The 264,395-nt window shown below is 32.0% G+C and overlaps 6 protein-coding genes across 16 annotated transcripts; 4 read left to right on the forward strand and 2 right to left on the reverse strand.

Moving 5' to 3' along the window:
- Nucleotides 1–16,091: 16,091 nt before the first annotated feature.
- Nucleotides 16,092–33,708, reverse strand: LOC139523843 (peroxidasin homolog pxn-2-like). Of its 7 annotated transcripts, none has more exons than XM_071318174.1 (8): nucleotides 33,574–33,708; nucleotides 30,483–30,581; nucleotides 29,601–29,921; nucleotides 26,243–26,294; nucleotides 25,805–25,932; nucleotides 18,648–18,953; nucleotides 16,971–17,276; nucleotides 16,092–16,494 (listed from the first exon to the last, which is right to left on the reverse strand). In XM_071318174.1, the coding sequence occupies exons 2-8, from the start codon at nucleotides 30,544–30,546 to the stop codon at nucleotides 16,214–16,216; spliced, it is 1,458 nt and encodes a 485-aa protein (XP_071174275.1). In that variant the 5' UTR covers nucleotides 30,547–30,581; nucleotides 33,574–33,708; the 3' UTR covers nucleotides 16,092–16,213. The 7 variants fall into 7 exon arrangements, with proteins under 7 accessions (XP_071174275.1, XP_071174277.1, XP_071174276.1 ...); XM_071318176.1 differs by lacking the exon at nucleotides 33,574–33,708 and adding an exon at nucleotides 33,343–33,484; XM_071318175.1 differs by lacking the exon at nucleotides 33,574–33,708 and adding an exon at nucleotides 33,090–33,265.
- An 18,207-nt stretch (nucleotides 33,709–51,915) lies between these two features.
- On the forward strand, nucleotides 51,916–61,253 carry LOC139523844 (uncharacterized). Its single transcript, XM_071318181.1, has 2 exons — nucleotides 51,916–51,988; nucleotides 58,615–61,253. The coding sequence occupies exon 2, from the start codon at nucleotides 58,722–58,724 to the stop codon at nucleotides 60,444–60,446; it is 1,725 nt and encodes a 574-aa protein (XP_071174282.1). The 5' UTR covers nucleotides 51,916–51,988; nucleotides 58,615–58,721; the 3' UTR covers nucleotides 60,447–61,253.
- An 11,971-nt stretch (nucleotides 61,254–73,224) lies between these two features.
- On the reverse strand, nucleotides 73,225–163,088 carry LOC139523845 (protein-glutamine gamma-glutamyltransferase K-like). 4 transcript variants are annotated; one of them, XM_071318183.1, is made up of 14 exons: nucleotides 162,939–163,088; nucleotides 158,913–159,079; nucleotides 94,571–94,753; nucleotides 91,619–91,879; nucleotides 89,316–89,434; nucleotides 87,465–87,572; nucleotides 82,756–82,933; nucleotides 81,064–81,199; nucleotides 79,194–79,297; nucleotides 78,523–78,765; nucleotides 77,205–77,483; nucleotides 76,524–76,684; nucleotides 75,375–75,511; nucleotides 73,225–73,546 (listed from the first exon to the last, which is right to left on the reverse strand). In XM_071318183.1, the coding sequence occupies exons 1-14, from the start codon at nucleotides 162,977–162,979 to the stop codon at nucleotides 73,387–73,389; spliced, it is 2,277 nt and encodes a 758-aa protein (XP_071174284.1). In that variant the 5' UTR covers nucleotides 162,980–163,088; the 3' UTR covers nucleotides 73,225–73,386. The 4 variants fall into 4 exon arrangements, with proteins under 4 accessions (XP_071174284.1, XP_071174283.1, XP_071174286.1 ...); XM_071318182.1 differs by having other exon boundaries at nucleotides 158,874–159,079; XM_071318185.1 differs by lacking the exons at nucleotides 158,913–159,079; nucleotides 162,939–163,088 and adding an exon at nucleotides 138,457–138,681.
- A 3,444-nt stretch (nucleotides 163,089–166,532) lies between these two features.
- Nucleotides 166,533–172,740, forward strand: LOC139523847 (serine/threonine-protein kinase ULK3-like). Its single transcript, XM_071318186.1, has 2 exons — nucleotides 166,533–166,630; nucleotides 170,998–172,740. The coding sequence occupies exon 2, from the start codon at nucleotides 171,009–171,011 to the stop codon at nucleotides 172,470–172,472; it is 1,464 nt and encodes a 487-aa protein (XP_071174287.1). The 5' UTR covers nucleotides 166,533–166,630; nucleotides 170,998–171,008; the 3' UTR covers nucleotides 172,473–172,740.
- A 5,767-nt stretch (nucleotides 172,741–178,507) lies between these two features.
- Nucleotides 178,508–232,842, forward strand: LOC139525437 (TPR repeat-containing protein DDB_G0287407-like). 2 transcript variants are annotated; one of them, XM_071320763.1, is made up of 28 exons: nucleotides 178,520–178,864; nucleotides 180,519–180,695; nucleotides 182,513–182,650; nucleotides 182,884–182,922; nucleotides 183,531–183,714; nucleotides 192,202–192,351; nucleotides 194,757–194,956; nucleotides 197,580–197,741; nucleotides 200,027–200,131; nucleotides 200,732–200,799; nucleotides 201,098–201,182; nucleotides 202,192–202,331; nucleotides 202,959–203,021; nucleotides 205,827–205,875; nucleotides 206,526–206,668; nucleotides 207,504–207,663; nucleotides 208,555–208,653; nucleotides 209,600–209,745; nucleotides 213,194–213,293; nucleotides 214,499–214,657; nucleotides 216,748–216,866; nucleotides 217,557–217,701; nucleotides 222,497–222,611; nucleotides 228,263–228,506; nucleotides 229,256–229,481; nucleotides 230,663–230,881; nucleotides 231,840–231,979; nucleotides 232,711–232,842. In XM_071320763.1, exons 1-27 carry the CDS (start codon nucleotides 178,595–178,597, stop codon nucleotides 231,963–231,965), a joined length of 3,831 nt encoding a protein of 1,276 aa, XP_071176864.1. In that variant the 5' UTR covers nucleotides 178,520–178,594; the 3' UTR covers nucleotides 231,966–231,979; nucleotides 232,711–232,842. The 2 variants fall into 2 exon arrangements, with proteins under 2 accessions (XP_071176865.1, XP_071176864.1); XM_071320764.1 differs by lacking the exons at nucleotides 222,497–222,611; nucleotides 228,263–228,506; nucleotides 229,256–229,481; ... (1 more) ...; nucleotides 231,840–231,979; nucleotides 232,711–232,842 and adding an exon at nucleotides 220,995–221,158 and having other exon boundaries at nucleotides 178,508–178,864.
- A 17,063-nt stretch (nucleotides 232,843–249,905) lies between these two features.
- On the forward strand, nucleotides 249,906–252,172 carry LOC139523848 (uncharacterized). Its single transcript, XM_071318188.1, has 2 exons — nucleotides 249,906–251,265; nucleotides 252,005–252,172. Exons 1-2 carry the CDS (start codon nucleotides 250,037–250,039, stop codon nucleotides 252,045–252,047), a joined length of 1,272 nt encoding a protein of 423 aa, XP_071174289.1. The 5' UTR covers nucleotides 249,906–250,036; the 3' UTR covers nucleotides 252,048–252,172.
- The last annotated feature ends 12,223 nt before the right edge of the window (nucleotides 252,173–264,395 follow it).

The raw sequence follows: 264,395 nt of genomic DNA on the forward strand, positions 1-264,395 counted from the left end.
TTCGAAAATTTTCTAAACGCCATCACGAGTTTGTTGACCGTTAAAGAATTTTATTCTACATAAACGACCGATATTTTCCAATTGTTGAAGTTTTTCCCGTCGTCTGTTGCAGGTTGTGTGGAGATTGGCGCCTGTTAAAACATTTGAAAGTTGCTATATTTATTGGCACCTGTCTAAAGTCAGAAACCTGATGTTCAGTGGTTGTCATTTGTTTATGTGGTTCATAAGAATTTCGCGTTTCTCTTTTTCATATAGCTTATACCGTTGGCTTTTCCTGTTTGAATGGTTTTACACTATTCATTTTTTAGGGAATGAAATAGCTTGTTGCTCGGCTCCGGGTTGAAGGCCATACTTTGGCCGTTAATCAGTCTTTAGTTTTCTATGGTGTGTTATGTTTATTGTTTGCCATGGAGTTTTCAGTTTAAAATCGACTTATTTGTTGGAAATAAACTCATCATAGATATTAGGATTTAAATTTTGTATTAACGCCAGACGCGCGTTTCGTCTTCATAAGACTCATCAGTGACGCTCGAATCCTAAAAAGTGAAAAAGGCCAAATAAAGAACGAAGTTGAAGAGCATTGAGGACCAAAATTCCTAAAGGTTTTGCCAAATACAGCTAAGGTTATCTATTCTTTAGGTTAGGTTTATGACTTTGGTATATTGCGCCGCTCTTCTAAATCTTTATCAATATCATTAAATTCAAAATTTCTATTTGTCATAGAAACAAATATTGATAATTTTGTCAGTAAGATAACCAACTACATTTACTAATGTTATAATACAAAACCGAAATATAGTGTGTATACCACTATGATGACGATAGTATGCTATCTATCCATTTCGGCATGTGATGTGAAAGTTACGAAGTCAAAAAGAGGTGGTAGTTTTGAGTATATTTTGATTTAAAATAAAAAACAGGAAAGTCATAGTGATGCAAAGAAATATCAAGAACATCTTAGATTAGACGACAAAATATCTGAATAGACAATGATGTTGCAAAACAATACATTTTAATAAAAAGATGTCAAAAAGAGCCAATTTGTGAAATATATTTAAAATCGTTTAACATAATTGGGATAATATGATGTATACCATATATATGAAAAATCGAAATAACATTATATTATTAACTAAAATCATTTGAAATCAAACAAAAGTACGAGGCTTAAAGATAATCTAAAGAGTAATAATCTCGCAATTTTCAAATTGTAGGGAAGTAAACAAATCTTATCTTAACTAGTCTCCCTATTTCACACTAACTAATGTACTAGTTCATTATTTGTATGTCACAATTTTAGTTTTTTTCTGAGAATAACAAGCACGGTGAATACGGCGCTGTTTGTCCTGAAATTTGGCATTGACGTTTTTACCCTACAATGAAATTTTGAAATAGGTCACATGCTTATTACATTTTTTTTTTAATTTAAACACCTGACGATTGCGTTGTTATAAAAAATTTGAATAACAACAAATCTATGAACAATTAAAATCATCGTTTTTTGAATGTGGAAGAACTTTTAAACGTGCAGTATTAATTCAATGCAGGGTGTTTGATATTGTGACGCTACAGTAATCAAGTTCCTTTAGTCAAAATTAAGGGAAATGATCTTTTGTATACTCAATCAAAACTATGTCCTCTTTTTCTCGTGTGGGACATCTTCGAATTAGACGTATCGCTGAATTTGAACTTATACGAGCAACTGGACAGGGTGCTTACACTTGCAGATCATCCTATAAACCATCCGGTTTCGGTAGGATTTATGTTGCTCAGTTTCAAGTTTTCTATATTTGTGTTTTGTAAAATGTATTTCGATTTTTTTACATGATGATATCAGTTTGTCATTGACTAAGGAGTTTGGATATCTCTCTGGTATATTCGCCCCAACTCTAACATTTTTGTTAGCATCAACATATTAACGTTAATCATCTTCATAGAAAAAGTATATGTCGGCGATTCAATCAGATCTATTTAATATCCAAAAGTTTTAACCGTAGATTATTTGTCTTTATTTTACTACATAATACTGAGAGCATGTTTACTTTTACATAACATGCTACAATTTGCATGGAAACTCTAAATCACAAAAACGTTTATAATGATAATAAATAGATTGTTAACATTAAAAATATTCTAATTGTAAGGACGTGAACAAATCCTATCTCTATATTTCAACTTAAATATTATACTATTACGTGATTTAAATGCCCAATTTAGTTTCTATCTAAGAATAACTAGTTCGGCGAACACATTGCTGTATGTCATCATCGAATTAGACTTATTGCTGAATTTGAACTTACACGAGAACAACTCGACGGATGCCACATGTGGAGTATATTATGATTTCCCTTTCGAAGAACCTGTTATATACGCTGGTTTAATAAGGGTTATTGTTGCTAAGTTTTAAGTTTTATATTAAGTATTATTTTTTTAACTGTTTTTCATTTTCTGACACGATGTTGTCAGCTTGTCATGAACTAAGGCGTATGAATATCCCTGTGGTATATTCCCCGACTCTCAAATTTTATATAAGCATATATCTACAAATATTCACGTTTCTTATCGTCATAGAAAAAATATGTGTCGGCGGTTGAATCAGATCTAATTACTAAGGTTAGAATACAACAGCAAAGAAGTTGATAGAACGATAAGAAGTACGAAGGTTTTTGCGTTCATTTGAAAAAGATTGATTTTGATTTTTTTTAATTTTCAAAAGTTATTACTGTATATTCTATGCCTTTGTTTCACAAAATAATGTTAAAAACATGTTTACTTTTACATAAGAAGCTACAATCCGCATGAAAAATTCAAATTCCGAAAACGTTTTGTTTACTTTATAATTTCTTTTTATTATATATGCTTTGTACTCGAATGATAAAACACATTTAAAACATATATGCTCTTGTATGATTTTTAACTTAAGTTTCTTGTGTATATTTCGGAGATTAATATGACGTCCATTATCACTGATCTAGTATACATATTTCTTAAGGGGCCAGCTGAAGGACGTCTCCGGGTGCGGGAGTTTCTCGCTGCATTGAAGACCCATTGGTGGCCTTCGGCTGATGTCTACTCTTTGACACATTCCCCATTTCCATTTTCAATTTTAATGTTGACAACTAACATTGTACACATATGCGTCGGAAAGTTTGATAGGTTGTGTCTTTCATTTATGGTGAGTTTATTTTCATTATGTAGTTTAAAAAGATACGGCAGATGACCCCAATGGGCATAAACACTTATATCAAGGGGGACTGACAACGTCATGGCAAACACTGAAAAATTACTATAACAAATCACAAATCTCTGTAAACAAAAAAATACACACGGAGCAATATAAACTTTCCTGGGGTAATCCAGAAGGGTATATATTTACGTTAAATTACATAAATAAATAAAAAGATGTTGCATCTACTATTAATTCACGTTCCTAGCGTGGTTGAGATTTTTTCTAAGCTCACATAAAATCGTTCATCACTTAAATAATGACGATTGGTAACGACCAAAAATTATGATCCCATAAAATTGAATTAAAATCCCCGATGATATACTGATAGATGCTTAAATGTTCCCTCACAACAAATGAAGAATCATAAGACATCATGATCAGAGGTAATTTGTACACACGTTTTTGAATTGTCTTTAAATTTTGAAAGAAAAAATGCATGTGACTAATTTTCCAAACTTTTTTTTTACAATTTTATCGCTAGGCTTTTGTTGACTTATGATGTTTGATTGTTCTTTTGCTCACTTGGACTTTCTTACAAATTTTCAATTCAGGACTTTTATAGATAATGTGAACGTTATGCAGTTTTTTTGCAACTCTCGCAAATCGATTAAGAATTGATAAACCAGGGCGAACATTTTCGATGGAAGTACCTGAACTCGATAGGATCGAGACCAACTCGACTGTCTTCAGAATAAAATATTAATGCTGTGTTTTCTTGTTTACTGGTAATATTTCTGCTGAAATGTCATTGATACAATGTATGGTGTATACAAAATTTTAAAATGTTAGAAATAAAAAAAAATCAATCCGAGGAAAAGATTACTCAATTTGTATTTGTGCACAATATCATAAACCTGATATATTTGATGAGGTTTTCTTCTAATTATACGTAATCAATGATATTTTGAGTACACGTCAAAAGAAACACATATCAAATATCCAGACATTTGTGTATTTGTCTTTAACATTAGTCAAGTGTCTTTGCAATAGTTCAAGTCCTTCGCCGTTCCTAGCCGATAAATCTTCGGCTATATTCATTCTTAACGTGACGACTTTGCTTCTTTTGAAGCTTTTTGTCGTGTTTTTATAACTTTACGAGAAAAGGAATATGAGAAAATTTAACATACAAAATCAGTCATAACTTTTTAATATGACAGTTAAAGATACTCATAATTCATTGGACAAAGGGAGGTAAATACTGAATTTTTCAAATAACTGTTTTTGCAATTTATCAGATTCATTAATTGTTTATATAAGATGATTTCTGGTTACAAGAACGCAATTATTCGTAATGCAGTTTCCATAGGGTACCACTGGTGTTCCGTATTTTTTTTTCTCGACGACTACACAAACTAGGGAAAAACGGGTAGCAGTTCATGTTACTAGAAATGCCAGTGTTGCATTACAACCAAAACAATATATAGGGTCATGCGGCTCAAATTGACTTAAAATGCAGTTGAAAAAGATCGTTTATTTTTTTCGCTTAATGAAAAAGGCATATTTTTAATGGCTCCGACTTGCAGAAATGGAAGATATTTTCTATACTTCGTAACATGTGAATATGATTTTCGGCAATTTTTACACCTAATTGGATAATCTTTCGATTAAATGTAATTCCAATCATGTATCATCCAATCAGAAGCCGCATAGGATTCTATTCTGAGTACCATCTTGGGGTAAAAAACTTGCCGGTAAAATGTAAACAAATAATTGCGCTATTGTAACCTATAGGTCATTCTTTATGAATTTTTTTTGTTTATCTTAAACAATACACCAGTGTTTAATTGTGGTTTTTTTCTGTGTATCAAATTTTAATAACTTCACAAATGTGTACATAGTCATCATGAGGTATACGTTAAGTTTCTGTTTGAAAGCGATTCTATGTTTATGTATACAATTATTTGAATATAAGCATTGTGTGAACCATCATAAGATTTACAAACATTGGAAACTTCAATGTTTGAACTTTTCTGTTAAAATAAATCATATGATCTAACAAAATGGTTTACATATTTGTAACTCCTTATAATTTGTAATTTCTGTTTGAAGTATATTTCCAATAACAATTGTTTATACAAATGTTATTTTTACCGGTAGTAAATGATTGTAAAAATGACAACAGCTATAAATATATATATGGTGTAAATAAGGATGAAAATGTTTTGTTTTTTTTCTTTTATGATCTGAAAAAGGGACGAAAGATACCGAAGGGACAGTCAAACTCATAAATGTATCAATCTAGAATAGACCGAATTGCTTAAACAATGTTCATCTTAAAAACTGAATTTAAAAAAGTGTGAAAAACCCTTCTCCAGTATTCGGCGCGTCGAGATGTTTTCTGTAATTTTCAAATTTAGGAACCAGTAGCTGAGATCTTCAACCTTACATCGTGCATACAATACAAATGTTCCAGTTTGAATAATGATAAAGCTTCATTGATTAAATCCTAGTATGTTAAAGTACAACACAAAGAAGGAACGAAAATGGTTGTGAAGGCCCTTAAATGTTAAAATAATTTGTTATTGGACGCATTGTGTCAGAGCTTTTATATGTAAAAAGTAATTTTAAGACCGTATCAGTTTATTCTATTGTATTCTTTGCCTTCCTAAACAAACAGTTTATACAGATTGAGGCTGAGAGAGGGAAGAGCGAATACCGGAACTAGAAGTCGTGATCATAAGCTTGTACCTAGTGCGGGTAGTACAGATGTACCGGTTTGGATAATGATTAATGATCATTGATTGGATCTTGATATGAACAAGGACATTACAAGGAAGGGATACTCACTGTTTACTTCCTTTCTAATTGAAAGATAATTCGTGTACTTCAATCTAAAGAGAAATAAACTTGTCAGAGATACTAGGTTTATTATTTAATGTGTAACGTCTGATATGCGTTATACTATCCAGTGGCACTCGAATAAAAATCTTTGAAAGGTCAATTAAGTACACAGTTAAATAAAAAAAACAATTCGAAAAATTGAGCCTTACACAGGTAAGGCCATTTGTGTCCAAACTAGAACATATGATTTCGGATGTAATTTATGAAGTATTACTAAATTGACATTATAATATGTCATTCACAATATTTTGCAGATTAAATAGTATGCATCTTATTAAAGACATTGAATTTACTAGACATTGATAATTGTACCAATATTCAACTGCAAGTTGTAATTTTATAAAGTGTTAAGAGTGAAATGTTTCCAAAGTACGTTATTTTCTATACTCTTCGGGGGTCCAAAAGAGTACAGAGAGTATATTCCATTCACAGTTGTCTACTCATTGGACATTTTAAAGAGATACAGGCTTAAAGTGGGCTATAATCACTTAATATCGTATGGCCCGTGTATTTGAAATTGCTGTACGTCTTTCATGTTGTCCTAAAATTATCCCATCGTTTAAGAAAAAATGACTACCCTCAGTTCAAAAAGGGTTTTTTAATTAAATTATTTTTATATAAATATGTACTGCCCATAGGACAGTGGTATTGACTAAGACAGTGATAATGACTGAGCCGCAGAATATAGAATGTCACTGGCGCCACTTTTTACCAAAAAGAGAATAATTTTGAACCGATATGAAATAATTCTTTAAAAAGACCTTAGAAAAACAAATGCATTCTTAATCAATTGTAGTTATAGCGTTTGTCATTTCGCTATTAATTTGGTACCAATAAGTGGTTCTTCTGGTTATCCGATTTATTTATTTTTTGGTCTCGGTGATTTAGTTGTCTCATTAGTTAATCTAAGGTAATTGGTAGGTTACTTTGCAGAAAATATAGCCTGATATACGTAATTTAATCATTTCGAATTTTTAGATTTAAATTCAGAATTCAGAATTTGACGTCAGATAACCGCAAACATAACGCGGTACATCAGTTACTCAGTGTGCATGACTTGTATCAAGCATTCAACACAAAGTTAATCATTTCCACCAATATCATCAATATATATATCCCATGTAAATTGTCTATTAGTAAAATATAATGCTTCACAGACCGCAGAGGTCAAATCCTGAACAATTGAGACAAATTTTGAGAGGCTTGATACAGCTCTGAATATGGATTGTGATTTAATATTTGAAACAACAAAGGGTTTCAAAGGGCTGGATGTGATTTAATTGAAATTGGACATTTAACAGGAATGAACGCGCACAAATCTTCTCTTCCAACCTGAGCTGTACCTGCACATCTTAATATAAACAATTAAAATCAGACGAATAACTCTTGACTAATTACTTCGATGCGAAGCTCAAAGACAAAAAGGATAAAAAAAACACATTCTGGCAGCTAGTTCAAAACAATTGTTATATATATTTTTTTTACATTGTTATCGCTAGGCTTTCGTTGACTTATAATGTTTGATTGTTCTTTTGCTCACTTGGACTTTCTTACAAATTTTCAATTCAGGACTTTTATAGATAATGTGAACGTTATGCAGTTTTTTTGCAACTGTCGCAAATCGATTAAGAATTGATAAACCAGGGCGAACATTTTCGATGGAAGTACCTGAACTCGATAGGATCGAGACCGACTGTCTTCAGAATAAAATATTAATGCTGTGTTTTCTTGTTTACTAGTAATATTTCTGCTGAAATGTCATTGATACAATGTATGATGTATACACAATTTTGAAATGTTCGAAATAAAAAAAAATCAATCCGAGGAAAAGATCATTCAAATGTATTTGTGCACAATATCATAAACCTGAAATAGTTGATGAGGTTTTCTTCTAATTATACGTAATCAATGATATTTTGAGTACACGTCAAAAGAAACACATATCAAATATCCAGACATTTGTGTATTTGTCTTTAAAATTAGTCAAGTGTCTTTGCAATAAGTCAAGTCATTCGCCGTTCCTAGCCGATCAATCTTTGGATATATTCATTCTTAACGTGACGACTTTGCTAATTTTGAAGCTTTTTGTCGTGTTAATTTTTATAACTTTACGAGAAAAGGAATATGAGAAAATTTAACATAAAAAATCAGTCATAACTTTTTAATATGACAGTTAAAGATACTCATAATTCATTGGACAAAGGGAGGTAAATACTGAATTTTTCAAATAACTGTTTTTGCAATTTATCAGATTCATTAATTGTTTATATAAGACGATTTCTGGTTACAAGAGCGCAATTATTCGTAATCCATTTTCCATAGGGTACCACTGGTGTTCCGTATTTTTTTTCTCGACGACTACACAAACTAGGAAAAAACGGGTAGCAGTTCCTGTTACTAGAAATGCCAGTGTTGCATTACAACAATAAAATATATATAGGGTCATGCGGCTCAAATTGACTTAAAATGCAGTTGAAAAAGATCGTCTATTTTTTTTTTTCGCTTAATGAAAAAGGCATATTTTTAATGGCTCCGACGTGCAGAAATGGAAGATATTTTCTATACTTCGTAACATGTGAATATGATTTTCGGCAATTTTTACACCTAATTGGATAAGCTTTCGATTAAATGTAATTCCAATCCTGTATCATCCAATCAGAAGCCGTATAGGATTCTATTCTGAGTTCCATCTTGGGGTAAAAAACTTGCCGGTAAAATGTAAACAAATAATTGCGCTCTTGTAACCTATAGGTCATTCTTTATGAAATTATTTGTTTATCTTAAAAAATACACCAGTGTTTAATTGTGTTTTTTTCTGTGTATCAAATTTTAATAACTTCACAAATGTGTACATAGTCATCATGAGGTATACGTTAAGTTTCCGTTTGAAAACGATTGTATGTTTATGTATACAATTATTTGAATATAAACATTGTTTGAACCATCATAAGATTTACAAACATCGGTAAATTCAATGTTTGAACTTTTCTGTAAAAATAAATTATATGATCTAACAAAATGGTTTACATATTTGTAACTCCTTATAATTTGTAATTTCTGTTTGAAGTATACCTCCAATAACTATTGTTTATACAAATGTTATTTTTACCGGTAGTAAATGATTGTCAAAATGACAACAGCTATAAATATGTATGTAGTGTAAATAAGGATGAAAATGTTTTGTTTTTTTTTCCTTTTATGATCTAAAAAAGGGACGAAAGATACCGAAGGGACAGTCAAACTCATAAATGTATCAATCTAGAATAGACCGAATTTCGTAAACAATGTTCATCTTAAAAACTAAATTTAAAAAAAGTGCGAAAAACCCTTCTCCAGTATTGGGCGCGTCGAGATGTTTTCTGTAATTTTCAAATTTAGGAACCAGTAGCTGAGATCTTCAACCTTACATCGTGCATACAATACAAATCTTCCAGTTTGAATAATGATAAAGCATCATTAATTATATCATAGTATGGTAAAGTACAACACAAAGAAGGAATCAAAATGGTTGTGAAGGCCCTTAAATGTTAAAATAATTTGTTATTGGACGCATTGTGTCAGAGCTTTTATATGTAAAAATTAATTTTAAGACGGTATTAGTTTGTTCTATTGTATTCTTTGCCTTGCTAAACAAACAGTTTATACAGATTGAGGCTGAGAGAGGGAAATACCGGAACTAGAATCCGTGATCATAAGCTTATACCTAGTGCGGATAGTACAAATGTACCGGTTTGGATAATGATTAATGATCATTGATTGGATCTTTATATGAACAAGGACATTACAAGGAAGGGATACTCACTGTTTACTTCCTTTCTAATTGAAAGATAATTCGTGTACTTTAATCTAAAGGGAAAAACTTGTCAGATATAATAGGTTTATTATTTAATGTGTAACATCTGATATGCGTTTCGAATTTTATACTATCCAGTGGCACTCGAAAGAAAAATCGTTGGAAGGTCAATTAAGTACAGAGTTTAATAAAAAAAAAAAAACATCTGAAAAATTGAGCCTTATACAGCTATGGCCATCTGTGTCCAAATTAGAACAAATGATTTCGGATGTTATTTATGAAGTATTATAAGTCATTCACAATATTTTCCATAATTAAATAGTAAGCATCTTATTTAAAATATTGAATTTACTAGACATTGATAATTGTACCAATATTGAACTGCCAGTTGTGATTTTATAAAGTGCTAGGAGTGAAATGTTTCCAAAGTACGTTATTTCCTTTACTTTTCGGGGGTCCAAACGAGTACAGAGGGTTTATTCCATTCACAGTTGTCTACTCATCAGATATTTTAAAGAGATACCGGCTTGAATTGGGCTTTTATTTCTCAATATCGTATGGCCCGTGTATTAGAAATTGCTGTTTGTCTTCCATTTTGTCCTATAATTATAACATCGTTTGAGAAAAAAAATGACATCCTCACTTCAAAAAGGGTTCTTTTAATTACATAATAGTTATTGAAAACTTGTCATTATTGTGATATAATTATGGACTGCCTACAGGACAGTGGTATTGACTAAGACAGCGACAATGACTGAGCCGTAGAATATAGAATGTCATGGGGCCACTTTTTATCCAAAAGGAGAATAATTTTGAACCGATATGAAATAATTCTTGAAAAAGACCTCAGAAAAACAAATTCATTCTAAATCAACTGCAGTGTTAGCGTTAGTCATTTCGCTATTAATTTGGTATCAATAAGTGGTTCTTCTGGTATCCCGATTTAGCTTCTTTTGGTCTCGGTGATTTAGTTGTCTCATTAGTTAATCTAAGTTAATTGGTAGGTTACTTTGCAGCAAATATAGCCTCATGTACGTAATTTAATCATTTCGAATTTTTAGATTAAAATTCAGAATTTAGAATTTGACGTCAGATAACCAAAAACATAACGCGGTACATCAGTTACTCAGTCTGAATGACTTGTATCAAGCATTTTTAAACACAAAGTTAATCATTTTCCACCGATATCATGAATATATATCCCATTTAAATTGTCTATTAGTAAAATATAATGCTCCACATACCGCAGAGGTCGAATCCTGAACAATTTGGGACAATAACGGACACAACATTCAGGCTTGATACAGCTCTGAATTTTGATTGTGATTTAATATTTGACACAGCAAAGGATTTTAACACAGACTGGATGTGATTTAATTGAAATTGGACATTAAACATGTTTGTACGCGCACAAATATTCTCTTCCAACCGCGGCCAGTGGTGTAACTGCACATCTTAATATAATCAATTGTTAGAATCAGACGAAAAACTCTTGACTGATCAGATCGATGCAAAGCACAAAAAAAAACCAAAAAGGATAAAAGACAAAGGATCGATTTCAGAGAACTCCCACATTCTGACAGCTAGTTCAAAACAATTTTATCTAAGAAATGAAACAAATCTCCCATACTAATCTATCAATCAGTACACATCCAGTTGATTTTGATTAAATTCGATAGAAACAAAGAAAAAGTTACAATGTCATATCACAATACAAGTATCGACGGGACGTAGGACTGTCTGTGTGTTCATAGCACTATAGGAAGTTATGTTTTGATTTATCAATTACAGAATGCCGGGCCTGATAAATACAATAGTGAAATATCTTATTTCAGTGTTAGATATAAAGGGAATTCAGTTGTTAATGGACTTTTTGACCAAGACAGCGACAATGACGTAGCCGTAGAATATAGAATGTCATGAGGCCACTTTTTATCCAAAAGGAGAATAATTTTGAACCGATATGAAATAATTCTTGAAAAAGACCTCAGAAAAACAAATTCATTCTAAATCAACTGCAGTGTTAGCGTTAGTCATTTCGCTATTAATTTGGTATCAATAAGTGGTTCTTCTGGTATCCCGATTTAGCTTCTTTTGGTCTCGGTGATTTAGTTGTCTCATTAGTTAACTAAGTTAATTGGTAGGTTACTTTGCAGCAAATATTGCCTCATGTACGTAATTTAATTATTTCGAATTTTTAGATTAAAATTCAGAATTTAGAATTTGACGTCAGATAACAGAAAACATAACGCGGTACATCAGTTACTCAGTGTGAATGGTTTGTATCAAGCATTTAACACAAAAATAATCATTTGCCACCGATATCATGAATATATATCCCATTTAAATTGTCTATTAGTAAAATATAATGCTCCACATACCGCAGAGGTCGAATCCTGAACAATTTGGGACAATAACGGACACAACATTCAGGCTTGATACAGCTCTGAATTTTGATTGTGATTTAATATTTGACACAGCAAAGGTTTTTAACACAGACTGGATGTGATTTAATTGAAATTGGACATTAAACATGTTTGTACGCGCACAAATATTCTCTTCCAACCGCGGCCAGTGGTGTAACTGCACATCTTAATATAATCAATTGTTAGAATCAGACGAAAAACTCTTGACTGATCAGATCGATGCAAAGGACAAAAAAAAAACCCAAAAAGGATATAAGACAAAGGATCGATTTCAGAGAACTCCCACATTCTGACAGCTAGTTCAAAACAATTTTATCTAAGAAATGAAACACATCTCCCATATTAATCTATCAATCAGTACACATCCAGTTGATTTTGATTAAATTCGATAGAAACAAAGAAAAAATTACAATGTCATATCAAAATACAAGTATCGACGGGACGTAGGACTGTCTGTGTGTTCATAGCACTATAGGATATTTGTAGTTATGTTTTGATTTATCTATTACAGAATGCCGGGCCTGATAAATACAATAGTGAAATATCTTATTTCAGTGTTAGATATAAAGGGAATTCAGTTGTTAATGGACTTTTTGACCGGCTGGATCGAAAGTCAAAAGAACATAAAAAAAAGGGCATTTCAAAGAATAGGATTTTGGCAGGACATTGTGTATGAAAATGGCACTTTTTTTTTTATCAAATGTGTCCAAATACACAAAAAATCATTTCGACTTCGAATGTTATTTATACATGCACATTTTTCGGTAATAAAAACGAGTAGTTTCAGATGTGTCCGCAATGTCTACCCAGAGATTCAAATACCTAACGGGGTGCATATAATGCAGTACGATAAAAATGGAATACTGATTTCCCATGAGATCGTTATTAAATATGCGACCGCTATTCAGAAGTTAAAGCCAACGTAGGGTACTTAATTAATCATCTTCAAATCTTGGTTTGGTTATTAAGAAATCGGTGACTGAGACTTAATAATATTGTTCGTGTGAGAAAAGGAAAAATAATAAAAACCATTACATCAAGATACAGCAATGTTTCAAATATATAAATCAAATAAATTTTCCATACGGAGTCATCAATCCGGGATATTTTCAAAGTCTTTCATTTTTGTTTAAATTTAAAAGTCTTTAATACATATTTTTATCATCTACCGTGATTTTGACGATGTTATTCTTTACGGAACAAGACAAAGTAGTGAGGAATGTTTTTGTTTACTAAACTACCAATTTGTGCATTTTCTGAATCCTGATCAGTTCGATCGGATGTACCGCTAAAAACCCGTTCCGCAGCCCTTTGAAACTAGTAGTTAAAAAATAAAGATAACTATTGATTTTGTAACAAAATATTGAAGAAAAGGACTTTAACTTTATTCGACTGAACTGATATTCTATACATCTATCTTCGTAGATTACTTTGAACAAACCATTTACAAAAAAATATACTTACAAAACATAGTGTTGAGTGTGTAGGTAAAGGTTGTATCTTTGGTCTGCTTTCTTGTTAGCTAACCCATTATCCGCTAAAGCTACTAACTTTTTTTTTTTTATGTCTAATGTATTATCAGTTTTATAAATGTACTAGATTATCAAAGCTGATGTTACAAAATACAGAAAGCACCCTCTAACATGTTTAACCCCGCCACATTATGTATGTATGTGCCTGTCCATGGTCAGAAGCCTGTTATTCAGTGGTTGTCGTTTGTTTATGTGTTATATATTTGTTTTTCGTTATTTTTTATTAAAAAATTAGGTCGTTAGTTTTCTCGTTTAAATTGTGTTACTCAGTCATTTCCGGGCCTTTTATAGCTTACTATGTCGTATGGGCTTTGCTCATTGTTGAAGGCCGCCGTACGGTGACCTATAGTTGTTAATTTCTGTGTCATTTGGTTTCTTGTGGAGAGTTGTTTCATTGGCAATCATACCACATTTTCTTTTTTGTATATACAATATGACAAGATATCTGAGTGCATGAACGCTTATGTCAGGTATACCTTGCTCGTTTTTTTTGGAGGCGAATTATAGTTAGTAGCAAGAAGAAATATTTCAATCAAAGGGTCATTTATTAAAAACGACGATCAATTACAAAGGGTAACATTTAAATGCTCATTATTTAACTCCGCTGATAAAAACCAGTCTACAAAAACGTTGGCGTACAAAAAAAGGCACTAACAAAAGGTGTGTATAAAAAAGGGCTAATTACAAAGGATGGAGTATCATAAAAAAAAAAAAACCCACTAACAACATAATGGCAAAATAATATAAAAATGAAAATACCAAAAAACAAATCATATTGACATATACAAGGTGTGAAGTTATTTGGGTATAGTTCATGGTGGTAAAAAATATATATTCAAAGAAAATTTTGCGACTTTTCTTGTAGCAGATACCTTTTTACGTCTTGATATTTATGTTATCTGATTGTTTGGTTAAATATACAGATTACATAATTATGCCATATACACTTAGTTAAAATTAACTGTTCAAGTCAGGAAGAACCTGTCCGCATAACAATGAACACAAATGAACTTATAAAATAGAACTACAGTGCCTAACAAGATTTTGTGAGGTAGACGAAGTTGAACTTAAAACGATCGTATTGTACTTTTGGCTCCAAAAATAGGTAGATCGGACATATTTTAACTTCATTTAATGACTTCTTTTGTTTGGGATTAGTGTAAATTAGTATGTTCCTATGAGACTGAAAATGTTGCTTTTTTGTAAGATAAATAATAATTTTACCTGGCGTAGCCGTGCGTAAAATTTATTTCGGCATTTCTCTCCGAAAAATGACTTGTTGATTGAAATAAAACGTCTTATTTGTAAACTTTTTTCTGTTTTTCTCCGCAATAAGCTATTAAAAAATAATCTATCTACTGTGTAATTGGAAAATTTTGTGAAAATAAGAGGATTGGCAATTCTTAGCTTTCATAACTATACTTTCAAAGAAAAAACATAAGATGGACTCATCCAGTGTCCAGTTTGAAGGTCATTTTAGTTACTGTCACATTCATGCACGTTCTGATAATCAATAGTCATGTATGAAAAGCATAAACAGTGTTTGGAAGTAAACTATAATAACTTAAATCAAACAAATTTAGTAATATTAAATAGCAATGACCGGTCCACATCATAATACGTAATAGAGGTAAACTGGGTAGGGATAAACATGTTGTTCTGTATTGGTACAGTTTTTTTATCTTTCATTTGTGTATTAAAGGCCATACACAGTTTGGGCTTCAAAACTTTAAAGTCCACATAATTATTGACTTTATACAGAAAACTCGTCCTTTTAAAACATAAATTGTTTCCAAAACAATACGTTACTACAAAGTAAAATCATTTCTCAAAACACTGCAAAAATTTTCATTTCGATTGGTATAAAAGTATTGTCATAAAGTGCGTTGAAATAAACAATGGTATAGCAAACGTCGAATTCCCTCACAAAATCTTGTTGGCACTATAATCAAAAGTAGGGACAGCATATTATTAACAAAGTGAATCAGAAATCTGTTTTAGACGTCAATTTAAAAATAAGTTTTAAATCTTAATTAAAGGTGTAATATCAATTGAAAGTTAATTTACAAGCATTACTCTAGTTTAGATCATCAATAATGTCGTTTCTCTGAACGAATTCCAACGCATTAATCAAATCATTAATATTGTCTTCTTCTGGAGAACTTGATTTTCTGTTACTGGTATAAAAGTATTGTCATAAAGTGCGTTGAAATAAACAATGGTATAGCAAACGTCGAATTCCCTCACAAAATCTTGTTGGCACTATAATCAAAAGTAGGGACAGCATATTATTAACAAAGTGAATCAGAAATCTGTTTTAGACGTCAATTTAAAAATAAGTTTTAAATCTTAATTAAAGGTGTAATATCAATTGAAAGTTAATTTACAAGCATTACTCTAGTTTTAGATCATCAATAATGTCGTTTCTCTGAACGAATTCCAACGCATTAATCAAATCATTAATATTGTCTTCTTCTGGAGAACTTGATTTTCTGTTACGCCACATAATTAGAGCCTCGGTTGTTTGTGTTATTGGTTCATTTATATATTTTCTTTCTATCTGTTCCAACTCTGTCGTTGTTATTTCTAAATTTATTTGGACTTGTCTCCAATCATGGCCAAGTCTCTTCGCAATTTCAGACAAAAAACTATCTTTTAATTTTTGATAATTACCTGCAAAAAATAACTTCAACATTTTTTTTCACATTATTTTACGATTGCATATTTATAATTCAAGGTTTTTTTAATGTGAGCACAACTTACGAGGTTTTTTTTGCCAAAAAAAGCGTCTGGTGACAATGTAGTATCAAAAACAAATTTGTAAATCTATAATACCTACATAGTTCGTTGTTAAGTTTTCTCTTTAGAAATGTTATTATAGTAATTTCCTGAAGTAATGATCTACTCACGGCTTATTTTAACTAATGTTTTGTTCAAGAATTTTAATGCATACTTTTGTTACCCGACATATTCCGAGCGGTATCTTCTTGTTATGGAGCACCTAAAACAACCTCTGATTTTTTATGGATTGCTACTGCTCTGTGAAAGTAGTATTTTGTTGACTTTCTAATCTTTTAAAAACATGTATCGTTTTTTGCAATGGTGTTGTTTTACCAATACGTCGTTCTTAAGTATTTAATTGTACTTACTTATGCATGTTAAAACAGAAGAATTGCTGTTTCCTGTACCAGCAGCATTAGTTGCAGAGCACTCATACGCACCACTATCAGAAGTTTGGAAATTCAGAATTGTCAAAGAAGGATCTGAAATAGTTCCACCTGAATACTTTGCTGCATTGTTCCGAGGACAAATTTCGTTCTTGCTTTCGTTAGTTGGCGTGAAATACCATGTAATGTCTTGTGCCGAAGGTTGTCCACTTAAAGTACATGATATTGTTCGATTGTTTCCAAGGATGACGTTTGCGTTATCAGGTTCTACAACCAAGCTGAGAATATCTGAAAACACATAAAGAAATTTACTAAGTACTGAGTAAGGTCATTTAATAGTGTGATTTTTTATGTCAATTTGACAATTAAAACTTGTCTAATGATAATGCAACTCTTTTAAGATAATATCTATAGTATTTGTACGCAATGTTATACACTTTTAAATTCTAGCGCAATTAAAATAAGCAAAAAAATGTTCAGTTTAACATTCAGTTGTCATGGAACTTAAGGGATAGACCTGGGTACAACTCTTACACATGTTTTGAAAGTCACTTTTTCATTTTAACCGAAACAGTGATCATGACTTGATCATGTTTACAATTTGTTATGAAACTGATGCTGATTGCAAGATCATCTAAGAAAATTGGACACGTTTGACTCGGCCAAGCATTAAATTAAGGAATTTGTTTTTTGTTGAAAGATTCAAATTCAAAACAAAAACAAAAACAATCATATATGAAATGCTTAATAAACTATGTACTTGTAAGTTTTAGAAATGAATTTTGACATCACTTCGATAAAATCTTGGACGGTTTGGAAAACATTTAGTTGGAAACAAAATCGATGGAATAATAACGTTATATAAACAATATTAGGTCAATGAAAGAAAAATACATTTCCTGAAGTAATGATCTATTCAGACTACTTATATATTTATTGTATCAAAATGTACTGAAATTTCAAACATAGTTCCCATATAAATATCCAGTTTTAATGTTACAAATGTTGATAAAATATTTACAAGTAATACCCATACATTAGAAGTATAAATATTTGTATTTTAGTATGAACAATATTTTCATCTTACACAGAGCTAGGTACCATTACAAAAAATACTGATTTATGTAAGACATGATTTTAATCTACGTATTGGTTCTATCTTTTGGATGCTTAATTTTTATTTTTTACATATTAAAATTTTGCACTTGGTCTAAGGGTCTGCAATCAGAAGTTATAGTGCTGAGAGTATAACTTCAGTTAGCAAGTTGATAATGGTGGATTATTTGATTTATACACTGTTATACCTATCGAAGGCAGAAATGTTCTTATATCCCATTAATTTAACCTCAACCTGCAAGGAGTTTATAAGAGTAAGGACTGAAACAACTGTTTAACTTACAGGTATGCGTATACTTGGCTAATTTTAACCAATGTTTTGTTCAAGACTTTAAATGCATATTTTTGTTACCCGACATATTCCGAGCGGTATCTTCCTGTCCTTATGGAGCACCTAAAACCACCTCTGATTTTTTTATGGATTGCTACTGCTCTGTCAAAGTAGTGTTTTGTTGACTTGCTAATCTTTTAAAAACATGTATCGTTTTTTGCCATGGTGTTGTTTTAACAATACGTCGTTCTTAAGTATTTAATTGTACTTACTTATGCATGTTAAAACGGAAGAATTGCTGTTTCCTGTACCAGCAGCATTAGTTGCAGAGCACTCATACGCACCACTATCAGAAGTTTGGAAATTCAGAATTGTCAAAGAAGGATCTGAAATCGTTCCACCTGAATACTTTGCTGAATTGTTCCGAGGACAAATTTCGTTCTTGCTTTCGTTAGTTGGCGTGAAATACCATGTAATGTCTTGTGCCGAAGGTTTTCCACTTAAAGTACATGATATTGTTCGATTGTTTCCAAGGATGACGTTTGCGTTATCAGGTTCTACAACCAAGCTGAGAATATCTGAAAACACATAAAGAAATTTACTAAGTACTGAGTAAGGTCATTTAATAGTGTTATTTTTTTATGTCAATTTGACTATTAAAACATGTCTAATGATAATGCAACTCTTTTAAGATAATATCCATAGTATTTGTACGCAATGTTACACACTTTTAAAGTCTAGCGCAATTAAAATAAGCAAAAAAATGTTCAGTTTAACATTCAGTTGTCATGGAACTTAAGGGATAGACCTGGGTACAACTCTTACACATGTTTTGAAAGTATTTTTTTCATTTTAACCGAAACAGTGATCATGAATTTATGATGTTAACCATTTGTTATGAGAATGATACTGATTACAAGATCAAGGAATTGTAATAATAAGTAATATTTACAATTCCTTGATTCAATAGTCACTAATAGAGTTTATATGTTTTATACGATAACAAAAAGACAAAAATACAGTTGATTGACATCTATTGACAGATATACGCTATAAGAGTATTATTTTTAAAAATACTATTTCATATCAACACTCGTGGTCTAGTGGTAGCATGCATAGGCTACAGACTAAACTGACGAACACACGCGCGAGTTCAAACCTTCCATTTTTCACTCGTTTATGGGAGGATAAAATACCATAAAACTTTAAAGGTATGTTATAAGTTATCTTAAGTTAACCTAGAGGTCAGTGGATTCTTGAAAAATAATCCACTGTTAGAACAATAGTCTGACGTCAGAGAAATGGGTTAATTATTTTACAGTCAGGCTCTATTTTAATTTGCATTTTTAACATATCAGTTGTCATGGGTCTTTAATTGTAAGATATACGTGTATGGAACACACAAAAGCTCAATTGAATTGATGAAAATGATACACAGAAAATTTTTATGTAGAATTTGAAAATTTATGTTAGCAAACACATTATAATTTAAAAAATATCAACAAAAGAATCGTATAAAAAAATGAAGATAATTTATTCAAAATGAATAGAATTTCCAACATTCCGAAAATATTTAGTTAAAATTTGACAAAAATGTATTAATTTCCAAAAACATTAGGTATTTAGGAGTGAAATAACATTTATGATTTGATTTTGTTAATTTCCACCATTTCCTTTTAAACAGCCTTATTTGCATATACAGTGAATTATTCGAAAGAAAGGGCTAAACAAAACACCATATTTAGGTACTTTGTAAAATGTCTTGATACTAGAGTAGAAGTTTTTTTTATAAATTTTGCAAAGAACTTAATCTGATAACCAAATCGAATAGCTCTTTGAGAATAATTCATCTTTTGGTAGGTTGCCAGAAAGGTTCATGACACAGATGCAATAGACAACTTCCATATAGAACATGTATTCAATAGCACTTTTCTCTAAAGATCATATTTTTTTTTATTTTCTACTTATAATTTGAAAGGTACATATCAGCTGTAAGACAAGTTTAACATTTTTAGTTTGGCAAATAATGGAATATTAATAAGAAAAATAATCCAAAAATATGCCATAATTCTTATAGTTTTATCCGTTGATTTTAAACTCACAGAAGGAAATTTGGCTTTTAATTATTCATTTTATGTTGAAACAATAAATCTGGCTAAATATCAGAGTTTTTTTGCAAAATTCAACCTCAACCTGCAAGGAGTTTATAAGAGTAAGGACTGAAACAACTGTTTAACTTACAGGTATGCGTATACTTGGCTAAAATTTAACATCAAGCTACCCAAAGTAGCATGAATGTTTTCCCCCCTGAGTGGAAATCTTTTACTGAGAATATGGCAACTACCAGTGATGGAAGTGCATACTTATCAATTCGATTTTTCTCAACTTTATAGGAGCATTTGCAAACTGACCGTGCTGCTGTAAAATTGCCAAATTATGTCCATGAGACTGTCTGTGGATTGATAGGCGGAACAAAACAACAAAGTGTAATTCAAAGAAAATCCTGCTGACAGCTAGGCTGGGAAAGGGTGCACCTCAATAACTAATTGATAGGGCGTGTCGCTGGGGTTCTGTTACCCCACCATTTTTAAATAATTTAGATCTTTAAAATGTATACCTTTTCATATACTTTATCGACCTTATCATATATTTCTGATAGTTTTTCCAACCTATTCACATATTTTCAAGCTGGAAAAAGTTACCTATTACAGCGGAACATCCTATCACCTTGTATATAGGAAGTGCCCCCCCCCCCCTTTTTGAGCGGTAAGGCAAAAGCTCTGATAGAGGAACCGCACCAACCCTGTCAAAAGAATACTTGCTTTTGAAAGCACAAATTCCAGTATGATAAGATAAAGTCAAAGTCTTTTGCTAATTATGAAGAGTAGATTCCCTTTTAAAACCGCCACACATACATAACATAGTGAAGAGGTATTATCTGATACACTCCATTCTCATTGACAGTTGAGTGTCCGCGCGTCCATCCGAAACCCGGTGGTTTCCAGATGATAAATTGAGAACGAACCAAGGAAGGAAAATGCAATGTATCTGTGAGACCCCGGTGGACCTGGAAAAGATATTCGTTATTTTATAAATTGATCGATTGTTCACACCTGAAACAGTGTTCATCATTGACATGATCGTTCTTGATTTATGTTTTAAATGTGTATGGTACAAATGAATGGCTGCATTATTACCATTTGTTTTTACGAAGACATACATTGTAGGGCTCTGCATGTAGTGTTTTACCAAGATCAGACCACCATAGGTGATGGAGGTATCAAAGTTGATACAAAAGAAGATTTCTCGCTACATTGAATAAAATTGAGAATGGAAATGGGGAATGTGTCAAAGAGACAACAACCCGACCAAATAAAAAACAACAACAGCAGAGGGTCACCAACAGGTCTTCAATGTAGCGAGAAATTCCCGCACCCGGAGGCGTCCTTCAGCTGGCCCCTAAACAAATATATACTAGTCCAGTGAAAATGAACGCCATACTAATTTCCAAATTGTACACAAGAAACTAAAATTAAAATAATACAAGACTAACAAAGGCCAGAGGCTCCTGACTTGGGACAGGCGCAAAAATGCGGCGGGGTTAAACATGTTTGTGAGATCTCAACCCTCCCCCTATACCTCTAACCAATGTAGTAAAGTAAACGCATAACAATACGCACATTAAAATTCAGTTCAAGAGAAATCCGAGTCTGATGTCAGGAGATGTAACCAAAGAAAATAAACAAAATGACAATAATACATAAATAACAACAGACTACTAGCAGTTAACTGACATGCCAGCTCCAGACTTCAATTAAACTGACTGAAAGATTATGATTTCATCATATGAACATCAGGCACAATCCTTCCCGTAAGGGGTTTAGTATCATACCATCATAACATATATGAGAAGAACATAACCCGTGTCATGCCAACAACTGTATTTTAGAATAAATGTGTTTAGTTCCGATGCAAATACCTTATCAGTGACTCAATATTAACGCCAAAATATGCAATCTTTAATGACTTGACAACAGTATCGTAATTATATCCCTTCTTAATTAGTCTATTCAAAGGTTTTGTAAGTTTCTGAGGTGAATACTGACACCTTTGTGCTTTATAAAGAATATTACCATAAAAAATTGGATGTGAAATACATGAACGTATTAGAAGTCTGCATGTTGAGCTATATTTACGAATGATGTCTTTATACCGATGATAAAATTTAGTAAATGTTTTGACTAGTTTGTGATATCGAAAACCCTGGTGTAATAATTTTTCAGTAATACATAAATTTCTCTCGTTAAAATCGAAAACATTGTTACATACACGAGCGAATCGTACAAGTTGAGATATATAAACACTGTAAGATGGTGACAAGGGAACGTCACCATCTAAAAACGGATAATTAACGATAGGAAATGAAAAATCATCCCTTTTATCATAAATTTTAGTATTCAGCTTTCCATTAGTGATATAGATATCAAGATCAAGAAAAGGGCAGTGGTCATTGTTAGTATTAGCTTTATTTAAAGTAAGTTCAACAGGATAAATTTCATTAATATACATACTGAAGTCGTCATTATTGAGAGCCAAAATATCATCTAAATATCTAAAAGTATTATTAAATTTGTTTATCAGATGTTGTTTCGATGGGTCTTTGCTTATTTTTGTCATAAATTGTAACTCATAACAATACAAAAACAGGTCCGCAATAAGTGGTGCACAGTTAGTCCCCATTGGGATTCCGATAATCTGACGATATACGGAATCTCCAAAGCGAACAAAAATGTTATCTAGTAAAAATTCAAGGGCATATATAGTATCAAAGCATGTCCAATTAACATAGTTTTTTTGTTTATTGCTACTAAAAAATGACCTAAAAGAGTTTGAACATATATATTCACATTCTGATTTTTTGAATGCCCATTTAATTAGGTGTGTGAATTTTTTCCTAATGAGAATGTGAGGCAATGTGGTATACAGGGTAGAAAAATCAAAACTTTGAACAATCACCAATATAAGCATGCAATTTATCAAGTACTTCCAACGAGTTCTTGACACTCCAAAAGCAATTTATTCCACTATTTTCGAAGGCCTTATTTGAACAATTTATTATCAGGTTTTTAATTGTACCATGTGTGCTGGTAAGAAGAATAGACAATTTAGTAGTTGAACAATGGCTTGAAGACGAAATAAATCTATATTTGTAAGGGGTTTTGTGTAGCTTCGGAAGCCAATACATAGTTGGGACTTTCATTGTATTTGGCTCTGCTTGTAAAGCGGTGGCTAACAGTTTATGTTTGTTACAGATTTCGTTTTCTGAAAATGGAGTCAGTTGGAATGTTGGTGAATTGGTGATTTCCTTTTTCAGAACCTCAATGTAAAATTTACGTCAAACAATAATAATATTATTAGCAGCTTTATCTGCCGGGACAAAAACAAATTCCTTGGCTAGTTCTTTTAGTTTATGTTTGATACGAGAAATAGGTTTATTGTGGTTATTGATTATAGTAAAATGTTCTTTAAAATGTTGAATACGTATATCAACTATCTTCATTACTGAATTAAAAAAAGAGTCCAAAGATTTTTTGTCAGCTTTTTCCCGTTTTATCCATTTCATACAGTAAGTATGGAGTGAGTCGTGGATGATATTACGACACTCATTCCAATTAATAATTGACGGGGGACGATATTTAGGTCCTTTACTGAGGAATGATTTTAACTCTCGGTCTTGAACGATGTTAAGATCTCCTGTAATAACATGGGAAATGGGTCCATAAATATATTCGGAATTACTGCAATTACATGAAGTAGGTGTATTTTCACTGATATTAACATCTTTACACAATTGACTATAATTAAACACAAATTTCCGGGTAGATTTCTTGTAAATATAACAAATAAGAGGTAGCTCAGTATTGTCAAAATATCCAGGAATTTGTTCATTAACAGAATGGTCGTTAAATATACCGGCAATATTTACAAAATCAAAGCCTTTATTGACATACTTAATTTTAATAAAATGTTTTTTATGATCTTCAGGGCGATCAATTTTGGGAAATAATTTAGAATAACAATATGCCATAATAATTTGAACAATTTCATACTTAGGACTGCTATATGAAATTGTGTTGCAATCCTCCAAAATTTTATTTAACTTATTAACCGGTAACGAACAGAGTTTTGTTAACAGATAATGTCTGCCGTTGTTTTTTGAAATAGAAATTAGGTCCGAAATATTGGTATGATTGGCCCGAAATTTTCTTTGATTGCGATTTGTTCTACGACCGTGAGAACGTTTTTTACGAACAGTTTTAGAAACTATATCCAAAATGTTAACGGAATTGGTTCTAGATATATTACCAATTCCCATGATATTATCATTTAGACCGAGAGGGTAAACTGTCTGTAATTTTTTAATCCAATTTAATTCAATTATTTTCCGTGATCGTACAAACTTTGAATGCGATTCACCAGGCTGCTTATTTACAACTTCTAAAGGTTGAACTGCTAAATATTTAAAAGGATGGTTGTGCTTCTTAAGGTGTTGGTAAATGATACTTTTGAATTTATTGGGTCTTTTAAAACGATACAGATGTTCTTGAGTGCGTTTAGATAAATATCGTCCAGTTTCTCCTACGTACTGAATACCACACCCCGGTTTGTTTCATGTGAGTAAATAAATAATACTGTTTGTTTTTCAAGTTATATCACCTGTTGGTGACCTTCTGCTGTCGTTTTTTCTCCCTTTTCCATTCTCAATTTTATTTGGTAAGAAAACATATGAAAAATTGCATTTTAATTTGATTGTCCATGAGACAACGCTCCACATGAGGCAAAACGACATAGAAATTAACAACCATGTGTCATCGAACGGACTTCAACAATGCGCAAAACCCTTACCGTAAATCAAGTTAAAAAAGTCCAGAAAAGACAAAACAATTCAAACGAGAAAACTAACTGCTTGATTTAGATACAAAATAATGAACGAAAGACAAATTTCATAACCATTCCATTTGTTCTTGTAATTTAAAAAAAGGATAAAATTATAAAACTGAATCTAAATATTATTTCAATTGCTTAAATTGGATTTGTATTAACAACATACATATATAGAAATAAGGATAATTGGTATGATTGCCAACAAGACTATTCTTAAGAGTTCGTGCACCAGAGTTCACATGCGGTTACTGTAAGCAACTATTGGCAATCAAAAGGCCTTATTGAGAATTCAAATCTGAATCAAACCACATATTTGATGCAATTCCGTTTATGTAAGCACAATTTATGAGTAAGACTGCTCGACATCATACAATATCTATGAAAATTCAATAAAATATTTACGCTGAACTGCATTTAATTTTTTTGAATACTTAGATATTAATAAATATTGTGTAGATGAATATAAGTAATTTAGACTCCTTACTATTGTGAGTTTCTGTACTACTAGCTATATATAGAGTAGATCTATAACCAGCATCCCTTCTCTTCAAAAGACGGAGCCCAACAGTCAATAGTATCAACAATACACAAGCAGCCACGACTATACCAATACTGAAATGTTATTGTAAGCATTATTTATTCTCATTGTTTACAACGCATTTTGGATAACAGTACTTTTGATAAGATTTCATTTATGAATTCCAAAACTTGAATTGTATGTTCTTGAAAGAATATTCTAAATGGTCATTCAAACTAACATGATACTTGTATTTCAACTATTTTTCAAATTTATCTATCAAATATCAAAGTTTTATTTTTTGCCCATTGCTGACTAATATTTTACGAACGTTGAGCATTATTGTAGCAACTGAATAATAAATGTGTGGTTCTGCAGAGGTAATTTGTTTAATAAGTCACTTACATTACTCCGGTTGTTAAGTTGGTTGATTCTGTAACTGTTACCATGGGCATCGCTTTAAAAAGACAAATTGAATATCGCAGAAAACTTTTAGAATATAAAAAAGTCAATGTAATGAAGCTTTAAAAAGCATGACACAGTACGACTATTAAGGAGGCTCGAGGGTATAAAAATTTCAGAAAAAAATTAAACATTTGTTTTTCATTACAAATTTTATTTATTACCTTTTGTAGTTGTTACTTTATCATATGGTACAAAAAAGATTCAAAACAAATAATTCGTGTTGGCCCCAGATGACTTTTAAAATGTAAACATTTATCTCCCTTTGGTGGAAAAATGCCATTTTTTGGCTTTAAAATTGAAATACCTTTTTTAACTCATCGGTGACCTATATTTTTTAATATAATTTCGATATATGCTGTACTTAAACTAAATTATTGTAAAATTTGAGCGATTTCTGGTATATTTTTCTTTTTTTATTTCGATATTACCTTTATTTCTCCTATTAGTTCAACAACAAAAAAACTGTTACAAAGATGTATGCTTCTTTCGAAGGCAGATTGTGAGTGCAAATGAACGGTGACCCCATTTTTTTATTTTATTTTTCTATTAACTATAAGATAATGTTCATTTATAGAAAAATATAGAGAAATCCTATATAAATGATTTAGACCCGCGAACCCCCGTAAATAACTAAAGTCTATTTTCAATTGTTTTGCCTTTCAAATACTATAAAAAAAATATTAAAACTGACAAAATCAAACGTTATCAACCAACAGCACTAGAAAACTGTCATATTCCTGACTTGTAACAGGCATTTTCCGAAGAAAATAGTGGGTTGAACATTGTCTAGCTATAATTGAGACGTGTTAGGTTTGGGCAATGTTGCAGACCGCATGACTTGTTATTGCTAGAATCCACATCATTTGAACTCCTTATATTGTATTTAAAAAATGGTGCATGACAATTTGTAGTTATATATATGAGACAGTAAAATTTAGATTTTTTAAGTTATTTTATTACTTCTTTGCTTTGAAATTAAACGGATGTTGCTTCCAATTAGTGCATGAACAAATCAGCTTATAGATTCGCAAAGTCAATTAGATGTCATTCAACCAAGTTGAACAAAAAAATTAGCATTATCAATTTCTTTTTTTGACTAATTTTCTTCTGGATAGAGACACAATTGGTTACTTAAAAAGATTGTCTCGACCGATGGCAAGAGTTGTCATTCTTAATTATTAAAACAACACATTGAATAAGAAAAATTTTAAAAGTCGAACGTTTCATTTATGCTGAACACCATTCTATTGAATGTGATAGTTGGGTAAGTATCACTATCAGCAGTGTTTGTAAAGTACAGATCTTCCAAGGATTAGCATGACTAAAGGGATAATCGTAGGAATTTTTAAATGGGTTTCAGTGTAACATCCACATAAAATCATCATAGATGCCAGGATTTAACGTATACGAAAGATGTGCGTTTCATACACAAAGGACTCATCAGTGACCCTAGAATTAAAAACAAAATAAGAAGGCTAGATAAAGTACGAAGTTGATGAGCATTGATGACCCAAACTTCCTAAAAGATGTCCAATATATTCAGAAGATATATACAGAAGAGAAAAGGTCATGTTTTCATATTTCGGAACAAATATAGTTGCATATAACGTTGAACTATCTCGTGTTATCATTAAAAAGACATTTAACACAATGTTGTCCAATTACACAAGTTTATCTATAACGGGTCGTGTCCGATAAAATAAATATCACATTTGAATACCATTATTAAGTTACTACTGCTAACTACCTTGCAGCTCTAACGAGTACAATATGCCAAATACGCCCATGCATTGTTTATATTTACATGATGATAATACCTTTTCAGATTATTAATTGCCTAAATATATTATTTTTCATATTCACCAGGGAAAAGTTTTGATAGACAGGTTTGCTAGTTTTGTTTATGCCCTTTTGAGTTTAATGCTCCTTACTGTTTGATGTAATCGGCTTCATTAACAGTTTGATTCAAGAAACTTGATGAACTTGGTATCATACTTTTGACATTTGTATATTTGCAAACAAACAATACTTTTGACGTTTTATCTTTTGAAACAACAGTTCATTCATCAATCATGGCATTCGGAGCCTTCACAAGTTATCGACCTTGTTCAGTTGTTCAGTTATAAAGTTCAAAACATCTCTTTGAAAATTTTACGAACACCATCATGGCGGTTGACAGTTACAGAATATCTGTGTCATTGATGACCATCGATATGTATCATTTGTCACGAGCAAAATTCTCCGTCTTCTTTTCACATTTAATATTTAACATCGAACACAATAATCATATGCATTTTAGTTGTCATGTCAACCATGAAGATACCACTAGTACAGAAGGAACTTCTTAGAACTGTGGAGAATTTTTGGTTCATCTTAATTTTTGTCGGGTTTGTGTTTATCAAAATTTTGAATGTATATATTCCTGTGCAGTATTTTGTACACTAATGTTTCTCTATCTTTTCATTTGTTTTGGTCAATGTGTTGTTTGTACTTTTTAGTTTGTGGGATTTTTTTTTATCATCAATCGCCTTTCGCCCCTTTCCCTGTATTTTTTTTAAAATATTTTTAGACATGAAAGAAGTGGTACACAACCAAATTTTGACAAGTTTTAAATGAAACGATCACAGCAAATTCATCACAGATGACCGTGCTTTGAAATGAACATCAAATGCTACAAATGACCAATCGTCGAAATATACAATGGCAACCATGTTTGAAAATCACTGCTCGCGACCGATTATGTACTTGGTTTTTAATTGGACAGAGATCAAACAGCTAGTAAAAAAAGTAATTTCCTCAATGTATAGTCGTCTTTGGCAATAAAAACATGCCATGAAATACAAATCAACTTGAGCAAACTATACTTAACACTCTGTGTGTTTTACTCAAAAGTTGTATATGTTCATTTGTCATCCTTTGGGTTTGGCCAAATCAGTTTTGTTTATGATGAAAATATATTTGAATTAGGATTATAAAATTCATTATTATAAAATAAAATTCCTGTTACATTTTTTGTTACGATAGATTATTAGAAAAACAAAGGACATGGGGTATCCATACATGACACAAAATCATTACATGCAAATAAAAAAAAACATACACAAAGCAAAGGAACTCCTTATAAGACAAAAGCAATACAGATTCTTTGAAACCTTTAAGTTTATAAATACTGAACCACATAAAAGATGAAACTTACATATTATAAGTAATTACAGAAAAGACAACTAAAATAACAGTTGATAAATTGTCACAACACATCAAATTCTCAGGATCATGGTATTACCTTCTGCATACTTACTGCGATTGAAGGCTTCTTCTTTAAGCAATAGTTTTTTTGCACCCGTTTTACCTCCATATGTACATGAATAATTTCGATTCAGGTCAGTCTCGTTAAGACTTGATATGACAAGAGTGAAGCCGTCTTGTCTCTTCTTTCCTGAGAATTTCTCATTCCTGAAACCTGTAACATCTATTATAAGGGTTCTAAAGTCTATACTATCATAATTCCATTGTACCCATCCAGAATCTTTAATGCAACAGTTATCCACTTTACAGAAAAGCGTCAGATTTTGTCCATAATCTGTAACTCCACCATTCTCTACTATCCACTCCACCTGAGCTAATAAAAAATGTATATTTTAGCCCATTTCACTCTTTTCTTTCACTACTTTACTCGACATTTTAGCACTTTTTTCTTTTTCCTTATTTTTTTGCCTATTTTTGTCTACTCTCTTTCTTTGATGGTCTGTTGTAGTCCTGACATGATTTAGATTGAAGCAAATTTTACCACCTCTAATTATTTAGCTGTGTTTGTTACTCAAGATGATGTCATACGTTAAACATTCATAGTATTAGTCAACCAATTAAGGATAGTGTGATGCCTGTATTAAATCTATGGATTTGTTGTTGGGGTCGTTGGGAAAACAATCATTTTCAGCCCATACTCTGTTTTAACCTACTTGTGGTTTGCTCTTAACAAACGGTTCGGAAAGAAAACCAACTAGAACCGGACAGTACACATTATAAGATGTGCTCTGAATGAGGAAATTGTAGCATTTGTTTAGCAAATAACATGAATTATAGATTGGAGAAGATTCAATATCAAAGTTTACCAAGTATTTCATGATCTAAGTTAGTCTCGAACCACTGCAGATTATCTTCACTAAGCTACAAAAAATACCTTGTGTTGTCCAAAATGTGAACAGGAAAAGCAACAATGGAACCACTATGCAAGTAAGATGCATCTCTGCACATAGGGACAATCGGCAAAAGCCTCAACCTAAAACAGCAAAAACGTAGTTTTATATGGTAGAACTGTCACTAAATTTTAATTCGTTTATGCACTTTAACATTAAATAAGTTTGATATTTTTAAAAACTCCGTTTTCTAATCAGTTCAAACTCTCACAAAACTGAATTCTTTAAAATACTAAAGGGACAACACTTGCTATAAAAAGAGAACTAACAAGGGTATCAAACATCTGCATACTACAAATATGTTGATTCTTCTTAAATACCTATTTTAATCGTCATTTCCATTTTTTAGTAGTCTTATCACTGACCATATGAAACACAAAAAAAAAAATATAATATCAGCGTGTTCACAAATGTAAATTAAAGATAACAAGGAGGCGGCAACCCAAACTGTTTGTTTCAAGCCTTCTATGTCCGGTGATAAAATAACTGGATGCTTTGTTGGTTTTTCTGATTGAATTGTTGCAGAAGTCTTTTTGGGGACCTTATAGCTTGCTGTGTCGTTGTGATTCATGTCACCATGTTTACGACTGTACTTTGACCTATAAATGTTAACTTTTGTGACTTGAATGGAGAGTTGTCTTATTGGCACTCATACCACATCTTCTTATTTCTGTGGATGCTTAATACCTATTTTTCGTGTGAATTTCTCTATTGTTTTATTATATATAGGATAACTGTATTTTGTATACGGGTTCCTTTCAACGTCTCCTAGTCCGTCAACCAAGGTTTACCTGACCTCGACCTAATTGCATTGATCAACATTTAATTCTTACTCTTTTATTTTATTTTATTTTAATTAAACAGTTGAATTATTTCCTTGTAAATACATTAACTATCAATTGTTGCTATCTTTAGAACTTATAATTATGTGTAACATTCTAAGAGATTGAAATGCGTTCTCTTCTTTTGTGTAGCATTTATGAGTGTTTCCGGACTTAGATTGTCGAGTGGTTTGAATATTTACTGTATTAGTCTAAGTGATTCTCATTATATCTTTTTCTTGAAAATGCTGAATCATGCATGAAAAAGAATGCTCATCAATTAAACAAAAAGAATCAAAGAGCAGATTGCTCTGAGCGATACGATTGCCATTTTTTTTCATTGATACATGTATTAGTATTATTTTCAAAAATAAATCAACAGCACGTGTAAAATGCTCGTAAAATGTAATTTACGTATTCTAATCTTAATAGTTGTTCAACTTTAAAAGTTGCCAATCCTCGGTACAAGTGTATGAGCAATGTACTTATTGTGTTTTATTTTTGTACTATCAATTCCAAGTTTACTTTCAACAGCAGTCACTATATCTATATATGTATATATAGATATACAGCTAAGAGTGAAGGTATTTTACTTCGTACCTTATCACCTATTTTCCTACGTGGAACCCCATTCCTAACTATTTAAATATTTAATTTCCTTTGTTCAAATTGCGATCGGTTTTAATATAATACGACGTCTATCGACAAAACGAGTTAATTTTTCTCGACGTTTCGTCGTTTGAAAAAAGTTACTTACGACAGGGAGACAACTCGAAGCGATAAAATGGAAGACTCCATTTTGGCTGAAGGGGTGTTCTAGTTACATCTTTACGTTGTGGACCACATTTATTTTAATTTAAATGATGCATATGATTTAAAATTATGCAACAACAATAACCCTAAATAGCAGACAGACATAGAAAGGATCTCGTGAGTTTCAAATTAATCAATGGAGTAGAGAATCCAGAGCAACCATTTAATCTGATAACCCTTAAAGTCAAGAAAATTATACGCATGCGCATAATTACCTAAACAAACCCTAGACTTGTGATTTGTAGCAAGGACGTATATTAAATTTAACGACCTCCATTTCTTTATGGAAGTACAATATCAAATATCAGTTTTATAACGGTGACATATAAGAAAACTCCACTTCACTTCTTATATGACAGAAATAGATTTATCGATCAGAATTCAGAGAACTCTCGCGTGTTATCAAAACTGGGGAATTCCGTCTGACGTGTTTCTAAATTTATAAAACCGAAGAACATTATAGGACAGTTGTTTAAATTCAATCCTTTTGTTTTTTATACCATTTTAAGCAAGACAATCTCAAGAATCTGAGATGATCAAAATAAAAAGCTCAAACACATCAAACGAATGGACAACAACTGTCACATTCCTGCCTTTGTACAGGCATTTTCTTATGTAGAAAAGAAAGCTCGCTTAGTAATTATAAGATCGTACGTTTTGCCAATTAATGCAAAACGATCAAAGCAGTTCTAGAGATACATGTACCAAAGTTGGTAGTATTTGTATGCTTACAAGTAGCTGTATTTCGATATCGCTCTTACATTTTAGACATGATATATGCATTTGTAGACGCCGTGTTATCAAATAATTTTATGAATTTGTTATCATAACAATAATTGTAAAGTACATCGATACTATTGACATACTGTTACATTGCATGTAACTTCATAATACATTACAGATCATTACACAGTCGAATTATATTTGTAAACATGTGTTTATATGTTAAACAATTACCTGTTTAAATGAATAAAAATATGAGAGAGCTCCTAGTTAGGCCAATTGATTCATTTACTTCCAGTTGAAATATGCACAACTACATCTTTTTAATGACATCATTATTCCCACTTTGAGTATTCCCATGTTACTTTCCTATTAACTCTGCATCCGACTATTGATTCAACGCGATTATTGACATACATTTACACATGATTAACAACATGATTCATTACACAGTCGAATAACTGTGTTTATATGCTAGAAAAAATACCAGTTTTAAATGAATAAAAGTATTAGAAAGCTAGGTGTTTGACCCTCTATCAAACAGATGCATTTACTTCTGTTTAAATATACACAATTGCATCTTTTAATGACATCAAATTTCCCTTGTAACTACCACATCAATCCTGCATTCGATTATTTATACATCGTGCCTGCTGACATACATTTACAACATGATTCATTACACAGTCGAATTACTATGCTTATGTGTTAAAAATACCTGTTTTAAATGAATTGTAGTTTGGGTGGAAACTACATGTTTGTCCCGCTATCAAACTGATTCATTTACTTCCAGTTGAAATATGTACAACTGCATCTTTAAGGTGGCACGGTAGTATTTGCATTCCAGAATTTAGGTTGCTCTTTTGTGTACCCTACTTAGGTAAATGTATCTAAACAGTGTGGTTGGACAAAAAATACAGTATCAACTGAACATACTTTCCCAAACTAAGGGATGAATCAGGTGTAGAAAAATATGAAATAATTTTACATACAGATGAAAATGATTTTTTGAGATTTTTTTTTAATTTTGTATTCACTGCACCGTAAAAGACCTAAAAGTACTAGTGGCCTTAGGTTTTTAAAAATAGCAAAAAAAGTAAACGGTCATGATACATATTCAAATTCATTTCTGAATAGTAAAATGAAAGTACTTCAGTTAACTGTAAATGTAGAATTTTTTGCAGTGTTAGAAAGTTGTGAAAATTCTAAAAAGGCTATCATTATCCCTTATGGGCCAGGAAATACTACCGTGCCACCTTAAATGAAATTCGTAATGGCATGTTACTTCCATCTCCATCAGTTTCTATTCGACTATTTATACACTGTCTCGTTTTTTTCGATTTGAAGATTGTTTACAAACTATTGCGGACACTATTGTGCATTCCCCTTTAGATTTATTAGAGACAGAAATTTATTGGAAATAAAAGTAGTATATAAATCTTCTGAAATAACGTTAATCATTCTTTAAAAAAAGGCAAAAGTTAAAACGTTAGATAGCGCTCAGTCTTCAGTTTTCTATGTTTCTTACTTAGTAAAGAAATTTCAATGAAACAGTTTAGTTAGTGGATGAGGTATAGGGTATTTGGACACGTTCCGCTTTTGATTTACATCTTAAACCTCCCCATGTTCCACATTAAAGTGTTGATGAACGGAATAACAAAACATATGTAAAAGGTCACATAAGAAAAGCATCTAAATCTGTTACACAAGAATAACAGATAACAAGAAACCACAGGTTCATAAGATACAGTAACAATTTGATAAGAACTGTACATGTTTTTTACATGTCCAATGTATGCATAGTCATCGGGATGCTAAAAAAAATGTAGGGGCTGGTTTGAAAGTCTGCAGTTCTTTTTATTACAACATCTTATCATTTACATGTCCAAAACTATCATGACTTATCTTTCGATAATGATCATTCAATTTGTAACTTGATTTTACTCATATCTGTACCTCCATTGCTGTATTTCTATTTATTCATGTCAGACAGGACAGAAACAACGACCAGGATAAGGGCATGAATTTAAAAAAAAGAATACAGTCTCAACAATAAACTGGTGCCTTTATAAAATATGTCAAGTTATAAATCATCGTAAGTCTGAAAAAAATGTGGAAAAATTTAAACCATCAAAGATTTGCAACAAAGTATCATCTATATTATAAGTATTTTATAATTGATACACTAGAAAGGAAATGACAAATCACAGTTATCAAATGTTACGATAAAGTAAATTCATTTAAATAATAAGCATAACTGCACATAAGACTGCTCACAGCTACTGATAATTAGTTCAAAGTGCTTAACTTATATCTATGCTATTGTAATTTTCCCTTTAAATTGTAATTTCAAATTTTACTTTGAGAAAGGTGATCTACAAATGTTTAAGAAAAGATAATCTAGAGAAAATAAATTGACGTCAACAGAGAGATATTTGATCATTGTTTATCCTCCTTTTTAAAGCGAATAACGAACGGACATTCCCTTTCGAGGACGAATCAATATGCTAGTTTGTAATTTAAAAAAGGAAAGAATATATTTAACTAAAAAGCTGAAATATTAATGAAAAACAACTGAATGGAAAAGTCAACCAGATTACAATGAGGCGGCAACCCACACTGTGTGTTTCAAGCATTCTATGTCCGATGATAAAATAACTGGTAATTTACAAAAAAGAATATGTGGTATGATTGCCAATGAGACATTTGTCCACAAGAGACCAAAATGACACAGACATTAACAATTATAGGTCATCGTAAAGCCCATACCACATAGTCAGCTATAAAAGATCCCGATAAGACAATGGGTTTTTTTCCGAAGTCATTTTGGTGACATCATAGCTTGTTTTTCGGTGTGAGTCATGTGACCGTGTTGACGACTGTACTTTCACCTACAAATGTTTACTTTTTGCACATTGTGAATTGAAAGGAGAGTTGTCTCGCGAAATGACTATGTAAAACAATTCAAACGAGAAAACTAACAGCCTAATTTATGTACAAAAAATGAACAAAAAACAAATATGTAACACATAAACAAACGACAACCACTGAATTACAGGCTCCTGACTTGGAACAGACACATACACACAGAATGAGGCGGGGTTAAAAATGGCGGGTTTAAAAATGTTAGCGTGATCCCAACCCTTCACTAACCTGGGTCAGTGGTGTAATAGTACAACATTAAAACGAACTACAAGACTGTTTTTTACATACCATAAGCAGTAGGTATTTTTTTGTTTTTGTGTATAGAATGATTTTAAAGTGTATATATCCATCTTGCACGTATTGTCTTATCTTTTTCCCGTTTTGATGGTTTATAAGCCAATTTTAGGTTTTCCTGGTTAATCTGTTTCTTTGATGCAATAAACAAACTATCATCATTATCATGGATCATTGATAATAGTAAGTTTATGTGAACATTTTTTTTAAAATTATTTGCTCTTAGATTCAACATTAAATCAATCGTTGACAGTAAAGCAGACGACACATTTCAGAGTGTTTAAACTTATGTGAAAACAAATTTCTCTGTGTATAACCTTTCCGACAAACATTGATTGGTTTAAGGTATTATATTAGTGTTTTGTTTTCTTATGTAGCCGTGTTTTTTTACATTTATATCATATTTCTACAATGTATGTATGTACTCGAGATTCCACCAATTTAGACGCACCCCTTGATTGACTGGATCCATGTACAATCCCTAAGGATTAATGGAGATGTGTCCTTTACAATATTATCCCACCATCAGAACAATCCCCACCCAACACCGCCCAAGGAAGCGTGTAGGACACCGGGAAGTGTGTTATTATGGTGAAGCCGAAGTACTCGGTGAGAACCACCGGGCCACTCGGTGGAAACAGACAAACCAGAGAGATATCAGAAGATTGATCTCCAGGTCAAAGTAGGGGACACCTTTGACCAACCGATGCTCCCTAAGTACCCATTGTAGTTTAAACTCCGGTCTGGGTACCAGGGTGTGTGTGAGAGGGTGAAAATTACCCTTCTGATGTACTGATATTTTTAGCACCCAGAGTGAGAATCGAACTCGGGACCTTCAGCTCTGTAGCCATCGGTCTTAACCAGTACACCACAAACTCACACACAATGGAAGCGGTTAAATTGTTTTAAATAGTTTTATTTCTTTACGTTCTCAATAGTATTTACTGTTCTCTCTTTGTCACGGATTCAAATTAGTTTTGACAGTCCGAAATCCCTGTTTTATAATACTTAACTGTCCTTTTCTTTGCGTGTAAAAAAAATAGATCGCTAATGGTCAAGGTTAAAAATGTGTATCAAAGTACATAATCACTGAGAGATTATGCCATCATTTGGCGTCTGTCGTCATCCGTCGTATGTCGTCTGTCGTAATATGTCGTATGTCGACTGTCGTCATCTGTTGTCGTATGTCATCGGCTGTTGTCGTCTGTCGTCGTAAACTATTTAAAAAATCTTCTCCTCTGAAACTACGGGGCAAACACTTTCAAATAAACTCATCATAGATACCAGGATGAAATTTTGTCTTTACGCAAGACGCACTTCAACTGAATGTTTCTTATGGTATTAGGTTTATAAATTGTATCCGAAGTTTTGATCCATAACAAACATGGCCATCATGGCTAAAAAAACAAGCTTTTAAAGTAAATCTGTAATGGGGGGTAAAAATGTTCAGTTGGTCTGATCTATCAGCCCTCAAAATTTCAGACGAATTGAACAACCCATTATTAGGATGCTGCCACTAATTTCAACGAAATATATGCAGTTTTTTGTTATTATCTTGCCTTGTGATTACTATGAATCATTTGCTGAACTTACGATTTTTGGTCGTGTCCAAAAAAACAGTAATGTCTTCGATATACTCCAATCTTTCAGAGTAAAGAAGCTACTTGTTTAACAATTACAAAACGTGTTAATATCATTTAGCTGTTTTAAAAACAGTTTCGTTAAATTAATTCAGCTGTCTTAAAAACTGTTTCAATGCACAAACCCTTATTGGCACAATAGGCATAGATAAGCTAGTCGAATGATAAATGAAACAATCAGACAATATCCAGTGCATAATATTTATTTGTTATTTATTTTATTCTAAGCTAGAATCTTTGTTTTTATGCATAAACAAATTTGGCGTCGTCAAAGTTTAAACAACAACTGGGTCCCAGTACTCCATTAAACCAAAAAGAGAAATAGGCACAAAAATCGAGTACGCTTGCTTCAAACAAAAGCTTGAAATTATAAAGACAACTCCTCCTACCAGTTGGCAACAATTATATGATGTTGACAATATGTGCTGTATTACAAAGTTATTGGCAGACGTTTGTGGACAATAATAAAAGGCTGATAGTTCATACAGAGGATGGGCACTTTGAACACTATCTCCAACTTGAAGTTCAACCGTTCCTTGTCAGTGTTCAAAATGAAAATTTTGTAAATGTCACACGTGGTACATACTTTATAGAACTTTTGTTTTAGGAAACAAGACTTTTCAAAAACTTGTGACGTTTCTTTTTATGGAATTAGTCATAATAGGGATGGCAATTTATTCATTTTATCTTTTCAGGAAGAAATACTAATCATCACTGTGGACAGCGACAATAACAATGATATAATTATTAAAGTTACCACGCTTATAATTTGATATGTCAGACGCGCGTTTCGTCTACATAGGACTCATCAATGAAGTCTTCTAGTAGATGTATTAGATTTGAGATGAAATACTGTTACCTATGTTTACATCTAAAAATACTGACTTTAAGGGTCCACAGGTAACAAACTTTTTCGACAATTAGATATTCGCAGCTTCCAAATCATAAACTTACCATTTCTATGAATAAAATTGAGAATGGAAATGGGGAATTTGTCAAAGAGACTTCTTATTAGAACATCGCCAAACGGAGTATATATCTTCCTTTCATACGATATCCAATCTACAATGAATTCATAAATAGAGGATAACTTCATGAGAGGATGCTATTTAATCTAGAGTTGTATGTGGTAACGTATAATTCGTCCCTTCGGAAGATTTGTGGACATCATCAAAGTTCTGTTTTTTTTTCTCGATAAGCACAGAATTGTATTTATCACGAGCAACATGAAGAATGTCACTAGTTGTGCAGAATTTTCGGAAGGGGTCGTGATTTTTAGTTTTTTGTTTTCTATGAAAATATTTCGGAACGTGTTTTCTCATTTTGTCGTCTTCGTTTTGTCTCATAAAAATTCCAGTTTCTCTTTGAATACTTTCTTTGACTGTCCGCTCGGTATCTTCCTCCTCATTCCGTTCGGTATTCCTGCCTCGTTTATATTACATGTAAGACTGATTTTCCACATATTCTGTCAAATCTTTAGATTAATAAAATCTATATAGTTTTTTTTTTCCTTTTATACCACCACTGTATGAAAGGGGGGATTTATTACATTAACCATTTGTTTTTTATTCAAAAAAGATTCCGTTTAACTTTTTCTCAGGAAAGCTAAAAAGAAAGATTTCATATTCGGTCAATATTTTGCATTATTGAGTTTTATGTTTGAGCAGTTTTTTTACTCTGTCAGACACCTGTTGAATAATACATACTTTAAATTTTCGATAAATATCGGTTTTCTGTAATTTTTGTGCATGGAATTTTTACCTATCAAGTATCTGTCAAGCTCAATTCAAATTCGTTTTGCAAGTCCGAAATCCACATTTTATAATACTTAGCCATCCTTATCTTTGCGTTAGAGAAAATAGGTCGCTGATTGCCAAGGTTATGTATGTGTATTAAAGTACATTAGCATTAGATTATATTGAAAGAATGGTCAATTTCATCCGACTTTACACCAATTTGGGATTATAAAGCAGGTAAAATACCGATACTAATGAAATGTAACATTATTAACGAGTTGGAAAACAAAAGATTTTATTCGAATTCCATATGTTGGCGGACTTTCGTATCACCAAAGCATTTGGATCTAAGTCATGACATATTCTTTTAAGCTCAGCGTGTCCCGAAGGTCCCCATTTGAGCTTATGCTTATGCCATTACTTGTAGTCCGTCGTCGTCCGTTGTCTGTCGTCGTGAACTATTTCAAAAATCTTCTCCCCTGAAACTACTGGGCAAATACCTTCAAATTTTAACTGAATGTTCCTTAGAATATTTAGTTTATAAAATGTATCCGAAGTTTTTATCCATCAACAAACATGGCCGTCATTGCTAAAAATAGAACATAGGAGTTAAATGCAGTTTTTGGCTTATATCTCAAAATCTAAAGCATTTAGAGCAAATCTGACATCGATAAAAATGTTCATCAGGTCAAGGTTTATCTGTCTTGAAATTTTCAGACGCATCAGACAACTTGTTATTGGGTTTCTACCCCTAAATTGGTAATTTTAAGGAAATTTTGCAGTTTTTGGTTATTATCTTCAATAATATAAAAGATAAAGATAAACTGTAAACAGCAAAATTGTTCAGCAAAGACAGATTAAAAAATAAATCAACCTGACAAATAATTGTCAATAATTATTAACTTATTGACTCAATAAAGAGTTATCGCCCATTAAAGAAATTTTTACACAATTTGTTTATGTGAGATTTATGTAAATATTTAAATGAGAGCATCTTGTTTATCGGATTAAAATCATAACATCGTCCTGCGTTATTTAATTGACTAGTGACTGTCTGGTGACTGTTTTATTACAGTTGGATCGCATTAATGAGAAAGTGGACGCTGTCGGGACGTATTTGGTCGTGTTTCATTTTGCAAAAGCAGAACCTGATTGAGAACAGGGTCATTGGAACGCTTCCTGTACATTATCTGACTTCTATAGTTAATAAATTAACGGTTCTTTCAAATTTCAGACACGGTTCGTGTAATCTTTGACTTTTGAAAAAATAATCGTGAAGTCTTTGAAACACCCATGCATTTTTCTGTCAGAACTAAATTTATTTCAAAAGAAATTATGCATGTTTTGCTTCCTTTTAATGGACGTATAATGGAAACATGTTTCATCAGTGATGATCTAAACTAAGTAATTGTTAATATTGTTCAACTTTGAATTTGAATTTTCACATTTTTATTTCAAGTTCTTTCGTGCATAAAACCTTACCTTTTGTCACCCTCTGAAATATCAATATGTCCTATCAGGAAATACATTCGTCGATTAAGTTTATATCAATTGTATTAATAATATTATTTTTTCGCGGTTCGAAGTAAAGCGGGAAAATATTGTATTGACGTTATGGGTAATATGCGTATGGTCCAATGAGACGTGTTATTGATTGAGATCCGGGTATGTAGGTATGTTTGATTTGTTTGTCACTTTCTAGCCGCCGTTCGTACGTGCATGACTTAAACTTAAGTCATATATATGTATATATATATAAGCTATTGAAGTATTTTTTTACAAAAATATTTGTTTGTTTATCATCTCTCTCGTTATGTGAGGTGAGGGCTGACTACCTTTTCCCTGAGATAGTCTTGTGCATTGCTGTCGGATACAGGTTTCCACTAAACAAAATTTGTTTTTTCCTGGACGGCCTCGACTATCCGTGAGGGAAATAGTTTGGAAAAATTTAAGAGAGAATGTTCATTTATATTGTATAGAAGCATTGAGTTACGACATGTTTGTTATTTGTTGTTAGAAACAATATTGAATTTGTTATTATGAAATTACATCCGGTGTCAATCAAATACGACGGGCTGTCGGCAAATTGATATTTGCGTTTGTGTTGTTTTAAGTTTAGGCATATGTGGTATAGATAATACTATACAACATTAGATAACTGATATTTTCCTAATTTAGAGTAAATTCTCGCAATTTGATTGGCTGATATTGTCCTAAAAAATTTCAGTACAATTTTTTATTACTTCGATAGGAATTATCTCCCTTATTTATTACACCAATTGGGATTATCTCCCTTAAACCATTGACCTAATAAAAAGAAAAAAAATAGTTGCTTTATAGTCGTAATAATTTTAATTTTCACAGTTTTCGATTAAATATCTAAAACATTTTGGTTGATATTGTCCTTTTATTGAATTTGAATAATATGTAATAAAACAAAATCAGGATAAATTCGTTACACAGTGTTCAACTGTCCTTATACGGAATATATCGGGTTTGGCTTCGCCTCACCCGATATGAATTTTATTGACCCGATTAATTCTTGTAGTAGAGCTTTCTTACAAATTGACGAAAGGTACGTACGCTTGACGAATCATACGTTAGACTCGTTTTAGGGATCCTTAATTTTGGTATATCTAAATTAGCCATCGAACTTTGGACCATTACGATTACCCTTCATTCAACTTATTGAATTATATTTTTCTTGAGATATATATCATGCATATAGGTTTTTGGGATGTACGATAGGTTAAAATTTAACACCACCAGGTGGAAGGAGATAACTCTACAAAGTACCCTAAATATAGGATAGTCAGAAAAAACAAATGTCCTAAAACTAAAAAAAGTGCTCCAACCCTCTCCGTCACTCTTCAAAATTACAATGTTGCATTGTTAACCTAAGAAATTACCAAAGAAAACACATTGTCCTCTTCCCTTACAGAAAAATAAGAGAAAATAAAAAAAGCAAATACCTCCTTGATTCAAAATTTACAATGCTCAAAATAATAAAATGAAGGAAAAAAAAAAGATGACCTTTATACTATGCCATATGCTGGTGCTCGTTTAATAACTTGTGAATCATTGCCTCTCCCTGGGTAATATTCATTGCCCCCCCCCCCCTTTAATGTGTCTATATGATACACCCGAGTTAGCTGATTACAAACAAAAATTTCTGAATCCAGATCTTCCCTGTACCTTATAGTGTTAAAACTTTGAGAAAAAAAACCAACTGATTGATATCGTCGAAAAACTAAGAAAAGAAAAAAACATAACCCCCTTTTGAAGTTCAATGGTTGCTCCCATACTTGTTTTTTTTTTATTCTTTTTTCCCCATTTTATACTTGTTTAACAGTGTGAACTTTGTAACGTTCATATAAAACTGAATTTGCAGTTAAAGTTATAGTTTGACATGTGTCGCCTGCGATCACAAGAGTTATATTACCTTTATAACATTAATAGAAAAAACTTGATCACAAAATCCGTTTTTTAGATTTATTTCACATTACTTTTTTCTAAACTGTTTTAAACATTGTAGCATCATTGTTTTGCAAATCTCGATATTACACGTTGACAATTTGCTGATAGTGTACTATAAAAAAATATAAATAAAAATGTGAATCTTGTCGTTAAATTTAGACTAACGTACTTCAATAATGCCATTAAAATTTTATTCGTGAAACTCGTGCTTAAACAATTCCCGCGGAAATGTGTGTACTCGTGGTTTACGTAAGTAACGTACCGGACGTTAGTGTATTTGACACTGTTTTTCTTTATTTTCTTATGTTAAAAGTGTATATCATTTACGATATGCTTATTTTTGAAAAATATATTTGATTTAGAAATGAATACTATTTTACCGGATAAAACAAAGACTCTAAATTGTTATTTTGGAAATGTAATGCGTGCTCCCTTTACGTTGGTTCGTATCTTTCGTCAATTTGTAAGAAAGCTCTAATATGACAATTGTACATTGTGTTACTAACATTGTGCGATATATTCTTGATGAACATATCTCTTATTAAAGTCGTGTCTTTGAATTTAAATGTCAAAATGTAATGATCCATTGCAACACCATACATATTTGTAAAACGGTATATACACATTAGGAATAGTTATACTAAATCAAAATATCGCATTATAGAATATTTTCACAATGAGATTCGTTGTACAGGTAATTATAAATATATATAAACAACTATCTTGGAATAAGACGAAACAGTAGTTCAAAAACTGGCGGATGATTAATAAAGGTATGATCAAACTTATAAGTCGATGACAAACTGGCATCGCTATTGTCAATTTAAAATCAATTAACAGGATACAAATAAATGTAAAAAAAACAAACAAAATCATTGAGAGGAATCGTAAGAAATCCAATTTGAGCGATATTGAGTGTTTCGTCAAGGTAGGCGACCTCTGTCTTTAAACGTCTAATTTACATTCTGGAGGGTATGCCTGAAGAACTATATAGACTTATATATCATTCTTTGAACGACATTATTTTATAGATCTACATGTGTGACGTTTACATTATGACGTCATACGCACGATTCAATGTTAGAGCCATGTTAATATGGCCATTTGGTTCCCGTGCTTAAAACTTTTCAATTGTTTTTGGGTAGATTTAACATTCATCAATAAGATTAAAAAGTAAGAAAGCAATGAATGAGGTTGTTACATTTGGTATATGCACCTTTTTTGGCATCTTTGCCAGTTGTCGTATTCTTGTCTTTCATTTTGCTAAAATTGGTGTTACTTTAAAAACCTATTCGTTGCTCGTCTTTCATTTTTGCTATGTGCTTTGTCTATATGCCTTTTATGTTTCTTCGTTACATATATGACGCAGCTCTGTACTTAAAATTGTTATACGATGATGACTGAAGTACCCATATTCTGACTATTTTATTTATTGTGTCTGTTTAGTTAACGCATCAATGTTAATATAACGGAATTTGATGAGACTGTCATCAAAGTGAGAGGGTTAGCGCTATAAAACCAGGTTTAATCCATCATTTTCTACATTTGAAAATGCCAGTACCAAGTCAGGAATATGACAATTCTTGTCCATTCGTTTTTGATACGTTTTGTTATTTCATTTTGCCATGTGATTATGGACTTTCCGAATTGATTTCCCTCTAAGTTCAGTATTTTTGTGATTTTACTTTTTTTCAGTATTTTTGTGATTTTACTTTTTTCTTATACATCCCGTCATTGTGTTATTGTACTAAGGTAAATTTGTGTATTCTTGTCATTAATTTTTACTAATATGCTTGATCTGTATGCCATTATGAGCTTGGCGTATAGACCGGCGTGCACCAAACATACAGAGAAGATTGAAAAAGTCGGTATACGTTAGTTGCACAAAAGTATACGCTTGTTGAACGCTACAACTCGAGGGCACTTTTATGCAGCATAAATATTTTCATCCAACTTAAGCGTGGGTCTAGCGTATACCTATACGCTTCTCGCACGTTATACATACGCTACAAGCGCGTTGAAAACGCTAAATATAAGTTTTAGACACGTTTACGGCACGTTGTATACGCTTCACGGTCGTTCGACTTTATCTAAAACGTTTGCAGGTGTGTTTGTAACAAACACCCCATAATAGAACGTCCAAGATACGACAGGGACGCGTCTCAAATACGTTCAAAAAACTTTTTTCCTTCGTAGCGTGCATCCCATCTACGTTAGACAAACGCCAGGTATACGCCAACATTAGATCCTTGTCCATAAATAACAGCATTAATATATCCAGAGAGGAAAAAACGTCACTCTCAAACTTGAAAATGATATTTTATATTTTGAAAGTATTATGAATCATTCTCCAAATGATGAGGTTCAAAAATCTTTATTTGAAAAAAAACTTGAACTAGAAAATTGTAGACAAAAGAAAGTTGAAGGCTTGCTGCTTAGATCCCGAGCTAACTGGCATGAGAATTGCGAAAAGTGTACAAATTATTTTTGTAAATTAGAAAAGAAAAATTTTATTAAGAAAACCATAACAGAACTTATTGATGATAAAGGTCAGCATATTTCAGAGCAATCAAAAATTCTGATGGAACAACAAAATTTTTATGAAAATTTGTACTCAAGCAAAAAATTAGATTGCAATGAAACATCATTTTTTAATCATAACATTAAGCTTACAGAAGAACAAAGTGATCTTTGTGAAGGAAATTTAACTTTTAAAGAATGTGCTGAATCTTTAAAATTTATGACAAATGGTAAAAGTCCTGGTTCTGATGGGTATTCTGTAGATTTTTATAATTTGTTTTGGAATGATACTGGCCCTTTTGTCTTTCGATCTCTTCACTTTGGATATGCGGGGGGTAAATTTTCTGATTTTCAGTATCAAAGTATAATAACTTGCATTCCTAAAGAGGGAAAAGACAGACAGTATATTAGTAACTGGCGTCCTATTAGTCTTTTGAATACTGATATGAAAATAGCTTCTGCTGTTATAGCTAATAGACTAATAAAATTGAGAATGGAAATGGGGAATGTATCAAAGAGACAACAACCCGACCATAGAAAAAAACAACAGCAGAAGGTCACCAACAGGTCTTCAATGTAGCGAGAAATTCCCGCACCCGGAGGCGTCCTTCAGCTGGCCTCTAAACAAATATATACTAGTTCAGTGATAATGAACGCCATACTAATTTCCAAATTGTACACAAGAAACTAAAATTAAAATAATACAAGACTAACAAAGGCCAGAGGCTCCTGACTTGGGACAGGCGCAAAAATGCGGCGGGGTTAAACATGTTTGAGAGACCCGTTTTACCATTTATCATAAGTGACACACAAAAAGGTTTCATTAAAGACAGATTTATAGGTGAGAAAACACTCCTTTTATATGATTTGATGCACTATCTTGAGGAAAATAATAAGACACAGGTCTTTTATTACTTGTTGATTTTGAAAAGGCATTTGATTCCTTGGAATGGTTATTTTTAAAATATTCTTTGAAAAGCTTTAATTTTGGGCCTTCTATATGTAGATGGTTTCAAACCTTATACTCAGGGACATCAGGTTGTGTTATAAATAATGGACATATGTCTAAGTTTTTTTCATTTAGAAAGAGGTTGCAGACAAGGAGAACCTCTTTCTCCCTATTTATTTATAATTGGGGTTGAATTATTATCTTTCAAATTAAAACGTAATCCTGACATAAGCGGAATGACTATCAATGATAATGAATCACTTTTCAGCATATACGCAGATGACACATTCCTTATGTTAGATGGAAGGGAAATATCGTTGAGGGAAAAATGTTTTGAATCTTTTTATAACATTTCAGGATTCAAAATAAATACTTCAAAGACAAAAGCACTATGGGTGCACTATGGGTTGGAGGTAAAGAATATTCTGATCTTATTTTATGTCCCGACTTAAAACTTCATTGGTCACATTCAAGTTTTAAACTTTTGGGGTTTGATTTTTCTTTAGATTTAAGCTGTATCACAGAAATTAATTTTGTTAAGAAAATTAAAGAGGTCTCTGCAATTCTGAAGAGCTGGCAACATCGAAAAAATTACAGTAATTAAATCACTTGCTCTTTCAAAGTTGGTCCATTTATTGACTGACTACCAAACCTATCCCACTCCAGGCTAACAGAGCTCACTTCATTATTTTATGATTTCATATGGAAACCAGACAGAATTAAGCGAAACACACTTATTGGTAATATTTCACAAGGTGGACTTAATATGGTACATCTTCATTCATTTAATATCTATTTGAAAATTAGTTGGATAAAAAGACTGCTGGCAAACCTTAGCGGTGGCTGGCAACAATTGTTACTGGCAGAACTTATGCAGTATCGGGGTGAAAGGGTTTTAAATCTTCAAAAGAAAAGCTGATTGAGATTTCTAAAAGATGTAAAAAAAAAATTCTGGAAGGATGTTTTTCTATGCTTTTCCGCTTCAAAACCTATTACTGAGATATCTGTCAGTGACATTTTATCCTTAGATATTTTGAACTTTTCTTCTTTGGGTGATATCCCATATTACATTCAATGGAAAAAGAGGTGTGTGCAGTCAGTAAGTGACCTTATTAATCGTGAAAATATGATTTTTTGTAAATTTGAGCAATTTCAAGAAAAAGTTCAAAACAAACAATTTTATTAAATATTATGGTTTGATATAAAAAAAATCCCTAACACTATGAAAAAATGCCTTAAAGAAAACTGTATAAATCTGGTGATACTTTCTTAAAAAAAATCAGGTGTAATGTGAAAGCCAAATTTGTATATAAAAACTTAGTAGATGAAGTTATTCAACTACCAAAAATCTAATTTTTGAAATGGGAAGAACTGTTAGTTATTGATAATACAGAATGGTCAGAGTATTTCATGATAACAAAAAAAGTTCTTGTAGAGATGCTTATTTAAGAACCTTTCAATATGCATAGAATTATAGCAACTAATACCTTTTTGTACAAAATCAAATTAAAAGATACCAAGTTATGTACTTTTTGTAAACTTGGAGAAGAAACCATTGAACACTTGTTTTTTGAATGCCCAATAACTTTTCAATTGAGGCAGTCTTTTTCCAATATTGTGAAACTTTATTTTGTAAATTTTGATCTCAACAGAGAGAATGTGTTTCTTGGTTGCAAACATGAAAGTTTATTATTGAATCTGCTAATCATAATTACAAAGAATTATATATACAAATGTAAATTAAATGAAACAAAACCAAATATGATTGATATAATTTATATGTAACCTAAAATATTCTGATTGTTAAAAATTAATTAGTTATAGATTCATTTTGTGTATATAGCTATTTTTTCTTCTGTATTTACCCCTTGATACCATTGTCAGGTGGTAGTGTAATTGGGTGTGTAAAATCCTGACTATGGAAAAACAAATAAAAGATAATAAAAAAAAAAAGGTATACGCCAACATACGTTTCTTGAACGCCCGATAAACTCTTAGCTACGCTTCTCGTACGCCCAATACACGCTTAAAGCTCGTTGTGCACACGTTACAGATATGATTGACAGGTTGAAATCATCCAAAATTATTAGCGTGTTGGCAGCGTACATGATTTTTAAACACGCCTAGCGTACGTCCTAGCTATACGCTGGTGTGTGCCGTTATAACGAAGAAATATTCAGTAAAACTGTCATAATCGGGTGTATGGCATAATAGACGACTATGCCGGTATTGAAAAATCTTTGGCACTTGTCATTTCGTTGGTGAAAAAAGTCAACAGATAATAGACAATAGGTTTACAGGCCGTTTCCATGTAAACATTCTCGACACCACTTACGCTTTTTAGTGTGTTAAAAATAATTTAGAAAAATCATATACTATCAAATGACTATTACAAAAATTAAAGAAATAAATAAAACAAAAACTAGCTAGACTGTGAGTGTACAGTAACATTTCTATCAGAACATCATTTTTCATTATTTCATATATTGAACTTTTCAATATGACAATGGTTAAACTTTAAAAAGAAATGATCTGATTTATTTCACAGATTTATCGAGCTAAACTAAGTTCGATAACTCTTTCACTATAGATTGGTGTGAAAGATCCGATACATGAATATAATAAAAATATTTCCGTTGATTAAGCAAAATTTTCATTACTTGTCAACTAGAATTTTCCAAAAAAAATGAATTTTAAACAAAATTATAAATAAAATAAAATGAATTCGAAACTGTATTAATAAACTGCATAGTATGTAGTGCACACTTAAATGTTCAATAAAGAACAGTAGTATAGTAAAGTATATTCATTTAAAACATGTAAACAAATATTGATAAATTTACTAAATTAACTAAATTCGTTTGTTGGGGGCAAAATTATTTCATTATGTTTTCATCATTATTGACAGCTTTAACATGGTATAGAACTAGTCTGCTCTCACACTCATTGTCATAAATAAAGGCAACGTTAGTATACCGGTCTTCAAGAGTCATAAATCGATTGAGATAAAAACAAATCAGGGTTACAAACAAAAACCGAGAGAAACACAGCAACTATATGAGGATAACAAAGGAACAACAAGAACACTAAAGTGCAACAAAAGCAAACGCCAATATACATAGAAACGAATTATTCGATATCTAATGCCATATTCCTGACTTGATAAAGGACAATTAAAGAAAAAATGGTAGGTTTAGCATGGTTTAATGAACAGCCAAACCTCCCGATTTTATGACAATATCAAAAAATAAAATACAAAAATGTCATGACAATGATGCTATTTTATTATTAACATATTTGGACTATAGAAGATACGATCAAAACCAAGGAGTAAACAAAGACTCACAAAACCAAAGGACGTTTACATCAACAGTTATAAATAATAATTAAGAAACAACACGAACTCCACTAAAAACCGTGAGTGAAATCAGGTGCTCCGGAAGGGTAAGCATTTCCTGCAACGTATACGGCACCCGTCGTGTAATTTCTTTGTTCAATTCGGTAATGATGGAAGTTTATTACGACTGAGGAAGAATATCAGATTTGATTTCTGACACACTTTTGTCATAATGGCCAATCAGCTCTTTATGGCGACCGTGAAATATCTTGAGTGATGACCTTAATTTGATTGATTCATAGCCCTGTCTAAGCAACTTTTGAGAAAACCGTATCCCTCGTTCAACAAAATCAACGTACTTTGAGCTAGCTCTACAGTAACGTATCAATTGAGACATCTATACTCCATATGCTGGTGCCGCTGGGATGTTGCTATACAAAAATGGAAAGTTGACAATAGGAAAATTAAAATCATCGCGTTTTTCATAAATTTTGGTATTCAACCTACCATCAGTTCGAGAAAAAGGTCTAAATATAAAGCAGATTTATCTGTGTCGGTAGTATTTTTAATTTTTAAGTTCACTTGGATATATTAAATGTAAGTGATCACTGAATCTATTATTATTAAGAGACAGGACATCATCAATATACCGAAAGGTGAAATTAAAATATTGGGCTAATTTCTTTTCTTCTTTCTGTACAAGCCCTTGGATAAATTCTGCTTCATAGGAATATAAAAACAAATCTGCAAGTAGAGAAGCGCAAATGGTACCCATTGTGATTCCAATAGTCTGTTGGAAGACTAAACCTCTAAATTCAAAAATAATGATTGAGATTGTAAATTCACCAATAACTCTTTTGAATTTTTCAGTATCCACATCTGATTAACACCACTTCTTGAATATGCCGTTTCGGAATATTTATGAATTCCTTCTTTGACTGCAGTGAGTATGGACTTTAGAAAGAGGTTTAGTGGAACACTTGGAAGAATCTGCAAAATACCTTTCCTTATAAGGATTCTTGTGAAGCTTAGGAATCCAATATAAGGATGGAAGATCCTGGTCTTCATTCTTTGGATTAACAGCAAAGGAGATTAGAACCGATTTGTGGTTTTCCAGGATCTCCTGCTTCGTAATCGTACTTAGTGTATATGTAGGATTTTCAAGTGTGTTATTTATCCCCAGTTACTTAATCAGGCAGTCAATGTAGTGTTTCTTGCAAACAAAAACAATATTGTTTGAGGCTTTGTCAGCTGGAACGACAACATATTTGTCATGGAGGCAAGACAACTCCTCTATGACATGAGGGTCTTTAAAGATGGAAGGAACTTTGGTGCTCATTGACCCTTTAAGCTTACTTACTCTTATCTGAATCAATGACCTCACTGATTTTACCCACTCCGAAAGAGTGTCAACCTCATTCTTTTCTCTTTTTGCCCAGTCTTTTGCATAACCCTCAACAGAATGCATTAGTAGTTTGAAGTTCTGCTTCCAATTGATTAGCTGTGGCTCTCTGTATTTCGGACCCTTGGACAAAAGTTGTCTCAACATAACACATTATCCGACCGAAACCATAACAGAAATAAACAAAAATTAAATACATGAATGTTGAATGTACAAAATACCGAGACACACCGTACATCAACACTTTATATAACACGGTATAACAGTCATATTCAGGAATAGGTCATGTTCAGTACTAAACAGACAGACGACATACATGTTAAGCCAAAATCTAAGATGTGGTAAAAATGTCATCAGTTTGTTTAGACACAGACACATCGTTTGGATCAACCAATTCGTGATGGTTTCCATAAAATGTACAGCGTGTCATTTTTGAATCTTTCCTCCTAGTAATTCTGTTGGAGCAGTTTATGTGTAAGGAACACACTCCTGTATATGAAGTAGTTATACACAGTGTAAATAGAGAATTGCAAACATTCAATTTTAAGAAATATTTGTAAATTACCTTGTTTATATTGAAATTAAATTGTATAACTATATGACTGAGAATAGAAATAGGGAATATGTCAAAGAGACAAAAAAAAACGATCAAAGAGAAGATTTTTGTTTTGTTTTAATCATTTTATCATTCTTCAAACATAAAACATGACATTGTGTAATTATGTAATATGGACTTTTCCAATATTGTGTATTTTTGCCATTTATTGATTATTTTTCTTTAGTACTTGGTGATATTTACCTGTGTATCGTGTAAAGATATCATAAGTTGATTCATGTAAGGACTGTAAAAAAGGTAAGAATGAAATCTAATTTAAAGTTAAAACATACTGAGGTATGTGTGTTTTTACAAACAGTGTTTGTATAATTTCTGGTTAATCTTGTGTGTCAACACACTTTATGGCAATTTCAAAAACATACATCCTATATTTTGTAAATCAATATTGTTTACTTTTAATAATTTTCGATACAAGTAAACACAATAGGTATTGCATTTTAATACATATATCAGAAAACAATCTAGTTAAAAGTAAAATTTCCCTCTACCCAAACAACACAAAAAAAATAAAGATGTGGTTGCATTGAATAAATCGGCTACATAGTCGACACCTCATGCAAAATCATGATATTTACCATGTAAATAGTGAAAACAACAAAACGATTCTTCAAATAGACACGTTAAATATATGACACAATTGAAGTCGTCAGCCATTACGAAAAATCAGGACTTCAGTGGAAATCAAGAAAATACATGATAAAAACCGTAATTTACACTACATGTAAACGGTCAAAAACAGCATGCATCACTAGATCTATGTTTGAGGTATTAGAATGTATAAAGTATTAAAGTGAAAATAACACCATCACGTGTATGCCTCCGAAGAGTTTTCCAGCTCTACCTTCAGCAGGAACTTTGAATGCCTAAATTCTGAAAGCCGGATGGATTAATAAAAAGTAAAATCAGAAAAAATACTGAACTCCGAAGAAAATTCAATTGGAAAGTCCCTAATCAAATTGCAAATTCAAATGACAAAACACATCAAACGAATGGACATCAACTGTCATATTCCTGACTTGGTACAGGCATTTTGAAATTCAGAAAATGGTGGATTAAATCTGGTTTTATAGCGCTAAACCTCTCACTTGTACGAAAAATTTACCACGCTAATTGAGTTGACCAACTGACACATCCGTCTAAGGTCACTTTTGCATCCCAATTTTTTTTTTATAGTTCCTGAATTTATCTACGGAAAACTAAGATTTTTTTTAAAATCATGTCACTACCAGATCACTGACTTATGAGCTTACAATACTATCGGGGACTAGCAGTTGTTATGACCTTAAAATTATGCAAGGAATCTTATGAAATTAACGTTCAAGTACTTGTAAGTTGCCTACGGGACGATGGCGAGATAAATAAAAAGATATTTATCCAGACATGGGATATCATTTCGACTACATAAAAGGGTACATACAAGGATATGCTAAGGCTATCGTTTCGACTACTTGAATTTGAAAATCAAATAGGATTAAAACTGTTACACAAAACATCCAGAAGATGTTATATTAGGGGCACTAGCTGTCAAATTCATGTTCTTATATTTGACTTGATTTTTTATTTATAACCATATAAAACATTAATCCAAATTATTAAAAGTCTAGGATAAAAAAATTTACAGAGCATGGGCTCAATAATATGTAGCTTCGTTTCATATGTATATAAGTCTTGACAACATCAAATTAACTATCGAGTTAACCCCCCGAAAACCTTCGATTGTCCTATAAATAAAGGCAACCATAGTATACGCTGTTTGAAAGTTTTAATTCGATTAAAACCGAGGAAAAAACATTAATTATAAGAAGAACAACGAAACATCAATAACACTGAAGTGCAACAAAAACCAAACAATAATGTAACACACAGAGAAACGAACTATAAGATAACAACTGCCATTTTCCTGACTTTGTACAGGACATATTAAAAAAAATGTTGGGTTGAACCTTTTTTTTTTGCTGGCAAAACCTCGTGCTTGTATGGCAATGTTTAATAGAACACTTAAATAACAAATCATAAATCATATGACATGACAAAATTACAAATAAATGCAAAAAATATTCAGGACAAATAGGAGAAATACTTAAATAAACGATATAGTAATGCATTTCAAACATGCTAATAGTTTTCAAAGGTATTAACCTAATAACTTAATACACAAGACACATGTTTCGCCTACATATTACTCATCAGTGATGCTCATATCAAAAACGTTAAAAAGCCAAATAAAGACAAAGTTGAAGATGATTTACCCAAAATTCCCAAATGTTGTCCAAATACGGCTAAGTTTATCTATGTCTGGAATAAGTAAATCCGTAGTATTTAGAAGAATTCTTACTTTTGCGAACAGTAGTAAAAATGACCATATAATTGATAAGCATGTCAATACCGAAGTGCTGACTGACCACAGAATATAAAAACGAACACTTAAAACAACCTGGGACAGCACATAAAAACAGCCAAATATCAGCGATGTAAACAAAAATAGAAATAGGGAGTGAACTCGTGCAATTTTTCTACGTCTGTTATTTCATAGTATAGTTAAAAAAATATATGTTCATAATTGTTTATACCTGTATAAGAATGATTTTTGGTGGATCGAACCAGTCAATCAAGTGATTAACCATTGTTTCACTTTAAATGCTGGTACTCTTTTTCTTTAAATAACAGAACACGCACAATTTATGCGTTATCTATCTCTAGCTGATGGGTTAAATCGAAGTTCACATGATTACGGATTAAATAATATCAATTTTGTAACATTTTTGCGCATACCCAGATATTCATTTTAGTATATAAATCACATGTAACGAAGGTAGCACTAATTACCTGATAATATTTTTTACTAAAAAGAAGGTCAAAGAAAACGATTCCCAGTAAAATAAGTATTTTAATATGGAATAAAACAGTCATTTTGGAAAAGGTGGTGACCATCTTCAAAAAATGATTTTTTGTTTTTTGTGGCTAACAGATTTTTTCTTAAAAAGTATATAATAATAATGTTTCGTGCTAATTTTCATGCTTGTATCATCATTCACACAATTCTCTCGATTTTGCTTGCTTATATTTTCCACTATCATAAATAATCAGATATTCCGCATCACAGGTCCAAGTTATCAATAGAAAGTTTAATTTAAACTATCAGTATAACGTTTAAAAATTAATAAATGAGATGCCGAATTTTTTTTTAAATGTTTGATTTACCAGTCATTTAATCTTCACGTTCTAAACATTTAAAAGAAAGCTTTACAACAATAAGCAGTTATTTGTTCGATTGAATATTACGCTACGCAGTTTGGATTCATTCCACTACTTATTTTTCAAATTTATACAAGAATATAGGGTTATTGCATGAGTATTTGAAATATATCCGAGTAGGATTTCATATTGCACGAGCTTGCGAGTGCAATATATGTTCTACGAGGGACAATATTCTCCAATATTCATGCAAGATAGTGCGGCGGCTTTGTGAAAAATTGTGCACATCCTGCTACAAGCATGAAATTTGGCATAGACCTTCCTCAACTATTACTGTTTTATTTCAGATAGGGAGGCATTTGACAATAATGTCTCACTTCCGGTAAAATCAAAAATGGCGGACATGATACTAACATAATACTATACAACATAATAGAATAAGTGGTTTTGAGGATAACTTCAAACAAACATTTCATGACCAGCACAAAAAAACAACATGTTCTTTACATTTTGAAGAAAGTTGAATATTAAAATAAGAAATTGCGCAATGTAATAATAGTAGCAATACGTTAAAACACATTTCAATTACCCTCACTAAAAACTTATTTTGATACAATGTCCGCCATGTTGAATTTTTCTCGGAGTAGTGTTTGAGGAAGGCATCTAATCTATATAATATATCCAAAAGTAGTACATAACAAAGATTTTTACCAAATATTATGATAGTAGCATGATAATAACTCCTTTTCTCATACTAGCCTTCGATATTTGGCTGATTCAAGTATGATGTCCGCCATTTTGGACTTTACAAGAAGTGAGACATTTTTTTCAAATGCCTCTCTATCTGAAATAAAAGAGTAATAGTTGAGGCAGGTCTATGTCACATTTCATGCTTGTAGCAGATGTGCACAATTAGTGTGATATATGCTTGTAGCCGCCACACTAATAACCCTTTTATTGTATAGCAATATAATATTTGAAAGTAAAAACTGGTTTAAACTAAGATATTGTCGTTGATGACGTCATGAATTTTGAAGATTTATTGCACTAGTGCAATATTAGAATTTATTGCAAGCTTACTTTTGGTAAATTTCTGTGGGAAATATTATATTGCTGTACAATGATGACACATTCCGACCGCGAGAAATCATAACGAGGAGTCTCGATGATAAAACAGGTATAATAGTAAGATTTTCTACTTAAGGGAACAAACTACAAAAGCTTCGTGAAATTTTATTGTCAAACGCCAAATAAATAATATCATTCAAAATATTAATGGTACCGGTGTTAGATGCTACTCAAAGTCAAGTGAAAATTGACCCTACCTCTTTCTTTTCAAGGCTTCAAGGATGAGTTTATTTACAACCACTGGTTTGATACCAGTGCTTGTGTTAGTTAACTTCTCGAGGTCACTGGCCCAGTTATGTCAGATTTACCGTGTTGGTAGAATTATAAATTAACTGTTTACACAACTTTAAATTGTTTAACGAAATACTTTTTTCTACCCCCAGGCATCTTTAACAATAGTCACTGGGGTAAAGCTGATGACCGTAACTGCAATCACGGTCATCCCAATATGTCGGATGAAAACTTAGGTCAGTAACTGTATTGTCTGTTAAAGTGTTTCTATATCATTTTATTTACAAAGTAAACATTGGAACGATGTAAATTTATAAATGATTCACACGTAAATCACAAAATACCACCGCGAAATGTGTATGAAACAGGAAATTGGATTTGAAAACTTCGCTTAGATGACCGTAAATCATAATGGAGGTGACCGTAACAGAATTAACTATTCATAACAAGGGTGACCGTAATGGGTTAAACGATGACCGTAATTTTTAAAGGATGACCGTAATTTATAATGGATGACCGTCAATTATAAGAAATATCCATATTTTGCATTCATAGCATTTGTTGGGTTTGTCTCAAAAGGGGCTCGGTTAGCGGATATAAATATGTTTAATCAATTTCTTTTTTACTATTTGCCGTATTTTGAGTTTATAACAATGATATTAAATTGCATATTTCTCGTAAATAATTGAATATTTATTGATAATTCTTATAGGATTTCACGGCATTTTAGGGAATACGTTGATATGATTGGTCGAGATTACTCCCGGTAGTTGATATTGACGTTAGTTATTTCTCGATAGACGACGTTGACTGAACTTCATTTCGTTACCAATGTAAACAAAATGACGGCGAAAATAACACAGACGTTACTAAATTTATTTTCACTACACTATTGTTAATCGTCAAATAAAATAATACACAAAAACATTCGATTGAATGATAATATGGGTTTTTGCAGTTTACTTTTTATCAGATAGCAAATTTCATTCAGTAAATTTTTTTGCGTTAACCAACAAATATATTCATGCGCCAGGCCTATTCAATGACATAAATATACAATTTACGCATGATAGAGTTAACGAGTGTGGAAAAATATATTCCCCTTTCTCGAATTTAAAAGAATTATAAGGATTAAATGCCTTTTTAAAGGAATTTATTTGTGCATAAAATGGACCAAGTCACTCACAAACATATCATAAAAGTCATTCGAACTTTTATTTGTTTGTGAGTGAATTGGTCTGGTAAAGTAAGTTCCTTTAAAAAGGCGTTTAATCATATAATAACGACGTTACATAAATTATAATAAAAATTGACAGCGTATCGACGATAAAAACCATTAATTAAACATAATTGCTTTATGCATATCCGGTAATCGAGCCCATGTGTATGGTTCCAGAGGTTCCAGAAGAAGCAGATTTAAATCTTAATTTGGTTGATACATGAATAACATTTCTGTTTATACAATTTGACAAGGTTATCCCTTGAAATTCGCTATTCGTACAAGACTTGTTTAAGGATCTATCTGGCTTGTAGTTGGAGGTTGCATATGATGAACTATGAATTTGAAACACGTCTTAATTACCTGTACCTATACTGTCTTATAGATACGTGTTATACCAACACGATTAATTATTTGATACAAAAATGTAATACAAATACGGATATTTCTTAGAATTGACAGTCATTCTTTAATTTTATAAATTATGGTAATCCTTTATAAATTACGGTCATCTTTTTACCAATCACGGTCATCCTTGTGTTATGTAACGGTCATCTTGAAAATATTTTAATGATGATTTACGTTCATCTTAGCGATTTTTTCCAATCCAATTTCCTGTTTCTTACACATTTCTCGATAGTAATTTGTGATTTCCTTGTGAATCTTTTATAAATTTACATCGTTTCAATGCATGATTTGTTAAGAAAATGATATAGAAACACTTTAACAGACAATACAGATACTGACCTAATTTTTCATCAGACATCTTGGGATGACTGTGAATGCAGTTGCGGCCATCAGCTTTACCCCAGTGAATAGTACTAGACAGACCATGTCAGAATTATTGGTTCATCGATGCTCGTCGTCTAACTATTTTATTTGGCCCTTTGGATTTTTTTTTCTACAGTCACAAGTTAGTCTTTTGAAGATGAAACAAGCGTCTGGTGTACACAATTGTAATCCTAGTATCAATGATGAATGTCTTTCCCTAAGTAAACTACATGTACTAACATACAGAAATTTTGGATTTTTAAATAAAAATCTATAGACAAAATAATTTTTATTCCCTCCAATTTATTTTACATTTCAGTGCACAACCAAAGATTGATATCCAGATATTTCAATTCCAACTGATTTTTGGGTATATTTTCATGCTCATATTTTCCATAAATCCGGGAAACTACGTTTCCAGAAATAATGTATTGTGAACCATGCGAACAAAACGGTGATGTTAATCTTGCTGAAACTTGGTGCATTGAATGTGAGGAAAGATATTGTGAAACTTGTGTCAAATATCACAAGGTCACAAAAATATCAAAGCACCATCAATTGATTTCCATCGCAGATCGACATAAAGCAGGTAGTTTGGAAATTAAAAGAAACTGTAATGAACATCAAAAGAAATTAGGATTTTTCTGTACCCAACATGACACAATTCTGTGTCTGAAATGTGTGCAACTTTTCCACAGTAGTTGCGACATCCTAGAACTCAATGATGCCTCTAAGGGTGTAAAAACGTCTACAGCATTATTGGATTTGGAGTCTTCTATCAAGGAATTACTGGAAAACTTAGAAACAAGCATACATTCATGCAAGGAAGCTGGTGACGAACTTAAACTTCAAAAAGAAAAAATTGAGATGAAAATACAAAATTTTCGTGAAAAAATCAATAATAAACTAGACACTTTACAGCAGCAGATAATGCAAGAGGTTAAGTCATGTTTTGAAAAACACCAACTTCAACTAGTTGAGTATCAAAACAACTTTTTATTTCAAGAAAAAAAATTAATGGAGAGAAAGGAAAAAACATATGTATTGAAAGCGTTTGCGTCTGATGCCCAAGCTCTGATTGGAATAAAAGAAATTGGTGCATCAGTGTTGAAAGATAAGCAATTTATAAAAGAAGCAGTCAGTAAGTTTCCTGTTCACACGCTTACCATATCCGTCGATTCTCAACTGGAATCAATTGTTACGGAACTGAACAAATTTGGTACCATCAAAGATGAAACCTCAGTTTGTGCAAAATACTACATCGAACCAAAGGATAAACAGGTACGACATTCTGATATGTGTGTTCCAGTTTCGCAACAAAGAAAGAAATTCAAGTTACACTTAAAAGAAAAAATAGTCATACAATCCGGTTACCACACAATGAATTTGACAAGCTGTGTAATATTACCAAACAATAAACTGATGTTCGCAGACGGCAATAATAAAAGATTAATTATACATGACGAGGATGGAGGATTTGAGCATTACATTCAACTCACAGATCAACCATTTGATGTCACTGTTGTAAATGAGAGCACCGTATATGTAACATTCCGCAGAAAATCAGAAAACAAGAACATTTTTGTTGCGTATGACTATAACACATATCGACTAAGGGAAACAATTAGTATTTCAGCAGAAAAGGACAGTATTTCACTTTGGGGAATAAGTCACAATGACGAATGTGAGTTGTTTATTGTAACATACCCAGAAGGTATCAAAATATTATCGGATGATAAGCGAGTGGAAAAACTTATTCCTATCAATATTCACAACGTATATAACCTTACAATCAATAAAGATAACATTTATTTAACAAGTAGAGACAATAACACTTTGCATTGCTATAACACATTCGGGAAAAAGCTTTGGACTTTCACTGATGAAAAACTGAAAAGTAGTTCAAATTCATCAGTACCGCTAACCGCCGATAGTCAAGGGAATATTTACCTCGCCTGTCCGTTGGAGGACGTTGTTCTTCTTGTATCGAAAGATGGAAAACATCACAAAACTGTTCTTGACAGATCAGATGATATAAACAATCCTCGTGGAATTTTCTTTGACAAGAAAACAAGTCGACTTTTGGTGTGTAGTCAAGATAGTGGCCATGCTGCACTGTATGATGTTGTTGGAGGACATGAATGTTTCTAATATTGTGGTTTCTTGTCTGTGAATTAACGTTGTTTTTTTTCACATGGAGAAATTTTAGGGAAAGACCAAAAGATAAAATCCCTATCAACTCAAATATGGTCCAAATTAACATTATCCGTTTATTTCAAATTTATTTACACCCCCCCCCCTTTCTCTCCCTTTTTCATTTTCTGTTTTCCACGAATAAAAATCAGATTGTATCTTGCCTACCTCTGAAATACATTTCTTACTTGCGAAGTTGCATTTGGAAAAAAGTATCATAAGTGTACGACACATATCTTTTACATGACATGGTTCTTTTTTTATAAAACAATTAGATTATTGAATTTCTTGAGAAAAGAACTATCAGTTGAAGGGAAGTGACGAAAATGTCTAATCTGTTAAATCCTACTACTCCTTTCTAATACGAAATGCAACGTCATTCAAGCCAGTTACAAAAGAAAGGTAACAAAAAACAGGCTGGAAACCAACAGCCGTATAGTTCTTTTACACTTGTAGTCAGGTCATCTGACTACTTGTGTAGAAAAACTATCTGACAACAGTTGTTAACGGCCTGAGGTTTTTTGTTATTAGTGTATTGTATTGTAATACACTATTAAAATGAAGTTGTATGTCAACTTTGAAATTTTTGTATAATAACTTTCGGAATCAAAATCTGGAACATTTCTTTATTGCTGTGAAAAATAAGCTAAGTTTAGTTTTTTGTGTTATCAATAAATATCAAAGGTCTAATTTGATAGTAATTTACACAAATATTCAAGTTTACAAACGACATTTTGGACGCAAACATTTTGATTAAATTTTAAACACTTTTGAAAGATATTTTCGTTATTTTGGAAGCCTAGCGACGTAATCTGGTTTTTCTTCCCTTTTCAAATTCTTTATCTTTTCTATTGAAAGTTTCGTTTATAATTTGCCAAATTTGTTTTATTAATCTTTTATATTGATTTGTACTTTATCGACATAAAAGGGAGCGTCACTGATGAGTCATTTGTAGACGAAACGCGCGTCTGGCGTATATACTAAATTCAGTCCTGGTATCTATGATGAGTTTATTTACAACCACTGGGTCGATGCCACTGCTGCCGAGGGTATCACAAGCCCAGTAGTCAGCAATTTTTGTGCTGACATGAATTGTCATTGATATGGTTATATTTATAAATTTACTGTTTACAAATTTTTTAGTTATTTGAAATACTAAGGCTTTTCTACCTCAGGCATAATTTCCTTAGCTGTATTTGGCAAAACTTTTAGGAATTTTGGTTTTCAATGCTCTTCAACTTCGTACTTTATTTGGCCTTTTTAACTGTTTTTGATTCGACCGTCACTGATGGGTCTTTTGTAGACGAAACGCGCGTCTAGCGTAAATACTAAATTTAATCCTGGTATCTATGATAAGTTTATTTGCTAGCTTTAAAACTAAGTTAACTCACAATTTCTTCGGAAAATGCCTTTACCAATTCAAATATGACAATTGTTCTCCATTCGTTCCGTTTGATGATAAAGGTGGTTCTGAGTGTTCGATTTTATTATATTTTTGTAAGTTTCATTGCAAAATTGTTCCCTGTATAACCAATTGTGAAAGCAGAACCTTGCCTCATCTGTATTCAGTTCTAAAAATATATGAGAAAACCCAGGCTGATATAACATAGACAAAATTAGCACAAAAAAAGAGGGACGAAAGATACCAAAGGGACAGTCAAACTCATAAATCTAAAACAAACTGACAACGCCATGGCTAAAAACAGTCTCTAAGAATGTATGTACATTCTTCTTACAGTATGTAGTTACTGCTGGGACCTCGGTGGTCGTGTGATCTGAGTAGTCAAACAGCTATATCACTAGTCTCTCATCATGTTTTGAGTTCGAATCTGGAACGTGGCAGGTGCTTTCGACTCCAATCTTGAATGACAAGGATTGTCAGTATTTTAACTGATGGCCATGGTTCTTTTCGGGTACTCCGGTTTCCCTTCAGCACAAACATGGCTAAAATAAGATAATAGAGATAATACTCAATATACAAAAGAAATCCGATAGAACAGAAATGTTCAAAATGCCATATCCCACATACTTTTCATCTTTTAAGCAAAAATTACAAATCAACTAATTATGATGTTATAAATGATGGTTTCACCTATTATGTTCTGCCATTTTGGCTTTTATATCGAAAAATAAAACATATAATAGGCAAATATCATCACAGGCATATTATCAAATCATGAACTATACTAAATTATCGAGTCCTTCAGTCGACTCGTGATAGGGTTTTTCATCCTTGAATTACGATTTATATTCCAGTATATATTTACGTTCTCTACGCGTAGTTGTTCTTGGTCGTGTAGTTCCTATGGTAAGAACCGGTTTGGATATCGGGAGTAGTATATAAGAAAAGGATCACGTTTTTCAGTTATCGAAGTTAGGCGGTGACCACGTTGATTACTACTACAAGTAGACATGTCCGACAACGAAAAGAATCCCAATGAAGATATGGATGATGATACGGTTGAAGATACGGTGGGATAAGATGTGTCTAATGCTGATCTTTTGTCACTTATGAAGACCTATATGAACAACAAAATCGCCAGGAGAGAAGAATCTAAACGATTGGATACATAGTTTAGCGAAAAAGGTAAAGAAGTCAGAAAACAACTTTAAATTCAAAGGTAACAAGGTCCAGTTTGACCTTAACGTAGATGGTCTGGACAATTTATATTTCGCTATATCTTGTATTGAGAAGAAACGTCCGAATAAAGCCATTTCGTACTTAAAAGATTCCTAAGAGCTACTGAACAAACGGAATAAGCATATAAGGATCGCGGTGGTTTGCAGACGGTCAGTGAATACTAATCTGATGAGCTAGCGAGTGATTCGGAAGATGAGAAACGTATTAGGGCCGCGGATAGCAGGGCAGTAAAGAAAATCAAGGCAGCTTAGACGGATAAACAACAGCATGGTAGAAAAAGACCATCAGAAGCGGCTGGTTCGTCGTATCAACAGGCGCACAGTGGTGGAATTTATGGCGGTAATGGTTTGCAACTTCAGTCCTTTCGTTCAGGGGAATCTGCCGGTGGAGCTCAAGGCCAGCAGAGCCCAGCAAAACCTTCCGACTTCTGTTATAAGTGTGGATTCTATGGGAATTGGGCGAGAGAATGTCGCAGACAAAGCAAGAAAAGAGTACCCAGGGCACCTCCTTCTTAAAGAAAACAATCGAGAATTTGTAAGTACATGAACAATTTAATATTGACACTTACTTTGAAAATGAAAAAGATGTTTCTGATATAATTGTAAAGGGCAGATTAAGTGCTTCTTTAAATTTTTAGGTCAAGATTTGTACAACAGATTTTGCTTATAATATAATCAAAGAAGGTTATAAAATTCCTTTTTTACAAGAACCTACTTATGTATTTTAAAAAAATAATATGTCTGATTTAAAAAATATTTTTTTTTGTATTTGAAGCTATTTTAGATTTGCTAAAAGGCGGTTTAGTTAAAGAGGTATCGAACAGACCGCACGTTGTAAATCGTTGTGTTTTGCAAATTCCCGAGTCCAAAATATTGGAATTGCAGGAATGCATAGGCATTGCTGTAAGTAATCCTTGTTAAGTTAAAATTAGAACGCTTGCAAACATTTGTGGCAAGTTTATATCTCTTACTCTAGCAATCGGCAATGTTACTCAGATAATGAAAAGAGCTGCATTTGCAGTGATTAACGAACGAGATGATTGGGATCAATGCATGGACATTAATTTCAATAGTGATTTAATTTTTGAATTCATGTTTTGGAAGAAAAAAACGTGCAATTGCTAATGCCTGTCTCTTTATTATCAAAGACAAATGAGTTTAATATTTATAGCGATGATATCTATATAGATGCAGGAGGTTTTATACAAAATTCAACCCATGTAATGTATAAATCCTGGACGGATTCAGAAAAAATCAAAAGCTCCACATGGAGAGAGGTAAAAGCAATCGAGCTGTGCTTAGTATCATTTGCACATTTAGTATGCAACAGTTTCAATTTTTAATACTTGTATTGTGAATTGTATTTCTATATATGTAAAATGGATTCCACGAGAAGAAAAAGAGCAAGCAGAAAAGTCGAATCGTTGATATCGAAGATTGGAGGACTTTAGATGACTTTTTTTTTGAGTTTGTAGATAATTTATGGTGTCCTCACTCCATTGACAGGTTTGCCAATATGGAAAAAGAAAACTGCCTAGATTTAATTCTTTATATTGGAATCCGGGTTCAGAATAAAGATTCATTTACATGTAACTGGCATGAAGGAAATAACTGGTTAGTACCACTAGTAACACTGGCAGCTAAAGTCATTAATCATTTAGTCAAATGTAGAGCTGCTGGAACTCTGATAATTCCAAAGTGGTCCTCATCGCCGTTTTGGCCGTTACTGTTTGAGGAAGGTTTACATTATAAACCATATGTTGAAGATGTTATTGAGTTCTTTTAGGCAAATAGAATATTTGTTGCCGGACATACTGTAAATTCTATTTTTGATCAAGGTGATGTTAAAGGAACTGTTTTAGCAGTGAGATTAAATGCTTCAGATATGTCATATTATATATATATTACAGATTATTCATGTTGGTCGCTGGACAAACGTTTTTTTACTTGGTAATGATATTAACTGGACTGTTAATGAGTTGGCATATGTTTGTCACTTGACATGTCATTTGTTATGGTCGCTGGACCAAGAGTTTTTATGTCACTGGACCACGCAGTTAAGGTCACTGGACTGCTTAAATGGATCAGGAATGTACAAGGTAAATATAGATTTATTGTATTATTACTGTTTAATACTATTTCCGTAATTTTCTTTTATTACAGAAAATATTTACAACTGGTTTTTGGAAACAGAGTCACATTATTTCTCACCCACAGTTGAAACTACTTTTTCAAAAACTTTCATCAACAGTACTAGATTCAAGGGCTAAAACTACAGTATCAAAGTACATTTGATATTTCAAAAGATTTGTACTATGGACACGAAAATATTCAGAGATAACTTCGATACTTCCGTGTAATGAATTACATGTCATTTTATATTTGCAACATCTAATAGATACCAGTAGTCATTACAGTGTCGTTGAGGCCGCATTTTACGGTATTAAGTGGGCGCATCTAAACGTATATTATTTAGACCGATTCAGATAAGACACTAGTAGATGCAGATATTATGAAAAAACTTTTTAATTATTATAACAACAAGTCGAGATTACTTAAAGATTTGCATTTACATTGCAAGGGTGATATAGCTTACACTGGGTTTTTCAGATATAATGAAGTATGTAATATTGAGGCCAAACATAATTCTTTTACTGTCGAACATGCAGACATTTTTATAGAAAAGAGTAAAACTGATTGTTATAAAAAAGGAAAGAATGTTTATATTGCTAAATTAGATAGACCCCTGGGTCCTGTAAAATTTTTATAAAGTCCTATTTGGCGGAAGCTAAAATAGAGCTGAATTCTGATATGAACATTTTTAGGTCATTTACATTTTTTGAAAATCCAATATATTTAGGTTACATTCTAAGAATGCGAAATTATCATATACACGAACAAGAAAAGTGATAAAAGAGGCTCTTCATAGTATCGGATGTTCCGAAAAAGAGTTCGGCTTATGTAACTTTAAGTACCTGTTGTAAGAACCGGTTTAGATTTCTCGGTTAGTATATAAGAAAAGGATCACGTTTTTTTTTCAGTTATCGAGGTTAGGCGGTGACCACGTTGATTACTACTACAGGTAGACATATTTACAGTAGTGTAGAATTGTTATGTAGTTCATAGATCAATTGGATGTGTACTGATTATGAGATTTGTTTATTTTTAGATATTCTGTATTAAAGGCCAGTGTACCATGAAATGTTTTTTATTTATCGGACGTTACGTATTTGCATTCAGAGAATCCAATGTTTTTTGTGGACAGTGAAATGACGATTAATTTATATTATGTTTGATAAAATGACATGGTCACCGTGCTGGACAAAATCAGAAAATCTAATTTTATACCACGAATGATATAGTATACAGTTTGGGTTTGAAGAAGGTTTCAGAAATTAAGTAGCGATGTGCACATATACACATATGCGGCTTAGCTTAGCGAAGGGTAGTGCGACGTAATCAGTCAAACAAACTTTATTAGATTAACTCTCTAAGGAACGATCGTTTCCATTGGTCAATTCAAACTTTCGACCTCACACCTTCGAAAATAGAACACACATACTATAACGTTGAATGGACTGATTAATATTCACGTATCTGGTCAAGGTCGTTTAAAGCTTCCATCGACATATTCTCATACATGATTCCAATCACAATTCTAGCTTTTATAAATGTGCATGTGAAATTCATTGGTTTTATAGTTTTCTGCAATTGGTAGTAAAGTTTAAAGTTAAAATCTTAACAGTTTTCACATCTAAATATTCAATTTAAATGTCTCCTCTAGATCAAGGGACGACATCAAAAGTTCAATGTAGGATAAAAAAAAAATCAATTCACATATTTTTTCATCACCCCCCCCCCCCCCCCCCCATGCTTATCCTGCATTTTCTTTTACTCAATGTACTCGATGAATTAACGTTGTACTTGAAAAATGAAACCGTACTTTTCTACAAACACTTCATATTCTTTTCCAAGTTTTATGTATTCGACATAGGATAGCGATTTTTTCTTGATTCCGTTTACTTGAAGAAAAAAAAATCCCGAAATTGTAAGTAAATTCATAACATGTAACCAACCATGCTTTGTTAAGAAAAAACGGAAATGGCCAATCATGGCACAGGGGTGATTAAATGTCGTTTATAAACTCCAACGATATACTTCATTAGGTTTTGCTATTCTCGGTTGAAAAACGAACGTAAATTATATATTGTAAATATTTATAGACCGTTGGTTTTCCCGTTTAGATGGTTTTACACTAGTAATTTTGGGGACCTTTATAGCGTGTTGTTCAGTGGCTCCGTGTTGAAGGCCGTACCTTGACCTATCATGGTTTACTTTTATAAATTGTTATTTGGATAGGGAGTTGTCTCATTGGCATTCACACCACATCCTCCTATATCTATGTAAATAGACACAAACAGTTTTTAAAAAAGTGTTTATTCATTAAATCATTCAAATGTATCGATAGAAAGGTGAGTTTCTTCTTGTGCATGCATTTAGTCATCCTTAATTTCTTGATATTTTGTTTATCAGTTTATCATACACGTTTCGTTTTGTATTTCATTTTAAATACGAATACATACTACATATACTTTAGCGGAAAGTTCAACAATGTTATGCAGCTCTATTCTATCAGTATAAAATTGAAAGATAAATGTTCATCCATTTAAAATCGAAAACAGTACATTTATATTTAAAAAAAGAAGATGTGGTATGATTGCCAATGAGAAAACTATCCACAAGAGACCAAAATGACACAGAAATTAACAACTATAGGTCACCTTACGGCTTTCAATAATGAGCAAAGCCCATACCGCATAGTCAGCTATAAAAGGCCCCGAATTCAAACAAGAGAATTGTTCCTTATAAACTACGATTTCTCACAAGTATTAATTTATTATTTAGTTCCACACATGCATAAGAAATAATCTTCGCCGATGTAACATTTCAATTTATTATAACAACATGCCTTCACTGAATTCATTCAGGTGCACCAATGATACGATTAAAGTTATTTTGTTTCTATCTTTGGGGGACAATTTCCTCCGTTTATGGTACGCTTAATAATAAGTTATAGCTACATTTTTGTACTGTGTGTATGTTTTATAGCATGCAAATAATAAAAGAGGAATGTCAGTGCAACCACTGATTAATGATTGTAATTGATCAGTATTATGAGATACTTATTATAAGTGACTACGACATTGTTAGGATTATAACCTATCGTCAGTATGAAAGAAATTAAAAGTGGTTCATATATTCATCCGTATAAAAGCGGCACATGTATTTTATTTTATCCTTATATTTCTCATCATGCCGGGTACAAGATAATTGAGTTGCTGCATGCAAAGAACTTAGAATATTACTTAAAACAAACTATCAGTATAATATTTCGACCCCACTATTTGAAGTTAATAACTATCAGTATAATATTTCGACCCCACTTTTTGAAGTTAATAAAACATTTATTTATTTCTTTTGACCAAAGGTTTGTAAACTATACAAATCATTGTTTTTACGTTCGTATAGTAACATAGTAAATTCCATTGTCGGTCACCTGTGTCAATTCACGTGCACACTTATTAAAATCTTTAAAATGAAATGAGACGTAACAAGTTGTTTGTTTGTGATACGCCAGAATGTTATCAATGCACTATCAAACGCTAAAGTCGACTGCATTTCAGTATAACTACTTTATGTTCGTTTGAACAAGTGAATAAGAACATAAAGTGTTTTATCTTCTTTACATGCTTTCTGACAAATTACCATTAACTTGAAGAGTCATACATGTGAACAATAATGTTTGTCAGCTTATTCCATAGATTTGATTGCTGATAGATAAAGCCATATGAAACGATTTTCTTTTTAATGTTTATGACATTTTCGAAGCAATGCATGCGTATTTACGAGCCCTCATTTTTAACCTGTAATACGATTTTATAACGTATTATCGTCAAAACATATTTACTTCAGTGATTTGTAACCACAGATTACTGGGTCCTGCCATTGATAAATTATCCTCAAAAAATGACGGAACACCTGGAAAATATTTGAATTGATAGGGTGATGTTAATTTTTGATATATATAATTTGATAAATTCCTATTTGTCAAGTAAACTGTTCTATACCTGTTATCAAATGATCTGGGGTATTTAATTTTTTCTTTAAGAATAAGTTTTTTTCTATTAACCTTCCAGTGCATTTTACTTTACATTCTGTAATCACGGGGTTTTACTGGCGTTTGAACTGGATGGTAGTTAATGTCCCTGTAAAGGGAATCTTATAGACGAATTAAAGTACGGGAAGACATAAATCAAATCAATACATTTCAAAAGATTTAAAACAGATAAAGGATTTTCGCTTACAAAATAAAAGAAGTAAAACTTATGAATAAAGTTCGCCCATTTATTACAAATTAATTAGAAATAAATAGAATGTTTGAAGAAGGATAAGAAAGTCAAACACAACAATCATTTCTGACTTTACAATAAACTTATTTGTGATGATATAGAATTGCATATTTATATACTTTGCATTTTATTATTTCTCAGAAACCTTATTTTTTAAGCAGATGGTAGTTAATATATAAAGACTAAAGTGCATTATAATCGTCACTTGGTGGAAATTTTTCTGCATACTCCGAAAACTATAACAAGTTGTTTTTGTTCAAAAAGGAATAGCAAAATGGTAATTGCATTCTGCATCCAAAATACAATATGGCTGTTCAAACTTTATCATTCTGTTTTTTTTTTGCACAGGTTTTGAATATCATAAAAGCATCTCATATCTTTTACTTTTATATTTGGTAAATGAACACGATGCCGCAATCGTAATAGCAAATAACATATATGGCTAACCAAAATAGAGTTATGTCGCTTTTTCCGACAATAATCACATTAGAAAATTAAAGCTGACAAAAAAGTACAATCGCATTTTTTTATTTTTTTATGTTCATCACCCAAACCTGATCAAATTATATCTTTCCAAAACTTAAAAGACTGCAAGAACTCGATACATGCTAGTTTTTGCAAGCAGCATTGAAAGACTTTCAAATTTACTCAAAACACACGTACATTGTTAATTTATTTAAATAAAATATTCTATTGGAATACTATAAAAACAAATGCCATGACATGGAAACATTTGGTGTTTTTTGGTTTTTATAGTTATTAATGGATAACATAAAATTATTTGACATCAAAACAATTTTGTCCAAACACGAATATACTGCCAGTAACATTATTTCCAATTGGTTTTGTTATAACCATATTATGATGAAAAGTAGAGTAACAAAAATACCAAACTCCATGCAATTCAAAATGGAAAGATCCTTATTAAATGACAAAATCGAAAGCTCAAACATATCAAATGAACCAATGATACCTGTCATATTTCTGACTATACACAAGCATTTCCTTTTGTAAAAAATGTTAGATTAGATCTGGTTTTATAATTAGCAAAACCTCTCACTTGTATGAGAGTCGCATAGAATTCCATTATATTTACATAACGCGTCAGCATAACAAACAGACATAAAAAAATAAAATGTAAAATAAATTGGAGTACATCAAGTCAATCTTCATCATTTTCAAAACAATCAGCTATGTCAATGAAGAACAAAAATGAGTTATATACACTCTATAGACTGTGAGCAAAAATGAAAGATAACAATGCAAACAATTACCATTGTACAACAACACCATGGCGGGAAGCATAAATAAAGTGCAATGTCAAACGGATATTACAAGGAATGGACAAAACAGAAAAGTAACGAAGACAAAAAACACGTTAATATATTATTAAGATAAGAAACAACATCAGTACCTAGAATCTATATGACAAGACTATCAGTTAATATTTGTGATGTTGATATGGAATTTAACATGGTCTTGGTATCCTCCGATGTACGTTTTGATGAAAAATAACTTTCTGCTCGGACGTTTCACAACGTCTGACTAGCATCTGCTACCTCTTGAATTTTGAACGAGTTTGGAAATGTATATCCCATATACAGGTAGTTTGGGAAATTAGTGCTAAGTAAGGGGGCGGGGGGGGGGGGGCATTTATGATTCCAGTATTAAAATAGTCTGGTTGTCATATATTTTGAAAATGAGATGACCGAAAATGACAAATTATAGATATAAGTCTAAAATGAGGCCGAAGATGCTTTGTCTGTTGTCTCTTTAATTTCTAATTCTAAAGAAGATAATAATGGAACCCAATCAGAAAAGTTTAGATTATTAATGGAGAGAACATCATCAGAACGTTGTTTATCTGAATGTTAAATTATTTGATCTTGTTATTTTTACAAGTGTCTGAAGAAACTGACTCGTAGGAAAATAAGAAGATATCGAAAAGGAGAGGCGCAAAGTTTATTCCCATAAAAATGCCGACATTTATTTCTTTAAATTCAAAATATGCCATATGGTATCCAAAGTAATAAATATATAGTATATGCCACCATTTTTATATTGAAAAGCGTTGTAGGTTATTTCTTTCAGACGATTAACATTGTTGTATAAAGGTTTGCAAAATCAAAAGTTTTGATAGAATGAAATTCAGAAAAAAGGTCGAGCTTTAAAATTATCCAGATGGTTTTTTTTTTTATTTAAAGTTCTTTAAAATCTACAGGCGGTTAATACCACTTCGCGATTAGACAGTATTTCTAAAGATCATTCATTGCGGATAGGACTTGTGTCAATCTAATCTATTTAAAAATATCCAAATACAAAATTTAACTCTTCAGTTTGAGTTCAAAAGCAATCTTATGGACACTTCAAATTGTGCAATCTGCTTTGCATCAACTGCAATCATCCTATTATGATCTTTTTCATAATATTGTTTCAGAAGTTCAGAACCTTTTAAGACCTATCTCACGTTTAGGGTAAATAAATCCCGCAAAACCTTTCCTGCACTGCAATATCTGTTTTCCTCGATTCATGAATAGTGAAATTTAAAAAAAAATCGCTATACTGTTTTTTTATGCCCAACTTAGGGGCATTTTGTTTTTGGTCTGTGCGTTCTTAAGTATGTTCGTCCGTTCTTCCATCCACCTGTCCCGCTTAATGTCAAATTTTTTGGTCAAGGTAATTTTTGACGAAGTTAAAGCTCAATCAACATGAAAAACTATATACACATGTTTCCTATGATATGGTCTTTCTATTGTAATGCCAAATAAGAGTTTTTACCCCAATTTTACTGTTAAAATTCTTTCGAACTATTCCAGTTTTCCTTCTGACAGTTATTCTCAAATGTACAGTTCTTTTAACTATACAACTTTCCGGCCATTTTTTTCTGCTTTAGAAATTCTCTATCTTTCAGGGTGTAAGCATATTTATAATACATTTGAACTTTTGTTCTATTTTTGATTTGTGATTCCAAAGTGATTCTTGTATTCAAACTCGAAGACATAATGTCAACGTCATGCCAAAAATGAAAATGATGAAATAACAGACAAAAGGCATAAAATGCAATACAGAAAGTTCGAGACTGACCAACACGACCCCAATCAAAAACCTGGGATAATCGGAGGTGCTCCGGAAGAGTAAGTAGATTTTGCTCCACGTGTGGACTTGTGTTGTTTATGTAAATACGAAATCCGTTATAATAAGAAAATCATAAAAAATAACAGGCTGATAATTGTGTACGCCATACGCGCGTTTCGTCTACAAGTTTCATTCTAGGAAATTAGGACTGGCTGTGTTTGAAACATATTGGTTGATATCTGTTAAACAGATTTTCTATAACAGTCAACTGTCTCGTGACGGCTTTAAGTTCAATTTCGAAGAGGCTATAACATTAATATGTCAATTTGGCAGCTGATATCATCGATGATGTCTCTAAGATAGGTTATCATTGTCCCATTCAAAAGTTAATGCCAGGTGAGGGTGAGCTACAAAATGCATGGTCAGTAGTATTTTCATTTAAATGGTGTCGAAATAAACTGAAAGTATTTACTGTATTCACCGAAATAATTTGCCTCGAATTACATATCGATGCTATTTATTGTAGCTGTTATACACACTGGCAATACCAGACGAATACATTTCTCGTGTAAAGTTTCATTGAAAATATATATCATTCAAATATTCTAAAATTATTGCATAAATAATTTTAATAAGTAATTTTTGTACAAATCATAAAGAAATAAAATGAAATATAGTTAAAGGTACACTTAGCATGTTATATTTGCAAGAAACACTGCAGCTGCGAAATTAGATCACAACCGAAAAACCTGTTCAGAGTTTTATCACAAAAATTAAGATTTATTAGGTTCTCCTGATATTTCTACCTCTGTTACACCAGTAACGTCACACAATTGTTTACAATGAAAATTCGCAATAATTTCTCTCCTCCCAGCCCTTCTAGGCTTGATTTGGATCGTTTCTCGAATTTCTTCGTTGGGATTTATCGGTTTTCTGCAATAAATCAAAGGTTTAGTAATTCTGCAATATGAATAAATTTTTAACAACATATTATTTCATATGCTTAAAGTTAGGCATTACATTATGTCATATCAGTTTTCTTTGAAACTTGATTATCATTCAGATATATAACTGTATATCTAAATACTTTATACTTTCATTTAAGTTAAAAGAAAAATGTGTATCCATATCCTTTTGACACATTATTCCTGCTTCTTTGTGATTTCATAATAACCCTTCATTTTTTTTATAATCTAGATTTGTATCTATTTAAACCGTATTTCAGAACATCGATATATTACTGTGGCGCTTAAAATCATTTTAGTTATTCAAGGGTCCATGTGATTCCATCTACTGCATTAATATACCTGACATGCGTGTTTCGTCTTTCGTTCAAACGTTTTTGATTTCAGATTTCTATTATTTACATAATTTGTTATTTTTTGCATCTTTTTTGTGTGAATATGATTTAAACGGTTAAACAATTCCAGTGCTCGCGTCACACGTTACTGTAATAAACCTCTGTATGTGATCGTCTGAATGCTTGTATTATTTTGAAATTTTACAATGAGATTGACGGACTAACAAGACCGTGTATAACTCCACACCTATTGTTTTGCTGAACATGTGTAGTCTGAATGGTGTCTAGCAAGGAATTCCACTCAAAGCGGTTATTGGCCATGTTAAACTTTTAGTTAAATGAAAGTGTTTCATCCATGAAATTGTTTTTATTTAATATTTATTGATGTAATGAACTCCTCTAAAACGAAGTATCTTTTTCAAAAACGTTTATTTTTTTCTATCAAAAACATTTCTTCTAATAACGTTTAAAACTAGACTTTGAAAATGCATAGCATCTCTTGAAGGAAGCACGTGTTTACTGTAAGCAATAGCAATAACCAGAAGCGATTGGGGTAACACCAACAAAAACTAAAAGAGAGTACATTTATAAATTATCAAAACCCATCCATCAAGAACAGAAAAATCCAAGCTTATAGTTTTCTAATCGTTTGTAGTGTAAAATAAGCTTCATCTTGCACTGACTTTGAGATAAAGAACAGCAATAAAAGTGCTGTTTTTATTTGCTGAGTATACAATGATTTTGTGTCATGGGTGGATATCTCATGTCCTTTGTTTTTCTATTAGGCCTGTTTTTGGTGGCTTAATTCTGGGTCAATTCGTAGAAAAAATATAACAATAAGTATGAATCATTTTTGTTTTTATTTTACTTTCATGATTTTTAATAATCAATAGTCTTACCAAAATCTCAACAAACAAATTGACAGATGAACGAAAAACTAGCAAATGTTCGCTTCCGCAAAACAAATAAATAAATGTCAAGTTCTCTTCAAAGGCTTTCTTGGCATTGTGTACTCCAAAACGCCATATAAACTTATGTTGACAAATGTATTGTCCAAATTTGATAAAAAGTCAATAAAAGTTTCCCTTTAATCATTTCCATGTCTACTATTGGCATAATTGGTATTGTCCTTTGATATGTTAGCACTGTACACAAACAATGACTACGTCAAATAATATATTTTTGGTAAAATTTTGAATTTTGTTTTAGAAAAATACAAAAAAACTATATCTAAAAGTTGAAAATCATTATCTTTGGATGATAAATAAAACGAAATGTAATTCTAACAAAAAAGGTCAAAGATAAAAAATTGAAAACAACACGTTTATTAATTGCATGCGTCCGAGCGCTTTTCTGGATTTACTTTCATCAGGAACGCTCAACAATCGGAATTCCAAAATTAATAAAATATTTCGACAATGTCATAGCAAAAACGAAAAATAAAATGAGTTGTGTACTTACTTTATCTTAACAGCACTGACTTTCTGCATACCTGGTCCCTCAAGATTTATATAACCCCCAGTTAGAGGGATTGACAAAGTATTTACAAGCTTCACTATAACATCAAAAGGTTTTCCGACTGTTGCATTACCTTCAGTCTGAAATTATCAAATAAAATTACACTTTATTTTGTGCTTTTTAATTGATATATGCTCTTTGTGTTTTTTTGTAAATGTTTGTTTGTTTTGAGATTGTAACACAGCGATGACTGTTGTACCCATATTTTGACTATTTTACCGATTATGTCTGTTTTGTTCACGCATCGTTGTAAAAATGTGATGCGACTGTCATACAAGTGAGAGGTTTAGCGCTATAAAACCAGTTCAATTCACCATTTTCTAAATTTGAAAATGCCTGTACCAAATCAGGGATATGACAGTTGTTGTCAATTCGTTTAATGTGTTTTATCATTTGATTTTGCATTTGATTAGGGACTTCCGTTTTAAATTTTCCTCGGAGTTCAGTATTTTTGTGATTTTACTTGTTATGTGCATGCATTCGAAGCACTTTTCTAAGTTAACCGGGATAGAAACTAAAACTCAAACTAAACCGTTGAAAGCCAAGAACTAACCATATGTAGTATCTATTTAAAATAACTAAGAAATCAAATTGGAATTCAGAAATTACCAATCTGCAGATAAATTACTTTGTCTGTTCTAAAAGAAACTGTATTCCTTTTTTTCTTATTCATTCTTCTATGATCTAAACTAATCCTTGTGATTAAGGTTGTCTCATTTGTACCTAATTTATGTTCCAGAATCATATTAGGTTATTACTCAATGTGGATTCCCTCAGGAATTAAAAAGATGTATACGTCACTTATATAGCAAAACAAAACCACATCGAACCAACAAAACGAACTTATAATTAGAGGTCCCCATAGAATTTTATTTAATCGACGTGACTACTGTCCATGTCATGTGTCTAGTATGAATTCCATATAAGTGTTCATTCACTGAAACTTGTACATATATTATTTTATATTATATCCCTTGATATGCTGACAATTGTTCAAGTAATTTTTCTTTTCAATTCTTCTGTGAGTGAATGTTTCATGTTGTTTTTGTTTGTTATAAGTAGCTTTATTGAGCTTATCAGAACAGTACATACTTTAAGTTCCAAATTGGGTCTCTCACATCTAATTATTTCTCTGCAAATATATTTCTGATTTGTCTCTTTTACATTTGCTATGATGTAAATGTTCACATGACTGTCAGTATCAATTGAACTGATATAGTCTGATGCTTTCAAACTCAGCTTTGTTTCATTTTCTGAAGAAGAAAAAAATCACATAATTTTAAAAATTACACTACTATCAATTATCTTCATTAAGATATGTTAAGACCATAACATATGTTTCCCACTTTAATATATTTAATGGATCATTAACGCTAATCCATTGATCTGTTGGGGAACTTTTTTCATTTGATTAGCTAAATACCGTCCAACCATAAAGCAGTTACTTTTGTGAAACGAAATGAAAAGAAGAAAGTTTTTTTCTCGGTGAGCACGTTTTATGTTACTACCGTATTAGATAAAGATATTATTCTGGATTCAGGTAACTTGATCGTCGTATCTTAATATCTGAATTTGGGTAATAGGATGACCTTTTTTAACCTGATATATTGTTTTCATCTATATGTGCTTACAAGTTAATGTAACACCAAAACTCCTACAGATAATATTATTGCTGAATCGAATAGTTTTTGTTAATATACAACTAGATATATAAACACAGTTATAACCAGTGGTACAGTTTTATAGTGACTCCGTTTTATAAGAGTACGTTACCTGCACCGGGTTCAAGGACACTTGCAGCTAGACTATCTTTGAGATCATTGGACGGAACTGCAGTATACTTAGTTGCTATTGCGGTAATATAAATGTCGACAACTCTCGACTCCTTGCCGATATTCTTCATCTTAACTTCTACATCGATGTCACCATTCTTTTGTACGCTGCCATTATAGTTGAATTCTATATCGTCAGCCGATGGAGAATCAATTTGTATATCTTTCCTTGCACACAATTTCTTTGCTAGTTTAATGGCTTCTTCAAGTTCGGACGTTCCTGCAAATCATCATAGATTAAATAACTTACAGATTCTCAAGTGAATCGACTTCTCTTTAATACTCCGATACATAGTGTTTTAAACCATACTTAATTTCAAATTACCCTAATTATCATTTCATTAAATAGTCGTTATATTACATATTAAACATACTACAGTAATGTGTGATTGGTTATATTATATTAAAGTGGGAGTATGGTACATGTATTTAAACCACTCTATATCAAAATAATCCCTCGTTATCTTTAATATTGTCATTAGTTAAACCTTTACATTTAAGGAATTTTTTTTTTCAGATATAGCAAAATTAAAGCAATGTCCAAATAATTTCAAAGCGCCAATATTGACCTTATATTTTGATCTCCGCTATTATCAGTTGATCTCTTGAAAAGATTCATGAACATTCATTCTTTGAATATTTCTATAAGATTTATCTGTCTGTATGATGAATATAGGACAAATGTTATAATCAAAATGACAAAGAAAACAACAAATAGAACTGAGTAAATACAGTATAGACGTTAAATGATTGCAGACAATGGATTTATATTCATATAATCAAAACCAAAAAGATTGTCAATTATTGATTCAACAGTTCAGAATACTGAAAGAAACAAACAAATCTACATTGGTCAAAATTTTTCTGATGTTGATGACTGCAGATAACTTATATTTCTTTAAAGAAAACTTATTTTTAATGTTATCATTTACAAAATCTATCGTGTATTTAAATAATACTATTATTTCTCCCCTCTTTAACTGATGTTCATGACGTTTTGAAATTTCTCATCACAAACTTACGAAGTCAATTCTTATTATCAGTTAATGCCAATTACGAAGAAGTGATTGTGTTACATCAAACTAATTCGTCAACCAAAATCTAAAACATTGTTTTTGTATATAAAATACGGCTTTTTAGAAAAAAAATCTCCTATAACTGCCACTTGTCATTCAATGTAACAAAAACTAATTATGCATGACCTCATTCTTTTATAAACATTAGATAAATAGTGTCATCCTGTACAGTAATAGAAGTACCTTCTGCATATCTGTAAGAATTTGTCACATCTTCTCTGGAAATTGTATTTACAGCTTTTGTACTAAGAAACCTTCCTACAATAGTTTTTTCCTCTGCAATAGCTTCCATATTCCCCTCAGCGTCGATGGTCCAATGAATTCGGTCTCCGTTCACCTCAGCGAACAAAAACCTTGTATCAAACCCAAGATACAGCTTTCCTTGTTTAATTGCTTTAACTGAGGCTGGGCCACAGGTAAACACACCTATAAAGATAAAATACACGGCATTTTAATCATAAACGTTCCATAGATTTTGGTTCCAACTAAGATTGAAACTCGTTGTGGTAAAGCTGCATTATGATGGTTTTGATTATACCTTACAAGTACTGCATGATGATGGTTTTGATTATACCTTACAAGTACCTTTATCTATTTGTACATGCTTGATTGAAAATCATTTGTTCACATGTCATTTTCTCTGTATGGTCAAAATGGTAACTTTGATGCAGATAAAAAAAGAATGCACTTCAAACGCAAGTATCTTTACTATATTATATCAATTATGATTCCAATTTGAGCTCTTCTATTCTTTCTAATTAGTTGATATTAACTGAAAGGTTACCTCTTCATTTTTACAATTGCACAAATACCAACCAGTTTACAAGTAGAAATTACATAGACAAAAGACATACCTTCATTGCATTCTTGTGGTGTTGGATCAAATGCTTGCCATCCATCATAACCATCAGGCAAGTCTGGTCTTTTGAACCAAGATTCATTCCAGACGTGAAAATCCCTGACAAAAATAATATTAAGTAATAAGCAATTTCGTTTAATAAAGATAGAAAGTTTTATACTTGATCATTCAAATGTACAACAATATTTTGTTTTAAAGTTTTAAGTGGCATTGATTCACGGTAGAAGAAGATAACTTTGAAAATAAATGTCATATCACATACTAAACCAGTGCTGTGAATCAGATGAAGTTTCTTTTAAAAAAATCTGAAGATCTGATTACAAAATCATCGCAGCCTTAAAAATTGATAGACCGAAAGGACGTTGTGAGTTTCAAATCAAAAAGTAAAATCACAAAAATACTGAACTCCGAGTGAAATTCAAAACGGAGAGTCCCTATAATCAAATGGCAAACTCAAAAGCTCAAACTCATCAAACGAATGAATAACAACTGTCATATTCCTTACTTGGTACTGGCATTTCATTATGTAGAAAATGATGGATTGAACATGGTTTTATAACTAGTTAAACCTCTCACTCGTGTGACATTTGCATCAAATGCCATCACATCAACAACAATGCGCGATCAAAACAAACCGACACAATAGGAAAAAACGTCTGAAACAGGGGCACGTAGAGATTTTTGTTCGTGGTGAATTTGTTTTAAATACTAGAACAGTCGTCTGATCTGTATTTAATTTATAGACGTGTCCTATTCTCTTTCATAACATTTTGATACTAAGTAAGTTTCGGATTTGAAGTCATTAGATTTCATTTGTGTTTTATCTAGCTTGTATATCAAAAACGGATTAACGAACTTTTGAATATCAGTATACTACTATAAGCTTTATTTTTTACGCACACTTAATGATTCATGAAATTGAATAAATGTTCAATTTGTCTTCGTTTAGTTATCATCCATTTTTCTATATAAGCATATGAAGGGGTAGTGAAATAATACAGTATTGCAATAAACATGCAAAAATAATACATAAAAGTGGTCACTTATTACTAATGCAGGCATTACAAAACCAACATAAAACATTTTTATTTTGAAATTATACAACTATCTTCATATGTTTTCAATAATAACTTAACCAAACAATAACATACAAAAACACAAAAAGCAACGCATCTTAATTGCATACCAAAAGTTGTTTTATGATACCATTTCTACGCAATGTTTTCCGGCAATATGTATGCAGCTCTAATGCAACTGTAATAATCGGCAATATTTGAAACAGTGGTATGAAATTTATATGCAATTAAACGTCATTTGGAGCATGTATATGTTTCTACATGATCTACAAAACAGACAGATTCTTCAGTTAGAATGCTTATAAAAAATACGTATGCAAATAGCGCTATAACCCTAAAACAATTAATTCATTCGAAACAGCATGATTAAGAAATCAAAACCTCTTAAATCACGATTAAATTGTATTGTTTCAAATAATCACATATTACGAATTTTATCATACCAGACGTCAATGAGACTTTTAATTCGCTTTAAGTATGAACGCAGTATGCCTTACATTTATAGTGCAATGCTTTGACAAACAATATCATTTTATGATATAATTATATTTGGATTTTTGACATTCATTTTGATTAACCACATTTGTGATAAAGTGCAGCTACCTCATATCATGTTGCTATTTCCGTGGTCCCTATCAGATTTACAAAGTATAAAAAAGGCAGCATTAGTATACCACTCTTAAAAAGTCATAAATCGATTAAGCGAAATAAGTCAGTGTTCCAATCTGAAACTGAGGGAAACACATCAAATATAAGAGGAAAACAACGAAAAAACCGCCAATAACTTACCATATTGTATCATTCAAACGTTTTCTTGGTTTGTTGTCAGGTGACCAGAAATTGTCTATTTGAGTACTGAAATCGCTGTCATGCGCTGATATGAAATTTGTGATACAGCGTGTGGGTATTCCAAGCGCTCTTAATGCTGAAATGTAACATAAAAACTTTGCACATTTACAAGCTATGGTGACTTTAAAAAAACCATTTCTTTAACCTTTCTTGTGGCTAACATATGAACAAATCAATTTGTCAAAAAATCAAGCATTTCCACAGCTCACACTAGACATTCAGCATAGATCAAACTACTGGGTTTTGTGTATTTTCGTTCCCTTTACGATATTTTTCAGTGTACTGGTGAAGGACTGTCGGTTCCTCACTTAAGGTATGATTTTCATAATGACAAATTCGCATCGATTTGTTATCTAATATCTAATATGACAAGAAAATGCTAATTTTTGACCACACAAATAAATCGTTTTAACTTCCATTCTGCATTTGTCTTCAGTAAATTGGGTTGGCGGCCTTCGGCTGTTGTTTTGTTTACTCTTTGGTCGTTTCGTTATCTCTTTGATACATTCCTAATTTCCATTCTCTATTTCATTTCATTGGAGTTGGTTGCACATGTGATACATGTACCAAATTGATGAAAGATTAATCAAGTTCTATTATCAAACTATTAAGATTAAACACAAAATCAACATAGGCGTTGCTGTGCTGTTGGTCATTGAAAGTATCTAACGATGATTTTTAAGTCATTATCCATTTAGATATTTTTTGTAATGTAATTGATACCAGTGCAATAATTCATATAATTTAGTAACATGTACATTCAATGCAATAATATAAAACAATGTAAACTAAATCTTAATTTATTTTACCATTTGAATGGTATTACAACATACACAATGCATGAAATCGATCCATTAATATATTTCATCTAAATAACATGCATCATGAAATTTATTGAAATATTCAGGAAAGTTAAAATTTAACATTTTCAATTCAATCATTTTTTTATGTTTCTGCTAACACAAATCTTTATAAATAAACGAGAGTGAAAAAAGTAAAATGTTATAATTTTAACAAAACCGTTCGGTGATGTTTAGCATTTATCACTGAAATCAAGAATTCTTCTAATTTCATTTGCTAATAAATTGTGCAATACTGCGTTCTTTACTATTGACGTATATTGAAGATGATAACGTGTGAAATTTGCTATCATCGCCTTTGAATGTTATGATGACTATCTGTAGTCTAGTAAGAACCTGATTGTTCACCTACAAAAATAAGAAGGTATTATTCTCTATTAATCTTTAACCCGTCACGGTTTGGCACCTGTCCCAGGTCAGGTTCCTCTGGCCTTTATTAGACTTGTATGGTATTTTTTTTTATTTTAGTTCATTATTATGTTTTGGAGTTAAGTGTGACGTCTTTTTTTACTGAACTAGCACACAATTTATTAAGGGGCCAGCTGAGGACCACCATCGGGTGCGTGATTTTCTATCTTCGTTGAAGACCTATTAGTGGCTTTCGGCTGTTATCTGCCCTTTTGTCGGGCTGTTGTCTCTGACATCTTCCCCATTTCTATTCTCAATTTTATCATTAATCAATCAGATACGTTCCTCATACATTAGTTATTAATAGTAAAGAAACCTGTTTTAACCAACAACAAAAAAACACAAATAAAATAAAAATCCAAACCTGTAGTGGCAACAGCAGCAAATGTCCAACATTGGCCATATTTTACTCCTTTTCGTTTTTTTAAGTATTCTTCCAAAATTGCTGAACTTCCGTTCCATGCATATGGTGCTACTCCGTCGTCGTATTTACCAGAATAGTTACCGACTAATATTCCACCATCATGTTCATTGTTATTGATCTATTTTTTTTAAAAAATCAATGACTGATGTTACTAGGGTTAATCCCTCACATTTTTTTGAGAATATGCTCACATCTTGAGTTAACTCTGAATATAATAAGACTAATAATAACAAGTGATTCAACGCAATGTAGGTCAAAGTAAACACTGGTTCAACAGAAAATGGCGTAATCTACTAACCGCGTTTATGGTAAATATGATTATTAAAGCAAATATAGGCTACCATACGGTCTTAAAGAAAGAGTAAACCAAATGCATATAGTAGGTTATAAAATGCCCGAACATGACGTAATGTAATACAGTTTAGAATAACCGGTCTGATTGATGAACAAATCAAAATAAGTAAAGACATATAGACCAACGACAACCGGTGAATTAGCGGCTCATGAATTGTACATACAGAATGTTACTAGGTTAAACAAAATAAACATTACATCCACATTATCATGTTCCTGATAGACTAGGACAAGAAAACAATAACGAAAAAGTCCATGCTGAGTATATTTGTTGGTAAAATAAAATTTAAAATATCGTCAAACAGAAAGGATCTTAAAATCGCATAATCTATGTAGTTTAATATTTTAAAGATCAAGTAAAAAATCGCAATATTCCTTATAAATACAAAAGCTGAGTACTTTAATTGTAGCTTAGCATGGATACTAGCATGGGTACTACGGATTTTCTACCTCGGGAATAGATTACCTTAGCTGTATTTGGCAAATTTTTTAGGAATTTGTGGTCCACATTGCCTTTCGGCTTCGTGCTTTCTTTGGCCTTTTGACATTTTTTTATTCAAATCACTGATGAGTCTTTTGTAGACGAGGCGCGGGTCTGGCGTAAATGTAAGGTTTCAATCCTGGTATCTGTGATGAGTTTATTTAACATGGGTATAAACACCGTGAGTAGGGAAATAATTAAATATTTACATATGTATGGTCACTAGAAAGTACAATTTTTATTGATGGAGTAAAACCGCCTGGAGAGAACCGATATTGCATTGATAAATGTTATCTCTCAAATTCAGGTTGGATCAAACTTTTATTAAAAATGAATATATATTTCAAAAGACTGCTTTTCCTAATTGTTCTTTTTCAACTTTTACGGAGTACTATACTGATTTGTTAAAAGTAAGATTACGTTTCCTAATGAATGTTCCTGCTTCAAACCCCAATTGCAGTTAACAAGGCAGTTTACAGGAAATTCAAATTCTAATCCAACAAGCTTAACAATGTGGCGTTGCAGATTAATATTATCATGAGCTGTTCAACAAAACGGTAAAAGTGTCTGTACATGTATCCCATATTACCATTTTTTTTAGATGAAATCTTAACTTTATTTATACAACAAATTTTCTTATCCTCTCATTTAGTAGTGTCTCTTGCGAAAACTGTATTTATCAAAATAAATCCTAAGAGTAAAATTACTCGTAAGTCATACACGTTTCAGTTTAACTTACGATAAATTTTAGTCGTAAAATTTTTTGTGAAAAGAGCCGCAGATGTTTATCACTCAATCGTATCTCTATGTTCGACTTTTGAAATATAAATCCTAAAAAACATTTTGTAGTATGACGGCAAAAGTAAAAAAATATAAAAACAAATAAATTCTACTCCTTTTCCAGTTTGTATGTTCTGAAATTCCTATTTTCTACTTTTGTACTGAGATACTCACAATGGTTTAATAATTTAATGTTATTAAACGGGATATTTTACATGTAGTAATTTTAGTGGAATTTGTAGTTCTCATTACTTCCGCAGGAATTATACAATTGAAAAATTGTCATTTGTTTGTTTAAAACGAATTTCCACGCACCTCACTTTTTCACAAATATCAAATATTTAGGATTTATGAAATGAAGGTTTTAAGTGTAATATGTTCATAACAATCATTTCAATAAACAAATATAGTCCCTAAATACAACAAACATTCTGATGGTTTTTACATATACAATAAAAAGTACAACATATAAATTGACAAGAACGTTAGACAATCATTCAATTGAGAATGAGGTCTGTTGAGTTTTCAATACATATTGGAAAAGAGTTTTTGAAGACACATTGGTGGTCTTCGGCTGTTGTCTGCTCTATGGTCAGGTTGTTGTCTATTTGACACATTCCCCATTTCAATTCTCAATTTCCTTATCATAGACCATCTAGTGCTGTTGAATTTGAAATGTTATATGGTGATTCGACTAAAATTGTTAGGTAAAATCCGTTCAGAATATTTATTTGTGGATGTGGGTGCTTAAAAGTTTGCCAGCTCAACTGTAAGGAATCAAATACGTCTTTTAGCATTTTCTGTGTCGAGTGCCAACACTAACGCACATTTTGCTCAACCAAAACGAAATTAGTACTTGATATGTAACATCTTCTGAAGTACCTACATTGTATATAAAATATGTTTAATAATAAAAAGATTCAGGCATTACAGAGGAAAATTTGGAAAACTCAAATTTCTACGCATTTTTATGTTCTACAGTTCACAACTTCCTCCAAAATCGAAACTAAAAAAATCTGCAGCTTCTTATTGTATTACTATTAAAATTTGTACCAGTGATACCTGTACGGTCATCTGCCATATTGGGCCGTACGTGATGGAAGTTACGAACAGCCGCTTTCCACCAGTGAATATCATCAAACTTGATATGTAACTTTTTGTGATAAAACTACATGTATGTACCAAATATCTAATTGAATGAATCAGGCATTATGGCAAGGAATGCAAACATATTATTCCTTTTGGTATCGCCGGTATGAAGCTAAAAAGCAAGATTTTAATTTAGGCAGAGACTTTCCATTTCCAAAGTTATTATCTTATTCATGCTTAAATATTTCAACCTTTTATTGACCTTTCAAAATCATTAAGCAAACGTGATATTTGAACTTAATTGAATCGGTTAAATGCTACATGTAATATTACCCGCTTGTATTACATGCTGGACTGTTATTTTCACCAAAGGTCAAACGATGGTTAGTTAATTATAAATCGTTTAAACGACTGTAAAAAATGATATTACCACTTAAGAATACACTTTAGTAAATAGTATTAAATGTCATCAAGCAATTTATCTGCCATCTAATAAGACAAATATTGTTGTATGAAGGAAGATATGAAAAAATTATGGATTGTGATTAAAATTTTAATAATCCTTTGACCCAAATGGCACAAAAAATCAAACCCAGGATATATTGCAGCGAATATGGAGAAAAGACAGTCTAATGGTGTCATCAAAAGCTATTCAAAAAGTTGAACTAAAGATCATTAACTCGTAATCACTTATGTTTTGGTTAAAGATTGAACATGATTTGTACATTATAAGTGTCATTCAAAATTCCGTTTTCAATATTTCTATCAATAATCATCGGTTTAGACCTTTCATTAAATGTTTACAAGTATACTATCAGTCAGGTAGACATAACGGTAAAAGAAAAAGAAATATTACTGCAATAGCAAGCAGACCACAAACGAATTGGGAAAACCAAAACTTTTCGTCTGACTAGATGAAATCAGATTGCAAGCAATTGTATGGACATAATAATAAATTGACTGTTAACAAAACTTTGAATTTTTTAAATACGACGGCTTTTCTGCCTCAGAAATAAATTACCTTAGCTGTATTTGGCAAAACTTTTAGGAATTTTGGGTCCTCAATGCTCTTAAACTTCGTACTTTATTTGACCTTTTAAACATTTTTTTAATTCGAGCGTCACTGATGAGTCTTTTGTAGACGAAATGCGCGTCTAGCGTAAATAACTTTTTTAATCCTGATATCTATGATGAGTTTATTTACAAGGTTCAATGATCCTTAAAGGTTTTTTTGTATATTTTGGGAACTATCTGCTTTCTTTTACTATACAGTAAAAGATATGGAAATGAACAATACATCAATTAATCCACACTAGTAGCTACACTGTCTCGTTTTCTCAACATACTACTTGTAGCTAACTTTCTCATATATAACGGTTAATTGTTTTATTGCCATATTTTACTGCTAATTGACATTTCAATACACTGGTTTTCTCCGGTAGAAAATGAACTCAATTTCAATGCCGCCGTCCTTGTGAAGCTAAACCCCAATTTGATAAATACCAACTTCAAAATAACAACTGTACACATTTGTATAAACGGATTTTGAAAAGGCTTAGAAATTAAACTTAGGATAAATATGGTGGCCGGTTAAGGCCATTTCGCGTTTTCGCCCTTCATATACTATAGGGCGAAAACGTGAAAACGCGAAGTCGGAACGCGAAAACGCGAAGTCGATAACGCAAAAAGACAAAATATTTTATCTTTCCGCATTCGCGTTTCTGAATTTGTGTTTTCGCATTTTCGACTTTGCGTTTTCATGTTTTCGCATTTTCGCCTTTTCGAATTGGAAATAAAAAATATTTCGCCTTTTTGCGTTCTCGACTTCGCGTTTTCGCGTTTTCGACTTCGCAATTTCGCGTTTTCGCCCTATATAATATGGAGGCGACCATAGATAAAAGATATTGGAACTAGTATTAGAGATATTATCAAAATAATGACTTACAACACTCGATATTGCACGGACAACCAACAGAGGGTCTCCTCTAGCAGAGTCTGCCAACTCTGACTTTTCAAGCATTGCAAGAGCTGCCATCAAACACACATCGTCAAACTACAAAATTGTAAAGTAATATTTTCAATATAGATTGGCAGTATGCATACATGAAATGTGAATTTGCACAAATGATATTTAAGGTTATTTCATAATATGTTATCTTCTCAAGCATTGTCAGAAGACTAATAAAATACAAACATTCCACATGAAATACAAATCTATAAACAACAACCGCGAGACCTATATACTAACAAAAACATATTTCTTAGCACGTGTGTTCATATTTTTTATTATTCAAATCACAACTACTATTTCAGTACTGTGCAAGAATACAGACGTTCATGATTCGATCAAAAATATACATTTTGCAGTTTCTTGAAACCCCCTTATGTCTTTCTTTTTATTGACTTATTGAATTCACTCAAATCTCAACTAAAACAGGTATTTACTAATTCCCTTGCATCTGGTCAATTCTAATCATAGTTTTCTATCACTTTTGTGGGTGCTTATTGTTTTCCAACTTGTACTTTATTTCGCCTTTTTAACATTTTTTAATCGAGCGCGAGTTTCTTTTCTATTCTTCTGTATTCATATATATTTCTGAGTCCAAGCTCTGATGTGTATGCAAGTTTTGTGTTTGTTACATAACTTTCCAACATGCTCTGTTATTTATATTAACAGTATCATTACCATTTATATGTTTCATTGGTAGCTGTCCCATTAACGTGTCAAATCGGCTTTAAATATATATAGCACGAAGGGTGATATAAGTTTTTCATACGCAACAAAAAGACGGCTTATGTTTTTGAATATACATTTCTACTTTCCTCTACTGTAAAAATGATATAAACATAGTGGTAACGTGTAGCAGTTTTGTGATTTTAGAATATGTTGTTGCTTCTGGTTGACCAATCATTCTTAGATGGCAAACTCATTTGCAGAAAAAATGAAAAGTATGCAATAGACATGATAAAAAAGCTGTAAAACGATGTAAAGAATCCTCTTTTTGTCATATATTTTTCAGGACGTTTCAAAGTATATAAGACTGATGTTCACTTTATTCTTCAACTACATGTTGTTCTGAATAAGCCATGGATATACTAGATGAGCAAACAAGCGTCCTTGTAATTCAAAGTAAATTAGCCTATTGATTTCACACAAAACTAAGATAGAAAGGTAAATTGAGTTTACTTTAAATGCTCTTTTACATGTTAAAGATCAATTAATTTATAAATTGCAAAATTCACAAAAATGCGTCATGCATATTAGAGTGAAGATGTAATTGAAATACAAAATTGAGAGCTTTAGTGTTTGATGCTTTTCAGACTAAATGATACTATATTTAAATGAAGAGTTGTCTCTTTGGCACTCATACCATATCTTTTCATTTCTATTGTAAAACCCAGTCGACAAGCCTTCTTCCTCTTTTTATGTACATTTTAAATGAACATAATGGGTACATTCAGGTCTTATTTATTTCATATACATGTATTAGGTTAAACAAATATGTTAATCATCATTTTTATATGTAAAAGAATGAGTTTTAGTGGATCGAATCAGTCAACCAAACTATTCCCCTGGTTTTACTTTCATTACTGACATTCTTACCTTTTAATAGCTGAATACGCCTAGTTAATGCGTAACCAATCTTAAGCAAAGGAGTTAAATAGAAGGTCACATGAATACGAATTTAATGAGGTTGAATTATTTACAGAAATATTCGATGTTGACGTCATTCAGAAGTATGTTTATTTTATGAACGTTTTCTAAAAATGATTTTTCGATGGAAAACTGGCATACCTGAGCAAAGTTCCATGGTCTAACACTAAATTTTCCAACCGTTCCCATCCATATTCTTCCAGTTTCATTTAGTATATACTCTTCCCTTTCATTTTCGTCTTCAAGGAACACAGTATCAGCTGATGTTAAAAAAATAACATGTGTTTGAATTCAGATTAAAATAGACAAGATATTGCGTATAAGAAGCATATTTGATATACAAACTTGAGAAAATCATAAAAAGTAGTGATAGATGGTATAACTTTTCGGAGATTATACATTGGTGTCCTAGTCAAAGTTCCGAAGTAATACACATCGGATGACCGCCAGTTCTGGTGGATTGTAACAAGCACTTTTCTTGGGATATTCTTCCGCAAGCGTTAACACAAATTTCCGGTATTCTTTATTTGTTATTGATATATATACTTCTCACGACAAAACATTTTCATATCATTTCTCTGTGTTTTGAAAAAATATTTTCATAGATATTTATTTATGAAATTAATTTATAACAAGCGATAAGGAATGTTATTTTGTACTGGATAATGTCCGCGTTATTATAGGAAATACGCTCGGTATCAGTCAAATACGCAAGTCACATAGGTAGAAATGTCTGTTGCAACAATACACTGAAATTCCTTCGCGGTCATCCGCTGTAAAAATCATTTTGGAGCAACAAAATGAAATCAGAACATACTAGAAACGTATATCTTTTACGGTCACTTTGCTAGAATTTTTTTTCTGATTAACAAGTTTCGGTTCATACAAACAAATTGACAAAACGGTCGAAAAAATTGAAGACTTAATTTGTAGGTTTAAGACATTGCATCTTTGAAATTTACATTTAACATATGAAAAAAAATTGGAGGTTAAAAGCAATTGTGGAAATCAAAGATGTAAAATAATGTTATATATATTATAAATATTTGCTCTAAATATACAATCAGGGCACAGTGAATCAATTATTAGTTTGGAATGTCTAAATAACGTCAATATGAAGATCAAACAGGATGACATTAATATCTATAACAATATTCTAATTTCATTGTTTCGGACATACATCTTGATAAAGTGTGAATTGATGGGACATCAATAGTCAGTAATTGCAAAATATCAAGCAAATCATCAAAATGTCCGCATTAAATCTCTATTGAGACGTCGTCCATCATTTTCTATTCATGGAAGCCAGAATATTTGATCCTAATAAGCTCATAATTCACCCATCTATTATAACATGCATGAACAAATAACAAAGACAACGGACTATCTCAAAATGTCTGGCAATAATTTAACAATAACATTTCATTTACGAAGACGCAAGCTACATCTGACAGATCAGAAGAAGTAAAAGATCATTGATTATAGGTCGGATTCAGTAATAACTACAGATTAAAACGTATTTCATGTACAAATTTTCGGTTCTGTCGATACGTGGCGGAAGTACGTGTCATGCGGTTGACATCGAGGTCTTGGCTGTAAATGTTCACGGTTACGATGAAGCTTTGATATATTCTATCTTAGGAATAACAGAAAACGTATAACCATGTCACTTCTGATTGTTACAGGTTTTTTAGACAAAAATAAAATGAATATAAGCACAATAAACTGTCAAACTAGAGCGTGAAATTTAAAAATAGTAATTAATAAATATTGTATTTAACTTCCCCTATTTCGCTCCTATTATCAATGAAACAGCAGAGTAAATAAATAAATAAACGAGATAGCATTTTATTTTTCAAAGGTTAAAAAGTTTGTAAGCGTTTACGCACATTTAAGTCTTTTCGAAATCAGCTTAAATACCAATATCAATATACAATATAAAAAAGAAGATGTGGTATGATTGCCAATGAGACAATTATCCACAAAAGACCAAAATGACACAGACATTAACAACTATAGGTCACCGTACGGCCTTCAACAATGAGCAAAGCCCATACCGCATTGTCAGCTATAATAGGCCCCGATAAGACAATGTAAAACAATTCAAAAGAGAAAACTAACGGCCTTATTTATGTAAAAAAAATGAACGAAAAACAAATATGTTACACATAAACAAACGACAACCACTGAATTACAGGCTCCTGTCAGGAATATGACAGTTGTTATCCATTCGGTTGGTGTGTTTCGGCTTTTGATTTTACCATTTGATTAGGGACTGTCCGTTTTGAATTTTCCTCGGAATTCAGTATTTTTGTGATTTTACTTTCTACATTAAAATACAGCTTTCGTTATTCGAGTGATGTTTATTATTTCCTCGTCGGATTACATAGGTTTAAAACACAGTACATTATAGGAATATAGGAATAAAAAAACATTGTCCGTACCTCCACACCAAGGATTAAAAATAATAAAGATGTCATCAGGGTGAGTATAGCGGTACTTCTCTTCTCTCTTGTCATTGTTTCTGTGCACAGTATCGATGTACACTGTGTATCTCCCAACAACACAAGACGATCCGGTGCAAATCTTTAGACTGACTTTTTTGTCCTCCGTTGATGTTATCTGATACCCCCATTCTCCAGGCTGAAGATTACGAACTTTAGTCACTGGTATTACAGTATTCTTACTTTGCATAGGCTGGCGCCCTGAAATAAAGTTCAAAATAGGTGCTAGAATAGTCAAGTGTTTTATCACTACAGACAAACTCTACGACACTTAGATCGATTCTTCAACTCCCTATAAAAATAAAACGATTCGGTGTGATTAACAATGAGACAACTCTTCAACAATAATACTTTACGATCATCAACAATAAACAAACCCTTAGGCCGCAAAGTAAGCTATAAAATCCCCGAAATTACAAATATAAAACAATTATAACGGCCTGTAAGTTTTTTCTCGTCAAAATTCAATGAATGTGTCTCCATGAAATATAGAAATGTTAGTTATTTGTTGTCCGAAATGAATGAATGTGTTACCATGAAGAAATAAAGGAAATGTCAACAGTTTCTTGCAATAATTATTGAGAGTTTTCATTATAACTCTTTTTCAGTAAATAACAGTTTAAAGACAAAAATGAAAATAATCATATGGCTGTATAAGAGATATGACTTTTAATTTCAAAAAGTGTATACAAATAATGATTTCTCTGTAGTGACATGCTATGTAATATTTTATAACTAGATATCATTGAGATGGGAGCCATCTCTGTGGGCCCCGCTGTGAATAATGTGCATTAAAAAATTTTATCTTTACCATAGGACATGGGTTTGTCAACTGAAATCAAAGTTTTTGACCTTGACCTTTGACCTAGGAAGTTGTAAATAAATTGACACACCCTTTGGTGTTGGTTTATAAACATGTCAAGTATAAACTTTGAAATAATAACGGTTCTCAAGATATAGAGCGGACACGATCTTTACCATAGGACATGGGGTTGTCAACTAAAACCAAAGTTTTTGACCTTGACCTTTGACCTAGGAAGTTGCACATAAATTATGACACACCCTTTGGTGTTGGTTTATATACATGTCAAGTATAAACTTTGAAATGATAACGGTTCTCAAGATATAGAGAGGACACAATCTTTACCATAGGACATGGGGTTGTCAACTGAAACCAAAGTTTTTGACCTTGAACTTTGCCCTAGGCAGTCGTTCATAAATTATGACACACCCTCTGGTGTTGGTTCATATACATGTCAAGTATAAACTTTGAAATCATAACGGTTCTCAAGATATAGAGCGGACACGATCTTCACCACAGGACACAGGGTTGTCAACTGAAACCAAAGTTTTTTTACCTTGACCTTTGACCTAGGAAGTTGTAGATACATCATGACACGCCCTCTGGTGGTGGTTAATAAACATGTAAAGTATAAAGTATGAAATCATAATGGTTCTCTAGATATGGAGCGGACACAAAGTGTTACGGACGGACGGACGGACGGACAGACTGATCACTATAGGGGACCCGCCTTTGGCGGGGCCCTAATAACCATAAAATCTTCACATCTTTTTGAGATGAACAGTAAATAATTATAATCAGACCTGAATATCTCAGCTCGTACATGGAATGAAAAAATACACTTGTTCCTGGAACCAAAAATCATCAAGTATGCTAGTTATAAAAAAGGACTGATACCAGCAAAACCGGTTTATGGTCAATCTCGCCTACGAGATTTGAAAACCTAATGTCAGCAGAATTACATTTAAAATAAATTTCCTAGTTGCAATATATTTCATAGAAGAAATCCTGAACATGAAGACAATTTATTTGATGTTATCAAACAGCAATCGACATCTAGATTAAAATGATTGTCAGAACTAGGTTAAATTTCAGTCAACCTGAAGAAATAACGTGGGATTTGAGACTTACAACAATAGTTTTCAGATTAACCCCAATCTTATCGATCCTAATACCTGTCAAATGAGATATAATGTTAAACTTAAAAACAGTCAATTTGTAATGGATATCGTTCTTCCGTATAATTTAAAGCTCTCATGGCCCCTCTTTCATTATCAAGAAGAAATGATTGATCGAACTGTCTTATTACTCATTTACTGCAGTCGTCGAACTCTCCCAGATTTACAGTCTGTTTAAATTTTTAAACACGTTGCCTTTTTTCCAATCATCGATGTTTAAATTGTCACCTGACAGTCATTTAAACCACTGAAGTCTCATGTGAATAACGCACACATGCAGAATTTTTTATGTGTTTGAATTGCGAATTTAAAGATACAAGTGAATCAAGTTTAAAAATCTATTGTTTTGCATCTCTAGAATTTTCAAAATCTCAAAAACTTTGTAGTGTAAGCAATGCATAATGATAGCTTCGAGTTCTGAGTTGACCAATTATGAAGAAACAGTAACATTAATTTTACTCTAATGAATAGATTGTGACAAATTTCATATGTATATCATCTCTATTCCAGCGTATATGTACTTCACATGATATAGGTAACACAGATCAAATTTGCTACACATGCACAACTGCAAAATCCTGTGTATAGTAATGACAATCGGAAAAGCTACCAACAATCTGCCTTACACGCTAGCAAAAAATAAAAGAATATTAACTTTTTTAAATAATAAAATTGAGAATGGAAAATATGTCAAAGAGGCAACAAACCAATCAGAAAGCAGACAACAGCCAAAGGCAACTAATCGGTCTGCAACGCAGCGAGAAAATCCCGAGAGAATACCTGTAACAAATCTGAAAACAATTTCATCGTCTGCTTTACTAAATGTTCTATCAAATGAATGATCGACCACATTATTGCCAGAAATAGGGTGTGAGCATAATAACTTATATTGTTTTTAGAAAAGAAAAATACCTGTAACAAATCTGAGAACAATTTCATCGTCTGCTTCACTGAATGTTCTATCAAATGTGATACTGATGTCAAACGATTGTCCACGTCTAAGGATCAGATTGGGTATTTCATATAGACTGGTCTTGTGGGCTTGTCGATTTAGGGATCGTTGCAGTTCGACGGACTTTGGCTTTAACAGAACTTCTGAAAAACAAGATAAAAGAAAATTAAATTCAATTATATCAAAATGCGTATATTCTGAAATATGTTTAGAATTAACTAGTTCTGAAAAGATATATGAAATTAATACGCGGTATAAAAAAAAAGTTAGAAGTTCCTGTTTTTTCTATGAGATACGTGTCAGATGAATTGATAAAACTAAGAATGAAGCTTGGTACACGCAAATTGCGACCAGACGTCAGTTTTATCTAATACTCTGCTGTGGTATATGTAAATATTTCTTGATTTGCATTCGATATTTATTGTCTTATCTATTGATAGAAGCAAGCAATGGGTCAAAGTCAGGAAAAAGCACAAAAAAACTAAAATTGTATGTGAAAATGATGGTCTGAAATGTTTTGTTATACATTCGCTTACCAATGATCTACAAACTAATGATGGCGTCTATAATTCTTTTTATAAATCTTTTTGGATTTTGCATGTATCATTGTTTCACCCGTTTCTGATTGAATAGGATGACTATATCGGATGTAATTTAAAGCTCAATAAATGAAGTTGAGATATTGCATTACTTTTGCAGAGGATTACGTATATTTCCCATTTGTGACTTGTCATACCGGACATAAAATCGGAGTTGCGACAGCTGATTTAATTATACACGCCATTGTAGGTTATTCCCCGTCTGGCTGTCGTATTTTAATGGAATAGAGCAAACACCTTTACGACATGTAATTAGACTATGTGACTATACACCTAGAAAATACAACACTGTCTCCTTAACGACATTTGTCTTGATAGGTGAGGGAGTAATGGTGACAACTAGAAAACTGTTAACCTCGGCACTTATCACGAGTACCTGTATAATGACAATTTATTACACTTTACGTTAAAATGACAGATTTTGATTGGTTAATACTAGGGAGACAATCTACTCTAGTATTAATAATTGTCTCAGTGGAATACTATTTTTTTAATGTCATCCTCTTGTGCAGACCAATCAAAAAACAATAATTTATAGGACAATGAATTGAATTTGCATCAAAAAATTTAAACTAATGTTCAAGTTCGTCATCATACTTTTTTCATAGACTGTCAACAAATTTATTATTTTTGAATTTAAAATACAACAATAACGACAGAACATTCAGTATAATAAATTACATAGCACAGTCTGATAGAGCAGACTATTACCCCTTAAAGATCAATGCCATTTTCAGAATAAAATAAAACTGTTCACATGCTGGTATGGTAATTTTAAAAAGCTCTTGTAACGAAAGATGTGAGTTCATAGCAAATTATTATAAGTATAATCGGTAATTTTTTCTCCATATCATACATAATATAGTTAGTAAATAAGACTTAAAACATGCAAAAAAAGAATCCAACAGAATAGCAGTAAAAATAAATGTAGCTGAACACTAAATACAACTGCGAAGTAATTAATCTTGACTTTATCTAATAGATCCAAACAAATAGCAAACAACTGCAATACCTATTCAATTTAGTAAATCGGTAAACATTAGTGTTTTTTAAATGAATGCCTCATCAATCTTTTATATGATACATATAAAACTAACTAACTGGGACATTTATTTGTGTTAACTGGAATTACAAAACTATCAGATGAAAACAAAATTATGATTGGCACGCAAACCTACAGTCACAAAGCGACGTTCAGAAAACCTATACAATTAACAGAACCGCATGAGCACTCATTTCATTTAGGTGTCTAAACAGAAATGTGTTCTGTAAATATTTATGTCCTTAGACATGGTGAAGATCTTTGAAAGGATATTTAATTAATTTTTAAACGTTACAGATGTTAGCTAGTAATATGTCCATGGAAACTAAAAATTACAAAATACTATTGAATTTTTTGTTTGTTGTTGTTTATCTTAGTTTGCAATGCTCTTCAGCTATCTACTTGTTTGAGCGTCACTGATGAGTCTTATGTAGACAAAACGCGCGTATGGCGTACTTAATTATAATCCTGGACCTTTGATAACTTTTGCACTGTGTAATGATCTTCTGTGTATATATAGTTATAGTATATCTCAGTTAGAAGAGAAAATGTTTGATAAATATAAAAAAGACTGGTGTACAAGAATTTTTTCATATAGTACCGGTTGTAAATTGAGAACATATAAACTTTTTAAACATACTTATAACACTGAGCAATATTTGCTACAGAAAATGCCACAGCGCCATCGTAGTGCTTTTTCAAAGTTTAGATGTGGTGTAGCACCATTAAAAATTGAAACTGGTCGATATGAAAGAAAAAATCTAGACGAAAGAGTCTGTTTTAACTGTAATATTTTAGAGGATGAAAAACATGTACTTTTAAATTGTCCCTTGTATGAAGATCTAAGACATGCACTTTTTATTGATAAATTGTGTTATAATGATATGTTTTTAAACTTGTCTGATGAAGAAAAATTTATATATATGTTTAAAAATACCAATATTTGTAATATTGTTGCCAAAACCTGCAATAACATTTTAACAAGGAGAAGCAGTATTTTATATCATTAACTACTGTATTTGTAGTATTTTATAAAACGAATAAGTATTATTTGTATTTTAATAGTCTCTCATAATTCTTTTAAGAATGGCACATACATGTATTTAATTGTTTTAACTATGTTTACTGTATAATTAATTTTATAATTGTATCTTGTTTTAATCATGTTGTATGTGGTGAGACTTTAATAAACTATTGAATCTGAATCTATATACTTAAGATTTGTGTAATTCAAACATCCGTTTCAAGTGTGGTGCTCATTAAATAATTATCAAACACAAAAAATACTGTTGTTTTAATAAGCATTTCGTTTAAATGTTCTTATCTAACTTCAAAACCTTCAAAGATTTTCTTAACTATTTAGATAAATAGTATATGCCCTTGTCTGTTGTTAAACACCGTATGTTGACCTATCATAGTTTTTGTTGGATGGTTGTTGTCACACTTTTATTTCCTAGCATTCAAATTATAAAAATTAATAATCAATTTGTCAGTTTTTGTAAATAATGATATGTCTCATCTTTATCGTCTTTTCTAAATTCTATACATTTTATGTATTAGTATTCGTTGTTATTCTGTTGTTAACATGTCGAAATGTACTATTATATTATTTATTTGTGTATTTCTCTGTCCTGAATAGTCTTGAATTTGTTTGTAATGTATTCCTGTTATATAATGTTGTCATTTTAGTGGTTTATTTAACATTGCCATAGAGCGCGAGGTTTGGCTTGCCACAAAACCAGGTTCAACCCATTATTTTTTTTCTCAAAATGTTCTGCACCAAAGTCCGGAAAATGGCTGTTGTTATCTAGTAGTTCGTTACTATGAATGTTGCATTGTCGTTTGTTTTTTATTGCACTTCGGGTTTCTGTTGTTTCGTTGTTTTCCTCTTATAGTCAATGTGTTTCCATCGGTTTTAGTTTGTAAGGCGGATTTGGTTTCTCTCAATCGATTTATGACTTTTAAACAGCGGTATACTACTGCTGCCTTTATCTATATGTCATTGTATATGTCGTGTTGTGACTTGCTTGTTGCAGCTTTTCGCCAGATTGTTGTCACAACATTCTATTTCTTGCGCAAAAGACTGAAAGTGTAATTGAAGTGTTAGTGTGTTTGTTATATATGACAATATGCATAATTTTTTAGCATTGTTATATGACTCTTCTAATGTTAAATTGTGTATGACTGCTGAATGTTTAGATTAAGGTTAAAACACTCAAAATATCAATTCTCGGATGAAACATTGTCTGTTAATATTACTCTCACGATACCCTCATATTACTAAGGTTTAGTGAAGCAATGTCTTTTAAATAAAATTAAATTAGTTTTCTGTGAAGTGTTTTGTGGTATGTTGTTGGAATATTCAATGTCGGCTATGGTGTTGTCTACCTTTCTCGACTTGTAGGTTTTTAATTATCATTGGTTTATTCTTGCATTTTGTATAATTATAATTAAAATTTAAAATGTCATCTTTTTAAAAAAAACAATTAAAAGGAAAAACAACCCATCATAAGCGAATAACAATAATTCGAGATTTATAATCTTATCATTTGCTAATAATGCAAGCATTAATAGCTGTAAGAATAATATGCACGATAAAAAAAGGAGGATGTTGTATAAATAAAGGAAACAGTAGTTTATCCTGCAATTGGGTGTCCTACTATACAGATATCGCTTTAAAGCTATAGTAGGCCACCCAATTGCAGGATAAACCACTGCCGGACTGAGTATTGTTTGAACCTGTGTGACCTCAGAATGTGTATTCCAGTTGCATTCAAATGACGATGACAATTGACGATTTCAAAACTTGAATGTGTATGATTGTGTTACAAAATCAACCATGTCAATTTCAGCATGCATGTTTATTGAATGTCAAGTCTGAAGCGTAGGACAACTCGTACACTTCTGTTTCAAATTGGACAATGTTTTGTTATTTGTATTTACTGTTGAAATTAGTTGTTATGTTAAAATAGATATTTATTCACCTTGAGCGATGTATAATTATTGTTGACCATATGCATTCGTGATTCTTTTTTTTGCGAACCCGTCTTCAGCGTAATGTGTGATTTTGATATTACTACGCGGGCCTCAAGGGATTACAAATCGAAAATAAATGCTAAATATTTTAGTTTTTGTGTCTTTCAAAGCACAAACAATATACAGAATTAATTACAGGATAAAGACAATAACTGTTTCGGCTCGAAACAGGTGTAGTAGCTCGCTAAAAGCTCGCATACACCTTGTTTCCTAGCCTCGTACAAATACAGCTGATATTTAAAGACACTAAACAGTTATTGTCTATATACCGCTGTTCAAAACTCGCAAATCCATGGACAAAAAACAAAATCGGGGTAACAAACTGAAACTGAGGGAAACGCATTAAATATAAGAGGAGTATGATTGTCAATGAGACAACTCTCCACAAGAGACCAAATCACACAGAATCAATAGATATTTGTCACCGTATGACCTTTTACAATGAGCAAAGCCAATACCGCATAGTCAGCTATAAACAGCCGTAGAAAGTTCATTTTAAACTTATATTTGTAATAAAACGAACTGATTGCAGAGTGAAAGAAAACAAACTTGCAGTTTGAAACTTTTTCAGAAGTATTAGTTAGAACTTCATTTTCAGATATCTTTCGTTTGGAAGGCGTTTTCTTTGACCCGGCCGGTCAATCAGCTGCCATATTTGCAAACTGACAGCTAAAATGTGTACATTAAGAACAAAAAAGCACTGACATTTCAACTGGTAGTGAGATAATTTCTCATTTGCTTAATGCATGTTTTCAAAGTATTTTTGTCATAGCGATAATTTTTGCCAACATTTATCTACGAATCGGTAGAGGCAATTATACGAACATCCGGAAACGATTTTCAAAGAACGGTATATTACATAATAAACCAATTACCACAATACACCGCTAATGAGTGTGAAAATTAGATAAGAGATTTTGTAATTAAAAGTCAATTTACATCAAGAGAAAATTAATTAGGTTTAAATTATTAGAACGATGAATCTTTAAAGCAAGTGCCTCCTTCACATCTTGTCCATTTACTTTCATTTATTGTATAAAAGATGGGGTGCAATTCTTGCAACAGGACTTCTATTTGTTTTGGAATGGATACTTTTATTTCATGGAAGAAGGATACACATTTCAATATACTTATGTAATTGATTGACCTTTTCTTCCTGTAATAAAAAATCAATTTGCGTTATCCTTGGTGCAGTAAAACCAGTCATAAGCAGTTATATATTTCACGCTTATAACATGTCTCTTAATACGACTTTCCGTGAATTTTTCGAAATAGCACACTAGCTTTTTTTCATCTACTCATTAGAAAGATATATAAAACCACCCAACCCTAGTAAAATATTCACTCTGTTCCGATAGCTGTTATAACATTTCGGATTTCTTCTTCATGCATAGCTCTTAATTATATTCCGGGTTTTGCTTCTTTCTTCTTTTTTTTTGCCTTTTAATTATTATCTGCTCTTCGGAGTGTAAAAGGTTTTTGGACTTTAAAATAGTTTGGCCTTGGGTATTGCTGAAAAGACATTATTTTCAAAATGTGCATCTAGTGCAATAAATTTTGCATCATTTATAATGTTTTTAAATGACTTTTTTCAGATTGAATGTGCTTTTTATACAAATATTCTCACATTTAAAAACAATCCAACAAGCAATTGTTCGGAAAATGAAAAAGAGAAATGCAATATTTTTCATTTTTGCAAGTAGTCCACTGCTAACGGAGTTTTTATTCCCCGAGTGTAAGTCAGCACTTCTGTGTTGATGAGCGAGCCAATTATGACAATTTCTGTTTTATTCATTTTCGTGCCATCCTGTTCAGATAGCACATACCGGACCGATATAGACAATTATTGATTCATAACTTTGTCCAAGAGTCTTGAAAAAAAACCCACAATCAAACACGTTATGAATAAAGAGAGGCACCGAATGTCACTTGTGACGATATGGGTCTCGTCTTTTAACTTTAGTTTTTGTAGTTTCAGATCTAGCTCATAGAAAACATAATATTGAGAATTAAAATGGGGAATGTGTCAAAGAGAGAACAACCCGACCATAAAAAAGACAACAGCAGAAGGTCACCAACAGGTCTTCAATGTAGCGAGAAATTCCCGCACCCGGAGGCGTCCTCAGCTGGCCCCTAAACAAATATATACTAGTTCAGTGACAATGAACGCCTTACTAAACTCCAAATTGTACACAAAAAACTAAAATTAAAAATAATACAAGACTAAGAAAGGCCAGAGGCTCCTGACTTGGGACAGGCGCAAAAATGCGGCAGGGTTAAACATGTTTATGAGATCTCAACCCTCCCCCTATACCTCTAGCCAACGTAGAAAAGTAAACACATAACAATACGCATGTCTTGCATGAACGAGAGAGAAAGTAAAGAAAAATGCATTTCCAGACATCATTGTTCAATTCCGTATTATAAGTTTTTCTATGTTGTGATGTTATGCTATTGTTTCAGAAAAAGGGAGAAGGTTTGGATCCATTAAAACGTTTAATCCCGCTGCAAATGTTTGCACCTGTCCTAAGTCAGGAATCTGATGTACAGTAGTTGTCGTTTGTTTATGTAATTTATACGTGTTTCTCGTTTCTCGTTTCTCGTTTTTTTATATAGATTAGACCGTTGGTTTTCCCGTTTGAATGGTTTTACACTAGTAATTTTGGGGCCCTTTATACATTGTAGCTTGTTGTTCGGTGTGAGCCAAGGCTCCGTGTTTAAGGCCGTACATTGACCTATAATGGTTTATTTTTTTTAAATTGTTATTTGGATGGAGAGTTGTCTCATTGGCACTCACACCACATCTTCCTACATCTATATAAAACTGAACTACACACATATATATATATAACATGTGTATCTAAATATATGACACACTTTGTGATGACTCGGAATTGATGCTTAAAAGAATCCTTGAAATCCTAAGATGAAAACATTTTACCTTCACCTCGTAAGGACGAATGTATCTAGACATATGTTTTGATCCAAAAGAGACAGGAAATTTGTATGGAAAGTCATTGTAAGTAATTTTACCTTATTCTGATGATCGGTCAAAAAAATATGTGAAATGAAGACAAACGCTCCGGAAATTGCCTAAAACAAACTATATTATTACATAATAAACCATTTATACGGAAAACACCTACTGACTATCGAGAGTAGCGAAAACAGATTTCGAGCGGAAGAAAGCCTACATCATTAAGCACTAATTAGGATGCAGGTGATAACAGCAATAAACCATATTAACAATTAACAACATAATAAAAAGTATTTGCTCGTTGTGTTGCATCATTACAATAGCTAGATATGAAATCGATCCTTTTAACGTGCTTCTGAATTAGAATTTAGTTAAGTCATTAAAGTTAGCAATGGTGTAGTGCGTGTGTCTGATTTCGTACAATTCAGATGACGTAGCATACAATCAACAGAAAACTTATAGTTACAGCAGGTATATTTTGGATACACGATTGGCATTTTTGATAAATTAATAGAACTGACACATACTTTTATTATTTCTTTTCTTTTTTATTTCAAATATAGCAGATTACATAATTAAATTCTCTGTAACAAAAGAGAAGTCCTATACATTCAAGATACAATATTCAGCCATACGAAGAGTGATAATGAAAACCTTACATAACCCATATGCTATATGATACTGTTGTTTATCCAATCTTATAAGGAACAAATGAGTTAATTAACAACCGCTATTTTGGTGTGTTTTTACACACAACATGTGTTTTTAGTTACACCAGACAAGGACACATGTCGGAAATATACAAGACTTCTTTATAGAATTAACTAGGGAAATATATGTCAGTGATCTAACGGAACTTAATTTTAAAACAGGTGCCTACTACACTGTTAATGTTGGTGTTATTTTGTTTATATCTGCTCCATTTTAATTAATGTATTTTCTCGCGAAAGTCGCGAAATTAAATCGCTCGCAAAAATAAGTGGGTTTACAGTATGCTTCCGATCAGTTCGTTTGTCTATTCAGCCATTCGCACGTTCGTGCGCATAGTACGTCTTTCGGTATTTACATAGAAACTGAAACTCAGTACAAATGTTTATTATGATCGGATACATGCCAATTTAGAACCATACATTGTTGTGTATCGCCATTCACGGAACATAGGAAATGTGATGGCATGAGCAGGGCATGATGTCCTATGAAAACGTTTTTTTTTTCTTTTAGTACTATCATAACTTTTGTTGATATCAATATTACTAGAACACACCCGCGAAATCGCGGGCATATACAGCTTGTAAACTGTTGCAGGATGATTTTTGGTAAAAGATATTATTTATGGAGAATTTCATAAAAATTATCAAAAGCCCTCTCCCTTTTCCCAAAGTCCGATATTTGTTTCCTTTCTGTTAAATTCAATTATTTTCGTGTGTCTGGCCTCAGACCACAATTTTTCTTTCGGTCCTTTGCTACAATGCTTCTTTTTGGTAAAAGTCAAATCAAATTAAAAATTTGCACCGTTCCAAACATAAAATAAATGTAACTGCTTTTATGTAGATCATTATTAGTCTAAATAAAATATGCTTCTAGGTCAATCCATCAGTGCTTTTTTATTTTAGAGCCTTATTAACATGCCAATGGTAGGATATGAATCATGTATAAATGACTAAGACCGACTAAGGCTAATTTGAGAGGTGGTCGGAGGGGTCCTGATCCAGAAATCCCGGGCTTATAACCATGAGATCCCGAGATGCAGAATTTAAAGAAATTCATATCCCGAAATCCAGAAATCGAAAAATATATTCCCGGATCCCGTAAGAATCACTCCCCAAATCCCGAGCTGAAAACACCCGAACCCGACGCCCCGAAAAAGGTCATGCATCCGGGCAGCCTCCCTCTCATCTCTACCTTACTTTCATTTTTGCCAAATCACTATTTTTCCTTTCAACAATAAATGTTTATGCCCCATTTATGGGCATTGTGTTTTCTAGTCTGTCCCGCTTCAGGTTAAAGTTTTTGGTCGAGGTACAAAAGTAGTTTTAGATGAAGTTAAGCATGTTTTACCGTTATTTTAATATGTATGCAAGGAGTATGACCCCTTAAATAGTAAACATTTCAAAGAAAACAGTAGACAGAATCAAAGACTTTCTATACTAACATAGAAAGTCCCTGACAGAATACAGAGAGTCTATATATATTAAAGTAGTATAATCGTAGTTTATATGTAGATAAACGCGAAAAATAATTGTCCTCTCTAAGGAGGTATAATAGTTGTGATTCTTGCGATCTAAACACCATGATATGGAGAACACTCTGATTGGCTTATTTATTTTTCATTTTTGTTATCAAGCATTCGATTGCAACGGTTGTACTTGTGTCACATGTTTTACTTATTTTAATATATATGCAACTGGTATATTTAATCTTAAATAGTAAACATTTTTAAAGAAAACAGTAGACAGAATACAGAGAGTCTCTATATATTAAAGTAGTATAATCGTAGTTTACATGTAGATAAATGCGAGAAATATTTGTCCTCTATAAGGAGCTATAATAGTTGTGGTTCCTGCGATCTAAACACCATGATATGGAGAACGCTCTGATTGGCTTATTTATTTTTCATTTTTGTTATCTATCATACGATTGGTTGTATTTGTGCATGTTTCAAACCGGAAGTCTCATCCATGACTAAAAGTCAGTCCGATGACGGAATCATATCCGGACTCTTTTGGTGTCAGACCATCAATTAAAGATCCCTATCTGTTCAACCAATATTTGCAATTTTCACAGCTTTCTAAATATTGTACCTAAAGTTTAACTTCATAGAATCCAGGTATATCCTTAATTATACATGTATCAGCTTTCTACATGCCAATTTTCACCATACCTTTAAAGCCTTCTAACAAAATAACTGACCTTTAAATAGAGGTACTCCAAAAAAAAACTGGTTTTCTGGAAATCTAAAATTAGTATACTATGGAGCGCATTAATCCTCAATTTTTAATGCAAATTCATAGACAAGTAAATTTTGGCTCAAAATGATCTAAATATATTTCTCTTTCACCAAAAGTTTCATTTCTGCAAATTTGTTGGTTAGTTTAAGTAAACAAGGACATCAAAAGCACTATTTTGTGTCAGAGTAGGGCTACTTTTACGTTCTAAATTGGAGGGAGTAATTGGTGGTCTGACACCTAATGTCGTTTTTCTCCCAAAATAACTTAATCTAAATAATCATAAGACTGGATGACAAATGCGACTATGCATGTTACCTATAGGACACAGAGGCATGATGATTGATTTATTGTGGAAGGAAGAGAAGCGACACACAAAATGAGGTCTTCTCGTTTAATAGTATAGATAATAGTATAGATTGGCAAGTTTTGTTCAAACATTTTCTTTCCAATTCATTTATGCATCTTTGTTTTTTCATTTCAAATTACATCAACACCCTGATCTACATTTGTATAATGATGTTAAATATATCTGCTGATTATTTCTTCTGAAAAAAAGAAGCGTTTTCCAAATACATAAATGTGGCTAACAGTAACATGATGATACTTTTCAGTGTTTGATACTGGATATTGGCAGTGTTTTCTGACCAAAAAATATTTCAGTGATTTTCTTCCGTAGGTTTCACAGATGAACGGTTTCATGCAAACTTGAATATCAGATCCACATTTGTATGGTTACCAAAAGAAAAGCATCGAATGATATCAAGCATACTGTTGGAGAACATGTTGTCCCTAATAAATGTGTTCAGTTATGTGGTCATTAAACATGTAATTCATGCAAATTAAATGTCAAAATATATATATTTCCTCGAATCAATGTATTATCAAACAATTCATCTATGTCGCCCGAAACTGCTTTGTTACTAGCTTAAGGTATTTTAGCAACGTGCCTGAGGACTCCTCAAAAATGTATTGCCTCTTCTGACCTTTTATTGTGAATAACGGATAATTTATTTGACAAATTTATCATTTGTTGTAATAACTTTGACATAAGACATAACTTTTAATGGAAAACCAATATTGTTTAATTAATTAAGCAATAAAGTCAGGAAATCAGATTTGACTTCTGAGCGCTAACATCGACCGTCTGCACAAGCAGTAACTAATGTTTCCATTAGCTCTCATTTAACTACAACTAGAAGGAAATCCGCTTCACTTTTCTTCATTCGCACAGTCCGTTAGTGGCACGTTTATATAAATTTATAGATAATAGAACGGAGCTTCATGTATATTGAGACGAGATTGATTCGAATTTAGTTGCCTTCGGAATGAAAATGACATTTGCAGATTGAAATTTACTACCGAGTAGTTTATTTATTCCTAAATTGATCTGTTAGATTTTGCTGTTTTGTTTTTAATCTGTGTAAGAAATTATCAAGCGTAATTACTATATCTGGAGGTATCAATACAAATTCAGAAATAACTTTAAATAACTTTTTTTCATCAAATTATAACGTCTTTAATAGAATAATGCTGAATTTAGATAGAAAACATGCACATGTCACATTAAGAAAATTACTGCTAATTTGCAACTGTAATTTATATATTATAACGAAAACATGTTTACTATGCGGTATGGGCTTTGCTCATTGTTGAAGGCCGTACGGTGACCTATAGTTGTTAATGTCTGTGTCATTTTGGTCTTTTGTGGATAGTTGTCTCATTGGCAATCATACCACATCTTCTTTTTTATATTTACAACTCTAACAATTGCAATCATTTCACCTGACTACAGACCAGAAATATACTTATAGACTCAGACTATAAATCGTATCGTATATCATATCGTATATAACAACAAACTACTTGAACAATTGACCCAACATAGAGAGCTCTGTGCTTCAAATTGTTCTTAAAAATATTTTTGAATTTAATGAAAAGTGACATGAGACAGAAACAGAAACAAAGGAAAACTGACAACGTATTCCATCTTTTCCGTTACCAAGTACTAAACATGGTTAAATACTAGAAATGTATCTTCTGTTGAAAACAAAAACCAGCTGCATGAAGCCCCCCTCTGGGTGTAGGATTTTAGTCTCTTTGATACACTCTCTATTTCCGTTATCTATTTTACTATACCTTCATCGCCATGCTGTTGATAAAATGTCAAGTTCTATCAAAATCAGCCCAGTGCGTTGGAGTGACATTTGTCGTTTTGTGGAATGAAATGAAATCGCCAGTTACATGGAGCATATGACGTCCCAGAAAAATGTTTACGCTTAATTTGGGTTATACTAAAATACTTTATTTTAAAACACAAGAACAGTTGATGTCTACTTATTTTCAATATACTTTTGAAAAGGGTGGAACACACATAAGAAATCATTCCATTAAATAGATCCATGGCTTTAAAAAGCACAGTTAGGTAGATAGTACTATCAGAACTCTTAGTTCCACCAATAGATAAAGTGATAAAGGATAAAAAGGCAATTATATAAAGTGATAAAGGATAAAAAGGCAATTTATAACATGGTGTATTAGATCGGTTGTCTTGTAAGTAATATTAGTCTATCAAATCATTATGCTTTTCTTTGCTTATCAACAAAGAAAGAACCATTATTAGCAAATTTTAGCAGCAGTTGATTGAAAGAAATGGACACCAAGCAGAAAATCTAATTTTGATCATCTTCATGAAGTACATATCGCTTAATTAAAAGATGAGTATATTGTTCAGAAATTAGAAAACATCGTTTGAATAGAATTAAACCCGACACCAATTGATAACATATAATCGTTATAAATGAGGAAGGAATTTTGAGTAATTAGCTTATCTCTGCATAGAAAATTGGTCCTGGCGACTGTTTAATGAAAATAATACCAACATATCGATTTCATCATTATAATTATGGAGATAACCAAATGTCTATCATTTGCACGAACTAACAGAACATGATTTGACAAATTGGACGAACAAATTGTACAAATTTCACACCCTGTTTGATTCTATTATATGCTATGTATCATTATAAGTCTTGTATAAATATTTTCACCTTTGACCCTTGTTATATGGGAATTTAGTACCGACTTCACTTTCTATATTATGCTGGCAACAAAAAAAAATGAAAACATCGCCTTAGTTACAGGTTATATTTTTCAGTCCATCTTTTCTGGTCCATAATTTATAACTATTACCAGATTCGGTTCTGTTTTGAATTATTTAAAGACCTAAAGTTCAATGTACCTTTCATATACATTAATTCTGCATGTGCCTTTCCCAAGAAGGGAGTCTGTTGTTCTGTGGTTCTAGTTACTTGCTGTCTGTCAATTTTGGGTCTTAGATGGATTATTGTCCCATTAGTCATAAAACCACATCTTCTTACTTTTATAAAGAAACTAGATTGCAAGAAATTACCAATTTGAAAAAAGAGACAAAGAGACAAACAGACAGACAAGAAAACACTGCTGAAGATTGGGCCTCACGACCCCCCCCCCCCCCCCCCCACCCAACCAAACCTCCCCAAAAAATCAAATCAAACAAACCTATCAATTTTTGAAACAATTCATTGAGAAAAACTAAGGGCCTAATTTATACCAATACTATTTACAAAAGACAAATACGACAGACGCGCTGAACTACAGGTTCAGATTTGGGACATACACGTCAAGAATGTGTGTGTGAGGGGGGGGGGGGGGGTAAATATGTTTGAAGGTGCCTACCCTCTCCTCACCCTGGACACTGGTGTTAAAGTACAACTTACGCATTTCACAATTTAGAATCTGTTCAGATGGAAGATAGTCAAAATATTAAAATTAATATTCCCCAAGTGAAGTGCACTCTTGACAATGAAGGAATCAATCGTTCTTACAAAATTTAAACCTTCAGATACTGCTGCCAAGAATATACATACCTCTACAACCAACGATATCTCAAAAAAAGATATTTCAAATTCACGTCAAATTAGTTGAAAATCTAACTGAATAAAAAAACACTTTAATAGTTTTCAAAATAAAACCAAGAATGTTCCGTGTTGCTGATTGATGCAAACATTTTAAAGCTCACCTTTCTTGGGCTAATAAGCAATTGTTTTGTTATATCAAAATGTTGGTATGACTGGTTAAAAGCAAAAAAATAAACATTTTAAAAACTTAATCAAAAAGATAAAAAAGATATACGAAAAATAAAAACACATGCAAAGCATTTAAATTAATGTTTAGTATGCAATTAATTAAGACTTGTGCAAATGTAGTCGCTCTATCGACAACGTAAAACTCTACTTTATATTCAATTTAATCACCAGTTAAAAGTGACATAACATGGAAATGTGTTATCAAGATGACTTCATCAAGATTTTCTTCTTTCTTCATCAACCATCACAGAGTAATATTTTCCGTAAGTCAAATTTATTAATACATAGAGAAACAGTTTGAATAAAACGGGTGTTTAACAAAAGCCATCCATAACTACTGAGCAGTTGATACTGTCAAAATTCAACATCTCACAATCATTTGTATCTATTTATTGGCATCAAAATCAAAATCTTAGTCCTGGAAACCATTTTCTTATAAAACCTTCGCCAAGATTACTTCGAACTAATTTTTTGGAAGTACTTGGTGTAAGTGTGGATTGTATGTGTCAAGCGAATCAGGAAAAAGTAGTGTATAATGTTGATTGAATTTATCACATCATTTTTGTGACTCTCTCTAATACCGATAAAACATTAAAGTAAATCCATGTTTAAAAAAAAAAAGATCGTCATGCTCCTAGAGAACATCTATTAAAATGGATTTTAAGTAGAAGGTTTTAAATCCAAATTTCTTATGCGCTTATCTCTCTCATAATGACTTCATTTAATTCAAATCAAAATTATTAAGTTTTAAAGTGAGATACTTTGAAACTTGCCAAGGAACATTTAGAAATTGCTGAAAACCAATTTCAAAATCAGCACGTGATGATCGAAACAACAGGAATGAAGTAATAAATAAAGAAAAAGATTATCCTTGATAAATCAATCTGAAACGGCTCCGAGATGTTCGCCAATTTATCCGTTCTACTTGTAGATGTTCTCCTAGACATCCAATCTGTTCACAATTTATATTTTTAATAAGATTTTACGTCGTGGACTCTAAGTGGGGCAACATTGGTCCACATGAGTAGAACATTCAATCACTTATGGATACAAAAAAAAATACAAAAAAAACATGACAATATGAATTGAATTTCACAATTTATTCACTCAGATTGATCTGCTGACAGCATGACCGACTCGTTTGAAATCTTTTTATTGGCTTGTATATCTTTTTTATGTTTGAGATCCTTAAAGGATTAATTGAGGACTATGCTAAAAGATCAAATGATTATTTCCTTCTTCATCAAGTAAAACACATTTAAGTGAGCTGGTTGTAAGCAACAATAAGACAAGGTTTATTTTATGTGTATCATTTAAGAATTTTATTTTTTTTCTGTAATATCAAAGCCAGTAATTAGCACATACAATGCACATTCATTTTTTTTAACTAAAGTTTTTTTCAAAAGCTGGGATCCTTCATTTTCATTCTTTTATTGGTAATTATGCCCCATTTTTTGGTTTTATACTTTCTGGTCTGTGAGTCCGTCCGTCCGTTCGTCCGTTTGTCTATTTGTCCTTCCGTTCGTCTGTTCGTCCGTCTGTCCCGCTTCATGTTAAAGTTTTCATGTTAAAGTTTTTGGTCGAGGTAGTTTTTGATGAAGTTGAAGTCCAATCAACTTGAAACTTAGTACACATGTTCCCTATGATATGATCTTTCTAATTTTATGCCAAAGTAGAGCTTGTCTCCCATTTTAACGGTCCATAGAAAATGATGGTGCGGATGGGGCATCCGTGTTAGGTGTACTTGGGACACATTCTTGTTATAGTTGAATCGGATAGTATCGGGGGGTGGTGGGAGGGGGTTGTTTCAACATAACTAGCATGTTGCCTCATTGATTGGGTTTGCATGCCTAACAAAATCCTGCTGGAATTTAAAACAAATATGCTATCAAATACAAACACCTCATGAAAAATGTTTCACTCATGAAAAAACAAACATTCAAATACACCGTCTACAATCGTAACCCCCTTTGGTTTTATGAGCAATCGCGTCATCGTTTCAGTTTCCTTGAAATGCTTGATATGAACTGCATGGATTTTTTACAACTATACAAAAAAATTATGTTGACAGTCTGTGCACTTAAGTTTATCCCAATTTTTTGTAATTCTTGTACTTTGTTCAATTTCGTGCACTTATCAGGATAATTTGATCAGATCTTTTTAATTGTCACGTCACACTGTTTCTTTTAATGACAGTGTTATAATTTCGACAAACTGCTATCAATAAAAGCTGGTTTATCGCAAAAGGACGCTGGTGCGAGAAGTTTTTGTTTTCCTCTTTGAAACATTATTCTATCCTTCATATTTTCTGAATCAATTTCAAATTCCAATTTAGCATTCCTAAAATAGCCAAGTAGATGATGAATATGCTCGTTTATAAAAGCAGACTTAATACTGCACGAAATGAACACTGTTTTCACTGCTTTTCTAGACATTAATTTACAAATGGCATTAAGACATGTATTGCAAATATAAGGGAATAATTTGTTCTAGTGAACAAATCAAACATCGTCCATATAAGAGAATACCCAATACAATAATATGCATTCACATGAAACACCTAAAGATTGGAAACAAGCAAACGTTGCTCCTTTATTTAAAGAGGGAGAATAATCAAAAATTCAAGACTTATTTTCGATTCACAAATTTGTGCAATCTTAATCGTATTGTATACACACAAAAAAACAGTGAAAATATTAGCGTCCGATTACATATTCCAGGAATCGATTGTTTTAAAAATTAAAACAAACGTATTTACTCTATGTTTATTTGTAAAACTTGGCAGTCATTTCTCATGTAATCTTCCAGACCTACACTACTTAATTAAAATTAATCCATGTAGCAATTAGAATGCAATCTACCATTGAAATTATCAACAAAGATATGCACATGCACTAATCGCTTAGATTAAAATCCTACTTTTATTATATATTTTAAATTTTATAAAACTTGCAAACTCATCATGTTTGTTTCTCTTTCGGCATATTCAATCAGATGCATTTATTTATAAAAGCTTCTTTGTATCCCCGTTTACTAAAGCGATGGTATTTTCAGTTTTTGTATCCATTCGTTCGATCGTCTGCACGTTCATCAATCCCCAAACTGTATCTTTAACCTATAACTTCTCCTCAATTCAAACTCGATTTCAATAAATCTTACAGAATATAAGTAACAATGACATACATATAGTGCTTGACTTTCATTTTATTCATTGTCGAAATGTATTTGGGGTTCTCATGCATAGCCAAGAAACTACTATGCCATACTATGATGTAAAGAAAATCAGGTGTGCATATTTGGACTACAACTTAATAACCTATGTTCCCGCCGAGATTTGTAATTTTCTTAAAAAGAACATTTGTGTGTACACGTTTTTCATTGTATATTCAAATGATTTACAGCAGATTCCATTGAGTGTGTAGCGAAAGGTAATATCTTTGGTTAGCCTGCTTGTTAGCTGAACCGTGAAGTCATTATAAGGTCAGGTATACTACCCTCCTTTCGAAGTATCATAGTCTAAAAGACAGATCGATGTGTTTTCTGTTGGACTAGTCTATTCTTAAAGTAGGGTAGTTTACCTGACCTAACAATGACTTCACGGTTCAGCTAACAAGCAAGCTATCCAAAGATATTACCTTTTGCTACACACTCAATGGAACCTGCTGTAAACGATTTTTGAGGTTTACCTTGTCAGTACATGGACGCTGAAACATTTTATATCAAAGGAGGAATGCATCATATATCGATGACTCCTTTTTACCCAATGACTGGGTTTCATTTGACCATCGGGTCCATAGATATTTTTTTTAATAATGGTATTTATTTAAATTTTAATCCATGGCAAAATATAAATAGAAATAAATCGTCTTTCAAAGATCTGTACAAATGATCGGTATGACTTTGCTCGTAGTTTCTTTTTCAATATGATATCATATTTTATTATAAAGAAATGTATCTGAAGCTTTTTGTTATTATTTTTCTATACAATGGTTCTTTTTGATAAAAGAAGTCTGTCTATTTGAGTATCATGTTGAGTTTTTTTCTTAGTTAGCTTCCTTTTAGAGATAAGCCTACCTTCCACAACCACTTTTACCAAAAACGTATAACTCATTTAGCTATAACAATTGCTTTAAAAGCTTGATCTATGCTCGGGAAACACGTTCTGATCTGCAATATGGATTGCATTAATTGTTCCAATACATGATATTGTAGTACCTAATTATTATTTTTTTTTAATGACTCTAATGGAAGGAATGAAGAGAAAACGACAAGCCTGGTTATATACACTAAAAGTATCATATAGTCAATTCTGGAAGGTAAATTTATAGGGAACGCATTACTTAGCAAAATACATGCAAAACAACATAATTTAATATAGAACGTCAAATCGTCTCTTTTCTAGTAAAACATTTATCTTTAAGAAAAATTGTCAATAAACTGATATGAAAACAGGACGAGATATGCCAATTAGCAGTGTAAAACGGATAAAGAATGACCTGTATATCCGCAAAACAAGAAGATAATTGTCAAGTAAATCAAACGTTATTTGATCCACCGTATGCGCACTTCAAAAATCTATTTATTAGAAACCTGCCTGTATATAAAATGTCAAGGAGCAATAATCCGAAATGTAGACAAAAAGTATGACAATATCAGCTTAGAAACACAATTGCATTAAGAGAATACCACTTCACTAATTAAAATCTTTTTAACAGCTGAACTATTTTCAAGTCTCAATATCAAAAGCATATCATGTTTGTCAAACTCTCGTGAAAGGCCTTGTGGTGGTAAATTAAGGACCTTTTTTTAGTACAGAATCATTTGATAATAGATAAAGATTCGGTGCACCAGAAAGGCTAGAAATAAATGAAATATTAACAGCGTGCTAGGACAATATTTATTGCTGCTGGAAGTCAACAGATTTATTTGTCACTGATTTAAGAACGAAATAATTGTCTGCAAAATAACTTTATTAGCTAAACTGTCATGTAATTCAATAATTCAATCGACAAAAGAAAAGTTGTCAACAAATAAATTTTGAGCAACCAGTTCGTGGTAATGACAAAGGCATTTCCTGAGAGTAAATTGTAAAGATTCAATTTCAGGATTTTAAGAGTGCATAATAAATGTCAAGTTCGTTGAAATTATGCTGATATAGTTTGACTTGTTTCTGTACATTTTGGTCATGTATTACTTCAAACTCGTACTAAAATGAAGAAAAATGTATGAAGTTGAAGTTTTGCTGAAAAAAACGTCCATTCAACATGTTGAGCTCGTATATATGTATGTCCATAATTATAGAAAAATACTAAGTCTTCCTTACTAACAGATGTTTATATTTTCTGAATAAATTTGTCAACCACAATGTAAAACAAAATTTTGATTTGAGTATTTCCATAAGGTACACATATGAACGTAAACCTAGATGCTAAAAGAGTGAAGGACTGTAGAATGTTTAATAGATAGTGTTTATGACTAAAGGTCATAGAGTTCGAAGAACATCAACGATCCGCCCAAGTCCAGAACCAATACTGGCCCTAATAGCAAAATAGAATGTTGTCACAAGATCCTATATGTACAGATCTATTAATTTACAAATGAACTTCATTAAATTCTTGTACGAATTAAACTATAATAAGTATTGTAATTTCAGTTATTGAAAATCAATTGCCCAGGTCGTAACAATAATGATCAAATCCCTTTATGAGATATGTATTGTATTTATAATATTATGGTCATTTTATTAACCAATATTTTCAGTAGGTGTTCTGTTCTGAATCATACCAATGGCTGATCCTTTTTTGACTGAAATACGAATCGATTGATTCCGCCATATGCTTTCATTTTATAAGCAACCCATTCCATATGAAAGCAACCAAGAATTGTGCCACCATAATTAATCAGCAATATTGTTCGTGTATTTGGTTTAAACGTTTTTGCTCTTTTTAAATTGCAAATTATATTGATTTGAACAATGTAGTTGATAATATATGTTGTAAACATGAAAAAATTATAAAAATATTGAGTAATACTTTATTATCGTATGATATAATCGTAATATGATTGTATAACAATGATTGAAGTTGAATGAAATCAACTTTGCAATCGACATCTATAGTATGGCAATTTCTGTTATATGAGATATTATAACTATTATAACAGGTTTTAAAATGGTCTAAAAAAATAAATTTTCTAAAATCTGTTAATCTAAAAATTGAATGCCGTTTTTTTTGTTTTTTTTACAGGTTACCATTTTAATTTTTAGCAAGGGGTGCTTCCGCGGTATGTGTTAAAGGGGAATTGCTGCAAGTATGTTCTCGAATTTAAGGTACACACATACACATTGATCGTTAAACTAATTCTCTAGTCAGTAGTGTACTAGCATTCTAACTACTATTTTCGTTAAGTGCCATTACTTTTACTGTAAGGGATTTACTGCACATGTTTGTGTGATTATCGTTTATTCAGATTGGTTTGCTTTTATTGATAGGTTGCCTTGTCGCAAGCTTGTATATAAAAGAGTTTTCAATTTTCAATTTACTCTTGGTATCCGAAATCTGTAATCATTTCCCTAAGAATAATTTCAAAATCTATATGATACATGCTACTACAACGATGAACTGTCGTTTTAGGCCCAAATATTTGGTCACTTAATTCAACACATTTCGGCATTTCCAAAAATAATAAGCAATTTTTTAATAAAAGAATACAGACCTGTTGGTGACCCTCTGCTGTTGTTTTTTATTTGGTCGGGTTGTTGTCTCTTTGACACATTCCCCATTTCCATTCTCAATTTTATTTATAAATTATTAAACTGAACTTGAAGAATACTGTACCGTTTAATGTCAAACATCTTGCGACACTATGCATTAATAAACTTTATAACGAGTTGTCTCAGTGGCACTCATACCACATCTTCTTATATCTAACGTCAGACAAATGTGCAAAAATTGAGAGAGAAAAAACTGGATAAATTGCATGCGTTTGAAGCTCTTTTCTTGATTTACCTTTAGCAGGAATACTCAAAGCCGAATATTTGAAAGCCAATGATGTATAAGAAGCAGTTAAAGAATATTTCGCAAAGCATTAATATTTTTTTTTAAACATTCAAATCCATATGAGGTCAATATTACCTGAGGGAATTCATAAATTATGCATTTTAGACTAAGTACCAATGGAATTTAGAGACTATTTGTCAATGCATTATGTTTTTACTTAATAAAAGAGGATGAGTGCTTTTCCCATAAGAATTAACAATATGTTGTTTGAGATGAAAATTACAATTCAGCATAGATGCAGTGGGTATTAATATTACAGCAAATAACATTTAAAACAATTAGACACAATGCATATTCCTGATTCTTTACAGGCATGTTCAGTGGAATAGTTTGTTGTAACTTTAACAAAAATTAACGCTGCCAAAACGTAGGCTTGTAAGAATGTTGACATCTGTCAAATAGTTTACATTGACAAACCCTGAGTTTATTTGGATAGTGTAAATATTTCTCTGATCGCTAAAAAAAACTATGATTTGCTATGATATTCATGATGCTTGCCGTATCGTCATATTTTTTTAATTCTTAATCGAAAACAAAGTCATTGGTATGTTTCAGGCAAAAAAGGAAAAGAACTTTCTATACAATAAAATCTTTAATTTGAAATTTTGAAACACATGTATAAATTATAAATCATTATGATTAATTTTGTTTATTTCGGTAGAGTATTTGGAAATATATAGTTATGTATTAACGATTTTGTAAAATTATATTAGAATGCAGAAAGTTATTGAGGAATTTTAAAATTGAGAGGTCCATTGAGAAAGAAGGGGGAATCTCACAAGAGTCAGTCATATTCTTTCAAATGTATTAAAGAAACCAACATAATATATTCGACAAATGCATTTGCATTCAAATTAAGTGTTTGGAAGACCCTCCCGGACCACCTGAATCCATTCCTAGATTTTTTTCAGTGAGGGGTTTAGAGTTTTGTGGACTTGCTTTTTCTTTGATTTTCGTAATGGTCATTAAGTTGTCTATTTTCTAAGTAGACATGGATTTAATTTTTCTATTTTGGTATTAACTCCCCCTTTTTTAAATTTCATTAAAAAATTAAAATCATGCTAACTTAATTATTATTCACAATCAATTTTATTTACTATTTGGATATAAAAAAGAAGATATATTATGATTGCCAATGAGACAACTCTCCACAAGAGGCCAAACGACACAGAAACTATAGGTTGTCGTAAGGCCTTCAACAATTAGCAAAGCCCATACCGCATAGTCAGTTTCAAAAGGCCCCGAAATTACAATGTAAAACAATTCAAACGAGAAAACTAACGGTCGTAATAATGAACAAAAAATGAAAGAAAAAATGTTTTTTTCTATTTAAAATAATACTAACTTACCATAGATGTTGTTGCTTTTCATCCGATGCAAACAATTTAACATTTTAATATCCGAAAGTTTTCTACATTGCACCAGTTTGATCAATTATTCAGTGTTCTCTGAATTGGCCCCTTCACTAAACTTTCTGTTTTTTGAATGCCTCTCTACATCATATTGTTTTCTAGAGATATCAATTTGATTAATGAAATATTTCAACTAAACTGCTAAGTGCATTCGAAAATACTACATCAATTTCTTGTCGCTTTAGGATAATAGACTAGAGTTTTCTTTCAATCATCTACACAAGTAATCTCTTCAATAAAGTAAACTGAAATTGATTGTATAGACAATAAAGGATTAATGGTGTAGCGCGACTGCTACAGGATATTCACCTGTAAATGTTAATCGAACATGCTGGTGACATAAGCTTGTCTATAGCAATAACGTGTCGATGTCAGTGCTATAAGATGTACATTTCAAAGACTCGTCATAGAATGATTCCAATGTTGGATTATGTTGTCATTTGAATACGTTACATCTGATCTCAGAGATTACTTCATCGCCATCAAAAGGAAGAGAATATTTATATGTATGAAATCACCAACTTGTTAATGTTTACGATTTTTCAATCTTCATTTTATTGTTTTGCTTAATTCAAACACTTTTCTACATTTCATCATTTTCATTTTCCTGTTAATTATTTCTTTTTAAAATTCTTAGAATTCAACTTAATTTTCCACCTACATTCTGAATTTCGAAATAACATTTGAATAAATCCAAGATATCGACATTTTTTGTCTTCAAAATATGCATATAATTCATTGAAATAAATGGAATAATTACAGGAATACGCAGAAGGCGGATGTACGAAAAATTAATTCTCCAAATATCAAACTGTGCGTCATTACTTTTACAATGAAGAAAGCAAAATGCAGTCGAACCGTAAATAAACCGGAGAAATTATAAAAAATAAAAGAATAAAAGGCAGAAGGGAGCAACAATTAAGCAGAAATCAAGCTGAAATCAACTGCTGTATTTTATAATGAATAACCCCTTAACAATTATGCACTTTGCGATTGGCAGTTTGGTTTCCTTTGATCTAAATTGTCTGATATAATTCTATGAACATTTTGAATCATTTCTAAGTCAAAGAGTTATATGGAAGTTATTAATTCGATGTTTTATTAATTGGAAGGTAATATCATCGAATAAGACATGTGAAACATTATCGGAGATATAGAGACCGATGATGAGCGTTAAATTGCATTTTAACCTATGAACATTGTCTCATATAGAATAAAGATGAATTATGTGAAAACTAGAAAAGATAATTATCAACATGTTGTATTAATCCTGGTATCTATGATGAGTTTATTGTTATGTAGTGATACTACTTCAGAGTGGCTGAACAAAGGGACATTTTCTTTAGCCACATCAAGCTTTTTAGAAAGAAAGAAAAAATCACAGGAACTAAATGACAGAAAAACGTATAAATGTATCAAATATAAAAGTAAGAAGATGTAAGATAGTCCATGAAAGAACCATCCACCAGAAACCAAGAAGAAGACGTAGAAATTAGAAGCCATGGGTCACCGTAGGGCATTCAATAATGGTCTAAAACTTTCACATAACAAGCTAATAACTGCCCTCAGATGACAATATATGTAAAACTGTTCAAACAAGAAAACTCTCGGCCAAATTTATGTAGAAAACAATCAACGAACAACAAATGGGATAAACAACAACAAAGGAAAACTACTGAATTATATACAGGCCCTAGACTTTAAACGGGAACACACAGAAAATTTTAACTTTACATTTTTGAGGATATAAATGAACCAGATGCTCCGCATGGCGCAGCTTTATACGACCGCAGAGGTTGAACCCTGAACAGTTGGGGCTAGTATGGACACAACATTCAAACTGGATACAGCTCTGAATTTGGATTGTGATTAAATAGTTGACACAGCATAGGTTTCTGACACAGAATGAATGTGGTCTAATGAACTTAAAATGTTTTGTATTTTTTTTGCTTTTGAGCAATTCACTATGCTGTTGAATATTAATCCTTTGATATTTGAAGAAATTTTCTTTTTCATTTCTGAAATCTGAAATAAGAAAAATTGAACCCCACCATTTTATTTTCACCTCCCCTTTCCCTTATTCCAAAAATGATCTCAATTCAAATTTCTAATGGAGTTTTCAACAACAACTACTCATTTAAATACATCATAAAATATAAAATGTCATACAGTCATGATTTAAGTTGATTTGACTACAATTCTGGACAAAGAAAGATAACTCCAATGCAACATTTTATATTTATATTTTTTTGCACCTTATTCCTTAACGGTTTGAGTCATAACTCCCAAAGACAATTATTACCATCCCTTTGTGGTATTCCAATATTCAAAATCTAAATACATGGTTAGATTCATCATATCAAAGAACCCCAAGAATTCAATTTTTGATGAAATCAAATAAAGTTCAATTTTGGACCATTTAGACCTCAATGTGGACCAATTTGATAACCGGTCCTAAATATTAAAAATTTAAATACATGTTTAGATTCAGAATATTGAAAAACCCCATATATTGAAGTTTTGTTGAAATCAAACAAAAGTTTAATTTTGGACCCCGATTTGGACAACTTGAAAACTGGGCCCATAATAAAAAAAACTCAGTACATGTTTAGATTTAGCATATCAAAGAACCCCAAGAATTCAATTTTTGTTAAAATCAAACTAAGTTTAATTTTGGACCCTTTGGACCTTAATGTAGACCAATTTGAAAACGGGACCAAACATTAAGAATCTAAATACACGGTTACATTCGGTATATCAAAGAATCCCAATAGTTCAATTTTTGATGAAATCAAACAAAGCTTAATTTTGGACCCTTTTTAACCTTGTGTTAAAATTTCATAGATTTCTATTAACTTGTTCTAAAGTTATTGTGCAAAAACCAAGAAAAATGCTTATTTTGGAACCTGTTTTTGGACCCTAATTCCTAAATTGTTGGGACTTGAATTCCCAAAATCAATCCCAACCTTCCTTTTGTGGTCATAGACCTTATATTTAAATTTCATAGATTTCTGTATTCAAGAAATCCAACTAAAATTAATACTACCTTCCAAAGGGAAATAGAAAATAAACTTAAGAATATAGAAAATAATATTATAGAAAATTTAGAAACAGATAAACCATTCAGTTTCTCTGAAATAAAAAAAGTTATAAATGGACTAAAATTAGGGAAAGTTGCTGGCCCTGATAGAATTATAAATGAAGTTATAAAATACTCTAACCCATTTATGATTAAAAATTATGTAAAAATATTTAATCTTATTCTACTAACAGGGAAATACCCTAAAACATGGAGAAACTCATTTTTAGTCCCATTACATAAATCTGGAGATAAAAATGACCCCAATAACTATAGAGGAGTCTCTATGATTAATTGTCTTGCAAAAATATTTAATGCAACTCTAAACAATAGGCTTACTAAAATTATAGATGAACAATTAAGTAACAGTCAATTTGGTTTTAGAGAGAACCACAGAACTGCAGATAGCATTTTTATATTAAAATCTCTAATAAATAAGTATTTACATAAAAACAAAAAGAAATTTTATGCTTGTTTTGTAGATTTAAGAAAGGCATTTGACTCTGTATGGAGAGATGCTCTTTTGTACAAACTTTATAATATGGGGGTAGGAAAGAAACTTTTTAACATTATAAAACATCAATATGATGACACTGGGTCTTCAATTAAATACAAAAACATGGTAACTGATATGTTTAATATTACAAGAGGGGTAAAACAAGGTGATTCACTAAGTCCTACTTTATTTAATATATTCATTAATGACATCACAGAGGTCTTTGAAAATGACTTGTGTTATCCTCTAAAAATTATAGACTCAAAACTAAGTTGCCTGCTTTTTGCAGATGACTTGTTAATTTTTTCAGAAACTAAAACAGGGCTACAGAATAGTCTCAACAATTTAGCTTTATACTGTGATAAATGGCAGATAGAATTGAATATTAAAAAGACAAAATCTATGATATTTAATAGGACATGCTCTAAACTAGAAAAATCATTTTTAAATTTTAAAAACAGTAACATTGATAATGTATCAGAATACTCATTTTTAGGCTTATTAATTAAATGCAATGGCAACATGTCTCATAGTACTAAAGAACTTGTCAAAAAAGCCCAAAAAGCATTATTTGGGTTGAAAGCATACACAAAGTCTTTGAATAATTTACCAGTCAAAGTTGCATGCCACCTCTTTGATTCCCTCATAAAACCAATAATGATATACAACTCTGAAGTTACATATTTAGACACATATATATCTCTTTTTAGAGCAAAAAATAGAGCTTTAAATTCTGGAAAAGAAGTAGATATTTTAAGTTTTGCAGAAAAAAGTCCAATTGAAAAATTACACTTGCATTTTTGTAAATTTTTACTAGGAACTAGAAAGAATGCATCTAATCTTGCAACTAGAGCTGAATTGGGGAGACTTCCTATAGAATTTAATATTAAAACACAAACTTTATTATATTTAAAGAGATTTGAATGCTGTAAGTTAAATCCTCTTTTGAAAGAAGCTTACACGCTTAGTAAAAACTTAGACTCAGAAGGAGTATACTCCTGGTTTACATATGTAAAAAATATTTTAAGTGAACTTAATTTAGATATAGCACAAATTCAACAAAATACTAGTTCAGACAAAAAAATAAATAATTCATTTAAAGTTTATATAAAAACAAGCTCTAAAAACTACTTTGAAAATTTGATACATGATAAGATGCAAAACATTGATGAAAAAAGTAAACTTTATTTATATAAGAATCTTAAACAAAATTTACGTTTTGAAGACTATTTAAGAACATCAAACTTTACATATAGAAAATTAATAACAAAACTAAGAATTAGTGACCATAATTTAAATATAGAAAAAGGCAGACATACTAATATTCCTAGAGAGCAGAGATTATGCCTTAAATGTAAAACATTAGAAAACGAAAAACATTTTATATTAGATTGTAAATTAAATATGGAACTAAGAAATAACTTTTTTAACAATTTGGATTTTAATTTTTCTGTTAAAGATTTATCTGATGAAGAAAAGTTGATTTTTATACTCAATCCATCAACACCATCACAAGTAAATAAATTGGGGTCCTACATCAAAAGGTCATTAGAACTGAGGACAGGGGACACTGGAATATTTACTGTAAATGAATGATTGTGTATATATATATATGCGAAATATAGTTATATTGTTTATTATTTTGTATGTCACAAACTTAATGTTTAAAGTTTACATGGCAATAAATATTTGAATTTGAATTTGTATTCTAAAGTTGTTGTGCGAAAACCAAGAAAAATGCTTATTTGGGCCCTTTTTGACCCCTAATTCCTTAACTGTTGGGACCAAAACACCCAAAATCAATCCCAACCTTCCTTTTGTGGTCATAAACCTTGTGTTTAAATTTCATAGATTTCTATTTTCTTTTACTAAAGTTAGAGTGCGAAAACCAAATGTCTTCGGACGACGACGACGACGACGACGGACGACGACCACGACGCCAACGTGATACCAATATACGACAAAAAAATCAATTTTTGCGGTCGTATAAAAATTAGATAGCTTCCAATTGAAAGAAAAGGCAAGGTGATAATCTATTATTGTTCTGCCTTTCGACCTTTACTCTCTTTGTGTCTAGTAAAACAAAGCTCTATCGCTCGCACCTTTTGTTTGTTCATATAATTCAGATTTCTAACAAATGCAGTTGATCTCAGAGGTTTATTGGTATTAAAATTTGTCCATATTGAATAAGGAGATTACATTTTGTTAAATCTTAATGATTTTTTGTCATTTAGGGAATACATTGTATGAAGTTGATGAGAAATCTTTGAAAGTCAGTTAAATTTCGTCACAACTTTCTTGACTGTAGGCGATAAAGTCAGAACTTGTATCACTGTATAGACACTTGCCGATTGTTTAGTAATTACGTATGTTGAACTCTAAATGTCTTTGGGTTTTGTGTCTGTCACTGTGTAGTATAATCTCTTATAAGATAAGATAAGATACTTTATTTTCCAATTATGGGCCCCAAAGGGCATAAACATTACAACATCAATAATTTTTTCATAATACAATACAAACAATGAGATAAAAAAAAAAAAAGTTAAACGAGAACTTTTTAAGTTCTTAAAGAATACGTAGACAAAGAATCTATAGTATGTTTTTTTTTTTAATACTAATGCATTTTATTGCAAGTGTGGTTGATATAGATAACAAACAAGTAGCCCAAAAAGAAAAAATGAAAAATAGATATCCACATATGTATAGTACACAAAAAGTTGGATCAATTAAATATATAATAATTAGCCAAAAAGAAAGTAGAAATTAAACATGTCCATGACTCATCCTGTGTCAGCAGCAAATAGGAAAGCATTATGGTTTCCTAAAGGCAGCTGACACCAGGGGGCGATACCTTATGGGCCATAGGCATGTAAAATGTGTGTAAATGTCTCTTTCCTACCTGTATCAAAAGCAAACAAGGAAGCATCATAGGTAACTTGAATGCAGTTGATACCAGGGGACGATGCCTCAAGGATATAAGAGAACATTTGAATAAATAATATATCTTAACAATTATTTTTTTTTTTTAATCGGCTTGTATGTTTGTGATATTCAGATGATATCAAATTTCTTTAAGTGTATGGCATATCCCTTACCCATATAACAAGCATTAAACTTATACACAGCTAGAATTTAGGATTTGAAATAAAACATTAGTTATTTTGATTTCAAAACTCACAAGAGATACCAGTGTTATCTGCTTTTGTCGGGTTGTTGTCTATTTGACATATTCCCCTTTTCAATTTTTCATTTTAGCATATTTCGTTATGTTAGAGTTATTAAAACTACATGTTGTTTGTACATACTTTTCGTTTACCTAAATATGATTCGTCTTCATGATTAATTATAAAAATAACAATATGATGTGTGGTTGCCCACTTAAGACTAAATGACTAAAAAATTAACATATATAGGTAACTATGCGGCCTTCAACAATGTGCAGAACCCAACAACATATAATAAGCTATGAAAGGCCCCGAGTTGACACATGTAAAACAATTTAAACGACAAAATATTATAAGCAGCTCTTGTCTTTGGACAGACACAAGCAGAATGTGGCAGGAGTTAAACATGTTTGCTGGCAACACATACTCTCCTTACTTCGGACAGTGGTGGAACATCACCACATTAGAGCAATCTATAAAAATCAGTTAAAACGCATAGTATAAGGAATTCAAACAAAAACACTTAAGACACAAATAAAATTGAGAGGGGGCTCGCGGGTCTAAATCAAATTTTTTATTTAATATAGGATTTCGCTATATTTTTCTATAAATGAACTTTATCTTAAAAATATACTTAATAGAAAAATGAAATAAAAAAATGATCTAAATAACAGAAATCGCTTAAATTTTACAATTGATTAGTTAATGTACAGCTTATTCAAAAACAACAATAAAAAAAATACAGGTCACCGATGAGTTAAAAAAGATATTTCCATTTTAATGCCAAAAATGGCATTTTTGCACCAAAGGGAGATAATTTGGAGCTTTTTCAATGATATCTACATTTTAAAAGTCACCTGGGGCCAACACGAATTGATTTTTTGGAATGATTTATGTACCATGGCATATGACAAAGTAACAACTACTTAAGGTAATAAATAAAATTTGTAATGAAAAACAAATGTTTATTTTTTTTCTGAAAATCTTATACCCGCGAGCCTCCTTAAGTTGAAATACAAATATGCTGTGAACAATTCAATATCAAATGCACGAATGTAGCAAAACATATAAATTTTGAATTCAAAGCACCAATAAAATTGATTAAAAGCAGTGTAACAAAAACAATTAATACATCTCTTTTTCTTTGGAGCTGTGGTCTCAACAAATTAGTCAATATTTTATGACATACAATTCCAAATGTATCAATTTCAAAAACTCATCTTGTGAAATAGTACAAAAAGCTATTTGCCACAAATCTTGACTTAATGTCTCTAACCTTTTAACTACGGTGCAGTTGAGCACTAAATTTTCTTTGAAAAATTCGTAATCTGCATTTTCCTTGATTTATTCAAAATAAGGTATAATTTTAAACTACGATAATTTGATGAAAAACGGGAATAGTCAGATAAAAGTGCAATAAAGCTGTAATAGTTTGAGTCAAATAGTGCACATTTTTGTAAATTACCGGATATGCACTTTTGTAAAAGTATTTGTGGTATTTTCAAGAAATTCAGACAAACTGAACTGGAAATTTCCATTAATCAATATTCTCTATGTTCTTTTAAAAAATCCATTATTAACAATTTTGTAGTACGTAGCATTTGAAAATAATGTGTAAATATTTAATTATCTAAAGTTTCTATATTAAAGTGTGGTAGAAAAACCTGTTCATTTAAGTCTTGGTTGGTGTCCTAATGCTTAAATTTCAGCCAACCAAATGAGTATTGAAACAAGGTCAACAAAAAGAAACTAGACCAATTACTTACACATGAATATAAATTAGAATATTTAAATTACATTTTGTTATGAGGACATGAAATTGAAATACAAAATAAAATAGTATGCGTTTATTGAAGATTTTAAAGGTAACACATAGTACAGTTTATCCAAATCAAGTCTCCTTCGACAACAACAATTCTACAAAACATCTTAAATTCTATGATTTCCATTCAATTTTGTTTTGCGTAATTTCCCCATTCAGTTAAAAAATAACATGTTTGTTTCCATTTTAACAACTGTGTTGCATTCCGGATTAATCATATTATTATAGTAACTAGCGATAATTAAGGAGACGCAATTGTGGCAGTTAACTTCATGTATTGCACGTTTATGAAAAAATAAAAGCTTTTCCTTGTATATTCAGAGTTGTAGGTGACAATTTGATAAATCAGGCGTTTGTAAAATAATAAAAACAACAGCAGCTAAACAAAATAAAAAGAGAATGGTTGGGATATTAATATATCTGTGAGACATTTGATTTGTTTTTCAACAAAAAATAATGATTTTCACAACAGCAGTGGTCGTTGCAAAAACTTCGTTTTTTTTAAAGTTTTTAACGATTTTATTTGCTCAAAGATAAAAATAAGAACTGACACATGTTTATGAAGTCTTATCCTTTACATAATTTATCAATTACAAGTATACAGAGTCTGTACAGTTCTGTAGATCTTTCTTAAAGGTGATAGAAAAATGAGCCATAATCACAGTCTGAAAAAAGTCTAACACATTTATCAAGAACTGGAATAGACAAACTTTGCCACGACAGCCTACATCTTAAAAAAATTACTGGTTCTCTAATTTCGTGCAACTGGTCATTCACATACGAATTGTTTTTCTGTTTTAGATACTGTTTGGTATTGAAGTTCGTACTGTTCTGTAGAGGGAGAAAAATTCGGGTTTGGCAGTTTTCGTTTCAATATGCTAATTCTTTTTAAAACGAGCTCTAGTGTTAATTAAAAAATATTAACATGGAAGTAAATTGATTAGCACACATACAGTTTCAGTTGTAAGAACAAAACAGGAATAATCAGATAAAAGTGCAACTAAGCTTTAATAGTTTGAGTCGTGTAGTGCAATGTTTGTAAATGACACGGTTTGCACTTTTATTAAACTACTTATGATATTTTCAAGAAAATTCCAATATACTGAAATGGACAACCTTTCACTTTAGTCAACATCCTTCGTGGTCTCTGAAAAAATGTCTGTTATCAAATTGTTGGTAGTAATTTAATTGGCTTTATAATGATGTGTAAAATAATTCATTATTTCAAATTTCTATATTAAAGGTTAGAAAAACGACGTAGTTATCAATTCCGACATGTAAAATAACATAGACTATGTTAACGTAAACTTTTTGAGGTAAGTATCTCAGCTTATTCAAATCAAGTTTCCTTCGAAAACTGCAATCTACAAAACATCTTGAACTTTTTGATTTATTTTTATCTTAATTATTTTACCTAAAAATATTAAAAAGTTCTATATTTTATAAACAACAGTTTCAATACATTTGACATAGAGAATAATACATGGCAAAATCCGTATCATATGTCGTATCATCCCGAGACATCAATATCAGCCCAAGGGCCTTTAGGCCCGAGGGATGATATTGGTCGAGGGTGATACGGCATGTGATACGGATTTTGCCATGTATTATACACTTTATCATATATTTCAACAGAAGAGTATTATATTATATGAACACTGTTTTCTGATCCATAGCACTGGGTTACCTTCAGTTCTACTTTTGTCTTGTTTCAAAGGCCTTAAAAGAACTGCTCAATTACTTATCCGAAGCACCTGGGTTACCTTACAATTTGCGTGCTGTTGTTTTAAAAATATTTTGTTTATTATTGTATTTATTTGTGTGTTTTGTATTTTTCGTAGTTGCATTTAGTGTGCCAAAAAATATGTAAACTTGACGTTCGTGACGTCACATACAATATGAAAACTCGACGTTGGTGACGTCACATACCAAACAATGACGTCATTCAAAAAATTTACCTATTTTGAGGAAATTTTTTCTTTTAAAAGCAAAAAAAAAACCAAAACTGACTTTATGTAAAAAAAAAAAAAAAAAAAAAAAAAAGTAGGGGTGTGATAAAGGGTATGCGATAAAGGGTAGGGATATGATAAAGGGTAGGGATATGATAAAGGGTATGCGATAATGGGTGCGCATCAAAGTTGCGCGATATGGATTAAACAGCAGGCTATTTATCACATATGCAAAACTACTGTATTTACTACTAAACATATGATAAAACTGTGTTGCAATCCGAATTAAGCTAACAATTATAATAACTGGCGATAATTTAGTGGTAATCGCTGCACTTTTATGGAAAAATAAAGTTATATATATCTACTATGTTTGATGAATCTAACGTTTGAAAAAAATCTCTAATTGAAGCATTAGCAGCTACACACAATACAAAGGGAAGGTTAAGTATCAGGATCTGCTTACCCTTCCGGAGCACCTGAGATCACCCCTAGTTTTTTGGTGGGGTTCGTGTTGTTTATTCTTTAGTTTTCTATGTTGTGTCGTGTGTGCTGTTGTTTGTTTGTCTTTTTCATTTTTAGCCATGGCGTTGTCAGTTTGTTTTAGATTTATGAGTTTGACTGTCCCTTTGGTATCTTTCGTCCCTCTTTTTTAAGTAAACTATGCGATATCTATTTTATTTTCTACAAAAATAAACATTTTCAGAACAACAGGGGTATTATGTGAGTCTGTGTAAATGAAACGTTGTTTTTAATTTTCTATTTTTTTTTTCTTTTATAATGATTTGATTTGCTCTAACATAAAAAAAAAAAAAGGATCGGACACAAGTTTTTCAAAATTATGATGTACATAATATAACAATTTACAGTTAAAAAGAAATGTACCATTCAGTAGTTATATCTTAAAAGTGACAGTAAAACGAGACATTTGCACAGTACGCAAAAAAAAGCCCAATACAGAAACTATGTCACGACAACCTACAACTAAAAAATGCTGGTTATGCAATTTCGTGCAACTAGCACGAGTTCTACTTAAGGTTTAGATTTAACTGTTGGGTATTGAAACTCGTGTTATTCCGATGAACAACATCTGTTTAGTGCGGTTCTATATCAAATTTATAAAATTACACTCTGTTATGAGAAGGACTCGTATAGAGATATAAAAATATTGAAATCAATTCAAATAAAATGGCTGATAAAGTTTAAATTTCGAATTTTTTTTTCACTGACTTTCCTCCTTTTTTAATTTACCTTAGTGTTTGGTATTTTTGTTAATTGCACTAGCTTAATTTTCCCCATTCAGTTAAAACAATGTTTTAAACAACAGTTTGAATACATTTAAGAACAGTTTTGTAATCAGATTAATTTTACTAATATAGTAACTTGGGAGAATTTAGAAAACGTTATTACTATAATTGCACTTTCATAGAAAATAGGGCTATATCTAGAATATTAAGAGTTGTGGGTGACAATAATGATATATCAGGCGTTTGCAAAACTTTCCTAATTGAGGCAACAGCAGATAAACGGAAACTCAAGGGAATGGTGGGCGACGGGGGTATTTATCAAACTATGCGACATTTAATTTGTTTTTCTACAGTTAACAATTCTAAAACGACAGGGGTAATATGTGAGCCTTTGCAAATGAAACTTTATCACGACAGTCTACAACTAAAATATTGTCATGTTATGCAATGTTCGTGCAGCTGGTCACGTAAATACAAATTCAATCTATTTCTGATCTGGTATTGAAGTTTACCTTATTTCTTGAATTCTTTTATTTAGACGATTTTACCTTTGATTAATCCGACTGCTGCTTGAAAAGTTTTGATTCAACATGCTGCCTTATTAAAACGGGCATTGGTGAAATTCAAAAAAATAACTTTGAGCAAGTTCTTTAACACTTATATAGCTTCGCCGTTGTAAGAAAAAAACTACGTTTGGGTGAAAGTTTTATGTTCTTTTATAGTTTATTTGTCGTTATTAAATGATAGTATAAAGGGGAAAATGTAGCAATATAAAGTGCCATATTTTTTATAATTACACCTTATGTAAGAATCCTGGGATTTGATTGGTTGATAGCCAGTGTATTTCACCAATTTACTGTTATCAAATGAATATCGTTCATTTTTTAACGCCGCCAGGGGATATGCAAAAAGGATATGTCTGTTTTACCCTCACTGCCGTGGTATTTGCCAAAAAATAATCTATCCGACTGGACGCTTGTAACGTCGAGATCAGCAATGCGTTTTTGAAAGTTATCATTCGGTGTAATTAACAGATATAGCATGTTCTTGTGAGGTATTTCCGAAAAATACCAGTCTTGAGAATGAATTTCCCTCGCCTAACGGCTCGCGAAATTTAACATTCTCTCGACTGTCATTTTTCGCAAATACCCCTCCTTAACATGATATATCTGTTTTAAACACACCTTATATAAGAATCCTGGGTTTAGATTGGTTGATAGCCAGTGTATTTTTCACCAATTTACTTTTATCAAATGAATATCGTTCATTTTTTAACGCTGCCGGGGTATTTGCAAAAAGCATATGCCTTTTTTACCCTCTCTGTCGTGGTATTTGCCGAAAAAATACTCTATCCGACTGGACGCTTGAAACGTCACGATCATCAATGCGTTTTTGAACATTAACATTCGGTATATAATTAAACAGATATAGCATGTTCTTGAGGGGTATTTGCAAAAAATACCAGTCTTGAGAATGCATTTCCCTCGCCTTACGGCTCGCAAAATTAAACATTCTCTCCAGGGGCGGATCCAGGAATTTATTAGGGGGTGGTCACCTTTTGAAATCTTAAAATTAAAATTCAATTTTTAGATAATAGTTACAACTATAGAAGACAAAAGTTACACATTATATAAAATTGATTCCAATTTCATTTTTCTTGGATGCCTGCGTGCAAACATGGCAACTATAACATCAAGTTCTAACTCTAAATTGTAATGCACGTGCATCAGTGCAAGTCCATTTAGACGGTCCTGGCCCATTGTTGCACGTAGAAATGTTTTCAGTAACCCGAGCTCACTATTCGAACGCTCACATTTACAACTTGTTACACTAATTGTGCAAACAATTTTGAGAACAACACGCTCATGTAATACTCGAGAACATTAAACCGTTTCTTGATTTTTATCACTCTGACTTGCCTAGTCCATTTGGAATTTCTTCGGAAGTAGATAGGTGGAAACATACCACAGATACATTGCCAAAGTCAGCTGCTGAAACCATTAAAAAATGCAACAAACTTGATTATCTCAATATATATATGCAATTCTCAAAATTGTTTGCACAATGAGTGTAACAAGTTGTGAATGTGAGCGTTCGAACATTTAATGTTTATTTATGTGACTTTAAAACTTTAAAATTATTTTTGAATTTTGGCATCACAGTAAAAAAATATTATTGGACGAGAAAAGTTATTATCCAAACTTTAAAAATTTAGATAAACGTAATGTAAAAAAAGGATAAATTACCTGTTAAAAACATTTAAGATTGAGGACTGTCTCTTCATTTTTACACCTTAACATCAAAGAAATCGACCAAGTAATTAGCGATTGTTGATTACATGTTCATTGTATAAACATACCTGTCAAGGTACATGTATTTAGCCTTAAGGTAAGTAATGACTACTTTATGACTGGTGATTACGATAGACAAATTGATTTGATCGACGAATTTATTTTTCAAAATGTTCAAGGTGCACCATTTTTTGGTACATGGTGCACCATTTTTGCAAACCCAGGGAGTCTCGACTGGTATTTTTCGCAAATGCCCCTCCTTAACATGATATATCTTTTTAAAAATTTAAGGAAAAGATTGTACCTGAAACCTTTGAAAAAAGGACAAACAGGTGTATCACTTACATACGATTCAATCTGAACTACTGCTGCAATACAAACTTCAAAAAAGTTTCAAAATACCACTGCATATTCACCAAATAGATATAAACATCACTGGTAGTTTTGAGCCCTAACCCACTACTATGCTTCAAAAAGATACCATTCATGGATCTAATTTGGTATGTCATACGTGAGTTTGATCATCAGAGCCTAACCAGTTGAAAAGCCTAATCAAAAACAAAATTGAACAGTACCGAAAACCAAATATGTGTCAAAATCTGGCTAAGTCAATAAATGCCTTAGTTACAAAAAATCTTATTTAACGCATTATTCATCACTTTATAAACAGTTAGTTTACAGAAAAATACCGTATTAATAATGTTTATTTCTGTAATGTCATTATGTATCCCATTCAAAAATCAAAGCGGGCGCGTATGTTTCAGATATAATTACACGCATGCACCTATAACTAGTTTTACATTAATTTGAAGTAATTCGTGGTAGTTTATCTCATTTGTTTTCAATTTTAGACAATATCGTTTTTATTCTGAATATTCAAAATTGTTTAGCTTGATTTTGGACTAGTTCTGGGCTTATATTAGGTCAGGTATGCTTGAAAGATTATGTGGCGATGTTACACAACTTTGAGAGCGCTCGTGTAATAATCTATCTAATATTGCTTTAAAAGTGAGGTAACCACAAACCAGTGAAACGAAGTATAAGTAAATTAACAAAAAAACTCCAAGGAAAATTTCAAAAAGGATAAAAGCTCAAACCCTTCAAACTAATACAAAACAACTGTTATAGTCCTTACTTGGTCCAAGCATTTCCTTTTGTATAATGAACCAACACATTGTATCTACTCGGTATTAAGAACAAACAAGAATGTGTCCTCAGTACACGAATGCCCCACTCGCACTATCATTTTCCATGTTCAGTGGACCGTGAAATTGGGGTAAAAACTCTAATTTGGCATTAAAATTAGAAAGATCATATCATAGGGGACATGTGTACTAAGTTTGAAGTCGATTAGACTTAAACTTCATCAAAAACTACCTTGACCAAAAACTTTAACCTGAGGCGGAACAGACGGACGGACGGACGGACGGACGCACAGACCAGAAAACATAATGCCCCTCTACTATCGTAGGTGGGGCATAAAAAATGCAAAATAACAAAAGACGAAAAGAACGGACTTTAAGAGTTCCCTTATAACTGGTTCTTTGTGAACAAGGTAAATGAAAAATGCGATGTATACGGCAGGAAAAAGTAACTTCACGTCTCTGAAAGAAACAAAAGACATCTACAGGTCAGCTTACAGTATGTAACAACACGTTACTTATTATAACTATATATATGCGAAAGCTTTACAGATCTAACATTGTTGGGCTTATGTTAGACGATTTGTATATACATAATGTACACAGCCATGTATCACCATCATTGCTGGTGATCCGATGGATAAATCTGTTATAGAGTTGTCACTGGCTCAGACGTACTTATGAATATAATTATTTTCTTTGACTGTATCTTACATTAATTTGTAGGATCCTTTACTATAGATAATTTAGCTGATGTGTAAGAATAACATCTTCATGCCTTATATATCATGTACTGTAGTACGACGCTAGTTTAAAACTGACGTGAAAAGGTAACACCCGGCCACCGAAAGTTTCATTTTTATGAAACCCAGGTGGTCGTGTGGTTTAGCGGGACGGCTATAGTGCAGGCGATTTGGTGTCACGATATCTCAGTAGCATGGGTTCGAATCCCGGCGAGGGAAGAACAAAAAATTTGCGAAAGCAAATTTACAGATCTAACATTGTTGAATTGATGTTAAGACGAGTTGTATATACATAATGTACACAGCCATGTATAACCATCACCGCTGGTGATCCGATGGATAAATCTATTGTAGAGTTGTCACTAACTCAGACGTACTTATAAATATAACTATTTTCTGTGACTGTATCTTACATTAATGTGTAGGATCCTTTACTATAGATAATTTAGCTGATCTGTAAGAATAACATCTTCATGCCTTATATATCATGTACGGTAGTACGACGCTAGATTAAAACTGACGAAGAAAGGTAACACCAGGCCACCGAAAGCTTCATTTTTATGAAGCCCAGGTGGTCGTGATGTCTAGCGGGACGGGTACAGTGGAGGCGATTAGGTGTCACGATATCTCAGTCGCATGGGTTCGAATCCCGGCGAGGGAAGTACAAAAATAATTGCGAAAGCAAAATTACAGATCTAACATTGTTGGATTGATGTTTAGACGAGCTGTATATATATAATGTACACAGCCATGTATCACCATCATTGCTGGTGATCCGATAAATAAATTTGTTGTAGACTTGTCACTGGCTCAGACGTACTTATAAATATAATTATTTTCTGTGACTGTATTTTACATTATTTTGTAGGATCCTATACTATAGATGATTTAGCAGATCTGTAAGAATAACATCTTCATGCCTTATATATCATGAACTGTAGTACGACGCTAGATTAAAACTGACGTGGAAAGGTTACACCCGGCCACCGAAAGCTTCATTTTTATGAAACCCAGGTGGTCGTGTGGTCTAGCGGAACGGCTACAGTGCAGGCGATTTGGTGTCACGATATATATCAGTAGCATGGGTTCGAATCCCGGCGAGGGAAGAACAAAAAATTTGCGAAAGCAAATTTACAGATCTAACATTGGTGGGTTGATGTTTAGACGAGTTGTATATACATAATGTACACAGCCATGTATCACCATCACTGCTGGTGATCCGATGGATAAATCTGCTGTAGAGTTGTCACTAACTCAGACGTACTTATAAATATGATTATTTTCTGTGACTGTATCTTACATTAATTTGTAGGATCCTTTACTATAGATAATTTAGCTGATCTGTAAGAATAACATCTTCATGCCTTATATATCATGTACGGTAGTACGACGCTAGATTAAAACTGACGTGGAAAGGTAACACCCGGCCACCGAAAGCTTCATTTTTATGAAGCCCAGGTCTAGTGGGACGGCTATAGTGCAGGCGATTTGGTGTCACGATATCTCAGTAGCATGAGTTCGAATCCCGGCGAGGGAAGAACAAAAAAATTTGCGAAAGCAAATTTACAGATCTAACATTGTTGAATTGATGTTTAGACGAGTTGTTTTTATATATATATTTATATACAACTCGTCTATATATATAAAGAGTACATTTCCGAACGGATTGGTTTAAAAACACTTGAAGCCCTCAAAGAAAAGAACGGTCTTACGTATTGATAAAATGGATATGGCATGAAGTAGAACCTCAAATTATGAAGCATGTACGTATCAAATAAGGTTGTTGGAGCCACAATCTTTGTCTTATCATGATTAACATTAGGAAAGTAGTCATATATTTCTTTCACTCAATATAAACCAATTAAAATCACTTATTCTTCTTCTCATAGTTTGCAAGATTTTAAAATTGTGTGCCCCCCATAGACGTGATGTAATCTTAGTAACAATATTCATAGTGAAATATATGGGTTTTTTTAAAATTAATATTATTAAAACTTTGGTATTTTTATATATCAAATTTCTTGTCTCTATAAATAAATTAAAACGTTTGATATTAAGGTATATTTTAAACTAGGAAAACTTCATTTTACAAAAACAACTAGTCCCTGAGTGTTACGTAGACGTATAATACCAGATGCCGTGAAACAAAATATAAATATATGTATTAAATAAAGCAGCAACTGTTTAATATGTTGTGTTCATAGAGTAATGTTGTATAAATTACAAATTACAATTTGTACAGAATTTTGTAAGAGCTATCAGTATTTTATAAACAGCCTAACAAAAATGGATGATACAAGCACAGTCATATATTTCGCATATTTCTGTATTTCCATGACAAATGATGCAGTCTAATACTGAAAATTGATACAAAATAAAACATCATAAGAACACAAAAAATACTTTTTAAGGATATGATTTTGGTATAAACAGAAAAACAAAAAATAGAATTTAGACCATTCAGGTGTCTTCATCTCTAGTTTTAGGACAAAAAGAATATCACTAAAAGTTGAGGTATATAAATTTCAATTTCAGACATTAAACAGATAAATATAAGAAGATAAACTTTGATCAATTCGTGCAAAAAGGTATGTATCAAAAAACTTGTAAACAAAATATATACTAATGTGACTAACTTCGATTCGACGTGACTGAAAGCACCTTCAATACTCTTATATTTAAATGCCAATTTTGTTATAGTACCATAAACCCCCACCCGTAGAAACCACCAACACTTTTCTCGTGTCTTATATACACTTATATACACTTTTCTCGTGTCTTATATACACTTAGCATCATACGGGAAAACCCAAATTTTAAACGAAATTAAATATATTCAAATTGGGATACCGAAATATTTACACTTCCTTTTCTGAACGATTCTCAGTCCTGAATAACCATAACATATTTACCAATCCAACGACTTACAATTAATTTGATTGAATTAAACACAGTTTTAATGTGATTGAATTGAACCCAGTTTTAATGTGATTGATCTTAACCCAGTAATGAGAATAGCGTAATTAGTTAATAAAGAGTGTTTCGGCAGCCATACTTTGTTGTAAATGTCTGTTTCAATAAGATATGTTTTTTAAATCTAACCGACGATTCATATCCTCGTGGCGAATCAGATAGATTCATTTTATTTATAGCATCGCTGATATTAGGCTCACGACAATTAAGTAGTTTCCTCTTGAAATGTAGCCCTGAACGAATATAGTAAACTCCAATAACCTTAGCCACATTCTCCCTTAAGTAAATTTTGTCATTAAATTGAGGGATAATGATAGCAGTCAGTGTTTAGTTTTGCCAACAATAATGACTCTCAGGAAGAAAAGATCCGAAAAGTATTATCAGTACAGAAAATCTAGTTGTAATGGATGCCAATATGGCTTACTGGTGGACCGTTATGACCTTATCACTATTTGTGGTAAACCTAAATAATCAAACTGTTTTGCAATTGCGTTTTTATATAAAATACTTATATTAATTCTTGGACAGAACATTATGCAATAGAGCAATAGGGAAATTGCTTGGAAACAGTTAAAAGTGCAAATTTCCACCATGTGAAAAAATGTTTTGTAGGTAACTCAAGGCTCCTATGAGTCTGATTGCTCGTCTAGCTTCATTTCAAAGCTTGCTGTAAATGTTGATCTGAGATAACTCAAAAGATAAATAATAAGCACAACTTAATTTGCGTTGTCTGTAGTGTGTTGCTATGTAAGTCATTATATTGCATCTCTATCATAGATAGTGGGAAATCTAGAGTAAAAATATTATTTCCCCTGTTGATTTTCAATGTTTGTTAAGTTTTAGAGTGGACGCTTTTTGTTGTAAATTCACAAGAAAACGAAAGGTTAGTATCGTCACCGGCATTGTTTTATTATTGATTTTCTCAAACTTTTTCATTAAAAGAGTGACTTTTCTATTGTTCTCGGTTATCGTTTTTCCAAATATGTAGTGGGATCGTCAGCTCGATGTTGATACTTGATCGATAGGGTTTTAAAAAAAAAAACACAATTCTTAGGTTAAAAATATGACACAGAGATAGTACATTTTGTCAAAATAGCACGATCAAAATTCAGATACCAAGCAGAGATTCAAACAATAATAACTATTTAATATAAAAAAGGGAAACTGAACAAAACCTTCTTTCTGAAACATTAAACAGATTACATTTTCAAAACATTAACCAATTACTTTCAAATTGATCAATACTATCGAATAAAGCTTAAGACAAGACGACTTTTATTACTATTCAAAACCATTTCTAAAATGATTTTGATAGTATTACCAGTCTGCGACATCTATCGAAAACACACGGGTCATTAAAACGTTTTCCAATCAATTTCAAATTTAGGCAAAGATTTGTGAAACTTTAAGTATTGTTTGTTTCCCATCCAACATGTTGCACTTCGGTGTTCCTGTTGTTCTTTTGTATTTCCCTCGTTTTTGGTTTGTAACCCAGATTTGTTTCCTTTCACACGATTTATGACTTTTGAACACCGGTATACTAATGCTGCCTTTAAGCATACGTACATTTAGCTTCCAATACTATTTAACACTGGTCACACAAAACAAAACATCCTACTTTTGAAAATGAATGCATATTTAATATCTATTTAAAAGTTGAAGTAACGGTACATGTATATATAAATACGTATAGAATATATTGTAAAGTTTAGACATTTAAGTTAATTATGCATGATTGACTTACCTTCGTCCATATGCGCGTTGGTGTAATAAAAAAACCTTTCAGTGATTGAATTTTTCGTTTGAATTTGACAAATTCTTATCGAGTTTGAAGTGTCTTTCAAAAAGTACTTGATTCTTGGTGAAAGTTTATTAAAATTTGTTTTAATTGCTGCTGATTTACACTGATACATTATCATGGTGGTGATAATCTTCTGATCGTGTATTGGTTGATAAGACAGCTGTATGTTTGTACTTCGCAAACTTGGGAAAACATGGTTTATTTATTAGTTGCAATTGCGATCTGATCAAGCCATCTTAATCTGAATTTTATAGTTTGTTTATACTGTTATCCAACTGTGGCAGGTTGGGAAGGGTTTGGTGCCCGCAAACATGTTAACTCCTCTACATTCTGTCCAAAACCAAGAAAGAGCCTGTCATTCGATTCACATCGTTAAATAACAACTGCATATTTGAAGAAAATGTTTGCTGTTTTAAATATAAATAAGGGTTTTAGTCGTTTTAATTGTTTCTCGTTTGATTTGTTTTATAGTTTCATATGTCGGGGCCTTTTAATGTTTGCTGTGCTATATTGCTTTTGCGTGTTGATGCGAACATCTGCGTCATTTTAGTCTCCAGTGGACAGTTTAGCCATTGGCACTCATACCAAATTTTGTTCGTCGTTTTGTTAGCTGTTAGTGCTTTGTACAGATCTGATGATAAATCATTTTAAAAGTTGTTTAAATTTTGTACTGTCCGAACACTGTCACAGGTTAAGAAAAAGTTGATCGCTAACTAAATGAAAAGCCACAAGACAAAACAAGACACAGTTGTATCAGAAAAAAACTGCTTTTTAAGATAGTACTTATATATAGCTCAAGCTAAGACCTGAAATAATATACAAAGTTTTCTTCACAAATATCACAAAAGCGTAATCGAAAAAAAAGTATATGAAACTGGGCATTCCGATCCGAAACCGTAGAGAGTTCCGAGTAACAAATAAGAAATGTTTGAAACGGATGGTAAATCAGATCTGAATCCGATCCTCTCAGAGGAGTTTAGTTTTCAAACTTTCCATCAATTTCTCTTTGGTATTTGTATCCCAAAAGAAACCTTTCTCCCTTTTCACAAATAGTGAATCTCGTATTTTTTTCTTTTCTAGTGTAATGACATTTAAAGCAGTTTGACATTTGATATTTGCATTTACTGAGAACCAAAGACAATATTGATTTCAGTTGTGCATGCTTCTTATCAAATGAATTACTTTACAGTTTTCAAACATTGATTTAAAGGTCTATTTTGCTTGATCAATGTAATTAAGGAATTTTAAAAATTGGTTTTCTTATCATTGCCTCTGATACAAAAGCATTGGTTGCTGTTAAGTCTAATTATCTCTCTTTCTGCTGTTGATTCCAATTAAGATAGGCTTCAACCAATTAAATGTGCATTTAAGAGAAACGAAGATTAATCAAGGCTGCTTCTGTAGTTGATTATCGAATATTGATATTTTCTCAAAGCGAAAAAAATACCTGATTTGCAAAATATTTTGAAACTAATTTACTGTAAGTTATATTTGTAATTGGATATGCATAATTATTACAGTTCTTCGTTAGTCGACAAGCAGTTTTGAAATTCTTGTGTCTTAACTATTTATTTAACCATTTATAATTAGAGCCTATTTATTAAAATGGCTTATCATTACAAAGTTCCACACAATGGCGGTAAATTGGGGAAAAAACAATCAATATTAAGACAATTCTTGTATTCTACTATTAAACAAGTGAAGAGCAATTATGCACATTTTAAGAAAATTACATATAATTACTCAAATGCCTGTACCAAATCAGGAATATGACAGTTGTTATCCGTTCGTTTGATGTGTTTGAGCTTTTGATTTTGCTATTTGATAAGGAACTTTCCTCGGAGTTCAGTATTTTTTTATTATTTTACTTTATACTAAGGTGTAGTTCAATTGAATATACTCCCAGTGCCTCCTTTACAATATTTCAGAAGTTTAGATTGTATTTTCTGCATATCTTGTTCAATTTCAGAGTGAACATTTTCCCCTGTTTTGAAAAAGAGAAGATACCAAGTGGTGAAACCATAAAGAAACAAACAACAGCATATCTTCAAAGACAGACAAACAACATTCTTGGCAATCACACCAAATCTACTGTTTTTCATATTTACAATGATAACGCTATGACAAAATAAAAAATAAGAAAATAAAACAAAGATTGATAATGTTAATTCTGATTCGAAGCTAACTATAGCCGTTGTTTCCTTATTGTAAAACATATCAGATGCTACTGAAATGATGCTATATAAAATGCAATCAACAATAAGACATTATTTTAATCTCTTTTACCATAAAATTAAATCTTATAAATGCCACTGTTATTTTGTAATTGATCAAGATGTGAAGCAGACCTAAATGCATCTTTGGTATTCTTTATAAGGGAATAAATGTGATAAAAGGTCAACAATAATGGAACGTTACACGATCATGCATATGAAAGTCCTTTTTCCCTTTTCTTGAAACGTCATTGTATGAGGTCTGCTTTACACTAATAAAGACAGAGGTCAACAGCTGGTTTCAAATAGAACGCTACACCAAAAATAACTAATATCATGTCGTTTTACTTATGTGTGTCGTTCGAATGCGGTCGTCTTTACGTATCCCTCACATAATTAAAAAAAAATAAGCATATTGAAAAAATTAGATCTCAAAAGAACATTTTTAAATCAAAAGTTAATTACCTGCTGTTCTAAACTTTTGTTGATAACATCTCATGATAACTTTGTATTCATTTAATTTTTATCATTTATTCACCAGGAGGATTCGTGAACTTTATAATAATAAATAGAGAATTTTTTTTCAGAACACAATCCAAACATTGAAGAGTTTCATTTGTCAGTGTTTGCAAGGAACATTCATGTTTTCGCTAGAATAATTTCCAGCTGCAACGCATCATGTATAAAACTGAGTAAATAAACTTCATTATTTTGTTTCTTATTAAACCATTCTACTTTAATATTAGAATATTTCTAATACGACACGAAACAATAATCACATTGTAGTATTGTAAACAATTCTGGCTTCATGCAATTGCCTCAAAAAAGAAATTTATCTTTGTTATAACGTTTTCATGTTACGTGATTTATATCAACTCTTGTAAATCACATGCACTGTATGTCAAGATTATGTAGGATTTAAACTGTTATTTAAAATGAATAATGCGACTGATATAAATAATTTTTATTCATGAAATAATATATGATTATCTCATTGTGGTTTCTTTGTTGAATCTCCAAGCAATTATCATCTTCGCCTTCTCTCTTTCACATGCACATCGTTTCTACTAGGATTTGTTATCATTTATTGGTCGAACAGTCGAACCAGGATTACCAAGAGCGACTAACTCCTTTCATATATTTTGTTACAATGTTACAGAAAACATGACTGCGGTAACTTCAATATTTAACTATTCGCTTGCGTTCAATTCAACACTGCTCAGTAGTTTTTTTTTAGACAATTCTGTATGTGCTAGATCTGTACAGGTGACAAACAAACTACAATCCCCCAACATAGACTAAACACATCTGAGCATTTTTTACGGGATAATTATCAGAACAGTACTGAATAAACCGTAGTTGATAAGTTGAAAATTGAAAAAAATAAAGGAACTTTGCATCATAATGACTGTTACAGACTTATTTTTGTTTACTATGATACATGTAACACCGAATACAATATTGCACATCTAGTACAATTGGTAGCGTTAATTCCGTTGTACACAAGTGCAGCACCAACTTAATAAAGATCATAATATGTTAATATGTATGAGTTCCAATTTTTTTTCCATAAACTAGAAGAGATTTCGATGTTATCAAATATGTCTGATTTTTCTTCGGACATTTAATAACTGATAACGAAAATTATGTTTGTCTTGACAGAGCTTTTGTTTTGCTAAGCTGATTGGACGTTTGTACCAATTTCACATTTTCCATACTTATAACTATATACGACAGTGAATGAACTATCTATTCTTTCCATTTTTCCTGTATGCTTTTAATAACAATGTCATTTTGGAACAATTTCATAGTAAAAAATAAGATGAAACTGATGGATTAAATGTATGCATTGACCAAAACTCTGTAAAAAATACACACTATGAGTTTTGAATATTATCTTGATTTATTTGGGTCAACAAAGTTTATAACAGAAAGGTGAAAAATACCAAAAGTATATTCAAACCCACAACTTTTAACATAAGAATAAACTTGATATTTCGTAGATACCATTAGATGCCTGTATACTCGTCTGATTAGTAATTTTAACGATTTTGCTCTTTTCCCGATTATGCAGTAGTTTTGCAAGTGAGATAACATCGCAGGTGATGCATGCATAGCAATTTTGGAGACCGCTCGATTCTCGCGGATTTTGGGTTGTTTTATAGATTTTTCTCCTCCCAAAGATTTGAACGTCGCCTTGATTCAGAATGATAATTATCAAGAAAATGACATCTATGGACATTTAAACTATATGCTTTGAATAAGTGCAAACACGAGTTTACTATTCAATTGTTTTCTCGTTTGTGCAAATTTATAAAGTGATTGAGATGGTAATCGAATCGTTTAAATTTTTTATCTTGTCTTCTCTTTTGATCTTTTGATGTTGTTTATGCATAACTCTTTGATGTTGTTAATGCATTACATTACGTTTCAAAATTCTGTCTTTGGTTTGTAATACACAGTGAAAATTTAACATTGTTGTAAACAAAATATTACCCCTACATCTAAACAATTAATTTCTTTAAGTATTTGTTTATAGAGACCAGGAAATCTTCTTCGATAAATTTTCTTTTAATTAGAAAGTACTCTTTGTAAAGCATCGTTTAGTATGTAAAAAATGTTACACTTTGATCTTCCTGCGTATTTTCACGAACAAGAAAGATTAAAGAAAAATGAATAAAATCTAAGATTTGTTAAGACTTATATAAATAATCAGTATTTGACAATGTTGATGTTCAGCTGTAAGTTAGGGATATGAATCAGACCTACCTGTATCTGTAGGTTTTTCTCAACATCAAATTAACAGATGGAATCAACATAGTTCCTATTAAAGTACAATTACTCAGCGATAAGGCATCACATTATGAGCGGAAGTTCAAGGATACAATAGCATGTTCACTATTCTACGAATGCCCTGCCTGACGACAGGTTGCGAACTGATAAAGGCATACAATAACGGTAAAAGTACAGTTGGTTCCTAGAGGACTGCTGACCCAACAAAACAAAAATATTGTTATTCAAATTATTAATAATCTCTTTGGTGTCAGTTTTAGAGAGAGAAAGAAAAAAAACATACTTAACAAGCATTCTGATATTATTGAAAAACAATACATAGTCCCCTACCGGTTGAAAATTTATTGCACTGGAACAAAATGCTAACTTGATCTATAACTTGTCATGGGGTAAACAATATATTAAATATCAAGTCAATAACGTTAAGCCTGGCGCAAAAAGGACCATAACTCTGCACAAAATTATCAGACCGGATAAAAATTCAATTTTGATCTGTAACTTGTCATGATAAAACAATAAACCAAATATCAAATCAATATCTTCAAGCATGAATAAAAAAGTGGGGAGAACTGATTTGCCGGACTGACGGATGGATGGAGATACTGACGGAGTGCAAACCTAAAGTCCCTTCGGCTTCGTCGGTAGGGGACTAATAGTTCAGTCATGGCATTCAGTCTTTTTATAAAACAATTAAGGATGAGGATGTTGACCATTTTTAATTTTCTTATTTCAACTGCATCCGTTCTGTATATAATGAAGCATTATGGTAAATCTGGTGATTGCTAAAGTGTTTCAAATGTGCAAAATTGATGGGTTGCCTTTGGTTTTTTTGCAACGAATGTCAATTTTTGAATGAGATTAATAACAGATATAAATCTACCCATTGTCTTAAACCTACGCATATCGAACCGAAAGCTTAAAACTATTGTAACAAGTAACGGTGAATATATGTATTAATGAAAATAATATTTCGTAAATTATGTGCGTTCGAAGGGATGTTCAAAATTTGCAATCACTGGGAATTCTGTAAAGTAAAGTAATTCCCGTTATATCCACCGAAGAATTGCAATTTACTTACTTAATTAAATCACACTTATTGCAGACAGTAGGAGGAGAAAACACGTACGCTTAGCTAATAACTTAGGGTTCATTTTGTTCTTGGTAGTTTTGACTTAATAAGCGAAGTGTTACTCATTATAATTTAGTTCATCAATTGGTGTTAGCGAAATATTTTTTTAAGCGATACAAGTATTATACACTTGCATTGAACTATACTTTAAACAGTACAAAACATCTTGTATTCTGAAATTGGCATTGTTTATGTATTATAGAGAATCCAAATCGTACATTTCTTTTACAATTATCAAAGATCTAGCACAAGGACTGGTTTTGTTTTTCAACTTTCAATGTACTCTACTTTTTATCGTTCATAATTTATTTCATCTTATGATTCTTTCAACTCTGTCAGACGAAGTATACCTCAGATCAATTTGGCTACATTTTTTTTAGGTCAGATTAGGTCCTGACGTATTTGGGTATTTTGATATCATTGACTTTTAAATGTTTGGGTTTAAGCGTTCCTGATGATGTTTATATCAAAATAAAGAAGAATAATTAATTACATAAAGTTATAACCCACTTTTCTATAAGAATTCATCATAGTTTAAGCCGTTTTTGGTCATTGTGTTACTCGATCAAAATCTACGAAATTTATGTTGCACCACCTCCTTTCCAATTGAAATTCTTTTAAAAACATAATCCACCTAAACGTCAAGTCCATCATACAGCTTTAACCCGAATTATATACATAAAGTGTAATTGTTATAAGGCCCTTCTATGTAGAACTAGATATTCAAAATATTGAATAAGTCTTGGAGGAAACCATCATATTAATTTTATATTTCATTTACAAATTGATATTGCGGAAAATAATTCATACTTCTTTTTTATATAACTAATGTCCTATAGTTTCATTTATCTTCAGAGTTATGCGTTTATGACGTAACATGGACTTTTGAAATTCATTTATCAATTAAGAAGTTAAAATAGAAACTAATTTATCAATTTTATCAAACATAAAATGATTGAATAACTGGAACTGACTTTAGAAATAATCAATTTAGTAAGTGAAATATGATGATAAAAGGAAGCAATCAATTTTGAGTCAGTAATTACATGTAGATGATAGCGATATTAGGCATATACGACAGTTTTTAAAAGGATAGCCAATCAACTCCAGTTTGACTTCGATAAAATAAGTACACAAAATCTACAGAAGGAATCAATTGGTATGAATTGATTAAAGCTTACTGTCTTCTTAAAAAAATAAATCATAGTGGCATATTGTTGCTAATCATACGAAATATACCAATAAATCCATTGTTAACATGTCATTATGTAGCTATAATTCAGTGGATGTCGTGTTTTGCTGTATATCAATCCCTTTGTGTTTGTTTTTCGTTTAATGTTTTCTACATAAATCAGCCCGTTAATTTTCTCTCTTGAAAAAAGTAAAGTCACGAAATTACTGAAAATATGGCCTTATATAGCTTACTATGCGGTATGGGTTTTGCTCATTGTAAAGGTCGTACGGTGATCAATAGTTGCCAATTTTTACATTATTGATTTCTGGTGGACAGTTGTCGCATTGGCAATCCTACCATATATTCTTCTTTTGTGTTAGCAAATTTAGTAGCAAGGGTATATCCTTTTCTATTAATTACTCTTTATTCGTAAATCTAAAGGAGCATATAAATCTATAAGCTCCTAGGAACCTGATTCTATCTCTGACAAATTAACCTCTTATAATTGATCAAGAAAGATAACTTCTGACAGCTTCTTTGTTTTAATCAACATCCACTATATTCTTGTTAGACATTTGAATGATAACATTATTAATGTTGGTGATTATTTTTTTATTATAGCAATAAACAGGTAGGGACACATATCAGTGTGGTTAGTATGTTTGAATGTTTGACAGTGTTTTTTTACAAAGATAGTTCTAGATTTTTCCCATTGGGTAATATGTTAAACTGTGCTGCACAATTACAACCAACCTGTACCAAACAATAAACCAAAAAAAATCTCGCCGTTGTTTTCCCATTTGTTTGATTTGTTCTGAGCTTTTGATTTTGCCATTTGATTATGGACTTTCCGTTTTCAAATTTCCTCTGAGTTCGGTATTTTGTGTTATGTTACTTTTTACATATGTCGATGACTTGATAATTACTTAAACCATATATAAGTCTAAAATCGGGAAATTGATTTAACTGATTAAACGGTTACTATGAAGAATTGGACAGTCAATCTTGGTAAAAGAATCATTGAATTAAAAGAGGGACGAAAGATACCAGAGGGAGAGTCAAACTCAGAAATCGAAAATAAACTAACAACGCCATGGCTAAAAATGAAAAAAGACAAACAGACAAACAATAGTACACATGACACAACATAGAAAACTAAAGAATAAGCAACACGAACCCCACAAAAAACTTGGGGTGATCTCAGGTGCTCCGGAAGGGTAAGCAGATCCTGTTCCACATGTGGCACCCGTCGTGTTGCTTATGTGATAACACATCCGGTAAATAGTCTAATTCGGTAGGTCACATTCATGAAATGGAAGGGGATTGTAGTTACGACGTAAGGAACATATCCGATATCATTTGTGAAACGGTTATTCCATAACAGTCAACCAACTCGTGATGGCGTCCGTAAAATTTACGGAGGGATGATTTCAACTTCACAATTTTGAAAGTGATAATGAATAAAGGCAACAGTAGTATACCGCTGTTCAAAACTCATAAATCCATGGACAAAAAACAAAATCGGGGTAACAAACTAAAACCGAGGTAAACAGCAAAAGGCAATTTTATCTTTTTATAATTAATTAGTTGAACATTCATCATAACGCAGTTATTTAGGAACATTATCCAAGACATGATCATCTGGAATTTTTACCAGTGCCTCAACTTTTCTCGGTGGTACAAAAGCCTTAAAGGCCTCATTTTGTATAAAGAAAATGCTATATTTAGTTAACAGAGATGTCTTTTCTCCATATGAAACATTTTAAATAGCGTGTTCTTTGTTATGGTAAGATATAGTTTGTAAATAACAACAAAACATTTGAATCAAGTTACCTGTCAGTTGAACTTAGCCAGAAAAACTTCGAATCAAATTGATGGAGTTCATACAAAGTTAAAGTGATTTAATAAAAACTATTTTTGGCTTAGAATTACGTGTATGTAATATATAGTTGTGGAATAACATTTACGGTTCCAATTTCACTGCACCAGATGTTGAAGATAAAATCTATTTCGTAATAATGTATATATACCTAATAACAGTCTAAACTCTAGAATCAATTAAAGTTTTAATATAATTTTCGATATTTAAATTCAATGAATAATGAAAATAAATTTGATTTTATTATTTTCTTGTGAAGAATGTGATAGGTTGAAGATTATTGTTAATAGAATTTAAAAGATGTATAACAATATATGTCAATCATAGCACTGATGCATGCATTGTGTATTTAACAGTCTATATGCATTTAAATATTAATTAGCCAATATCTTTTTTTCTTTTATTATATGAATTAGTTTATGAAAAATCATAACAGAGGTATGCAGCATTTCTTTCTGGGTCTGTGTTCTCAATAATACTAATTTTGATGTTGATTAGGAAGGAGGCGTGTATTCATGCATCAAAAGCTTAGTTAGATATAGGAAGATTGGTGTGAGTGCCAATGAGACAACTCTCTATCCAAATAACAATTTTAAAAAAGTAAACCATTATAGGTCAATGTACTGCCTTCAACACGGAACAACAAGCTATAAAGGGCCCCAAATTACTAGTGTAAAACCATTCAAACGGGAAAACCAACGCTCTAATCTATATAAAAGAGGGACGAAAGATACCAAAGGGACAGTCAAACTCATAAATCTAAAACAAACTGACAACGCCAATAACCATCTCCAATTTTAAAACGTTTGCTATAGTTTCATTGTCTAGTTTACGTTCTACATCTTGATACATTTTTCTTTGAGTCACTTATAATTCAGTAACATGGAAACTAATGGTATGCACATTTTCAACATAACTAATTTTCCGAGAGAACACGTAACATTAACATAAGAAATATTTTGTTGTATCCAAGACCACAAATTAAGTAAAACAAATACAAATTAGTATGGCGTTCATTATCACTGGACTAGTGTATGTTTGTTTAGGGGCCAGTTGAAGGACGCCTCCGGGTGCGGGAATTTCTCGCTACATTGAAGACCTGTTAGTGACCCTCTGCTGTTGTTTTTTTATTTGGTCGGGTTGTTTTCTCTTTGACACATTCCCCATTTCCATTCTCAATTTTATACATTATACATTTGAGATGACCCAAACAGAAACCTATTAAACTTACTATGACAAGTAAGACAAAACTAGCAACCATACTAAATGACAAGTAAGAAAAAACTAGCAACCATACTAAATGACAATTTATATATCTAGAAAGCTAAGAATAGTAAAATAACAAATAAAGTAGTTAAAAAGGTTTCCGTTACTAGAGTATGAAGTAAATCTACTTTATATGTTTTTGCAGTGTGTAATTAGTATCTTACATTTACACAACAAATTACTTCGAAACAGCTGCAAGTGAAAGTAATTATATAATATTTGCAAGTACCATAAATAATAATGGCATAAGATATTAATAGCACACATGCAAACTGACAGCTATGCTTCCTGGATCAAAGTGGAATATCATCTTACCATTTTGAAACATGCATTATGAATCATTCATACTGTACAGAACATAGTCAATGAATGTAAACAAACAACTAGATATGTCGATCTCAAATTTTCTTTTTTGCCTGCTTTTATGCAACTCTCACACGTCACTTTTTCCAACTAACACATTATTAATCTTTAAACATAATCCTGAAACAACTGGTTTTGTTTGCATCAATTACCCTTGTTGTTTAAATGTTTCTTTTAACATATGGATTTGTGATGGGGTGAATGGTATTCTCGAATCTTAAATAACAAATAATATCTATGTATTTGGTTTGGTTTGTGTGTTGGTTTTTTTTGCACATTTCATGATGATGATGTTTGATCTTTTACAAATCCCCATTCAATTGATTTACAGACTTTTACACTCAGAGATTGGCGGTTTGTATAGTACATCGGTCTATTTGTGGCCTCTAGATGTATTTTAGTTATTTATATCATTTTTGTTTTCTATTCAAAAGACATACACATACAACTTCCTTTTTTCGACAATTTGAAACCTGCATATAATTAGATATTGCCGCATTTTCGGTTTATCCTTCCAAAACCAAAATTATATCACGCGTCAAAACTGACAGGTTTAATGAATTTATATAGATCAGTTGGTTTTTTCCCTTGATTTTCGAAAGTTCGTAATATAGCAAACCATCATGCAGTTTGGAACTTATAAAAAAGCAAGCATATAATTTATTTTATAATTTCAAAAGTTTGTCAGGCTTTTTGTTGGTCAACAAATCATGATCTGTCCGGGATTTACAATTGCAGCAAAAAAAATTAAATTGGAAAAAAATCAGTTCAGGAAGAGTACTTAACTCTAAAATATCGGTTTAAAAGACACACAAAACAAGTAGAAACAAAACAATGATAAATAAAATTATACCTTATCAAATAGTGCTTATAATCAAGCTCAAAGTACTCGGCAACCAAGTGGCAAGAAATCATGACGTCCAACATTTATGTCGGTGGTTGTCCTTCGTGGAAAGTTACATACAGCATTGACATAAATAGTACAGGAAGACACGATTTTATACAATGCCAAGAAAAACACTGTACATAAGATCAAGAAAGAAAAACAACATTCTATTCTTGCTTCCTACATGCCAGATGCAGTGATTGAACACAATCTGAATAGTTATAACATTTTATCAATGAGTCTATGAAGCAAGATATTTATTGGATAATACCTAAACTTTATTCATAATATTAACATAAAAGCAAGATGCGAAATGTGAAATACCCCTTTGATCACCAAAAATTTATGATATCTATATCCCTGCTGTAGAAGTTTATTTAATAGAGATGAAAATATAAAGTTCATCGACTTTTTAATTATAGTACATTTAAATTATATCGGTATGCAGGATGTGGGGTTCTAGTACTAGGCACAAGTATCTAATTTCAACAAATAAAATTCAAATTAAAGCAAACTATTTAAAGTGTGTGGGGTTCTAGTACTATGCACAAGTGTCTAATTTCAACAAATAAAATTCAAATTAAAGCAAACTATTTAAAGTGATCCACAATGTAAGCAGGTCTTTGTCAACACTCGGTTCATAATCTTAAAACATATTTGAAGCACACGATATTTGATAAAACTAATATCTTCATATTTTAAAACTTACAGAGTGTAATAAACAATGTATTCCCCATAGGCGGCAATGTTAGCCTTTTTCGAGATACAGACTTTAGAAAGTTGATTTTTTAACGAAACTTTGCTAGAATTAAAGTAAAATTATTCGGGCAGAATTTTTGGTAAATAATTTATTTTGCCTTTAGTATGATGCATGGTGCACGAAGTCACTAATAATAAAAATAATAAAACAAAAAATAACGGGCGCACATATTCAACCATCAGGATTAGCCATATTCCTAATTCTGAATACTATGTTATGTTCATAAATGGCTGCGCCCATGAAATGTAATGGTTTACTGTAATCTATACTATGAGAAAACCATAACCGTCTTCAAAAAAGGATATTTAAACTGTTTTGTTGAACAAATATTAGGAGAATCAACTTTTGTTTGTATGCAGTCTTCTCTCTTCTGAGTAGACTGAGCCACGAAGATATGTTACGACTACATCTTATTTACATAGAAGTATCATCTTTTCTCTTCTACAAAATGGAGCAATAAGTTTTGATAAAAAAAGAATATAAGTTTTGATAAAAAGGAATAGTGTCATTATCTTACATTTACTCAATGCAGCACCACTTTCAGAAGATATTTATTAGTTGTGAAATTGGAATTAAATCTACTTTTCTGTCATCAAATTGATAACTTATCACTGCTTTTGTATTACAATGAGTCCCTGTACTATTTTTTTTTTAATTTTAATTGCTAAAACATGAACCTTTTGCTGATTAATGATAACATTTCTATACAAATAACCTTAACACTTAGGTGTTGTCTATCATCATTCAGGTTGTGATATTTTGTTACACTTTCGTATTTAATTATTTTTACTTCGATCTAATAAATGATGAAAAAAATTAAAGATTTTTATCAAAAGATTTAAAGAAAAATTGTTTCTTCTGTATGCCCTCATCGGCGTTTATGTGTGAATTCATAATTAGATCAATGAAAATTCGGTTTTAATCAAAGCAACAACAAAAAAACATCCGGTTTCAACAAGTTTCTATAACACATTGGCGTCGAAGCCGTGTTGGAAAGGGGATAATTCATCCTATCCATTCTTTTGGGAGAAAATGGAATGAACATAAAAGAGCAAAAAGACGCTTAGTTATTATAAAAACTCACTGGAACCTTTAGTTCAGGTGAGTTAAATAGAACATGAAAATTAAATCAGTCGATTTCTTTCCTTTTCAAATTCCCAAAAAAAGAGAAACTGGGACATGTTCAATAAAACATGCCGCGTTTAGGGTTTGGTGGTTAGCATCTCAGCCGTATCCTCCTTTCAATCAGGATCAATATATTCACAATTTAGTTACAGAAATTGGTTAATTACATACAAAGCACAGTTACGAACAAATCAATGAAAAACAAGCATTATGTTAGTATTGCATGGCAATACATAGTCCCCTAAAGGTTTAAAATATTCATTAAATTGGGGAGGGGGCAAATTTGATCTATAACTTGTCATTGTGTAAACTAAATGTTATATATCAAGTCTTGAAGTTTGACAAAACAAAAAGTTTAAAACTGATTATTAAAGTGATTTTTTTAAGTCCAATGACCATAACTCTGCATATTATCAGATCGGCACCAAATTCAAACTTGATCCGTAACTTGTCATGATAAATAAATAAAACAAATATCAAATCAATATCTATAAGCATGACGAAAAAAGTGTGGAAAACTGATTTGCCGTACTGAGAGACAGACATGCGCAAACATAAGGTCCCCGTTGGCTTCGTCTGTAGGGGACTAATAAAAATCATTCTGTATCAAAGAGATCTGGAAGTAAAGCTAAAAGTACTCAACCCGGTGATTAGAATCATGACGTTCAACACTCGGTGGTTGTACTTCATGTAAATTTACATACAGCATTGCCATATATAGTACAGGAAGACACGATAGTGTGCAATACCTTGAAGGTGCTATAAACAGTTTCGTAAAAAAAAACTAGGGGTTATTCCCCGACTAAAAATAACCATGGAGGGAAACCCGTTTATTTACTCAATTGGTGAAAAAGTATCATGTTTTTTGTATTTGATTGTAAAAATTAGTTAATTAGCTTTCAATTAAAACAGGTTGAATGATTGAAATAATTTTAAAAATTATATTAACTTTACATGTTTTGAGGGGAGACAAATAAAGGCAACAGTAGTATACCGCTGTTCAAAACTCATAAATCCATGGACAAAAAACAAAAACGGGGTAACCACTGTAAACATCCTGTTATTTTTTGGCAGTGAAAATTGAAAACTTACTAGTATTTGCAGCCACTGTAGCTCTTTTTGGAGCAGGAAACCGTACCCTGAAACAAGATTTTTTTAAAAGGCCAGGTAAAAACCTACAAATTTCATACAGTTTTGATTATGTAAAATGTGCATGGATCATGTCTTCATGGGTGTGCACATGACCTGGTTTAAAGTTTTTTATGTTCAAATTAGACCTTTTTCCCCCATGTTCATTGGATGGAATATTTTTAATATATTAAAAGTACACATTATTTTTATTTCATTATAAACTAGAGAACATTCTGATTCCAGTGATATCTAGTTTTATACAAGTATCTTTATTAATCAGTCCACCACTAAGGGTCACTAATGCATGGTCCCTCAAAATGTGACGTCATAGAAAAAAACTGTTGATTGCACCCAGAAAACACAGTACAGAAGATTAATGCAGAAAAAAAAATCAACTTATTCTTGCATGAAACTATAAATGAACAGATCGCTATTCATTCAAAGACATATCAGAAGCCATGATGGAATAAGAGAATATTCATACCTAAACTAATGAGTATATGAAGCAAAAAGATTTGGGTATAATACCATAATCATAAAAGCTGGATGCGAAAAACCGCTCCTATCAAAATCAAATTATGTAGCAGAAATCATCATAAACTTATGATTGCATTTATTACTGGTGTAAAAGTTAGAGATGAAATTAGTATGTTGTTCGTCGACTTTTTGATACATTTAAATTATATCAGTGTATAGGGGATAATTTATATTCCGCTGCACTGGTTTTAATTTCAACAAATAAAATATGCTTAAAGTAAACTAAGTGATTCACAATGTAAGCAGATATTTATCAACACTTCGTCCATAATCTTAAACAAACTTGATGTATACGATCTTTCAAAAACTGATTTCCTGATATCTTAACATTATGAAAAAAACCATAATGAATAGGTGAACCTAATGGTTGTATATGTACGTAATCGGATTCAAAGAGGGATAACTAAATTGTTTTTGTTCAACAAACACCAGGAGCAATAACTTGTTTTCGTATTATATGCAGACATAGACATGATAAATAATTATCTTATCTTTTCTCTTGTTCTAAAAAGAGCAAATAGTGTTGATAAACAGGATTGTTGTCATTATTTCAAATTTTAGAAAATGTTTTATACTAATATGAATTTGAAATGAAATCTTAATTGAGTCTATATTTCTGTCATCAAATTGATAACTTATCACAGCTTTTGTAAGGCAACTAGTGAATCGCTTTGCTATCGTGTCTTTTTCTGTTTTAATTGCCAAAACTTGATTTTTTTGCTGGGAACATTTGTATGCAAATAACCTTAACACTTAGGTATTGTCTATCATCATTCGAGTTGTGAGATTTGGTTACACTTTCGTATTCTTTGAACTTCGATTTGATAAGTGAACAAAAAAAGTACAGAGTGGTGCCAAACTAGTTAAAAAGACATCTGTTTTCTTTTCAGTGCCTTCACTGGCGTTTATGTTTGAGTACAAAACGTCAATGATTCATCTAACCAAAGAGTCCATTAAGGAAAATTTAAAGGGTTTCGTGCGGTTTTCAACAAGTGTCTTTATCACATGGGCGTCGTAGGAGCCGGGTTGGAAAGTGGACTTCTATCCATTTTTTGGAGTGAAAAATGAAAGAGGAAACGAACTAACTGTTACGTCATTTTAAGGTTACAACTCGAATAAGGGATCGTCAGATGATTTCAACATATTTACTCTTTTGTTGACCTTGATTGCTGATCATTTTTGCTATTTTAAAACTATATCTATCTATTGTAGTTTTTCAGGTATTATGAAAATGTAAAATAATGGTTAATAGGTACCAGGCTTATAATTTAAAACGCCAGACGCGCGTTTCGTCATCATACGATTCATCAGTGACGCTCATATAAACATCGTCATTAAAGGGCAATTACTACAATTAAGGATCGTCACACTATTTTAACAATAACACTTGTTTGTATAACATGTCTTGCTGATCATCTTTGGTTGTTTAAGTTTTTATCTATCTAGCATAATTTCTCAGATATTAGACCAAAAAAATAATTGTCGTTAAAAGGGCAATAACTCCAATAAGGAGTCAACTGACGACTTCGGTCAAGTGACTGTTTTGTAGATCTTTTCTGGTTGATTATTTATACTGTTTAATGTTGCTCACTGTCTTTTATAATTTTCATGATAACTTCTGCATTTTTTAAAGTGTAAAAATCGTCATTCAAAGGTAATAACTGAATAATATACTGAAATCGTCTGACATTTTTGATGTAAATGGACAAAAGGTAAATCTCATCCTGAACAATTTGTCTATATTCTTTGCAGTTATAAAGAAAAATGAATAACACTTTCATTATCGCTCATAGGTTCTATCTGTTTTTAGCAACGTTGGTTTGTAGACCAGGTCATCGGACACCTTTGGTTGAACAGGATACCCTAATGATCATTGTTGTCGAGTTTAGTTTAAATTTGCCTAGAAGTTTCAGAGGCGAAGATTTTTGTAAATGTTAACAACGACGTATAACGGACGACTGACACCAAATGATGGTGAAAAAAACAGTTGACACTTTGGCCAGGAGAACAAAAACGAATTATAATATCAATTCAATCGTTTTCTTTTCTTTTTTTCAAATTCCACAAAAAATAAAAACCGTTGATTAGTTTCTGAAATGGAGCAGTGACAAGAAGACGTGACCGTTAAGATTTTTGGTCACCATCGCTCAACCATTTTCCCCTTATATTCACCATCAGTAGATTCTTAGAAAAGACATTCAACATGCAAAAAAAAAGTTAAAAAAAAACCACTTATTTATATGATATCGGTTTATTAGATACAAAACACAAGAACAAACAAAACAATTATAATAAAGAAAATATACCGTATCAAAGTGTTCTGGAAGTCGATATAACAGTACTCAACCCGGTGATGAGAAACCGTGACATCTTAAATGTATATCGGTAGATGTTACTCAAGGGAAATTGCATACAACAACGCCATGAATAGTACAGAACGACGCAATATTGTACACTGCCAGAAAACATTGTACAGAAATTCAATACAACAAAAACAACATGTTGCTCTTGCTTTCAACTATTAATTAGCGAATCGCTATTCATCCCAAAACATACAACGTCTTATATTTATAAAGATACAGTAATTGAACAACAAAATAATATTAATACCTTTATTAATTAGTCTTTGAAGCAAAAAGAACTGGAGGACAATACCTATTCATTATAGATAATATAAACATAAAAGCTGGATGCAAATTACCAATTCTATCCAAAAAAAACTTCTTGTAGTAGAAATCGTTATCCCTGTTGTAAACGTTTTATTAGTGATGAAAATATAACGTTCATTAACTTTTAATTAGTATATCACATTTAAACACTCTCAGTATGCAGGATAAAATTTTTAGTGCGATGCACTGGTGTCTAATTTCCACATATAAAATATGCTTAAAGTAAACTAAGTGATCCACAATGTAAGCCGATCTTTATCAACAATTCGTCCATAATCTTAAACAAACTTGAAGAATACGATCTTTCAAAAACAGCATCTTATATCTTAAAAATAACACTATAGAAAACCATAAAAAAAATAGGTAAACGAGTTGGTTCGTGCGTTATAGTCTTCAAAGAGGGATAATAAATTGTTTTGTTGAACAAAAATCAGGATTAACAATTGTTTTTATAACCTTAACACTTAGGTGTTGTCTTTTATCTTTCAAGTCATGATATTTTGTTACAGTTTCGTATTCTTTTTTACTTTAATCTTTAATTAGATAAGTAAGAAAAAAAAGTTAAGAGTATTGTCAAATTATTTAGAAAGAAAATTTTCTTCTATGTGCACTCATCAGCGTTTATGAATATGATGTAAAAGAACAAATACCAATGATATATCAAAGCATAATGCTAGCCATTATAGACATTTTAAGATCATCGGTTTTTTTCAAATTTTTTTTTAAATCACATACTTTATACCACTATACAATATGTCAAACTTCATATCGTTCAAAGTTTAGAGAGACCTTTCGGTCATAAAACTTAACTCAGTACTCAGAGTATAAATTTGTGATTGATACAATAAATCCAATATTTTGATTGGTTTATTTCTAAGTCGTTGAATATGATACTTGTACTCGGAAGTTAAACGTCGGTCAGTCCTGATATGTGCAATCAACACATACCTGTATGTTTAATGACAAAAAGAACAGAGAACAAAGAAAACCACTTATGTTGACTATGGACAGGCACATATTGAGTTATATAGCTGTAATAAGGTATCGTGTTCTCGCAATCTTGAAATGAAACAATAAAACGACTACTAGTATATAAGATTGCATATTTGAAATATAAATTGACACTTTAAAGCCAAAAATCGCTTAATAAGTAGATATTTTAAAGTTGAAGAAAACCCACCAAAACTGAAGTCGATGTTCAATATAAACTAAAACTTAACTTAATCATTTACACATATAATTATTTCAGATACTGAATTTTGACAATGCAAATAAAGCCAATCTATATTATAAAGACAACAATCGCTTAATAATGTAGATTTGTTTTTATAAAAAGACCAATTAAGAATTGATACATAACATAGTAGAGAGTTGCGATAGTTTCAGATTTCTAAAGAAACATGCGAAAAACCTCGTACAGTATTGTAATTATACCTCTCACTGAAAAAAAGGTTATTAACTATTTCTTCACCATCTCTTTCGAAGTACAATTTTGAATGCTACAAACACTTTTTGAAAGTTCGAAAGTGAGACTTTACGGCGTAGGTTCAATTTCACTTAAATTAACTTTAACATCCATTCCATACATTCCTCTATTAAAAATCTGAACTCAGCGTATGATAGCTTCAGGTGTGTTCTTTGAAGTTCTGACAACAATATGTCATAATTCTAAATATTTAATCAAAATATAAAAGCGTATAGACAGTTGAAAACTTCAATTTTGAAAGCTTTTGGCAAATTTTCAGAATTAATCCTTGAATAACAGGAATGACAGTAGAACCCAGAACTATTATTCGAACAAAATTACAACCTAAAAAATATCTTTCACAAACATGGTAAAATGGCTCAATTCTAAATGTCCTGCGATGCTTTAAACTAAAACTTTCAAAAACAAAAGTGTTTACACTTTATTTAATTAAAACAGCGATGTGTGCAGCCGAATTATATTTCCATTTTAGCTGTATTCGTGAAAATAATTTAGGAAATCTTTCATGCAAGTATATTTTTATTCTTGTTCATATATTTGATACAATTGAATTTCGTCAACTCGAAATAAAAAATGAACCCATGTGTGAGGCACATATAATGAATAAAGGCAATGTATCTCATTTCAGAACTATACGCAGCAGTGCAATCAAAAGCCACACCTCTTTGCAGAGTTGAACAGCAGCGCAATTAAGATCAAACAAGAACTTGAAAAGCTGTAGCTTGTGGAGGATTGAATGGATAATTAATGTACATATTAAAAAGGTATCGACGTCAAATGTAGTAATAAGTAGCTGAATAAGTGGGTGAAAAGAAAAGAAGAAAACCATAGTAAAGGAAAAATTGAAAATAAATAAAATTATGGTAAAACATCTTTTTCCATTTCGACCCTCCTGCAGTGTTAAGCTCATTCTGTAAGCGTCATATCAAATCATTTCAGTTTCTCCTACCTGATGTAGCTCTCTCGAATTTGATGACGTTCTTTTTACCTTCTTTTCCATCAGTTTCCTGTCTGAACGCTGTGAGTCCATCTTCCCCTTCCGCCAAGTCAGCATCACTCACTTCATAGACGGATCGTCTTCCAGTTAGGACACCACCAAGTAAATGACTCCGTATATTTCCATAAAAAGATGTCAAACGGTGTGATATGGTGGTCCTAAGGGGGAAAATAAAAAGCATATAGATTTAGCACGTTAGATTATATTTAGCACGTTAGATTATTTAAAACAAGTATGTGAAATCTTACTTTAATTCACAGTATCACTGATTCGTGCGTGTTCTTTAAGGTTCTGACACTAGTATGGCTACTTTTAAACAGATGAAATTAAAGACAGTCCAGAACGGGTGTTATTTTTCTAAAAACAGAATTAAATAATTTTGAGTATTTAAAAAGAAAAAAATATATAAAAGAACATGTCTTACCAAAGCCAAAACGTTTGAAGTTAACTTGGTATAGGAAGATGTGGTGTGAGTGCCAATATGAGACAACTCTCCATCCAAATAACAATTTATAATAGTAAACCATTACAGGTCAATGTACGGCCTTCAACACGGATCCTTGGCTCACACCGAACAACAAGCTGTTGTAGTGTAAAACCATTCAAACGGGAAAACTAATCTATACACTTTCTTTCTGATTCACATTATTTTGTTATAGAAAATTACATTCTACAAGGCAATTTTTTACAAAAACAAGTTAATTCACAGTTTTAACCATAAAATGCCCTCAACGGTAGTATGTAGCGCTAATTTATAGTTTTATTTTATATAAAATATATACTAAAAGTATCGGTAGGTATTCAAACAAACAAAAAATTATAGCAAACAAAAATTCAGAACTCCAAGGCTTCTAGTATATACATGTAGCTCTTGAAAATTTTAATTCCAGTAGGATTTGACAACTTTAACTGTGCGATTCTATGAGCAAACAAATACAGGGGACATTGGCGCAATTAATCTCTTAGTTGTTATGATAATGATATTTGTATGAAATATGAAACTGTAATTGCATGCATTGCATGTTAGAGTACTTTGTGTGTTATTGACTTTGGAAATTCGATATCGATGATATTTTTACATACACGTAGTCGTTAAATACGACTCGGTCGATATAGAGTTATATTATTAATTCGTATATTTTAACAAATTTGATTCGTTGAGGGATAGTCACATGTTAAACTATATTTTCGAAGGTAGAGAGAAAACGGCGGATAGCAAAAAAGCATAGTGCACGGTTATTTTTAAAATACATTGTGTTGTCAAGTTATGAATTTCAGGATATTGTTAAACATTTTGAAACATTTTGAAACAATTGATATCTGTGATCGATTATTTGACCAAAAAAAACTGCAAATACATAAGATGTCAAGCAAACAAAAAAAGTAAATGAAATAACAACTAATATTTTGTTATTCATGTTATTGTCAAGTAGACAATATGATATCTATAAAATTCCAACAAAATAAAATGACGACTTTGATATAAATATGGTCGGAAATTAATAATATAACAAATATTGCCTTTGTATGAGGTCAATACAGGATATATCGACCCAAAAAAGTATATCGACCTCGGACTTCGTCCTCAGTCCATATACTTCTTTCAGGTCAATATATCCTTGTATCGACCTCATACAAAGGCTGTATTTGTATAGTACAGAGACTTTCTTGTGTGAACCGTTTTTTGAACGTCTAGATAACGATTGTTTTGTTTTGTTTGAATCTTTACTTTTGCTTGCTTTGTCTAGTAGTTTTGCTCTTTGATTCCTTCATCATTTACATATAGACATGTATATCCCCTTTCTTCTAAATCTAGAAGTTCAATCTGTAGACCTTCAAGTGATAACAAATTATTGTCTAAGCTAGAGTAGACGTACACAATTGAATACAGTATAAGTTTGCCAGTTTCCTAAATAAAGTTCCATTGTGAAATGAATACTATCTCATAGATATAACTGCTCATAGTGAAGTGTATTCTAATACAGGGTATTTTAAGTGTCTGTGTGTGGTTTTTTAATGTTGCTTTGTCACTATCTAGTCTTCTTGTGGTCTTATCGTAATTATCACACTGTCTGTAATCACTGCTTCCTGTAAATCACTTAAAATATTAGAAACCAATCAGCTTAGCTTAGAGAACTTTTAAATTTGAGTAACTTATCTTCTGCTTTATCATTAATCTGTTTGAAAATGTGATTTATCAAAACAAACTCGGCATACTTATGGAGTTAGAACAAATTTGCCAAACATCAACGTATTTCCCAAAATTGACGTCCACATTTAAACAAATCAATTAAAACGACTATTTATATCATTGAAACACTTTTTATTTCTCTGAATAAGGTGCAGAGTTATAAACTTGAAAATTGAAATGGGGAATGTGTCAAAGAAACAACAACCCGGCCATATAACAGACAACAGCAGAAGGTCACCAATAGGTCTTCAATGCAGCAAGAAACTCTCGCACCCGTAGGCGTCCTTCAGCTGGTCCCTAAACAAATATATACTAGTTCAGTGATAATGGACGCCATACTAAACTCCGAAGATACACAAGAAACTCGAATTAAAAATCATACAAGACTAACAAAGGCAGTATATCTCTCTGATTTCAAACATCATTAATAAATACGGTATTGGTCATTCTGATGATTTGTTTTCTTTATTCAATCGTTTTCCAGTAAACACTTGCAACATTCCTGTAGCACCACCTGCATACGTAATATATATATCTCACTTGATACTATGTTCCATTATTGTGGGTTGATGCCTACCAGAAAGCTATTTAACCAACGGTTCAAAATAGTCAAGTGGAAGTCATTTTTTTCTTAAGTTTTACAAAAGCTTTTTTGATCATAGTGGAATAACTAGGTTACATGTGACCTCGAAAATGCTGGAATACCAACGGTCTAATCTATATTTTATATATAAAAAAAAAACACGAGAAACGAGAAATACTTAAGAACCAAATAAGCAAACGACAATCACTGAACATCATGTTCCTATAACCTTAGGACATGTTCAAACAAATGCAGCGGGTTTAAACGGTTTAACAGTTGCCAACCTTCACCCTAACCTGAAATATTGTAACATCACAACTGTTGTCTGTTCTATAGTCGAGTTGTTGTATCTTTGACACGATCCCCATTTACATTCTCAATATTATAGAAACACACACTATAAATAATCAAATGAAATTGCTTACATCAATCAAAAGAAAAAAATACAAAAAAGTAATCATACACTGAACGAATAAATGTGGTCTATGACACAATGTAAATACAAAATTAAGTTATACTTCCAACGAGAAAAACTTTGCGAATACTACTAGCAATACAGGAGCACACAAGTATATATTATATATAGCTTTTATTGCATGATTCGTGTTCTATCGTACAGAACATGCATGACATATTTGCCCCTGGACGTTAAGATACCAATACATAATTAATCGTTTTTTTTTATAATTTTTATCGTTTTCAATTTTGAAAAAAGAATGGGTTGGATAAAAGATGAACCGTTACATACATGAAATAAGGGAAAACACGTCGAAATGTATCTCCCTTTTCTCAATTGCGTATTGATTCATTTCTGTATTTTCATTGTAGAAACAAAAACCCTGAAGGTCAGAATATCGCTGTCACCTTTAAGGTAAAATATTGAAATACCCCAACATGTCCATCCAATGGCAGTCCAAGTTTTTCGTCTTTAGTCCCTGTTTACTCAATTTTAAAATACTCGTATATGATGGGACCGTGAGAACACCACACCCTTTCTATGCTGTTACCAACATTTCAATTCAGAGAAAACATTCATGATTGAAGCTGGAATGTGTTATCGCTGACAATACGAATTGGTAACAATTCCGAAAGCTCTGTTATTTTTATAACAAACATGATAGATGACTCTGAGATATGACTATCCTTACTTAATGTATGTGTGATACAATAGTGCACACACAGCATATATAATATACGGATTAAATAATATTTATATATCAATTAACAAACATATCAGACTCACCTTGGTTCAGGTGTGACTTCGTATTTTTCTTTGTGCATCATTTTGACTATATCCAAAAGTTAAAGAGTTTAGTAATTTAGCTTTCTACATATCAGTGCGCGTGCAGAAATTATTTACCATCTGCTATCAAGGTCAAGGGTAGAAACGAAGCACTGTATGTCTAATTAGAATATATATTTACTATTATGATACATCTTTGTGTTCTCGCCTAGAAAATTACACATATAGTGTTTTCTTAAAAAATAGACGTTCAGAAATAATTTCAATATCTTATGTATTTATGCAACTAACGCAAGGAGATTTGGGGGCTAATCATCCGCTCATCCGTTGCTGTTATTTTAAATGTTCGTTCGTTTGATGCCGTTATTTTTACACGACTGCAAAATTAATTAATGTATATTGGAATCTGGAAAACGGCCAAAAAATAAGTAATAAAATCATATTAAAGATAAAGGCAGGGCTCGAGAGATTAGGTTACCGTTATTAACAGATTAAGTACTGATTTTACATTCATTTACAAATACACTGACTACGAGAAGAAGTTCCCTTGAGGAATCAACGTCTTTGTTTTGTAATAGTAACACTAATGATGATGATGATAGTCAAAAGACGAACAATTAATCTTCCTCGTTAACTCCGATAAATAATTACAACACTCTTGATAGAGGAGTTCCACATTTTGTCTATAACTGCAGTCTATTCTTTTGATTGATTGATTGGTTGATTGATTGATCGATTGATTGATTGATCGATTAATTAACTGATTGATTGATTGATTGATTGATTGATTGATTGATTGATTGATTGATTGATTAATTAATTGATTGCATCATCAGGAGAACAAAGACAGCAACAATTGAAAATCAAGCATTGTTGTTTAAACAAGTGGTCGACTTTGAAAAAAACCCAGCAATTTTCACGTCCAGTAGATTGAGAAATATTTCCTTGCAACAGACCACTAACGGACCATAATTAAGTTGTTGCAAGGAGTGTTAACATACAAATAGCATTGTCTTTTCTTAACAGGGGCCTTGGATTTGCCGGCTGCAGTCTTATCGATCTGGCTTGGTATTTGTCACTTTGAGATGAAGAACAGTAATAAAATCATTGTTCCATTGTGTTTTAAGTGTTTTGTTGGAATTTTTTTCATGGATGGATACCCCAAATCCTATCGTTTCTGGCACTTATAACTTCAGTTACCTTTGATGTACACTCTTTTTGTTAACATATGTGATAAATTGTCTGCATTAATAGTTTTGAAAATTCTAATTTATATATGCCACTTTGTACAGGCGTATTTTTTTCTTCCATATAATATACTAAAATTGAGAAAGGAAAAGGGGAATGTGTCAAAGCGACAACAACCCGCTAATAGAGCAGACAACAGCCGAATGCCACCTATGGGTCTTCAATGTAACGAGAAACTCCCGCACCCGTAGGCGTCCTTCAGCTGGCCCCTCGAAAAATATGTATAATGGTGCAGTGATAATGAACGTCATACTAAACTCCGAAGTATACACAAGAAACTAAAATTAAAAATCATACAAGACTAACAAAGACCAGAGGCTCCTGACTTGGGACAGGCGCAAAATTGCGGCGGGGTTAAACAAGTTATTGAGATCTCTCGATCCTCCCCTATACCTCTTGCCAATGTAGAAAAGTAAACGCATAACAATACGCACATTAAAATTCAGTTCAAGAGAAGTCCGAGTCCGATGTCAGAAGATGTAACAAAAGAAAATGAATAAAATGACAATAATACATAAATAAAAACAGACTACTAGCAGTTAACTGACATGCCAGCTCCAGGCCTCAATTAGACTGATTGAAAGATTATGTCTTCGTCATGTGCATATCAGTTACAATCCCTCCTGTTAGGGGTTTAGTACAATGAGTACAATACTATCATAAAATATTTGGGAAGAACATGCATAACCCGTGTCATGCCAACAACTGTTTTTCTTTAATAAATGTGTTTAGTTCCGATGCAAAGACCCTATAAGTGAATCAATATTAAAGCCAAAATATGCAATCTTTAATGACCTGACAACAGTATTGTAACTATATCCCTTCTTAATAAGTCTGTTTAAAAGTTTTGTAAGCTTTTGAGGTGAATACTGACATTTTTGTGCTTTGTAAAGAATAATACCATTTATATAAAAGATTGGATGTGAAATATCTGAACGTATAAGATGTCTGCATGTTGAGTTAAATTTACGAATTATTTCCTTATACCGATGATAAAATTTAGTAAATGTTTTGACTAGTTCATGATATTATGGTGTAATAATTTTTCAGTAATACATAAATTTATCTTGCTAAAATATAATACGTTATTACATACACGAGCGAATTGTACAAGTTGAGAAATATAAACACGATCAGATGGTGACAAGGACACGTCAGCATCTAAAAATGGATAATTAACGATAGAAAATGAAAAATCATCTCTTTTATCACATTTTTTTTGTAATAAGCTTCCCGTTAATGATATAGATATCAAAATCGAGGAAAGGGCATTGTTAGTATTAGCTTTATTTAAAGTAAGTTCAATTAGTATTGTAACAACCTGTTTAAAACTTCTCATGATAATTGGGATGTCTTGTGATTGTCTTCCTGCTTTTCAATTTTCATTATAACGGATTTTCATTTTAAGCAACAAATGAATAACAATTATCTTATTGTAATATTCAAACCTAAAGAAGTTACAGAGCTGATGTAAAATAAGTCTTGATTCATATAATTTGATTAGATTGAGAATGGAACTTGATGGGGAATATGTCATAGAGACAACAACCCGACTAAAGAGTAGATCATCATCATAATGTAGGTTTTCATTATATATATTTGGGGGGGAAAAAAGAAAAAAAAATAACGGTTTTAATTCATCTACAAATATAAAAGGTATGAATTTGAATTTGAATAAGACATGCTCGATCACGACCATTGTGAAAAATAATCTGGACATGTTGACAAAAAGTGAAACCACTCAGCGGCTTACTGTAATAAAATAGTTAAATACCCTCTAGGCACTAGGTGGCATTTTTAAAAGTCAAATTGTTTAACTTCATCAAAAACAGTACATTTTCGGTGATATGTTAATGACACAAAGGAGCAAGAGTTTGTTTTATCATTAATTGTGTCGAGAAGAATTGTTTGAATTTCCGGCTTAATCAAAAAGTTAGTACATGATGCTTTTCTTTAATAAATTGAGGTCTAATGTATCAAGTATGCATTTTAGAATTTGTGAGAGATAGTGTGGCATTTTAAGAATGAAACAGGGTGAAAAATATTGTGTTGAGTGTAATTGAATATATTCATAGGTTTATCAGGTGTTACCTGTCCGCCTTCAAAGATCTTGTGCTGGACAATAAGTGGAAGTGTTGTGCCATTAAAATCCATTATAGACAGTAAAATAACTATTTTTTACACAATCCAGTATTTGTGTTCAGATAACAAAAACTAGAATTCACCGATAATCATGTCGTTTTGTGTCTTTTTTTTTCCATTGTGGTACATTGTCATATTTTGTGTGATCTGTTATTGTCAGTTTTATATGGTTAACAGATGCATCTGTCAAACCGGATATTTACCTGAAAATCTAAAAACGAAACCGATTCACGGTCGTTCAAGAAACCTTTTCCTCACATGATTATTACACAGTTTGTTTTTGTCATGATATATCTTTGATGGTACGAATATTGCTGATATTGAATCTGACAATTTATGAAATTGGTACAAGGCCATTCCGTAACAACAGCCAAACACTTTTAACCCTCCAAACACTGCCAAAACACTGGCTAATTTATTTATTTTTATGGGAGGAAGGCGTCCCAGAAAAAAAAATAATAAAATAGCCTTGCCAGACGTCATAATTATTTGGACTACCAAAACACCAACCAATATAAATTTCTGTCAGTTTTAGATATACAAGATTATTATTTACACAGCCACAGGCTGACACAGGCACTTGTTTCTATTCATTGGAAGGTCGACTATCCGTATAATGATATAAGCTATTCAATGATCTTTCAGTATATGTTATGTGTTTTGCTTATTGTTGAAGGACAGGGCTAACAGTGACATGTAATTGTTCTCATATTTTTCTTTGGTCTATAATTTCGCTTGATTGATATTAAAGTGTCTAAATGGCAATCAAAACACATCTCCTTTTTTAAATTATACTTTCACTTACATGTTACATGTATATATATATATGTATGTATCTATATAGGCAGGATAGGTTTGTCCATCCTCATACTGGATCCCTAATACTTGCCATGCTTACAGGGGTTAGCAATCTAACATTCTAAGATAAGAAAAAAATAATGTCCAAATTATCCTTGTTAGGTTTTTTCTGTAGGTCATTTCACCACCGAACACATTTAAATATGGGACTGGCTACGGTTACATGGAAATGTAACAATAATAAAAATACAATTGTAACATCAGAGACTAATTGCCGGAATGCAAAGTTGGGCAAAGAACCGATTAATTACGAATGCACATGTAACAATAATTACTGAGGCTATGGTTACTTTACGTTATTGTTACATGTACATGAAAAACAGCAATGTTAGCTAGATTTATTAAACTTAAATCTTCTTTAATTGAATTACTTAATTCTTTCATATGTACTAAACAATACTTGTAATACTGATAAATAATTAATATTATTATTCAACAAATGGTGTGTAACTTGAATAGTTTTACATATTAATGGTTTTGATGTTCTTAAAGATACTACTCAAGATAAGGAGTGTAAAAAGGCCAAATAAAGTACGAAGTTGAAGAGCATCGAGGACCAAAATTTCTTAAAATTTTGCCAAATCCAGCTAAGGTAATCTATGCCTGAGGTAGAAAAGCCTTAGTATTTCAAAAATTCAAAATTTTGTTAACATTTAATTTATAAATATAACCATATCAATGATAATTCATGTCAGCACAAAAAGTGCTGACTACTGGGCTGGTGATACTCTCGTGAAATAAATCTCCACCAGCAGTGGCATCAACCCAGTGGTTGTAAATAACCTCATTATAGATACAAGTACTGAATTTTGTATATACCCCAGACACGTTTCGTTTACAAAAGACTCATCATGGACGCTTGAATCAAAAAATGTTAAAAAGGCCAAATAAAGAAGAAGTTGAAGAGCATATTGAGGACCAAAATTCCTAAAAGTTTTGCCAAATTCAGCTTAGGTAATCTATGCCTGAGGTAGAAAAGCCTTAGTAATTCAAAATTTGTAGTCCCATCGTACATTGCAGTGTTTCATGTAACAATAACGCAATGTAACCTTAGCCTCAATAATTATCTTTACATTCGTAATTAAACAGGTCCTTACCCAGCCATGCATTCCGGCATTTAGTCTCCAATGTAACAATAATATTTTTATTAAATTGTTACATTTCCATGTAAACGTAGCCAGTGCCTTTAAATATCACAACCAAATATATGGCTTTCATCTTTATTTATATATTTGTCCTCAATCCTCAATCGTAAGGCCTGTTGGCACGAATTATCCCAATGTGCATGTTTTCTCTTTAGTGCGGTTTTCTCAGCCTGTTTTCATCACTGTGCTCTCATGACTGACCTACTGAACAAGGATGGATATTTTCATACATATATATACATAAATAAATAAGAAATGATAACAAGAGAACAAAAAATGACTGTCTTGCACAAACATGTGTACCTGCCTACCTCTGAAACCTTCAAAGAGGAAGATCTCCCCCTCAACTATGACAGCTGAGGGAGAGATTTTGGGGAACCACATTTCATGTGAAATTAAAGACCTGTTTATTTATTCATCTACTTTAAAACACCTAATATACTTTATTTCTTAAATCATTGTTATTTCCTATAGAAAGTGTGTTGTTGTTTTTTTTTGCCTTTTTCATATCTATGAGCACACTAGTGACAAAGTTGTCAAGCCACAACTAGAGATTTGAATTTTTCAGTTGAAGTAACTTTTATCAACTGATAGTTGTGTCCCTTCAGCATGTTCAGGCCAGCTTAACAAATTTGTTCAATAAATTTCTTATAAATTTCAATTTTAGCATTGATTAGAATCATAGATCTCTTAAGAGATTTTAAAAACATATTTTTTTTATACAACCGCAAAAATTTAAAAAAATTTGGTCGTATATTGGTATCACATCGCGTCAGCTTTGTTCTGAGACAGATGATTTCTGGATAAAAACTTAGTATAAATAAATAGAAATCAATAAAATTTTAACTCAAGGTTTATAACCACTAAAGAAAGGTTGGGATTGATTTTTGGAGGTTTTGGTCCCAACAGTTTAGGAATTAGGTGCCAAAAGGGTCCAAAATTAAAAACTTTGTTTGATTTCATCAAAAATTAAATTATTGGGGGTCTTTGATATGCCAACTCTAACCTGTATATAGATTCTTAATTTTTGGTCCTGTTTTCAAATTGGTACACACAATGGTCCAAAGTGTCCAAAATTAAACTTAGGTTGATTTTAATAAAAATTAATTTCTTAGGATTCTATTGATATGCTGAATTTGAACATGTACTTAAATTTTTGATTATGGGCCCAGTTTTCAAGTTGGTCCAAATCGGGGTCCAAAATTAAACTTTGTTTGATTTCAACAAAAAATGAATACAATGTATATGGGTTTTTTGATATACTGAATCTAACCATGTATTTATTTTTTTAACATTTGGGGCTATTGGGCCCAGTTATCAAATGGGTCCACATTGAGGTCTAAAGGGTCCAAAATTGAACTTTTTTCAATTTCATTAAAATCTGAATTCTTGCATAGGGGTTCTTTGACATGCTGAATTTAAACATGTATTTAGATTTTGGATATTGGACCATAAAAAGTAAATGTCCAATTTAAAAATTTTAAGTTCTTAGACCACATTCATTCTGTGTCAGAAAACTATGATGTGTCAACTATTTAATCACAATCCAAATTCAGAGCTGTATCAAGCTTGAATAAAATTGAGAATGGTAATGGAGTATGTGTCAAAGAGACAACAACCCCACCATAGAACAGAAATCCGCCAAAGGTCACCATTAGGTCTTCAATGCAGCAAGAAATTCCCATACCCGGAGGCGTCCTTCAGCTGGCCATAAACAAATTTATATACTAGTTCAGTGATAATGAACGCCATACTGAACTCCAAATTGTACACAAGAAACTAAAATTTAAAATAATACAAGACTAATATATAACAAAGGCCAGAGGCTCCTGACTTGGGACAGGCGCAAAAATGGGGTGGGGTTAAACATGTTTTGAGATCTCAACCCTCCCCCTATACCTCTAGCCAATGTAGAAAAATAAACGCATAACAATATGCACATTAAATTTCAGTTCATGAACAGGCCGAGTCTGATGTCAGTATATTTGCCCCAACTGTTCAGGGTTCAAGCTGTGCCCTGCAAAGGATATTCAAATCACTAAATTACAATCCTTTTATGATTCTTTGTTCAATTTGTATTTAAGGAGACAGATTAATATAAGCACTTGTTGCTTGTTTCTGAATCCTAATTGTGAATGTGTTTATAATTATACTTGTATTTAATTATTCATAATAAAATACTGTTTACACCAATTTATATTTAATTCAGATTTATTGGCCAATGTAACAAAAAGAATAACCATGATCAAAGAATTCAAATATCAACTCCTTGACCAGCCAACACTGATAATTAACCTGTACACTATTAGCAATCATGAATCAATGTGTTTTTGGTCACTCTTTGAACTTATATTTCAAACCCCTGCCAATCAGTTTACAAGAAATATTGTTTTCCTTTAACATGTTTAAACAAGGGAAAATTTTCGATGTCAGAGACCAAATTGTTATGGATTTCATAATTTGTCTTAATCATTTGTTCATTCAATTAAAAAATGAGGGTCGGTCAGTCTGTCAACTCTTTAAGACATGAAGAATATGTGATGAATCAGATAATATATCTTTGTAAATATATAGTGTAAGCTTTGAAATCATATGGGTATTTTCATGTTCTTTGACTTGAATTTGCTTTTATGTCAGTTAAATATTCTTATTCTTTACTTTAATAGGTATAAGAACAATGTCCAGACCAAGCAGCTCTAGACCATGTTCAGCGAGAACTAATACTGGGAATCTTTTCCCATCTCTACAAGGGTTTGTTTTTACAGAAAAGCTTGGTAGTGGAACATATGCTACTGTTTACAAAGCTTATAAGAAGACTGGAGGCAGAGATGTCGTTGCTATTAAATGTGTTCTGAAGAGTGGCTTGAACAAAGCCTCAACTGAAAATTTACTCCGAGAAATTGAACTTCTTAAGAAATTAAAGCATCCAAATATTGTGGAATTGTATGATTTTCAGTGGGATGAAAAATATATATTTCTTATTATGGAGTTTTGTAGTGGAGGTGATTTATCCAGATTTATCAGGACAAAGAGAACATTACCGGAAAGAGTCGTTAAGAAATTTTTGAAACAGCTTGTAAGTGCTATGTTATATTTACGAGAACACAATGTTGCTCACATGGATTTAAAACCACAGAATGTGTTATTAACTTCATCTTCAAATCCTACTGTTAAAATTGCTGATTTTGGCTTTGCTAAACATATGTTTGATGGAGATAAAGAAAGTGTTATGAAAGGATCACCGTTATACATGGCTCCAGAGATTATTTGTCAGAAAACATATGATGCTCGAGTTGACCTCTGGTCTATAGGAGTGATTTTGTATGAATGTTTATTTGGTAGAGCACCATTTGCTTCAAAATCATTCCAAGAACTTGGGGCAAAGATTTGGAATGACAAGCCTGTTGAGTTGCCATATGGTGTAAATGTAAGTGAGGATTGTGGAGACGTTATAACTAGACTGTTACAAAGGGATCCAGATAAACGCATAACATATGAAGAGCTAGCCAAACATTCATTTATTGATATAGAACATTCCCCTTCATCGTCAAGTCTTCAAAAAGCAGTTTCAGTTGTTAAAGATGCTGTTACTGAAGATACAAAGGGAAATTATAGCAATGCCATAAAACTTTACTGTGAATCGCTTGAATATTTTATGCCAGCAATACATTATGAAAAGTGTGAGAACAAGAAAGAGGCACTCAGAAAAAAGGTAAAAGAATATATGAATAGAGCAGAAGAACTTAAAAAGATGATAAGACCCAAAAAAGATTCTGAAATGAGAAGAAGCGTTTCATCAGATCCTATGGAAGAGCTATTAGATTTATCAAAGGATGATGAAGAACTTCAAGCAGCACTTAAAGTTATCAAAGCTGCTGAAATTGAGGAATCAAATGAAGAATATGAAAAAGCATTTACACATTATGAACTTGGTTTAAAGACTGTTATCACATATTTAAAGGAGGACTCTAATAGTAGGAGAAAAAAATTACTATCAAAACAGGCTCAAGTATGGATGTCCGAAGCTGAAAAAATTAAATCCTTTTTAGATGTTAGTCAATTAAATACAAATGACACTTCAGGTCAGGAAGAGATGGAAGAGAATGAACACTTACAAACTGGTACCTGCAATTTACAGTGAATATTTTATTTATAAGGACAGGAATTCAAAATTTTTGTTTTTATTTCCATTCAAATATTTGTACATGATAATTTTAACCTTGACTTTTATTGGTCAAAAGACATGAAAAACGAGATCTATGTTTAGATTTTTTTTTATACATCTTTGAAATTACTGACTGAGCTCACCTGGTTCAAGAGCTATACACTTGTTGGTAAATTTCCACTTTGAAACCTTCTTGATTCATAGCTATTCACTTTCAACATGGCAATTAAACACACTTGATTCATATATAGCTTTTCAACATTTACTTATGGCAGATTTTACAATAAGAAGGAAATATTGTTTTTTTGTATCCATCAAAAAAGCAATTGCTGAAACTGTGAAACCGACTGTGTAATGGAGTAATGCATTATGTTATTGAATAAAATGTGTCCTTCTGAGTAAATAAAAATAAAAATTACTCTGTGTTTGTGTTTTTTGTTAGAATTAGAGGGTTTTCAATTTCAAAATATTGGACATGGAATAGACATCATGACCTACTTTACTGACATCCAGCTTATTTGGAGTGGAATTTTGAAGTATTATTTATAAGTGGAGCCTAATAACATGGACTTATATTTTAATAAAAAGTCTTCTTTTGTGTTTTAATCATAACTTTAAGGCAGTTTTTTATTGGTAAAGGCTAAAAAAGGTAATTTAATAATATTGTTGCTAACGTCACGTCTTTTCCGTCCATTGTGGTATGTCACGATCGCAATTTTCTTGATGGTTCTCAGACAGCCCATTGTAGTTATTTTTATCCCGGGTTTTATAAATAATTGAAAATAGCAATCATATTAAATTTGGATGACGTAAGGGGTTCAAAGGACTTGAGGAATCAATATCATTGGCTGTTTTATTTTTTGCGAACGTTACTCTCGACGTTTCCGTCCAAATCAGTGTCACGTGAGCAACATATATTTAGATCTGTAACTCTCCTGTATAGGAGTTACGATATCACCCTTTGCAGAAATAGATTCGGAGTCAGTTCCTTCACATGATGGGGAAGCAAAGATGGGAAGTTGTATGTAATATCGTTACAAGAGGACCTTAAATGTATTCCGTCCACCAAAAAGACGTTCGCAACAAAACGTAATGTCATGATAGTAGATGTTGCTAATGTTACTATTACGAATTGGTTTCTTGTGTATTCAGTTGATATAAAGTACACCTGCAAATGACATTCTGTATATTTAGAAATTCTAAACCAGACTGTACAATTTTATTACTCCAGGCATATATTAAACATCACTGTGTGCATACATTTTAACTTTTAAAGATGTTGTTGCTCATGTGACATGTCCAAATGTCGCTAACGTTACTCATTTTTGTCTCCGTCACGTTAGCAACATAAAAGTAGGAGACAGAACACAATACTGTAAAATCTGCCTTATATATTATTAACAGAGAATCAATTTTATGTACAATTTTACTGCTGATGAACCAACATGATCACAGTTAAGTACTAAAAAAGTTTGAAGATACATAACGATCTGGATGGGGTTTATAAAGAATAGAAAATGATGGACAAAAACAGTCCTACTAAAAAAACACCGGGAGCACCCGTGGAAAAGAAAAAGCGCCCGGAGAAGGAAAATTAATGCCTGAAGAAGGAAAATTAGCGCCAGGAGAAGAAAATTAGCGCCCGGGAGAAGAAAATTATAATATTTTATAACAATCTTTTTTTTCCTTAAAAAATAACTAATCACTGCTTGTTTTGTCCATAATATAAATGGGGATATGTACGATGCTACATCTAAAGTGTTGTTGTACTTTTACATTTTAGATTTCAAAATTGTATATAAGTAAGTAAACAGATATAAATAAGAGTATATAGAAGAATCATGAAAGACATTGTCCTCAATCAAAATGTATACATGGTATATTTTGTTACTAAAAATAATCGGTGCCTGAGGTATAATATTTACTTAGACTTTGAAAAACATGTCTTTTGATGTCTTACATGTTATAAATCTTCCGCATAAATTGTGATCCATTATTATCAGTCTTTCGAAATAGTATTCATATATTATTGTTAAAATTGAAATATTCATACTTGTTTTTGTGCTTTATTACAAATGTCTTTATCTGAATTTGCAAATTACTTGTCTAAAACAAACAAAAAATCAATGTCCATAACTTAACAAAGTTGTCTCATGCCAATAAAATATCTATATATTTTCCCCGGGCGCTATATTTTCTTCTCTGGGCGCTTTTTCTTCACCCAGGCACATTTTAGTAAGACCCGGCAAAAAGGGCAGATTTTAAATGGCAAAAAAAAAGAGAAAATAAGACCTCAAATGTATAGAATACAGAAAAATGGGATGCAAAATAAAATATAACAAATAGATCTAAAAGAAAATACTATGGTTTTCTTTGTAAAAATTCAAATTTACATGTTGCTTATATTTTTACTTCAATTTTGGATTTCAAATTATTGCACATGACAAATACATGTACAGTGTAGTGCACACAACCTTGAAACAAACTGTAAAATTGAGTTGAAAAGGACTGATTCTTCACTCTTCAGATTGGTTCTGAGGAAAACAAAATGACAAAAGACATGGTACCATGTTTTGCTTGATTTCTTGCACAATCTGCCGATTTTTTTAGTTTTATGTAAAAATGGCCTTTCTTTTTCTTCTTTGACACTACAAATTTAAATTGCTGCTCCTTAAATACATAATTTTGTTACAATTATTGTTTATCACGTTTACTGTATCAAAATGCATAAAAGTTATTTATTTAAATTATAAAGCAATCAGTCTGTGATTCCAAAAGTGCCACTACTGTTATAATGTTAGCTAGTGCTTTTAAAGTTATGTTTAGAGTAATTGACACATGTTTAAAACAAAATGATATGTCATTGTGATGGTTTAAAAAAAAAATCTGTATGCATAAGGTATTGATTGGCATGTGTTGCTTGAATAACCTTCATAATCATGATAATGATCTGACCGAACCCTTGAATCGGCGGCCAAAAATGTAAAACATTTCAGAAGAAAAACAAAACTGGATGAAAAAGAACTTTCAATTTTGGCTGAGGTTATATTGCCTTCAAGGCAGATTGACTGAGATATTGTAATGGTGTATCCTTACTTTTAGAATTGAATTTATTTAGATCTAGAAATGTTCAAATACAAAAATGTAGCCTGAATATTTCATGATCATGAGAACTTTTCGAAATCAAATGAATTTATTTAATGATGGAATGATTTATATATTTTTCTGGAATGCTTTTGAAAACTTGTGTGGCAAGCTTGGATGCAACTAAATGCTTTGAGAAATGTTGTCTTATTTGTGTATTTTTATGATTTTGCTTGAAATTGCTGCTATTGTGATAAAAAAAATATCCAATTTGAGTTGTTACATGTATTTGACTTTTTTTGCAGTAAGTGCTTCCTTTGATAATTTCATAATTATACATGCAATTCTTTAATTAATTTATTTACAATAATTATTTATTTTATTCCTACACTTTAAAATTCATATACAAGTCCTTGTTACTTGCTTGTATTTAAGTCACAGCATGTACATCTATATATCTTGTTTTTATTTTACAAAAACAAACTGCATAGCATAATATCACATGTTTTATTATTCAATTTTTAGTGCTAAAAAAGAAAATGATTTATGTGTGTGCCTGTAATTAAGTCTGAGTGAGGATAATTATGTTCATGTATTTGTGAATTTGTACTTGAGTTTCAGTTGAATAATGTTGTTATTTTATGCACTACATATAGTGTGCTGTTATATTAAAAGTGAAATTATTTGTATTGTATGAATCTTGATAAATGTGTATTAAAATATCATATACTGAAATTAAGGTAACTCTGGTGAAGTGTTTTTCAAGAAAAACAAAATTTATGGTTATTGCTCTTAAATAAAGATTTTTACCCTTTTTTGCATTTTAGGCAAAAAGTATAGAGATGGAGTTAAACTTTAAACAGTAAAAATAACTACCCATTATTGTGTCTGCAATGCAAAAAGTATAATAAATAGAGAAAAAAATATAGAAAAAGGGATCAGCAATTAAAGAACTACAAATAGTGTTATTTATATGTCCCTTTGAGAGAAGGGTGGGTGGTGTTATTATAGTGTCCTTTAGTCCATCTGTCTGTCTGTCCATGAGTCCATGTTGGACATTAACTCAAAAATGCTTTAACCAATTTGCTTGAAACTTTGGCGAATCGTTTATATCTTCTTATATGCTCATGTATGAGATGTATTATGGTAAACTGTAATCCATCTGTCTGTCCCTCACATGTCTGACAATAATTTTAAAAAAACTTTAAAACAAATATGCATGAAACTTTGGTGAATATCTATTTGCAATGAAGAAAGCAGAAAAGGCTTAAAAATATACCTGCTCCTTTGCTGTTGTTGTTTCACCTCAGCAAAGACCGGAAGACAAGACGATAGCATGCTGTTCTGGGATGTACTGGAGATGGCAATTTGTGTGATGAGGTCAGTTTTAGATGAACCACTTATAAACTGTAAATGATATTAGGGATGCAGTTGTATAAGTATTTGCAACTCTTATTTTCACGGACGATATATGGCTCTGTTCTCTCAGTCATTGTTCATTGACTTGTAAAACTGTTGCTTAGTTATTACATTTTCATTTTTATTTCCCAACCTTGAGGGTATATAGTAATCATGTCCATCTGTGACTGTTTTGGTTTGTGGGTGATAAATATTGTACTGCTGGATGGAATTTTGTTCACCTGGAAACACAGGTGTAGTTCTATTTTTGTTGTTTTCACTTCTACCTTTTTAATAAAAAGTCATGGTACTTGATTGCTGGAATAATTCTAAATTTCATGCTTTCAGTTTCATGAATAGAGGACCCCTTTTTGATACTGATTGAAATTTGAAATGAATGATTTGGACAACAAAAAAACTGATTAAATTTCAATTTAGAGTTGTTTTACTGGCACTGATACAGAGTTATGGTACTTGCTTGTTGAAAATATTTAAAATTTTGTGGTTTCCTGAAGAAAAAAAAAGAACTTCTTAAAGGAAATTGATTGACATGGAATAGAAGCTTTTTGGACTGATAACAATATTACTCTACAGTTGGGTTATATTAAAGGCAAGATGAGACACTTTGCCAAAAAAGGCAGGATGACAATTTATTTTAATAAAATATCAGGATAAACTAATTAAAAAAAGGAAGGACAGAGATTTCAACTAAAATAAAAGCACATAAAAAAATTTCATTCTATCCCCTACAGGGAGCTAGGATGGGAAATTTTGTCCTGCATTTTTATTTTTCACTTTTCAGTTCTGCCTCCTTTTTTTTTACTTAAACCATCCTGTTTTTTTTTTTTTGCCAAGCTGCTCATCTTGCATTTTTTTTAACTCAAAACTCCTGTCCTGCTTTTTTTCAAATTACATCCTAGCTCCAAGTCTGATGCACAACCAATTCTATCCTGTCAAATGAAATACATGAGATCTGGTTTGAATGCTAATGATAATACTATCCACATGGGACAAATATAAGTCATTGTAAGGTCTTCAACATTGAGCAATAAAAAATACAAAATTGTCAGCTATAAAAGGCAACCAAACAAACTATTTAAAATTATCAAAATATAAGGAATGGAAATTTTATCCCAAATGAAGAGAGAAAAATTGCAACTATAAAAAAATGCAGATTTAAAACCAAAACACCACCGATACAAACTCGTATTCACTGTGTATATTATAACAAATAAATGTTTAACTGTGCGTTCCGTGCCAATTTTATTTTAATTGAATAGTTGGTTCTCAGATTTATCGCAATAAGCGAGTAATGTCGTGGCGAGCAAATTAGGTAAAGCAATTTCGATAAGATTTGATAAAATATCGGAATTTTAAATGCAAACTGATCTACGAATATACTTTAGAATATTTTGAATCAACTTTCATTATTATTATTAAGAAATTCTGACTTTATTATGATTAAATTCAATCGCTTTTAAAAGTTGCACCCATTCAACTTAAAGTGCAAATCGGAATGTTGTAATCATGAATTTATACTTTTGTTATTTTGGTTTCGATAGACGCGTCTGCAGAAATATGAACTGTTCTTTGCACTTTTTCAAAAAACTGTAGATATGACAGTGCAAACAAGAGCCCTTCAAGACAAGAAAACATGTCGAATTTTCTTTTCGTCACCATTCGGCGGTATGGAGAACGAAAGGGAAGAACTGACAAGGCGTTTCTTCCCCAAAATACACCACCTGTGTAGCTTACATGGTATTCAGTTTGTAGCAGTTGATATGAGATGGGGAATAACATCAGAAGCATCTAGTAGTGCCCAAGTTATAAATATATGTTTAAGAGAACTGGACAGATCAGACATATTTGTTGGGTTCTTTGGACAGGTAAACAAATCTTATTGGCATTGTCATGATTGTTGGATGATCTTATAATTAAATAGTTACAAGTTTGAGTCTGCACTCCAGTTAGGTGGGTATCGGGTCTGTTTGCCCTAATAACATATCCACACTGAGTTCGTTCGCCCATAGAGTCTTTAGTCATTGACAAGGTTCAATTTTAAGGAATCCAGGTCAGTTCGCACTGATTTACGCTCGCCCTAGTACCTGTTCGGCCCGATTTTTATTTTTTTTCTAATTGTTGTCTAGTCACACAATTTTAAGTATTTGAACAAAATATGTTAAAGTTTGTTGAAAAATTGACAGAATATTTATATTGCTGCAATCAATTTATCATTTTCCTTTGATTTGTAGAGTAGAATACTGGAATACAATGCCTTTATCTTTATTAATATTTGTTAACAAAATAATTGTATTCAGTCTATTAAGAATGTATGCAGTATAACTGAGACTAGTCTCAGAGTAAAATAATAAATGATCTTGTAAATTATATGTTTCATGATTTACAGTTCGTACATCATTGTTTTTATTAATTTTAAGCTGAATATTTTATAAAATACCGATGATTGCTCATGCTTCATTTTATTTAGTTTTTATTTATCGTACATATCTTCAATATTATTCTGTTTAAAATGAATCACAAGTACTCTTAATTTTAAGTGCTATTTTTTTTAAATGAATTTCTTAGTTTTAAAAAAAATCATATTTTATCATAATTTTTACCTATAATTCTTAATTTTTCTTAATGCTTATTCCAAATTTTTAGTAGATACATTTTTATCATACTTCAAGTTTGCTATATGTTAACCAAGACTTCTCATATAAATGCACACATTTGAGTATGTATTAAAAATGTTAAATGTTTATATTTTATAGTCTAAAGCTCTATAGCTAATGTGTTGTACCTGGGAATATGCTGAATCAAAATATATATTAATTTTTTTTAATTTATCTTATCTAGTTTCTGCGTAGCTTCAGTAACATGTATGATGTACACCAAGGTTTATACAAAGTATTCTCCGGCTACAAATCTTAACCTAATATCTATAATGTTGTGTTAAAACAGGTTACTTTAAAAAAAAAAAATAAAAAAAAAAAAAAAAAAATGTGGTATGATTAAAAATGAGACCACACAATAGACCAAATGACTCAGGAATTAACAACTATAGGTCACCGTACGGCTGTCAACAATGAGCAAAGCCCATATCGTTTAGTCAGCTATTAAGGCCCCAAAATGACAAAATTTAATGTAAAACAATTCCAACCAGAAAATTTATGACCTAATTTATGTACAAAAAAAAAAACAAAAAACACTGAATTAACTACTTTTGGTTCTCTATTTTTTAATATTTGTGTTTTTTATGTAATCATAATTGCCACCTTTAAGGCCAAAATTGGATTTAATAATGTTCAAATTATTTGCTTTTGCTGGTAATGCATGTATATACTTAATCTATTGACATGTATAAACATTTGCTTCTTTCGATATATATAATTATATATTTTTCCCACTGTCTTTCTGTTCATACTTATATAGGTGTTTAAATTGGTCCAAGTCGTCTATGGTCTGACTTGTCCTGATTTCATTGCAAAGGATAATCTATCAAACATTTTATTTCCAAATGTTAGATATATTTTACAGAGGTATGGTTGGTTTGGTGCTGAAGACAAAGCTTTACAAGCAAACTTTGACAATGCTGTACAACATTATCCATGGTTAGATAGATTCAGAGATAAAAGTGTTACAGAATTAGAATTTCTTCATGGTCATTTGAATAACCCTGGTGACATGCCTTCAGTCATGTGTTTTAGAGATAAGGTTTAGTATCATTTATTTGTAAAATATTTAAGAAATAATTGATGCAAACTATACTTTACTGTAGTTTTAACATGGGTAGGCATTAACTATAATACTAAAAGGACGAGGTCCAATTTGTCAGCCGTCATCAGGTAAAAACGGCAAATCAAAGAATTCAACTTTATATATAGCTAATATAGGACATTGGTGTTGATTAAAATTACACAACTCCAGACCCTTTTGCAGTCCACATAATTAATATTGCCAATAATTAACAAGTTCCGGGTCGAATTCGATACCGATACCAATAGTATATTCACCTGTTACCTATTACCTTATCTGTATGTTCCTCATCTAACAGGCGCACCACCATACAGGTATTTAGGATTTTGCTATATACACGGGTCATAACCACAGGGTTAACACTACTAAATTCAACCATTGTCACATTGTTCCCTATTGTAGTATTTTAATCAGTATGACTTTCTAAGATGACACTACGAATACTAAAAATTTGGACTTAAATTAAGGCGTATAGGTACAGTTTTCAATTTGTTAGCCGGCATGACGTAAAACAGCGAATCAAAGATCAAATAACTAATATAGGACAATGCTGTTGATTAGAATAGAGGGAAATACTCCATTCCAGGAACTTTTGTTTTCCAAATAATTAATATTACCAATAATTGATAAGTTCAAGGTCGACGGGTTCAAACTGAAAGCTTTTCAACGCAGAGAAAACTGTGCATCTTATAATCGGCATGACTTTATCAGATAATACGCATAGTTCTATACTTTAATTCAGTCACGGACCCGCGATATCACGGGTGTGTTCTAGTATTCATAATTATTATTGCCTTAGCAATAGTGGGTATGTAAGTGTAGAGCGTTTGTGTAGGCTCTTTTTTGAACCTCGATCCCTTTTTTGTTTGTGAACAAGTAAACGACTGGCAATGTTAGTTTTTCAGAGGGAGGAGATTTGAACAGCCATCATGAACAGTTGTGGTATCTAGGTCAAATATATGTCAATTTCGAATTGCAACACATAATTAGTCCTAATAAATGAATTAGTAACAACATGTGCATCATTTAAGAGTTTAAAAGTGTTTTGATCGAGTTAATGAAATATATTAAATGCATGCCAATTTGATAAAATTCATTATTCTGCGGTAGTCAATATACGCATGTGCAAACAAATTTTATTGGATTTAGAGCATGGGTTTATTCACAAAGCAAAAGAAGCACATCATATTGGAATTTAACATTTATCATTGATCACAATGAAAAACTGAATTGGTGCAGTTTCTCAAAATCAGATTTTATTTTTTTTGGGTAAATAACTTTTATTGCACATCTTTTGTTTTAACAATCAACTCGGATTACAACTTGTTAGTGTAACGAACTATCAAAACTGTGTTTTATTGTCATGGTTAATATTGTGATACATGTTCATCAAAATGTATATTTTTTTTCTTTATCCAATATTGTGATACATGTTCATCAAAATGTATATTTTTTTTCTTTATCTATTTTCCACTTTATTACTTTCTGATAATATTGTAAAATTGCTTTATTTTGCAGTGTGAAGTAGAATACTCTGAAGTGACCCATGGATATAGCTTTATATTTCAGAAGTTGTCAATGTTTAGTTTATAGGCTCAATTATGCTACTATGAATTTTCTGTATTACTACATGTATTGAATAATATTTTATGTTTTCCTATCATCTCTACTCAGAGAAGTTTATCATTGTCGGGAAAATCTTCCTCTCAGGTGTCTGAATGAGATTTCTACTGTACATTGATCTTGATAGTTGATTCTTAATGACTTGATTTTAGGCTTATGATGACATAAAAAGACAAGAAGGTTCAGAAATTGGCAATAAGAAGCAAGTTTTTAAATATTCAGCAGAGAGTGAATTATCTACACAGTTAATGGATGATTTAAAGAAAAGAGTCCAAGAAACAAAAGAGAAGGTATTTTATAAATAAGAGTAAAATAAAGAAGGGCAACTTTTACATAGATATTCAGTTTGTATAAGCTTATCAATTGACTTCTGTTTGATTAATGTCCAGTGGCAGTTATTTCATGCCTATACAGGACATAAGTACAAGTTAATAAAAAAGAGTTTTGATTAATATTTAGTCGTAGAGACATTTTTATATTTTCTGAATTAATAGATCATAATATTTATTCTGATATTTTTTAGACACTTGGTGTTTATATGAATTACAAGACACCAGCTGAGGTAAGGTTGACATGTGTTTAAAGTACATGTGTTCGTCAAGTATAACTGTTTAATTTAGTTTGCATATAGATATTAATTGAAGATTATTTATACATCATATGATTTATAGAATGCTTTAGACCAAAAATTAAGTGAAAAATTAAAAATATTACTCTAAATACTTATTAAAGATACCAGTCTTATAATTTGATATGCTAGATGTTCAATTCTTCAATATTAGACTTTCTAATTATTAGATGACCTTGTTTTTAAAGTCACAGAGGTATTGATAAGTAAACATAGTGTTTTTGTCATTTTAAACATGCACATGACTTTACCAGTTTACTAAGATAACCAGTTTTCTGCTGAAGGTTTTTGTCCTTTTCTGGCAACCCTGCAGCCTTTGCCTTAGTAAGATGGCTGCCAAGATATAGCCATGCAAACATGTTGAAAGTGGTAAACACCAAAAGTCAATATTTTTTAAAGTTATTTGCATGTATGCATATATAATTTTATATTCTGCATAGAATAATACTGACTGTTTGAAGCTGTTTTTATGTAGGAGACTCTTTATGTAGAAGGCAATGATCATTTCATGCTGTGTATTGCTAATTTACTTCTTTTGACAGGGTGCAGAACTCATGTTCAATGACATATGGAAATATTTAACAGAAGTCCTCTTGAAAGATGCCGAGGTTGAATCTAAATCAAGTAGGATAAATTCTGAACATGATGCTTTCCTGTCAAACAGAAGTTTACTTTATGTAGGGAATGAAGACTACATAAAGAAGCTTACAGCTAATATTAATTTAGGTATTTCATATCTTGAACATTTTGATTTGTTAAGACCATCTTTAAATGCAGGTGCTCTGAGCTCATGAATCACATTTTTATAGATTTCAATATGCTCTTTTACACAACTATTTTTATACGACCGCAAAAACTTTAATTTTTTGGTCGTATATTGCTATCACGTTGGCGTCGTCGGCGGCGGCGTCGTCGTCGGCGGCGGCGTCGTCGTCGTCGGCGTCCGAATACTTTTAGTTTTCGCACTCTAACTTTAGTTAAAGTGAATAGAAATCAATGAAATTTTAACACAAGGTTTATGACCACAAAAGGAAGGTTGGGATTGATTTTGGGAGTTTTGGTCCCAACATTTTAGGAATTAGGGGCCAAAAAGGGCCCAAATAAGCATTTTCTTGGTTTTCGCACTATAACTTTAGTTTAAGTGAATAGAAATCTATGAAATTTTGACACAAGGTTTATGACCACAAAAGGAAGGTTGGGATTGATTTTGGGAGTTTTGGTTCAAACAGTTTAGGAATTAAGGGCCAAAAAAGGGCCCAAATAAGCATTATTCTTGGTTTTCGCACAATAACTTTAGTATAAGTAAATAGAAATCAATGAAATTTTAACACAAGGTTTATGACCACAAAAGGAAGGTTGGGATTGATTTTTGGAGTTGAGGTCACAAAAGTTTATGAATTAGGGGCCAAAAAGGGGCCCAAATAAGCATTATTTTTGGTTTTTGCACCATAACTTTAGTATAAGTAAATAGAAATCTATGAAATTTAAACACAAGGTTTATGACCATAAAAGGAAGGTTGGGTATGATTTTGGGAGTTTTGGTTCTAACAGTTTAGGAATAAGGGGCCCAAAGGGTCCAAAATTGAATCCTTGGGGTTTTTTGATATGCTGAATTTAAAAATGTACTTAGATTTTTAACCGGATTTTTGTGACAAAAATGTCGGTTATTGATTTGGGGATGTACGGCGGGCGGCTAGGCGGTCGGGCGGGCGGCAATCAAATGTTGTCCGTGCATTAACTCATGAACCGTTCAACCAAAGCTTTTGAAATTTTAATATGTTGTTACTGACAACTAAATGAAGGTCAAGTACAATAATGGCGATTTTGACTTTTACCGTTCAGGAGTTATGGTTCTTGAAAGATTGAAAAATGGAGTTTCCAGTCGTGTCCGTGCATTTACGCATGAACTGTTCTACCAAAGCTTCCCAAATCTTAATATGTTGTTACTGATGACAAAATAAAGGTCAAATTAAATAATGACGATTTTGACTTTTACCGTTCAGGAGTTATGGTTCTTGAAGATTGAAAAATGGAGTTTCCAGTCGTGTCCTTGCATTTACGCATGAACAGTTCTACCAAAGCTTCCCAAATTTTAATATGTTGTTACTGATGACAAAATAAAGGTCAAGTTAAATAATGACGATTTTGACTTTTACTGTTCAGGAGTTATGGTTCTTGAAAGATTGAAAAATGGAGTTTCCAGTCGTGTCCATGCATTTACGCATGAACTGTTCTACCAAAGCTTCCCAAATTTTAATATGTTGTTACTGATGACAAAATAGAGGTCAAGTTAAATTATGATGATTTTGACTTTTACCGTTCAGGAGTTATGGTTCTTGAAAGATTGAAAAATGGTGTTTCCAGTCGTGTCCGTGCATTTTCTCATGAACCATTCAACCAAAGCTTTTGAAATTTTTATATGTTGTTACTGATGGCAAAATAGAGGTCAAGTTCAATAATGACTATTTTTACTTTCACCATTCATCAGTAATGGTTCTTGTGATATTGCCAGGACACAAATAAATATTAATAAATCCGGTTTGCTGTCGTTGTGACAGCCTCTTGTTAATTATTGGCCTAGTTTTCAAGTTGGTCCAAATGGGGGTCCAAAATTAAACTTTGTTTGATTTCATCAAAAATTGAATAAATGGGTTCTTTGATATGCCAAATCTAACTGTGTATGTAGATTCTTAATTTTTGGTCCAGTTTTCAAATTGGTCTACATTAAGGTCCAAAGGGTCCAAAATTAAACTAAGTTTGATTTTAACAAAAATTAAATTCTTGGGCTTATTTGATATGCTTTATCTAAATATGTATTTTGATTTTTGATTATGGGCCCAGTTTTCAAGTTGGTCCAAATCAGGATTCCATATCAAGTATTGTGCAATAGCAAGACATTTTCAATTGCACAGTATTGCACAATAGCAAGAAATATCTAATTGCACAATATTGTGCAATAACAATTAACTTTCAATTGGAGTTATCTTTCTTTGTATAAAATAGTAGTTGATAATATATGTTGGAAATTTGCCAGACATGACTATGATGTCATTTTCTATTTTTATTTGCCAATAACTTTATGTAAATAACTTCATTGGAAATTTGCCAATATAAAATGTTGCTGATGAAGTTTTTTTTATTGTTTTATACAATAAACAATGTATGTTCACTTTTACTACCAACCAATCTTTACCATTCAGTGATAACAAGCACTTTATTTTACATTTTAATATTTTATGATGTATTCAAAAGAGTAGTTATTGTTGCAAACTCCATTAGAAATTTGAATTGATATCAGTTTTGGAAAAAGGGAAACGGGGATGTGAAAAAAAGGGGGGGTTTAAATTTTTCTCATTTCAGATTTCATAAATAAAAAGAAAATTTCTTCAAACATTTTTTTGAGAGGATTAATATTCAACAGCATAGTGAATTGCTCAAAGGCAAAAAAAAACTTTTAAGTTCATTAGACCACATTCATTCTGTGTCAGAAACCTATGCTGTGTCAACTATTTAATTTTAGATTTAAAAAGTTTGAAGAAGAAATCTTTAATTGATTTGTAAAATCTTGACATTTGTTTTGTGTAAAAAAAAACCATGTACAGTACTGTTCAAAAATATCGATTCGATAACTTTTTTCTCCGATTTCCGTGTTTCTCGGAATCATACCGAGTACCGCGGATTTCACTCCTAAAATCCTCCAAAGATTCTCTCCCAACACCGCGTGGCTGTTAATTGGTTTATTGCCCATCGGATGTACTTCAAATTAACGACGCGTGACAACATAATTGGATTACCCAGATAATTTACCTTTGAACATTTAGGGAGCTACCATTTGATTTTTATGGGGGGGCTAGGATGAAATTTGAAAAAAATAGGCAGGACAGCAGTTTTGAGTAAAAAAAAAGGCAGGATGAGACACTTTGCCAAAAAAAAAGGCAGGATGACAATGTAGGTAAAAAAAAGTCAGGATAAACTAATAAAAAAAAGGCAGGACCGAATAGAGTGAAAAATAAAAAGGCAGGACAGAGATTACAACTAAAAAAAAATGCAGGACAAAATTTTTCATCCTAGCCCCCCCATAAAAATCAAATGGTAGCTCCCTTAATCGATCTTGGTTGCACAGGTGTGCTTTAAAATCACGGTATTATAAATTGAACAAATGTTTTCCTTTCTTTGACAGATAAAGATGTGACAATATCATTTAGAATAAGATAATTATTATCTTTTATATTTGTGTCTTATGCCGTTATCTTTAAAATAGAACGTACATACGAAAAAGTATGAAGAAAATTGTTATTTTGTGTTTCTATTACAGTCCGGTCAGGTCATACATTGTGTTCTTTCAGCAAGGACGATTTTGCCACAATTAGTTTCTTTTATAACTTATTCAATAAGCAATATCAGCGCATTAATTGTTCATTATTAAAAAATCAACTGGCTAATAAAATCATGTTTTTTTTCGGTAACCCGATTCATCGGATCATCAAGTAAACTTAATTTATTGAGCAATGTAAAATATGATGTTTCACCACCTCGGTACATTTATACAGACTTGAATAATTCAAATTACGAACAGAAACTGTTAAATGACAACTCTGTTGACAAAGGAAATAATTTCAAGTGATATTGATAGTGCTCGTCATTTTCGCATTTTACGGAACGGTTTTCAAATTGACGAAAGTATTTATATCAATTTCGTCATTTGAATTTGGAAAGTGAAAAATATTTTCACATTAATTATATTATAAATGTACTATAATTCTACCGGTGTTTGACAAGTTTATGACGCTCAATCATTTTACGTTTACAAAAGATGTTAAAAGTTGTGATGATAAGTAATCCGCTTATCGCTATCCGATAGGTCACTAATCCTTTAATTATTAATAAAATTTATCAAACCTCATAATTGCCCATCAAAATATTCTATTCCAGTTAAATCAGTCATCATTTTATTTTCAAAATTTTCCAACCGCCTACAATTGGCATTTCTTTATCGTATTTATATCATGATTATTGTCATTTGAATACAATCAGTCACCCCGGACAATTTCCATCATAATTTCAATTAATACATCACCAACTGTAAATCTATATTATTGACCATGGACATATAACTAATGTACTTTCTTTTTTGAAAGATAAAACATTAAAATTCAAATAGTTAAAAATGTGTTCACGTTTATTCGGATAAGAATTATATTTTCCCGATAAATCAATTGTAAAAGGACCTTCTGGAGCCTCAATACGATTGCACAAAAATGTCGTTCTGCAACTTTAGAAACCTTGAATGGACTTTCCCACGGTCGGCCAGAAAGGTCACCTGAGTTTACTAGTACGCGATATTTTTTCCCGCCCTTTAAAAAACTCGTGCTGTGGATAACATTGATGTTAACTATTTTTAGCATTTAACATTGTTAAGTAAGTCAAGTTCAAGTTCAACCCAAACTGTTGATAACTGAGATGTGTATCGTGGAATTGTCTTCGCACGGCAAATAATTGTTTTTAAAATCTTTTGTTGAAAATACACAAATTTATATTCATTGTGCGAAAGTTAATATTAAACAAAGACGAATTAATGCAGCTGGAAGTATTCCTGTTGTAACGGAAATGTATTATTATTCTGCTGTACTGCCAACAAATCGTAAAACGAAAATGCCGTAATTGTTAAGCATAACGAATGGTGAATAATATTTTCCTTTTTACTTGAATATACAAAACTTTCAAACACGTAATTTTATTTAACTGCTCAGATTAATTTAGCGAAAGTTTCCGGTTATTTTTACACAAGTATGCTCATTTCGTAAATAAAATATTAATTTACTGGTGAAGACATCGAGGTCAAAATTAAGTAGTTTTCATTTTTTATTAAACTTAAATACAATTGAAAGAATTAACAACAACATTTTGCTTTTAAATCTTTTATTCATTCCAGCAATTAGATAATCGTAAAAAGAAAATGCCGTAGATTTACACAATTAATACGGGGCAATCATTTTGTCTAATGAATGGTGAATAAATTTTCCTTTTTACTTGCATATATAAAACTTTTAGACTTATAATTTTTAAATAAAGACTTTAACTTTGAAGTAGAATATTTTGTTTTTCACATATTCCGCTATATTTTATAATCGTTTTTTTTTTTAAGCAAGTACATTAAGGTTAAGATATTTTTAGATGGGCTAACAAAAAATACGAAAATATTTTGACTTTAGTTTTTATGAACACAAATGAAATTTAATTAGTATAAAATACATTTAAAATTATACACCTGTTTGACACTTAAACTGGTACAATAGACCGGAAATATAACTCTTTATTACTTCAACCTTTACCTGTCAGGTAATCCAATTACCCATTCAGTCTTGTGCCGGTATAGATCAAAGTAGGATAAGGGCAATTAATTCCTCGGTGTAGAGAGTGAGCTCGTTATCACAATAAACATTTACCCTGATTTTGGGAGAGATTACTCCCAAATTCCTCCCAACATTTTGGGAGGAATATCGGAGTTTGTCGGAGTGGCTCCGACATTTTCCTCGGTGTAGGGTGTGGGAGAGTTGGTACTCTTGAACTGTACTGTAATGTCAAAAATTTGATCACAATCCAAATTCAGAGCTGTATCACGCTTGAATGTTTTGTCCATACTTGCCCAAACTGTTCAGGGTTCGACCTCTGCGGTCGTATAAAGCTGCGCCCTGCGGAGCACCTGGTTCCTAGTGTTTTCATTAGCTTACTACTATCTACAGGGGTGTAGCTAGGTATTCAGTCAACTGTAGGCACCAATCGGCAGGGGGCCTGCTCAAGGCCCCCAGCAGGTCCAGGACGGAAAACGGTTTTTAGTGTTTTAGCTGCAAAATTTTTTGTACAAAATATTAAATTTACTGGTTATTTAATCATAATAATTATAATATACATGATGAAAAGTTCAAAGAATTATGAATAATGTACCCTAACATCCGACTGGTGAATTAAATATTACAGTACAATCTGTAATATAAAAAAATATTTACAAAATGCATTGGCCAGCGTAGATCGGCGTATCCCTTTAATTAAACAGTACACCCTGTTTGGTATTATCATATCTATTCCGTTATGATTGATATATACGTTTAACTTAATTAATAGTACATATTGATGATCCTTCATGAAAAAATAGGTACGTAAACACTGATACTACTATATAATAGAACTATCCTTTTGGCTAGACATCAACCATCAATCTTTTGAATCTTAAACCTTCACCCTAGCCACACAAACACATACGTACAGACATAGTCGATGCCTAACAAATTTCAAGAAATTCCTATTTCTTTGAATTATATCCTCTACTTTAAAATTCCTACCTGCTTATGAATTTTGAATAATTGTGGCCATTACAAGCAGATTTGAGAGTACATATGTACTCAAAATTACTGGAAACCAGTTGATTGATTGATTTTTTAACATCCATTGTCAAATATTTATGCAAGTTCAGGACTGTTGAAATTTTTTTTTTACAATAAATACAACTTGGAGAAAGGTCCTATGAAAGGTGTCGTCCAGGACGAAGGTCTGGAAATTTAAAAATGCATTGGAAAATGAGGGATTATTGGATAGGAGCAGAAATTTTGCCTTTTAGTACCGGTAGACCAACCAGGAACTCCTCAAAGAGTTACATTCTCTCTACAACTAGGCATCAGATTTAATGTCCCCATTGTGATCAGACGTGACTACGTATTTTTATATCCTGCACAGCGAAACGGACTATCAACATTGGCAAGTTGGGTGAAGACAAAGTGGAAAGCTAGTTGAAAACTAACAACAACTAATTAAAAAACTCATGTGTCTAAGTTGAGGTTCATTCAAGTTTTTGTTGATGGAAGTAAAGTGATCTGAACCAAAGTTCTAGTTTAAAGTTTCTATACAAGGTTAAATCGTAAAAACATTCAATTCTATCCAATATTCCATTCACTAAGGACGAGAGACTAGTTAGTGTACACATGACATTTGATAATTAAAGAGTTTTGACAACTTCACCGGCTTTCATATACAGTATAAACAGATAACGTTGTTTATTATTTTTTTTTTACAAAAAAAAATTATTGGTGAAAATATAATGTGTAGGTACATGCCTAAAGTCCCTTACAGCAGCTACAACCCTGATCTAGAATAAGATTCCTGAAACGTAACTTTGAGGAACCAATTTATTTGCTTTTTTTAATCTAAATACTGAAATGATGAATGCATACCAATTTTAAAATAGTAAAATTTGTATAATAATTGTTAAGTATTGTATTTCTCCAAGAAAGTTATGTTATACTTTCAGATAGTTAGATATATATAGAAAATGTTTTCACATAAAAAGTCATCCCTTTTTGAAAAATTTCAACAGCCAAAGTTATTACAGAAGGAACATTATTTACAATTTTAAACTCTTCATAATCAAAATTTAAATAATGAATACAGGGCAGAATACAATTTATATATCTACTGAGTAATTGAACATAAATCCCAAATTTTATGTCTTGATCAGTGAAGTACATAAAAGTTTAAAGGATGACTCCATTATATCTTATCAAAAATGAAGTAAGTTCAAGTTAAGTTTGTTTTTTCCTCTCATTTGATATCATAAAAAAAGAGTGAAATATTTTCACCTGACAGCAAGATTATAACACTAAAATTGCTATTACATAAAGGTGTCTCACCCAAGGATCCTGAAATTTTTCTACACAATTTCAGTGATTTTGAAATGACTTGAAAGTTCAGGCCTTTTTTTCTTAAACTGTTGAAATTAATCACTCTAGATCCATGCCATTCATGCACAGGGGCTTTTTTAGTGGATCAGAGGAGGTTTTACTATCAATGATGGTGGCTATATTATGTAAAATATAAATAGCGACTACCATTGACAAAAAAACTCATCTTTCCACTGAACAAGCCCCTGTGAATCATTGCATCAACAAACTTGTATTGACTGGTTTTAGTGCATATTCTTCAAAAAATTACTAGTTTTTTCTAAAAATGTTCAATAACATTTAATTGAATGCAAAAGTAAGTTGAAATGATTTAAATGACTTTAAACAGTAGATTTCTCAGGAATTACCAACATTTCTTCCATTTTAAGACTAAATAAAAAAAAAGAAGTTTCAAGTTTATTCTAAATTACAAATTGTTTCAACGAGGCATTATAAAGTATACAATTCTTATTGCATCAACCATTATCTATTATCATTGTAGAGAACCCAGTATGTTATGCTATAACAGGGCCTGCAGGAAGTGGAAAGTCCTCACTATTGTCCTCATGGTTAAAACAGATAAAGTCTGATGCTACCTACTCAAATCTGTGTGTGGTTTATCATTTTGTTGGTGCTGCAGAGGAGAGTACAGGTAGAAATTTTAACTAAAATTGAGAATGAAAATTGGAAATGTGTCAAAGAGACAACAACCTGATCAAAAGCAGAAAAAAGCCACCAATGGGTCTTCAACACAGAGAGAAAATCCAGTGCCCTCAGGCAGGCTTCTGCCAGTCCCTAAATAAAAAATGTGTACTAGTTTAATGAAAATAGATGTCACACTTAACTCCAAAACAGATAAAGTATATACTATGATCCAGTCTACCTCTCTTTGATTTGTTAGCCTATTTCTTGTTTGACCTTGACCTCATAGGCTTTTTTAAGACCAATGAATATGTGAAGACACCACAAAAAGAAGCCTCTTCAGCTTAATAAATGAATCGAGTACATAAACATGGGGATCATAAACTCCAATATAAGGATGTAACTACATAACTAATGCCAGTATGGTCTACCATTGTCAATTTGAAAAATTGGACCACAAGGTCATTTACATACCAAAAAATGACATGGTTCAAAGTAGACACTTTTAAATAACAAAGAACTATATGTTACAAATGATTATCAGTTTATACAATATGATGAGAAAGTAAAATTGAATAAGGTATGAAACAGAAGTCCTCCTTATAAATTGTGTTAACAGCACTCATTCAAGGCATTTTTCACATCATAACCTCACTTGAATAATACAATGAGGTAGGATAACTAGGTTTTACCAGGTCGTAAGGATAATATTATATTTCCATGCTATATTTTATAGGTTCATGATCATCGATTATTGGGATTCAACTTCTTGAAATAAATTGAATACATACATGTGTACATCAATAAATATAGAAGATAACATCTAAGGACTGATGACATTTATTTTTAGGGCTCTAAAAGGCTTATAAAGGGGACAGATATTTAGTCTAACACATAAATGGTGTTTGTCGAGCCTTCAACTCTGAGGTTAAAGTTTTTGAAATTTTGATAATTTTCTTAAACTATTCTGGATTTCTACCAAACTTGGACAGAAGCTTGTTAATGATCAGATAGTATCCAGTAATAAATTTTGTAAAAAAAAATCCAGTTTATATGTATTTCACTGATAAATGGACATTTTTTTTTTCTGCCAGGAAAAATTACATTTGTTTTTTTCTGCCAGGAAAAATTACATTCACTCTGTTGTTAAAGTTTTTAAAATTTTAATAACTTTCTTAAGCTATCCTGGATTTCTTCTTAATTGGACTGAAGCTTGTTTATGATCATAAAATAGTATTCAAAAGGAAATTTTGGGGAAAAAAATCTTGTTTATCTGTATTTTACTTATAAAGTGAAATAAGTTTTTCTGATAGTTAACCTTACATTCACTCTGTGGTTAAAGTTTTAGAAATTTTAATAACTTTCTTAAACCGTCCTGAATTTCTACCAAACTTTGACAGAAGCTTGTTTATGATTAAAAGCTAGTATCTAGAAGGAAATTTTGTAAAAATGTATTTCCTGTTTTTCTGCAGTCTGCAGTTAAAGTTCTTAAAACATTTATTAGATTCATAAAGTAGGCGCGACACTGGGTTCTGCTGAACCCTAACAAATTTTTATTGAACCTTTTAAAAATTAGCCATAAATGTAAGAAAGGTATAAATATTTTTTTACATGTAATATCTGTGATCAATGACATGGGAGAAAAAAAGAAGTTTCGTGGATATTTGATTTAGTTTTTTTTTCCCCTCATTCTGCATACAAGCCATAGAAAATTTGTTATTAGTTGAACATGTTATCTTTTTGTTCGCTTTTACCTACGAAATCCATGAAAATAGACCCCTTTCTTATACTTCCCCAAAGGTATCTGGTGCTGGTATCCTTGCATTTTTAAGGTTTATCAAACATCTTAGTGATTATCATGATCATTGTGCAAGAAAAACTAGAAGTAACCTTTGTTCTGTTGGTACTAAGTCAAAATCGACCCAAACAACACCATTGCTGATTGTCAAATGTTAGAGTTCAATTTGCCAAATAATTCCTTCAATATGGCATCATACTTTTTCAACTGTTTTCTCAACATCGGTAGGAAGTGATGATTTCCCTTAAACACACGAATGATATTTATTAAAACCAAAGTTTTTGAAGAAAGTTCAGAGAACTATAGTATTCTATGAATAATATTGATAATGAAGCCACAGTATTAAAAATCAAAACATGCATCTATTATCAGAGCTCTGTATATTTGTTATTTTACTAACTGTGAATTGATAAATATTTGTTTGATACTAATTTTCATGGATTTCGTGGGTACAGGAGAACCATAATAACAAATTTTCTACAAGAATGTAAGCAGAATTTGCCAAAACCATGAATTTAAATATCCAGGAATATGCAAATTTTCCTCAAATCATAAAAATTGGTACCCAAGAAAATAAATGAATCACTATTTCAGTCATCTATTTTATACCTATGTAGATATTAAAAGTATGCTGAATAGGTTAATACAAGAACTGAATAATCAGGCAGGACACACGATGGAGAAAGAACCACTACAGATGGTAGAACGTGTTAATGAGTTGGTTGTTTGTTTAGAGAGAGTTATAAGCATTGGGAAAACTGCAGTTCTGGTTATTGATGGAGTTGAAAAAATCAAAAAGTCCACCAAAGTGGAGAAGGTATTGTTGTACTGCAATTAGGGTTTTGTCTGGTTCTTTATAAATTTTTGGGAAGGCATAGGTGTAAATGTCAAGGCAAAGGCTATGAATTAAATATGAAAAAAGTAACTTGTTCCCTTATTCCCACTTTCAGCGACACACACCAGGTATGTTCATGGAGGTTGTAAATGCTATGGCATGCATGTATAAGGTCAGGAGACAAAAGAAGGCACCATATATTAGGTCTATCTTTTTTTGTCTACTGACTTTATTTTAAAGAAGTCTCTTTGCATGCAGAATTAGTGTTAATAACAGATATGCATTGTGAGTGAATGACCACAAAATAAGTTCCCATGATGCTTGTTTCTGACTTGTCTCTTTCTAATGATTGAAATGTTAATTGTAACTGAATGTATTTCAGGCATACCCTGTTATATATTTCATACTTTGATTCCTCATATGATTAGTATTTTGTCAGTGGAAAATTTGCATTAATTAAACAACATAAAACTGTTTTTAGTTCACCTGGCCCGAAGGGCCAAGTGAGCTTTTCTTATCACTTGGCGTCCGTCGTCGTTAACTTTTTACATTTTGAACTTCTTCTAGAGAACCACTGAATGGAATGAAACCAAACATGGCATGAATGTTCCTTATGAGGTGCTGACCAAGTGTTGTTACTTTGTAGCTGATCCATCATCCAAGATGGCCGCCAGCGGGGGACTTAGTTTAACATAGGACCAGTGTTCTCCCCAGGCCGTTTTAGCGTCGCGGTACCGCGACGCTATATTTTTTCACCGTGATGCTATAATAATTCCCGCGACGCTATAATTATTCCCGCGATGCTATAATTATTTTGAAGATGCTATTTTACCTGTCCTCAGTTTCGAACTTTCATCTATTATCGATTATGATCATAAAAATTATATCACCTTTAATTGTTATCCCTTTAAGTCAGACAGTTGAGGCAATTAAGAGATTAAATAGCTAGGTGTTAATTGCCCTCAGGGTGATAACTGTTTAGATGCGAATATCCCAAGCTGACACTTGTGACATGACTAATACCACGTGTCTGCAATCACCAATTTCGACATGGAAAAATGCAATCATAAAACAATTTAAAATCAACGTTTTGTATTAAGAAATTTCAAAGCTTGAAACGATTATTATTTTTTTTTAAAAGATCGTTTATTTGTGCAACTCTCCAAAAATTACTTTCTTTCTCTTCCGGTAATACGAGAGCGAGAATTTTGGTTTACAGCTAAAATAAGTTTAATACTTCTTTAAAAAGTTATCATAATTGGTTTAAGTTTATGTTTAATCCATTTAATGTATTAAAAGCGTCTTATTCATTCACAATCTCTTGTCAAACAATGTTTATTCTCGGACTCATTTTCGTAAATTTTTCTACGGCCGCCATTGCACATTTTTCTGTAAACTACGGATAGGAACCGGACGAGATATGACAAAAATCTGCATTTTCACGATAATGACAACAGATGGACAGTAGACAGAAAAAAATATACCAAGAGGGAAAACTACGCATTAACAGACTATTTGTTAGATAACTTTGTTAAAAATACATATCATTTTAATGTAAAGATAAGAAACTACTTGGACTAATTCATTGAGTGCCATGAAACAATGAATTTCATAAACATTATAAAAAAAAGTTTTTAAATTGATTTTTTTTTGCTACTTTATCTTTACTTAATATAATATAAAAAATAGTTAATTTTGTGTACTAGATATTTAGTTTTGTATATATACAGGTTGCACTATAGGTATAATGAACCATTCATTCATTTGACTTATTGTTGGGTAACTGAAACCACATATTTATTTTTGTTTGGCACAAAAGAAAAAAAATAATTCTGTAACTATAAATGAATAAAGAAAACATAAACTGAAACAACTGTTTTTGTGGTTATAGTTTAATTGTATTCTCAGTTATGAATTGAACAATATAAACTTAAACATATAAAGGAAATAGAGCATCAACGCGACGCGTTAAATGACATTAAAAAAAATACAGTTATTTTTTTTTACGCAAAATGTGATGCTATCCAAAATTTCTGGGGAGAACACTGAGGACCCTATGGGAAATGCATACAAATGACTTCTTTTAGAGAACCACTGAATGGAATGAAATCATACATGGCATGAATGTTCCTTATGAGGTGCTGACCAAGTGTTGTTACTTTGTAGCTGATCCATCATCCAAGATGGCCGCCAGCGGGGGACTTAGTTTAACATAGGACCCTATGGGAAATGCATACAAAAGTCTTCTTCTAAAGAACCACTGAATTGAATGAAATCAAGCATAGCATGAATGTTCCTTTCCTTATGAGGTGCTGACCAAGTGTTGTTACTTTAAGCCAAATTTTATATTTTTTTATATGATTTCAAAAACCAAAGTAGAATCAGGTGAGCCATACAGGCTCTTGAGAGCCTCTAGTTTAAAAATCTCACAACTGTGTGATGCATATATCGTAATTTTGATGTCAATTTTCAATGATTTTTTTTCAAAAATTGAAACTGCACAATGTCAGTTCCTGGTGTTGTATTTCTATAAAGAAAAGAAGTTCACAGTGAAAGGTCAGACAAAGTGATACATTAAATATTCTGTATGTACTTTTAATTGTAGCTGTTGTACTGGTTGCCAAAAAATCTTCCTGCAGGAGTAAGAATGGTTATCAGTACAAAATCATCAGACCATGAAAACGTCAAGGAACTGGTTGAGGAAAGGAAACTCCAACAGATTGAAATTTTACCTCTGACTGAATCTGAACAGAAAGATCTAAGTGAAGTAAGAATTCATTTTGTATTGATTCTGTTGTAGCTTGGTTGTATTCATATTTTGAATACATGTACCATAAAAATTCAAAAGTAATAATATGTAATTATATATTGGTTGTTTCATTATAAGTATATGTATATTGAACAGTGGTTTCTTTTTAGGAAAGCAAAGCATGTCTGTATATAGACCTTTAAAAATTCTCTTTAATTTTACTTAATCATTTTTTTAGGTGTGGGGGGCTACCCTTTACCTTTCTGTCTGTACATACTGGTACTTTTATTTTGAATAAACAGCAGATTTTAAATAAATTGAATAAGAAAAAAATTAATTATTTATTATTTTTTATGCCCCACTTTGTGGCATCATGTTTTTCAGTGTATGTGTACATATGTCCATTCATTTGTTTGCTGTCTATCCTGCTTCAGGTTAAAGTTTTTGGCTAATTATTTTTTTGGTCAAGATAGTTTTTGATCAACTTGAAACTTAGTACACTTGTTCCCTTTGATATGATCTTTCCAATTGTAATTCTAAATTGAGAGTTTTTACACCAATTTCACAGTCCATAGAAAATTAATGTGCAAGTGGGGCATCCATGTACAATGAACGATTTTTGTTTAACAGTTATTTCTTTCAAATGTAAACCAGATATTAGATGATTTCCTTATTCTCAATTTTTGTAGAAGCACCAGGTATTTCTTTTAAATAACTTTGGATAAAAGTAAAATAGTCCCATAAAGCCACCTTACGAGGCTTGGTATTAATATAAATATATATAAGTTTGAAAATTACATCTAACAGTATTAGAATTAGATTTTTGTGCTGACAAATTTTTGTACCTCAACTGGATTTTATCTCACACCTTTAATAAACTACAGCACCAATTGCTTAGCCTCATTTCCAGCATAGACCACAGCAATAATATAACTTCAATAGTGGTAGTGATACCTTGTCATGGAAGGCCAATCTAGAGAAAAACACTCACGCAAGACATTTTTTTAGCTCACCTGGCCTGAAGGGCCAAGTGAGCTTTTCTCATCACTTGGCGTCTGGCGTCCAGCGTCGTCCTGACTCCGGCGTCGTCCTGCATCAGGCGTCGTCCTGCATCCGGCGTCGTCCTGCGTCGTTAACTTTTACAAAAATCTTCTCCTCTGAAACTACTGGGCCAAATTTAACCAAACTTGGCCACAATCATCATTTGGGTATCTAGTTTAAAAAATGTGTCCAGTGACCCGGGCAAACAATCAAGATGGCTGCCATGGCTAAAAATAGAACATAGGGGTAAAATGTAGATTTTGGCTTATAACTCTGAAACCAAAGCATTTATAGCAAATCTGACGGGGTAAAAGTGTTTATCAAGTGAAGATCTATCTGCCCTGAAATTTTCAGAAGAATCGGACAACTGGTTGTTGGGTTGCTGCCCCTGAATTGGTAACTTTAAGGAAATTTTGCCGTTTTTGGTTATCTTGAATATTATTATAGATAGAGATAAACTGTAAACAGCAATAATGTTCGGCAAAGTAAGATCTTCAAATATGTCAACATGACCAAGTTGGTCAGTTAACCCCTTAAGGAGTTTTTGCCCTTTATAGTAATTTTTTACCAATTTTTCGTAAATTTTTGTTATCTTTTACAAAAATCTTCTCCTCTGAAACTACTGGGCCAAATTTAACCAAACTTAGCCACAATCATCATTAGGGTATCTAGTTCAAAAAATGTGTCCAGTGACCCTGCCAACCAACCAAGATGGCCGCCATGGCTAAAAATAGAACATATAGAAAATTTTGCCGTTTTTGGTTATTATCTTGAATACTATTATAGATAGGGATAAACTGTAAACAGCAATAATGTTCAGTACAGTAAGATCTACAAATAAGTCAAATGACCAAAATGGTCAGTTGACCCCTTTAGTTATTGTCCTTTATAGTCAATTTTTAACAATTTTCATAAATTTGGTAAATTTTTGTAAATTTTTACAAAATATTTTCCTCTGTAACTAAAAGGTGAAGTTTATTATAGATAGAGAAAATTGTAAGTAGCAAGAATGTTCAGTAAAGTAAGATCTACAAACACTTCATCACCAAAACACAATTTTGTCATGAATCCATCTGTATCCTTTGTTTAATATGCACATAGACCAAGGTGAGCGACACAGGCTCTTAAGACCTCTAGTTTAGGTGTGTGAAGATGTAATATTAGTATTTATACACAATGTATTATTATTTGTCAGCAATCTAACCTAGCAATTTATATTTTATATATATGCTCTCCTATATTTTAATTTATTTCTTTGACAGAAAAGTCTGATGCAGAGTGGTAAACAACTGTCACCACCTCAGATGGAGAGGATAGTAGCTGCTGAGGAAACAAAAAACCCTCTATACCTCAAAACTACACTTAATGTAAGAATTTACTATTGCAGAACAGTAATCAGAGATTAAATCAGAAATTGTTTAATCATGGAACTTAAGAAAACTATTATTAATCAACACTATAAGAATTGTTGACCTTTTACAATACTCCTAGATGCATATGTCAAGCTAGGGTACAGAAATGTATTAAATTATGTCTAGAAATATCAAACTCGATAATAGTCTTTCAAAATTACATTGATTAAGAGATATTTTCAAATAGAAATAAGTAGACATGGTATGAGTGCCAAAAAGACAACTCTCCATCCAAGTCACAATGTGAAAAAAGTAAACCATAATAGGTCAAAGTATGGCCTACAGCAAGCTATAAAGGACCCCAATATTACTAGTGTAAAACAATTCAAACTGGGAAACCAACCGTCTAATATATGTATAAAATTAGATAGGCGAAAAGCTTGTGAATCACATCAAACAACCACTACTGAATAACAGGACAGGTTCAAACAAATCCAGCGAGTTTAAACGATGAAACAGGCGCCAACCATCACCCTAGCCTGAAAACATATCTTCTCATATGATCTTAAATTTGATGGTTATGCTTGAGAGAATCTGCATTTATGTCTTTTCCAGGAATTAGTTGTATTTGGTCATTTTAGACTGTTAGACAAGAAAATTGATTCATTGATATCATGTCCAAGGTAGGTGCATGTCAGTAGAACTAAAAAAGTTAAACATTTGTTTGAAAAACAACTATTTTGAGACTTCACATTATTTAATAGTATTCAAATAAAGTCATAGAAAGTATAATTTGATTTATGATCTTGTGTAAATATTTTCGATTATGGCATAAGAATACCAGGTTGATGAGATTTCAAATTTGATTTTATGAATGATCTGCCCCATTCCACCTTGTGTCCTTTGGATGAAGGACTTCATTAAAATTTAGGTGAAATTTTGATTGTTTGTTGCCTTTAATTTAGTGACCTATTTTTTCAGTGTTGTTGACTTATTTGACAAAGTTTTAGAAAGACTAGAAGATGATTATAATGTGAAAGAATATACACAAAATTTAGTGGAACAGGTATAATAACATTTATAATTAAACAGACTGTTAATTAAAGAATATCGTTGATCATCTCAATGAGATTGATTTTCTTGCTTGAGCCAGTACGGTGAAAGTGAGAAAAGCAATGAAGTTGAGATGACCAATGATAATCTGTTTATCGCTATTTTACCTAGCTTTGACAATATTTTTTTTTTTATGTTAATTTCATTAACAATGGCAAATGCTCCCTTAGTTTCTAGCAATAATTTTTCATACCACTAGACTGTGCTTAGAAAGAAAATAATCAGTAAGTTCAAAGAAAAATTTCTAAAATAGGAATAAGCATATTTATACAATTTGATACATATTTTTGTTTGGGTTTTTACAGGAGGCTATATAGCCTGTTAAACATCAATTATCTTTATCAAGTCTTTTAATTGCATAGCCTTGTTGGTAAATTATTCTTTATTGTAAAATTTACACAAATAGAAAAACATAATACAGGAATTTTGCCGCAAAAATTATATTATTTTACTTACTGTCTAACTTCAAAATTGGTGCATATAAGAAAAATAAAAACTACATCAGTAGTTCAATATGAAGAATATATATTTTGATGCATTTTCTCTCACAAGGATGTTGCCCATATTTAAAGAAGGTAGGGGTTTTATTTTCATCTGCATACGTTTAAGACAAAAAAACTTCATTTTTTTAAATGACACACTTTTAACTTTTTGACATTTACCGTATAATATAAGGTTGAAATTGTGTTTGTCTTTTGAACATTATAATAAAAAAAGGGGTGAAAAACACTATAGGGATATTCTAACATATAGGCAGAAAATGAACTGACTATGCGATGACATTTAAAATATTCATTTATAATCACTTTAACAAAAAGTATTTGACTCCATTTGAATGGTAAATTAAGATACAGGATTTCAGAATATAAAAGTTAAGGCTCTTTTGATGCTATAAGTAGCAAAAAGAGGGACCTTTGACTCTTGATGATAAAATCCATTTCTACGGTTTTATACAATTTCAGGCATTATGCTCCATTTGTTTGTCAATCGGAGGATTGTCAGAGACAGATATAAAGGCAATCTACAACATACCAGCCCATATTTGGTCATCACTATACTTTGCTTTACAAACATACATTATAGAACAGAATGGAATAATAAGGTAAACAAATACTTTCTCTAAGCATTCAATCTTTGATTAATAAGATTGAAAAGTTTTGCTCTTGTCAGTGGCTGATGAGTACATTTTATTAAAATATGGAAATATGGTATGATTAATAATAGGATAAATCTCCACCAGAGCTCAAATGATGAAGATAAAAGAACTTATAGGTCAACGAACAGTCTTACAATAACTTGAGGCAGCCACACAGATAAAAGAGGAGCAAAATATACCAGAGGGACAGTCAAGCTCATAGATTGAAAATAAACTGACAACGCCATGACTTAATAATAAAGAGACAAACAGACAAATTATAGTACACAAGACACAACATAGAAAACTAAAGACTAAGCAACACGAACCCCACCAAAAACTGGGGAGGATCTCAGGTGATAAAGTGGGGGTACACATGTTTTTTATCACAATTTAAAAAAATTTTGTTATATAGATATTATGAATTTTGTCATCCTATCATAATCATGCTTTGGTGTAATATATAACAAATTATTTCCGAAGTTAACCACAAATGTATTTTAATTTTTTGCATTTTGAATTAAATTTCACATTATTGAAAAACGAATTAAACTATGGCTATATATTTTAATAGAATGTATTATATACTGATAGGTTTGCATTCACTGAGTTGGAAGAAGCAGTTTCAAAACGATATCTAAGGACAAGCAAGGACAGGTAAATATGTTAACCCTTACAATGCTGGTCCAGTCATTTGATGTGTTGTGGTGCAGTTTTCTGTTTCTGGGCTCTATACATTTTTCATGGTATTCAGCGTATCTTAATGAATAAAGGTATAAAAATTCAGACTCAGACATGTTATGATTCCACAATAACACACATTTTTCACTCAAAAATGCAAGTCCAGGAAATATGTACATTTTTTTGTAGTCCGAAAGTTTCCAAACAAGCTAAAATACAACACTGCTAAGTGTTTCCAGAAAATAGGGGTTAGAAATGATAGCTTCTCAAGTTCTGAATTTAGGATCATGTTTAGTCGAACATTATTTTTTTTTTTTTGGTAAATTTGTGTCTCTTTTTATACCAAAACGGCTACTTACTACTGCAACAAGGCATGGTATTCCTTCAACTTGTAGGGTGAAGTTTCTTCCCTAGGACCAGAGATGGGTCTGATTACTTTCAATGTAATTGATTAAATTACAATTACTTTGGCATTTGTACGATTAAATTAAATTAACGATTACATCATTTCTGAAAGTACCTGATTAAATTAATGATTACATTGGGAAAGTAATCATGATTACATCTGATTACAATGAACTTTAAAAAAAAAAAAAACATTTTGACTGATGTGAATGAATAAACGTTTAATATAACAAAATTAGCATTTTTAAAAAAGAATTTTATGATATGATATAAAATAATAACATCAAACTTTATCTGTTTAATAAACTACAAAAAATTACGGCATATTTACATGTCATTGGTTATGACCCATTACACTTAATCATCATTGATCTCTGAATTATTTTTACTTCTATTAAATAAAGGTTTATAAAGAGTTTGGTGTTTGTCATCAAACCTCTCCATGTATCATGTGTATTTCAAGGTTCAGTTTCTGGAAGTTAAAATATGGATGAAATAAAATGACCAATTAAAAACTATGTAAAATGTTACTAGAATTGTTTTATCAAATTGTTAACAAAATATAAGTACCAAAAATCATTGCATTTTACACGTCCAGTCCGAAAAAATACCATTTTTTTTTTAATTTGAACTACATATTTGTCCCCTTTCAATTAGTTTGTGCTAATTAGATAAATTTTCACATGTCTGATTTATCATTTATCATATATATTACCATGATTTCCCTACAGCTATACACAATTGGTAATTGCAATAGAAACAAACCTTAATTGGTCAACTACCTGTCAATTCAAAGTGGACAAAGATCACAATATTAACAAAAGATTATAATCCAGGGGTTAAAGAAAAGTATTACTTGAAATTAAGTTATTATCAAATATATAATAATAATAATTTATTTTATTATAAAGTATATATATATACATCTTTAAATTGTGAATCTTTTACTTCTAGTTTACATGATGACTTTTCAATACTGTAACAGTTTTTTTACTGAAGTTTACAATTAAATATGAATAACAAAAAGGTTAATTTATTGACCATAAACAGTTTTTGATTTTTTTCATTGTAATCAGAATGTAATCAAAAAGTAATCAGGATTACAGGGTATTTTGAAAAGTAATTGATTTAATTAAATTACATGTAATCAGATTTTTGGCTGATTAATGATTACAATGATTTCTTGAAAAATTGTAATCAATTACAGCTGATTAACGATTACCATTACAATTACCCCATGTCTGCCTAGGACCACTATCTGGGCAGAACACAAAAAAAAATTAACTTTCCAGCAATTTACCTTTCACATGAGACTCAGTAGGTCACAAAGTTAGGATGTCACAAAAAAACAGAGGGTTTTCCAAGAGGAAATGATCACGCCAAGCCATCCACCCCAACCTGTGATTCCCTACTTTCACTGTATTATTAACAAACATTACTGACCATAGCAGTGACTGCTTTCAATTTTCAAGATGTAAAAGCGAAAAAAGAAATCCATTATTAACATGAAGACTAATGATAAGCTTTTTTTTACCGTAGACTGGTAGATTTGGGTTTTTTATGTGCCATTTATGGCCATTATGTTTTCTTGTCTGTGGGTCCTTTCATTGTCTGTCTGTCCGTCCTTCGCTCTGATTGTCTGTTCGTCCATCTGTCCCACTTCAGGTTAAAGTTTTTGGTCGAGGTAGTTTTTGATGAAGTTGATGTCCAATCAACTTAAAACTTAGTACACATGTTCTTTATATTATGGTCTTTCCTATTTGAATGCCAAATTAGAGATTTTACCCCATTTTCACGGTCCACTGAACATAGAAAATGATAGTACGGATGGGGCATCCGTGTACTGGGGATATACTCTTGTTTACGTTTATATTAACAAAATTTTGTACCATTGTCACGGTATAATGTCAGACACTGAGAAGAAAAATTATGTATCTCATAAATTAATGTTGGACTTGTTGAAACAAAAAAACTACTAATTTTCTTAAAAAGTATTGAGAACCATTTTAGGGTGGTAAATTGGTTTATGTGCCTGTTGCTCTCTGATATATTCATTTTTCTTCACAAAGCATACAAACTTACTTTTTAAATATTTTTATTCATTCATTGAATATTGAATATATATGTCTTATGTATACTTGTTAGAAATTATTATAAATTAAGGAATGTATCTTGCACATGCAAAGCTCTGATTCCTTTCACGGATTTGGCTATACTTTTTGAACCTTTTGGATTATAGCTCTTCATCTTTTATATAAGCTTTGGATTTCAAATATTTTGGCCACGAACATCACTGAAGAGACATGTATTGTCAAAATGCGCATCTGGTGCAGGAAAATTGGTACCATTAATTTTATTTTTTCTATATTTTTCCAGGGATAGATGCCTTTTGGATCTAATACGATACTTTGAAAGTGAAAAAGAGGTGAGTCACAAATATGTTGTTGATTCAGAAATTTGCCTGCATTTAAGAATTGAATAGTTTAATAGATCAATGAACAAAATTTCGACATTTATTTTGATAATTTCTAAAATTGCTGCATAAAATGATTCTGTCACAATCAAAATTACCAGCTAGTTCTGCCCAACATATCCTGTCACATTTTGTAACTAATAAAAATATTGCATTAATTTCTGATTTTTTAGTAATTAGAAAAAGAGTGACCCCTGCTCTTGAAACATAAACACAGAATGCAGCAATACTTTTTTTTTGATATTCAGAATAGTATCTTTTATGCTATGAATGATTTTTAGTTTGGGTAAGGATTCTTAATCAAGACAGCAACCAATCAACAAAATTAACCTAAAAGACAGCTAGGTGTTAACATGTAGACACTAATTTGCCCAAGTTTACATGTTTGTAGATAAAGGACAGGGGGCTAGAAGGGTCAAATTTGCCATTATTTCTGAAAAAATGACCAGAATCACTTTTTGGGAAAGAAAATTACATTTGGAAAAACAAATTTCAAAATTTGACTTTTTAAAGATTAAGAACTCGCAATGTTATACACCAGACTCTAACCATTCCAGTTTGGATCTTTATTTTACAGGTAAAAAATGTTTTTCTTTTTGTAGAAACTACCTCCTACCTTTGATCATGATAAATTCCTAGAGAGCAAACTGGCTCATGAGCTACCATGGCTGTACTTGAAGTTAAACGACATTGATGGCTTACAGAAGTCACTTTTAGATCTAAAAATATTCAATGTATTGTTCAAGTAAGTTTTGGTAATTTCAGTACACTGTTAATTCAATATTTTTTTTGCATTTATTATTCTGATCCTTTATCAATGGACAAACGAGTGAGATTATTCATTATGATTTCAGGAAATGGTATGTACAAATAATGCTATCAAAATTAGAAACATTTGTTTTTATTTTGCATAACCTATTCTGTTTCTATTTTTACAATAATCGAATTATCGCAAACATTATTCAATCTTGTGGCGTTGTTTCATTACTAATTTATAGCCTGAGTTTTGTCAAGGAGAATAAATGTTTTCCTTATATTTTAGAGGTCACATTAAGACATCCATGAGTTCTAGATCACAGTTAATGAATGCATTTAGTTTGATAGTTTTATAATTCAAATAAATTATTCACTAAGTTTCAGAGGGGGAGGGGTAAAAAACTTAGTTAAAGGAATGTGCACATGTAATATGATTGTATTTTACTACACAATTTTCACTGTGTCAGTTATTGTTACATCTATCCTCTGATTTGATAATTGCTAATGATAAATTGTACTGAGAAAAAAAGAATGTCTCTGACATAAAGTTTAAATACAAATTGTTACAAAACTGTTTCATGACTACATATAGAGTTCTCAGTTTATAAAAAATTGTGACAAGCATATCATTCAAAATTAACAAGATATGTGTGGTGTTTATCAAATGACAATGACTTACTTGAGGAAAGACACATGTGTTTGAGTTAAAACTATTATATTTTACAATCAACCAATGAAAATGAAAAGAAAATTATATATAACATGAATGAAGGAGATATATGTTTCAATGAGGCTAACTGATATCTAAATACTTAATATTCCAGGGACTGTATGTCAGACATGATAGAACTTTGGAATAAAACAGAAAATAAATGGTCAGTAATTAGTGAAATGTACATGAAACAGATTGATATGCTATTAGTGGATTTCCATCTGTGGATTGAAGAAAACATGGAACCAAATGCAGAGACTCCTGGCATCCTGGTACTTTATCTAAAAGCTATAAAAAGTGATAATTATACAAAAAAAATCAGCAAAAATTGAAACTTTTGTTTTTTCATTACAAATTTTATTTACTACACTATTAGTTGTTACTTTATGATATGGTTCAAAAATCAACCAGAAAAATCAATTCATTTTGGCCCCAGATGACTTTTAAAATGTTTATATCATTGAAAAAAGCTCTAAATTATCTCCCTTTGGTGAAAAAATGCAATTTTTTTACATATCACTTTTTTAACTCATCAGTGACTTATACTTTTTATTATTTTTTTCAAATGAACTGTACTAAAACTAAACTATACTTTTTATTATTTTTTTCAAATGAACTGTACTAAAACTAAACTATACTTTTTATTATTTTTTTCAAATGAACTGTACTAAAACTAAACTAATGTAAAATTTAAGCCATTTCTGTAATTTAGTTCTTTTTTTATTTCGATTTTACCTTTTTTTTCTCCTATTAGTTCAACAGAAAAAAAGTACCTTAACAAAAATGCATGCTTTTTACAAAGGCAGATTGTGAGCTTGAATTAACGATGACCCAATATTTTTATTTAATTTTTTCCATTAAGTATAGGATACAGTTTATTTATAGAAAAAAAATAGCGAAATCCTATATTTAAAAAAAATGATTTAGACCTGCAAGCCCCCTTAAGTAAAGCATGTAGGTTTTATGTCTTAGTTTTAAGAAATCAACAAATTGTGTGCAATGAATCATCCCCGAGGCCTTCATATATATATATAATGTCCATTATCTTTAGGAATTTGAACTTGGCATGGACTGTTAAACTCCATGGTTTTTATATTCATAGGTCTAAACTTTATGTGAAAAGAAAATGTTCCCAAATTAAAAACCTGTTTATTGTTTTTCAGTTAATAAATACGGAAGTTCTAGATAATTTAGCCAGTATGATAAAGAACAGATCAGAAGAAGCAGCCTTGAAATTTACTGAAAGAAATGCAAAGATTTCTGTATGTATCTTTGAGAGCAAAAAAATTAGAATATTTATGTCTTCGGAGCTTGTTTTCATTGATTAGCATTACAATTGAAGACATAGAAGTAGAATATGTATTTACAGTTTAATGCCCTACCTATATTTTTGGGGCATTTTTATTTTAGGTCTATACATTCTATTGTTTTTCTGTCCCACTCTAGGTTAAAGTTTTTGGTTAAGGTAGATTTTGATAAAGTTGAAGTCTAATCAACTTGAAACTTAGTTCACATTTGCCCCTAGATATGATCTTTCTAAACTAAATGCCAAAATTAAGAGTTCTGACCCCAATTTCACGGTCCACTGAACATTGAAACTGATAGTGCAAGTAGGGTAATGTGTACTATTGACACATTCTTGTTTTTATTTCTTACTGTCAGATTTAAGTCAATTTTACACGCATCACACTATCTGCTCTAGTCTGCTTAGATCAAATTTCTACTAACTTTGCATTGTTGATGGGTTTGGTAGATGCAGGAAATAATCTTACAGACCAAATAGAAAAAGTTGATAAATATATGTTGAAAATCTCCTGCTGAATGACTTCATAGCAAAGTTATTGTTATTCTGGATTAGGCCCTGCAGTGTATACAAGCCTTCTTTTAATTTTGAATTAAATTTATTTTAATTAATTTTTAACAAATTAATTTTGTGGCCCCTTAGAAGCGATGAATATCCAAAATTGTCAACCCTTAGAAGTTATTTCGTTTCAGGCTGCAGATCCTTTTCCCCTTTTGAAAATTTTCTCGTTTGTTATACCAAAGTTCGGAAGTCTTTCAGTCATATTTAATCAAATATTCACTTTAGTGCATGTTATTCTTGTGTAATTTTACTAATTTTTTTAAAATACTCCATCTGATTCTGGCAACAATTTCAACATGCACTAGATTAGTGTATTGCTTTGTCTATAGCATCCTTATTTTCAGATTCACAGCATAGAGACTTATCCTCATAGGTTTAAAAAACATGACAAAGATGTAATTATGAATAGTTTGGCAAACCAGTATGCTGATGCAGGCAAATTCAAAGAAGCAGTTGAATTGCATTTGAAAGTCTTAGAAGTGAGAAAAAAGTAAGTTGAAAATGTACATGGTACATATTGAAGGACATAAGCCTTCCCATATTTGGTTGGATATGCTGTTGATAGATTTAAACATCATTATTATACCTTACATATATTTTAAACAATTCTATTGGATGAAACGTTGTCACGTGACATGGAATAATTCAGTTGTTTTTCATTCAATTTCAAGGAAGGACGAATAACCCAAAAAAATTTCACCAACGGTGAATAACACTATCATTCACTGGGGAATAACCTTTTGAGATTGTTGATTTGTACTTATGTTATCTCCCATGAAAATGACGTCACAGACGTAAATAAGCTAAATGGCAGCGTTCACTTTACAATGGAAGACCACCGAGGGACGAGGAAATAAGGCATTGGACATGAATAGAGTGCCAGTAGCTGATGATAGCTCTTATAGAGTAACGGTCCTTTTCAGGGCCATTAATATTTTACAAAAAAATTCTACCTTTGTTGTACATTCTAGAAATCCTAGAACACAAATGTTGAAATGTATTTTCAAACATCAGCTTGTCTTTGACCATTGTTGACTTTGTTATGTAAAGTTTAAAAAATATAGAAAGTGTTCGAAAGGTCTTTCCACTGTTAGTTTGGTATAATAAAACAATTGTGGCCCCTTAGAAGCGATGAATATCCAAAATTGTCAACCCTTAGAAGTTATTTTATTTCGGGCTGCGGATATTCCCCTTTTCAACGGGCCATAATTGTATATTGTATTACATGTATTACATTAGCAACTTGGATATTTATCCAATCATATTTAAGGTTTGCTGGAACTATCATCAATTTCAGATTTTACTGAAAGGAATTGGCTTTCATTTTTAGCTCACCTGGCCCGAAGGGCCAAGTGAGCTTTTCTCATCACTTGGCGTCCGTCGTCCGTCGTCGTCCGTCGTCGTCGTCCGTCGTCGTTAACTTTTACAAAAATCTTCTCCTCTGAAACTACTGGGCCAAATCAAACCAAACTTGGCCACAATCATCATTGGGGTATCTAGTTTAAAAAATGTGTGGCGTGACCCGGTCAACCAACCAAGATGGCCGCCACGGCTAAAAATAGAACATAGGGGTAAAATGCAGTTTTTGGCTTATAACTCAAAAACCAAAGCATTTAGAGCAAATCTGACATGGGGTAAAAATGTTTATCAGGTCAAGATCTATCTGCCCTGAAATTTTCAGATGAATCGGTCAATCGGTTGTTGGGTTGCTGCCCCTGAATTGGTAATTTTGAAGAAATTTTGCTGTTTTTGGTTATTATCTTGAATATTATTATAGTTAGAGATAAACTGTAAACAGCAATAATGTTCAGCAAAGTAAGATCTACAAATAAGTCTACATGACCAAAATGGTCAGTTGACCCGTTTAGGAGTTATTGCCCTTTATAGTCAATTTTTAACCATTTTTCGTTAATTAAAGTAATCTTTTACAAAAATCTTCTCCTCTGAAACTACTGGGCCAAATCAAACCAAACTTGGCCACAATCATCATTGGGGTATCTAGTTTAAAAAATGTGTGGCGTGACCTGGTCAACCAACCAAGATGGCCGCCACGGCTAAAAATAGAACAAAGGGGTAAAATGCAGTTTTTGGCTTATAACTCAAAAACCAAAGCATTTTGAGGAAATCTGACATGGGATAAAAATGTTTATCAGGTCAAGATCTATCTGCCCTAAAATTTTCAGATGAATCGGTCAATCGGTTGTTGGGTTGCTGCCCCTGAATTGGTAATTTTGAGGAAATTTTGCTGTTTTTGGTTATTATCTTGAATATTATTTTAGATAGAGATAAATTGTAAACAGCAATAATGTTCAGCAAAGTAAGATCTACAAATAAGTCAACATGACCAAAATGGTCAGTTGACCCCTTTAGGAGTTATTGCCCTTTATAGTCAATCTTTAACCATTTTTCATAAATCTAAGTAATCTTTTACAAAATCTCCACTGAAACTACTAGGCCACAATCATCTTTGGGGTATCTAGTTTGAAAAATGTGTCCGATGACCTGGCCATTCAACCAAGATGGCCACCACGGCTAAAAATAGAACATAGGGGTAAAATGCAGTTTTTTGCTTATAACTATGAAACCAAAGCATCTAGAGCAAATCTGACAAGAAGTTAAATTGTTAATCAAGTCAATATCTATCTGCCCTGAATTTTTCAGATGAATTGGACAACTGGTTGTTGGGTTGCTGCCCTCCAATTGGTAATTTTTAAAGAAATTTTGCCGTTTTTGGTTATCTTGAATACTATTATAGATAGCGATAAACTGTAAACAGCAATAATGTTCAGCAAAGTAAGATCTACAAATAAGTCAACATGACCTAAATGGTCAATTGACCCCTTAAGGAGTTATTGCCCTTTATAGTCAATTTTTAACAATTTTCATTAATTTGGTAAATTTATGTAAATTTTTACCAAATATAGTTCTCTGTTACTAATGGGCAAAGTTCATGATAGATATAATTGTAAGAAGCAAAATCGTTCAGTAAAGTAAGAACTTCAAACACATCACCATCACCAAAATACAATTTTGTCATGAATCCATTTGTGTCCTTTGTTTAATATGCACATAGACCAAGGTGAGCGACACAGGCTCTTTAGAGCCTCTAGTTATGAGGTGTAACCTTTCCTTGGTATTTCATAAGGAAAGCAAGGCACAATACACAACATATTATAAGTTAACAGGAACTATCGTCTCATCTCATTAGTTTTAACTCAAGAAGATAACATACTGTAAACCACCTAATTTTCTCGAGCGATTTATTTTTGTGACTTTTAGGAGTAGAAACATAACACGAATATAAATTGTATACATAAAAACTTGGATCTTTCTATATTTAAACACATCAAGTAAATTTGAAAATAGTGAATATAAATCTTCTCCAAAATTGGTTAGAAAGGCCTTAAATTAAGTATCCATGGAAATAACTTGGTTAACAGTAGTGTAAATTCAGAAATTATTGTGATGTTTTTATAATTGTGAAAAATGCAACAGGGTTATAATCGCAATAATTATAACTGACATTTTGACATTTTTTAAATGAATTAAACAGGATTTTTCTCAATATTGCGAAGATTAAAATTGTATTTTAGTCTAAAATGACAAAATCGCAATAATAAATGCACACAATCATTTCTAAATTTACAGTATAGGGAAATGCCTAATTTATAACAAAACAAATAAGACAGACATGAACCAACGACAACCACTGAACTACAGGCTCCTGACTTGAGACAGGCACATAAAGAATGTGGCAGGGGTTTTTGAACGATCACTGCCCCCCTTACAAGTTACCTGGGACAGTGATGTAACAGTACAACTTAAGAAAAAACTATAAAAATTTGTTGAAAAAAGCTTAACTCATGAGATGGATACAAATTAGGTTGTCAATTATCATTTGTTGCTTTTTTCAAATTCATATATATATTATCTGATAGGAAATATGAAGATGATCCATCTGAAAAAAATATTGATAACTTAGAAAGATCATACCATGGATTAGGGACTGCACATCTAAAGATGCATAAATTTGAACAGGTATATATATTGTTTGTGTTAATGTAGCTTAGACAGAGATAAAATAAGATAAAATCAAGGATGTTAACATTCATGGGACATCTAACCAATAACAAAATGTTAAAAAAAAACTCAAAGTTTTGTCTTCAATTTTAGATTTATGTCCATATAGCTAAAGTGAAAAGCTATAAATATATTCAAGAAGACAAGATGTGAATAAAGGAGAAGCCCCAGTAAGGAATAATATTGGCCTAAAATTGGAAGTACATCTGATGAAAGATTTTGGATATTTTTTTAAACACTTCAGCATCTACTTCAGTCTGTTCAATTAGTTATTGTAAACAATTTGAACTAATCTGGTCATTAGAGACCCTCAAATTCAAGCTTGGAAAATCTATCAAATATGCCAGAAAACAAAACTTTTCAGAATTTTTTGGTGTAAAAGGTAAGTGGACCCATTCATGTTCAGTCTGAAATCTTTAAATGTGTTACATAGTATCATCAAATACAATTTTATTCAAATATCAAGACTGAATACTAGTGTGGCCACATCTGTTTTAAAATTAGCATAAATTGCAAAATTATAAAGATTTCTGCAATTTTGCATGAAAAAAAGAGACGAAAGATATTAGAAGGACATTCAAACTCTTAAATCAAAATAAACTGTATTAAAAAGAAAAAGACCCACAAACAAACAATAACTTACAAAACACATCATAGAAAACTGAAGACTGAGTAACCCAAACCCCACCAAAATCTGGGGATGATCTCAGGTGCTCCAGAAGGGTTATCAGATTCTGCTCAATATGTGGCACCTGTTGTGTTGCTCATTTTTAGAACAAACCAGATTGTAAGTCGACGTTAGTAAGAGGACTGGAGTGGTAACATAAGAAACATATCTGTTGTCTACTGTGAAATGATTATTCCATATGTTCAACCAACTTGTGATGGTATCCGTAATAATTACGAAAGGATGATTTCAACTTCAACAGTTAGAACTCTTGCTTTAATAGCTTCTTTGTGCGCATCAACCCTCTATAAAGAAAATCATCGTTTTTGACTCAAAATTTTATTGAAATGGTCTTTATTTTATTTTTATTATGCTAGATAACTCTTGTCTAGCAACTAAGGCAAATATTATAAATAGAAATTAAGGTACAATAATGGTAAGCAATATTAATTCTTTTAGCCTCTATTTTTGTAGTTATTCAAAATTGTTTTTGTAGGCTGACGAATATTTGAAAAAGTGTAAGGATATAATGGATGAAAATCCTGGACCCTTTACTAAAAATGACAGGGCAGTCTTGTTGATGAATCTTGGTGTCCTTTGTTTAGAATCAAACAAATATGAAGATGCTTTGGACTACAACCTTCAGTGTTTAAAGGTAGTATAGCTGCTGAAAATAGTTAATTATCAATGCCGAGGACTAGGGGAAACAACTCTTCTAATGATTTCCCAGTACATGTATAAAATTCTAATTATATTGAAATTTATACCTATCTGAACCAGTTTATAAAAAATTTAAACAACTTGTGGTTGCCAATGATCTCAGAAAATGATGGGATGAGTTAGAGGGTCATAACCTTTTTTCAGCTAACTGGATGAATCAAAATATGCTAACAGGTGTTATTGAAATTGACAACTTATGCTTTCTTTGGAAAGTGGAAGGCACTCGAAGAGGAATTTTAGTTTAACTAAAAATGAAAAAAAAAAAATTTCATCATTTCATCATTAGAGAAACAGATTTGTACATAGTTACTCGTTGATTATCGGATTCATCAAATCTGGATAGTTAAAATTATAAATTTTAAAGTCCTCTCTGTGAAATTACTTTTATTAATGCTTAATGATTAAATTTAATTAATGTGTATAACTTTTTATCAAACGTTATAATATGTTTGGGGTACTTTAAATCCTGGACATTAGTTTACTAAAGAAGAAAAAAACAGAATGAAGAATTACAAGGCATCAGAAACAGAGATTCATAAAAGTAATCATTTATTTAAAAATTAGAAGACATGGTTTGATTGCCAATGAGACAACTCTCCACCAGAAACCAAATGACATAGAAAATCCAAAATGAACAACTATTATAAGTTATATGGTTCGCTACTGACCCCATACGGATCCATAGAGGGTTAGTAAAATCCATAGGGGTTGAGGCCGGAGGCCGAGTCCCCTATGAATTTTATTCACCCTCTATGGATCCGTAGGGGGTCAGTAGTTAACCGTATAACGAATTTATCGGACGCTGGACTTTTTCTGCGGCGTTTTGTTGAAAAATAAACAATGAAACACAACAACATTAATAGATGACGTCGCCATTAACGCGTCATGAACCCCATATGAAACTTAATAACCCCATACGGTCTCATAGGGGGTCACCATGTGACGGCATTTAACCAATCACAAAGTGATAATTCATCTGTGGTCCAATAAAGAGAACTGTACGGCCTTCAAAAAATAGTAAGCTATAAAGTTCCCATAATGACAATTTTTTTTGGCCTTTTTATAGAGATTCTGGGTCTTTTTTGTTCTAATATCATGTACAGTAAAACCTGTATAAACCGACCGGCAACGGGACTATGAAAAAGGGCCGGTTTGGACAGTGAGCCGGTTTATTCAGGTTTCTGTTTTGACCGGAAGTTAATGACTTGTGACGTCCGACATTTTGCATGTAAAAGTTCTCTGATTGTAAATTATAACTGATAAATTAAAATACTTTCACTTCCTTTTTCATTGTTTGCATCATAATGCTCAGGTTGTTTGGATTGTAAGACGAGAGTTTCGATTTACTCCCATGATCAATAATTTAAAATGTTGGAATGGCCGATTAAAAAGCCAGTATATTATCAAACGTAATTTCATCACTTTCGAAATGTTGTCGTACAGTGTACAATATCCATTGATTGTTGTCATCCAGGTGTTTTTCATTATCAAGGTCATTTGTTTAGGGGTTCACAACAGGGAACCCAGGATTTCGAAATCACGATGTGAATTTCTTACTCCGGGATTTAAATTTGTTTATCCAAGTTAAAACGTAAGTTCAATCCAAGATATATTTGGTGTGTCTTTTTGTTTAATTGACACGTTTATAATGTTTTAATAAATAATACAGCTTACTACTGTATGATTGTAGGTTCACAGTTTGACACCTGACTAATTGATTATCAAGAAAACCATATTGTATAAAAAAAAAAATGTTTTGATTGCATATCGATCATTGAAATTTATTAGACAAACCGGTTTTGACAGGTAATAATTAATGTAATTAAGAGCATTGGGACTTCATGATTAGACCAGAATTCGGAATACACAGGGTCCGGTTTACAAAGAGTATTTTAACAAAGGCTTTGAATGGAAAAATATGGGACTTTCATTTTCAGACGGAATGGACAGGAAACCGTTTTATTCAGGGTCCGGTTTAATCAGGTTTGACTGTATTATGAAAAACCTATGTGATTAAAATTTCAGCTATATGAGGAAATATATTTTGGGCATTTACCTGAAACTGTAGGCCAACATCTGACAAACCTTGGACTGTGTTATCGTAAGCTTAACAATTTGGATGAAGCTGAGAAAATGTATAAAAAGTATGTATTAATTTTTATTTTAATTCTTGTATCTAACTATGCATTGACAAATATAAGAACTATTTTCAACAATAAATGGCCATTATATATTCATTCAATCAGAGATGACTCATTGATAAATACTGATACACAATTGCCCAATTTCTTTCAACAGACTACAATGACTACCATCACTAGACTCCTCTGAAAAACATATACATTGTCCAGATAGCATAACTTGATACAGGCACACAATATGAGTTGGCTAAACCAGTGTAACATGCACACAAACCCCCCATTTGCCTGTCTAGATCATATTTTGTAAAACTAAAAGACATTTTAACCCACAGTGCAGCTACTTACAGGATGACCACTAAATTTAACAAGGAAATAAAAAAAAAAAAAATTTGGAAAGCAGAGTCAAAATATACTTTTTACTGCAGCAGTGTCTCATACTGCCTTCTTTTTTTTTTACTCAAAACTCATTCACAATAACATCACATCCTTTGAATTAACTTGTTTTGATAGGAATAATTTTATAATTTGTTGTTTTGGAGTAGGACTTAAAAACTCTTAGGTTATTTCATGAAAGTAGTTAAGACATTGTATATTTACACTAATGGCAAATGTTTTTATTTTAAGTTGGAGCATCTTGTTTTGCAAACATACAATTGTAGGTCACTAAAGGTAAAGGTTATAAATAAATTACAGGTCAATAGAGGTGAAGGTCAATGCTATAGGTTACTACACACTTGATGTTGCTATGACGTTCATGAATTTGGGAGTTATAGAAACTGTGAGGGAAAATCCAGCAGGATCTTACGAGTATTGTAAGACAGCGCTTGAAATTTATGAGGTATGTCTGTATTTAACTTTGACTTTGAGCAAACAGTAGCCAAAGTTGTAGACATCCCATGGTGCTATTTAAGGGCATCTGATACAGTTTCAAGGGAGTTAACTCTTGGTGAGACGTTAAACGTTTCAATTCCGGCAAAACATCACTTTTTGCGGGATGTAATGCATGTAATTTTCCGTAATAAGAAACGTAATGTGGAATTTCGATGCTCCAATTTCTGTTTCTCACTCGTGCTAACTTCTACGCCATTAATATTAGTACATTTGATTCTAACAGGATAACAGTCTAATAACATTATAAAAAATAAAACAAATTACTGTTTCTTTTAAATCTTCAACACAATATCGTATAGTGAGCAATCTCAAGACGACTGACCCTTTTGGTGCATGTCAATTATCATTTGTATTATCATTCATCATCCATGACATTTTATTACAGCACAAAAAAAACCAATGATATTTTAAAACTAATACCGATAATGTAGGTACACGCCGCTAATATAACCAATGATACAACTTTTATAAAAGAACAAAGTTTTTATTTCTTCCAGGTTGCACATATTTTTTTCTAACAAAAGGCAATAGCCAACAATATGTTTATACACCCGTAAAAATTTTGACGGGACGTTTTATGGTATACAAATACCCGCGTCCGTCTGTCCGTCGTAAACATGGTACAGCATATTATCCAAATTTCATTAAACGGAACATGATTCTTTTTTTCAGTCATGATGGTCAAACGATCTGTTTAATTTTTTGCTGAACTTTTTGAGTTACAGGACTTTGTAACTAAAACAGTTTTTTTATCACAGTTTGCGCTGTATCGCAAATACGATTTATGACTATTGCTTAAAAATTTACACACTACTTAGTTATATTAATCTGAAGATCTGTATATACTTTTTGAGGATGATTCAAAACTTGATGCAAGAGTTATTGATTTTATGACAAAAAGAGGGGTTTTCACATGTCGCGCCGTATCTCAGAAACTATCTATAATCATTGCATAAAACTTCACATACTTTTTAGTTAAATTATTCTTAAGATCTGTATACTTTTGCGTGATCATACGATTGTGAAGCAGCTGTTAATGGTGTTCTTTATATTTTTTATGAATATATTAGAGAAATGACGGAATGACAGCAAATACAGTGCAATTTCCAATATAATTAATATTTCCAAATGGCATAACTGTTTTAAGGAATAGTTGATATTCACTGAATTTCGAACGTGTCCATACGATATCAGTTTTATAGAAAGTTATCAAGAATTGTACACTTGAAAAATGTCATTAACCAGAAGGACCAGAAGGACAGACAGAGGAATGGACGTGCGATATTTTTTGTACGTGCTATATGGTGAAAAAATATATAGTTATTGACCAATAAAATTACGCTATGAGAGAAGGATTTTAATCGCAACTAATCCAATCGTTTTTGCCAAATCAAAAAAAGTTTAGTTTCATTGTTTGGACAAAAGCATTCTTTAGCAAGTTGAATATTCTCCTTTATAAGATTTTGCTTTTGTTTTCTGACCACATAAAACAGAAGATGTGGTATAATTGCCAATGAGACAACTCTCAACAAGAGACAATCATGACACAGAAATTAATAACTATATGTCACCATACAGTCTTCAACAATGAGCAAAGCCCATATTGCATAGTCAGCAATAAAAGGTCACGAAATGACAATGTAAAACAATGCAAACATGAACAGTAATGGCCTAATTTATGTGCTGCAATTTATGTACAAAAGAAGTTCCGTTTGCAGGATAATGCTGAGTTCACACATAATTGAATTCGATTCGCATTCAAAATGTTTTACGTCCTAACGTAAATTCTAATCTGAATTGCAATGCGCGTTATATTTGATTTACTGTCTAAACGACGTTAACTTTTAATTCGTATCAACAAAACCGGATTTATTAGTGATTAAAACGTGAAGAAAAGGATTTTAAGGAATATTTGTAATGAGACAGCAGCCCACCAAACAAAACAAATTAAATCTAGAGGTCAACATATGGTATGAAATAATATACGAGTGTGTACAGTAAATGTACCTGTATGTCAAGTTCTAAATTGCCGAGTCTTTAATTTGAAAAGCCGTAAAAATTATCAACAGTCTGTAATAACTTTTGTTGAGATGTTTCTCACTTACACAATGTAGACCACAAACAGAAAGAGGTATTTGTTATTCACATGATTTTATTGCTGGAAACTATATTACCAATTTATAGATAGTACATTACAAGCAATATTTAAACATCTGAAAAATATCGCCGGTACTTTGCAGAGATAATGTCGAAATTGTCTGCAAGCGACGTCGTGCACTTTAGCGCTAACGTTGAGGTTAAAAAGGGGGGACGCAATTTCAGGATAATTTGCGTTTATCATGGAATCAAGCATGGTGACCTATATTTTTTATTTGAGATTTGGATAAAGCATGAAATTCGGTTTATGCAGAAATATGATAAAAATTACATTTTTGGAAACTGTTTATTTCCATTTTTTTAGGTTTAGAAAAATACCACTTTGAGCATCTGGTCCGCAATGTCAAGCAAGGCATGAATAATTGTATAGTTATTCATGTAGTGATTTATTTTTTTCCTTTTAGTCACTTATCACAGCTTCAGATTGAACCCAATCTTGATAATTTATGACGAAAAATGTCTGCTTCAAAAAATTTATAACATTGCTTTATTTTTTTACAAAATTGCACAAATCCCCAATTTTCAGCCTTAATTTTCTCGAAAACAAGTACGTTGACCTATGTTTTATTTTGTGTTTTATTTTATAACTCGCCAAGGCTACAACATATTACAAAATAATAAAAATGACATTTTATCGAGAAACTGTATTGGATGCCCTTAAAGAATGACTGTAATATTTTTCTGTCTATGAAGAAATAACATAAAAAATTGAGTGTACACTGTTAAATAACTCGCTACGCGCGTTATTCAGTGTGCACCACATTTCTTATAATTTAATTCTAAATTCCATTTTAAACCATAGAAAACCATGAAAACGTTGATGACGTCATGGTCACATGACTAAATTATGTCTATGGGCTGATAACAAAATAACGTCAGCCAATCAGAGGACCTGTTACATCCAAAAATAAATTATTTAAAAATACTTCGGAGAACACTGGTTGATATTTATGGTAGTTAAAAATAGGAAATCACTATCTTCCAAGTCGACCAAAAGCTTTTGATACAGCTTACCATTCTATTCTAACAAACTACAAACAATGGTTGTAAAATCCATAGAATGGTTTAAATCTTATTTGACAGAGAGAAAGCAGAAAGAATTGAAACATTGAGGTAATATCTGAAAAACATGGAAAGGAACTCAGTCTTGCAGTCAATGGTTAATTGATAACAAATTATCCCTTCATTTCGGAGAAACAGAATGTATTTTGCTTGGTTCAAAAGGTAAACTTGCAAAGGTAGACAATTTTAACAATATTATTTCAGCTTAAAGCTGTGTAAAAAACTTGGGCCTATACATAGACAGGTATTTTACAAAAAGTGAATGCAAGACTGAGGTTCCTTTCTAGACATGATTGCCATTGCAATATAGTTAGGATTGTTGGTTTTTGAAAAGGCTAAGGTAGCAATACACAGCTAGGATTGTTGGCTTTTAAAAAACAGCAAATGTAGCAATACACAGCTAGGATTGTTGGCTTTAAAAAAAGGCTAAGGTAGCAATACACAGCAAGGATTGTTGGCTTTAAAAAAGGCTAAGGTAGCAATACACAGCTAGGATTGTTGGCTTTAAAAAAGGCTAAGGTAGCAATACACAAGAAGGGTTGTTGGCTTTTAAAAAAAGGCTACGGTAACAATACATAGCTAGGATTGTTGACTTTAAAAAAAAGGCTAAGGTAGCAATACACAGCTAGGATTGTTGGCTTTAAAAAAGGCTAAGGTAGCAATACACAAGAAGGGTTGTTGGCTTTTAAAAAAAGGCTACGGTAACAATACATAGCTAGGATTGTTGACTTTAAAAAAAGGCTAAGGTAGCAATACACAGCTAGGATTTTTGGCTTTAAAAAAGGCTATGGTAGCAATACACAGCTAGGATTGTTGTTTTTAAAAAAAGGCTAAGGTAGCAATACACAGCAAGGATTGTTGGCTTTAAAAAATGGCTAAGGTAGCAATACACAGCTAGGATTGTTGGCTTTAAAAAAAGCAAATGTAGCAATACACAGCTAGGATTGTTGGCTTTAAAAAAAGCAAATGTAGCAATACACAGCTAGGATTGTTGGCTTTAAAAAATGGCTAAGGTAGCAATACACAGCAAGGATTGTTGGCTTTAAAAAATTTTAAAAAAGCAAATGTAGCAATACACAGCTAGGATTGTTGGCTTTAAAAACAGGCTAAGGTAGCAATACATAGCTAGGATTGTTGGTTTTAAAAAAAGGCTACGGTAACAATACAGTTTAGAATGTTAAGAAAAGGCTCAGGTAGAGATACACAGTTTGAGTTATTACATTTAAAGGCTAAAGTACCAATACACAGTTAAAATTGTTTCATTTAACAAAAGGCTAAGGATGCAATACATAGTTAAAGGATGTTGCTCTTATAAAAGGCTAAGGTAGCAAAATGTAAAACAAAAAAACTGAACTCCAAAGAAAATTCAAGACGGAAAGTCCCTTAACAATTGGCAAAATCAGACACTTAAACACATCAAAAAAATGAAACACAACTGTCATATACACAGTTCAAATTGTTGGTTTGAAAAAAGGCTAAGGTAGCAATATGGAGACGTTAATCAGCCTTCTGTAATTTTGTAGAATATTGGACTTCCTGAGTCAGGTATGGAATATATGATGTGCAGAGAGAATATGGTTCTTGCATTGAATACCTTAGGTCGGATGGAGGAGGCTCTAACAACGTACAGGCCATTTTGTAAGTGTAACTTCTTCTTAAGTACAGTGAATAATTATTAAAGCTTAATTGATATCTTGTATCAAAGCATATATTCATTTGAACAGTAGCTGTCTGTTTAACTAATTTATATCAATATTGCATTTTCTTACGGAGTAATGTATAAAATATCAGTCTTATTGGATAACAAATATGGCTGCCATTGATGAAAAAAATACATTTTTGATTGACTTAAATTTTAAAATAAAACTAGATAAGAAAAACAATTTGGAACTCATGGTGATTTAATTTGTTTTTTAGCTCACCTGGCCCGAAGGGCCAAGTGAGCTTTTCCCATCACTTTGCGTCCGGCGTCCAGCGTCGTCCGTCGTCTGTCGTCCGTCGTCCGTCGTCCGTCGTCGTTAACTTTTACAAAAATCTTCTCCTCTGAAACTGCTGGGCCAAATTGAACCAAACTTGGCCACAATCATCATTGGGGTATCTAGTTTAAAAAATGTGTGGCGTGACCCGGTCAACCAACCAAGATGGCCGCCACGGCTAAAAATAGAACATAGGGGTAAAATGCAGTTTTTGGCTTATAACTCAAAAACCAAAGCATTTAGAGGAAATCTGACATGGGGTAAATATGTTTATCAGGTCAAGATCTATCTGCCCTGAAATTTTCAGATGAATCGGTCAACCCGTTGTTGGGTTGCTGCCCCTGAATTGGTCATTTTGAGGAAATTTTGCTGTTTTGGGTTATTATCTTGAATATTATTATAGATAGAGATAAACTGTAAACAGCAATAATGTTCGGCAAAGTTAGATTTACAAATAAGTTAACATGACCGAAATGGTCAGTTGACCCCTTTAGGAGTTATTGCCCTTTATAGTCAATTTTTAACCATTTTTCATAAATATAAGTAATCTTTTACAAAAATCTTCTCCTCTGAAACTACTGGGCCAAATTATTCCAAACTTGGCCACAATCATCTTTGGGGTATCTAGTTTAAAAAATGTGTGGCGTGACCCGGTCAACCAACCAAGATGGCCGCCACGGCTAAAAATAGAACATAGGGGTAAAATGCAGTTTTTGGCTTATAACTCAAAAACCAAAGCATTTAGAGGAAATCTGATGGGGTGAAAATGTTTATCAGGTCAAGATCTATCTGCCCTGAAATTTTCAGATGAATCGGTCAACCTGTTGTTGGGTTGCTGCCCCTGAATTGGTAATTTTGAGGAAATTTTTGCCGTTTTTGGTTATTATCTTGAATATTATTATAGATAGAGATAAACTGTAAAGCAATAATGTTCAGCAAAGTTAGATTTACAAATAAGTCAACATGACCGAAATGGTCAGTTGACCCCTTAAGGAGTTATTGCCCTTTATAGTCAATTTTTAACCATTTTTCATAGATCTAAGTAATCTTTTACAAAAATCTTCTCCTCTGAAACTAATGGGTCAAATTAATCCAAAGTTGGCCACAATCATCTTTGGGGTATCTAGTTTAAAAAATGTGTGGCGTGACCCGGTCAACCAACCAATATGGCCGCCACGGCTAAAAATAGAACATAGGGGTAAAATGCAGTTTTTGGCTTATAACTCAAAAACCAAAACATTTAGAGGAAATCTGACATGGAGTAAAAATGTTTATCAGGTCAAGATCTATCTGCCCTGAAATTTTCAGATGAATCGGTCAACCTGTTGTTGGGTTGCTGCCCCTGAATTGGTAATTTTGAGGAAATTTTTGCCGTTTTTGGTTATTATCTTGAATATTATTATAGATAGAGATAAACTGTAAAGCAATAATGTTCAGCAAAGTTAGATTTACAAATAAGTCAACATGACCGAAATGGTCAGTTGACCCCTTAAGGAGTTATTGCCCTTTATAGTCAATTTTTAACCATTTTTCATAAATCTAAGTAATCTTTTACAAAAATCTTCTCCTCTGAAACTAATGGGTCAAATTAATCCAAAGTTGGCCACAATCATCTTTGGGGTATCTAGTTTAAAAAATGTGTGGCGTGACCCGGTCAACCAACCAAGATGGCCGCCACGGCTAAAAATAGAACATAGGGGTAAAATGCAGTTTTTGGCTTATAACTCAAAAACCAAAACATTTAGAGGAAATCTGACATGGAGTAAAAATGTTTATCAGGTCAAGATCTATCTGCCCTGAAATTTTCAGATGAATCGGTCAACCTGTTGTTGGGTTGCTGCCCCTGAATTGGTAATTTTGAGGAAATTTTTGCCGTTTTTGGTTATTATCTTGAATATTATTATAGATAGAGATAAACTGTAAACAGCAATAATGTTCATCAAAATAAGATTTACAAATAAGTCAACATGACCGAAATGGTCAGTTGACCCCTTTAGGAGTTATTGCCCTTTATAGTCAATTTTTAACCATTTTTCGTAAATCTTAGTTATCTTTTACAAAAATCTTCTCCTCTGAAACTACTGGGCCAAATTAATTCAAACTTGGCCACAATCATCTTTGAGGTACCTTGTTTGAAAAATGTGTCCGATGACCTGGCCATCCAACCAAGATGGCCACCACGGCTAAAAATAGAACAGGGGTAAAATGTAGTTTTTTGCTTACAACTCTGAAACCCAAATCATTTAGAGGAAATCTGACAAGGAGTTAAATTGTTAATCAAGTCAATATATATCTGCCCTGAAATATTCAAATGAATTGGACAACCGGTTGTTCGGTTGGGCCTAAATTAAAATATCGTTTGTTTGCCCTTTTCCGACCCTATGTTTTGAAACAGGGTAGGTAGGTAGGTAAAATATTTTATTTTTTTCCCCAAAAAAATAACTTGGCTCGGTATATTATTTGTCATGGGTAGGCAGGTAGGTAAAATATTTTATTTTACAGATACAAAATCTGCATAATGTCATTTTTTTGTCCGTTTGTTTTTGCAAATAAGTTTTCCGCTGGGACTATTAGTTTTGAAAAAAAAATATATAAGAGATAACTTTGTACTGGTAAGATAATGTCCGGGCAGACATATATTACTAGTAGAAAAAGTCCCTAGAGTGTTACAAATTTCGTGTGTGCCTTTTTTTCCAATAAAAATGCTATAAGACTTAAAACTCAATTGTCACGTATTTTGCATCACATTTATAAATGATCTGTATGGAAAACTTGGCGATTTTACTGCCAGATATTCTCCACTTTACAGGGTTTTGTCACTTTTGGTTCATGTCAGATATAAATAATTTAGCGGCATCGTTAACATAATCATTCTGATATGCGGATCACAAAAGGCCATCCCTACATAGAATACAACGTCCGTTTACAAATTAGTTTGTACACACGTAAATACTTTTGTATCAAACGAACTTTTTTGTAAATGAACCCTGCTCTTTAAGTTTAAAGGTACAGAGTAACGTACTCATGATTTCAGAAAGCGTTCAACATCGATTTCAAACAAATGCTTTGAAACTTCAAATGCAAGTGTTCATGTCAAACGCTCAGGTGATACCAAACGGACTGGACCTTATACGTAAAGATAAAACCCGAGGATTCTGGTAAAAAAAGTTTTGAGCGGGAAATACAAATATAAGATTTTTGGTAGGAACGAAAAAATAAAATAAAATAAAATCTTGCTGGTAAATACAAATAAAAGATTTTCAGGCGGAACGAATTGATAGGGTCGGTCGGTAAAGGGCAAACAAACAATATTTTAATTTAAGCCTTGCTGCCCTCCAATTGGTAATTTTTAAAGAAATTTTGCTGTTTTTGGTTATTATCTTGAATACTATTATAGATAGTGATAAACTGTAAACAGCAATAATGTTCATCAAAGTAAGATCTACAAATAAGTCCACATGACCTAAATGGTCAATTGACCCCTTAAGGAGTTATTGCCCTTTATAGTCAATTTTTAACAATTTTCATTAATTTGGTAAATTTATGTAAATTTTTACCAAATATTTTTCTCTGTTACTAATGGGCAAAGTTCATTATAGATATAATTGTAAGAAGCAAGAATGTTCAGTAAAGTAAGAACTTCAAACACATCACCATCACCAAAATACAATTTTGTCATGAATCCATTTGTGTCCTTTGTTTAATATGCACATAGACCAAGGTGAGCGACACAGGCTCTTTAGAGCCTCTAGTTTGTGTTTTAACACCAATGTGAGGCTATTTCATGTCAGCCAGTTTAAATTGGTAGAGGAAATTGAAGTGCCCAGAGAAAATCAGTTACCTTGAATAGGAAAACTGACAATGGTAGTCAATTAAGATTGGAGTCCAGTGCACTAGCATGAGCGGGGTTCAAACTCACAACCTCTGTGTTGACTGGCTAGTGATTACAGTAGTAATTAGTTGGACCACTCATCCAATGAGGCCCCCAGGAACTCATATAATATATAAGAAATAAATTGTGAAGCAGAGGTTCATTTTTGTCTGTTAGGGGAGTGCAATTAATTTTATAATTTTGATGCATGAATAAGACCAAAAAGCTGTACTTTATCAAAAACATAACTTTGTGTGATTTTTGAAAATGGGAAAATATGAATGCTTTGTCAAGCTTTACTCCTCTTTTCTAGTCAGTACAAATAAATTTTATATTTTACTACAATTTTATTCTGTTGTTCAAATCTTGTGCTAAAATTCCTAATTTTTTAGCTCACCGGGGCCCCATGTGGTCCATCATCGTCTGTCTTTGTAAACTATTTGAAAAATCTTCTCCTGAAACTACTCAGCCAAACACCTTCAAACTTAAACTAAATGTTCCTTGGGGTATCCAGTTTATAAATTGTATCCGAAGTTTTGATCCATCATCAAACATGGCTGCCATGGCTAAAAATAGAACATAGAGGTCAAATGCAGTTTTTGGCTTATATCTCAAAAACTAAAGCTTTAACAGCAAATCTGACATGGAGTAAAATTGTTTAATTGGTCTAACAGCCTTAAAATTTTCAGACAAATCGAACAACCCATTGTTGGGTTGCTGCAACTGAATTGGTAGTTTTTATGAAATTTTGCATTTTTTTGTTATTATTTTGAATATTATTACATATAGATAAATATAAACTGTAAACTGCAATAATGTTCAGCAAAGTAAGATCTACAAAATAGTTAATACGACCAAAATTGTCAATTAACCCCTTAAGGAGTTATTGCCCTTTAAAGACAATTTTTCACAATTTGTTCATCCATTTAAAAATCTTCTCCTCTGAAAAACAGGTGAGCAGTTTAGGCTCTTGAGAGCTTCTTGTTAATTTTTTGTTTTTGAAGAAATTGAGATTGCATCGATTTTTGCCTAAAAGAATTTATTTATAAATATAAGATATACTGCAATAATATTTTTTTTTTTGAGGACTTTTATTGTTTTATCCTTCCTTGTAGTCTAGATCAGAATTTATAAGATATGTATGTCATCTGTACGTAATAGGTTCAAAGTTTAAACACAAAAACATTTCAAAGAAGAATTATATCTACTGTAAATTAAGAAATTATTTCAAAGTTTTTATTATTGCGAATAATGCAACTAGGTAGTATCGTAATAATAAAAACTTGGATTATGAAATCTGACACTTTAACTTGTATGCAGTTTTTTCCTGTAATTGCAATATTACAACAATAATTCTCACATTTTGGTCTCAATATTTTTCTCAATTTACAGTGTACAAATTCAATTTGAACATCCAATCATTCCTTTAATATATTTTACAGTTAAGATAGCTGTTGACCATGAGCTGTTGTATGTTACATTTCCACGAACACATAACTTTATGGCCGAGTACTTAATAAAGAAAGAATTGTATGATGAAGCTGAGAACATCCTTTTAAAAATGATGAATACAGAAAAACTAGACGCTAAATATTTCGTTAACTTGCACAAAATTGATGTTGCTAGAGGTAAAAGCCAGGCAACAGAAAGGGAGCATAGATATACTCTTGAATATGGATTGGAATTGTAAGTTTAAATAATTGTAAAGGGATTTAAACAAGTGCTCTAGCATTGCTTTGGTTGAGTGATTTTTGTTTGATTAATGTCTAGCATTGAATTGGAGATTTGATTTTAGATTTTTGGTATTTTAACACCACTTTTAAGCACCGCATTTAGGCTATTAAGTGGCGGCCAGTTTTAATGGGTGGAGGAAGCCGTAGTCCCCGGAGAAAACCATGAACTTCGATAGGAAACGACAATCATAGTCAATTAAGATTGGATTTGAGTGCACCGGCAGGAACGGGGTTCGAAACTCACAACCTCAGTGTTGACTGGCTAGTGATTACAGTAGTAACTACTTGGACCACTCAGCCACCGAGGTCTGTTTTTTTGGGAGTTGAAGAAAGTAGTACTTTAATTTAATGTTTTATACTTATAGTTTTAAATATATTAAATTTAAATATTTAAAAAATATAAACATAACATATGTTTTCTAAGTTAGATAAATTTAGCAAATGGTTACATTATAATTTGTTGATGATTCAGATATTGAAATGCACAAGTAACATGACATGTTTGTCACAGGTTAGCTTCATTCAAAAGGCAATTATTTTGTCTAAAGAATTATAAACTGAAGTAGATAAAAGATGAAATAAACAGATTTATTGGAAGTAAAATTGTACAATTCTGGTTCCCCAGCAACAAATATCAGAGAATGTAAGACCTGGAGATACTAATGATTTAATTTTCATGGACTTTTTTTTTCTCTTTTATAGGTTTCCTCATGATTTTTTTATCCTTGAATACTTGATAAGAGATGTGTATATACCACAGAATGAAATAGACAAGTGTGTAGCGCTTTTGGAGTCCAACACAAGCCATTTCAATGTTTTAGGACTGTACGACACTGCTAACCAGTGGTTTAATGTTTCTGGAAAAGGAACAATGGGGATGCTGATTCAGATTAATTTATCAGCATTAAAATATATGCCTGAAAATGCTGTAAGTTTTGTAATGGATAACCATTGCTGTTTTGCAAAAATGCATTTGAATATCAAACTTAATTTGCATGAAATACTTGTTTCTAGACAAATAGATTTCAACTTTTAAATTTCCAAAGTGGGATATTTTTTCTGTCAAAAATATTTAATATCCATTGATTTTATTATATAAGAGGGTGGTAAAGGGGGTTCTGAAACCGGAAATACTTGAAATAAAAATGGCAAAAACTTTGCATGGAGAAAAAAAATTCGGGAAAGCAAAGCACGAGAAATCAAATGTAAATATTAATGAAAAAAAGGAGAAGTTATTACTTGGCTGTTCTAGGATTTCATGCAGCACTTATTAATAGAAATGAATAAAATTGAGAATGAAAATGGGGAATATGTCAAAGAGACAACAACACAACCTAAGGGCAGACAACAGCTGAAGGCCACAAATGGGTCTTCAACGTATAGAGTGAAAATTGACGTCACACTTAACTTCTGAACACATATAAATGAACTAAAATTAAAAACACACAAGATTAGCAAAGGCTTGTGTCTAGGAACAGCCACAAAAATATGAAGACCCTTTAGCATCTGTAAGTTGCATCTGATTTGAAAAGATACTATTCATAGTAATCTCATAGACTTTATTGCATACCATACACATACAATATCCAGGCCGACTTTGAATTAGTCTGGTTTACCTTTGGAATTAAATGCAAGACAATCATGAGAAATAAAGAGTCCTGACATTAAAACCTAAGTTTAAATAAGGGGAAAATGAAGCACCCACATTGAACTGAAGACAAGAAATAAAACGTCAAAACACAAAAACATGTGAAATAAAAAAGCTGAAAAAGTTACAAGAAAATAACCCTTTACAACCCTCATAGTGTGTAGCAATAACTTATTGTTATTTTTCTAAAATTAAATTTGAATTCACTTTATATTTGATTTGATCATTCAATGTATATTCAGGTTTTGTTATAGATAACAGCATAAAATTTTAAGACAGTTTTATTTGACTCTATCTAACAAGGCACATCTTAGTTTTTGCAGCTTTTCAAAGAATAATGACATCTTGGCAAGTAGTCCAATTTGATCTGTTGCTGAATGTTGGTTTTTAAAAACCTCATCAACCCTCCCAAATTGACCAAAATATCTTCTAATTATTATGACAAATTGTATTTATTTCAGCCTTTTCATAAAAATGTGGCAGTTCATTACCAAATGGTGAAGGACAATGAGAAAGCTCTACCACATTTTATCAAGATACTGGAGCTAGAGCCTAATGATCCGCAAAACATGTTCTGGATAGCAAAGTGTAGCTGTCTGTTGGGAGACTTTGAATTATCAAAGAAACATTGTGAAATGATTAAAGAAAAGTTTCCTGATGATCCGGTCTTAATACCACAGGTAAACAAATTACCAATAGTATTGTTGTACTTATATTTATACCATGTATAAACTATTTATTATAGAGTAAATTAATATTTCTGAACTTATTTTTACTGTAAGTTTTGTGTAGCATTTTCGATTCTATTGCCTGAAATTAGGGGAAACTTCAGTCCTAAAAAAAAACTCATCTTGTAAATAGACAATTTTTCCCTTATTTCAGGCAAATCCTGAATCTTTAGTTATACCTCATCCAAAAAAGTAGGGGATGAGATTTAGCATCTTGTCCATCCATTCATTTGTCTGTCCCAGTTCCCTTCAGCTAACATTGTTTCGCTCCTACTCCAATGCAAGTCCTATTATCTGGTTTAATTGTCAATTAAATTAAAAAAAGGATAAAAAAAAAATTAAAGGTTTCCATGCAAGTTTCACACTTGATTTTTTTTCCAGCAGACTTGTCAGTTATATGTAGCTGTTGGTATTTTTGTTATGAAAAAATATTATTGGTTTGGAAAGATAAGTCTTTTAGCATTTCTGAAGGTTGTAAGTTAATCCTGAATACACAATTCAACAGCATTTATAACTGAAGCTGTAATTGTGTTGACCAACTTGCCTTTATAAAATGAACATAAGGTATGATTGCTAATGAGACAACTCCTCACTACAGCCCAAATGACACAGAAATTAACAACTATAGGTCACCATAAGGCCATCAATAATAAGCAAAGCCCATACCATTTGACTGAAGATTTCATTTTGAATTTTAGGTAGGTATCAAATCAGTATAATAAAAATAGACTTAGAGCTTTGGATTTTTCTATATTTTTACCTGGTTTCCACTTTAATTAGCAGTTTGGGATTTTCTACCTGATATTTTCAAATGATGAAAAGGAATAGAATAAACAGTTTATCAAAACAAAAGTATGTATAAATTACTTTTAGATGTTTCTTTTTGACTTATAGTATTATTTTTTTTAAGGTGAACATGATATTAGATGCTATAAACCAAGCAGAAAATGGATCAGTAGATACAGATGAAAATACTCAAGAGGAAGACAAAAATGGTACCGATGAAGACAAAAGAGATGAACCTGAATTAAAGTAGAAGTCCTCTGTTATGTAGGTTTTACCTTAGAGGATAAAGTAGAAATTTTTTATTATAATAAGAATTCAATCATACACATTTGAAGTCCTATAATATTTAAACAATTTAAGGGATTTATTAAGTTCATGGTCAAGGGGTTGTTTGAATGTACAGTTTTTGTGTTGTCTGTAGAGAATGGTGTTTGGGGAATGATATGATCTTATGAATTCTACCATAGAAGGTAGTCAAAAACAGCAAAAATATTGATTTATATTTTTTTTTAATAATTGTGTACTCAAACTTAAAATCAGAAGTAAAAAAATAACATTATCGGTCGTCCCACTGTCTATATCACTCTGTTCAGCTCTTAATATTATTCCGTATCATGTCTTTGTGACATCAAATACGTTGACCCGGCCTTAATAACTTTCACCCGGACATATCAGCGACGTCATAATGTTTGAACCGACGTTAATAACTTTGACCCGAACTTATCAAGTCATCTTTTGTGTGCTGGTGAAACAAAGAAAACACTTCTGAAACACGCAAATAGTGATAGAAGGGCTATGATATCAAATGCTTTTACATTTACTAATAAGGTCAATAATCAATGAATAGAATATCAGTTAAAGCTTTAAATGAGATGACAAAAATAATTTTGTTTTTGCAAAATCTCATCCAGCTTTTTGCTTGTCTTAGTACCATTTCTTTAATTTTGAGTATTTATGTGTTTTTACATAAAGACATTTTTATTTATTTATTTTAGGAAAACTTTCTCCAAGTAGTGTTAGATTGGTAGGATCAACTTAAATATGAAATAGCTGAAGCTTTTTTTATCAAATGATGTTAGCAGATACCATGATCATTTAAGTAGAAATTGTATGCCCCATTTATGAATCATTTATGGGCATTATGAAAATAGTGCATTATGTTTTTAGGTCTGTGCATCCATTCATTTGTTTGTTCGTCCGTCTGTCGCGCTTCAGGTTAAAGTTTATGGTTTAAAGTTTTTGGTCAAGGTAGTTTTTGATGAAGTTAAGTCCAATCAACTTGAAAATTAGTACATTTTCACATGTTCCCTATGATATGATCTTTCTAATTTTAATGCCAAATTAGAGTTTTGGCCCCAATTTTACAGTCCACTGAACAAAGAAAATGATAGGTGTAAGTGGGGCATCCTTGTACTATGGATACATTCTTGTTTAACAATGTTTTAATGTAAAAGGTGTAGTAGTAATAAAAATAGATTGAATTTTTTTTGAGACGAGACACCTCTTATATTTAAGAGTGTAGAAAATTTAAATAATGTTAACAATACTGAATGCAAACTAAATTCCATAGAGAGCAGACTCTTAGCTCAAAATTGATCTGTATTTGTGCCATAATTATCTCATTTTCTTACATTCTATTTTGATTTTTTCATAAAGGGGGATTTAGAAGCCCATCCCTATGGTATAAATCTTTGTTTGAATAGCCTAATACTTGCTGATTTCAGTTGTCTCAGAAATAAGCATGTGTCATTATTCTCAATATATCATAATAATTAATGATTGTTTTTGTGTTTTTTTTCTTGCCTTGAAGAAAGTTTCAGAAAGCAAGACATATAGAAATTCTTTTCTGGTGACAGTGTCAATAATTGTTAAGTTTGATAGAAACTACTGGTGATAGATCATTGATGTTTTATATAACAATGCATTACTATCAGTACATATCAGTTTGATGACAATTATGAGGCCCTGCCTCCTATGTCATGGTCTAATGACTTGGAAATTAATAAGCCATTTTTTATGATAAGTTATCTGCTTAAGTTAGATTGATAGGAACTACTTATTATAGATCATTGATATTTTGTATACAGATGCATTGCTATCATTATACATTGGTTTGACAACAAATTTGACTTATATTTGAATTTTTTAACTTATCATAGATACTGATAATGACTGTTATGTTTATAGTGACAGCATAGTTAAGTTTGTATAATTATTTATTGATATGAATTTATGTAGAACTATTTAATGATTGAGTTGTCACACTAATTCTATTTTTATAAACTTCACTCTACAAATACACATGTATTGAAATACACCTTATTCCTATTTGTCCACCACATATATTTAGAATGATGACCTCATGTTAGAAAATATCTGACGCCTCAAAGGAAATAACATTAACGGAATCCATTTTACTGCACCAAATGAGCATTCTGAGAATTAATGCTAGAGGCAAATATATTTGGAAATTCAATTCTTATTCAAAAATGGAAGATGATAGATTTAAAAAGAACAAAAAGTTAAGCCAAAGCCAGGCAAGGAAAAGTGATTGTTGTTTGAAGTCAATATTCGTACATTCTCTGGTCAAGTGTAGTACATACCCAAATACCAATAAGGTCTATATATTTTATATAACAACTTTGTATTTGTTTTTGTTTTGTTTTTTCTGTTTACAATTTTGATATTTTATTGTATGATTAAAGGATTAGAAATCCATAATTTATACATTTTATTTATCATGTATAATCCTAAGAAGTTTTAAATCTGGGTACAATTTTTGTTTCTCTAATTTTGGTGCTATTTTCACATTTCCTGACCGGTGTGAGAAAAAATATTTCTCCTCACTAGTGAAAAATCTGTTCTCAGCAAATGATTGGTTGAAATTTAATTGTGACGTTATTAAAATTTTCTTGTTTTCTTCTGAATTTTCTTATTGTGATGTCATGAAAAAAGGTGACCATGTCTGATGACGTCACATCAAAAGTACACAATTTTCCTCAAATCTTTGAAAAGGAAGGATAAAAATCATGAGAGAAACAAATTCCACAACTGTAACTCGTGTATTACGATATTTCTCCACTCTCAAAAGTTAAATTTTAATTATTTAAAAAGCTCGGCAAGCCTTCGTGCTTAAAATGTATTAATTTAACTGTCTCTAGTGGAGAAATATCATAATACACTTGTTGCAGTTGTGGAACCTATATTTCACATGCTGTACATATCCTTTTTATACAATACATGGTTAAGTTCAATTTTGAATCTATTGTGTATACATTTTTTAATACTGAATTTTAATTCAACAAGTATTTATAACTAGAATAATAGATCAAGATAGACATTGCTGTACATGTTTTTTTTTTATTGTTTGACTTAAATTTTGTTATATAGTATAAATCTGTGATTTCTAATTTATATGCAAACATAAGCACTTCATGATTATTTGAAACTTATCAGAACTAGCCTAATATTTATATGAACAATGTATCTTATAAATTTTGATATTGCAAATTTACAAGAATCTGATATATATCTTTACTTTTTTATTTTATGTTTTTATAGAATATACAAATATTAAATTATGTACAATTAGCATGATGTCAGAACTCATAAAGGCAGTCAATGTTTTTATTGAAAGCTGGAGGATAGGGTGAATGTGTTTTAAGATATTTTCATGATTTTCTAATGTCTCTCTTGAAAGACAAAAACTGCCTGATAATCTTAATTAAAAGTAGTTAACTTGGTTTAAAACTAGGAATGAAAAACTTACTGACATATATATATTAAGTTACTTACAAATCTAGATAAGTCATTATTTTAAAAAAAATATCAAAGTTTGAAAATAGATTTCAATTGTGACCAGTGGGCATGGTTTTATATTTTAGTTTTAAAAAAGTATTTTTTTTATTGCATGAAGATATATATGTCTGAGACAACCATAGTGGTTATGTAATTTTTTAAGGGATTCAGGGATTTTAAGCCTACTTGTGCAGAAAGCAAGTTTGAGCAATTGTTATCAGTTATGCATTATTTTTTTTGATGGAATATTTCTAAATAAAATTGCACAATCATTATTTTGACCTCAGCAAGCATAAATCACCTGCAACATTTTGCTTTCATGCTTTTTTTTAATGTTGTCAACATGCATTTAAATTTAATATTACATACTTTTCCTCAACAGTACCATCAAAAAATTAGTTTGATAAGTATCATGGAATTTTGTATGTTCAGAATGAAACTTGACCAATAATTCAAAATTCCAAAAAGGTACCATTGTACAATGTTAAATGTGCAATACAAACTTTATATAGTTTTATATTGATGTGATAGAATAACTCTGTGATTTAATGCACTACAGTTTTTACTGTTGTAACTATTTTTTTTAATGTGATAGTCTACTAAACTATGAATTTTCTTTTATACTAATTTACTTATGTTTTATATTTCATGTTTATCTAAATAAACTTGTCTAGCATTTTTTAATGCATTCATTTATTAATGTGATGTTTTATGAAATATAGAAATAAGAAGATTTAGGATGATTGCCATAAGACAACCCTCCACCTATAAAATGCCCCCGAAATGACAAATATTAAACAATTCAATTGAGAAAACTAACGGCATGATGTGTGTACACACCAATGAATGAAAAACAAATATGATATACAGCAACAACAGACAACCACTGAATGACAGACTCCTGACTTGGGACAGGCAAACACAGAATGGGACAGGTTTTGTTAATGCCAAACCATGTACTAACCTTTGAAAGTGGTGTAACAATACAACATAAGAACAAACTACAAAAATCAGTTGAAAAGGGCTTAACACATCCTACCAATGTAAAGCAGAAAAACATCTAGGTGGCAGGTTATTTAAACATCCCCAAAACAAAAAAGACACTAAGTACAGATCTGAGAGTACGCACAGCTACTGACAGCTATTTCTAAGCCAATAATATCATTCATCTGAGACTAAAATGTCCTTTAATCATGCCTTCCAACTTTTCTCCATTAGCACAAACTTACAACTTCTCATCCAATCAAATTGCTTGAATTGCCTTCTAATTTTCATAGTACATACTTTTTCCGTGTACTAAGTAACTGCGCATGAATAACCACAAGGATAAGATTTCATTGTATCGTAATCAAGATATTGAAATAAAAATTGCTACTGGCTATTTGGAAAAATATGTTGTGTTCCAAATTAATGGTAAACTAAATAGTTTGTAACTAGTTTTCAAATTAATTTTTAAACATCCTACTATTTAATCTTTGGATCGATTAAAAGTTTCTTTCATTTAAATAAAGAGTAACAAATATGGTTCTTCATACCTTGATTAGAGTACAATGCCATGCTTTTAAAATTGTAATCATTTATCTTCCATGCAATTACTTTGTACCCAAAAATAGAGTGAACAATGGAACCTTGTGAAGGGAAATTACAGCAATTTGATATATTTCGTCATATATTGATTTGTTATTGGCTGGTTAATGTCCAGTGACAGATATTTCATACATGTAAACTATCCACAAGACTACCTATGGGTACATACCAAGTGCAGATCCATCCATTTTTAAAAGGGGTTCCAACCCAAGGTAAGGGGGGGGGGGGGTCCAACTGTATGTCCTCATTCAAAAGCATTGATCATCCCACAAAAGGGCATCTTCCACCTCACCCTTTTTGAACCACCACTGCAAACTATATGTTTTAAAATTTATCATAGTTTTTATATAAAATTGAAAAAAGTTTGCAAGAATGTAAAGCTTCCACTGCAATTTAATAATTGCCTGCTTTTGGTCAGTTTATTTAGTCATCTTACCATGTAAAGAAGTACATGTATAGTAAAACACAGCTTTAAATCAATAAACATACTTACACCAGCAGCTACAATATAAACTAGAGGCTCTCAAGAGCCTGTATCGCTCACCTGATTCTACTTGGGTTTTTGAAATCATATAAAAAGATAAAATTTAACTACAAAGTAACAATACTTGACCAGCACCTCATTTAGGAAGGAACATTTATGCTATGTTTGCTTTCATTCAATTCAGTGGTTCTCTAAAAGAAGACATTTGTATGTATTTCCAATAGGGTCCTATGTTAAACCAAGTCCCCTGTTGGAAGCCACCTTGGTTGATAGATTGGTTACAAAAGAACAACACTTGGTCAGCATGTCATAAGGAACATTTATGCTATGTTTGACTTCATTCCCTTCAGTGGTTCTCTAAAAGAAGACATTTGTATGTATTTCCCATTGGATCCTATGTTAAACTCCCCCTGGCAGCTATCTTGGATGATCTATCAGCTACAAAGTAACAACACCAATGGTCAGCACCTCATAGGGAACATTCATGCCATGTTTAGATTTATTCCATTCAGTGGTTCTCTAAAAGAAGTCATTTGTATGCATTTCCGATAGGTTCCTATGTTAAACTAAGTCCCCCCGCTGGCGGCCATCTTGAATGATGGATCGGCTACTAAGTAACAACACTTGGTCAGCACCTTATAAGGAACATTCATGCCATGTTTGGTTTCATTGCATTCAGTGGTTCTCTAAAAGAAGTCATTTGTATGCATTTCACATTGGGTCCAATGTTAAACTAAGTCCCCCGCTGGAGGCCATCTTGGATGATGGATTGGCTACAAAGTAACAACACTTGGTCAGCACCTAATAAGGAACATTCATGCCATGTTTGGTTTCATTCCATTCAGTGGTTCTCTAAAAGAAGTCATTTGTATGAATTTCCCATAGGGTCCAATGTTAAAATAAGTCCCCGGCTGGCGGCCATCTTGGATGATGGATCGGCTACAAAGTAACAACACTTGGTCAGCGCCTCCAAGGGAACATTCATGCCATGTTTTGTTTTATTCCATTCAGTGGTTCTCTAAAAGAAGTCATTTGAATGCATTTCCCATAGGGTCCTATGTTAAACTAAGTCCCCCGCTGTCGGCCATCTTGGATGATGGATCGGCTACAAAGTAACAACACTTGGTCAGCACATTATAAGGAACATTCATGCCATGTTTGGTTTCATTCCATTCAGTGGTTCTCTAAAAGAAGTCATTTGTATGCATTTCCCGTAGGGTCCTATGTTAAACTAAGTCCCCCGCTGGCGGCCATCTTGGATGATGGATCAGCTACAAAGTAAAAACACTTGGTCAACACCTCATAAGGAACATTCATGCCATGTTTGGTTTTATTCCATTCAGTGGTTCTCTAGAAGAAGTTCAAAATGTAAAAAGTTTACAACGACGACGGACGCCAAGTGATGAGAAAAGCTCACTTGGCCCTCCGGGCCAGGTGAGCTAAAAAGAAGATGTGGTATAATTGCCAATGAGACAACTGTCCACAAGAGACCAAAATGACACAGACATTAACAACTATAGGTCACCGTATGGCCTTCAACAATGAGCAAAGCCCATGCCACACAGTCAGCTATAAAAGGCCCCGATAAGTCAATGTAAAACAATTCAAACAAGAAAACTAACAGCCTTATTTATATAAAAAAATGAACGAAAAACAAATATGCAACACATAAACAAACGACAACCCAAAAATTACAGGCTCCTGACTTGGGACAGGCACATACATAAATAATGTGGAAGGGTTAAACATGTTAGCGGGATCCCAACCCTCCCCCTAACCTGGGACAGTGGTATAACAGTACAACATAAGAACAAACTATAAAAATCAGTTGAAAAAGGCTTAACTCATCAGATGGACAAACAAACAAGTTGACGTGGCCGGGTACTTATACATCCCGACACAAAAAGACACAAAAACAGATCTGAGAGTACTCGCAGTTATCTGACAGCTAGCTCAAAGCCACTAACAACTAATAAAAAATCATGCATCTAAGACTAAACTATCAATCCGTACACATCTAACATCCAATGGATTTAGTGTAAAGACGTCATAAACAGTTAGAGAAAAACATGCCCTTGTGCAATGCCAAGTTACAGGTATCGACAGATTGTAGATCCATGAATATGTATATGTATATAACATACTAGTAATATTTAGCTTTAATTTACTGATAACAAAATCAATATGTATACCAATAAAAACAATTCAATAATCTTATTACAGTGTTGAATAGGTAGCCTTTAAGAATAAGTTTATTTAAAGGAGAGACAAGTTTACATGGATCATTTCTAAATTTCCAGGCATGGTTAACAACATTTCTGTAAAAATGAGGATGTGCTATCCCGTTTAAAATAAGCTTTCTACAGGTACAACCAAACTTCAAAACCAAATTTTTATATCTATGGAAAAATTTAGTAAAGGTTTTAAGTAACTTATGATAACGATATCCCTGATTTAATAATTTACCAGTAATACATAGATTGCGTTAGTTAAAATCAAAAACGTCACAACAGACAGGGGCATAGCGAATGAGCTGTGAAATATAAACACCGTAAGATGGTGCCAAAGGAACATCACCTTCTAAAAATGGAAAATTAACAATAGGGAACGAAAAATCGTCTCTTTTGTCGTAAATTTTGGTGTGGAGTTTACAACCTTTTCATTCTTGAGTCAATGGCCTTTTGAATCACATATTTTACAATGCTAATAGTGAGTAGATTTACAAAACTACATACAGCCAAAACATATCAATAGACTAATTACAGGATTACTCAAGTTGTAAATATGTGCTAAATTGGATAGTGTATAGAAAGGTATATACTATGAAACTAAGAGTTCGGGGGCAAGCCTAGCTCCAAGTTTCATAGTATATACCTTTCTATACACTAACCGACTATTACAAAAAAAAAACAGAATTACTTTGTATTTAGCCATAAGCTTCATAGTGATGAGTTGTCACTTGTGAGCACTTATCAGAACTGTAAGGCACCTACTTCTTTTTGCAGATACTTTGAATTAGTGAATGAACTTAACATTTTATCACACATTACTCTGAAACCACTTGACCAACAAGTGATATATTTTGAAAGGTGCAATTCAGAATCATAGAAAGGAGAATCTTGTTTGATCTGTTAGACACCTATGTCTTGTTTCTTAAAAGGGGAAAGTTACCAAAGGGGCATTCAAACTCGGAAGTCAAAAATAAACTGGCAACGTAAAAAAAACCCTAAAAAAACCCAGACAAACAATAGTACATAATCTGAGTGCTTGTAGCACTGAACAGTTCTATCTCTGAAAAATTAAGACACTGTGCAAAGGGAGGCAAATCAAATTTTCCCAAAAAGGTGCCGTATCGCCAGCTGATGGTGCTATATCAGCAGGTGCTCAATCAGCAGGTGAGTGATCTAGACCAGAGCACTGAACAGTTAAGATTGCTTTAATTTATCAGTGGGAAGTAAAATTAAATATTGCATTGTTGATATAACAGAAAATAATGGAAATAAAAGACAGAATGGACAAAAATGAATAGATAATAATATTAAGGGAAAAGAAGATAATAACTTAATGAACATATAGATAGAGCAGGATGAAATAGCTGCCTCTAAAGCTAGATTGATCAACAAATACACACTTGGATATCCACAAATAGTCTGATAAGAAGGCAATCGAAAATAAATCAAGACCACTTATGAAATAACACTTGTAAGGTTTTTTTCACGGTATCTTATACAATTTTACTAACTGGGTGATAAGTTCTATTCAGACAAAAACTACAGTTACCATCATCCGCTTGTCAACAGTGAAACTGTAGACGCATTTTTCGCGAATTTATAGTTTGTCAAAGTTTATGCAAACTTTGCAAACGTATGTTAGAAACAAAGGATATAAACGTGTGCTCGCTGAACCGTTTTTGTTAGAAAGAAATGCACTCTAAATACGGAACAATTTCAGTTTTTTGTGGGGTTCGTGTTGATCAGTCTTAAGTTTTATATGTGTGTGCTTTGTGTACTTTTGTTTGTTGGTCATTTTTTCTTTTCTCCATGTTGTTGTCAGTTTATTTTCGATTTGTTAGTTTGAATATCCCTATGATATCTTTTGCATCTTATTTGTTTTCAATTATAGTAAAACAGCTTGCTGAATGAGTGACGATACTTTCAGTTCTTTCTATTATAGAAATAATAATCCACGACTAAAGGATTGAATTTTCAGAGAAGAATTAAGTGCGTTACATTCAAAGCTTTGTGGACAATTTAATTTTGAGAAACCGTAGGACTTGACTACAGCTCCAGATTTTCCGCCAATTTTATCACATCAACTTTGAATTTGTATTTATTATTATCAAAGTCTAGTAGAGCATATATGATAATGCTTTTCTGACGTTAATACCAACAATGTTCGTCATGATTGTAATCAGACGAGAAAGACTTTGTAAAGTGTGGGATTTGGTCATTTTTTACATAAAAATAAAGTGTATCCAAGTTTCTATGTAACGTTCCAATGTTTTTTTTATTGGTTGTTGTCGATACTTTTTTTCCCATCGGGATTTTTTTACGTTTTCTTTTCATTAAGCAAGAAAAATCACCAATTCAGAAAAACACAAGATACACCACTTCACTAATCATAATTAGAAGCATTAAAAAAAAGAAACACTGATATGATAACAAAAAAACATTTCCCCCAAAATGAATTACTCCACAACCTAACTAGAATCGAGGCGAATTTCAATCTTTTTAGGCCGTATGTAGATTTGTTTGTGTTGTTGGATTATTGTCTAATCAGAGACATATTATATGTCTCAGGTTATTGACGTTTATCAAACATATTTAAAATTTGTTTTAATAAGAAAAGTCGAACAGACTATAGTGAATCGCATGATCGACGAACGTTAATGGTCCCAAGTAAAAATCGGGGATTCACAAGAAGCTCTCAAGAGCCTGAATCGCTCATGTTATTTTTTGGCTTAAATCTTTCACTAATGAATATTTTTGCTTTTCAATATATATTAATGAGAGGCTTAAAAATGCCATTTAAATGTTCATTGCATCTATCATATTTTCTTCAAAAGCAAATTAATAAATGCATTGCACCCATATGTTCCATTTTAGCCATAGTGTCTATGTTTCTTGACGTACAAGGAAATAAAATACAAAATTTATACCAGATTCATTTGAGAAGGTTTAAAAAACATATACAACTTGTGAAAAACTGTCCTTAAAGTACAATAACTCCTTACAAACTTTTTTGTAGATCTTATTTTGCTGAACATTTTTGCTGTTTACAGTTTATCTTTATCTTCAATAATATTCACGATAATAACCAAAAACTGCAAAATTTCCTTAAAATAACCAATTAAGTGGCAGCAACCTAACAATGGGTGTTCGGTTTGTCTGAAATTTCAGGGCTGATAAATCTTGACGTACAAAACACCCCATGTCAGATTTGTTCTAGATGCTTTAGTTTCTGAGATATAAGCCAAAACTGCATATTTGACCCGTATGTTCTATTTTTAGCCCTGGTGGCCATGTTTGTTGATGGATCTAATTATCAGACACAATTCATAAACTATATTACTACAGTAACATTCTTTCCACGTCCACTTATATTTTTTCCCATCTGATGAGTTAAGCCTTTTTCAACTGATTTTTATAGTTCGTTCTTATGTTGTACTGTTATACCACTGTCCCAGGTTAGGGGAGGGTTGGGATCCCGCTAACATGTTAAACCCCGCCACATTCATGATTTATGTATCTGCCTGTCCCAAGTCAGGAGCCTGTAATTCAGTGGTTGTTGTTTGTTTATGTGTTACATGTTTGTTTTTCGTTCATTTTTTATATAAAAAAAAGGCCGTTAGTTTTCTCGTTTGAATTGTTTTACATTGTCATATTAGACCTTTTATAGCTGACGATGCGGTATGGGCTTTGCTCATTGTTGAAGGCCGTATGGTGACCCATAGTTGTTAATTTCTGTGTTTTTTGGTCTCTTGTGGACAGTTGTCTCATTCATTGGCAATCGTACCACATCTTCTTTTTTATATTTGAAAGTTAAGAAGTATTAGGCACAATAGTTTCAGAGCAGAAGATTTTTAAATGTTAGCAAACCCGATGAACAAATTTTGTAAACTTGTCTTTAAAGGACAATAAGTCCTTAAGGGGTCATTTGAAAATATTGGTCATTTAACTTTTTTGTAGATTTTACTTTGCTTAACATTATTGCTGTTTACAGTTAATATATATCTATAATAATAGTAAAAAAAACAACAACAAAGAACAGCAAAATTTCATTAAAGGGTTGTTCGATTCGTCTGAAAATTTATGGGCTGATAGATCTTAACCAATTTAACAATTCTACCCTTGTCAGATGTGCTCTAAAAGCTTTATTTTTTTTAGATATAAGCCAAAAACTGCATTTCACCTTATGTTCTATTTTTAGCCATTGTGGCCATGTTTGTCGATTGATCAAAACTTCGGATAAACTTTATAAACAAGATACCCTAAGGAACATTTTAGTTAAAGTTTGAAAGTATTTGACCCAGTAGTTTTAGAGGAGATGATTTTTTAATAGTTTACGACGACGGATGCAACGTAATGAAATAAGCTCACATTGGGCCCTTTGGGGCCCTAAGGGCCCCGGTGAGTTAATAAAATGCGCTTGGAGGCAAATACATTTATAACGTGTTGTTATAATTTTTACATTGGATAACCGTGATGGCATTCCAGTGTATTGATGTCGCCTAGATTTCCATTACGTAACTTTCGTGCTGGGATTGTAACCGATCTATTAAACTTGAAAAATACGCGGACATTATCAAGTGCAAAATAACATTCCCTATCGCTTGTTATAATTTCATTTTTTAAGGGATACTCCAAAAAATACTTTTTTAGAACATAAATTAAGAATATGAAAATGTTGTGTCGTTAGAAACATATATACAAGTAACAAATCTTTAATATCTATGCACACGCACAGAAAAAGTGTGTTCACGCATGCAGAGTTATCGGTCCTTGCTCTCTCTCAAAGATAACTCTGCATGGGACATTGAACGTTTTGCGGAAAAATATGAATGCTTACTCAAATCCAATCTATTAGAAAATCGAATTATTACAGAAGTGTCCACCATGCACTTGCACTGCACTATGATTAGTATATAGTAGAATAGAAGGGTATACAAATGGATGAAAATTTTATTTACATGATAATAACTATGTCAGATATACAAATATTAATTTAATATATAACAACAAACCAGAGTATACTGATTTGTATCACTACAATATAATACTTATTACGATGAGGTTGAATTCCCTGTCACGCTTAATTATTTCTTGCGTCAGAAGCGCTTTTCTGGATTTACCTTCACCAGGAACGCTCAAAGCCAAACATTTGAAAACCGAAGATGTATAAGTACCGAAACCGTTGTCTTGAAGAGCTATATGTCAAAAATACCAAAAATAAATAGCCAAATTCATCTAAAGCCAACTTTGCCTGAGGGAGTTGAAACCTTAGTCAAGTGTATTATTGTTTGTCTGTTTGTCTTTTTCATTTTTAGCCATGGCGTTGTCAGTTTATTTTCGATTTATGAGTTTGACTGTCCCTGTGGTATCTTTCGTCCCTCTTTTTTTTTAATAATGCCTACCCATGTTAAAACTACAATAACGGATTGAAAGAAATTAATAGTCAGGTTGCTGTTGCTGCTAAATCTATATTGCGTTATATTTTTCATCATGCCGAGCACCTCTTTATATGCCAAAAATTAGTAGATCAAATTGAGAAAAAGTGTCATGATAATACTAGTGTGAATACTAATGATTTAAGCATAAAAGAGAGATATAAACTAGTGGTAAAAACAGAATACCGAAATTTAAATATTGAAAAATACATACTTCACACTTTATCATTTCAAGAGTCTGAAATAGAGACCTTATTTGTTGACTATAAGAATGACTTTTCTGAAGGTGATTGGAAAAAAATATGCTTATTTGAGCATCATTTTAGCAAAAGTTCATTTTTCAAGGCAGAAGGAACTTATGAAAATATTGTTGAACAGAGACGAAATTTCCTCAGCACACTACAAAATTGTCACGAAATTCAAAGTATGCTTTTAAAGTCCTCAAAAGATGCAATAATTGAAAGAACAAAAAGGAAACAAATTGATGAGACCAAGAGGCAATATCTGCAATTGGAAGAAAACGCCACTATCCCGAACTTTTAGAAACTTTGATACCAGAAATTTTCCCAGATATTTCGAAGATTCATAAACTTATTTGTCTTGATTGTACAAGTGTTTGTCAATATTCAAAGGCTTTACACATTTATATCGAAATTGAAGAGGATGTTATTTTTGAAGACTACATTATTCTTATATCTTCGTATTTGTTAAAAGATCACGAAGAAAAATGTGGTGAAATTGTTTTCCTTCAGCCAGGAACTTTAGACGATTACACAGACAAGTATGAAAAGCCAGTCCGGTTTGAATTTAGAGACGATCTACTCTTGAAAAAAGTTAGTAACCGCGTCATTTTTGTTTGGAATATTAATGTCAAGATGAAGTAGACGTTGAAAGTGAGTCTGCTGTTGGAAATTGTCAAACCTGTTACAGTGATTCAATTACAAAGCCATTGAATATGAAAACCTTTGATAATATTACAGAATGAAGTTTAAATGTTCCTATATTTGTTCAACTTTTTTTTAGAAACATTCATTAATGAAAAAAGTTTCAGAAGATCAGAAAATTTAGACAAATTTGCTTCATCCAAATTGAAAAAAAATGTATGGCTGTTTTGACACTCTCCTTAACCTGCTGAATAAAAACTACATTGGACTTCTCCAGGACATTAATTCTCAAGAACTTGCCATGAATTACCGATCTATTAGTACAGTTTTTTCTTTCACATCAACATCTGGGGCAACCTTGAGTTTAAATGAATCAGAACAAAGGTTAAAAGAAAAGGCCAGGAGCGACTTGTGCTATTACAACACATACCTTAAAAAGCATGCAATAGCATACGAAACTGTTGCCGGATTGATAAAGAAGGAACTTAGTATCAGGGACTGTATTCTAATCTTGATGATGGACAATTTGGTATGATTAAAATACCATAATGACCCAGACCCAGGAGAAAGTCGTTCCATGCAAATTTGCACTTTACCAATAACAGTCAAAGGGATGCCTAAAGATGCTCTTATCGTTGAAAGTTGGCACGATGAGCAGGTTTGCGATGGTACTGATTCGTGTGTATGTAAGGAAGACGAGCAGCTGACCAAAGAAGATTTGGAAGACTTGGTTCTTACTCTGAGTCCAGTTGAAGTCGAAGTAAAGAACCGATTTCAGCAACTGATGACCTGGGGTTATGCAAAATTTCTTACAGAAGCTTTTGATAGTAAGTGGTATTTTTAACATAACATAAAAAGATGTTAGTAACTTATAAATACTGTAAGCAGAAAATTTTCTTCTGTAAATGACCATAAATGAGTATAATAAGATTCATATCTACATGTGACATATATAAATGATTTTTAATATGGTCGAATAGCTATGATTGATCTTGAAAGTTAAACAAAATTGTAAAATAAAACAGGACTCAGGGTGGGATATGTAGCTATTCTGGAGCAGCCTTCGTGGACATCTAGTCTAATCTTTGGAATTATTTTTATTGAAATATTTTTATAGATGGCATTTAGAACACACTTGCAGTTCAAACTGTTGAAAACCCAGACACAACATTGGAGACATCGTTTGCTTCCTTAAAGGTGGTCGATGAAGATGACACTCTGCCTCTGTATGCAGATGAAATGGCCCTAAGCAACGATTTGGACCAGCTAAATGAGATGGAAAATGAAAACTTTCTTGGTGCATCTTCTTTAGAAAAGCCTGCTAGTGAATTACATGTGAGTACTTTAATGATCTTTTATTCTATTTTCTCGATAACTAAGAAATATCACTTAAGATACCCAAAGTATGCACTAGTATGCAACCTATTGTTTTTTTCTGTGTTTGTTTTTAAGAGATGTTTTGATTAACCTATATTCAAAGGTTGCAAACTTAATTCCTAAAATGTTTGCCCATTATCATACAATAAATTATATACATATACATGTTCATAAATTGACACAAAAATACCATACACTCTTTCAAGAATGTGTGTTTCAGGTCTATACAATTTTTTTTTTATATATAAGGCACCCATTTTCAGGCCGGTTTGCTACCTGGTGTTATAGTTTTTCAATTTTGAAGCTCATCAACCTGGTCATAAAAATATAGATATGCAAGAAGACACTTGTCTTCAGACTCACATATAAGGTCATTTTTATACAAAAGAGTCTTTTTACTGTCACCATAATATTATAAATTGAAAAATTCCAAACACATGCATTTATACTGTTTTGATTTGCTTATCAACTGTCTTACTCATCTTTTTTTCTCGATTGATGAAAAAGAAGAGACTTTTGAACAGATTTTTGAGTCGCGAAACGTAAATGTTGACGATCTAATATGTCTTTAGATGATTCCTTCAATTTTACCAGTCTAAATTTTGAAGAAGATGACGAAAGTCACACTGAAGGAATTCTAAACACACTTCAATTCACAATTTTCAACCGCCACCCCTTTTGGCACGACATCCACCACCAGCTACAGGGAAAGATGATGATATTTTAAAGTTGATGGAAATTCTTGACATCTTAGTGAAAACAGACCATATCAACATGCAAAAAAAATCATGAAAAAATCTTATTTGGACCAGACAACAAAATAGGAAGTAATCTATTAAAACTAAGAGAAACAAACAAAAAATACCAGCATTTTTTACCAGAATTTCCTTTACTTTATTTGAGAAAATCGAAAATAAATAACCTCTGCAGCGCATACCAGCATGCTGGAATAGTACATATATTCAAGTACATGAGGGACGACAATGTTAAGGAATGGAAGAAGCTGATCAACCCTGACAACATTGACAAGGCTACTAGATATATAAGACGACTGTCATTATCCCTACATTTGGCCTTCATTTGCAAATTTATGCAAACATTGTCAATAGAAGATGCTGAAGTTATGTAGGAACACATCACAAACAAAACCATCTTTGGGACAAAATGGGAAACAGACTTTGGGTTGTTTATGGAGAAGGGAAAAGCAGATAATGCCACTTTTGCATTGCATGTTGACATGATGGACCACTCTGACGAGGTGTGTGCTATCGCCTTTGCAGAAAGGCTTGGAGGGGATCCTGGCTATAACTTACTATTATCAGCTGTAAAGACATCACTCCCATTTTCTTTTCTCAATGGAGCATCATCTTATGCAGCATATTGCTCAAAACTCCTCCATGAACACTTCAAATCGGGACCATTTCATAGACGTATGAAAACAACTCTGTTCACAACGCCACATAAAGGAAGCAATGCCAACTTTGCGTTGGATTCTCAGAGAGAAATGGACCATCAAGATGTAATCAAAGCATTCAGATCCGGTGCAACAGTAACATCAGTTATACCAAGAATGTCCTTGATAGACACTTTAAATGAGGTCCATGATTTGACCGTTAAAAATACATCAGGGCATAATATTTCAACTCAGGAGAAATCACAGGAAGAGCTGCTTGGCATTGTTATGTCTGAAACTGATATAAAGTATATTTTACGGATGACATCTCTTATTTTGAGGCGTTATGGAATTTCAACAGAAAAAAATCTAACAGTTTTCAATGTTTATGAACTGTTTCCTGAAATTCTTCCTGAAAGTGTTCTTGATGAAACAACCAAAGAAGTAGGAAGATATCTCATTAAAAAGTGTGTTGCAGAGAACAATCTATTTGGCTACACAAAGTCTGATATACCACCAAAGGCTGAAGTTAAAGGACCAAGTGTGTTGATACAACGGCTTAAACAATCGAAAGGTGTGACAATAAGGCGGGTGCCAGTAAAGAAGAAACAGAGCATGAAATCAGAGAGGGATATGAAGGAAGACAAGAGGAAAAAGGAAGTTACAAGAAAATCAAAACAGATCGATCGTTTATCATCTGCAATGAACACCTGTCAAGCAATTGTAAAGCCGGACTGCTCTAAACCAAAGGTACAAAAAGCAACAGGAATATACAAAAAGCCTTGATGCAGCTCTTGGTGAAAAGTATGACACAATTGTCGGACAAAACCGTGAGATTTGGATTTAAACGATGGAAAGCTGACATTGGAAAACAACAATTTGATCCCTCTTAGTAGCCCTCATATACCTGTTGATGTACAAAGAACAGTCAAGTTCGCAACATTGGAGTTTGCAGGATTCAAGTTTTCATCACTGATGATTTGCTCACACTGGTACAGAGTACTTGCATCACATCAAACAAAATATAATCAAGATTAAGCATCAATTACCATGTTTAAAGCATTTAGTTATTTGTGAGAAGTACAAATTTACACCAGATGATTTTAAAGCAGCAACTCGTGCACAGCGCAAGATGACTTCAAATTACTCCATTTTACACTTGAAAACATCGGAAGAATTTCTAAGCTCTGATAAGTTTGATAAACCATCATTGGTTGGTACATCTGAGGGGAAAAGTTTAGCCAGTACATATTTAACTAAAAATGTTGAAGATCTATGCATAAAGGAAAATTTAACTATTGATGTAGACAGTGAACTGCACATTACAACCTGCTATTGTAAAGATAAACCATGCAAATGCTCTCCATTTTGCACCCCTGTTAGGGCATATTTTGATGCACGAGATGGTTTTACAAGAAAAGAACTGCTGCATGATATTAAACAATGTAAAGGAGAGGCAGAAATGTCGCAACTTGATTGGCTTATCAACTGTCCAACTCAACTTTTACAAGGCGATTCATGTGCAAGTATAGTGTCCTCCGGTGATATTGATGCTGTAGTTCTACATTTATTTACACTATCACATTTATGGCCAAAAAATGAAAATGCATCCTACAAGAATACAGTTTACGTTATTTTAAAGAAGGCAAATCCTATGTTTGACATCTATAATATTACAGCAATTTTGGAAACACTTGAGAAAAAAACTTTGGACAAGCATATTGGTATAAAAGTTGCTATTGCACTAAGTCTAGGAGGAAATGATTTTCTGCCTAAATTTCATTCTATCTCTCATTCTACAAAATTGGACACCTATATGAACATTGAAAGCATTAATCGACTTTTAATACAAATCACTGAAGAAAACAACAAGGTTGCATGTATACTATTTGACACAAGAGTCTACAAAGAATACTTAAAACACATCTACTTCCCAAAGAACTATTCCCCTGTCAGTTTAACATACCAGGAAGTCAGACAGATATCCATCCAACTACTTAGCAAAAAACAAAAAGACGGAACAAGAAATCCACAGTTATGGTTGCCACCAGAGTCAGTTGTAGAAAGACTAGCTCGAAATGTATCTTGCCTTATTAAATACTATTTGTCAGCAGGCAACCATTCTGCACAACTTCCTGACTTTTTAACTGAGGGATGTCTTGTTAAATCAAGTACAGGAGAAATTGAGTACGACTTTGGTGACGATGCTTACGTCAAAGATATTCATTCTGTAATTACAATTCCACAAGAAGACATAATGCTGAAGATAAGCGGTAAGAAGAAAACGACTAAACGGAAGATGTTAGCTACACCTCAGAAAGGAAGGAATAGGAAAATGAAACCAAAAGCTTCAACACCAAAGTAAGTTGAATTTTCTAACTTTAATTCTTATCCCTACCTATTTATGTATTTCATTAATAACTTGATAAATAAAAAAAAAAATAGAATTGATTGATTGTTGGTTACTTAAATTCCAGTGGCAAATATGTCATACATGTTCATGACGGATAAAAAAAAACATGATATAAATGCAAGCGCTATTCTGAAGTTAACTTCATAAGAAATGGTGAATATTTGAAAGCCCAGGATGTAATATTTTGTTAATGAAGTTTACATCAATTTACAAGTTTGTAAACCAATGCAGAAGTGTGGTATACTTTTCAAAATTTTAAAAGTCAAATTAAAATACTGCAAAAAAAATAAAAGAAAAAAAGTAGTATTTAAAGGACAGGCGACATTATATAAGAAATACACTTTTGTGAATTAATACATTCATTTATTTCAATTTTATTATGGAATTTTGCTTTTTATTAATGTTTATTGTGAGATAATTAAAAAATGTAGCCCATTTTATAAAGAAAGTAATGTACCACGAACATAATACTCTTAAATTACCAGAACTTTCTCTATAGATCCTGTGAAAATTGTATAAAACAAATAATTTTCTGCTTTTATGCATAATTAGCTAATTCAAATGTTAAATAAAACCTTTTTAAAATTCATTAAGAACAAAGTATTAAACAATTTATTATATATATTTATATATTATTTACTCAATTTGAAAAAAATTTTTTTTTTTTTTAGATTGCTTCTTTTTCAGAAAATCATCAGCAGAATCTGGAACATCTGTTAACAATAACTAGATTAGAACACTTGTCTGTAATTTATGTGTAAATATTATATGTCATGGAAAGTGTGCCTAGTTATATATAATTGACTTCTTATCTGATGACATGCTGTGATAAGATTTCTCAGATTTTGAGGAAAATGACCCTTGTGTGTTTGACTGATAAAGTAAAGCCTGCATCAATCATTTCTCAATTTTATGTTTTAATCAGTGTATAATACAGAAAATTCTTAAATTTTACAACTGCTAAATCAGTTAATTCAAAAAATGTGAACAATCTCAAATTTGCAGTTATTATCCATGTTTTCATTCAGTAAAAGTGTTCTATTTCTATTGATCGTTTGTTTAATGTAATTTATTATATCATATCTGTAGATTTGCGTACTTTGTTATGATACTTTCATTGTGTCAAAATTATTTTTAGCGTGTTTTTTTTCTGAACAGACTTTTTTTTCGCGACAAGTCGAAAACAATTTTTTTCTTTCAATTTTAGCATTACATATAGTGGCAGCTGAGGGGGAAACAAACATTTTTTTTTTCTCAGAATCAAAAACAAATTATTTTTTCTCTCCAAAAACTGCAAACAAACTTTTTTTTTCCAAAAAAATCCATAGAAATATAAAAACTGAATTCTTTATGTTTACGATGGTAAACAATTAAAATTGGAAAATTCATATATGTCTTTTTTTAAATGGGAAAGTGCTGCATATAGCATAGAATTTAATATTATCTATTCATTTTTATTTTTGTCATTCTTTGACTAACATCTCAAATATCGTTTGACATGTCTGGTTGAGACATTAATTTTAAAAAAATATTAAACTGAATAGATTATCAGTTGGTGTCTCAACTATTTTGGATTTTTTCTATTTCTTTACAAAAACGTTTTGTATGAATAAACGGTCATACTTCATTATTATTTTCTAACATCATATCAAAATAATACGCGCATGGACTATTATTTAATTTTTCACCCTGATGTATGGATTGGATATAGACGTTTTATAAACAGTTATTTTATTAGAGGGAAAACTATTGGCGAATAAGCGTAATATATTGTCTTAACATGATGGGACAACGTTAACTTCACTGAGGGTTAATCATCTATTAAGTTTCTCAATAATAAAGCAATCAAATGTAAATAAAATGCAATCAAATGTAAATAAAATGCAATCTAATGTCCAATATTATGCATATCAAGACACAGATGTAATAAAGATGTCATTGAAGGAATTAATAATGTCTTCATTAGCTGACAACTGTAACAGGTGCTCATCTCTGACCGCTATGATAAGCACTATGTATGTAACCGAATACAAAATAATCAAACTTGTTTCCATTGCATATAATTAGGGTCTGATTTAGATTTTGTAGAATTTTTGGCTGTTATCAAAGAAGCTACGTGATTGTGCAACAGATATATATATATAAAAAAAAGAAGCGATATGATTGCTAATAAGACAACTGTCCACAAGAGACCAATGACAAAGAAATGAAAAGTCTACATAGATTATAATTTTATATTTAACCCTAAACTTTAAACGAGAACTCGTGCAGTTAAACCTACAAAGTTATATGGTAATTACGTGTGTTTAACCCGCTTTCAAACCCAAATTTAGGAATGCTTGTTGTCCTTTTACCGAATTTATGACAAATGTCCTCCTGAAAAATACTGCATTTGAAATTTTGTAAATATATTCTTGTTCCTCTCCAAAGCAACATACCGTATAGCGGGTTATTTTCACGGATGTAAAATTTCGCGATTTCCATAAATAAGGTATACGAAATATTTTGGCGGTTATTATTTTGGCGGATTCAAAACTTTTATCAATACCTTTGCATGTACAGTAACACTTTTAAATTGGCGGAATTTATTTTGGCGGATTCAAAACTTTTATAAATACCTTTGCATGTACACTTTTAAATTGGCGGAATTTATTTTGGCGATTTTGTTCTATCCGCGTAAATAAGCGAAAATGCACACCCGCGAAAATAACCCGCTATACGGTATACATGTATAGCTATTTAAATAAATTGGTGGAAAATTGCTGTATATTTCAATATTGTGAAAGATATGAGTATACTGTACATCATTTGAGATGAAAATCAATTTAATTTTTTTCTCCAATAACTGGATATAGCCTATCCTTTCCTTACTTATAATATCACCTGCTGATATGATCCCTTCCTGTAGACAACATGTTAATTTACAATATATGTACATTTTCCGACAATGTACATATATTGTTTTTATCCTGAAATTTAAACCCAACACTCGAAACTTTCGTTGTCGAATGTAAATCATACCTCTAATGTTTCAAAGAGATCGACAGTTTAAACGCGGACCGCGATGAGAACACCCAAAATAAACTGGTTCAGAAAAAGAAAAATCCCAATTACCCCCTGCTCACCATAGAAGAGGGGTAACAGGAGACTTTATTTGTACATGTACAAATAAAGCAAAACATTATTTGTATACCTGTTAACTTATATGTACAAAAGAAGGCTGAGTTGATTGCAGGATAAAGTGTCTCTATCGACTCTTTCTTCAATCATAATATCACTTGCTGTTAGGATTACTCCATCAAGGCACACATAAAGCGTCTCTATTGATCGTTCCTGTATTTATAACACCACCTCCTGATATTACACTCTCTTATAGACACCATAGAAAGTGTCCCTGTTGACCCTTTCTTTACTTATAACATCACCTGCTGATATGACCCCTCGATATAGACATCGTAGAAAGTGTTCCTATTGATCCTTTCCATGGTGTCTATATGAAGGGGTCATATCAGCAGCTGAAGTTATTAGCAAACAAAGGATCAATAGAGACACTTTCTATGGTGTCTATAGGAAGGGGTTATATCAGCAGGTGATGTTATAAGTAAAGAAAGGATCAATAGAGACACTTTCTATGGTGTCTTTAGGAAGGGGTGATCAGCAGGTGATGTTATAAGTAAAGAAAGGATCAATAGAGACACTTTCTATGGTGTCTATAGGAAGGGGTCATATCAGCAGGTGATGTTATTAGTAAAGAAAGGATCAATAGAGACAATTTCTTTGGTGTCTTTAGGAAGGGGTCATATCAGCAGGTGATGTTATAAGTAAAGAAAGGATCAATAGAAACACTTTCTATGGTGTCTTTAGGAAGGGGTCATATCAGCAGGTGATGTTATAAGTAAAGAAAGGATCAATAGAGACACTTTCTATGGTGTCCATAGGAAAGGGTCATATCAGCAGGTGATGTTATAAGTAAAGAAAGGATCAATAGAGACACTTTCTATGGTGTCTATAGGAAGGGGTCATATCAGCAGGTGATGTTATAAGTAAGACAACGATCAATAGAGATACTTTCTATGGTGTCTTTAGGAAGGGGTCATATCAGCAGGTGATCTTATAAGTACAGAAAGGATCAATAGAGACACTTTATATGGTGTCTATAGGAAGGGGTCATATCAGCAGGTGATGTTATAAGTAAAGAAAGGATCAATAGAGACACTTTCTATGGTGTCTATAGGAAGGGGTCATATCAGCAGGTGATGTTATAAGTAAAGAAAGGATCAATAGAGACACTTTCTATGGTGTCTATAGGAAGGGGTCATATCAGCAGGTGATGTTATAAGTAAAGAAAGGATCAATAGAGACACTTTCTATGGTGTCTTTAGGAAGGGGTCATATCAGCAGGTGATGTTATAAGTAAAGAAAGTATCAATAGAGATACTTTCTATGGTGTCTATGTGAAGGGGTCATATCAGCAGGTGATATTATAAGTAAAGAAAGGATCAATAGAGACACTTTCTATGGTGTCTATAGGAAGGGGTCATATCAGCAGGTGATGTTATAAGTAAAGAAAGGATCAATAGAGACACTTTCTATGGTGTCTATAGGAAGGGGTTATATCAGCAGGTGATGTTATAAGTAACGAAAGGATCAATAGAGACACTTTCTATGGTGTCTATAGGAAGGGGTCATATCAGCAGGTGATTTTATAAGTAAATAAAGGATCAATAGAAACACTTTCTATGGTGTCTTTAGGAAGGGGTCATATCAGCAGGTGATGTTATAAGTAAACAAAGGATTAATAGAGACACTTTCTATGGTGTCTATATGAAGGGGTCATATCAGTTAAGTAAAGAAAGGATCAATAGAAACACTTTCTATGGTGTCTATAGGAAGGGGTCATATTAGAAAGTGATGTTATAAGTAAAGAAAGGATCAATAGAGACACTTTCTATGGTGTCTATAGGAAGGGGTCATATCAGCAGGTGATGTTATAAGTAAAGAAAGGATCAATAGAGACACTTTCTATGGTGTCTATAGGAAGGGGTCATATCAGCAGGTGATGTTATAAGTAAAGAAAGGATCAATAGAGACACTTTCTATGGTGTCTTTAGGAAGGGGTCATATCAGCAGGTGATATTATAAGTAAAGAAAGGATCAATAGAGACACTTTCTATGGTGTCTATAGAAAGGGGTCATATCAGCAGGTGATGTTATAAGTAAAGAAAGGATCAATAGAGACACTTTCTATGGTGTTTATAGAAAGGGGTCATATCAGCAGGTGATGTTATAAGTAAAGAAAGGATCAATAGAGATACTTTCTATGGTGTCTATATGAAGGGGTCATATCAGCAGGTGATGTTATAAGTAAAGAAAGGATCAATAGAGACACTTTCTATTGTGTCTATAGGAAGGGGTCATATCAGCAGGTGATGTTATAAGTGTCTATTGAAAGGGGTCATATAAGCAGGTGATGTTATAAGTAAAAAAAGGATCAATAGAGATACTTTCTATGGTGTTTATAGGAAGTGGTCATATCAGCAGGTGATGTTATAAGTAAAGAAAGGATCAATAGAGACACTTTCTATGGTGTCTATAGGAAGGGGTCATATCAGCAGGTGATGTTATAAGTAAAGAAAGGATCAATAGAGATATTTTCTATGGTGTCTATAGGAAGGGGTCATATCAGCAGGTGATATTATAAGTAAATAAAGGATCAATAGAAACACTTTCTATGGTGTCTTTAGGAAGGGGTCATATCAGCAGGTGATGTTATAAGCAAAGAAAGGATTAATAGAGACACTTTCTATGGTGTCTATATGAAGGGGTCATATCAGCAGGTGATGTTATAAGTAAAGAAAGGATCAATAGAGACACTTTCTATGGTGTCTATAGGAAGGGGTCATATTAGAAAGTGATGTTATAAGTAACGAAAGGATCAATAGAGACACTTTATATGCTGTCTATAGGAAGGGGTCATATCAGCAGGTGATGTTATAAGTAAAGAAAGGATCAATAGAGACACTTTCTATGCTGTCTATAGGAAGGGGTCATATCAGCAGGTGATGTTATAAGTAAAGAAAGGATTAATAGAGACACTTTCTATGGTGTATATATGAAGGGGTCATATCAGCAGGTGATGTTATAAGTAAAGAAAGGATCAATAGAAACACTTTCTATGGTGTCTATAGGAAGGGGTCATATCAGCAGGTGATGTTATAAGTAAAGAAAGGATCAATAGAAACACTTTCTATGGTGTCTATAGGAAGGGGTCATATTAGAAAGTGATGTTATAAGTAAAGAAAGGATCAATAGAGACACTTTCTATGGTGTCTATATGAAGGGGTCATATCAGCAGGTGATGTTATAAGTAAAGAAAGGATCAATAGAAACACTTTCTATGGTGTCTATAGGAAGGGGTCATATCAGCAGGTGATATTATAAGTAAATAAAGGATCAATAGAGACACTTTCTATGGTGTCTATAGGAAGGAGTCATATCAGCAGGTGATGTTATAAGTAAAGAAAGGATCAATAGAGATACTTTCTATGGTGTCTATAGGAAGGGGTCATATCAGCAGGTGATGTTATAAGTAAAGAAAGGATCAATAGAGACACTTTCTATGGTGTCTATAGGAAGGGGTCATATCAGCAGGTGATGTTATAAGTAAAGAAAGGATCAATAGAGACACTTTCTATGGTGTCTATAGGAAGGGGTCATATCAGCAGGTGATGTTATAAGTAAAGAAAGGATCAATAGAGACACTTTCTATGGTGTCTATAGGAAGGAGTCATATCAGCAGGTGATGTTATAAGTAAAGAAAGGATCAATAGAGATACTTTCTATGGTGTCTATAGGAAGGGGTCATATCAGCAGGTGATGTTATAAGTAAAGAAAGGATCAATAGAGACACTTTCTATGGTGTCTATAGGAAGGGGTCATATTAGAAAGTGATGTTATAAGTAAAGAAAGGATCAATAGAGACACTTTCTATGGTGTCTATATGAAGGGGTCATATCAGCAGGTGATGTTATAAGTAAAGAAAGGATCAATAGAAACACTTTCTATGGTGTCTATAGGAAGGGGTCATATTAGAAAGTGATGTTATAAGTAAAGAAAGGATCAATAGAGACACTTTCTATGGTGTCTATAGGAAGGAGTCATATCAGCAGGTGATGTTATAAGTAAAGAAAGGATCAATAGAGATACTTTCTATGGTGTCTATAGGAAGGGGTCATATCAGCAGGTGATGTTATAAGTAAAGAAAGGATCAATAGATACACTTTCTATGGTGTCTATAGGAAGGGGTCATATCAGCAGGTGATGTTATAAGTAAAGAAAGGATCAATAGAGACACTTTCTATGGTGTCTTTAGGAAGGGGTCATATCAGCAGGTGATATTATAAGTAAAGAAAGGATCAATAGAGACACTTTCTATGGTGTCTATAGAAAGGGGTCATATCAGCAGGTGATGTTATAAGTAAAGAAAGGATCAATAGAGACACTTTCTATGATGTCTATATGAAGGTGTCATATCAGCAGGTGATGTTATAAGTAAAGAAAGGTTCAATAGAGATACTTTCTATGCTGTCTATAGGAAGGGGTCATATCAGCAGGTGATGTTATAAGTAAAGAAAGGATCAATAGAGACACTTTCTATGGTGTCTATGGGAAGGGGTCATATCAGCAGGTGATGTTATAAGTAAAGAAAGGATCAATAGAGACACTTTCTATGGTGTCTATAGGAAGGGGTCATATCAGCAGGTGATGTTATAAGTAAAGAAAGGATCAAAAGAGATACTTTCTATGGTGTCTATGTGAAGGGGTCATATCAGCAGGTGATGTTATAAGTAAAGAAAGGATCAATAGAGACACTTTCTATGCTGTCTATAGAAAGGGGTCATATCAGCAGGTGATGTTATAAGTAAAGAAAGGATCAATAGAGACACTTTCTATGCTGTCTATATGAAGGGGTCATATCAGCAGATGATGTTATAAGTAAAGAAAGGATCAATAGAGACACTTTCTATGGTGTCTATAGGAAGGGGTCATATCAGCAGGTGATGTTATAAGTAAAGAAAGGATCAATAGGGACACTTTCTATGCTGTCTGAAGGAAGGGGTCATATCAGCAGGTGATGTTATAAGTAAAGAAAGGATCAATAGAGACACTTTCTATGGTGTCTATAGGAAGGGGTCATATCAGCAGATGATGTTATAAGTAAAGAAAGGATCAATAGAGACACTTTCTATGCTGTCTATAGGAAGGGGTCATATCAGCAGGTGATGTTATAAGTAAAGAAAGGATCAATAGAGACACTTTCTATGGTGTCTATAGGAAGGGGTCATATCATCAGGTGATGTTATAAGTAAAGAAAGGATCAATAGAGACACTTTCTATGGTGTCTATAGGAAGGGGTCATATCAGCAGGTGATGTTATAAGTAAAGAAAGGATCAATAGAAACACTTTCTATGGTGTCTTTAGGAAGGGGTCATATCAGCAGGTGATGTTATAAGTAAACAAAGGATTAATAGAGACACTTTCTATGGTGTCTATATGAAGGGGTCATATCAGTTAAGTAAAGAAAGGATCAATAGAAACACTTTCTATGGTGTCTATAGGAAGGGGTCATATTAGAAAGTGATGTTATAAGTAAAGAAAGGATCAATAGAGACACTTTCTATGGTGTCTATAGGAAGGGGTCATATCAGCAGGTGATGTTATAAGTAAAGAAAGGATCAATAGAGACACTTTCTATGGTGTCTATAGGAAGGGGTCATATCAGCAGGTGATGTTATAAGTAAAGAAAGGATCAATAGAGACACTTTCTATGGTGTCTTTAGGAAGGGGTCATATCAGCAGGTGATATTATAAGTAAAGAAAGGATCAATAGAGACACTTTCTATGGTGTCTATAGAAAGGGGTCATATCAGCAGGTGATGTTATAAGTAAAGAAAGGATCAATAGAGACACTTTCTATGGTGTTTATAGAAAGGGGTCATATCAGCAGGTGATGTTATAAGTAAAGAAAGGATCAATAGAGATACTTTCTATGGTGTCTATAGGAAGGGGTCATATCAGCAGGTGATGTTATAAGTAAAGAAAGGATCAATAGAGACACTTTCTATGGTGTCTATAGGAAAGGTTCATATCAGCAGGTGATGTTATAAGTAAAGAAAGGATCAATAGAGACACTTTCTATGGTGTCTATAGGAAGGGGTCATATCATCAGGTGATGTTATAAGTAAAGAAAGGATCAATAGAGACACTTTCTATGGTGTCTATAGGAAGGGGTCATATCAGCAGGTGATGTTATAAGTAAAGAAAGGATCAATAGAGACACTTTCTATGGTGTCTATAGGAAGGGGTCATATCAGCAGGTGATGTTATAAGTAAAGAAAGGATCAATAGAGACACTTTCTATGGTGTCTATAGGAAGGGGTCATATCAGCAGGTGATGTTATAAGTAAAGAAAGGATCAATAGAGACACTTTCTATGGTGTCTATAGGAAGGGGTCATATCAGCAGGTGATGTTATAAGTAAAGAAAGGATCAATAGAGACACTTTCTATGGTGTCTTTAGGAAGGGGTCATATCAGCAGGTGATATTATAAGTAAAGAAAGGATCAATAGAGACACTTTCTATGGTGTCTATAGAAAGGGGTCATATCAGCAGGTGATGTTATAAGTAAAGAAAGGATCAATAGAGACACTTTCTATGATGTCTATATGAAGGTGTCATATCAGCAGGTGATGTTATAAGTAAAGAAAGGTTCAATAGAGATACTTTCTATGCTGTCTATAGGAAGGGGTCATATCAGCAGGTGATGTTATAAGTAAAGAAAGGATCAATAGAGACACTTTCTATGGTGTCTATGGGAAGGGGTCATATCAGCAGGTGATGTTATAAGTAAAGAAAGGATCAATAGAGACACTTTCTATGGTGTCTATAGGAAGGGGTCATATCAGCAGGTGATGTTATAAGTAAAGAAAGGATCAATAGAGACACTTTCTATGGTGTCTATAGGAAGGGGTCATATCAGCAGGTGATGTTATAAGTAAAGAAAGGATCAATAGAGACACTTTCTATGCTGTCTATAGAAAGGGGTCATATCAGCAGGTGATGTTATAAGTAAAGAAAGGATCAATAGAGACACTTTCTATGCTGTCTATATGAAGGGGTCATATCAACAGATGATGTTATAAGTAAAGAAAGGATCAATAGAGACACTTTCTATGGTGTCTATAGGAAGGGGTCATATCAGCAGGTGATGTTATAAGTAAAGAAAGGATCAATAGGGACACTTTCTATGCTGTCTGAAGGAAGGGGTCATATCAGCAGGTGATGTTATAAGTAAAGAAAGGATCAATAGAGACACTTTCTATGGTGTCTATAGGAAGGGGTCATATCAGCAGATGATGTTATAAGTAAAGAAAGGATCAATAGAGACACTTTCTATGCTGTCTATAGGAAGGGGTCATATCAGCAGGTGATGTTATAAGTAAAGAAAGGATCAATAGAGACACTTTCTATGGTGTCTATAGGAAGGGGTCATATCATCAGGTGATGTTATAAGTAAAGAAAGGATCAATAGAGACACTTTCTATGGTGTCTATAGGAAGGGGTCATATCAGCAGGTGATGTTATAAGTAAAGAAAGGATTAATAGAGACACTTTCTATGCTGTCTATAGGAAGGGGTCATATCAGCAGGTGATGTTATTAGTAAAGAAAGGATCAATAGGGACACTTTCTATGCTGTCTGAAGGAAGGGATCATATCAGCAGGTGATGTTATAAGTAAAGAAAGGATCAATAGAGACACTTTCTATGGTGTCTATAGGAAGGGGTCATATCAGCAGGTGATGTTATAAGTAAAGAAAGGATCAATAGAGACACTTTCTATGGTGTCTATAGGAAGGGGTCATATCAGCAGGTGATGTTATAAGTAAAGAAAGGATCAATAGAGACACTTTCTATGGTGTCTATAGGAAGGGGTCATATCAGCAGGTGATGTTATAAGTAAAGAAAGGATCAATAGAGACAGTTTCTATGGTGTCTTTAGGAAGGGGTCATATCCGCAGGTGATATTATAAGTAAAGAAAGGATCAATAGAGACACTTTCTATGGTGTCTATAGAAAGGGGTCATATCAGCAGGTGATGTTATAAGTAAAGAAAGGATCAATAGAGACACTTTCTATGATGTCTATATGAAGGTGTCATATCAGCAGGTGATGTTATAAGTAAAGAAAGGTTCAATAGAGATACTTTCTATGCTGTCTATAGGAAGGGGTCATATCAGCAGGTGATGTTATAAGTAAAGAAAGGATCAATAGAGACACTTTCTATGGTGTCTATAGGAAGGGGTCATATCAGCAGGTGATGTTATAAGTAAAGAAAGGATCAATAGAGACACTTTCTATAGTGTCTATAGAAAGGGGTCATATCAGCAGGTGATGTTATAAGTAAAGAAAGGATCAATAGAAACACTTTCTATGGTGTCTTTAGGAAGGGGTCATATCAGCAGGTGATGTTATAAGTAAAGAAAGGATCAATAGAGACACTTTCTATGGTGTCTATAGGAAGGGGTCATATCAGCAGGTGATGTTATAAGTAAAGAAAGGATGAATAGAGACACTTTCTATGGTGTCTATAGGAAGGGGTCATATCAGCAGGTGATGTTATAAGTAAAGAAAGGATCAATAGAGACACTTTCTATGGTGTCTATAGGAAGGGGTCATATCAGCAGGTGATGTTATAAGTAAAGAAAGGATCAATAGAGACAGTTTCTATGGTGTCTTTAGGAAGGGGTCATATCAGCAGGTGATATTATAAGTAAAGAAAGGATCAATAGAGACACTTTCTATGGTGTCTATAGAAAGGGGTCATATCAGCAGGTGATGTTATAAGTAAAGAAAGGATCAATAGAGACACTTTCTATGATGTCTATATGAAGGTGTCATATCAGCAGGTGATGTTATAAGTAAAGAAAGGATCAATAGAGATACTTTCTATGCTGTCTATAGGAAGGGGTCATATCAGCAGGTGATGTTATAAGTAAAGAAAGGATCAATAGAGACACTTTCTATGGTGTCTATAGGAAGGGGTCATATCAGCAGGTGATGTTATTAGTAAAGAAAGGATCAATAGGGACACTTTCTATGGTGTCTATAGGAAGGGGTCATATTAGCAGGTGATGTTATAAGTAAAGAAAGGATCAATAGAGACACTTTCTATGGTGTCTATAGGAAGGGGTCATATCAGCAGGTGATGTTATAAGTAAAGAAAGGATCAATAGGGACACTTTCTATGGTGTCTATAGGAAGGGGTCATATTAGCTGGTGATGTTATAAGTAAAGAAAGGATCAATAGAGACACTTTCTATGCTGTCTGAAGGAAGGGGTCATATCAGCAGGTGATGTTATAAGTAAAGAAAGGATCAATAGAGACACTTTCTATGGTGTCTATAGGAAGGGGTCATATTAGCAGGTGATGTTATAAGTAAAGAAAGGATCAATAGAGACACTTTCTATGCTGTCTGAAGGAAGGGATCATATCAGCAGGTGATGTTATAAGTAAAGAAAGGATTAATAGAGACATTTTCTATGATGTCTCAAGGAAGGGATCATGTCAGCAGGTGATGTTATAAGTAAAGAAAGGATTAATAGAGATACAATGTACTTTCTATGGTGTCTATATGAAGGGGTCATATTAGCAGGTGATGTTATAAGTAAAGAAAGGATCAATAGAGACACTTTCTATGGTGTCTATAGGAAGGGGTCATATCAGCAGATGATGTTATAAGTAAAGAAAGGATCAATAGAGATACTTTCTATGGTGTCTATAGGAAGGGGTCATATCAGCAGGTGATGTTATAAGTAAAGAAATTATCAATAGAGACACTTTCTATGATGTCTTTAGGAAGGGATCATGTCAGCAGGTGATGTTTAAGTACATAAAGGGTCAATAGAGACACTGTCTTTAGTGTCTTCACGAAGGGATCATATGAAAAGATGAGGTTATAAGTAAAGAAAGGGTCCACAGGGACACTTTCTATGGTTTCTATATGAAGGGGTCATAT

The sequence above is a fragment of the Mytilus edulis genome, chromosome 5 (genome assembly GCF_963676685.1).
Source record: "Mytilus edulis chromosome 5, xbMytEdul2.2, whole genome shotgun sequence".
Taxonomy (NCBI): Eukaryota; Metazoa; Mollusca; class Bivalvia; order Mytilida; family Mytilidae; genus Mytilus; species Mytilus edulis.

Coding starts and splice junctions, on each gene's coding strand:
- LOC139523844 (XM_071318181.1), top strand. CDS start 58,722: ATGTATTGTGAACCATGCGAACAAAACGGTGATGTTAATCTTGCTGAA.
- LOC139523848 (XM_071318188.1), top strand. CDS start 250,037: ATGACTTCAAATTACTCCATTTTACACTTGAAAACATCGGAAGAATTT. Junction 251,266..252,004: donor CCAAAAGCTTCAACACCAAA/GTAAGTTGAATT, acceptor CTTCTTTTTCAG/AAAATCATCAGCAGAATCTG.
- LOC139525437 (XM_071320763.1), top strand. CDS start 178,595: ATGACAGTGCAAACAAGAGCCCTTCAAGACAAGAAAACATGTCGAATT. Junction 206,669..207,503: donor ATATTCAATGTATTGTTCAA/GTAAGTTTTGGT, acceptor TTAATATTCCAG/GGACTGTATGTCAGACATGA. Junction 229,482..230,662: donor AATATATGCCTGAAAATGCT/GTAAGTTTTGTA, acceptor TATTTATTTCAG/CCTTTTCATAAAAATGTGGC.
- LOC139523845 (XM_071318182.1), bottom strand. CDS start 162,979: ATGATGCACAAAGAAAAATACGAAGTCACACCTGAACCAAG. Junction 79,298..81,063: donor CGTTTGAATGATACAATATG/GTAAGTTATTGG, acceptor TATTTTTGTCAG/GGATTTTCACGTCTGGAATG. Junction 77,484..78,522: donor TTCTTACAGATATGCAGAAG/GTACTTCTATTA, acceptor GATGATTTGCAG/GAACGTCCGAACTTGAAGAA.
- LOC139523843 (XM_071318174.1), bottom strand. CDS start 30,546: ATGCATCTTACTTGCATAGTGGTTCCATTGTTGCTTTTCCTGTTCACA. Junction 25,933..26,242: donor AACTTAACAACCGGAGTAAT/GTAAGTGACTTA, acceptor ATAACATTTCAG/TATTGGTATAGTCGTGGCTG. Junction 18,954..25,804: donor TAGTACAGAAACTCACAATA/GTAAGGAGTCTA, acceptor ATGTGTTTTCAG/ATATTCTCAGCTTGGTTGTA.
- LOC139523847 (XM_071318186.1), top strand. CDS start 171,009: ATGTCCAGACCAAGCAGCTCTAGACCATGTTCAGCGAGAACTAATACT.